At 38.1% G+C, this 249,114-nt stretch overlaps 19 protein-coding genes across 30 annotated transcripts; 11 read left to right on the forward strand and 8 right to left on the reverse strand.

Moving 5' to 3' along the window:
- Nucleotides 1–2,203: 2,203 nt before the first annotated feature.
- Nucleotides 2,204–21,160, forward strand: LOC106132194 (protein abrupt). The gene is made up of 13 exons (XM_060954731.1): nucleotides 2,204–3,280; nucleotides 7,713–7,864; nucleotides 8,598–8,713; nucleotides 9,017–9,158; nucleotides 9,541–9,707; nucleotides 10,054–10,186; nucleotides 10,493–10,649; nucleotides 10,962–11,006; nucleotides 15,092–15,230; nucleotides 15,504–15,641; nucleotides 16,110–16,306; nucleotides 16,747–16,917; nucleotides 17,142–21,160. Exons 1-13 carry the CDS (start codon nucleotides 3,250–3,252, stop codon nucleotides 17,540–17,542), a joined length of 1,989 nt encoding a protein of 662 aa, XP_060810714.1. The 5' UTR covers nucleotides 2,204–3,249; the 3' UTR covers nucleotides 17,543–21,160.
- Nucleotides 21,161–21,646: 486 nt separating this feature from the next.
- LOC106132188 (mitochondrial fission 1 protein) lies at nucleotides 21,647–25,612 on the reverse strand. Of its 2 annotated transcripts, XM_013331543.2 has the most exons (5): nucleotides 25,406–25,612; nucleotides 25,219–25,332; nucleotides 24,755–24,925; nucleotides 24,016–24,152; nucleotides 21,647–23,163 (listed from the first exon to the last, which is right to left on the reverse strand). In XM_013331543.2, exons 1-4 carry the CDS (start codon nucleotides 25,448–25,450, stop codon nucleotides 24,030–24,032), a joined length of 453 nt encoding a protein of 150 aa, XP_013186997.1. In that variant the 5' UTR covers nucleotides 25,451–25,612; the 3' UTR covers nucleotides 21,647–23,163; nucleotides 24,016–24,029. The 2 variants fall into 2 exon arrangements, with proteins under 2 accessions (XP_013186997.1, XP_060810727.1); XM_060954744.1 differs by lacking the exons at nucleotides 25,219–25,332; nucleotides 25,406–25,612 and adding an exon at nucleotides 25,037–25,168.
- Nucleotides 25,613–26,146: 534 nt separating this feature from the next.
- LOC132904419 (uncharacterized) lies at nucleotides 26,147–28,739 on the reverse strand. The gene is made up of 2 exons (XM_060954737.1): nucleotides 28,501–28,739; nucleotides 26,147–27,256 (listed from the first exon to the last, which is right to left on the reverse strand). The coding sequence occupies exons 1-2, from the start codon at nucleotides 28,662–28,664 to the stop codon at nucleotides 26,356–26,358; spliced, it is 1,065 nt and encodes a 354-aa protein (XP_060810720.1). The 5' UTR covers nucleotides 28,665–28,739; the 3' UTR covers nucleotides 26,147–26,355.
- A 1,005-nt stretch (nucleotides 28,740–29,744) lies between these two features.
- LOC106132208 (ubiquitin-like-conjugating enzyme ATG3) lies at nucleotides 29,745–37,612 on the forward strand. Its single transcript, XM_013331565.2, has 7 exons — nucleotides 29,745–29,992; nucleotides 30,511–30,699; nucleotides 31,386–31,499; nucleotides 31,908–32,060; nucleotides 33,028–33,186; nucleotides 33,732–33,859; nucleotides 34,792–37,612. The coding sequence occupies exons 1-7, from the start codon at nucleotides 29,921–29,923 to the stop codon at nucleotides 34,943–34,945; spliced, it is 969 nt and encodes a 322-aa protein (XP_013187019.1). The 5' UTR covers nucleotides 29,745–29,920; the 3' UTR covers nucleotides 34,946–37,612.
- Nucleotides 37,613–38,095: 483 nt separating this feature from the next.
- Nucleotides 38,096–102,023, reverse strand: LOC106132185 (bridge-like lipid transfer protein family member 1). Its single transcript, XM_060954609.1, has 55 exons — nucleotides 101,852–102,023; nucleotides 101,528–101,760; nucleotides 100,336–100,479; nucleotides 94,046–99,145; nucleotides 93,314–93,459; nucleotides 92,112–92,429; nucleotides 91,606–91,787; nucleotides 91,082–91,262; nucleotides 89,695–89,856; nucleotides 88,642–88,767; nucleotides 88,195–88,294; nucleotides 86,037–86,129; nucleotides 85,023–85,168; nucleotides 83,803–83,983; nucleotides 83,296–83,466; nucleotides 82,128–82,339; nucleotides 80,184–80,313; nucleotides 79,697–79,882; nucleotides 78,956–79,163; nucleotides 78,297–78,428; nucleotides 77,728–77,895; nucleotides 77,142–77,332; nucleotides 76,129–76,271; nucleotides 74,960–75,106; nucleotides 74,312–74,545; nucleotides 72,806–72,928; nucleotides 72,051–72,191; nucleotides 71,452–71,551; nucleotides 69,711–69,928; nucleotides 65,146–65,250; nucleotides 64,279–64,555; nucleotides 62,776–62,892; nucleotides 61,257–61,336; nucleotides 60,236–60,459; nucleotides 58,721–58,852; nucleotides 57,701–57,843; nucleotides 56,959–57,127; nucleotides 56,003–56,149; nucleotides 54,859–55,012; nucleotides 53,463–53,691; nucleotides 52,620–52,827; nucleotides 51,217–51,476; nucleotides 49,997–50,138; nucleotides 48,892–48,974; nucleotides 48,451–48,562; nucleotides 47,280–47,630; nucleotides 46,771–46,973; nucleotides 45,916–46,069; nucleotides 45,287–45,396; nucleotides 44,739–44,897; nucleotides 44,324–44,521; nucleotides 43,457–43,708; nucleotides 42,500–42,630; nucleotides 41,644–41,756; nucleotides 38,096–41,444 (listed from the first exon to the last, which is right to left on the reverse strand). Coding segments are annotated over exons 1-55 (14,055 nt in total). The 5' UTR covers nucleotides 101,854–102,023; the 3' UTR covers nucleotides 38,096–41,260.
- Nucleotides 102,024–103,608: 1,585 nt separating this feature from the next.
- LOC106132183 (cilia- and flagella-associated protein 43) lies at nucleotides 103,609–124,883 on the forward strand. The gene is made up of 31 exons (XM_013331539.2): nucleotides 103,609–103,801; nucleotides 104,466–104,564; nucleotides 105,036–105,198; nucleotides 106,069–106,279; nucleotides 106,722–106,850; nucleotides 107,720–107,907; nucleotides 108,704–108,806; nucleotides 109,507–109,761; nucleotides 110,245–110,380; nucleotides 110,613–110,776; nucleotides 111,251–111,404; nucleotides 111,567–111,791; nucleotides 112,014–112,225; nucleotides 112,535–112,681; nucleotides 112,877–113,034; nucleotides 113,286–113,520; nucleotides 114,421–114,541; nucleotides 115,104–115,222; nucleotides 115,783–115,950; nucleotides 116,216–116,389; nucleotides 116,847–116,974; nucleotides 117,699–117,893; nucleotides 118,872–118,997; nucleotides 119,664–119,769; nucleotides 120,929–121,087; nucleotides 121,841–121,954; nucleotides 122,368–122,511; nucleotides 122,787–122,939; nucleotides 123,352–123,420; nucleotides 123,827–123,894; nucleotides 124,047–124,883. Exons 1-31 carry the CDS (start codon nucleotides 103,609–103,611, stop codon nucleotides 124,186–124,188), a joined length of 4,758 nt encoding a protein of 1,585 aa, XP_013186993.2. The 3' UTR covers nucleotides 124,189–124,883.
- Nucleotides 124,884–125,103: 220 nt separating this feature from the next.
- LOC106132193 (uncharacterized) lies at nucleotides 125,104–128,922 on the reverse strand. 3 transcript variants are annotated; one of them, XM_013331548.2, is made up of 6 exons: nucleotides 128,767–128,922; nucleotides 128,577–128,691; nucleotides 128,398–128,483; nucleotides 127,713–127,836; nucleotides 127,070–127,194; nucleotides 125,104–126,623 (listed from the first exon to the last, which is right to left on the reverse strand). In XM_013331548.2, exons 1-6 carry the CDS (start codon nucleotides 128,776–128,778, stop codon nucleotides 126,492–126,494), a joined length of 594 nt encoding a protein of 197 aa, XP_013187002.1. In that variant the 5' UTR covers nucleotides 128,779–128,922; the 3' UTR covers nucleotides 125,104–126,491. The 3 variants fall into 3 exon arrangements, with proteins under 3 accessions (XP_013187002.1, XP_060800586.1, XP_060800624.1); XM_060944603.1 differs by having other exon boundaries at nucleotides 127,055–127,194; nucleotides 128,577–128,922; XM_060944641.1 differs by having other exon boundaries at nucleotides 128,398–128,495; nucleotides 128,577–128,922.
- A 380-nt stretch (nucleotides 128,923–129,302) lies between these two features.
- Nucleotides 129,303–138,038, forward strand: LOC106132201 (phospholipase A2 group XV). Its single transcript, XM_013331557.2, has 7 exons — nucleotides 129,303–129,744; nucleotides 129,845–130,216; nucleotides 131,516–131,609; nucleotides 131,884–132,017; nucleotides 134,753–134,924; nucleotides 135,359–135,481; nucleotides 136,258–138,038. The coding sequence occupies exons 1-7, from the start codon at nucleotides 129,657–129,659 to the stop codon at nucleotides 136,496–136,498; spliced, it is 1,224 nt and encodes a 407-aa protein (XP_013187011.1). The 5' UTR covers nucleotides 129,303–129,656; the 3' UTR covers nucleotides 136,499–138,038.
- LOC106132200 (TBC1 domain family member 20) lies at nucleotides 138,039–151,395 on the reverse strand. Of its 4 annotated transcripts, none has more exons than XM_060944400.1 (10): nucleotides 151,138–151,395; nucleotides 150,846–150,974; nucleotides 150,365–150,471; nucleotides 149,830–149,967; nucleotides 147,978–148,180; nucleotides 146,219–146,435; nucleotides 145,089–145,198; nucleotides 144,211–144,289; nucleotides 144,077–144,131; nucleotides 138,215–141,808 (listed from the first exon to the last, which is right to left on the reverse strand). In XM_060944400.1, the coding sequence occupies exons 1-10, from the start codon at nucleotides 151,286–151,288 to the stop codon at nucleotides 141,609–141,611; spliced, it is 1,389 nt and encodes a 462-aa protein (XP_060800383.1). In that variant the 5' UTR covers nucleotides 151,289–151,395; the 3' UTR covers nucleotides 138,215–141,608. The 4 variants fall into 4 exon arrangements, with proteins under 4 accessions (XP_060800428.1, XP_060800383.1, XP_060800345.1 ...); XM_060944362.1 differs by having other exon boundaries at nucleotides 144,077–144,128; nucleotides 144,205–144,289; XM_060944445.1 differs by lacking the exon at nucleotides 138,215–141,808 and adding an exon at nucleotides 138,039–138,103 and having other exon boundaries at nucleotides 144,077–144,289.
- Nucleotides 151,396–152,093: 698 nt separating this feature from the next.
- On the forward strand, nucleotides 152,094–153,378 carry LOC106132182 (uncharacterized). The gene has a single exon (XM_013331538.2). It carries the CDS (start codon nucleotides 152,194–152,196, stop codon nucleotides 152,959–152,961), a length of 768 nt encoding a protein of 255 aa, XP_013186992.1. The 5' UTR covers nucleotides 152,094–152,193; the 3' UTR covers nucleotides 152,962–153,378.
- A 641-nt stretch (nucleotides 153,379–154,019) lies between these two features.
- On the forward strand, nucleotides 154,020–177,818 carry LOC106132204 (putative uncharacterized protein DDB_G0291608). The gene is made up of 6 exons (XM_013331561.2): nucleotides 154,020–154,107; nucleotides 170,883–171,003; nucleotides 174,252–174,473; nucleotides 175,884–176,138; nucleotides 176,634–176,834; nucleotides 177,223–177,818. The coding sequence occupies exons 1-6, from the start codon at nucleotides 154,097–154,099 to the stop codon at nucleotides 177,370–177,372; spliced, it is 960 nt and encodes a 319-aa protein (XP_013187015.1). The 5' UTR covers nucleotides 154,020–154,096; the 3' UTR covers nucleotides 177,373–177,818.
- Nucleotides 177,819–178,899: 1,081 nt separating this feature from the next.
- LOC106132203 (metallophosphoesterase 1) lies at nucleotides 178,900–183,122 on the forward strand. The gene is made up of 6 exons (XM_013331560.2): nucleotides 178,900–178,972; nucleotides 179,059–179,274; nucleotides 179,626–179,788; nucleotides 179,926–180,168; nucleotides 180,815–181,031; nucleotides 181,941–183,122. The coding sequence occupies exons 1-6, from the start codon at nucleotides 178,956–178,958 to the stop codon at nucleotides 182,129–182,131; spliced, it is 1,047 nt and encodes a 348-aa protein (XP_013187014.1). The 5' UTR covers nucleotides 178,900–178,955; the 3' UTR covers nucleotides 182,132–183,122.
- Nucleotides 182,722–185,397, reverse strand: LOC106132202 (phosphatidylinositol-glycan biosynthesis class W protein). The gene has a single exon (XM_013331559.2). It carries the CDS (start codon nucleotides 185,141–185,143, stop codon nucleotides 183,839–183,841), a length of 1,305 nt encoding a protein of 434 aa, XP_013187013.1. The 5' UTR covers nucleotides 185,144–185,397; the 3' UTR covers nucleotides 182,722–183,838.
- A 477-nt stretch (nucleotides 185,398–185,874) lies between these two features.
- On the forward strand, nucleotides 185,875–196,527 carry LOC106132210 (PPP2R1A-PPP2R2A-interacting phosphatase regulator 1). Its single transcript, XM_060946610.1, has 4 exons — nucleotides 185,875–186,391; nucleotides 190,902–190,995; nucleotides 191,625–191,827; nucleotides 193,545–196,527. Exons 1-4 carry the CDS (start codon nucleotides 186,285–186,287, stop codon nucleotides 193,852–193,854), a joined length of 714 nt encoding a protein of 237 aa, XP_060802593.1. The 5' UTR covers nucleotides 185,875–186,284; the 3' UTR covers nucleotides 193,855–196,527.
- Nucleotides 196,528–196,713: 186 nt separating this feature from the next.
- On the reverse strand, nucleotides 196,714–206,878 carry LOC106132189 (G2/mitotic-specific cyclin-B3). Its single transcript, XM_013331544.2, has 8 exons — nucleotides 206,723–206,878; nucleotides 206,213–206,511; nucleotides 205,799–206,070; nucleotides 202,199–202,412; nucleotides 201,400–201,654; nucleotides 200,385–200,540; nucleotides 199,381–199,555; nucleotides 196,714–199,007 (listed from the first exon to the last, which is right to left on the reverse strand). The coding sequence occupies exons 1-8, from the start codon at nucleotides 206,751–206,753 to the stop codon at nucleotides 198,844–198,846; spliced, it is 1,566 nt and encodes a 521-aa protein (XP_013186998.1). The 5' UTR covers nucleotides 206,754–206,878; the 3' UTR covers nucleotides 196,714–198,843.
- Nucleotides 206,879–207,216: 338 nt separating this feature from the next.
- On the forward strand, nucleotides 207,217–224,303 carry LOC106132192 (uncharacterized). Of its 4 annotated transcripts, none has more exons than XM_060951458.1 (10): nucleotides 207,217–207,577; nucleotides 208,051–208,269; nucleotides 208,846–209,950; nucleotides 210,777–211,017; nucleotides 217,055–217,208; nucleotides 217,875–218,043; nucleotides 219,087–219,235; nucleotides 219,622–219,809; nucleotides 220,703–220,762; nucleotides 224,078–224,303. In XM_060951458.1, exons 1-10 carry the CDS (start codon nucleotides 207,458–207,460, stop codon nucleotides 224,286–224,288), a joined length of 2,616 nt encoding a protein of 871 aa, XP_060807441.1. In that variant the 5' UTR covers nucleotides 207,217–207,457; the 3' UTR covers nucleotides 224,289–224,303. The 4 variants fall into 4 exon arrangements, with proteins under 4 accessions (XP_060807441.1, XP_060807498.1, XP_060807562.1 ...); XM_060951515.1 differs by having other exon boundaries at nucleotides 207,217–207,513; XM_060951579.1 differs by having other exon boundaries at nucleotides 220,703–220,777; nucleotides 224,078–224,218.
- Nucleotides 212,263–216,705, forward strand: LOC132901738 (uncharacterized protein K02A2.6-like). 3 transcript variants are annotated; one of them, XM_060951392.1, is made up of 2 exons: nucleotides 212,263–213,420; nucleotides 214,109–216,705. In XM_060951392.1, the coding sequence occupies exons 1-2, from the start codon at nucleotides 212,581–212,583 to the stop codon at nucleotides 214,130–214,132; spliced, it is 864 nt and encodes a 287-aa protein (XP_060807375.1). In that variant the 5' UTR covers nucleotides 212,263–212,580; the 3' UTR covers nucleotides 214,133–216,705. The 3 variants fall into 3 exon arrangements, with proteins under 3 accessions (XP_060807375.1, XP_060807284.1, XP_060807327.1); XM_060951301.1 differs by having other exon boundaries at nucleotides 212,309–216,429; nucleotides 216,476–216,705; XM_060951344.1 differs by having other exon boundaries at nucleotides 212,811–213,420.
- A 7,215-nt stretch (nucleotides 224,304–231,518) lies between the features above and the next one.
- On the reverse strand, nucleotides 231,519–241,148 carry LOC106132191 (uncharacterized). The gene is made up of 6 exons (XM_060946705.1): nucleotides 240,963–241,148; nucleotides 237,714–237,914; nucleotides 236,172–236,263; nucleotides 235,640–235,731; nucleotides 234,908–235,141; nucleotides 231,519–233,900 (listed from the first exon to the last, which is right to left on the reverse strand). Exons 1-6 carry the CDS (start codon nucleotides 241,047–241,049, stop codon nucleotides 233,602–233,604), a joined length of 1,005 nt encoding a protein of 334 aa, XP_060802688.1. The 5' UTR covers nucleotides 241,050–241,148; the 3' UTR covers nucleotides 231,519–233,601.
- Nucleotides 241,149–241,915: 767 nt separating this feature from the next.
- On the forward strand, nucleotides 241,916–247,599 carry LOC106132205 (importin subunit alpha-4). Its single transcript, XM_013331562.2, has 6 exons — nucleotides 241,916–242,203; nucleotides 242,302–243,000; nucleotides 244,173–244,415; nucleotides 244,852–245,124; nucleotides 245,711–245,887; nucleotides 247,149–247,599. The coding sequence occupies exons 1-6, from the start codon at nucleotides 242,141–242,143 to the stop codon at nucleotides 247,233–247,235; spliced, it is 1,542 nt and encodes a 513-aa protein (XP_013187016.2). The 5' UTR covers nucleotides 241,916–242,140; the 3' UTR covers nucleotides 247,236–247,599.
- The last annotated feature ends 1,515 nt before the right edge of the window (nucleotides 247,600–249,114 follow it).

Below are 249,114 nucleotides of genomic sequence, written 5' to 3' on the forward strand. Positions count from 1 at the left end.
TAATAGACCGGAGAATTCCGAGAAGGATATCAAAATCAACAGAGTTGAAGGCACTGCTGAAATCGAGAAGTACAATCAAAGTTAGGGATTTGTTTTCCATAGCCCAGCGGATGTCATCGGTAACATTAAGCAAAGCCGTCACAGTACTATGTCCCGCACGGAAACCTGACTGAAAAGGACTAATTATGTTGTTATGATTTAAAAAATAAGAGAACTGCCTTTGAACAATCAGCTCAGAAACTTTAGATAAAAAGGGTAAGATAGATATAGGTCTAAGCTGTGAAAGTGATGAAGGATTAGAGACTTTAGGTAAGGGAATGACATGAGCTAGTTTCCAAGACGCAGGGAAATATCCGGAAGTTAGGGAGAAATTAATTATATGAGTAACAACAGAAAGAATAGCAGGGAGAAGGAGCGTTATCATTTTTGCAGAGATCTGATCATCCCCAGCCGCGTTAGAAGTGACATGAAAAATAAATCTTTCAACTTCATCCTCAGTAACACATGAAAACTCAAAGGCAGGGTAAGGCGGAACAGGAAGTTTGGATAGTTGATTCAAAGTGTCAGATTTAGAGGCAGAAGACAGAGAAACAGGCGGAAGAGAAAAATGTCTGTTAATGTCGTTTGGGTCTAAGTTACTGTGATCGAGAACCGAAGATTTGCCAATACCGACAGATCTAAGAAACCTCCACACATCAGCAGGGCTACGACCAACGAGAGAATCATGAAAATAATTTCTTTTAGCATCCCTACACATACGACTGCAGCGATTGCGAAGGACCTTGAAAAGCGAGAGATTGTGTTCCGTCGGGTGACGCTTATACCTGCGCTTGGCTTTATCTCTTCGTGCCATAGTTTCTTTGATTTCGCTAGAAAGCCACGGTGCAGGGTTTCGTTTAGCCTTAATACGTCTGAGGGGAGCATGTAGATTGTAAATCTTAACCACAGCATTGTTAAAACATTCCACCTTCGCATCAACATTATCACTGTTATAAATAGGAGACCAGTCAATATTCATAGCCTCTTGATGAAATTTCTCCAAGTTTATACCCTTAAAATTACGACGGAAAATATAATGAGGAATCCTCTTAGGGGGAGAAATACAATAAGATAAATAAAGGAGGTCATGATAAGAAAAAGGGGCAGTAAGTTGACCATGACACGCCACCAAATCACAGGAAGATACAATTATAAGGTCAAGGAGAGAGGGTTTACGATTAGGCACGTGGTGGGTAGTCGAAAGAGGTAAAATGTGAAGATTGAAAGATGTTAAAAGGTCTTGAAGTCGATGAGTCCGTAAGTCATTTTTGACGAGGCATGTATTTAGGTCACCCATCAGAATTACATGCTCATAATTAGGGCAAAATTCGTTGAGGAGATTGTCTAGGGAATCAAAATAATCAATGCGAAGGCTTGGACTGTAGTAAACCGCTATAAGTATTTTTGTATGGTGTAGATTTATTTCAATAAAAAGGTGTTCAGATTCAGAGTGAGCAGGAGAGGCGCTAAGCAGTTGATAAGGAATATTATCACGTAGATAGATCGCAACACCGCCACATTGCCTACCCACTCTATCATTGCGCAACAAAATAAAACCTGGTATGACGAAGTGAGAAGAAGGGAGAGAAGGCTTAAGGAAGGATTCGGAAATCAACAAAGCGTCAAGATGAGCACAATCAAAAGACGCGATGATATCAGAATAATGTCCAGGAACACTTTGGGCGTTGATATGTGCAAGATTGAGATTACGAGGGTAAATGGAAAAAAGGGAGGAGAGTTGGTCATGTAGACCGTGACTGTCAGAAGCACACGTGAAGGACTCGTTACCTCCCGCGCTGACAAAACTATCAGGTGAGGAGCAACTGAAAAAGCTGTCATCAAGGTCAATAAGGATATCATCTGCCATGCTAGATAAAATATATAAAAAAATAAACAAAAATATATAATAATAAAATATAAATCAGAAATAACGAAAGCAAAAATAAAATAATAAAAACCCTAAAACATTGCGGGCTGCCAAACTCACCAAAACCTCACGGGTATGTTGAAAGAGACTTAACAAAATATACAAAAAAAAAAACACATTCATTGCCTCAGTTGAAAAAAAAAAAAAAAGCAAAGGAAGAAAACATAAAAAAATGACATGTCGGTTAAAAAGCATGTCACTGTCAACTAAACGTCACGGATTGTAAACAAGGTAGAAACAATACTTTAATTAGTGAATCGGTAAAAGTGAAATAAATTATAAAATAAAAATATTTAAAGGTACCGTGCCCGTAGCAATAAAAGTTAAAATTACCTACTACGACGTAAATTTAAAATTTACAAAGGTATTCAAGAACCACCCACATGGAGAAAAATAAACAAAACAGATGAATAAAATATAGAAATGCAACAAGTAAAAGTTGCCAATTGGGTCGAGTAAAAGAAAACTGATGCACAGACGAAGTAAATCACTTATGGCGCCGGGTTTTCCTATAGACCTGCTGTGAACTCTCGGTACCGCCGGTGCCAGTCATTCCGGTGGCCGATGGATAACCTTCTATCAGTTTCTTTACCTCCGCCAATGTATCCACTTTGCGCCTTGTCTTATCGGGAAGCAGAATAACAATTCTTCCCTCCACTGACCAGCAGCTCTTGATTCCAAAATGCTTACGAGCGGTGGTGAAAGCCAGATGCCTTGGCCTAGTCAAAAATTCTGACATAGTAATACCAGAACCTTTAAGACCTGTTTTGTTATCCCAAACATGGTGACGGTGCTCCATAGCAGCAAATCTAACGAGCACAGGGCGGGGTTTAGTACCAGGGGAGCCAAGACGGTGGCAGGCTTGTAGCTTGTCCTGTGGGAAGTCTGGTAGCTTCAGTTTGACAGAGATGACTCGAAGAATTGAGTCATTAAGATTTTCATTCTTCTCCTCGGGAAGCCCATGAAACAGAAGCACTTTTCTACGCATTACCATCTCATGCCTGTCCTGTGCCAGTGTTAATAGTTCCAACTGAGTTTTTATTCTTGTAATGGCACCCCAGATGACAGATTTAAATTCAGTGTACTCACGGGATAATGTGGCAATATCAGGATTGGCAGCAGGTCCAGTTTTCATCCCTTCTAACTTCCTGTCATACTCTGCCATGCGGGAAGTGAAGAATTTCTCAAGGTCTTCCAAATTACTTGAGAGTTGTGCATCCATTATGTAAAAATATGTATATATGAACTTCCAGATATGAATAAATAAAAATACCCAAAGCGAAATGCCAAGGAATGACTATGAAATGAGAGCAGGTGAGTTTGGCAGCAAGAATAGTTAATTATTTAAAGCTATTTTGTGTGTTTACTATTTTTAAAAACAAAAACAAATGCAGCTCAAATTAAAACAACTTTGTGCTCTGCCTACCCACAAAGGAAAAAGAATATTTTAATGTTACTTTAAAATATATTTTTTTAAATTTAGCCTACGTGATTGGCTACATAATTACTAATTTTGTTGCGTATAAAACCTGTAATTAGTGTAATGTAGCGATTTACACCTCTACTTGTTCTAAAAATATTTGACGAACATAAAAACAATATCAATTCTAACTATACCACAGAAAACGAGATTGCGAAAAAAAATTATAATATTCCGCATCACAAAACCTATTGCCCAATGTTACTTCTAAAAACAAGAACGTCTCATACTAATGTAACTACTAATGACATCTAACATCTTCGAAAATGATCTTAATCATTACATAACCAATAACTTCACATCGGTTTTGTAAGATGCCGTGACATATGAGTATGTTTCGCTCATATTCTGCGCAAGAATAACAGTCTCTAAGTTAGATATCTTACATAAATAGTAATACTTAGCAAACTAACGACAGTAAATTAAATAAATAGCTTTATTTTATTCTAAAATGTGTAAAATATAAATATATTATATATTGATTATTTAATGAAAATTGCGCAATTTCTAATGTTGCCTAATTTGTAAATGTCGCATGATCGTCGAAACGTAGTGGAATATTTTATGAAGAAAATTATAAGAATATGTTTACTAATGTGTTCAACTTTTCAACATTAAGGGAATATTTTCTATTATTTTAAATTAAACCGCACTTTACCTATTATATATTTTTCGGGAAATAATAATACTATCGTTTCCTCAAACTTTCAGAAATAAGATGAATCAAAATGTGCACATTAAGAATAAGGGTTTAGATTTCCTCAAATTAAATAGATTCCCAAATTTATCAAATGAGGGTCGTAGACAAAAAGTTTAAGTGAATTAAGTATACTAAGTATTTATAAATACTACAGGTATTAAACGCGCACGAAACACGTAACGTTTCATTGTAACATTACTTGAAACGTCCGAGATATAATAAAGGTACGCTACGTGCGCGTTTAATGCCTGTAGTATTTATAAATAGTAAGATTATCTTGTTTTTTTTTTCTTTTTAATTGATCTCATTGATTTCAGAAATTAGTTTATGTTTAGGTTAACCTATCTTTCTACATACTGCCACTAGTAAAAAAATGTTACCAATAAGGAAAATCTATTTTTTGAATTTAGAACCAATTTTAAATTCTTAATTAGTTTACCCTTCACCAAATATCTAATCTACCCTAAAATGTCAAAAAATTTAAACGTGTAGTACGTGCGATCAATGCCACCGAATGTGTGTGCGTCGGCGCGGGCGCTCAGTTACACGCGACATGCGATTTTTCACGCAGATGTTATTTTTAATTCCCAGTTTGACTGCGCACGTATCGCTTTGCATCATCTAAATCACTTCACGTCGTATTCAGATTTTTTAGTTGCTTGTTTTGATCGTGGCTTTCATTTACTTTTAAATCAAAATAAAGTAGCGAATGAAAAATATTTGGGAATATTTTTTATTCACCCGTCTGTTTAATCGTCATGATATTTAAACTTCATGAAATGAAGACGTCGATTTAAGAAATTAAAGATATGCAGTCTTTTGAAATATAATAGAAATGTTACAAGCTCTTAATGCGGAGGAAACATTTTGAGAGAACATCATCTTGGATCTTGGACGAATGGGAAGCGAAATGATAATTATTTACTTGCACTTTGATTGTTTTCTGCCTTCTTTCTTAATACGTTTCATTCCTTTTTGAAACGTTAGTGTTTGGGTTTTATCCACAAAAATCTAGCATCATATAAGTAAGAGTACATAAACGCGTGAGCAAAATCACTGAATCACGAATATTTGTTTTTTTTTTAATTGACATCTGTCAATTATCATAATGTCCTGTGTTATGCAATATAGACTAAACCGAACGTGTCCGACAGAGGGTAATGTCTCCTAAAATTATGTGCTCAAATTATATTCCGCAGACCAGTGACGATTGCAGCCATCTGGGTCCACGTAATCATGAATTTATTTATGAGGATTGAAAATGTACAAATCTAAAAACGGCCAACATATAGGAACTGAATTTAGTTACTTAAAATAACACGGAAACTTCTGAAAGTCATCGTCTTCCTGTTTGTCCTGGTTGTGTCTAGGAAGAACCCGAGGGTCTGTCTATACTCCAAGAGTGGGTGGTGGAAAGCCAATAAAGTAATCGACTACCTCTTTCCAGGTGTTACAAACTATTCTAAGTTAATGCTGGTAAAAAAGTTATTGCGATTGCTGGTTAAAAAGAACCTAATACCTTAATTTCTATCTACCCCGTAAGGAAGGACCCGAGGGTCTGTCTATACTCAAAGAGTGGGTGGTGGAAGGCCAAGAAAGTAATCGACTACCTCTTTCCAGTTGTTACAAACAATTCTAAGTTGATGCTGGTAAAAAAGTTATTGCGATTGCTGGTTAAAAAGAATCTTAATCTCTATCTACCCCGTAAGGGAATTAAGAAGAAATCTATACTAATATTTTTAAGCCGAAGAGTTTGTTTGTTTGAACACGCAAATCTCAGGAACTACTGGTTCGAATTGAAAAATTCTTTTTGCGTTTAATTGACCATTTATCGAGGAAGGCTTTAGGCTATATAACATCATGCTGCAACTATTAGGAGCGAAGAAATAATGGAATATGTAAAAAAGCGGGGCTTCTATGATGCCTAAAATAACTATGTATTCCACGCGGACGAAGTTCGTAATATCCGTAAAATAATAATTCTAGAATTCGCATGGTTTTAATGGTAAACGAAAAAACATGACAATCAAAACTATGTGTTACATATAATTACCCGTAATAATGATCAAAACATCAATTAAGTTACGTGAACGATAATTTGTCATAATTTTGACTGACCACAGAGGAAGTACTCGTAGGTACTGAGTAATTATATTTTAGTTGGTATATCTAATAATATCGGAAATTAGATTTACCGCGAAACGGTACTTTTTAAGTTGACGCAAATCATAGTAAAATACTTTCTAGGGCATATTGATATGCAAAAGTAGGTAGCCTCATAACGCGTTAATATCTTCATGTGAAAAAGAACGTAGGTAAATACGCAAATATAGTACACATTCATATAATCACATCTTTACTTCTTACAGGGAAGACAAAGAAAAATAAATTAGTTATACTGATGTGAAGAAAAATAGCGTCTTTCAGCTATTTCTCTTCCCGCGCAGATCGTGAAGGCCAACCAAGGGCTAGATAAATGGGCTAGCACTTTTTCTTGTCTCTTGGACCAATCGCCCCTAAATTGTAAAGATTATTTATTGGCTATACTTTAATGACTAGCATTTATCAAAGCACCTACATACCTAATTTAAATTCTATAATTAAAACCAATTTTCATTTTACTAAAATGAATAGATTGTACGACAAACTACTAAAATTTAGTAGTTTGTCGTATAATCTGTTCATTTTTAGGTATACACATTAATTTTGTGCAATATTAAAGATTCTTGTTTGTTTGTAATATCTTTATTGCATAGAAATTTACACAGTAACAAGAAAATAGTACACAGTCATAAAATAAACAAATCACTAGCAATGGCGGACTTATCCCATAAAGGGATCTCTTCCAGTCAACCGGTAAAACAATAAAGGAACTAAATAATTCAGTAAAAAGCTATATCTATTTAATATTGATTCTATGCTAATATCGTTTGAGCCGTTTTATTAGGCAAATGGCCATGATCATAAATATTATTTTTAATGTCTAGAAGACATATTAGGTAAGTGTAGTGAAAGAAAGACGACTTTACCGTTGTATCGTTGAATTTTAATAAAAAATTTGAATTGTCTATATGACTTTTGAATGTCAGAAATGACAAAATGTAAAACAAAAATAATTCTATCTAAAGTAAAATGTGGTCTACTACATGTTAGCTGAATGTGGCCTATAATTCTTCCAAGCTGGCTCTGTCTACCCCGCAAGAGATATAGACGTGATGATATGTATGTATGTATGTACTAACTACCGTGCCGTGTGGTTCCCGGCACCATTACAAAAAAGAATAGGACCACTCCATCTCTTTCCCATGGATGTCGTAAAAGGCGACTAAGGGATAGGCTTATAAACTTGGGATTCCTCTTTTAGGCGATGGGCTAGCAACCTGTCACTATTTGAATCTCAATTCTATAATTCAGCCAAATAGCTGAACGTGGCCATTCAGTCTTTTCAAGTCTGTTGTAATGTAGGTATGTATGTCATTTTTAAATAATAGCTATATCGCCTTTATATGTCAACTTTTTTTTTTAAATTTTGTGTCAAAACTAACTACCCTGGTCTTCACCACCAGGCGGCGCCGCGGTCGGTGGCGAACAGCAGTACTCGCTGAGGTGGAACGACTTCCACTCGGCCATGGTGTCCTCCTTCCGGCGGCTGCGCGACGAGGAGGACTTCGTCGATGTCACCCTCGCCTGCGCCGGCGCAACCTTCAGTGCACACAAGGTGGGTAGCAGGAACTTTAAGGGATACCATCCGTTGATAGGTTGAAGAGAAAACTTATCAGCTATTTAGCATAGCATTGCTGTGGAAGGTGCAACTGGGAATACGCAAAGATGACAAAAAGAGGAAGGTTAAAGACGAACGTACCGTGCGGTTCCCGACGCAAATAGCAAAAAGAATAGGACCACTCCATCTCTTTCCCATGGATTTCGTAAAAGGCGACTAAGAGATATTGTAATCTCAATTCTATCTTAAAGCCAAATAGCTGAACGTGGCCTATGAGTCTTTTTAACATTGTTGGCTCTGTCTACCCCGCAAGGGATATAGACGTGATTATATGTATGTATGTTAAGCCGAACTTTATAAATAAATATAAATATATACGGGACAAATTACACAGATTGAGTTAGCCTCGAAGTAAGTTCGAAACTTGTGTTACGAGATACTAACTCAACGATACTATATTTTATAATAAATACTTAGATAGATAAACATCCGAGACCCAGACCAATTAGAGAAAGTTCGTTTCTCATTATACCCTGACCGGGATTCGAACCCGGGACTCCCGGTGCCACAGACAAGCGTATTACCGCTGCGCCACAGAGGCCGTCTATAAAAGCATATACGCTAAAGCAATCTCTTACAGTAAGCAACCTACCTGCATATAGTTTACCAGTACCAACTTAATCTTAGCCTCGGCTCCGGAGAAGAGACGTGATAAACTGTTTGTGTACAGGTGGTGTTATCAGCGTGTAGCCCCTACTTCCGAAGACTGTTGAAAGCCAACCCCTGCCAGCATCCCATCGTCATCCTTCGGGACGTCCACGACAAGGACATGGAGAGTCTACTCAGGTCAGATGAGAAATTATATTCTGTGCCAATGCACGAGGAAAAAAAAATTAAAACATACTCGTACTTTGATATTTTCGCTAGCCAGTATTAAAAATTAAAGTTTTTTTTTAATTCAGTTCTTTATTTATTGCATGTGTTCTTTTTTTGGAAAATGGTCCTAAATAATCATAAATTGGATTCTTTTTTATCTTGAAACCTTCCCTTTTAATTTAAACCAAACCCGCACTTTGATTTAGGGCTCGAATTAATCAATGAAAAATAAATATTCCATGCAGATTACTAACATCAGATTCATATCACCAGGTTTATGTACCAAGGAGAAGTTCACATTGGACAAGAGCAGCTGAAAGAGTTCCTCAGGGCCGCACAGTTGCTGCAAGTCCGGGGTCTGACCGATGTTCCTGCGCCCGCGCCAGTGCCTACTTTAGATCAAAAATCATCACCGGTGAGATTTGCTTTTGTTAAACCCTTTGACAGTAGTTTCGCTTGAGTTAAATTTTGTATACTTTTTTCTCATCGTTATGGAAATTACAGGAAATCCCATTGTACTTTAAAAAAAACATGACATATTTCAGCTTTCTAGGGATTATTATTTTGACTGTGTGTTGCCTGTCAGTCAGAAATGTAAGCGGAGAAGATTATAGTAAAAAAAAACAGCCTTAAACGAAATTGAATAAATGGCGCCCAACTTGTAACCTACGAAAATATATTACGAATTAATATTCCTATCATAAAATATATTGAATAATCACTCTTGAATTCTTCTGCACTACGAAAATCGTCCAAGTGTCCAATTTTTATATACTCAAACTTCATGTTTATTTTAGTCAGCATCGTCATGGACGGAAACTGGTAGTGGGGGTTCCCGGGAAGGCCGGGACTCTCAGCAGCGGGAAGGCAGAAGGTCTAGAAGACCAGAAGATGGCCCCGCTAGTACCCCTCCCCCAAAACGAGCGCGGTCGTCAGATTTGTACCAGGCACAACTTAAAACTAGGTAAGTCATGATCACGTTTCTGTTGTTGCTATCTGAGTTGCATTGCAACCTCTCTGAAATCTAGTATCTGCATATGACCAGGCGACTGCCATTTGATCCAGGGCGTCAAAATACAAGAAGCGATCTGACCATCTTGACCCGTTAAAAGGGAGAATCTAACCCAACTTGAATCATGGTAAAATTACTAAGGAGTCGATGGAAAGGACCTATTTGAAAGTGCCAGAAACAACATGCATTTACATACATTTAAACACCCGTTAAAACAAATTTGGACACGTTTTCAACCGTCTGGCTTTTACAGTCTATACCCGTAAGATTTTAAATTGAGAATTCCTTTTTTATCCAGGACTGAACAACTAATGGCTGTACAAGGGGGGAGCCCTGAACGTCTGGGGGCGAATGGCCACGAACTGGGGCTATTTGGGCAAGTTCTGGATAGCGCACAAAACCCACACCTTTCTGGGACTTCCAACAATCTGGTAAGTTAACATCGAGATACATAAGTTGACATATTTTCAGGAAATAGTCGAGGTGGTCTACATTTAATCGGCCATAAAACGACCTCATCATATACTCTGTAGACCAAAGTTGACCAAAAAGTTGTCATTATTATAGCCTTTTTGTGTAAAAAAATACCTATAAATACTTATAAACAGACATTGAACCTTATGTATGTAACGGAGCGACGATTTTCTTTTGTAGAATATACATAGAGTAATTTAACTTCATAAATATTGACACAAAACATTAACTGTATGATTCTAAACCATCCTTTTCCACCCTAGTCTGGAGACGGAGAGGAATCATCATCAGACGCCGGTGCCAGCGACACGGAGGGGGAGACGAGAGCCAAGCAGGAGCCCCTGGACTATGATGACCCCGCCACCATGGCCAACACCAACGGAACTCTGTCCAACTTCCCCGGCCTACTCAACTTGCCAGGTACAGTGAAAACCAATTTATCTTCAAAGATTTAATACCTTCTTTGTTAAGTTTTAAAAGCCATTTTTACTTGGCTATGACTTACTTGACTTAAGGTCCTATGCCCCCTAGCTGGGGCAGAGGGCATCCACACTGCGTCGCCATCCAGCTCGGTCTTGAGATTCGCGTTTTAACTTGGCTATAACGGGACTTAAATGCGTTACTATCTGAGGTCATAATTTATTCAAATCTCATAGAGTTCCTTCTTTCTGCATCATATAAATTACACTTGAAAAATGTTTACCTACCCACATTTATTTTTATAATTTCCAGGCTTCCCAGGGCTACCAGGCCCATCAGGGATTGCAGACAACTATGGTAAGTGGAATTCCTTGTACACTAACTTACCTTATTTTGTATAATCTCATGACTCAATAAGTCTCTCTATAACACACGTGGATATGAAACCTAATTAAACAGTACCAATCTGTTAATGACCGCAGCACAAAGGAATCACTGTATCATTAATTGTACATTATTGAGTCATGTATAGCATGTTGTCAATAACACTAACAATTAATAACGAGAACGACATAAGCGCTTAATTACTCTTAACGTTAGATAAACACTGTCTGCCCCCCAAAATGTAACGAATAAATGAAATTAGGAAAAATACCTAGCAACAATGGAAGTTACATATCGTTCAGTCGCGTTTGAAAGTAGGGAAGGTAGGGAGAGTTGGAAGCGAAGCGAGCATTGAACGAGTCCTCCGTCTGCCCCAGGAGCGACCTGGCCGGGCGGCGGCGAGGCCAAGCCGGGGGCCAAGGCCGACGAGCGCGGCTACGGCCCGTACGGCGCGCCCGGCTACGGAAACGGTGAGGCCGCCAAGCCCGCCTGCCCCGAGTGCGGCAAGCTGTACAGCAACAACAGCAACCTCAAGCAGCACATCCTCAACGTGCACGCGGCGCGCACGCTCGCCCACCGCTGCCCCGTCTGCGGCAAGGCCTTCAAGACGCGCCAGTACATGCAGATACACATGAACTCCATACACGGCGTCAAACAGAGGAGGCGCGAGCCCGCCCCGTCCGCGGACCCCGCCGACCGATACACTCACAATTGCGCTTAAACGATGTTATTGTCGGAACTGTGTCTAACCGCCGCCTCTGTGTTACAGGGGCGGCCCTCGCGGGCGGGGCGGCGATGGGCTACCGGCCGCAGTGCCCCCTGTGCGGCCGCGTGTACTCCTCCACCTCCAATCTGCGCCAGCATATGCTCAATGTGCACTCGCAGACCGACCGCGACCAGTGGTTCCCTTGCCAGCACTGCGGCAAGAAGTGCAAAACCAAGCACTACCTCATCAACCACCAGCTGCAAGCGCACGGCATCCGCCAGCGACAGAACTCTTAGAGGCGGCGCGACGCCGAGCGAGCGCCGCCGACGGCCGCGCCCCCGCCGCTCGGCGCCTGGTGGTGATGCCGCCCGATTAGGGGCCCCTGCAATTATATACACGTGCCAACGGACGTACGTAAACGAGGACGTAGAGGACTCTATACCGATATATCGTATTTGATAACGGCGTAATATTTTTAGAGATTTTATTACGGTCATATTTTTTGTCGTTAGGGGGTTGCGATATCGATGACGCCGTCGGATTTGCCAACGCGTGCTAGCTTGAGTAACATGGTGGTGTCGGCATTGCAGATGCCGCGGCGCGGCGCGCGTTGGCAAACCCGGCGGTAGGGGATAGCGTCGCGGGGGAGGGGCGGGGGTCGCGGCGGTGGGGGGCGCTGCAGTGCCCGCTGTGCGCGGCGCGGCTGTCGGCGCCGGCGCAGGCGCGGCGCCACCTGGAGGCGCACTACCCGCGGGACAGCCCCGTGTGCCCGGTGGCGGCCTGCGCGCGGCACTTCGCGCACCCCAACTCCGTGCGGAACCACATGAGAATCAAACACCGCAAGCAGTGGGACAAAATGAAAACCCTCAAATGGAGCTGCGGTTGGGCGAACTAATCGTGAGATGCGCGACACGTTCGCACGAAATTAGGCATTCGAAAGATAACATTTGTAAAATAACGGCTGTGAAACGGAACTACTCACGAGTGGGGCTTGTAATTAACCGAAAATTTAATGATCTCCAGGATGCATTTTCATATTCCGCTGTCATGTTTGTTGTATAAAGCAGTAGGATAAATCGACTGAAAATTATTTTTGTAGTAGAATAGACTGATATTGTTTAAGTAAGGATATATATTAAGTAAGCGCATTATGACATGTGATGATTGGTGCCATTGATAGGTTACGAAGTGCAACTAAGAACGTCGACTTTCGGTCGAGACTTCCCTCTGTAACTTCCACTGTTGCTTCTACTATATTCTTATTTCTAGATGTAGTTGGGTGTCCTGAGTCTCTGGTTTGTTGTACTGGGCAACTTCCAGAGAGGCGTCGAACAAAAAGGATCAGACTTCAAACCGGTTTTTTACAACTAGTAATTTACCTACCTACAAGTAGGAAGGCCTAAAAAGTTATCATCACCTATTTGTTCGACGCCTTTGAAGCTTAAGTACGGCGTTGTGTTCAAATGTCAGGGCATCTCTTCATTATATCCCAAACGCCGTTGCAATGGTATTAAACAAATTTTAATTTAGTTCTGCTAAAAGTTTTCATATATAGACCTATGCTGACTGGGTTTAAAATGAGGTTCTGCTGTGAGCAAGATGAAGCATGTTTTATATTCCAAAATTTTCAACAAAGCAAGAAAATAGGTTATTATATATTTCACGTAGGTATAATGACGAAATTGCATAGGTCTATATGTGATTTAAATTGTCAATATACAAATAAGCAATAATCTTTCCCTCAAACCATTGCGACGGATTATATTTTCGACCATAGATAAGACAATACGAAATAGAATAAAGATCTAATGCCTTTTAACGCAATAGTTAAGAATAAGTTTACTTCCAAACATATAAGAGTATTTATTTTATATTGACGCTGGTACGAGCACAATCTAAAACATATCTAGTCAGTGTAGACGATCATACGAAAATATAAGATGGTTTTATTTAAATTGTAAATAGTATAATTCCGGTCGCATATATTTTCATAGTGACAAGGGAAATACACCAATCATAGTAATAATATATTCTTTTATAAAGGTTTTTCATGGACAACGACGTTGTTACGATATGCAATAGCAATCGGACTGGATACTAAATATCGGTTACTGTAAACGGGATTTTTAACGTTGGCAACATTTATAGTATACTGTCAATTATACTATAAGTGTTGCCAACAAAATAAAAAAAATTAGGGACTGATATTTTCAAGAGAATTAAACAAGCGGGTATTTGAACTGGAATATTTTATGCAAATCAACTTCGAGTCGGCTTTGATAGATGATATTTGTGATGATTAAAATGTCGCCACTTATAAACCTCAACCCAATAATATTATTAGATGTTATTTTCATTACCTATTAATTTTTATCTTTTCTGTATTCGTCAAGATATATTACATTCTAGAACAAATGGGCAGCCAGGAGACAAAAAAGACAGAGGTCATTAAACTGTTCAAACAATAATCTGTTGAAGTTAACAAAACTTAAGGAAGTCCTGTTATAAAATCAATTCTGCAATCTAGGATTGACGAACCTGGCAAAAAAAAATACGAGAAGACTTTGCCTTAACTATTTATTTAACTTTGTATTTTTTGTAATATATCTACCTATGTATTTTGCAGTATGCATGTACACTTCATCGCACCACCAACTTAAAGTTTTTCTGTTTTGCCAACTGGTTGACTGATAGAATGCTAAACAGCTTTAAGTCCGCCTTTTGTTTTTGTGCAATAAAGTTTTAAATAAATAAATAACTAAAAGGTGAAAGAATTCCTCAAGTCGAATGTTTTCAAAGAACCAGTGAATTCCTGTTCTACAGTAACCGTCCAGTCCGCAAATTTTATTACAAATTTATTAATGTTAGTACTTACAGCAATCGATGCCTTCGAAATATATGCGATAGGACATAGGAAACGTTTCATAGATCTCCAAAATGATAAATATTGGTAATTAGCGAGTAGTTGAAATTGTTCCTGGCGCCTAAGAGGCAACCGTATATCTTTAAAATAAATATATTTAAGCGTACAACAATGTAAATTAGTCATTCAATAACCAAATGTTCAATGTGAGTAAACGACTCTAGTTGCGAATGTATTAGTGATACGATATATACGTAATAATTTAATTTTTACCCGAAAGAAGTGTCTGCTTATATAAATACATGAATAATAAAACTACCAAGTAGAAATTTGTTGTTTAACTTGTAACACTGTTCGAGATTTGAACACCAATTCTAACCAAGCTAACGTTATTTATATAAAAAAGTGAAAAAGGTAAGATCGCTTTCCAAATCGTGCACTCAATTTTGAACATTATTCCGAAATGAATAACGTTTAATGTGCTTGCAGCTTGCCGGAGGAACCAAGACCTGCTGAGGGTGCGGGCTACGGACCCTCGTCCCTGCCCAAAGTGCGGGAAGATCTACCGCTCAGCACACACCCTGAGGACGCATCTTGAGGACAAGCACACTGTGTGCCCTGGATATCGGTAAGCTCCCCATTTCCTTTTGGTAAAAAACTTTTAATCATTAAACTTTTATCTTTTTTTAATAGTATCTTCAACAATCTCCTGTCGTCTGTCTCCGTTGTATCATTCCGTTACGTTGAGCGACTGCCGTGTGACGTTTAAAATCCTGTCATGTTTTACCTCGCCGTTATATAGTTAACTTAAACTTCTAATCATAAAGGGTCAAAATATCTCTTCAATACTTTTTGGGTCTTAAGTAGGTTTCACCACTGAAATCTGAAAATTTGTTGACAGGTGCGTACTGTGCGGAACTGTCGCGAAGTCCAGGAACTCCCTTCACTCACACATGTCGAGGCAGCACCGGGGCATCTCCACCAAGGACCTGCCTGTCCTGCAAATGCCGACGAAATTTGACCCGGAACTTGCCAGCCAGTAAGATTTTCCAAATTATATATATTTATAGATTCCTTCACATGGAAACAAAGACCACCAAAAGATAACAGAACTTCGAGACAAAAACTATCAAAAGCCATGTCTGACTGTAGATAGCCTATCTAATAGGTACACATCATAATTATTACTTATCTAAACCACCACATCTTGGTGTAAGTAGGTAGCAGCCACCGATGCTAATAGCTGAGCATGGCTTCTTACCGAAGAACTTTGCTTCTGCTCCGAAATCAAAAAACCAGAGTTGATTTATATTAATTGATAAAAAAAGTGGCCTCAACAGCTTAACGTAGCCATATTATAACCAAAAAAATCTACCAGTTTAAAATCTAAAAGTTTTCAAATACCTCAAAGACTTTCTTTCAAGGCTACTTACTACCTACAGCTTTAACTAGTGTGAAAGCAGCAAATCAATAAACAAATTTTTTAACTCTGTGCTCTTTTTTCCAGACTGCTAGCTAAAGCCGGCGTGAAGGTGTCTCCGGAACAGCTTCGAGCCCGGGCCTCCCCCACGGGCCCCCGGCGCTCCGACATCAAGCTGGACGCCAAGTCCGCCGCCTCCGAGAGCAGCTCCGTCTGCGGGGACAACGACAACGACGACCTCAGTCAGTCCCGCTACCAGGACAGCATACCTGTCTCACCGCCGCGTAAGTCAATTTGGATTTGAAGCATTGTCAATTAAATTCGAAGCTTAGCATGACAATAAATAAAGTAAAATATCATCACATAACAAAAAATAATGATTTATAAACCTCCCTGGTCTTTTCAAATAATAAGAAAACAAAGATGTAAGATCAAAAAATAGAGAGAATATAGAATAGAAGGCTTTCCGTCTATTCTATATTTCCTACTATTTCTTATCCTTTGAAAAGAAAACCAATCCAAGCTGAGATAGAGCAGACTGTAAAAATACCGACAAATCATTTACAACATAAAAAGACTCTGATAATGGCAGCAGTGAATCCAATCGTGAACGATTAGCGCTGATACAAAAACATATTCCTCCAAGCCAAATGTCTAAAACCCACAGAAACGTGTTAAATACATTACTCCTATTAACCCACTAATCGCGTACCCTCTTCTCCAGATATAAACAACTTGGCGAATACCACCATAACGAAGGTGCCAGCAGTGCGCGCAGTTACGGCCAAGACCCTGGAAAACCTTCCTCACAACCTGGGCGCTGCCATGAAGCACGACGACTACCCGCCGGGGTACGGGGGCTCCGCCATCTTGGACACCTACATGCAGTACTTCGGTGAGAACCTGTTTGGTATGACGACCATTTCACTATATCAATCCTGGTTCCAATGTACCCGTATACTAAATTTTAGACATGATCTTTATGTCCATCTTTTATGACACAGGTTTTGACATATACAAATCACGTCTTAATCCCTTAGGCACAGCGAACAATCTCGAAATGACTCTAAGTTCAGTAAGATGGCTTAGGTTTTAACATGCCAAAATAATGGTTTTCAGGGATGAATGCGGCTAAATTAGCACAGCAGATGACGACTATGCACATGGACAGGAAAACTTACGATGAGCCTTCGCCACAAATGGGATCCCTACCCCCGCACCCGACTAACTTGGCACATCAGCGCTTTCTGAAGCAGATGCAGCGGCAATACACAGACACTATGACCAAACCAGACATCATGCGCAATTCCGATGAACCGCTCGACTTGGGGAAAGAAAGGCAAAGGAATGATAGCATCAGCGATATGGAAATAGATAAAAACGAAACAGCAGATAAAGAAAACAGCAAAGATTACAATGACGATGACAGAAACAGAATGAACAATACAGATCATGACCTTGACAACAGTGGCCAAGAGGAGGGAGATTACTCAGATGATGAACACAAGAACGCGTCATGAAATGATCACGCTTTTGCAGTAGGAGTGTTGAATTAGTCGCGAGCCGACGAACACAGATAGGACAAAGTTTTGTTGATGGTTTTACAAACGGTGCTTGAGTGTTATATTTTGTGGTCATTAGCTGATTCTTCGTTTTACGGTTTAATTGTTATCCCGTGGAATGTCGTTGGTGCCATTTCCAATATTGTAATGTAAATTTTAAATTTAGGATTAATGATTTGAGCCCGTGCCAGGATATGTTGCAGATTGCGGATTATGTACTTATGTTGCTGGAACATGAAGGTTTAGGTCGTCGACGACGCTTTCTTGATGAGTATTGAAGCATTTGTTCGCAGTTAACAGTTGCTCGCGTTTCATTCATTCACTTTGATTTAGTTTAGCGTCCGCCCGGCTCCGCGTGTCTCCACGTAGGTAGCACCTCACCTTAGTTCAGATCGTCGACTCCCCACTCAACGTGTTTTATTAGATAATTATAACTAGTGAGTAGTGTTTTGTAATGTGTATGTAAGGTCCCTGTCACGTAGTAGGGCCTCTTACATAGTAATTCCATCCATCTACCTCAGCATTTGGGCCAATGCGGCGATTATAAATAATGAAAATCCACACAAATTGTGAAATTCCATCCATCTACCTCACTTCAATAGATTTTATTTAATATTTTATACAATTTATAGATATAAATAACTGTTGTTTTATGCATTTTGCAGATTGCATTTATATATATATATACTATATATAGAATATATTGTAGGTAAATATTACGCAAGTCATTAGGTGATCGTTAGTGCTGCCCTTAGATCGTTCGGTAACCGTTTATTTTGATAGAATGCACTCACTAGAGAAATATTAGACTGTATCACGACCGTAGGGTGTATGGACGTAACCTCGGATATCAGACAGCACACTAATGTTAGTCTTTGTATACGAACAAATTTGACAGAGCTTAAATTCTTAATGTTAATAAGGACGAGGTGTTCGTCGTCACATTATATTTTACAAAACGACATCAAGTCGTTATTTACCTGATATAAACATCATACAATTGTTATAATATGTCATACCTTGAGACTGAATTTGTATTCGGTGAGAGGTTAAGTTGAACAGAGAAAGATACATTGTATATAAACTGAGGTGATAATGTAAAGTACATAATGATAACAAAAGCAATAAATAAAGTATACCTTGATGTTGCCTTCTTTACGTGTAAATAGAAAGTAGTGACGGTTTGCGTTGACGTGTGATTCAACAAACAGGTGGATTATTTTGTAGTAATGATGTGGGCTCGTTACTTAAATAACAATTACTGTGATTACAATCTCATGTTAGCCTTCAATACTTATACATATTTTTTAGAGTACAATGTTATAGTTATTTAGTATATTGTAAGAGGTAAGCGAGTCACAAAATTATATTTACTTCCCTGAATTAAATTAGAATTCACATTATTTAAGTACCTATATAGCAATAGGAGAAGCATTTAACCTTTTATATGAGAGTTATTTAATTGTGAATGAATTTATTGAGGTGTCACAGTCGCTTTGTATAGTAGTGTGTATCTAATTGTAAGTGGAAAGAACTTCCAAGAAATTTGTATAAGATAATGTTTCTTATTTTGTTATTGATCGATGTTCAATTTGTTAACTGTCATTGTTAATTATTACAGTTGAAAATTTACTAAATTATTATTTTTTGTGAATTTAATGAATAATTTGTACCTACTTGCGTATAGCGAATATCCACTTTTACTTTGGAAACTGCGTTTTATGGTTATTGTTTAATTATTAATTTGATTTTAAAGTAATGTTGTTAACTTAGCGTCACGTATACCAATGTGGCAACTTAGAATCTTATGAAATGGCGAATTGTGGCAGTCAATAAATTCATAAAACGTATGATAGAATAAGTGCTACGGGTTGATTATTTTTTTTTTAGTGTGTTAGAGAGATTGTGGAGTAGCGCCGCTTCGTTTGCGAAACATTAAAACTTGTTGACAGTTAGCAGTGTTGCCATAGTGAGTAATTATTTTCGACTGTATATAAATAAGTTTGAGTGCTTAATTCATTATTAATTATAACGGTATTGAAGAGATATTTTATTTAGACTACTCTGACCATAGTATCTACACGTACGTTTGAATAGACGCACCATATACTTACCTAACACAAAGCAATAGTTACCATAATGTGATTAAGAATATGGTATAAAGTATATATTTTTTCAAAACACCCCCACTACCGATAAGAACAGTGCCAAAATGTAAGTTACATCGATATTATTTATAAATAGCAACAAAAAATGTTGATCAAAATAATCTTTAAAAAACATTCGATGTAACATATATTGTACGCGCTGTACCGTTGTTGATTATACAGAATATTATATACCAGTGAAAATTATAATAACTAGGACTTTAAGTCGATGATTATATTATATGAATGCTCTTGATATTGTATAAACTTACAATTAGTTACCTTATGAACTTCGGAAGTTCGCGTTTCTTTATTTTATATTGACTATACCTCATTAGCATGACTGTTCATGTAAAACTCATTTTTATTTTACTCTGTTGTGAGAATGTCCTTGTTGGCTTATTTGTAACAAAGGAGTGGCGAAATATTGTTTCTGTTGAAATCCCGGTTCTATGTTACACAAATAAATGTACTTATACTTAGTTCAAATATTATTTGAAACAATATAAGTGTCGCCTCTCTTTTCAATGCAGATTAAAACGCTGGTCATCTGCCGCCATAATTATACATAGAGCCAAGTTGATCTATGGTTTCAGACGTTGTCAAAATAACGCCAGCAAGACAAGCAAAAATGCGGAGTTACTAGTGTAGCGAGCACAAACTAATTAAGTTACGAAGCTGATGTATGCGTAGATTAGATGATTTGTTTCATTATATTTACCACCGGTTGTTGTAACTTGCATTCTATTATTAATGTTGACCAGAATTTGATAGCCTGAAATGGAACTGAAGCTTTTGGTTCAATTTGGTACTTATAATTCAGTACCCACTGTCTCAAACGCTCCTATACATTGGTTTACAATAACAACTTTCCATTTTTGATTCTTGATGAAAAATCAAGCTTTCCAGGATACAATTTTATTCGAAGTTACATTTTGTCAGCGGCATACCGCATAAAGTACAGGAAACTATTCCAGCCAGCCCAATAAGTGATTAACTATGTACTATACTTAAGTTCCATTTCAGCTTGCTTGCCGAAATTAATTTTTCTTGATGTACTGTATACCACTGCCGCATGCATCGCCAAAAGCCTGATTTACGTTACACATATCTACAATTCTCATCAAAACAATCAACTAATGAACAACTTTGTCTTGAGTTAAATACTGTCTTTCGAGTGATAAAATGGTACATTGATTTTTTTCTATACTTATTACAACTTGTTTTATTTTGCCAGCCACGTCCGTAATTATATTTTCCATATGCAGAAACCTTTAATTAGGCATAAAGACAATGTACTTCGTCGTCACTGTATGTCAAAATAATACAACCGTGAAATGTTGCCATATAAAAATTGTCATAGAAAATGGTGGTAAAGATTTAATTTATTGAACTACTTTTGCCATTATACATTAGTATACTAGTTGTACGCCGCTTCACTTCATTATTATTATTATACAAGAATAATAAAAATAATTGTTTTGGATTTGTTCATTTTAATTTATCACGCCTTCCTGCATCTTCCTGCCCATTTGCGAAGCATATTCATGAACAAATTACGCAACATAGCAGACGCCTGCTATGAAGGAGAAGGCGTCTGCTATGTTGTGCTTGACGGAATATAAAACCCCATAGGTACATAGAGTCACGTCTATATCCCTTGCGGGGCAGACAAAGCCAAAAGTCTTGAAAAGACTGACAGTTGCTAGCCTATCGCCTAAAAGAAGATCCAGAGTTTATAAGCCTATCCCTTAGTCGCCTTTTACGACATTCATGGGTTCCGGGTAACACTCGTCACCAATAAAAAAACCTTTGCCTTAAATTCCGATTAAACCTGTTCAAATCCCAAGAAATACGAGAAGTTTAGTTAAAATCACTTTTTTTATATGGGGTGATTCTATTCATGAAACAAATATTATCTAAAACAAAAAAACAAATTTATTCAAATGGAATCACATTGACAAATATTTAATTTTTTTAATAACATATTAAACTTTCATGCGCTTAAATTAACGTTGTGCCTAAAGCTAGGGAATAATAAATACAGAACATTATCACAAATATACTCTTACTACAATTTAAACAAACTATATTTGGCGCTACGCTGTTTTACCACTTCTGTCTAAAATTACTATAATGTTGCCATTCCAATTGTTCATTTAACTTATAAAGTGTGTATTTTTTTAAATGTCATTTTTGTGGTTACTATCAGATTCGAAATCGATACCAAAATGACATTATATTATAAAAGTAATCATCATATTATTAATAAGCTCCACACATACTAATATATGTACTATATTCACGTGGATAGCTACATATTGTCATGTACTTGATGTTAAATAGGAATAACACATGTTTTTTGATTAAGACTTCATTCTTAGTTTAAGCCAATAATTTTGCCATTATTATACTTAAAATTGGAATTGAAATCAATAATTTAATTACCCAACTATCAGCTACTAAACTAAATAAAACACAAACCTTGGCGCAAAGTGAAAAACGGTGCGAACTTTAAAAATATTAACGTTTATCCTAATTCAAGTTTTAGCCTCTCAGTATTAAGCCTTACTGTATGAAGCCATAACAAATCAAGGCAAATATTAAATAAGCAGTCCATGTAAAGTATACTGAATAACTTATATACAGATCATCTGTGATAAATAAAAGATATGAAAAATGTATATCTTTTACATATAAGTATTAGCTATACAGTTAAAAGTGGCCTTTCAGACTTTAGAAGACTGTTAGCTCTGTCTACCCCGCAAAGGATATGGACGTAACTATATGTATATCCAATTGGGAAAATTGTTGTGCATTCTGGTTTGAAACTACCCACAAAATATTTGCCCACGATTTGTACCGACTTTATACTGGATCATTTTATAAAGTTATCTTCTTAGCAATTATATCGCGATTTTTGTAGCGAGAAATTTAATTTCGCAGTCTTAATACAATGCAAACTAAACTGTAACTTGAAGAGACAAAGTTTACATCTGACTATAAAGTTGTTTTGTCTGCTCTGCGCAACCTATAATTTAAAAAGTTATGCCACATTTATAAAAGAAATTTATTTATGTAACAACAAAACTAAGTAAACGTTACAACATACCAACAAAATAAAAAAAAATAACAAAGATAAGACATGAATGGAATAGGCTCCATTTAACTCCACTGACAAAAGTTAGCTTTTAAATTTAGAATAAAAAACGACTAAACTGGCAACATATAGCGACCCTACCACGCCACAGCCGTAAATAAAGCAAAGCTGGCTGTGTATAAAATAGCAATGCACTTTTAATTTACAAGTTTGTACAAAATACATACATTATAACTAAAACCGTGATGGCGGTAATTCGTGTCGGCTCCGTCTAATCCTGCGCATCCTTCTTCTTGTTAAGGAAGTAATGCACGCCAAGTATAGCGTGCATTCTGGAAAGAAATGTTTTGCCCTGTCATTCAGTTGTTTTTTAATCAGCCTTATAACTAAAAACCACTTAAATCTAGATGTTTCGAGTATAATGTAGATTAATTGTCAAACAAAACTTCTAACGTATGATATCACTTCTTCCTTAAAAAGAAGATACATAACATAGGTAGGCACGATGGAATAATAAAGAATTACATGTGTATATTTTACATAACGTCTGTATACTGTGTGACAATTATTCACTAGGTGATTTTTCAGATGATTTCAGCCATGCTGTCCATACGCAACGCAAATTCAACGCACTGTTAGTATCAAGCCGTACTGCCTGTACGAGTAATACTCTATTCACAGAGCAAGTCAAGCGCGCGCTTTTTTAACGTGCTGGTCTTTAGGGCGCATCTCGCTAACGCCAGTCAGAAATCAGTCTTATAATAAAACTAGCTGTGCCCGCGATTTGAGCCCTCAAGGATGAATAATTTTCCCAGTTTTTTTCACATTTTCCCTTATTTCTTTGCTCCTTATAGTTGCAGCGTAAAGTTATATAGCCTAAAGCCTACCTCGATAAATGGTCTATTCAACGCAAAAATAATTTTTCAATTCCACCAACCAGTAGTTCCTGAGATTAGCGCGTTCAAAGAAACAAACTCTTTAGCTTTATAATATTATACATATATTTCTTTAGTTTTAGCTGTAAAATATTAGTATAGATGGTTGATTATAAAACATAAATGGAAAGCAGTACTTAGAATTCTTCATTCTTTCAATTTCTTTTTTGTGTTCACAGCCACTCCTTACAAAATAATAAACAAACTCTTCAGCTTTATAATATTAGTATAGATAACAAAATGACTTACAGAAACGCCAAATGCTATTTCTTGCTAGAAGCGAGCGCAATGCCCAGGCCGATGAGACCGCCGATGGCCACCACTGCGCCGCCGGCCACGGCCATGCCGAGCAGACCTTCTTTCTCCATGCGCTTGTTTATTTGTCTCTGCAATTAAGATTTATTTTGCATTAATACTTTATCGAAAAGGGTATTCAGTGTCAAGGAGATACATACATATAATCACGTCTATATCCCATGCAGGGTAGACAGAGCTAACAGTCAAGAAAAGCTTGATAGGCCTCGCTCAGCTGTTTGGATTAATTATAGAATTGAGATTTGAATAGTGACATGCCCGTCACCTTAAAGAAAAATCTCAAATTTATAACCCCATCCCTTAATCACCTTTTACAACATCCATGGGATATAGATGGAGTGATCTTATTGTTTTTCTATTGGTACCAGGAACCACACAGCAGTGTGATAACTTTTAGTTACTGTTGCAGCAATATTTGCTTTCCAATGTTGAATCATCATTCCCTTTTTGAATCTTAATTCTTTTACTCTGTAGTTTTGTTTTGTTTACTTAAAAGTGTAAATAATAAAACAAATAAAAATATATATATAAATATTATTATCAAGAAAATGATTGATTGCCACTGTTTTCCTTGGGCAAGCATAGCACCTGACCAAGACCACATTTCAAGAACAGGTAATGAAGACTTAGATTTCATACTCCGAGGTGTTTTTAAATAGTCAAATGTTCTCACCTCCAATGCTAAAACTTGCTGATTGGCCGGCTCAATTTCCAGAAAAGCTTTGACATAATGCAGAGCTTTGTTGTACTCCTTGATCCTAGCGTTACCAATGGCAAGGTAAAACAGGTAGTCTCGCTTCCCATCTGGGTGGGAATTGAACAATTCCTTCAGCAATAAAATACCCTGATGAAAAAAAAGGAATTTGTACACTAAGAAGTAAGTTTAGATCAAGAGGATGTAAAAATGAAAAACCATTTTGCAGTTTCTAAAATGGATATTTTGGAATCATTATACCTGAACTAGTTTCATCTTCTTCCTACTAATAAATAACTAAGTATGTTAGGCTAGATGAGAGAGAGAACTTAATATGTTGTATAAGATGAAATTTTCATAACATTTCTTTGTTTGGTGCATTAGGTAAGTATCTACCTACATGATAAACAATGACAACAAGATAATTTCATTGTGAGTCAGACCTTTCTGATGTCAGTAGGATATTTACTCCGCACAAGGCACCAGGCATATTCAAACTGTGCCTTGTGTGTCACATCGCCCTGGTGAAGCTGCTCGTGGAACACTTTCTCGAACTTCTGCAATAGAAAATATTTATTACAACAAGTAAATAAGATTTGTAACACAAGTTGAGTCTACGTCAACACTTACTTGCAAGTCCTCCGAAGACACAATTTCGTCTAGCACGTCTTCCATGGTAATATAAAGTAATTTAGGAACAAAAATAAATAGCTAATTAGCAATAATAACTATAAAATTACAATCAAAATTATAAATAATTATTCTGCGTTTCCGTAAAGAAAATCTAAATTGTTTGTTTGACAGACTGCCTGGCTGACATTGAAATAACTTGACATCAACGTGAGAGCAGTATGACGTTTGATGTAATGTGTTGTCTTGGGTCAAACTTGAACAGCGTACCAGGCAACTTGGAACACTAACTACTGTAAAATACTTGCAATACTTTCAAATGAAAAAGATCCTAATTTGATACAATAACACCCCTTTCACACGGCAGTCCAGTTTTTTACAGGATCCCGTTTTCTACAGGATCCCGTTTGATGGCGAATGTGTTTATATGCTAGCGTTCACACGAGCATCCCGCATGCGGGATCCTGCAAAAAACCGATCCGGTCGAATTGTGCCATTCGGTTTTGTCACTAGAAACTGGATCCGTAGTCCAGTAAAAAGCGGGATCCCGTTTAATCACACATATATTTCAATAGCAATCTTCACACGGCTTCCTGCATGCGGTTTTTTGCTGGACACTGTTTTTAGCGGGATAGTGGAGTGGTGGCAGCCCCCGCCCCGCGCCCGCCGCGTCACCCGCACATGTGTAGCGCTCGCGCATTGCTCTTTTGCGCGGCGCCGAGATTGCTGTGTTTCGTCGAAAAATGTCGCAAACAAATATTGATCCCGAACTTCTTATTACACTAATTGAAATTAGGCCTATATTATGGGATAAAACGCTGGAAAATTATAAAGATAACAACTTGCGAACTGCAGCATGGCGCGAAGTTTGCATTGTTTTGAGAGAAGACTTTCAAGAACTTGAGGAAAAAGAAAGACAAAGCTATGGTAAGTTTTTATATTTATTTCGTTTATCCTTGTATTGCTTCGTCTTGCCAAGGTACAGCTCCCACTTCAGAAACAAAATAATTTGTGAACTCTGTTCGTATTGTGTTAGCACAGCGTCCACCTCGTGTATTTGGCTCATTACGTACGTTTTCCAAAGATATCGTTGAATCGTTGCTGTCAATGTTCGCATATGAACTTTCATTATGCATGATATAGTTATGAAGCACGGCGCAAGTTTTAACTATCGAGATAGCTGTACTGGTGCTTACGTCCAATGGACGATGAAATATTCGCCATTTATTTGCCAATATTCCAAACGCGCACTCCACATAACGTCTGGCTCTTGTTAATCGATAGTTAAATATCCTTTTATTTTTATCTAAATGAGTTCCTCCATAGGGTCTCAACAGATTATAATGCAAACCAAATGCTTCATCACCCACTATCACAAATGGAACACGTGATTCCAAACCTGTAAAGAGAGGACGAGCTTCTGGTAAATCTAAACTGCCATCATTTAATCTTTTCCAGAAAGTAGATTCTTTGAATATAGAGGAGTCGCATTCTTTGCCATAAGAGCCTACGCTGATATAGGTGAATCTATAATTCGAATCCACTACCGCTAGCAATACAATGGAAAAAAAATTCTTGTAATTCATGTACATAGAACCGCTGTGACTTGGTTTCTTCATTCTTATGTGCTTCCCATCAACTGCACCAATGCAGTGAGGAAAGTTAGCTTTATTATAAAATGCGTCAGCAATTTGTTCCCACTCATATTTTGTGTCGGGCAATTTCATAAACTCCTGATGCAAATTATTCCATATGACGTTTGTTACTTCTACTATTATTGAGTTGATTGTTGAGACTCCCACTCGATATGCGTAATGCAAATCCATGTACGAACACCCAGATGCCAAGTACCTGCAAATTAAAAACATATATAGTGTTATTATAATAAAGTTAAACACATATTTAAAAAAATCACTATGTACGTTTTTTAAACATTGTGTTAAAAACGTCAGTTAAACTTTTTTGTAATAACCTTGTAATATTTTTTAACATTACGTACAACTAAATTTCCAGCAGAGGTATTCTGTTATTTTTTGGGATCGAACTCGCTTCGAATAGATAATGCTATTGGTCGAGCGAGAGAACTTTATTTATTTTTAAATACAAAATACAAATTTTCAACCAATATCGTTAGTTATTTGCATATATTTATAATTTATTATTATATATTAAAATGTTAATAATTATGAGATATTTTAATATATCACAATAAAATATAAATGTATTATTGAAATTTGAAAAAATAGCAGAATACCTAATACTGGAGCTGTTGAAGGTTCTTTCTCCGCCCTTATTTATAATTTATGTTTTCTTTTTCAGCTAAAATGGTCGTTAAAAAATGGAATCAGATAAGAGACAGCTGGAAGAGGAGTTTAAATGCGAAAAAGAAAATAAATAAATCTGGATCTGCTGCAGTTAATACCAAAAAATACTGTTATCACGACCAGTTGTTGTTTTTAAAAAAAAATATGGATCCGGCTGAAACACAAGACAGTGGCAGTAACAAAGCTGCAGATATTGAAGAGGGTGATACGGAAAATCCTATCCAAAATGAAGAAAGTGAAAATGAACCTATTATCGGAAGTCCAGGACAAGAAAATCCTGCAGGTGGTGCTAAACGACTTAAGAGAAGTGTACTACCAAGGCAGAGACTTTCTGTAATGGATCAAAAAATGGCGAGTTTCATTGATCACCAGATGAAAAGTCAGCCGAATACGCAGAATGAAGATCGTAACTTGTCATTTTTTAAAAGTTTACTTCCTACACTAGCTTCACTCAACGATGATCAAATATTACAATTTCAAGCAGGTGTTATAAGTTTGTTGCAAAATATAAAAAGCCGCAATTTTAACCAATGGTCCTCTCAACAACCATCTACTTTTAACAACTCTTATCAATCAGCAGGTTATTTCACACCGCATTACAGCGTTCAGTCATCGCCATCTGCACAATCAGTTGAATCGCAGAGCTCTGATTTTCCGGATTTCACTAATATTTAATTAATATTAACGATCATCTTGTGAAAATATCATACATACATAACTTATTGTGTTTGGTAATAAATATTAAACTTTAAATATGTATTTCGTTCTTACCTTAAACATATTGCTAACTTTTCTTCAGGTGTGATGCTTTTTCTCATATTTGTATCATGTTTTTTTAAATCTTCATTCACCCTTTTTAAAAGATCGTCAAATGTGGTCATACTCATTCTAAAATAATTGAAAAATTTTGACTCATCTCTTCTCAAATCGCTCATAAGATTCCGAAAAATACCCAAATTCGAGCGTTGTGTCAGAATAGGATGAACCCAGAATCTTCTATTTCGCTGCCGACGCCGACAATACCAATAGAAAATTAGGAAAGTATTTACGTCCATTTCACCTGATAACCGGCGTAGGAATGGTAAAAAAACAGGATGCAACCGTGTTCATACGGCAGTCTAGTTTTGCGGAACCAGCTTTTTACTGAATCCTGCAAAACTGAACTGCCATGTGAACACAGCGTCCAGTTTAGCAGGATACCGTAAAAAGCCGATCCTGCAAAACTGGACTGCCGTGTGAAAGGGGTGTAAGGGACGAAAACGTTTACTGAAAAAATCAGCCATAAATCCACACCAAAAAATTGTTTACCAACATATCTTGTAACAAGTACTTAAGTAGGAAATCTTATAATCTTTCAAATTGCGCAAACTAAAATGGAACTTTATCTCAATAGAAATAAAATCGATCAGGTATCCAATCGTCATAACATAAACGCACCATTTGGCAATTAAAATTTTAAAAAAGGACGTAAATTCGCAATCTCTTGCCAGTCACGCGGTCTTTCTCTTTTTCTGTAACTCGCTTGGAGCGCCCACTGAGCTGTCCGACTAGTATAATACATTTTAAGTAATTTAATAACACAAAAATAATAATCGTTAAAATTAAAGTCCAATTGTCCACATGGATAAAATAATACTTCAAGTGTTTTAATGTTAAACACGTGATTGTGTTCCTTATAATATCATTAACAATATATTTCAATATTTTTTGAAGCGCTTTTTTATTTAAGTAAGTATTAGAAAAACGAGTCAGAGAAATATTCCCGAAATAGTCAGAGAAATATATAGAGCCCATCTGATTAAAATCCCCAAAGCAACAAATAAAAGCTTCCTCACGATGTTTTCCTTCACCGTAAGAGCATTGGTTAGTATTCAAACTAATGTACTTAAACTAATGTGTTGAAGTGAGTTATAAGTCAAAACCTGGTCCCGTAAATACGCCCATCCCTTATTAAAAAAATATTATCATAAAAAATAATCCCTTCAATTGACAGTATTTGACACTGACAGTTTTTAGACGGACAACTGACAGTGAAATTTATTATTTTCGTTGATTGATGATTCTCACATAGCTTAATCATTCGAATCTTAATTTATAAAATTCTGTTGTAAATATTTAAAAAAACCAGCTAATAATTGGATCTCTTACGAGATTTTCAAACAAATTATAATTTTCGCTTTAGTTTTTCACCATGCAAAGTGTAATAAATACGGTAAAAGGTACTGCTCTCGGGGTGGCCGGATATTTGACGCCTGTTCTGAAGGTAAGCTTTGTTTTCGTCAACTTTTCGTGGGTTCTTGGTACATTGCTATCAAATCGCAGTCATTGTGTGCTTACAATAACAAACGATTATCTATTTACTAGCCCTTATTCTTGAATGTTATGATTAATCAGGCAGATTTTTTGTTTGTAAAACTAATACTTTCGATTTAAAAACTGCTTGTGACTTGCTCAAAACTATGCAATAGGTAGGTTTTATCATTAACGACCTAAAATATTAACTTGGTCTATTTTATGTTAATCTAATTTTTTTAAATTTTTATTGTGTCATTAACCTAAACTATATCAAGAGTCTCATAATATAAGAAAATAAATCGACAAAATTGTCGTGGGCCTACTGGAAAAAATTCTCTAGAAATAAGTATTGCCCTTGCACTAAATATTTTTTTTAGTTAAAGTTCTATTTTTAAATAAATAAAAGTTTTCCAAGTCCCAAAAAAGTGTGCACACTTTTGTATACTGTAACCAAAACAATTTTCAGTACACTGGACTATTTTACAGGAATCTAAGTTCCATGAGACTGGGGTGCTGACGCCTGAGGAGTTTGTGGCTGCGGGAGACCACCTGGTCCACCACTGTCCAACATGGCAATGGGCCAAGGGCGAGGAGGCCAAAGTGAGACCTTACTTGCCAGCCGATAAACAGTTTCTCATAACAAGAAACGTGCCGTGCTATAGAAGGTGCAAGCAGGTAACTCCTTTGTTCCTCCTATGATTTTTATTACATTACAGCTGAAAGTGGCCTTTCAGTATTTTGATGACTGTTGGCTCTATCTACCCTGTGACTGTATATAGACGTGATTATATGTTATTTTTATCCAATTTACAAGAATGCTAAATAGATTGCAATCAATAGTTTAGTTCAAGTCTTTAATAAGTTTAGCTGAAAATAATAAAACACATCCATTCCCTTATATGGTGATTTGGCCATGTAAATGACAAGACTTATAAGCCTTTCCCTTAGTCGCTTTTTTTGACAATGAGATGAAGTGGTCTTACACGGCAAACACACACAGAGGATGTATTTTAATAATTTACAACACCCGGGAGTCAGGGAGATGGTGAACATTATGGCGTCTTACTACACTGTAGTTTTATCCTATTAATATTATAAATGCGAAAGTTTGTGAGTATGTCAGTATGGATGTTTGTTACTCTTTCACACAAAAACTGCTGAACTGATTATGATGAAATTTGGTACCTACATAGCTGGAGAGGAGACCCAGAAAAACGTATAGGCTACTTTTTATCCCGGAATTCTCGCTGGATTGATAGGGTTACCATGCGGACAAAGACGCGGGCGTACTCTAGTAATTAATATAATAAAAACAACACCAGCATGGTTTTAACATTGGAATACTTTTGTTTGTTTACCAGATTGAATACTGTGAGGATAAGGAGAAGGTGATAGAAACGGAGAACGATGAGGATGGCGGCTGGGTGGACACCCACCACTATGATAACACGGGCTCGCCCACTCTGGAGGAAAAGGTTATTGGTGTAATTCTTTTTAAAATATCATCCAAACATATAATAAAATCATTATATAATAATGCCCATGATATATAAAAAAGACCTGATTATTGATGACGACCCATGATATTTGAAAAAGACCTGATTATGACCTATATCCCTTACGTGGTAGACAGAGCCAACAGTCTTAAAAAGACTGATATGCCACATTCAGCTGTTTGGCTTAATGATAGAACTGAGATTCAAATAGTGACAGGTTGCTAGCCTGTCGCCTAAAAGAACAATCCCAAGTTTATAAGCCTATCCCTTAGTCGCCTTTTACAACATCCATGTGAAAGAGATGGAGTGGTCGTATTCTTTATTTCTATTGGTGCCGATAACAACACGGCAATATACATATGTATATTACTTCTTAATTTTGTGTAGGTATGCGAGATGACCCTGGAGGCGGCAGACACAGGCGACAGCGATGGCGAGGAAGCTGGCAATCCTGATGAGGAAGAAGACGAGGATGAAGACGGCGAGGCGGAGGACATGGAGCAGTTCCAGGAGTCGGGCCTGCTGGATGAGGTGGATCCGGTGAGTGGACCTTATAAGCAACCGAACTCCGATCATCCGAAACCCGAAGAAGCTTTGAATTCTATTGTACCCAACCTTCGATCAACTTAATACAAGATTCACTGAAGATTCGTCATGATAAAGATCCGCCTTTCAAAATTTTATCTTAATTTGTTGCAATAAAGCATACAATCCTTTAATGTTTAACTCTACTGAGAAGAGTTTTGTATGTATTTGAGGACTTACTTTATTGTAATATTTAAAATCCATTTTCGAATGTATGAACGAATTTGTTTGGTTTGCATACTTTGTCAGCGAGATTGTAGGTCTATAGATATTACGTCGATGTACCGAACACATTATTAATTCATGACAGCCTTTGTTACTCTTGAAAGGGTTAGGTCTAAAGTCTTCTTCCGGTCTGTCAGGACAAATTTTTGAATGAATGAATGATTTATTATGCAATGAATGAGTCACTTAACATACAGTACCCCACGTAAAAAGTGGGAAAAGGTAATGACAAGTATAAGTCATATTACAGTTGTTTTACTTGTATTTTAAATAATACTTGTGCCAAAATTCAATAAAACAATTTTTCTTTTTTGTTACAAACTTTTGAATTAATTTGTAACGATCAAATGTAGTATTTTGTTTATAATTATTCAATTAAATAGGGTCATCTATAAATGTTTATTCTGTGTGATAAATATTATCACTGTTATGTGTTTAATTGACATAATATGCTTCAAGAAGAACTTGATGAGAAATGATAATGTTTGAATCTCAGTTCCATCATTAAGCCATACAGCTGAACGTCAGGCCTTTCAGTCTTATCAAGACTGTTGGCTCTGTCTACCCCACAAGCGATATAGACGTGACCATATGTATGTATGTTATGTTGACGTCAATAATTGATACCTTGTATCTAATTTTTGTCAATTCATTCATGTTATTGTTTTTAAAGGTCGTTTCTTTTTTTTTCCATTAGTCGACTGACCTAGCGCCGCGTAAGGATTCGAAGCCGAAGCCCGAGCGCAAGCCGAAGGCGGACGGCGACGAGATCGTGCGCACGCGCACCTACGACCTCCACATCACCTACGACAAGTACTACCAGACGCCTAGACTCTGGCTCATTGGCTATGATGAGGTATGAAGATAGATGATAGATAGATAAAACTCTTTATTGCACTTATAAGAGTAAAACATACAAAACAGTAAAAATGGTACAAAGGCGGTACGTTATCTGTTTATTTCTAAAGTCTTTTCGCGTCGCCGTGTGGTTTCCGGCACTAATGGAATAAAAAGACTATGTCTAAAGATATAGTCTATGCCTATCCGGAAAAAAGCGTGATTGGTCCTATTCTAGTTTCGATACATGACGAAACAAGAATAGGACCACTCGTATCTTTTTCCCATGGATGTCGTTGAAGGCGACTAAAGGATAGGCTTATAAACTTGGGATTCTTTTTATAGGCGATGGGCTGGCACCCTGTCACTACTTATATGAACTCATGATTCATGTTGGTTCTCTCAAATATGCATATCTCTCATATACTTAATACAAAGACTAACGTAATATCCGATTACAAATCATCTTATAAAAACGTCACTTTTGATACACCTGCTTTCATAAAATTGCAAAACAAATACATATAAGAACAGACAAAAAAAAAAAATTGGGTTTGCCAACAGAACCGCACGCTGCTGACAGTGGACCAGATGTACGAGGACGTGTCCCAGGACCACGCCAAGAAGACGGTGACCATGGAGTCTCACCCGCACCTCTCCGGGCCCAGCATGGCCTCCGTGCACCCCTGCAGGTCAGTCGCTGGACTTTAGGATGGATTGCCTTAGTCCTCCTCCTTCTTCTGGTGTCAGTCCCGGTTCATCTCCATGGAAAGGAGCCCCGGGGTGCGCTTTTGAGAACGTGATCCAGTCCCTGGTGCGGGGAACGCGCGACGCCGTTTTTGTCGCGCGATAAACTATCGCTGTCCCGTTTCATGTTAGAATTAAAAGCGAAATAGCAAATGGTTGTCGGATTGGATCGCTTAATTAGTAAAATGGATTACCGTTTACTATAAATCCTTGAAGATCTATCTTTGTTCTTTCGTCGAATCGCATTCGATTTGTTCGATTTTGAACCTGAGCCTTTTTTACCGATTCGACCCATTGGTCGCATCGGTAAAAAAGGCTCAGGTTCAAATCCCAATTCGGCCATTTACCAATGACTGAATGATGAGGAGTCGCTTCGTGTAAATACCTGAATCACCGAATCTAGGATTCATGGTTGCAGGCATACCCCGGGCTCCTCTCCAGAGAGGTGAGGATGCAACCGGGACAAAGCCAGGAGGAAGAAGATATCTTTCCACTGACCACGATCACTGCTAATTTTTATTGTTTCGTTCACATTAAAAAATGATTTATAATCTCGTTCAATTAGGGCACTCTTGAGACTTGACCTTTAATCAGAACATCCAGATAACTTCGTCTAGCGTTGTGCTTTCTTTTATTTACATTTACACTTGCTTAAGTCTTATAAATCTAATAATATTTTAAAAAAAAGTATATATATTTATGTCGTAAAAGGCGACAATGGGCTTATAAACTTGGGATCCTTCTTATGCGGCTAGCAACCCGTCACTATTTGAATCTTTAAGCCAAACAGCCGAACGTGACCGTATCAGTCTTTTAAAAACTATTCGCTCTGTCTAATCCGCAGGTGATTATATGTATGAATGTACATTTGTTCCAGGCACGCGGAAGTTATGAAAAAAATCATAGAAACTGTAACGGAGAGCGGCGGTGAGATGGGCGTGCATTCCTACCTCATAGTGTTCCTGAAGTTCGTTCAGACTGTCATTCCGACCATAGAGTATGATTTCACGCAAAACTTCTCTATCAATTAGTAGGTTTTAATAGTGTTGCCAAAAACTATGTCTGTAATGTCGATAGGCTAACAGTAGCATCGATACTAATGATAGTTTGAATATCCGAAAGTTATCAGATGTTATCTATTATTTGGATAGGCAAAGATTGCCGTTTTTGTCAACTATCAATGGTATTTAAATGATTAGAACAGTGATGGCGCTTAAGACTATGGTCTATAATATCTTTATCGATAGTTTTATATTCGAATGGCATCACTAGCATCGATAATATCGATAACTATGGATAGGTACAGTCAAAGACATATCAAGTTACCCTGCATGCAAAGCTTACTTAGACGTGTGGCGTTTTAGTGAAACGTCGCAGGTAAGAGAAACAAGAGATGATTAAAAAATTTATAGAATAAAGAGCAACTTTATTTGGACTAGTTTTAAAGGTAAAGAGAGGTCGTGGGTTTGGGTATAGTCACGAGATCCAGCAAGTAGCCGCTAGAGAATAGAAAGCTTCTTAACTTGGTGAATGCTGATAGTCAAAAGGTGAACCCCGGGGTTCCCGGCTTGGGAGAGGGGCGCCGGGGAGACCCGGACGTCATGACGTCACAAGCGGTTATAGATCCTTGCAGTGAAGTTTGGATAGGTTAATATGCTGTTGACTGTACTATTTTTTTTCTTCTCAAACTATCAATGGTTGACTATCGAGCGGCAACACTAGTTTTTAGAATTCACTGTCTAGCTTGGAGCACGGTTACGGCTGTGATGTTTGTGGCGACGTTAGTGCCATCTATGTTGTGGAGCGGGAACTGCACGGCTTGTTTAAACGTGTCTGCGTGCTTGAAGTTGCCACTTTCAAATGATGTTAGACTTCCTCGCTGCATTATTTATAAATAATACAGGTATTAAATGCGCACGAAAACGTAGTACCTTTATTTGATTGATCTCTGACGTCGCTCGGTGAGTACGGATCATTGTAACATGATTTTAAATGTCAGATAAAAAGGCACGTTATGTGCGCCTTTATAACCTGTATTATTTATAAATGCCACTTGCAATTTAAAAAGGGAATATGATATTTGTTTAATGTCTAAACAAGCCTATATGGGCAAGCATCAACTCGTTGCACAAAATTTAAACTCGGGCTCGTACTGCTCTACCGCCGTGCCGCAGTGTGACGACATTGAAGAGTTTCTTGTATCACAAATTGGCGCGCGCCCGCTCTCAAATTGCGCTGCTTCTGACCTGCTTTTTGTGTGCTCAGGCCTTATGCAGTTCCCGCCCTATTAAGTGCAAAGATTATGAGAGTTCGTTGTCGGATGCGATGTACTGGCAGCGACGCTGTAAGTCATACTTTTCATTGTTCGATTGAATTGAACAAGAAATATAAAAAACAATTGCAGAGAAAAGAGATGAATGAAGGACGCTTCACTTAACTCCACCGGCAAGAGTTAGCGTTAGCTTAAGGCGAATATGTAATATAATAAATCTAGAAATTACATAAAAACTGCAACATCCCAAAAGTAAAAGTACTAGCCCCATTTTACTATTGTTAGTTAGATTAATATATTGTGCACGCCTTAACCTTTTCACAATTTGCCTCCTCGCGGATCTTTTTTTATTGAAATAAGCAGCACTGTGCTAAAGTTTGTTATATACTGATTTATATTTGTAAGCTGGGTATATATATGAATTTGGTAAATAAATATAAATGTTAATGATTGTTAAATGCTCAATTGACAACATTCGCCGTGCTCATCTCAGTTATTTTATCATAATGTAAGCTATATTAGAAATATATAATTATTATGCGTTGGCCACGCAGTGTTAAGGTGCGTTTCCGCAAGCACAATCCTGAGACATTAACTTGTCATAATTGGCAAATGGAACCGCCCCTTAACAGCGTTACGTCATTTCTGCTACACTTTAGTCCTTGTGTAACGCATTTTTATACAAAAAGCATTTTGTATTCTTTTGTATAAATGTACTTCAATAATCATATTTAACTATTCTGTTCTATGTATAATTTTGTTTGTTATTAACTTTTGGTCTGTCGTAATTTTGTGTCAACTTCTTTATATTAAGACAAGAGACAAAGTCTGTCCAGTACAATGTTTAGGAAACATTCCCAAAAAGCCATAGAGTAAATGTAACTACGCCCGCACTCCAATGCTTATCTCCCGTTTTATAAATATATGTATTTCATAATTTTTATTGTACGTAAGATGTGTTTCGTAATTTTGTAGTTATTTTTGTAGGAATGTGCGCTAGTCCAGTAGGCTAGTAGTGCTAGTCTAAAAAAACTTAACAGAAGCTACTCGGTTAAGTTTTTTTTAGACTAGTTCAGACTTAAGTTTTTGCAAAAAATGGCAAGAACTATTAAGCGGTAATGATACGCTACTGCCGATTAAACGTACTGTTTATTTTTGCGAACTTACTGCAGATCGATAATCTTTCGCAAGAATAAAGTTATTTAAAATTTTAAAGCACATCTTAAGTAAATCAAAAGAATCTATGTTGGAGTGAGTCACACCGACTTGCCATAGGATCGTTTCGACCAATAGCCGTTGGTGATAATTTTATTTTCTAGTGTTATATTTAGTTCTTAGATATTTTGTACAATATTACTCAAGCTACATATATTATGCGTTATTAAGTTTTGTTTAAAGTTATTTTCTTAAAAATATTTTGCTATAATCTATTGTTTTATTGAACTTTCCCGCTTACTGATAGCGAAATTCTGTCTGTCTGTTCCGTTTTCACAGCTAAACCGCTGGACTGATTTGAATGATATACGAGACGCACAGATATACGAGGGCCACACAGAAAATATCGGGAATAGAATACCCAGGCATAAAATAGACTAAAACCACTTTGATGTATGAAATGTAATATCATTCTAAACATAATTCCATTTTTGAAATTTAAAAAAGTTAAAAACTTACGAGGAATTTTCTTTTGAATTTGATAGTGAAGAAAATGGAGCTGACAAATTCAGGGACCACGGGTAAAATAATTCCAATGGTACCTGCCAGGGACCATAGGCAGTAAAGCATTTAAATGCAAGATAAAAGGCAAACGCCATTATTCATTATTTGAAGATGTCACGAAATTACTCCGGGGTTTACCAGAAAAGTTCTCTTCGCCATGATGGAAAAAAAAAATTAAAACGCAACACAATTGGTTCCCATACGATTTTATTCATACAATAATAATCACGTTCATTATGTACAAATCACCTTGGTTCATAATAAAATATAATATACATAATCAGTACACTGTAAGAAGCCCACTATTTTCATATAGTTGCTCATTTACACTAATATACAAAAAATATACAACACTAGCAAAATAACTGGAACTCTATACAGGGTAAACTTAGAAATTATAAATATTTTATTTATATTGTGATGCAAATATATATTTTTTTAATATCAAGATAATATCGATAATTGCAATAAATACAACCTAGTTCAGACATAACTTGTACATGTGACAAGGATTAAAATTAAAATAAAACTTAGTGGAAACTTAATCGATTTTTGCAAATTTTTAGCGCAGAAATAGATTTGTATTAGGAAGTGAGGCCAACTTTTTAAGGCTAACAATATTTTGAAGCTTAGTTAAGCTAATTATAAAGAGATTTGAACTAGGCTGTGTCTGTTTGCAAAACATTAAAATATAATAATCAATATAAACGCCAAACAATTTCGCCAGGTACAACAAATATTTACATCAATTTTTCTAAAATAAGTTTCCTTTGGTAACATCAAAATTAAAATAAATTATATGTCAAATACAACTCAGACATCTAACATTTGATAACTGGACCCTCCTCAAAATAGACCGTCACCATACATGCCACCGGAGGGCTGCATTCCCTCATATCATGAATATTCCCCATAAGGATATTTATGTAGCATAATGTAGCTATCAATTGAACTACGATTGAAAAAAATTTATAACCATTGTTGATCACAGAAAAGTCCACCACGAAATAAATACTCTCATAAACAAACAAGATTTCAGGGCAGGGTTTCAGCGAAAGGAAGATTTTTCCTCAAAAATGAATCGATTTGCGCTTGCGATCGGGACAATTATAATACAATTGATAACTCAAATTAGGTACATCAAATTTTTATATCATTTACATGTCGCATTCAGAAAACATCACATTTTGATAAAACCTAAATAATATAAGTAAACCACATTATAATTTGATTAAAAATAAATCAATGAAAGTATTTCAAACTTGTAATCAATAATAAAAGTCTTTTCCCCAAAATAGATCAAAATCTAACTTATTGGTCACGACTCACCACAGACACGTTGGTACAGCACGCGAAATATAATTTTATTCAAAAAGGTGGCATGTCTATACTTTGTCCATAAACCGCTCATACCTCACTTCGATTTTCGCCTGATAAGATAGGAAATTAGTTTGTTTATCTTCAAAATGGCTAGGCCGAATAGCTTATTCATTCTTAGCTAAGGTATTACTAAACAATGCTAAACTAATTTTTCGTGATACAATTTGTCAGTTCGTAATTGATTTTTCAAATGTTTTATTTTATTTATTTTGAGTGCAGGCATTGTGCAGCACATTTATTATTATTATTTTTTAACTACTTACCTAGTATTAGGTACAATCATAATTTTTGTGTATGCGAAGCGCCAGTTATCACGATCATTCATATTTTTTAACGTAAAAAAGGGAGTTCATATTTTATTTGTTGCTAGAAGAAGAATTCTAATGTAATTTCAAAGGTGTGAATTATTCACTCATAAGAAAGTGAATATATTTTGTATGTTTGTATCGAATAAACTCAAAAACTACAGGAGTGATTGTCACGAAATCTTACAGATATAGAATAGACCTTCGGGAGTAACATATGCTACGGGAGCTATGCTAGGGACTATTTCCTACGGGAGCGAAGCCCAGCAAAAGCAAGTTAAATTATATGTTTGAATAAAATTTATCGCTGATGATGAATCAACTGGTGCTTGGCATATTAATTTTAATTGAAAAAAAAAACATCCTATTTTCATTAAATTTAACACGTTGACTGCCTGATTGTCAAGAATAGAGTAAACTAGATGTCTGTGGTTTGCCAAAACCACATAGAGAAGGAAAATTTAAGGAGAATATAATATATGGAATGTTGTATATGGAGGGACTCCCTTTGTCAAAATTAGTTTACGGGCGACATTTTGACATGTCATTTACAATGGTAATAGGAAAATGATTATGATTCTATTTAATAATGTTAATTTCATATCTGATTCCGAAATATCGCAAAGAATTAAATGAGTGTTGAACATTTGTTGCTGACAAAAATAGTTTTACAATACACATATTTTTAGAAGTGCTGTTTTGCTTAATAGAGATGATTTTTAGATTTCAGCAGTCAACGCGTTAACTATTTATTTGATTATATATTTATTTTATTCTATTTACATTAATTGTACTGGAATACACGAGTTAATCTGCATCACTATCATATACTTTATAGACGGATCGTAGAGAAATTGAATTCTTGAAATTTTTCCATTTTATTAGAGACAATATGATTTTGTGATTTACGGTAAATTTTTCTGTAGTGTAATGTCTAAATTTTTGAATTAGAAGAATCTAAGTTGATTATTTGCTTCACATATCAAAAGTTAATGTTATAGAACAACAATTATTATAAGTTCGTAGTCATAGTCGTAGGAAATATTCGCTTTTTAATACATCAAGGAAAATTATAAGTCGATATAACCATTCATCGTATTTCAAATTGTAAGAATTTATTATAATTATTACATAAGTTATGACCAATGTGAACGTTTAGAAGCTAAAGCTACAACTTCAACTGGGTTCAAACGTCAGGGTATAACTCTTATAGGAGTGTGTGTAAATCAGTCAAGTTAATAAACATTTAGTCATAGATAACTACTTAACTGACACGATTACTACTGATCTTACTCCAGCCAATCAGATTATTTCTTTCAAAAAATGTTGTCATAACGTTTATATAGAATAATAGCTATTTCAATTTATTTTACTGCCAGCTATTCAATCTAAATATAACCAGAGAGATCAACTTATTCATAGTTATTATAGGCTCTTCGTAGCATTAAAATTGAAATGGTCATCGACGAGTAATTGAAGTACATTTTCAGCAAGATGGAGCCACCATAGGTAAAGTGAGTCACATATCGGTTTGCTTAAGTTTAAGTCACATCCAGTATCATTTAAAGTACAGTAGCATTACTTATTAATACTACTATTCTGACAGAATTGCCACTGACCTATCAATGAAAAATAGTCTTTGTTTCCTACACAACAAGATCGTTTCCACATCACTTTTGTGGTACAATAGCGACCAGTCTTAGTAGAACTAGAGAGAGCAACTTATCCAAAGGATCCAGGGTTCCCCGCTGCAGCCACTTGGGGATGGTGGTCCGCGCGTGGCTGAAACCCAGCTTCTGCAGGATGTAGTCCACGCCGTACGGCTCGATGGACTTGCCGGCCCACGATAGCAACCTGGAAGGTGGAGGAATTAGCTGTAGTATGTATACCTAAGGGTGTTATACATATGTGTGTTTGTTATATTTTTATTTAACACAAATTTACACGTCAAATTTTCAAGGACCAAATCAAATCAAATCAGACATCTTTATTGTGAAAAACAGGTAAAAAAAAAATAGGTCAACAATAAAATTATCCAAATTTGTTTGGTTACCTGACGGTGGGCTCGAGGTGCCACGTGACGCAGCGGTAGTCGCGGAAGTCCAGCGGCGGCCGGCCCGCGCCCGCGCCCGCCTCCGCCCACGTCGCCTTGCTGCCGCCGGACGTCTACAGGACACGATTAAAATTATGGCATGATGAGAAAAGGACTTTTTCTGATTGGCCAGGGTCTTTGATGTTTATCTATATGTATAAGAATTTATTATAAAATATAGTATCGTTGAGTTAGTAGTTAGTAACACAGGTCTTGAACTTACTTCAAGGCTAACTTGATCTGTGTAATATGTCCCGTATATATTTATTTATATATATTATACGAGGTATAATTATGGTAAGTTGCGTACGCGTTTAATACTTGTATTATTTAAAAATGGAACGCGAAAATTTACAATCGATTAATAGTATCAAGTATTTAAACTAACAAGATAAAACAATACAATTTGTAAGCCATGTTTAGTTTTTAAAAAAATCTAAAAGAAAACATGACCTAGATTTTTTTTATTAATCCTTTTTCCTTATCTAAAAAGACCAATCGGATAAAAATTTATCGCAATCAAAAAATCTGAATTTATTATTAAGGCGTTGTTTGGCTTCCACATTATACCTATGTAGATACTTCTGTGGTAAAGACAATATCATAGCACAGAGAAAGTTAACCATGTATTAAGAGCCCTCCAATTATATGTATGATAAGCCTTAAATCTTTTCTAAAAAGATCGTCACAAATACATAATAATCATCAAATGATTCCTCACCCCTATCACGACATATTAACCAAAGCCTTATTCCAAAAATATAAATTCGATAAACATTCAAATTTTATAAAAAAAAATAGACTTCAATGTACTCACAACTCTGTCTTTCTCCTTGATGTAAGAAGAGATGAGATCGTGCAGAAACAGGAACGCCTCCGCGTCCACCGACACGAAGATGTGGTCCTCGAACTCCGTGATAAAGCTGCATTCCACCACGGGCTTCTCGTCTGAAAGAACGTAGTCACATAACATATCTAATATATTTATATTTAATCGGTTAATATTATAATTAATATATTTATCTCGGTTCCCAAGATATATAAACATTTTAAAAACCGCGTTTTAAGAAACTATATTAGCGCCATCTCTGGTAGACCGAGCAAAGCTCGGTCAACCGGGTACTGGTATGTTATATAAACTATTTCGATCTCATGCTGTAAGGGCTCTGCCACACTGGCCGATTGCAAGCGTTTTACACGCGGCGTGTTCGCTTTGAAAACGCTTGAAATCCGCGAGTGATGCCAGTTATTCGTTTAGGATACAGGAGATATGCCGTTACACACCTTCATAAAAATACGGTCGAATAGACATTATTTCTTTTTTTTTCAAGTGCGCAAACAAAAATGAACTTTTCTTCATTTTACTATTCTAGATCCAAAAAAATATCATTTTCTTTTTCGTAGCGTCTTTGCATCACTGTCGATCTCTCGCGACAAGCTTACAATACATCACGAATTATCTTTATTGCCCATAAAAAAATGACATTATAGTAACATTTAGTAGATTACAAATGTATGGTCTATAATACGGTAACAATTGAACTGTGCTCTTAAAGCCGGATTTACATTACGAAATTAGTGGCTTTAAATTAGTTTGATAAAACTAATTTGACCAGTAATTTCACGTGAAAATATTCAGTATTACAATGCATTCCTTACTTTTGTGAAACTGGAGTAGATTCGTGCTATGCGCATATTTTTTGTAAAACAAATGCCATGCAACTAATTTTGGTAATGTATATCCGGCTTAAAATATGTGGACCATAAAACTGACCGGTATCTGTAGGCGGTTCGCTCCTCTGCATATGCTGCGTTCTGAGATGCAGCTGCAAGCTCGGCAGCGCGAAGATCACCTCGCGCTGATGCTTGTCGGCCGCCTTGCTCGCCCGCTCGCCGCCCCGCTCGCCCGATCGCTCGCCCGACCGCTCGGCCGACCGGTCGGCGGACCGCTCGCGCTCCGTGCTGTTAGTGTTGCCCGCGCCAGAGGTGGATGGCTCGCGTTCCAGTGACGGGAACGTTTCTATCGCTGTCGGGGGTAAAATGGCGGTTGTTCGTCAAACTGTTTTAGTAAATATTCATAAAGATCAAGTATTTTGTTTCCTGTTGATATCGAAAATACTAAAAACAATAACTTTACAAAAATTTACTTTGTATGGGTATATATAAAGTAACTCGCTTTTAGCATTGCAGATGGCCAGATATAAGAAAAAAATTAAAAAACCCGCGCGTATTTTGAGTTTTATTGAAATCATCAACTGGTGACCTCAACAACGCGGCTATGATAGTAGACCTCTACTCTCTCTACTCAGGCTGGTCGTCAATACAGATTCATTCACGACATCTACCTTTCTCTTAACGAAAGCGTCATGGAAACACTCTTGTAGCGTCTTGAACTGCGACCATTCACTGGTGACCTTTCGCTGCGACTGAGATAGTGGAACCTACGGTTCTACTCAGACTGGCAAAAGACACTCACCATCGATTTCGATGTTGACGGACGACTGCAGAATGGAACCATTATTTTAATGTCTTAAACTGCCACGGGAATAAAAGTACGCAGGTCATTGGTGACCTCCCGCCACGAACAAGTTTATATAACTCGCAGATCTACTTAAGCTGGTCGTAATAAATAGACACTTACCATCTATCTCGCTGTTGGCGAACGCATAATGGAACCATTCCCTTAATGTCTTAAACTGCGGCGGGAACAAAAGGGCACGGGTCATGCGGCACACGGTGGCCATTGATTGGTGACCTCCCGCTGCGGCCGCGCCGGTAGTGTTCAGGGCGCTTCCTAGACTGGCCGTTAGGCTTTGTACCACGTGAACTTCTAGCTCATCTGTAATTAAAACCATTTAAAATTAAAATCTGTCCAAGCTCTGGCTCGGCTCGATTTTGGATACAACTGTAAGGTGAGTACAAGTCTTCCGACTCTCAGGAAGAGACCGAGTTACGCCTGTGACCAAGGTCATGGAGTAAATAGTATTTTTTCAAGTAGTACTTTCTTTAATTTTTTAACCGACTCCAAAAACAGAGGAGGATCTAATTTTTCTTACCTTCATCATTAGCCACTTGCTGGGCTTCCGTGGCGAAGCTGATGCAAGGGTCTTTCAAGCTGAAGAGTGCCCAGGACTTGGCCTTGAAGCTGTTGCCGTGGAAGCAAGCTAGAGATATGTTGGTGCCTTGGAGTTCCATTGTTCCGCCGAGTATTGTGCCTAAAGAATAACGAACAAGTTAAAATGTCACATAAGATAGATTCATACACTTTTATAACTGAACAGGCGACATGCGAAAGTAAAATAAATGAGTATCCCTTTAATAGGCTGACTTCATCTTTCTTCGTGTAAAAACCTGACTCACCCAATCCAGGATCTATGGTTGCTGGCATACCCCGGGTTTTTCTCAGAGAGGTGAGGATGCAACCGGGACCAAAAGCCAGGAGGAAGATGACATAGTTGTATCAATAACTGACCGTGACTACATGTCATGTGACATCAAGCCAAAAAGCTGAACGTGGCCTATCAGCCTTTTAAAGACTGGTGTCTCTGTGCGCCCCGCAAGGGATACAGACGTCACTATATGTATGTGTGTGTGTGTCAGTGACCGTGCGGCAGTGTGGTGGGCAGCGTGGAGAGCCGCGTGCCGGCCACCAGCTGCAGCACGGTCTGCCAGTGGCGGTGGTGACGCAGCTCCTGTTGTTGTCTCTGTGCGCCCCGCAAGGGATACAGACGTCACTATATGTATGTGTGTGTGTGTCAGTGACCGTGCGGCAGTGTGGTGGGCAGCGTGGAGAGCCGCGTGCCGGCCACCAGCTGCAGCACGGTCTGCCAGTGGCGGTGGTGACGCAGCTCCTGTTGTTGTCTCTGTGCGCCCCGCAAGGGATACAGACGTCACTATATGTATGTGTGTGTGTGTCAGTGACCGTGCGGCAGTGTGGTGGGCAGCGTGGAGAGCCGCGTGCCGGCCACCAGCTGCAGCACGGTCTGCCAGTGGCGGTGGTGACGCAGCTCCTGTTGTTGTCTCTGTGCGCCCCGCAAGGGATACAGACGTCACTATATGTATGTGTGTGTGTGTCAGTGACCGTGCGGCAGTGTGGTGGGCAGCGTGGAGAGCCGCGTGCCGGCCACCAGCTGCAGCACGGTCTGCCAGTGGCGGTGGTGACGCAGCTCCTGTTGTTGTCTCTGTGCGCCCCGCAAGGGATACAGACGTCACTATATGTATGTGTGTGTGTGTCAGTGACCGTGCGGCAGTGTGGTGGGCAGCGTGGAGAGCCGCGTGCCGGCCACCAGCTGCAGCACGGTCTGCCAGTGGCGGTGGTGACGCAGCTCCTGTTGCTGCCAGCTGCCCGCCCCGCCCGCTGCGCCTGCGCCGGTTTGACTCGATCCAGCTGCAAACACAACAGAAATAAACTATATTACCCCTGGAGTTTTGCTCAAGAAAAGGCCGCTTTTGGTAACATCTAAATATTAACAAATAAAACTTCGATGCAATATTGTCTATGTTCAAATCCGTAGAAGATTTGCTTATGATATGTAAGAATTTTATATGTTGCTGATATGTGGTCGACGAAGTTTTATTTGCGCCTTTTTAGATTTTTATATGTTGCCGGTATATTGCCGAAGCGGCGGTTTCTTGAACTAAACGGTCTGGTGGAAAATATTTTTTATGTTTATGTTTATGAATCTAATGTTCATGGTCATGATATAAGTGCAGGAAAAATTAGCGCACCATCTTGTCTGACACTCGTAACATATAAATAGTATTAAAAAAAATTCACTTATCCCTGCACTAGTATCTTGGCTTAAAAGCCAGTTTCTCGACATAAAAATCATTCTTTAAAATGAGAGTGAACTTTGTATGGATAATGCAACACAATGACGAACTGTTTTAATGAGAAACCCTCATACGAGACGAAAATAGTTTTCGAGCCTTTTCAATAAGTGATTTGAATTCGAATATATTACAACTTATAATGTAAAAGGTGTATGACATTTGATTTGTTTAAGCTTTAAATATTCACAAATAGAGATAAGTAGGGATAAGAAAACATTTGCCTAAAAATGTGACCAATTAAGTATAAAAACTCACCCTCCCTCCGATCTTTCCCCCTCTCCTTCCTGCCGTTCTGGTTGTTGAGCGAGCTGAACACGCGCTTGCTGGACTTGAACTGCTGCGTGAAGAACTCTTCGAGCTTCAGCTGCATCTTCAGCAGGTCTGGAGTGGTGCTGCGACTCATCAGGATTTGTAACTGCTGCCAGCTTAGTGTTCCGTGAGTCAGGATTATGGCAGGTCTGGGGACAAATATTTCCATTTTAAGTAAGAATTTTGAAGATAATCCCACCGCTGCCACCAAATATTGAATAACAATATATGGTGGCAGCGGTGGGATTATTAAAGAGAAAACTAAATGTTTAGATATATGTACAGCTGGTAGAAGACTATTACTGGTCGTCAATAATCAAAAAAATGCTCATTTGAAATCTCTTCTTGGGCACACCATTTATTTAGTTCAGAGTTATTAAGAAAATCACTTTTGCAGTCTACAAACTCTATTCAAACAAGTGTGTTTGCACATTCTGTCTCGAAACGTCAGTCACCTGGCCGTCGGTCGGTGCCGCGGGTGCGCCTGCCTGGGCTTGGCCAGCCACTCGTCGCGCAGCGCCGCCCGCAGCCTGGAGACGCGCGCCATGAGCACGGGCGTGCCCATGTACTCCAGGCGCAGCTCCAGCGCGCTGAGCCGCACGCTGGCGCCGTGCGCGGGCCAGCTGGCCGGCTCCTCGGCCACGTGCGCGGCCGTGCGGATGGCGGCCAGCGCGATGCCGCCGCCCACGATGCCGGCGCGCGCCTCCAGCGTGGACGCCGCCAGCCCCACGCCCAGCAGCATGTTGCGGTGCCCCGTGCTGCCGATGCTCAGCCGCCCCGAGCAGTGGAAGTCGCGGCTCAGCCAACTGTACAACATGTTACTACTAATTACTCATACTGTTTAACAACAATTACTTATTTTGACGATGGTGTGATTACATCCTCATCACTTTTTATGTAATATACTAATTCCTAGAGCGAGTGGTGAGTATGCTACCCTGTAAAATGTGTCGTTAACGATTTAATCAGTATCGAATCATTCTTTGACCTGAAAAGTGGTATACATTTCTAATTGCAAGTCTTCATAAAACAAGTAGGTACGCTGGAACAACTATGGACTGGATATTTTGCCCAATACTAATGCCAGTTGAAATTGAATTCACTATTTGAATCACAATTCTATCATGAAGCCAAACAGCTGAACATGGCCTATCCATCTATCTTTTCAAGCCTGTTTGCTCTGTCAACCCTGCAAGACGTGACTATATGTATGTACTAGTGTAATCACCGCCAAAATAATTCAATAGGGGGTCATTATTTCTACATCATCAAATTCAGAGTACATCAAATACGTCATCATTTTAACATAACGATGTGTACGAGCGATTATAACTATTATCCAACCTATTATTACCAACTAAATCTTGATCAAATTAAGGACGTCCTGGTAAAGGGTCAGATCAAAAGTACCCGAAACCGCCGAGCTTGCATGAAGAGAGTTATGAATGTGGATGAAGCGAAGGAAGTATGCACAGATCGTGGCAAGTGGAATGAGGTAGTCTCTGCCCCTCCGGGAAAGAGGCGTGATTTTATGTATGTAAGTATGCAGAGATCGTGGCAAGTGGAAAGAGGTAGTTTCTGCCCCTCCGGGAAAGAGGCGTGATTTTATGTATGTAAGTATCCAACCTGACGTTGCCCATGACGTTGCCCATATTCATGTGCACGTTGAGCCGCGTGAAGTTCACCGCGAACAGCACCAGCGTCTCCCACGCAGCGCCGCCGCTCTCTGATACTTTATCTGTAAAAGGTATAGTAATAATGAACATTCATATATATTTATAGTGTCGTGTGGTTCCCGGCACCAATAGAAAAAAGAATAGGACCACATTATCTCTTTCCTATGGATGTCGTAAAACGAGACTAAGGGATATGCTTATATATTTGGGATTCCTCTTTTAGGCTAGCAACCTTCTTTGAGAGATTCTTATAGTGACAAGAATCTCAATTGTATCATTAAGCCTATCCCTTAGTCACCTTCTACGAGATCCATGGGAACGAAATGGAGTGGTCCTATTTTTTTTTATTGGTGCCGGATATCACACGGCACTGTATGTAAATTATTATTACCTTTGGGTTTTTGTATGTCAACAGTCTTAGTTTTCTCTCTCTGTGGCATCACAGGTGATACGGGCACGTTATTACTTGAAGAGCTGAAAAATAAATGCGTTTTAGTTGAACGTCTCAAATGTAGGCCCCTTTTAAAAAGAAACACATACATATATCCGCATTTGTACTTAAAAAAATGGCAGAAACATTGTCGATATGTAGGTTAACACAAAACCCACCTCGGCCATGTTTCAATGACTCTTTTTTTTGTAATGTACATTTGTTTGAGTGATAACCGATGTTTTTATGGCGAGAGACGACATTGTAAGAAAACTTGATAAGAGTCGCTTCGTGTAAAAACTTGACTATGGAAGATGAAAATCTGGAAGAATTCAGGATCATGGTATGTGGTTAGTAGCTTTTGATTTAAATCTAATTTATTGAAATACAAAATGACGTAAGAAATGTCTGGGAATGTCTATTTTTACTGAATTCCGAAAATAATGATTTTGATTTACCAGTAAGACGAGAATGTAACTGGGACTAACTAATGCCAGACGGGAGACGACGACTTCGCCCGCGTGGAATAGTTATTTTGGGCATCATTGAAGCCATAAAGGATAAATAATTCTCCCCGGCTTTTTTCACACATTCCATTATTTCTTTGCTCCTTATAGTTGCAGCGTGATGTTATACAGTCTAAAGCCTTCCTCGATAAACGGTCTATTCAACGCAAAAAGAATTTTATCAATTCGAACCAGTAGTTCCTGAGATTAGCGCGTTCAAACAAACAAACAAACTTTCCAGCTTTACAATATTAGTATGGATATACATACATACATACATATGGTCACGTCTATATCCCTTGCGGGGTAGACAGAGCCAACAGTCTTGAAAGACTAAATGGCCACGTTCAGCTATTTGGCTAAATGATAGAATTTAGATTCAACTAGTGACAGGTTGCTGGCCCATCGCCTAAAAAAGAATCCCAAGTTTGTAAGCCTATCCCTTAGTCGCCTTTTACGACATCCATGGGAAAGAGATGGAGTGGTCCTATACTTTTTTGTATTGGTGCCGGGAACCACACGGCATCACACAGTATAGATATAACATTAGCGGCACCGACTTGCTAGTGTTGTGCACACTGAGGTCCCCCAGGAACATGCGGCGCACGATGGTGCGGCGGTACCACGCCTTGGGGAACGCCAGGATCTCCGACAGCCGCCGCATGTCGTACTTGAACCACGCCGAGCCCACGTCCACGATCGCTGGAAGGTAACGCTAAGTCAGAAGGTACAACACTAGCAACTTTTTTAAGATCTTTGAAAGAGTATAGCTTATTTTTTGTGTATCTTTGACGTTAACGGAAATGGAGCTTTATAACCCAACTAGCTGTGCCCGCAACTTCGTCCGCGTTTGAAGCCCTCAAGTATGAATAATTTTCCCTGTTTTTTTTTACATTTTCCATTATAACTTCGCGTTGTAGCGTAATGTTATATAGCCTAAAGCCTTCCACGATAAATGGTCTATTGAACACAAAAATAATTTTTCAATTCGAACCAGTAGTTTCTGAGATTAGCGCGTTCAAACAAACAAACTCTTCAGCTTTATAATAATATAATATAGTTTAATAGGTTGGCTGGAAGAGATCTCACTTAGGGATAAGCCCACCTTTGTACTGTACTGTTTTTGTTTGTAATGTACTTCTTTAGTGAACAATAAAGTATTAAACTTATTAACTTAATAAGTAAATATATACGGGACAATTTACACAGATTGAGTTAGTCTCGAAGTAAATTCGAGACTTGCGTTACGAGATACTAACCCAACGATACTATATTTTATAATAAATACTTATATAGATAACCATCTAAGACCCAGGCCAATCAGAAAGAGTTCTTATCTCATCATGCCCTGGCCGGAATTCGAACCCGGGACCTCCGGTGACACAGACAAGCGTACTACCGCTGCGCCATAGAGCTGCGTTTACATGTTTTCGCATAAGTAAGTCACGTCTATATCCCTTGCGGGGTAGACAAAGCCAACAAAAGCCAGTCTTGAAAAATTGAAAGGCCACGTTCAGCTGTTTGGCTTAATGATAGAGTCTTGTCCAAATTCAAGAATATGGAGCTGGATTAATAATTTCTTCAACATAGCACCTGACACAAATATTGATTACGAAAAATAGATACAGACTATTGAGTGGCACTAAAAAAAACCTTCAACATGATGACCGACTTACTTGAGAATTTGACAGTAGCCTTAGAACTCATTACACTTGCCTCAAATATGGACTTCACAAATTACACATCTTTTAAGGGACCAACGAATTAACGTCCAACTTACTTGAGAACCTCACAGTAGCCTTGGACTGATCCTGATCAGTATGGAAGTCCAGTTTCCGAGACCTGGACAGGTGGAACTTGACGAACTCCACATTGATGCTCAAAGAATCCTTTCTCTCTGTATCAGAGAGTGGTGACCATTGTGCTTCCTTCAAACTAGACTTCTTCCCCCCGTAAGGATGGAAGATGTAGACCGAGAAGTCGGCCAGGCAGCCAGTGACGCTGAGGCCGCCCATCGCGACTGCTGGTTCAGCCATTTCTCTGTTGAAGGATATATAAAATGATGTAAATAATTATTAAGTTGAATGTAGGAACTTCGGATTTGTATCGGTTGAAGTCTAAACCTGACACCTGGGTGAATAAATGTGGTCGATCACGCGCGGTTCCCCAAGTATATGCATGGCCTGGCGAAAGATCTTCTCTTTAGTGACGGTCAAGCCGACAATATTATCAAAATTGAGCGACGTTTGGACTCCGGTTGCTTCTACTGTTTAAGGTGGAAATCTTTGGAGTAACTTACCCAGCAGTGGATCCTATACGATCCTAACTTTGAGTTTGTGTACATTAAATTTAAATAAATATGCAGCTAAGGTGATTGTAGTCAGGCAAGCAGCTGAAGCGGAAGGTGGAGGCTGCTGGAAGTGGCGCACTCACTCGTCCCCGGCCCGCTTGCTGCTGAACACGATCTGCAGGCTGGGCAGCTGCAGCAGGCACTCCACGCGGGAGGCAGGCAGGCAGCTGAAGCGGAAGGTGGAGGCTGCTGGAAGTGGCGCACTCACTCGTCCCCGGCCCGCTTGCTGCTGAACACGATCTGCAGGCTGGGCAGCTGCAGCAGGCACTCCACGCGGGAGGCAGGCAGGCAGCTGAAGCGGAAGGTGGAGGCTGCTGGAAGTGGCGCACTCACTCGTCCCCGGCCCGCTTGCTGCTGAACACGATCTGCAGGCTGGGCAGCTGCAGCAGGCACTCCACGCGGGAGGCAGGCAGGCAGCTGAAGCGGAAGGTGGAGGCTGCTGGAAGTGGCGCACTCACTCGTCCCCGGCCCGCTTGCTGCTGAACACGATCTGCAGGCTGGGCAGCTGCAGCAGGCACTCCACGCGGGAGGCAGGCAGGCAGCTGAAGCGGAAGGTGGAGGCTGCTGGAAGTGGCGCACTCACTCGTCCCCGGCCCGCTTGCTGCTGAACACGATCTGCAGGCTGGGCAGCTGCAGCAGGCACTCCACGCGGGAGGCAGGCAGGCAGCTGAAGCGGAAGGTGGAGGCTGCTGGAAGTGGCGCACTCACTCGTCCCCGGCCCGCTTGCTGCTGAACACGATCTGCAGGCTGGGCAGCTGCAGCAGGCACTCCACGCGGGAGGCAGGCAGGCAGCTGAAGCGGAAGGTGGAGGCTGCTGGAAGTGGCGCACTCACTCGTCCCCGGCCCGCTTGCTGCTGAACACGATCTGCAGGCTGGGCAGCTGCAGCAGGCACTCCACGCGGGAGGCAGGCAGGCAGCTGAAGCGGAAGGTGGACGGCTGCATGTGGAAGTGCACTATGACGTCCACCGGGAATGAAGCGTAGACGTACTGGCCGTAGGAGGCGCCCTCGGCCGATACGGGACGGGAACCGCTGGGTGCTTCTAAAACGAATAAAAACTATTTTGGAAATCATTGCAAAATACTCTTAGCGTCAATGCTGGTTGTATCCTTAAAGAAGAAATCCTGGAAGAGATTGCATTAGCGATAAGTCCGACTTTGGACCATCTCTGTCTCTTATGTGCTGTTTTGTTTGTTTTACTATTATGGTGCAATAAAGAGTTTATCTAGGGATCATTAATCATTAGATATCATCTAGATAGACATCTAGATCACAGGGTTTATCAAGGGAGTGCGCCTTGAAGCTAAAGAAACTATTGCAATTGTTCATAAGCTATTCAATTAATCAGGAGATCATCATTCATCATCATTCCAAAACATCGTCTCTTCTGTTATACGTACGGTCAATCTTAACGTGTGGTTCCCGGCACCAGTAAAAAAAAGAATAGGACTACTCCACCTCGTTCCCATGGATGTCGTAAAAAGCGACTAAAGGATAGGCTTATAAACTTGAGATTCTCCTTTTAGGCGATGGGCTAGCAACCTGTCACTATTTGAATCTCTATTCCCTCATAAAACCAAACAGCTGAACGTGGCCTATCAGTCTTTTCAAGACTGTTGGCTCTGTCTACCCCGCAAGGGATATAGACGTGATTATATGTATGTAGGTCAATCTTACCTGGTGTAGGGGTAGAGAAAGCTTTGGTCGGTATTGGCTCCAACGTTTGCTCAAAGAACTCCAACACATGCGGGCTGATGATCGTCTCCTCCGGTATGCTCTGTAGCGTGATGTATGCGAACAGCGCGGCTTTCTTCGTGCCGACCTTCCGACTACTGGGGAGGGGAGGCCCGCTCGTGGACTGTGGGGAGGATATCTCTTCTGGGAGGGTCTTGGATTCGTAATGAACCTGCGAAAAAAAAAGTACAGTTAAACGATTAGAACAGTATAGATTTATTTTGAAAATTGGATAAGGTATTATATTATTATTCACGTCACATAACTAAAATCTAATTATATCTAACTCCGCTTCCAAAGCGCATGTGTATAAGAAGCGGCGGAACAAACTACACTGCAGCATTTTCACCGGACGTCATTTATAAATGTAGAACTCTAAAATCTAAATCGTGGACGAATGCACATTGTCTACATTAATATAAAGGTTCGATGGTCAGAATATACCTAAGTTGTATATTTTAAGTGCACGAAGTTTAAATAAATATTATTTAATAAATTTTGTATGTCCAAAGACAGGAAAAACGTCTGGTTCACTCACAATGTATGTCAATCTGTGTTAAATGTATGCATAAAACAGTATCGAATTTCTTTAATTAATTATCGCAACAACCATAGACAAACGTTAAGAGATAAAGTTTTATGTGGAAACCCTTAGTCACGCTCACGCTAATATTGATGACGCTTCATGCTGACTGCCTGCTTGCAGACTGCCTCACGAGCACTAGATACATACATACATACATAAAATCACGCCTCTTTCCCGGAGGGGTAGGCAGAGACTACCTCTTTCCACTTGCCACGATCTCTGCATACTTCCTTCGCTTCATCCATATTCATAACTCTCTTCATACAAGCTCGGCGGTTTCGGGTGCTTTTGAGCTCTAGATAAAGATGGTAAAACACATGATTTATGTAAACCTCGCATCGCATCCTCAATGCTTTTAATCTGCGCTGCCTTTTGACTATGGATTTTCCTTTTTATTTTGGTTGACTGGAAGAAATCCCGATTGGGATAAGTCCGCCATTGTACATGTTCTTTTATATTCAATGACTGTTCTGATTTTGTTATATTTATTTTTATCCACATCCACACTAATAATAAAGAGGAAAGTATTGTATTTTTGTATGTTTGTGTGGAATTAACTCAAAAACTACTGGTCCGATTTTGATAAAATTTGGCACAGATATAGAATAGACCTTCAAAAGTGACATAGGCATAAATTTGTTTTTACTCTTTGTTTATTTAAAAAAAAAAACACAAAGATATGTCCACCCGTGCGAAGCCGGGGCGGGCCGCTAGTGTGCAATGAAGAGTTTACAAACAAACAAACACACAGACCTTGAGGTCCAGCCCCGGCACGCGGAACACGGTGACGTCCAGCTGCGGCTGGTGGCGCGGGGGCGGCGCGTGCGGCTTGCGGCGCGCCGGCGGGGAGCCGCCCGCCTCCGCCAGCCCGCCCGACGCCGAGCGGTTCACGCGCATGCCGCGCCCGCTGGGGGAAGGTCATAGAGTCATAAGGTCATAAGGTCAATAGGGAACATGGTAAAGCACGCTAAAGATTCCAAGAAATATAGCATGTTTTAAAAAAAAATACTATTATTATTGTGTGCTGATACTAGAAAGGAGTTTATAATCTATATATTATGTCATTGAATGTTTTGTCATCGATCAAACCTTGAATAAAAAGATGTACACTGCTCTGCATGTTTAATTATATCTAATAATAGGGAAGAAGTAAATACTAACAAACTTCAATTATACACTTGAGATTCTTGTTTTAGGCGATGGGCTAGCAACGTGTCGCTATTTGAATCTCAATTCTATCATAAAGCTAAACAGCTTTACTTGGTCTATCAGATTTTTCAAGACTTCCCCGCAAGGTATATAGACGTGACTTCTTCTTCTTCCTCCTGGCTTTAGTCCCAGTTGCATCCTCACCTCTCTGGTAGGTCACTGATTGGTCACGTTCAGCTGTATGGCTTCATGATAAAATTGATTCAAATAGACACAGCTTGCTAGCCCGTTGCCTACAAGAGGAATCCAAAGTTTATACGCGAATCCCTTAGTCGCCTATTACGACATCCATTGGCAAGACATAGATTGGTTCAATTTCAAAGTGCCGGAAACCAGACGGCAAAGATAAAAGCTTTTTAATAAAAGATAAACACTTTTTGGTAATACATACATATATACATATTGTCACGTCTATATCCCTTGCGGGGTAGACAGAGCCAACAGTCTTGAAAAGACTGAATGGCCACGTTCAGCTATTTGGCTTAATGATAGAATTGAGATTCAAATAGTGACAAGTTGCTAGCCCATCGCCTAAAAAAATAATCCCAATTTTGTAAGCCTATCCCTTAGTCGCCTTTTACGACATCCATGGGAAAGAGATGGAGTGGTCCTATTCGTTTTTTCATCGGTGCCGGGAACCACACGGCTTTTTGGTAATAGCTAGTTAAAACGAAGATATCCAACTCACATCTTAGCCTCCTCATCTTTAGTGTGCAGCACACATTTCCCGCTGTTAATGTGCACTTTGACGTCCAACTCGAAGTCTATGTTCGGCTCGGCGGTCTTCGCCTTGGTTTGCTTACTCTCCGATGTAGAACAGTCGCCATCTGGCATGCTGTAAACATCACTACATAGTATAAAACAAAGTCGCTATTTTAGTCTGTTTGTCTGTATGCTCAAATCTTTAAAATTACGCAACGGATTTTGATGCGGTTTTTTGTAACAGGCAGAGTGATTCAAGAGGTAGGTTTTTATGTATAATAACATTTATAATTTTGCACCCGTGCGAAGCCGGGGCGGGTCGCTTGTATTGAATAAAATCATTTCTTTGCGGTCTCCCCGGAGTCCCTTTTCACAGTCCGGGAGCCCTATATAAACGCGGGTGCGTCCCGGACTTCGCCTTTGGACTACTTCAGAGCTCAGCAAGTTAAGTAGCTCGCTATCCTCTAGCGGCTACTTGCTGGATGTCGTGTCTATAGCTAAACCTACGCCTTTTTAATTATTGTTAAACAAGTCCGCTAATAAAGGTTGTCGTTATTCTATGAATCAAATTATCTGTCATCTCTGTCATCATCTCATCATATCTCTCATCACTAATACACAAAACTGGTGCCTCCTTCTAAAGGTTTTAAGCACACCCAATGCACGTCAGGAGCAGCGCAGTTTGACAGCGGGCCTACACCAACTTGAAATACAAAACATCAAATTTTCATTTTGAAATTCAAATTTGATGTGGCGAGTTCGAAAAAGACGTGCGTGTGCGCTGAGAGATGTAGAGTGTTGGTGGTGTGACAGAGACAGTACTCACAGCCTGGCCCGCTGCCCGTCGTGGGGCCAGTGGTCGGGGTGCGCGGGCAGCGAGTTCTGCCGCAGCACGGCGGGAGAGATGTAGAGTGTTGGTGGTGTGACAGAGACAGTACTCACAGCCTGGCCCGCTGCCCGTCGTGGGGCCAGTGGTCGGGGTGCGCGGGCAGCGAGTTCTGCCGCAGCACGGCGGGCGTGAAGCTCACGCCGCGCGCATGCGCAGTGTGCGCGCGGAGCGATGCTGAACGAGACGGCGCCGATGGTGAACCCGCTGAGCCGCCACCGCCGCCTGGTGGGAAGATGAAGTGCGTTCGGATTTGAATTTCGAACATTTTACAGAGCAATTTTTTTTTTATTAAAATTTTATACTGGCCACTGTGACCGCATTGAACACAAATTTGAAAACGGAAAAGATTGAACTCTCGAGAAGAAATGAAGCTTATTTAATTTAAGTATGTTTTTTTTTCAAATTTAAATTTCGAACTTTCTGAACCTAAGGTAGATTTAAATTTTTTTTATTTAAATTTAGATTTCTCTTAAATTCTAACCTATATCCATTCTATTTTGAAAATTCTACATAAACAAAAAAAATACTGAACTAAAGAGTGTCGTTAAAATCTAAGTGGATTACGTAAGTGATAAATTTGCTTTCATTCACTTTCTTTGCCTTTAATTTAATTTGGGTGGAATTTTACCGAAAAAGTAACCTATAAACGTCCCAAATATTTTGTCTCTTTTCGTGCGTAATATCATTAAAATATATTAATTATCAAATCTTTCCTCTTGATAATTTAAGTAATTAAAAGTATAATTTTAATTAAAATACAAATTGTGTGTTTGTATAAAAACCCTTCTCTCTTACCAGTAAGCGGTTCACTCTCCATAGAGCTCCAACTAGCGCCTTCTATGATGTCCGCCAAGCGGTTATCTTCGTCGTTCAGCAACAGGGTCTCGCCGGAGTCTCCCACACCACTGGGTAGCACTAGGTTCGGTTCTGGTAATACTCTGTTCCAAAAAAAAAATCATTTAATACACTTAATTTTTCATTCAGTTCATCGCCTTAAAGAAGTATCCTCAGTTTATAAGCCTATCCCTTAGGCACCTTTAACGACACCCATGGTAAATAGATAGAGCGGTACTATTCTTTTTTTCTATTGGAGCCGGGAACCACACGGCACACAAGTATACATTTTGTAAGTAATATGATGCTATATACGGTAAAACACCCAATCATCGACACTTTAACGCACGAACTCTAGTATTTTTACAACATTTGTTTTATTTTTATTATTTAACATATTTTGAAGTTTTGAGTAAAATTTTTGTGTATTTTGCATGATATATTAAAGTAGAAATGAATGTGATATAAAAATTTACAAGATATACCAATATAGATTTATGGTATTTTTGGCCTAATATTCGACTGCAGAAATCCATTTACCGACAACCGGTTTTCGACATGTTCCAATTATCGAGATCTAGTAATCGACATGTTCTATTTATGGACACCCAATATTTAACGGTCCATTAATCGTGCACCCAGCCTAAAATTTTCAAATGGTAGCTTTTAACCGAAAAAAGTTATGAGCAATAAACCTTAAACCGGTCGATACTTAAAGCTCCACCATTTTTTTTATCAAAATAACCGAATGTAGAAAGTGACACTTGCAATGAAAGCTGGATGAACCTTGTGTATAACCTATGCTTCGTTTACGTTCAAATACACAACATTAGTATATCCTTTTTTTATTTTACTTTTTATGTGTCGATCATTGGTGGTCTGTCGGACATTGGGTACTTTACGCTAAGAAAACACTGCTAAAATTCGAACATATCTTTTTAATTATGGAACTAAGTGAGTCTCTCTCTCTCTTGTACTCACACTGGGAAGCTCCTCTCGTGCTGCGGCGAGGGTATGACGAAGGACTGGCTGCGGTTGGAGCCGAGTCCAAGCTTGCCCTTCGTGATGGAGCTGGCGCGGACACTTTGACGACGCAACTTTTGTATCATGTCCCTGGAATAAATAAATAATAATAAATAGCAATAGCCCATTTTAAAACCATTCAAACGTCAACTCCATAACCCATAATCCTTTTCCTTATTTTGTAATAGATCCACCTCCTGTTCATGGACATATCGTCTATTGATATGCCCGGGAACGAGTTTTGGCAGGAGAACAACATAACATCAACTTCTCCAAAGGGCCTCTACGTGTTGGATTTATATCCCCACGCAAGCCTCTCAAAAATCCGGGGTGTATAGACCCGTGAAATCTAAGATGAAAATAATAAGTTAGATACTTGGAAAGTGATATAAGCTATTTGTTACGCAGATATTTTTAATGTACATACATACATATGATCACGTCTATATCCCTTGCGGGGTAGACAGAGCCAACAGTCTTGAAAAGACTGAATGGCCACGTTCAGCTATTTGGCTTAATGATAGAACCGAGATTCAAATAGTGACAGGTTGCTAGCCCATCGCCTAAAAGAGGAATCCTAAGTTTATAAGCCTATCCCTTAGTCGCCTTTTACGACATCCATGGGAAAGAGATGGAGTGGTCCTATTCTTTTTTGTAATAGTGCCGGGAACCACACGGCATATGTATGTATGTATGTATATTTTTAATGTCGTAGTTTGATACTTGGCAATAATAAATTACGTTGTGAAGAATATTAGTAGTATGCTTAGCACAATCCATTAAGCAATAGTAAAGGTACCGAGAGAGCAGCCATACTTAATTTTATTATACATCTTGGTGTCCACGGAAGACCAGCGATGTGGTATATACCACGACAAATGCTTAGGGGGACCATTTTGGTACAAAATTGTTATAGCTATAATCTTTCTTTTCTTGTTGTGTTCTAATGTACAAAATAAACTTTTTTTTCTATAATAATGAATATGGTGGAGTGACTAGCGCTCAGGGTGCGCAGACCCTAGACAACACTGACCTCCTGAAGTCCTTGAACACCAACGCCTCCAGGTCATGCAGCCTCTTCATCTCGTACTCTATGGTGGAGTGACTGGCGCCCAGGGTGCGCAGATCATAGACAACACTGACCTCCTGAAGTCTTTGAACACCAACGCCTCCAGGTCATGCAGCCTCTTCATCTCGTACTCTATGGTGGAGTGACTGGCGCCCAGGGTGCGCAGATCATAGACAACACTGACCTCCTGAAGTCTTTGAACACCAACGCCTCCAGGTCATGCAGCCTCTTCATCTCGTACTCTATGGCGGAGTGACTGGCGCCCAGGGTGCGCAGATCATAGACAACACTGACCTCCTGAAGTCCTTGAACACCAACGCCTCCAGGTCATGCAGCCTCTTCATCTCGTACTCTATGGTGGAGTGACTGGCGCCCAGGGTGCGCAGATCATAGACAACACTGACCTCCTGAAGTCCTTGAACACCAACGCCTCCAGGTCATGCAGCCTCTTCATCTCGTACTCTATGGTGGAGTGACTAGCGCCCAGGGTGCGCAGATCGTTGATGATCTTGGCCTGCTCGTTCATCTCCCGCTCGATCAGCTTGGAGCGCTTCTTGGCGTCGAGGCTGTTGTCGAACACGAACGCTGGGAGGTGGTCCGTGTATTTGCGACGGAGGACTATGCTCTCCTGGTCAAAAAAAAAGAAGTGTGAGGGGTTAAGTATGTTTGATCATTTCGATTTTTTTTGTAGACAACGCGAATTCTTCCACGATTTACATTTAAAAGATCTATATTTGTAAATTGCAGTCCGGTGAAATCTGAAGTGAAGTTTGTTCCGCTTTAAAAGGGATAGTAGATATCATTAGACTTGAATTATGTTGATGTAAATAAGCGATACCTTTTTTCCATTTTTGAAAATAAATATTTCTAATACATACATGAAATCACAGCTCTTTGTCGGAGGGGTAGGCAGACACATCATCTTTCCACTTGGCATGATCTCTGCATACATCTTTCGCTTCATCCACATTCATAACTCTCTTCACGCAAGCTCTGCGGTTTCGGGTACTCTTGACCTGACCGTTTGCCAATACGCCCTTAATTTGATGAAGGTACGTTCGTCTAGGCCTTCCCACTCCCACCTTTCCATTCACACTCTCCTTGTATATTTGTTAATAACTTATCCTGACATATAGGTTCAAATGCGACAAAGAAGGTTGATGGTAAATTTTCTTGAACATCGTAGCTATATATAGAAACTCATATAATGCTTTTAACACTAATATTTAAAAAAAAATATTGTAGATACTAGTATTGTATAAGTACATGATATTCTAAAGAAGAGGTCAGACGGCCGTCGCTCTATGTAAAAACAAGTATAGGATGGGATAGGAATAGCGAACCCGGGGTTCTGCTGCAGGGATGCTGTTAATGTAACCACTTGGACGAAGAACCAGATATTGTAAAGAAAATAATTTCATATACCTGTGAATCTTTGCTGTTATCCGCTTCATCGTCCAAATCGCTTTCATAGTCCATTTTCAATGGATCCTCCTCCTCGAAACCTGTTCAAGATATATTGTTTAGAATATCCGTAAGAAATTTGAGATTGCATTGATTTACATACATACATACATATGGTCACGTCTATGTCCCTTGCGGGGTAGACAGAGCCAACAGTCTTGAAAAGACTGAATGGCCACGTTCAGCTATTTGGCTTAATGATAGAATTGAGATTCAAATAGTGACAGGTTGCTAGCCCATCGCCTAAAAAGAATCCCAAGTTTGTAAGCCTATCTCTTAGTCGCCTTTTACGACATCCATGGGAAAGAGATGGAGTGGTACTATTCTTTTTTGTATTGGTGCCGGGAACCACACGGCACCATCATGAATTGATTTAAAAATTGATAATGTCATTCATGTAGCTTAAGAACAAAAAATTTTTTTTTCATTTTTACATCACTCCCTGTTTTATTAAAAGTATCGAAATATAAACAGATGCCATAATTTTCGGGTCAACAATTTATTGGGGCTACTGTACTACCTGTGAGCATGGTGAGCGTGTGCCCCAGCGCCGAGAGCTGCTTCCCCACGTTTTATATGTATGTATGTCATTCATATAGCTTACGAACTAATTTTCTTTTTCATTTTTAAATTCCTCCCCTATTAAAAGTATCGAAATATAAATAGATACCGTCATTTTCAGGTCATCAAATTATTTGGGCTACTGTACTACCTGTGAGCATGGTGAGCGTGTGCCCCAGCGCCGAGAGCTGCTTCCCCACGTTTTATATGTATGTATGTCATTCATATAGCTTACGAACTAATTTTCTTTTTCATTTTTAAATTCCTCCCCTATTAAAAGTATCGAAATATAAATAGATACCGTCATTTTCAGGTCATCAAATTATTTGGGCTACTGTACTACCTGTGAGCATGGTGAGCGTGTGCCCCAGCGCCGAGAGCTGCTTCCCCACGTTTTATATGTATGTATGTCATTCATATAGCTTACGAACTAATTTTCTTTTTCATTTTTAAATTCCTCCCCTATTAAAAGTATCGAAATATAAATAGATACCGTCATTTTCAGGTCATCAAATTATTTGGGCTACTGTACTACCTGTGAGCATGGTGAGCGTGTGCCCCAGCGCCGAGAGCTGCTTCCCCACGTTTTATATGTATGTATGTCATTCATATAGCTTACGAACTAATTTTCTTTTTCATTTTTAAATTCCTCCCCTATTAAAAGTATCGAAATATAAATAGATACCGTCATTTTCAGGTCATCAAATTATTTGGGCTACTGTACTACCTGTGAGCATGGTGAGCGTGTGCCCCAGCGCCGAGAGCTGCTTCCCCACGTTTTATATGTATGTATGTCATTCATATAGCTTACGAACTAATTTTCTTTTTCATTTTTAAATTCCTCCCCTATTAAAAGTATCGAAATATAAATAGATACCGTCATTTTCAGGTCATCAAATTATTTGGGCTACTGTACTACCTGTGAGCATGGTGAGCGTGTGCCCCAGCGCCGAGAGCTGCTTCCCCACGTTCACGTCCAGGTGGATGTCCACGCCCTCCATCTGCCACGACACGTTCAGGAACCACTTTGCGTTTTCTGGACAAGACCAAACATTGAAGAGTAAATAGTTGTCCAAATCAGACATGTATTCAATTAATCTATACTAATATTATAAAGCTAAAGAATTTGTTTGTTTGTTTGAACGCGCTAATCTCAGGAAATACTGGTGCTAATTAAAAAAATATTTTTGTGTTGAATAGACCATTTATCGAGGAAGGTTTTAGGCTATGTAACATCACGCTGCAACTTTTAGGAGCGAAGAAATGATGGAAAATGTGAAAAAAAGGGGGTAATTATTCATCCTTGAGGGCTTCAATGATGCCTAAAATAACTATACCACGCGGACGAAGTCGCGGGCACAGCTAGTTATACTATATATCGCAAATATACTCCACAGCCAGGTGTCAGGGTTCGTGAATCAAACTTCTCCACGTGTTTGTTTGTTTGTAATATCTTTATTGCATTGAAATATACACAGTAACAAGAAAATAGTAAGTACATAGTTATAAAAGAAACAAATCACTGTTTAAGACCACCTTAAGCACTGGATTTATGGAACTAGTGGATATCAAGATACCTGTGGCGTGCATAGACATGGAATCCAATGAACTTCCAATGAACCAGGGAAATTACGAAGACGTCTGCGCACATCAGGTGGAGTTGTGCGAATCTGCCTCGAATACGCGAGCCTTTCCCGATAAAGGTTGTTGGCCCTCTCTTATTGGATTCGAGATGAACACATCAACATTGGTGTTTTTGTTATATGCCAAGGTAGAAACCTATTGTATTCTGCCTGAAGTCAAAAGGCAAGATGTGAAACGAATTTTCTCTGATCATCCTGAGTCTTTGTGCGAATCTGCCTCGAATACGCGAGCCTTTCCCGATAAAGGTTGTTGGCCCTCTCTTATTTGATTCGAGATGAAAACATCAACATTGGTGCTTTTTGTTATTTGCCAAGGTAGAAACCTATTGTATTCTGCCTGAAGTCTAACAGTTTGGAATTGTTTGAAGCCTGCCTCTGTGGCACAGCGGTAGTGCGCTTGTCTGTGACACCGGAGGTCACGGGTTCGAATCCCGACCAGGGTGACGACCATGTTGTGAAACGAATTTTCTCTGATCGTCCTGAGTCTTGGATTTTTATCTATACAAGTATTTATCTATACTAATATCATAAAGCTGAAGAGTTTGTTTGTTTGTTTGAACGCGCTCAACTCGGGAACAACTGGGCAAATTTTGATCTTCAATGAAGCCTATTCCTAACTATTCCACGCGGACGACGCCGCGGAGACAGCTAATTATAAAATATAGTATCGTTTTGTAAGCAACTTGTTTATCTTTTTGTTTGTATCACACAAGTTCCGAACTCACTTCGAGGCTAACTCAACCAATGTAAAAAAAAAAAAAAAATTTTTTCAATCTCACCCGTAGCCCCCCCACTGGTCTTGGCCGCCGTGGTCCTGCTGCACACCTCGTAGGTCCCCTCGGACACGCAGCACACGTTGGCGGACGCCTCGTCGGGGCCCGGCTTCCAGTCGTCCAGCGAGGTCTCGAAGTCGTCCGCGAACCGGAGGCAGAGCCCCACGAAGCGGCCCTTGGAGACCAGCGCGCCCGAGCTGCAGGCCGAGATGCTGGTGCTCTCCAGCGTCACCACCACGGCGCCGCGCGCCTCCGCCTCGCCCGGCCCGCGCGCCCACGACGTCTGCGGGACGACTCGGGGTTAGTGCGGGCCAATACTTCAATTCTCACAATATTATATAGAACACTAATAGAATTAGATTTATTTTTTAAATAGAATACAAGAATAATAAAAAAAAACGTGATAAAATGTAAGTACGTTCCGTGCGCATTTAATACCTGGTTTTACTTACAAATACATAGTACTAGTACAGTATCAGTACCAGGTATTAAATGCGCACGTAACATACTTTCATTTTATCATGTTTTTTTTCATTACGTGCGCGTTTATTACTTACACGCATACCTATAGTCACGTCTATCCCTTGCGGGGTAGACAGAGCCAACAGTCAGGTTGCTAGCACATCGCCTACAAGAGAAATCCCAAGTTTATAAGCCTATGCCTAAATCGCATTTTACAACATCCATTGGAAACAAATAGATTGGTCCTATTCTTTTTTTCATAAGTACCAAGAACCACACGGCACACTTATAAAAAAAAAATCATAGAATAAAAAGTATGTTATGTATGCATTAGTGTAATACTGGTAGGATAAGTTTAGTTTTTTTTTTTTAAAAAGATTAGTGAATAAATAAATAAATAAATGTTCTCACCATAGGCGGTTGATTCAACGGCAAACATATGCCGATATCGTCCACGTTCAGTTGCAGGAACAGCGTGCTCAGGTGCGGCGCGGTGATCTGAGATGTCAGTTGTACCTGGCAATATAAATATCAAATCAATAAATGTTGCCGACTAACTGAGTATGTACTTATAGATAGATCGATAAAACATCGCATCAATAAAGTTGAGCTTTGTAGGAAAGCCTATTACAGCACGGAGGATTATATTAATGATAAACATGTGGGGCCCGAGCTAGACATAATGGCTGTTCAATTCAGGGATTACAATTTGAAAAGAGAGATGCAACCTCATTGGTTTAATAATAGTAATGGCTGGTAATAGACGCTAAAATAGATGTAAAAAAAAGAAAAGAAAAATTAGAATTGTTTTTTGATTGCATAATTATTATGATAGGTATTAAGATAATCTAGTTCACTGATTTTAGATCATAATTTATAATTCAATGTAATAAATGAAATGTATTGCATTTAGTTCAAATTACAGTGAAAGTTAAAAATCTAAAGTCCGTTTGTTATTTGTTTCACACAAAAAGGATCCCATATTTCAGCAGTGCAATAAACATTGGTCCTCAGTCGAGCCGCATATTTCCAGCTCTCTTTTTTTTTAGATATAAAATAACCCTCGTGCTAAATAGTTATTTGTATTGTAAATATCCCATGTGGCCATGTACCTACATACATTTGTGTACATACAATATGGAAAGTATGAATATACAAAGTTCAGATTACAAATGTTGGCAATTTTAAGTGGATTGCCGTGGCATGCAAAGTAAGATTAATTCTGCTATCATTTTAATACGATATAAGACGACTGCAGCAATCTTTGGCTATATTGGCAAAATTATTTGGCACCCTTGGGCTATATTGGAGCGCATAGTGATAAGTGAGAACTATACGAAGAACACCACGTTGGCTACAACTCCTGTAGCGCCCCTCAGAGCATCAAGGAATAGTTTATGCTACTAGAGTGGAAGTAAAGTAAGGATTTTATTGTGAGTACTTTAAAGTTAAGAAGAAACAGTTTAGTTTGTTATTTATGTTACATAGTTCCATTTTTTAATTAGGTAGGTTCTTAAGATATTTATAAGATGGATGCCCTTTTAAATGTACAAAAGAAACTTAAATCTTCAATGAAAAGAGCCTTCATGAATTTTATGAAATGTCCAAAGGAAAGTTTATCAGCCGAATACGTTGAAATTCGGCTTGATAATTTGGAGCGAGATTGGTTACTTTTCAGAGAAAATGATAATCAGTTGTATAGTTTGTCACAGCAATCTGAATTAGAGAACAACGATTATGTAAATAACTATATATATAACGAAACTGAGGAAGTATACATTCAATACAAGGCTCATTTGAAATATAATTTAAATACATTTTGCACGACAGGTTCTTCATTTGAGTCACCGCATTGTAACCACCATACGTCAGTAACGGGTATTAAACTTCCCAAAATTGTCATACCTACATTTTCTGGTGAATATTCAGAATGGACTACATTTTATAATATGTTCTCAACTCTAATTCACGAAAATTATGGTTTGAACAATTTGCAAAAATTGCATTATTTGAAAAGTCACTTGACTGGTGAAGCAGAGTTGTTAATTCGCCATACGCCTATCACCGCTGAAAATTACGAACAGTGCTGGTCTAAGCTCATAAAGAGATACAATAACAAACGTTACATAATAAACTGCATTATTAAAAGATTGTTTGGAATGCAACCCATTATTTCAGAAACGGCAACAGCTTTAAAGAGTTTACTCGACAGCGCCACTGATTGCTTGAGCGCGTTCACTAACCTCGGTATTGATGTGAATCAATGGGACATCATTATTATACACATTGTTACATCTAAATTAGACAATGAGTCCCGTAAACAGTGGGAATTAAACGTAGCTGCCAATTTAACTTTAGACGATCTGCCTACATTCAAACAACTAAAAGATTTTCTTATAATTAGATATAGAGCTTTAGAACAAATGGAACCATCGAATAGTAATAAGCAATTAAATATGGCTAGTCAGCAGAAAACTCTTAAAGTTAAAACATTATACAGTACGGGTTCAAAACTTCCGTGTGAATATTGCGCAGGTCAACACAAGCTTTGTTTTTGCAAAAAGTTCCAATTAGAAAATAATAGCAAAAGATATGAATTCGTTGTAAATAATCGCATTTGCTTTAATTGCTTAGGAGGTAATCATTTAGTTAATATTTGCCGAAAAATCAATAATTGTCAAATATGTAATGAAAGACACCATTCGCTTCTTCATCCTTTCAATTTTAATTCGCGACACGCTACACAACATGGTGCGGTAGGTCAAGAAATAAACAAAACAAGTCCACTTAATAATAGCTTACCTGAGTCAGTTGTAGCTTTTCACATTCAAGATCATAAGCCAGAAACACCTGTCCTATTACCTACTGCTTTAGTAGAAGTAAACTCTAGATCTGGCAATCACTATGTTGCCCGTGCACTCATAGATCAATGCGCACAAGCCTCTTTTGTATCAGATAGATTAGTTTGTAAGCTAGGTTTAAGGAAAATCCCAACAAATAGGGTTATTCATGTATTAGGTCATAAGTCAGTAGCTTGTAAGTTCATGGTATTGTTAAAAGTTAGATCAATTTCCTTCCCTAATGTAGAATTTGAAACTCATGCCTATGTTTTAAGTGACATAAGTGGTTACATACCACCTAGAAATAAAGTGACATTAGATAATCGTTACTCAAGAGCAGTTCCCCTTGCAGATCCATTTTACAACTCACCTAATGATATTAATATTTTGTTTGGCGCAAATATACATGGATTTATATTACGCGATGGTTTAATAAACGATTTCGGATATCCCGTAGCTCAAAATACTTCTTTAGGGTGGATCCTCTCAGGAAATGATGCATCGTATATAGAAAAAAGTAAGATCACTAGATACAATACTGTTGAAGGAAATCATTTATTAGAAAATAAAATTATACCAAATAGGAAAATATTAAAGAATAGAAATTTCTGTCGATTACAAAGGCATGTTTCATAATTACATGAAATTAATAACATTTCTCAGAAAGTCTGTCAGTCACTAAGTCAAATTCGATGCCCTCACGGTGGGCGGTACTACTTTGTCAAAATTGACAATCTTCAATCTTCATTTACAGTAATTTATTAAACCATCTGTTTACTCAAGTATTTTTACATTTATCTGTAAACCAATCACTAAGGATAGAATATTGTTTTCTCGCCTATCTCTAAGCATCAAAGATGCACGAAGGAAGGACATTCTGTCCTTGGTGGGCGGTATGTTCAATTCAGGGATTACAATTTGAAAAGAGAGATGCAACCTCATTGGTTTAATAATAGTAATGGCTGGTAATAGACGCTAAAATAGATGTAAAAAAAAGAAAAGAAAAATTAGAATTGTTTTTTGATTGCATAATTATTATAATAGGTATTAAGATAATCTAGTTCACTGATTTTAGATCATAATTTATAATTCAATGTAATAAATGAAATGTATTGCATTTAGTTCAAATTACAGTGAAAGTTAAAAATCTAAAGTCCGTTTGTTATTTGTTTCACACAAAAAGGATCCCATATTTCAGCAGTGCAATAAACAATGGCCTCTTAAATGCTTGTGTATTTTTGACATGATCTTGACATAATTTGTACAGTAGGTATGTACATATTTTATTTTATATTTATTTTATTTGACGAAATATTCGTATTGACATAATCAGTTCTACATTCATTCATGTTTTTTAATGTAGACAATGTGCATTCGTCCACGATTTAGATTTAAGAGATCTATATTTGTAAATTGACGCCCGATGAAAATGCTGCAGTGTAGTTTGTTCCGCCGCTTCTTCTACACATGCGCTTTGGAAGCGGTAGTAGTTATAATTAGATTTAAGTTATGTGACGTCAATAAGTGATATCTTGTATCCAATTTTGAAAATAAATCTATTCTATTCTATTCTATTCAAAAGAGTAAAACATACAAAACAGATAGAGATGGTAAATTTTTAATTGAAGAAAAATAGTGATCTTCTTTTATAAATTTTCACAACAATGATTTAAGTTAAGACGCAATTGAAGTCAAGTTTATTTTTACGTTTTAACTTTTACTACTTATTATAGTTTTCTTTATTTCTACCAACAAAGTATTTCATTTTACATCCCGGCCTAATTATTTAAACAGCCGACAAATTTGCAAAAAAAAAAGTAAATTCTATCATTAAGCCAAATAGCTGTACGTGTTTCAAGACTGTTGGCTCTGTCTACCCTACAAAAATTCAAATCAAAATTAAAAAAAATTCAAATTTTTTTTTATTTATTATTATAGGATACTTCATATCGCTTAATAATTGTCAAAACGTATGGTTTAACAACATTGGTTGACGTCAAATAAATTACTTAAAACTAAGTTTACTGCCGCTTCCAAGGCGTCAGTGCAGAAGAAGCGGTAACAAACTGCACTGCAGCATTTTCTTCACAAGGGATATAGACGTGATTATATGCATGTAAAAAAAGAGTTCAATACCTTTTCGAAGACCTGCTGTGTGGCCGTAAGCACTTCCTTGGTGAGATTGAGCCTCTTCTCGTTCCAATACTCGTAAGCGTTCTTGTAGTTGAGCCACACGAGTATGGCGCGGTCCACCGCCACCGGCTGGATGTAGATGAGGGGCCTCTTCAGCGTGATGAGCACCACCTCCTTGTCCTCGCCGGCCACCATCTCGTCTTGGAAGGCGTTGCGCATCGCTGGAGGAGTATTTATTGATTCGTGAAATCAGGTCTATATTACTTCTGGTCACTGTTCCCGCTGTCTATCCCGTCATTTTGAGCCCTTCCCGGACAAAATCCTCCCATATTTCGCTAAGTTTTTTCGGTTTTTATTAGTTTCAGGACAGAGGTAGCAGTCTTGAAAGACTGAAAGGCCACGTTCAGCTATTTGGCTTTATGATAGTATTGAGATTCAAATAGTGACAGGTTGCTAGCCCATCGCCAAAAAAAAAGAATCCCAATTTTGTAAGCCCATCCCTTAGTCGCCTTTTACGACATCCATGGGGAAGAGATGGAGTGGTCCTATTCTTTTTTCATTGGTGCCGGGAACCACACGGCACGAAATCACGTATATAGACCCTTGGGGGGTAGACAGAGGTAGCAGTCTTGAAAGACTGACGGGCCACGTTCAGCTGTTAGGCTCAATGATAGTATGAGATGCAAATAGTGACAGGTCGCTAGCACATCGCCTATAAGAAGAATCCCAAGTTTTATAAAGTCTATCCCTTAGATTATAGAGTATTCTTATTAGTATGACTAGTAGATTTTGGTGAGTTCAAATATTGGTCGGTTTAAAATTAGAATCATGTTAGAAGCACATATTTAAAGTTTAAACGGAAGACATTTTGTCTTATTTTGACGGCCTCTGTGGCGCAGCGGTAGTACGCTTGTCTGTGGCATCGGAGGTCCCGGGTTCGAATTCCGGCCAGGGCATGATGAGAAAAGAACATTTTTTGATTGGCCTGGGTCTTGGATGTTTATCTATATAAGTATTTATTATAAAATATAGTATCGTTGAGTTAGTATCTCGTAACACAAGTCTAGAACTTACTTCGAGGCTAACTCAATCAGTGTAATTTGTCCCGTATATATTTATTTATTTATTTTTATAATTACATGATCAATCTACCCCAAGACCATGGTCATATCCGTACCAATGAGAACGCGATCGGAAGAAACCACAGTAGGATAATAATGTTTTGTGGTGAAGCTATATAACATCTTATATCTACACCAAAGACACTACACTTCTATTCTATTCTATAGGGAGGTCGGCGTTGAATTAGAAATAGATCCGTGAAATATTGATGAGAATTATAAAAGGCTCTGTCTACCCCGCAAGGGATATAGACGTGATTATATGTATGTATGTATCATAGAAGATTTAAAATTGTATTGACATCATAAAGCGATAACTTATATCCTACTACGAAAATAAACTCATTTCTACTTCAAGTCGAATGAAAAATGAAATGAAAATGAAATGAAAAAAATGAAATGAAAAAATGAAAAAAAGATTTATTTTTCCACAACATACTAATATACAAAATTAAATTTATATTGGAAGGTGGACTGGAGCCTAAACTAGGTTAGACCTGTATTTCAGGCCTCCAGGTCGCCCACCCTTTTATTCCTTGAGCTTTGGAGCCAGTGACTGAGAATGATTGGGAATGATTTATGAGAAAGAGAGAGAGAGAGAAACACAAAGACTAACAACTTACAGATTCTAGTATTGAAGAACGCGTACTGCTGGAACTCTGGTTCGGCTTCCTCGAACATCGCGTTGCGTATCACTTGTCCCAAGCTTAGGTTAAGCTCAACCTGCAAAAATATACAAACATGAATCTACATACGAAATGATCAAATTAAGTACGTCCTAGTAAAGGGTCAGGTCAAAAGTACCCGAAACCGCCGAGCTTGCATGAAGAGAAAGGAGAGGTAGTCTCTGCCTATCCGTCCTATTATTTGACGTCAACCAATGTTGTTAAACCATACGTTTTGACAATTATTAAGCGATATGAAGTATCCTATAATAATGAATAAAAATTTTGAATTTGAATTTGACTCCTCCGGGATAGAGGCGTGGTTTTATGTATGTATGTATGAATCTACATACATACATACACACGTGTATATCCCTTGTTGGGTAGACAGAGCCAACAGTCTTCAGCTATTTGGCTTAAAATAATAGAATTGATATTCAAATAGTGACAGGTTGTTAGCCCATCGCCTAAAAAATATTAATTAGAGTTCTGCACGCTGTTGGCCAGCTCCAGCTCCAGGTCCAGCGCCGCCACCAGGGTGTGCGCGGTGTACTGACCTGCGCCTTGGCGAACAGCCGCACGCCGTGGTCGGCGGGCCGCGGCACGTTCTGCACCCTGTTGGACAGCTCCAGCTCCACCGCGCCGGTCTCCAGTCTCACCGCGCTGTTGCTCGGAGTTGTCGCCGTTAGTTGGATACGCTGTGAACGAAAAAGTTTGATTAACAAGAGTCAACATACATACATATAGTCACGTCTATATCCCTTGCGGGGTAGACAGAGCCAACAGGCTTGAAAAGACTGAATGGCCACGTTCAGCTATTTGGCTTAATGATAGAATTGAGATTCAAATAGTGACAGGTTGCTAGCCCATCGCCTAACTAAGAATCCCAAGTTTGTAAGCCTATCCCTTAGGCGCCTTTTATGACATCCATGGGAAAGAGATGGGAGTGGTTCTATTCTTTTTTTGTATTGGTGCCGGGAACCACACGGCACTTATCTCCAAATTTTCACAAACAAATTTAAGTAAGGTATAACAAACATTCTATAGCACCTACATAGTTAGTCGCTTTATTGAGTCAATTTACATCTATACAATGTGGCAGGTAGAAAAAAATCTGTCGAATCCTTCGAAAAACAGGCCTAATTGTATGTTACGCTATATCAAGACCCCTTATTGACCAACGTTGACAAGACATATTAGTCAACTTCCCTCTCTCTCAATATTTAAGTGCAAGAGAGAGAGGGAAGATAATCTTATCTTCTAAGTATCCAAACAAATCCAATGATCGTGAATCACCACTCGTCCCACTCACCCTGATCCTGATGATGAGCGAGAACAGAATCCTGCTGAGCGCTGACGATGACGCCTCCTCCTCGTTCCACAATGGAACTGGTTTCTCGCCGCCGTACACCTTCTGCACCACTTCGTTTACCTCCTGCAATTAGTGACTAACGTTTATCTATACTAATATTATAAAGCTGAAGAGTTTATTTAGGATCGTAGCATGTGTAATTCCATAGTCTCTGCCTGCCCCAATGAGAAACAGGCGTGATGTTATGTAAGTATGTAGGAGTTTATTTGTTTGTTTGTTTGTTTGTTTGAACGCGCTAATCTCAGGAACAACTTATTCGATTTGAAAAATTATTTTTGCGTAGAACACAACATTTAACGAGGAAGGCTTTATAACATGACGCTGCAACTATAAGGAGCAAAGAAATAATGGAATATGTGAAAAAAAAACGGGGAGAATTATTCATCCATGAGAGCTTCAGTGATGCCCAAATAACTGTTACACACGGACAAAGTCGCGGGCACAGCTAGTTTAGATATATAACTTAAAATTATATAAATGTTCGATATTCAAATGCATTGTTTAATTGAAAGGAGTTGTCACTAAGCGAATCAGTCATCTCGTCTACACGTTGGTTTTCCTTTTAAAGAGTAGTACAAGCCATAGTAACCCTTATACAAACGTACAATAAATGTCAACGTTCTAGCCATCTGGAGAGAAACCTCTAGAATAATGGGCGACTCGGACCTGCCTTCTACGAAGTGATATAGGTTTGAGACGAACCATGTTACGGAAACTTTTTTGAAAACTTTTAACGAAGCCTTATTTGAGTGCTGGATATTGTTTTTTGAATAAAAAGTCGTAACTGACATATAAAGAAGTTGAAATTGAATATTTTGTTTGTTAAAGGTAGCAAATGTATTTGATGCTAAGTTTTTAAAAGTCAAGGTCAAGACATGTCTTTTCAGCATTCTGTTAGACTAATATATAAGAGTCGAAATTGTGACCTTCATGAAGACTTTCTGGACAAACACGAGGTGGTTAAGCAGGTCCGTGGAGAGGGTGTGTTCAAACAGTCCTATATCCGCCGTGGCAGCCAGATAGCTTCTCTCAAGTGCTCTGAAGACCAAGACTGACCTTCATGAAGACTTTCTGGACAAACACGAGGTGGTTCAGCAGGTCCGTGGAGAGGGTGTGTTCAAACAGTCCTATATCCGCCGTGGCAGCCAGGTAGCTTCTCTCAAGTGCTCTGAAGACCAAGACTGACCTTCATGAAGACTTTCTGGACAAACACGAGGTGGTTCAGCAGGTCCGTGGAGAGGGTGTGTTCAAACAGTCCTATATCCGCCGTGGCAGCCAGGTAGCTTCTCTCAAGTGCTCTGAAGACCAAGACTGACCTTCATGAAGACTTTGTGGACAAACACCAGGTGGTTCAGCAGGTCCGTGGAGAGGGTGTGTTCAAACAGTCCTATATCCGCCGTGGCAGCCAGATAGCTTCTCTCAAGTGCTCTGAAGACCAAAACTGACCTTCATGAAGACTTTCTGGACGAACACCAGGTGGTTCAGCAGGTCCGTGGAGAGGGTGTGTTCAAACAGTCCTATATCCGCCGTGGCAGCCAGGTAGCTGCCGGTCCTGAGTACTACTCCATCGCAAGGCGCGTCCCCAGCTCCAGTGCTGGCCTGCTGTTCCAGGACTCTCCCTGATACGTGTACAGCGGGAAGGGCCACCGATGCCGCAGCCGGGATGTTGGCTTCCGTCACCTGGATGAGGAAATTTCGATGATTTATTGGTTATAGCAGTTGAAGACACAGTATTCTTATCGTCCTAAAATGTCAAAAGTAAGAAGTAAATAATTTTAAATGAATAAAATCTGAATTAACTTTGAACTGAACATGTACAAGACTATATAGTTGTGTTGTGGTAATAAAGCTGGAAGTGGTTGCCGTGTGGTTCTCGAAACTTCACAATGGGACCACTCCATCACTTTCCCACGGATGTCGTAAAAGGCCAATGGAATAGGTAGGCTTTCCCTGCAAAGTACGCGTAGGTCAGATGGAAGTCCCTTGATTTACCCAGCACACGATCATATTCAAAGCTCGCTCCACGGTCTACCCTTCAGAGACGCGAAGATGTAACCCCAACTAACGTCACGAGGAAGAGGAAGACTAACTGACCTGCAGCTTGGTGACGAAGCTGAGGGAATGCTGAGGCAGGTGCACTGTGAAGTGCGCCTTGTTGCCCGTCACCCCGGAACTCTGCACATGCTCCATTTTGTACTGCGCTTGCAATGACGGCAGGAGGGCTGCGGTGATACTGAGGCTCTGGAAGAATATAATCAATAGTTAAAAGAAGGGTGCAGAAGGCATTTACATATTAAAAGTTTATTTATTTATTTTATTTTTATATTTATGTATATCATGGAAAAAGTAAAAATAGAACTTAAAGTAAATATAAATTTAATACATACATACATACATATGATCACGTCTATATCCCTTGCGGGGTAGACAGAGCCAACAGTCTTGAAAAGACTGAATGGCCACGTTCAGCTATTTGGCTTAATGATAGAACCGAGATTCAAATAGTGACAGGTTGCTAGCCCATCGCCTAAAAGAGGAATCCTAAGTTAATAAGCCTATCCCTTAGTCGCCTTTTACGACATCCATGGGAAAGAGATGGAGTGGTCCTATTCTTTTTTGTAATAGTGCCGGGAACCACACGGCACATATAAATTTAATACTTATTTTTAGAGAAATTTCTTCCAGTAAGCCCTCGACAGGAAAATGTAAATAAAGGCATTGGCTTGTGTACAAAATTAATAAGATATAAACTTACAGAAACATAAAGATATTACATCTAAGATTAATATAGGACATACTGGCGAGAGGTTCGGCCAAAGAGAATATGAATGCGGATGAAGCGAAAAGAAGTATGCGGAGATCGTAGTGAGTGGGAGAGAATGTAGTCTCTGAGTATTCCTTCGTATATTTTATCATTTGTGGATTAACTTGACATTCATCATCAAACAATACTCACTTGTAGAGCTATGGATATCGTGAGGTTCATAGCGGTGAGAGCGCGGTGGGAGAAGATCTAGTTAATCATCTCTGATTTTGTAGTGCCATGCATACATTTTAAAAGTATATTTTACCAACTTATCAAGTATGCACTTTCGTAAAGCGACTGGCGAGCGCTATTTCGCCCATTCAGTTAGTCGTCAATAGGCCGTGGTCCGGGCGTGTATTATTAACCTGGACTTTCCATCCGCTAACTCACCAAGTATACCCGAAGCCTGCCAACTTTACCTAACAGCCTTCTTGCGTCAACCCAGTGAGCCACTGACCTGCAACGCTATGGAGAACTGCAGATGCAGCGGGTCGATGAGCGCGGCGGCGCGCGGGCGGGGCGGCGCGCGCGGCGCGGGCGGCGGCGCGGGCGCGGGCTCCGCGGCGGGCGGGCGCGGGCGCGGCGCCGCGCGGGTCACGCCTGCGAGCATACATGTATGTCATTCCATTGGGACTCACAGAATATCTTTACTTAAGACATCAAAAACCAATACAGGCTGACATTTAAAACAACTGCATCCTTTTAAACATAGACTATACCCATGCTTCTGAGCCGTTTGAGCCTATTTTTATTTAAATTAAACGTCATCATTTTCACATTTAAAAAACCCTCAAAAACTACGTCACACGCTTTATTAAAGACCAATACTACAAAAAGAAATTAAAACTAAACATGTAAATAAATGTCTGAAAAATAAATTATTTTTCTAGTATCAAGATCAAGTAAAGTACAGAGTTGTCGAGATCGCTCAGCTGAATGAATCTTACGCGTCGATTTTCCGCCGGCCGGGGTGATGTGACGTATTTAGGATCGTAGATTTTGATACTTTTATTTTTTTTCGTACTTCCTGAAATTTGAACTGATATTTTTCTTTTAACGTTTTTAAATATCCTTTAGATGAGTACACTTAACATTCAAATTTATGCAGTTGAATTAAAAGTCGCTCTGTATAAATGACCAAGAGGAGCCTAAAAATGGTTTCAAAAATTTACTTTGTTCTGTCTGTCTTCAGGACTGTTTTGTTGTCTTCTGTCTGTTAATTCTGTCTTTCTGCTCTGTACGTTTTTACTGTCATCACTTTAGAATAGAACCACTCCATATCTCTCCTATGGATGTCGTAATAGGCGACTAAGGAAAATGCTAATAAAATTAGAATTCTTATTATAGGCGATGTGCTAGCAACCTGCCACTATTTGAATCGCAATTCCATCGTAAAGCCATACAGCTGAACATGACCTTTCAGTCTTTTCAAGACCTTGTCTCGAATCTGAAAACTAATAAACATCTCACCCAACTCCTGCAGCGTGGAAGACAGTTGCCGCGATGATCTGGTCATGACGCCGTGCAGCGCCACAGGATGCTGAGGCAGGTCCACTCTGATAGCTCCAATGCTGGCCAGCGCTGCTGCTCCAGCCACGGCGCGACCGCCTTCCCATGAGTACAAGGCTTGAGATTTACCCACGCTTATTCGTACAACCGTTCTGGGGAAAAGAAGCGTTTGGTAGAAAATATTGTGGGGTCTAATATGCTCCCCTGTGGCACGCCACATTCTTTGTTTATGAAAGTGATAAAGATCGAACATGCTTCCCCGTGATATACAATACTCCGCTCACATTGCGGAGGTGAGACAGAAGTCATTATGTGGATCATGGTGAAATCAGAATTTCAAGGATGTATATAATTATGATGTGATGTGAATGTGACAATTATTTCCTGTTAACGAGCAAGCGACCGAGCTACTCATGTTTAAGAAAAAAATCCTTCTAATATTATAAATGCAAAAGTTTGTATGTCATTATGTGGATCATGGTGAAATCAGAATTCCAAGGCTGTGACCGGTACTAACGCTTTAAGGAAGAATAATATCTGGACTTACTGATGGTTGGGCGCCACGCCCTCCAGCAGCACGATGGTGGTGCGCCCCAGGTTGCCCGACAGCGACCACTGCCGGGCGCGGGTGGCGGAGAGGGAAGCCTGCAGGGAGGTGATCTCCGCTTCCAGCTTCAGGCCCGATAATGACGCCAGCAGGCGGGTGCGGTGGATTCTGAAATTAAACGTTACATACATACATACATATGGTCACGTCTGTATCCCTTGCGGGGTACACAGAGCAAGCGGTTTTGAAAGACTGATAGGCCACTTCGGCTGTTATGCTTAATGATAGAATTGAGATTCAAATAGTGACAGGTTGTTAGCCCATCGCCTAAAAGAAGAATCCCAAGTTTATGAGCCTATCCCTTAGTTAATTAAACGTTAAAATGTCAATATGTGAAATATATTCTTTGAATGAATATAAGACATATAGATAGGGCGTCAAAATGAAAACTAAAAATACACGTAACGTTTTAAATTACATGTATTCTATCATTGTATTAACTAATAAATATTGTTTTGAGACCTTTTCATCATCCCTATTGGACAGTTAGCGCTTTAAATGATAATAACCTGGCAACACCGACGACGACGATGCCCATTGGCGCGGCGCTGGAGGACGAGTTGCTGGTGTTCTGCTCGCGGGAACTCGGCCGAGTGCGGCTGTGGCGGTAGTGTTCAGGTATGTCCGTCGTCACTGAGAATCTGGAGAGAATATCATCTTGTTGGTGTCTCGAGCAAATGATACATTGAGGGATTTCCGAAATATTTAGTTTTGTGATGTAGTGTAGAGTATTTTTAGTGACTCAATAGGCGAAGAAAGTAGGCTAAGGAGTTGTTACAATGTTGTTGTTGTAAAATTGTATGTGGACCTGCGTAGCTAGCATGGTATGCGCGAGGACACTTTTATTGAGCAATTAACTATCGTTGTCCTGTTTCAGTTTATAATAAAAAGCATGTTCAGGAATGCGTCTGATTAAATTAAGAAGCAACAACATTTCTTAATAATTTGTCTAAGCAATTTGTGTAATATTCTTGATCATTACTCGAAGGTAAAACACGTATAGTACGCTCGCTTTTAAAATTCAAGATCAGATTTGAGTTTTTGTTCAAATTCCGACGTGTCCACTACGAGACAAGCGAAACAGCGATAGCTTATCGCGCGATAAAAACAACATCGCGCGTGCCATGCTAGCACCGATGACCTCGCATGTTCGTCCGCCATCAGTTACCTGTGAGTGATGGTCTCGGCGTCCGGCATGTTGGCGTAGAGCTCGAGCAGCTGGTACACGGTCCGCCAGCAGCGCGGCGCCAGCGTGCCGTCCGCGGGGGAGGCGGGCGCGGGGGGCGCGGGGGGAGCGGGGGGCGGGGCGCCCGCGGGGGGCGGAGCGCCCGCCGGGAACATGGGCGTGTGCGCGCCCTCGCTCAGCGAGCTGTAGCCTGCGGGGGGCGGGTACATGAACCTACTTATATTTGGATTCAAACTTGAGGGTTCAACGAATTTATAGGCAAAGTATGTTCGAATAGTCCGATATACTGAGTACTTATTTAGGTAAAATACATGATACACTTCCAAAATTTCTAAACATATTTGCCAACTTCGGCTCTTAAAGTTTTAATGACGCTAAAATGAAAAGACATATCAGCACTATAAACATAAAGATTTAAGAAAACAAAAAAAACCGCTAATTCAAAGTGTAATCCCACTAGGTACCAAGCAAGTTTCTCCTTGACACTCATCTTCTGACTACGTGAGTCGATGATGGTGCGATGTTGAAGCTTTCCATTTGTCCTTCAAGCTCAATTCAGATACAATGATATAGGCGACCGTGAAGCTCCGAAGAGAAGTAACCAAAAATTTCAATTGGGACCCACAAAATCACGAGAAAGATGCGAAAGGATCGAAGAACTGCTTCCAACATCAAAAGAACATCGCTGATAAAATAAATCTACCTTACCTCTTCCCCACTTACCAAGTTTCCCCTTCACACTCTTGCCAGTGGATCTTAACTTCTGCGCGAAGGACTGCGGTCTCGGTCTGACCACGTGTGGCGGTGGTGGGGGCGGTGCCAAAGCTTCCCACTTGGCGTCCAAGCTCGTTAACTCGGACTCCTTGTCCAGAGACGTGACGCTCACTAAGTTCTCGCGGAAGTCTGATACTGTAAACATGTGAACAAGTTAACCTTTAATATGAACTAATACGACAACTATTTCGGTAAGATAAAACGTCGTGAGCACAGCTATTAACCGAGATATAGAGTCAGATAACGTTAGGGACGAGTCGCTTTCCGTAATACCTAACTCAGATATACACATATCTGTATTATTATGGTAGAGGATTTATATAATTCTTTTGCTTGAAAACCCTTAAAATGGTTAAACACAATAATGGTTGTGTTACACAGATTTTGTTTTTGTTTTTTCGAAATAAATAAAACCCAAACAAATCAATGTTCTTACCAGACGAGGAGGTATGCTTGTTCCGTCTCTGAGAGATTTTCGTCTGACTGCGAAGTTCCACCTGCGTGTCTTTCACGTTCTGGTACATGTTGCTGATCTGATGCAGCAACCGCAGTAGAGGCATGTTCACCTACAATCACGTACATACATACATATAGTTACGTCTTGTGCGGAAGACAGAGCAGTCACATTAAAATAAGATTATTACAATCACATTTAATATAAAGATCTTCTCTTTTATCTTTTGTTGGATGTTTTCTAAAACAGTTTCGCTTCTTTTGCGAAACACAAATTACTGGACTTGCTAGATGAGTATCGTGGTCTCTTTAACGCGGGTGCGTGAAGGAAATTGTAAACTTTTGTAGCGAGAGCGATAGTCCGGGCTCGACCGCCACAGAGGGAAGATCTTCCGCCAGGCTAGGTGGTATGCCTTGGGTAGCTCGCGACAGATGATATTGAGTCAGAGGTTGTTTTAATGTCCCAATCCGTGCATAATTGACACACACATGACAAATATCACAGCACGCGTATAGTAAAGTTCGGGATTCCGACAAATCTAGAACTTCAGACGTCATCTGTACGATGCGAGGTGATGGGGGGTGAGCGTAGAATGACGTGCGGATACGTAGATGTGACCAGCTTATTGAGGTAGTATAAGCCATGAGCACCCTTAACAGGCTGGTGACATCAACGTCACCCGCCGTTCTGTATTGGTATTGTCGAAATGACGAATTAGGTAGCCGCCGACTCCTCTTTTGGTTGCGTATTTCTGCCCTCCGGAGGTCACCAATGGAGAAATGTCTGGTTGTAATTCTTGGGTTTTTTGGTATTAGGTTGTGGTTGTAGACGATCGTAACTTATCTACTTGCCATCAGAGTTGCATTTCTAATATTATTTCGGTTCGCAAGTTAGTTTAAGCTCGTACACACAGCAGATTCGAGAATCTTCTCTCCCGCTATTGAAGTGATATTGTCGAAATCGCGAATTAGGTAACCGTTGACTCCTCGTTTGGTTGCATATTCCTGCCCTCTGAGTCACCAATGAAGAAATTTCTGGTTGCAATTTCTTGGGTTTATCCGTATTAAGTGGAAAAGTAAACTAGGCTTCGGTTCGTAGTCACCACGTTTTTTCAAATCTTGTACCTCGGAATTCATATGATAAAACAGCATTACATAGTCGATAAAACACATTATAGCGCCATCTAGCGCAATTCAATGGTAGAATGACGTGCGGATACGTAGATGTGACCAGCTTATTGAGGCAGTATAAGCCAAAAGCACCCTTAATAGGCTGGTGACATCGACGTCACCCGCCGTTGTGGTTGTGAACGACTGACGCTGCTCTTGAAGATTTTCTTCTTTGGCCGCCTTTTCCATTGCTGAAGGTCGTATACTTGAAAGGCATTCGTGGGTCAATGTATTATTTTACTCAATCTTGTTCGGATCTCAGCCTTTCTCGGAGCTGTTGCTAAGCAAGACCAGTAATGATGGTTATACATACAGACATACATACATAGGATATAGTCACGTCTATATCATTTGCGGGGAAAACAGTGCCGACAGTCTCAAAAAGACTGACAGGCCACTTACAGTTGTATGGCTTAATTATGGAATTGAGATTCCAATAGTGACAGGTTGTAAGCCCATCGCCTACAAGAAGAATACTACTGGAAGAGATCCATGGATAAGTCCGCCATTGCAAATGATTTGTTTCTTTTATAACTATGTACTTGTTATTTTCTTGTTACTGTGTAAATTTCTATGCAATAAAGATATTACAAACAAACAAACCAAGGAAGAATCCTGAGAAGATTGGCCGTGGTCTTGGATGTTTATCTTTGAGTTAGTATCTCGTAACATAAATCTCGAACTTATTGCGAGGTTTATTATTACTATTTGATTTTTATATGATGTAGTAAATAAAACTATGTAAGTTAAGACATACCTGCTGAGATATATACCGCACGCTTATGTTGAAGTTCAACATAGTGCTGATATGTTTCTTCAGCTGTCCCCTAGATATGTAGAGCACGTTTTGTCTTTGGATGAGGTCATCGACCGCCATGTCCGCCACCTTCTTCAGGTCTACATCTATGGACACTTTCTCGCAGAGGAATGATGGCGTTTCGGATGGAATATCCGCGTGAGATTGGTTGCCTAGAAAGATATAATGTTTATTTTTAGAAGTGACAGACTAACATCTTGTACGGTACATTTTTTTGTAGTATTGGAAGCATTTCTAATAGTTTAGTATGTTGAAATCATTGCTTGACTTCGGTAATTATGATAACATATAAGAAAAAAGTTTCAAGTTGATCAGACGTTTAGAAATCAGTGAAAATTAAGCTCAAAGATCCCGTTACATACATACATACATACATACATACAACCCAAGCTAATAAAAGCGTAGTAAAAATGGAGAAAGATCACCCCTTTTTGCCGGTGGTTAAAAAGAAATTGAATCTTTAACCGGATGTACCCGGGATTTATACCACGAAGAAGATGATCTTTAGCGACGTCGATTCAGAATTTCTTCATACCTTCAAATTTTTGGACACCAGATAAGTCGTACGACGTGGCATAGCTCATTGCTCTTATTTTTCGGCAATACCGCTCTTCAATATCTCCATCCAGACGTTAATCCCAGTTACATCTCACTAATATAAGAGCCACAAAGGGCCGGGACCCACACGGCTTAATATTCTAAGTCGTTGAGTATTGTTGTAGAAAAATTTGGCTTGATATCGCTAAAGAAATTATGCGAGCGAAATGAACTTCAAATTTAGTTTGGCAAAGACCAGACAAAGGCTGACGGCCTCTGTGGCGCAGCGGTAGTACGCTTGTCTGTGACACCAGAGGTCCCGGGTTCGAATCCCGGCCAGGGCATGATGAGAAAATAACTTTTTCTGATTGGCCTGGGTCTTGGATGTTTATCTATATAAGTATTTATTATAAAATATAGTATCGTTGAGTTAGTATCTCGTAACACAAGTCTCGAACTTACTTCGAGGCTAACTCAATCAGTGTAATTTGTCCCGTATATATTTATTTATTTAAAGTGGTGAAAGAACTGTAGAAGAGTACACCCTGGGTCATGGAGCTCCTATGGTCACCTTTTTTGTTATGTCTACGGTCTCTGGCCAGCTCGCTGACCACGATGTCGATTCGGAACACGTCCACCCACGCCAGCAGCGACAGCTTGGAGCCCAGGGACTCCAAAGCTGGAGCCGCGCTCTGCACTGCACCTGGGCCTTGGCCGTCTGCTGAACTCTTCTTGGATTCGCCTGTTAAGATGAACAGATTAATATTTATATGATTAACAAATCGAGTGGAAACTATGTGCCGTGTGGTTCCCGGCGCCATTACAAAAAAGAATAGGACTACTCCATCTCTTTCCCATGGATGTCGTAAAAGGCGACTAAGGGATAGGCTTACAAACTTAGGATTCTTTTTCAGGCGATGGGCTAGCAACCTGTCACAATTTGAATCTCAATTCTATCACTAAGCCAAACAGCTGAACGTGGCCATTCAGTCTTATCAAGCCTGTCGTCTCCGTCACAAGGGATATAGACGTGACTACATGTATGTATGTGTGTAGATATAGCAGAGAGCTGGCGTACCCGGCGCCACCTGGTGCGGGCAGACGCCCAGCGCGGCCAGCAGCGGCTGGAACACCAGGTGCGCGTCCAGCAGCATCAGCGAGCCCTGCAGCGGGTACAGGCTGCACGCGGGCAGCGCCGCCGCCGCCGCCAGCGGGTTCATCTTCGACGCCGGGATGATGGGCTTCTTGCTCTTCGGCTCCTGGAATTGTTACTTCTGATAACGACGACGGCGGACCGGCGGCCTCTGTGGCGCAGCGGTTGTGCGCTTGTCTGTGACACCGGAGGTCCCGGGTTCGAATACCGGTCAGGGCATGATAAGAACTTTTTCTGATTGGCCTGGGTCTTGGATGTTTATCTATATAAGTATTTATTATAAAATATAGTATCGTTGAGTTAGTATCTCGTAACACAAGTCTCGAACTAACTTCGAGGCTAACTCAATCTGTGTAATTTGTCCCGTATATATTTATTTATTTAATAAGATAAATCGTGAAGCCATACAGCGATGCCGTTAGTCTTTTCGTGACTGTTGACGCTGTATATCCCACAAGGGGTATAGACGTGACTCTTTTGTTGCATGTATGTTGAGTAGGCCTCTAAGTGTAGTATTTAGTATAAAAATTCAAGACCTAGGCCAATTAAAAAAAAGGTTTGTTTCTCATCATTCGCCGGCCGGGATTCGAACCCGGTAGCTGTCATAAACAAGCGGACCGCTGCGCCACAGAGGTACTCTATAAAAACTTCTATTAAACTCTTTTTCATTTCCCGTACTTATCAATTTAGTAAATAATATTCGTTTCGCCTGGTTCTTAGATGTTTATCTGTATAAGTATTTATTATAAAATAAAGTACCGTTGAGTTGGTATCTCGTACCACGAATTTCGAACTTTCTTCAAAGGTTAACTCAATCTATGTAATTTATTATTATTTATTTTTAAGTAACGATTGCACTGATTTATTAAATTGCAAATTGACGTCCGATGAAAATACTGCAGTGTAGTTTGTTTCGCCGCATCTTCTACACACGAGCTTTTGAAGCGGTAGTAGTTACAATTAGATTTAAGTGATGTGACGTCAATAAGTGATACCTTGTATCCAATTTTGAAAATGAATCTATTCTATTCTCAAAACAACAATATCAAAAAGGGAGAATTCAAAGTTTAACTAGTAAGTAATATTGCAAAGAACCTCACGGCACAAGAAGAAAGTCATGTAAGTATATATAAAAATTTACTGACCACTTTAATTGGCTCCTGTTTGGCCATCCACTGGTACAGATCCTCTCTCGCCCGATCGTTTCTGATGTTATCGTCGCTGCCGTGCGCCGAGTACAATGACGGATTCGACCCAACCGTCGGCACTTCTTCTTTCAGTGTGCCGTAATCTGTACATTGTAGGTAATGTGATTAAATTTATATACTTTAGGTGAAAAATCATTTGCTACTTTTAGTTTGATATAATAAATTGGCTGTGCTTGGTACAACACTAACTGCTTAACCCAAATGTTAACTGTCAGATAATTTTATTTATTTATTGACAATAACCAACCCTATCATTACAGTGTTACCCAATGCGATAGAGTAGCTAATTAAATTACAATTATATTACGCAAATTATGTGTACTTAAGATAATGCATCAATGCATTTAGCATTAAGTCCGCTCATTGATTTTATCAACGTTGTTTGTACAATAAAGATTTAATTAATAGGTAATATGCAATTTTTATAGCTTACTTTGTAATTTATTAAAAATATATTTTGTAACTAACTTTTATACGCTACTCATTTATACTTCCTTTAAAATACCTACTTACTGTACTTTGTTATGGCAACAACAACATTATTTTTAAATTTAGTAATTGAGCTGTGAAATTGTAACACACTTTAACGAACAACTAAAATGTTATTTTTAACATGTTAAACACAACTAAATTTGAAACGAAAACTTCCTAACTACCACACATCCACAAATGTTTAAATAATTGACAGTTATGCTACATTTACACGGACTTAGCTTATCATGACCTAACCCCGTCGAATTCAACTTGTCATAGTTCGTGCCAGCTGAGTCTCTTCCCGTGGGTATTGTTCACATCAATCAGAAGAAACGCTTATAAACTTAAGACTCTTCTTCTATGCCTAGACTAGCAACTTGTCACTATTTGATTCTCCATTCCATTATAAGCTGTAGTCATCGAGTTTTTCAAGTCTGTTGGCTATGTCTACTAAACTAAAATGTGTGAATGACTCACTAGCAATGGCGTCGTCTTGGAAGGCGGGCTTCCTCGTGGAGAAGGGGAGCGCGGGGAACACGAGACTAGCGCGGGCCCCCTGCGCGCCTCGCACTGCGCACGCGCGGTTAGTCACACGGGGAATAGTTGCGGGGTGAGGGGTGAGAGCGGGACGGCATGTGGTTTTGGTAAAATTTTTATTTCAAAGAAAATATTTTTAGTGCCCTCACGCTCTCATCACAACTACAGGCTAAATTATAACTAACATCGCGTGGGTAGGGTTCAAATTGCTTGGCGCGTAAAAATGAACTTTAATAACGGGGAAAATTTATTATATTTTAATAAAAAAAGAAAAAAAATGCACAATTTTTGCATATGCTTTAAAAAATTTGAAGATTAATAAAAAAAAATTTCAAGCCAATGTGAAGTTGCCAATAGGTGACATAGATTTCAATTATTACAAAAAACATGAAGGTCTTTAAAAGTTAAAGAGAATGAGAATGATTGAAAGCAAATGGGATAGCACATACATATAATGTTTATCTAACATAAAACAAGCCTGTGCTTTATTGAAAAGTTAGACTCGCATGAGAAGAGGAGTCTTGAAAGGGAGGTACATGAGACTCATGCTTTCAAAACAGTCTAAAATTCAAACATATGTACAGAAACGTGAATCACACCGATACGCCTAACATTCGTTTGAAATGGAATATTTAATGCAACATTGGATGATAATATTAAAAAGTTTGTCCAGACCTCGTAGTATGGCACGCGCAACGCCTTTTTATCGACTGAAAAACTATCGCCGTCTCGTTTCACGTCAAAATAAAAAGGGAAGTAGCGATAGTTTCTCGCGCGATTAAAACGGCATCGCGCGTGTCACGCTACGCGGTAAGGCTGCTTATGACCATCTATGACGATTCAGGAGTTAGAAGGTCGTAAAATTCCATTTTAAACGAATACATAACGCGTTGGGGCTTGTGAGATACTTTTGTCAATCGTGTCTATCAATCATAAAAATAAAATGGGATACAATTAAATATGTATATTGGAAACAATCATTTCTTACAATAAAATCTATATCTCTATGTTCAAGCGATCAAGCTAATTCGACTTTACTCGTAAGGGATAAAGTCGTGATTGATTTTGTGTGTGTAAAATAAAATTTTAATAGAAATTCTCAAATATGTATGTAGCAAACTTAGTAATAGACGCAAGAGGGAAAATTTTCCAGATAAATAATTAATTTAATATATTATGGGAAGATCATTTTGACGTAATGCACCACCTTTGGACACCAAAATACAGGCGACAGGCGAAATTAATTGATTTTCACTCTATTTCGTACTTATTGACAGCACCACAGATGAGTAAGGGTTAAGATTTTCAAACGCGGCTGTTTTGTACATTGCATTTTGTTTTATCGACTGTAATAATTCTCACAATCCCCATCGCTAGATGTCGCTAGTGAGTACGAACCGGAGGGCGGCGTGGAGGGGAACGAGTGCGGTCTGCCCGGCCGCGGCGGCAGCGCTTCAAACAACAACACGTTAGCGGCGGGCAGCGCTTTATTCGCTTACAGTGAATTTGAGGTACATCGCGACATTTATGACGGACTATCAAGAAATCTTAAAACGGACCACCAACTGACTTCCGATAACAGTTTCGTTCGTGACTAAACTATAGCTTTTATAAAATTATATCCAAATACATTCAGTAGTTTTTGCGTGAAAGTGTAACAAATATACGAACTATCGGAATAAGAGGAATTTCCACCTAGAGAAACAACTTTAACAAGCGCAACCTGGTGGTAGAAAAAGCAATAATTTCACAATATAATGACGTGGTCGCGTAGTGCCGCTACCAGACTTTAGTAACTGTGAATCAGATAGCAAAGAGATTAAAACTAGAATTTCGAATAATGCTTGCATAGTTTTTTTTTCAATGTTTGTACAATTTTTTGCCTTTGCATCTTTCTTTTTTTAATTACGACGATAACCATAATGAATTGACAAGAAAATACTCAAGTGCCTAGTCGCGGTAAAAAAATATTAGTAAATTCGCAATGTTATGCATAGTACCCTTTTAAGATAATGAAAACAATAATTAATTGAATTTTATCCCAAATTCCAGCGAAAATCGTGAAATTTATTCGATCGAAAATTATAAAAACACTTACTTGGCATATTGAGTTTTTCGGCTTCCATGTTGAGCAATAGACAATTTTCGTCCAAAGCTTCGTTGTCTAGCTGGTACTCCTGCCATCCTTCGACGGAATCCTGTTAAAAAAGAAAATATTTACAAAAATGTCATAGAAGATGATCTTAACGTTCATTATAAGGGAGTTTGGAGCCCCTTGGTGGACGACCCTCCTTCTCCTGAATGAAAACAAATAAAATCCGTCCGCGTGGAATCAATCCCGCGGAAACTCCGGGATAAAAGTAACATACATATATACATATAATCACGCCTTTTTCTTTTACAAAAAGTAACCTATGTGTTATTCTTCGTCTTCAGCTACCTGCATAAAAAAATTACATCGCAATCTGTTCAGTAGTATTTGCGTGAAAGAGCAACAAACATACTCACAAACTGTCGCATTAATAATATGAGAAGGATTCCTTACCTCGAGTAGGTCTGGCAGCGCGAAGGTGACGTTGAGCGGCTTCATCACCTTGCTCTTGTAGTTGTGCTCCAGCAGCAACGGCGTGTACAGAATGTTCTTCCACTGGCGGCTCAGTACTATCACCCCCTGTTGAAAATATCATATATTTGTTTTATAACTATGTAAAGATACAAAAAATAATAGGCCCACTCCCATCTCTTTCCCATGGATGTCGTAAAAGGCGACTATGGGATAGGCTTACAAACCTGGGATTCTTTTTTAGGCGATGGGCTAGCAACCTGTCACTGTTTGAATCTTAATTCTATCATTAAGCCAAATAGCTGAACCTGGCCATTCAATCTTTTCAAGACTGTTGGCTCTGTCTACCCCGCAAGGGATATAGACGTGACCATTAGTATATATGTTTTATAAGTATAGACATGTGATACTGAAAAGTAAAAGAGAAAAGTAGTAAATGTTATATATGGATCTTGAAAAGGCATATCACAGTAGAATGGAATAGAATGGGAATGGATTATGATCAGGACTAGCTATGCGTGGAGTGAGCACTGAAATAATGTATAAAGATTCAAGTGCGCGTGTAACAATTAACGGGCCATACTCTTGAGTGGTTTAAGAGATATGATGCGACACCATGGCTGTTCAACCGGTTTATAGATAAATATAACGAGTACGCGATGGGTCACCTGTCTGAGGGTGCCGAGGGAGGGCAGGTGGCTGTCTTCAACCGGTTTATAGATAAATATTTGACAGGTTTACAAAGTGCCGTGTGGTCCCCGGCACCAGTACAAAAAGAATAGGACCACTCCATTTATTTCCCATGGATGTCGTAAAAGGCGACTAAGGAATAGGCTTATAAACTTGAGATTCTTTTTTAGGCGATGGGCTAGCAACCTGTCACTATTTGAATCTCAATCCTATCATTGAGCCAAGTGGCTGAGCGTGGCCATTCAGTCTTTTCAAGGCTGTTGTCTCTGTCTACCCCGCAGGGGATATAGACGTGACCATATGTATGTATGTATGTACAAATTGAACGAGTATGCGACTGGTGACCTGTCGGAGGGTGCCGAGGGAGGGCAGGTGGCGGTCGGCGAGGTCGGCCAGCAGCGCGGCGGTGTCGGCCTGCAGCGCGTGCCGCAGCAGCACGCCGCACAGCTGCAGCGACGGCTCCGAGCGCAGCTGCTTCGCCATCGGCGTGTGGCGGCCGTAGCGGCTCTGTGGGGGAAACATATATTATTATTTGCATGGACTGAGAAATGTGTGGAGAATGACGTCGGGTACTTTTCATAAATGCCACAACGACTATAATTCTTGTGCGTTTTGCGACTCTTCCATGGCAACAGCGGTATGCGAAGCGAATGTATTTAACGAGTTACGATAATTATGATTTACGATATAACTGGGTCCTCAAAGGATATAGACGTGATTATATGTATGTGTGTATATAACTGGGAAAATTGATTAGGTTCGACATGTTCCGCTATGTCAAAAAATTCGGTTACACAAGTTATACCCGCTACGAGCTACCCGTTGAACCCGCTACGAGCGATGATTCTTTGAGATGCTATGTTTCCTGTCGTAGAGTAGAGGTACTCACGCTGTAGAGCGGGTATGAACCCACTTAAAGCCGTAATTTTGTAGAAGCAATGTATCATATTGTAGAGGTGCTACGAACCTACTACGCATGATGATACCTTGTTCAGCGGCACGTCGTGTTGTAGAGGTGCTACGGGCCAGCTAAGCATTATGCTACGAGTCCGCTACGAGCAATGTTACCTCGAACAGCGGTTAGTAATACCGATACGAGCCTACAAGGAGCGGTACCTGTAAGGTGACATGTTGTAGAGGTGCTACGGACCAGTTAAGCATCATGCTACAAGTCCGCTACGAGCCCACAAGGAGCGTTAACTGTCAGGTGTCATGTTGTAGATATACTTCGAACCCGCTAACCATGATGCTACGAATTCACTACGAGCAATGTTACCCTCGAGCAGCGATTAGTAATGCCGTCGAGCTACGAGCCCACAAGGAGCGGTAACTGTCAGATGTCATATTATAGAGGTGCTACGAACCCGCTAACCATGATGGTACGAGTCCGCTACGAGCGATGTTACCTCGAGCAGCGGTTAGTAATACCGTCGAGCTACGAGCCCACAAGGAGCGGTAACTGTCAGGTGTCGTATTGTAGAGGTGCTACGGACCAGTTAAGCATCATGCTACAAGTCCGCTACGAGCCCACGAGGAGCGGTAACAGTGTCATATTATAGAGGTGCTACGAACCCGCTAACCATGATGCTACGAGTCCGCTACGAGCGGTGTTACCTCGAGCAGCGGTTAGTAATACCGGTACGAGCCCACAAAGAGCGGTACCTGTAAGGTGACATGTTATAGAGGTGCTATGGCCCAGCTAAGCATTGTGTCCTGCCTGCAAGGAGCGCACCTTGGGCAGCGAGTGGTGCGGCGCCAGGTCGAGCGCGGCGGCCATGAGGCCGGCGGCGGCGGCCGTGAGGCGGCGCGCGTGCGCGCGGTACAGCGCCACCACGCGGATGCCGAGCCGGTTGCACGGGTTCATCCACGCGTTGATGGCGGGGGACGCCGTGCTCAGCAGGTTCCAGTCCAATCTGGAACGATTATTATAATTATAATATAATAAAATTATGGTGTGAAATAAACATAAATTTCTCTTAAGCGTTTGAAACGGTTTTACTAATATATTCTTATGGATATTTATTAAAACGTTTTGTTTTAACCCTCAACCTTCTAATATTATTATTTTACCTCTATGAAAGGTAACATGCGCTGTAAACAAAAAGAGATTTTTAATAATAAAACGATCTCATCTATGGTGTTCCACAGGGCGGCATTCTTTCCCCTATACTATTTACATAACTAATAAAAACTTTCAATTATTAATTCTTATCAGTTTTATTTTCCTGTTCAAAATCTTAACTTGGAAAGCCTTACCTGGTATAATCAATCTTCTTAGTGATCGGGGTGCGCGGTGGCGCCGCGAAGTTGAACCAGACGACCTTGAGGTCGATGGCACAGGAGGACATATTGCCGGTGTCGCGCACCGGCACCATGGTGCTGGTGCTCTCGTTGTTGGAAGGTTCCTCTGGACCAGGAGTCGCGGGTTCGGGAGGTAACTGTGGGGGTAGCATTGTGAACATGGACATTTAGTATAAACAACAAATTTGTCTACTTAAGAAATCCGTACGTTTCAGATTACAGTAGTATCTACGACATAAGTTACATTACGAGTTGCAAACATTTTATTTTATTAATATAATTTACATAGATAGCAAAAGAACTAAATATACTTTTGATTTTATAAATGTGTATATCGCGTATAAATTAATTTAATTATTTATTTAGATAATGGTAAATCGCGAGTATCGGGTTTTTTTTTTGGATTAGTTAACCCAGTAAAGACTAAACTAAACTACATAAAAAAAAAAACAAAATCTCACCTGCGGCGGAGGTTGAGCATTGCTCAAATTAGGAGTACTAGGCTTAGAATTTGACTCTCTCTTCCTAAACAAGTCTTCAATACCAGACGATCTGCCTTTGGCCTTCTCATTCTTCTCCTTATCCGGTTTCACTTCCTCAGCAGACTTGATAGATTCCCTGCAGCTCTCAGTCTCGGCCTTCGCGGCTTTCTTGTCCTCATTAGACTTGTGAGACTGGGCGTGTTTGGACACTTTTATGGAGACACCCTCAAGGCCGCATTCGAACATTATGTAGCCCATCGAATTGTCTTTTTGACCTTCCGAGCCGTTTTGACAACACTGGAATTCAAGAATTATTTTTAATGATTGGTGTTGGCTAGTCTGACTGTACAGTCAACCGCATATCAAATTAACTAGCATGCAACTCTATGAAGAGGGAATAGAGGTTAGCAGTGAATTTGGATAGGTTGTTGTGCCGTTCACAGTACGTGCAACATCTTTCTATCAAATTTTCGCATTGTCAAGAACATTTCTTATCAAGGTTTATCTCTCTAGCTTTACGATTAAGCTGTATGGTTACCGGCACTAACAAAAAACAAGAACCACTCCATCTCGTCCCCATGGATATCTTAAAAAACAACAAAGGGATAGGCTTATAAACTTAGGGGCTTCTTGCGATGGGCTAGCAACCTGTCTCTATTTATCTATCTCTAATCTATCATTAAGCCAAAGATTCGAACGTGGCCTATCAGTCCTTTCAAGACTGTTAGCCCTGTCTACCCCGCAAGGGATTACACATACATACATATATAAAAATCACGCCTCTTTCCCGGAGGGGTAGGCAGAGACTACCTCTTTCCACTTGCCACGATCCCTGCATACATCCTTCGCTTCATCCACATTTATAACTCTCTTCATGCAAGCTCGACGGTTTGGATTACATAAATATAAATATATACGGGACAAATTACACTGATTGAGTTAGCCTCGAAGTAAGTTCGAAACTTGTGTTACGAGATACTAACTCAACGATACTATATTTTATAATAAATACTTATATAGATAAACATCCAAGACCCAGGACAATCAGAAAAAGTTCTTTTCTCATCATGCCTTGACCGTGATTCGAACCGGGGACCTCCGGTGTCACAGACAAGCGTACTACCGCTGAGCCACAGAGGCCGTCAAGCCATTATGTGTATGTAAAACCAAATAACGTTTACCATAGAGTCGCAGCCCTTGCCGCAGAGGTCGGGCCTGGCGAACCGGAAGGCCGCCTTGGAGTGCTGGCCCGGGATGCCCGTCACGGTGGCGTCCTTCAGCTGGGACGCCTCGTTGCGGATGCGGCGCAGTTGCCCGTGGACCTTGCCTGCAAATTTGGTACGCATATATCAATATTTTCATTGAAAAAAGGGAGAAAATACTGTGTTAATTTCTGTGAAATAAAGATATTACAAGTTTCGTATTTTTTAAATCTTAATTTTTTCTTAGATTTTTGTTTTGTTTGTATATCTTTATTGTGCATACGAAAGAACACAAAAATACTGTAAATTTGTAAAACAAAATATAAACAAAGGCGGATTTATCCCATTTAAGGATCTCTTCCAGTCAACCACTGATTAATTTCAACCTAAAAGTAGGCCCTAAAATGGAGCATATTCCGTGTTTTTTTTATCAATTTTTATTATAAAGAGTATTTTTTTTATCTAATCTATAACTAATTTTTGACATTCTGAGTAGAATCTATTTTTTCTCATATCTTACTTTACACTCCGTAAAAAAATATAACTTGATCTCTTGAAAAGCAAAATGGTTAAATATAATGTAGGTGCAAAACTAAAAAAATGACTAAAATATAGTCTAAAAAATGGAACATCTGTCACCTAGATCATATTTACCGGAGTATAAAATTTTTCTATTAACACTACTTTGCAAATTATCAAAATATAACTTACCAACGTTAAGAGTGATCGTCATGTCCTCGCATTGCTGTTGTGAAGTCTCGATATACACGGGGTCTCCTTTCTCTGGCCCTCTCTTCCTCCCGGAGCCTCCAGAATGCGTCGAGATCAACGCCCGGGGCCCCTTCATGATCCCAAACGACTTTTTATTCCCAAGCGCCCTCAAAGTCGGACGGTAGTACAACTGGACCGACTCCAAAGTCTTCTTCGAACTAACATATTTTGCAGTGATGTTCTCTATGGAGACTCCGAACAACGATACGCACGTCAAATCCTGAATATTATCTAGAGCAGAGAACGATATCATGTCTTCAACGACAGACGATTGGATGAATATCATATTGACTTTCGGCACTGTAATCGTCGCTTGTAACTGATCGCAAATCGTTTCTTCGTAAACGTTCGAATGCGGTATTGTCGCCAATTTACATTTGTCGTCCTTATCCGTCATCACGTTCGACTGGTTCTGCGCTTGCATCTGCGGAAGCCAGTTCATGACGTACTGCTTCTGCTTGAGCACATTAGCGCCCTCTACCGTCGAAATGCAAAGCAGACGCAAATGGTTTATCACAGTTATGGGATGAACGTTAGCCAGAACAGGCGTGAGAGATTCCACAAACTTTTGCGTGCTCTCCAAAACTAACGGAGACAACATTACGTCGATTTCTCCTCTCAATTTAACGAATATACCGTTTTTACTGTCACTTGTTGTTGTAGCTGTTGAAGTGGAACTTTTGTCTGTAGTATTCTCCTGGTTATCCTGCACGCTTTGCTGGACGTCCCACCAACCGTGCGGGTACGGATGAGCTCTCACTTGGGAATTGAAGTGAGGAGTCAGATTCGAATATGGACCGTTTTGACTACCATGTCCATCTTTCTTTGAAATCAGTTTTAGAATGTTGACTTTCCCTATTGGCTCGAAATTGGGTAAATATTTTTGGCCGACGTAAACTAAAGTACCGTCATCAGCTCTTTTGAAAAGGGGCAGAGTGAATGCGTCACTGCCGCTGGGCAGCGAACAAGAAGACCAATTGGAGCATCGGTACTGTGGTAAATTGTGCATGTAACTGGCCATTAGCAGCGGGGAATCGACTATTGGTTTATTGGTCTGCATGTGCAGATTGACGAGAGTCATGTCTTCTTGAGACGATATCGCAGAGATGAATGACGTTGACGACACAGATCCACTTTCAGAGTCAGGCTGAACTCCCGTGCTTAAATTGCTAATCGTATCAGGACCGTCCGCCACTTCAGATCTTGGTATGGAATTCGTCCATTTTTCGTTTGTAATATCGTTAATTCCGAAAGAACTCTTGTCTTTGTGGTTGCTGTGGCGACTGCCGAAAGAATGTTTCAAACTAGAAGAGCGACTCGGGAACATGTCTTCATCGGCTGAGAAGAACGCCTCGGAATGATTCTCGCTCGTTATCGACATGGTTCGTTGTACTTCTAACGGCACGGTATCTTCCGCTGGAACCTGAGAGTTCAGGGAGTAGTGAGATTCTGAGACGCCAACACTCCGTGCCGGAACCTTCGGCACTACAAAGCTTTCGCCATCGATGTGAGGTTTCTTTGTAATGATCGAACTGTCTTTGATGCCGCAACTCAGAGCAAGTTTTGAATCAGAAACACTGCTTTCCATTTGTGGCACGTTAAGAATGCTTTTGTTGAGCTTCGAGTCGCTATCGATTTTGGAGGTCCCCAGTGGAATTGAGGAGTCCACGAGACGAGCGTAAGGAACGTCGCTTTTGGTGCTCGACACGAGTATATTATTGCTTCCTTTACCCATGCTTGTGTATGAAAACCTTCGAGTTAGACTTCGCCGTTCAACGCTCTGAGGCGATTTGTTTAGCACCTGTGGCAGTGGTGATGGTATCAATGTCGCAACGTTTGTGGGCTGCAGACATACGTTGAGACTGTTATAAGGTGGTGTATGGAACACTAACTGCCCAGGGTGTAACAAACTTTGCCCGTAACCATATTCCCCTGGCGTATTCTCTATCACGTTAAACAAAGCCACGTTGATGCCTTCATTAAGGTCGGAGGGGCTAGGCTTCAAGAAATTAGGACCGTTTCTGTTCGAGCCGAAGAACGAGCAGCCTCCCGTACAACCACATTGGGAAGTCTTCCCCTCACCCGGCCAGAGAAACCATAGCCTCTTTGTATTGTCGTCATGAAGCCTCAAAAACTTCTGCTGAACTAAATGTAAATTCTTTGGGCTCTGCGGTAAAGACGATGCCGCTTCTATGAGCACCGGACCGAACGATACAGATCCTACTCCGACCCAGTTTTCACTTTCACCTTTGCTCTGTTGGCTGCTGTTACTGCCGTTAGAATGGTGATGAGTATTCGCTTGCATGTTCGTCTGAGTGTACAACGCGAGTTTTATGTTAGGGAGCAACCCAGTCACGCCGGTTCCGAAGCCCGCGCCGTGAAGATTGCAGAAACTCAAACGAATTGGGGATATCCACGATTGAAGCGTTGTATTCGAGTCGGCGATGTAGATGTCAATAAGATCTATAGCCACTCGTATCATCTTGTATTTAATCTCGTTTGACGTCGGACAGCGGTATTTCAATGTCAAGTCAGTTTCGGGACACATAACTGTGTTTAGACCGTGATGACATTCTTTGCCAGAGTTTGGCGGAACTAACTCGTTTTCACTGTCACATATGAGCAGCAAGAATGTCTCTAACGATAATACGATTTGGTACAATTGGGGTAACGTGAGGCGACCAGTTAACTGTCCTAATTGGAGTTCCATCATCCAAGCGTACTCCACTGTATCCTGCTCTACGGACCGGTTCGTATCGCTGAAGAAACCGTTGCCTCGTAATTGGAACGAGGACAGCATCAAATGGCCCTGATACAAAGCCCCGGAATTATTGGGATTCGATCGTGACAAATTGTTAGACGATACTAGGATCGAAGGACTGAGTAGAAGCTGGAGTTTAGTTTCTCTAAAACTCTTGTCCATTTCGAAACCAAACCTTTCAATTAATACTACTGGGCAAGGTGGTTCGTTCTCGCTGCAATTCTTTACTAAATGCGCTTGAATGTCGTGTATTATTATAGATACGGTGACGTCCAGCGGCCGGCAATGGCGCGGGTCGAAAGGACCCTTGCTGGTGTCAGTCGAGTCATCGATCGAGATCTCTGTGTGCTGGTTAATACTGCTTTTGTCGTTCATTTTCACTGTATTTTCGCCTGTTGGTGTTTTCTGCATGTCTGTGAACGTTTGGTCCTCTCCGAAAATATTCTCTAGTAGATTCATGAAGCTAGTGATGATGGTGCCGTAGGCAAGAAGAATTGAAGGCCCCACTTCTAACTCGACGCTCACTTTATCGGGCGGTAGTGATGTCCGGTCGAACTTGTTGGACCCGGTCAAGTCCCAGTTCAGTTGCGGCTGTTTCCGCATCCTCGGTATCCTCATGGGAGATAGCAGAATCTCCTCTTTTTCTGGCGTAGTGATGTCTGCCTGTGGCTCCGGGCCAAGTGGTGGTATTGGATGATAATTATATCTGACACTAAGGGCTACGATAGGCACCGACCAGCAGTCAACCCATCCTTGTGACTTCACGCATTTTCTCCGCCATTTCGACGCTTTTAATCTACACGGCACTAATTTCATATTTTTGTCAATAGATAGCAGTAGCAGTCTCGATGTGTTCACTTCAGGCAAGTATAGACTCATATCGACCGCTTCACCTTGGACCCAAATTTTGAGAGGAATGACATCCGGCAAGAAGTCGACAAAAGGCAAGTCGAATGAAACGTCTAGTAAGTCACCGCAGAAAGCTACGTGGTTGTTCTCCTGGTTGGTGGAGCTGCAGTCTATCCAGTTGTACTGGTTGCTCACAGTCACCACCTCACACTCTTTCAGCAGTAGAGTTATTTTCCACGTGTATGGAACAAAATGCAAAATGTCAGGACGAGCTTTTGTTGACCAATCATTTATTAAATCTTGGAAGAAATCTATGTGAGTGTAGACGAGGTGGACGGTGGCCTTGCAGCCGGTAAACCCGAGCTGCCAGCACTGGTGGTGATTCCAAACTAGTGGGTAATGACATTTGATGGTGTACTCTAGCGTTTCGCTCTCGGCGAGACTCCGGTACTGAAGACTCGTAGTGGCCTCCAAGTGGAGTAATTGACCAGTTATCTTAGTCGTGTAGCCGTCTTGCAAAACAATCCACGGCAATGTTACTTCAAGATACGAACCAGCGCCTATATTTATATGTACAGCGTTTGTTTCCTTGTTTTTAGTGAATAGAATATCTATAGTGGCTTCGTTGAGTGTCGATAGTCGTATATCGAAGGACTGCGTCTGCCTTCTGTCTCCAGGTTTCGGCTGTGGCGTCACCTCCATATTCTTGTAGTTTGGTGGGAAGAAGAATTTGAACAAATGGTCCCTTTGCCTATCAGCCCAAGGTCCATAACTGAAGTCAGTACCTTTCCCACATTTGATATCTACACCCCAAATAGGCGGGGCTGATTCCACGATATCGCCATTGGCTAACTGCAACAGCACTGGTTGTTCTGGCACCAACCCTGGTTCATCCATATAAAAGTACACTTCAATGTAATTAGAACTCATCACGACGAAACCTTCTCCCATATATCTTGGTGGTTCATCAACCATGGCTGTGTAGTTAGGACTGGGTGCCAGAATGACCTTGCAGTTCTCGGCTTTGGCTTTGACAAAGTGCATGAGGTGGTCCAAGCTTGAAGCGGGGGGTTTGGTGCTGTAGACTAGATGGGACTCCTCGACGCTTATGGATAATGTTGTGGGGACCAGTCTGTTGCCGAAGACGACTCTACCGGAGCACACGTCTATTTTGATGACGGGGATGAGGTCCCGCCAGGTTCGTGCCATGGCCGCTTCCGACCTGACTGTGTCCTGGGCCCGTCTTCTTTTCTCATTAGCGTCGTTCATAGCTTTGTCCCTGTCGGTGGAATCGTCGTCTTCCTGCTGCTTGATGACGGGTTCGAGGCCGAAGATCTTCTCCAACTCGTTGTAAAGATCGCATCTGTTGTAGACGTGAAGCTCAAACCCGTTCAGCATGATGGACAGACGCGTGTCGGAGTGGGATAAGTCTGCAAAAATAATATGTGATTCACATAATCTTATACTATACATACATACATTTACTGTAACGGACAACGTAGACAGAGCTGACACAAATATTCCAGAAAATTTTTTTTTATTTTTTAAAGGAAGAATGTGTTTATTAAGTCTGTATATAGAAACACGTATCTTTTCCATGGATATCGTTAAACGCAACTAAGGTATTGAAAGGCTAATAAACTTGGGATTTATCTTTTAAGCATACAACATGGCGTTTCAGTATTGTGAGTGTTTGCGGCTCTGTCTTCCCCGTAAGGGATTGGCGTAATTATATGTATTGTACCTATGTATAACAAGAATAATAGTTATGAATGTGGATGAAGCGAAAGAAATGTGCAGAGATTGTGGCAAGTGGAAACATGTAGTCTCTGCCTATCCCTCCGGGAAAAGGCGTGATTTTATGTATAAAAATGTACCAAGAATGAACTTGTTTATTTATATCGTTATCACCGCTAACGCTGGAAATACAAATTGGTTTGATAAGCCAATCATTATCTACACTGATTGATAAACTATTACTACAGAACACAGCTATGTGTATCCGCATGATTGTTATCATGATTGTCCAAAAACACTCGCATTACAAAATTTCATTGTAAATTCATCATTCTCCTGGTGATAGTCTGATTGCATCTTCAATCCCCGAGTTTTTTTTTTATATTTTTCATGCATACATATATGATGCACGTTAATATCCCTTGTGGAGATGACAGACCCAACAGTCTTGAAAAGACAGAAAAGAAAGGTAAGCCAAGCTCAGATGCTTGGCGTAATGACAGAATTGAGATTCAAATAAAGAAGAATCCCAAGTTTTTTAGCCTATCCCTCAATCGCCTTTTACGACATCCATAGGAAAGAGATGGGGTGCCTATTCTTCTTTCCCAAAACTCCCAAAATGCATGTGCAGTCTTAGTTAGATTCCCGTGCCTGCACCCGCCGCCGCGCTTCCACGTTCTCACGTGAACATACACACACCTTTTCAGATCTAGCTTCATCAAAACTTACTTACATACATATGGCCACGTCTATATCTTTTGCGGGGTAGACAGAGCCAACAGTCTTGAAAAGACTGAATGGCCACGTTCAGCTATTTGGCTTAATGATAGAATTAAGATTCAAATAGTGACAGGTTGCTTACAAGTAAAAGAAATAGCGTTACCTTCCGAGACATCCTTTGGCACGTAAGAGCGCCACCACCTGAATATCAAGTATCCGTCTTGTATTCGCAGTGTGTAGTCATAGTTGATGTATACGATATCCCGGAACATTATCTTGCCAGAAAGAGCATTGAGTGTGAATGATCCTGGTCAATTGAACAAAAGAAAACCATATTACCATTTTTTAATCATGAAGTTTTGGATAAGAAAGATAATTAAAGTGTCTTATGTAATAATCAAATTATAAAGAAATAATCCTGATGTTGCATACAGTCTGCCAAGCAGAAGTCTTAGAGTTTCTGAACATAAAGTGACAGACAGTACCCCCTCGCAAGCCCATTGTCTTATAATCTGTTGTTCTTAACTTTATCTTGATTTAATTTCACAATCTTTGTTATTTCTTTCCTACCAAATCTATACTAATATTAAAAAGCTGAAGAGTTTGTTTGTTGAATGCGATAATCTCAGGAACTACCAGTTCAAATTGAAAAATTTTTTGTATTGAATAGACCATTTATAGAGGAAGGTTTTAGGCTAAAAACTATTAATCCTTACGGGTAAATGATGCCCAACTATAACTATTCCACGCAGACAAAATAGCGGGCACAGCTAGTATGGTATAAAATTTAACTCATTACCAACTTAGTTGGAATGTCAACGCTGATGTGTATTGCAAAAGGGAATCAAAACTTATTTTAATGCAAATTAAAAAGTTGCAAGTTGTTTTACAAAGTAATGTACAGCCAGTGCAAGATAAGTCAGAACCTCCTATGCATTTCGATTATGAAGATCATTTGTTAGCCATTGACTCTACCAAACCAACACTTGGTACTTCCTAAGCCGCTATATATCTTTAATGATTATATGTGCTGGAGTAAGAATTAGATAAGTATATAGGTACATAAAGAAAATAATTTTTATTTTAACCAATATTCATATAATCTAGTAGTTATATTTTTTTAATTATGAAGCAGTTACTAGGCTGATATTATGATTCAAATCTCATTTTTCAATTAGTCAATGCATTAACAAATATAATTAGTATAGTTTTCATAATTATCATTATTTGTTCAAACAACTGATACAATAACAAAGAAACTAATACAAATACTTTGTAAAATTTTACCACAAAATATTAGTCACACACATAGGTTCTATAGAATTTACTAATTATGTATCAATGGGTTCACTCACCTATCTTGAAGTTCTCATCCTGGAAGTAGAACCTGTTGATAAGTCGCGTTAGTATGTAACCCAGGACTCTGCTGTTGTAATAGGTGATGTACACAATCCATAATATCGCAGAAATCAGGGACACTAGCAGAAGGGCAAAGTTTGAATCCATTGTGATTTCCGCGAAATCTATCGATGTTGTGTTCCATCCTAGCGCCTCCGGGCCCTCCACGGACCCGGTAATATTCCTCTCCCTGCACACAAACACCATGATATATCATTCATCAGCAATAATTACAAATAAAAAAATAAACACTGACACAAATCGACGTCACACCAACTTACATGTTTGCAATGTAAGAAATCAATAATTTTCACATCTTATACTACTGCACTTTAGTTTCGATAAACCTTCATCATTCATTTCGCTTAAAATTGTATTGTATTCTTTTTTTATCAATTTATTTCCCTTAGTTCGTGATGGAGTTCGCTATTTGACATTTGCAGGAATGTCGTTCCGTTACGAAATCACATAAGTGAAGTCACCGCCCATCGCACAGCTTATCAGCCGCTATTTCTACTCACACATTTCTGCGTATAACGAAATGTATAATAATTTTTTTTTGTTTCTAAAAGAAAAATTCTGAAAATTCCTTAAGTAATTCTGCCCAATTGCCTCCGAATTTTACATTGTAAAGAAGAAAGAAAAAATAAGATGATTACAAACTAAAATTAAATTTACAAATTGTACAGTCCCTGCTCCCTGCATAGCATCAACTTGCGGGAGTGTGCACAGAAGGCTGGCAGCATTGCTATTTTGGATTATTTTTATATAAATCAAATAATTTTCATATTATTGTATATATGTATATTACATTACACACATACAGATACATCTATCTATATCTATATTCTATAATATAAAAATGAATCGCAGAATGTGTTGGTAAGCGCATAACTCAACAAAGCCTGGACCAATTTGGCCAATTCTTTTTTTTAAATGTTCGTTGAAGTTCGAGGATGGTTTTAAAAAATAGATTTATTGCCGGAAAAACCCTAAAAACAGCCCCAAAAGTTTTCTAACTAAAATGTACTGTCAATATCAGCTTTATTGCTTTTATACAAAGTTCACTGTTGTCTAAGTACTGTAGGTGTGTTCAAACCGTTATAATATTTAAATGCACTTTATTATCGCTGTACAAAATTCAAGTTCAATCATATTTAAATATCTAATTTAAATTTTTTGCTCCGGTTATAAAATAGGCAAGAACAAAATACAGCTACATTCAACATCAAATATTTTTGATAGAACGAAATTTGTCGGGTCCGCTAGTAAATAATAAATTATATCAATGTGTCATCATAAAAAACCCAAATTTGAAAACTGCCGGCACCACGTTGCCAAGGTGATTTGTTTGAAGTTGCAATGTTATAGTACTGAATGCTAAAATATTACATATTTAAGTTATTTGCCTGTTGTAGAACATCAAAAAATACATTTGTTAAAATTTTAAAATGACTGAGCGAGAACGAGTCTCTATATACGACGCATCAAGGTTTGAATTAGAAGACCAAAATGTTCCAAAAGTAAGGTAAGTATGTAAGAAACTCACACTGTATGATAAGAAAAAGATAAATACCTATTTACCAAACTACATAGCATGTAGTTAAGTAGTTAAATACCTACTTTAATTTTAGTTATGAAGATATGTCGCCACACACTATTTCGCGCGCATTGTGCCTTATCCACTGTTTTGTAACACATTCGTTAAGCCAAGTGTTACTAAATGAAACCGGATAATAATAAAAAAGGCTTCAACATCCAAGGACGTAAAATTACATTTTGTGTCATTTCTATTGGTCGGGGCCCAACGGTTCACTCGCGATAACACCCATACCAGTAGATTCCCAGTGGGGCCCGAAAGGAAGGGTTAACACAACTATTTTGAAGATTTGTACCTAGATAAAGTACTTACATATTGTAAAAGGTTATCAAAGCAAAGCCTGCCACTATCTTAATCTCAATTCCATCATTATGTCATCTAGGTAAACTGGTCTTCCAATCTCTCCGAAATACTGTCTATCTCATTAGGCGCAAAACCATGACTTCCTATAATATGCATATTTTCAGATGGGCGATACCGCACAGACTGGACGCCATGACATTCGTGGGTCGAGACGTGTTCGCAGTCGCACACGACATCTATATCATCTTCTTGAACTTAAAACTGAACACCGAGCTGGTATACGTGGCCAATAATGAGAAGACTGGCGATGGAGTCGATGTTATTGCTGGTAGATTATTTGTTGTCGACTATCTGTTGCCCAAGACTTCGTCCTTTAAATATGTTGCCTCTATTAAGTTGCCCTTATACTAACTCAACAATACTATTTTTTTAAATAAATACTTATATAAATAAACATCCAAGACCTAAGCCAATCAGAAAAAGTTCTTTTCTCATCATGCCCTGGCCGGGATTCGAACCCGGGACCTCCGGTGTCATAGACGAGAGTACTACCGCTGCGCCACAGAGGCCGTCAAGTATATTGTTTTATGAAGAGACAAAGCAATAGTTGTTGGAAATTATAATCTCTGCCTATTTTCTGGTCATCATGGGAAACTGGTGTAATCACTAAACACTGTGTATTCGTAATCATATCCTAAAAATTTTCACATAGTGATTTTCCGTATTAATATCATTGCTCATTAAATGGTTTAGGAGTTTGCAATATTGTTCTGCGGGGCCTAATTCTGTTATTAATTGACACAATATGTTCTAATTGAATCGTAATTATCGCTCAATATAAATTTTTACCAAATTTGGCATTCTGCTAATAATTATTGGACCGTTAGTTTACGATTGAATTTAGATTTTGCGACAAGTGGTCAAAACGGTATTTCGCCAACCAATCATGTCTCGGGGGTCGGTTAAATCGGTATTCTATTAAAATTTTTCAGGTCACAAAACAAGTTTGTTTGCTTTTGCTGAAAAAGTCAGGCATCCTCGAATACTCGTCATGAGTTATCCAAATTTCAAAATAGTGGCAGAACTGAAAGGTAATAATGATAGATCTTTATTAATAGTAAGTAATTATGTTACCTACTTGACTTTTGCAAAATTTTAATACCCAAATTGTTTATCAACTTTTTGACTACAAAGGTCTATGTTTTATCTGCAAGGACATGCCATTTACCTCTTAGTTAGAAAGTAATTAGTTGCATCAACTTACGTTACCTCCTTCTGCCAGTAAATAGTCACGTCTATACCCCTTGCGGAGTAGACAGAGCCAACAGACTTGAAGAGACTGATAGGCCACGTCCAGCTGTTTGGCTTTAGAATTGAGATTCAAGTAGTGACAGGTTGCTAGCCCATCGCCTAAAAGAAAGAAAAAAAAAAGAATGCCAAGTTTATAAGCCTTTTACGACGCCAATCGGAAAAAGATGGAGTGTTCCTATTCTTTTCTTTCTTTTTGTACATTGTTTTATTTCATTAGCTTAAATCCTACTTATAATTAAATTCTATTATAGACCCCGAAGTCCTCCGCTACAAGGGGGTGTGTATGATGGACTGCGACCTGGTGGCGGGGTTCAGCGGGTTCCCCCACTACAGCCTGACGGTGTGGAGCTGGCGCACGCGGCAGCGGCTCGTCGGCGTCTCCACGGGCGTCGTGCGCCGCAGTCAGATATACATGTAACTCATATAGTTTGTAGCGGGAGCGATGTGCCGTGTGGTTCCCGGCACCAATACAAAAAAGAATAGGACCACTCCATCTCTTTCCCATGGATGTCGTAAAAGGCGACTAAGGTATAGGCTTACAAACTTGGGATTCTTTTTAAGGCGATGGGCTAGCCAACCTGTCACTATTTTAATCTCAATTCTATCATTAAGCCAAATAGCTAAACGTGGCCATTCGGTCTTTTCAAGACTGTTGGCTCTGCCTACCCCGCAAGGGATATAGACGTGACCATATGTATGTATGTATGGGAGCGATGATTCGGCTCGACCGCCACCAAAGGGAAGATCTTCCGCCAGGCTAGGTGTTATGCCTGGGGAACCGCGCGACAGACGATGTTGTGTCGGAGGTTGTATTTATGCTCCAATCCATGAAATCTTTGAAATCGCGATTTAGTTAGTGATTTGATTGGATATTGTGACGAGTGGCATAGAGATATCGCCACAAGTTGATAGATCCCTATGTAGTCTACAAGATACAAGGAGGTGTTTGGAAAGGTCTTAAGCGGCTGTGGTCAAGATCAAAAAACTTTCAAATAAAGTAACTAAATAAAAAATAAATATATACGAGACAAATTACCCAGATTGAGTTAGCTTCGAAGTAAGTTCGAGACTTGTGTTACGAGATACTAACTCAACGATACTATATTTTATAATAATACTTATATAGACTTAACTAACTAGGTGTATTGTCTTTCTAAAGAAATTCAGAAAAGGAACCTCTTTAAAAGCTCTGAAGGATACCAAAGTCGAACACCTTATGAGAGATAATGTAAATTTTAACGTTACTCTCAAAAAATAAAATTATTGAGTTAATACCAATTCCAGGTCAAGCAGAACACATATGCTCCTATGCGAGTGCTACGGCGAGGGTCTGATCGTGTGGGAGGTGGCCCAGTGCTACAAGACGTGCCTCATCATGAAGAGGGAGAAGAAGGAGGTCACCGGCTGGGAGCTCTCCGACCCTCCGTTCGTTGGCGTCTGCTGGAACGCTGAGGGGCAGCTGTACGTCATTGACCCTGGTGCCAATTTGTACAGTGTAAGTAAATGCTTTTACATACATACAGAAGGCTCTTAGAAACGCTCATCATAATGATAGATAGCTGTTCACATTGTTGTCGTAAAAGGCGACTAATGAATAGGCTGATAAATTTTGGAATTCTTCTTGTAAGCGATGGGCTAGCAACCTGTCACTATTTGTATTTCAATTCTATTATAAAGCCATACCTACAGCTGAACGTGGCCTTTCGGTCATACTAAGACTGTTGGCTCTGTCTAGCCCGTAAGGGATATAGATGTTATAATATATTATGTATGTATGATAGCTGTGTGGTTTCCAGTAGAATAAAAAAAAACACTTCACCTCTATGAATGGCGTTGGAGATGATTCAATAGCAAAAGAAACAAAACAAGTGCCCAAGGAAAGTGAACATTCCATTGTTCATTTCTCCGTCACGCCTCATCATCAGTGTTAATTTCAGATCTTGTCTGACGGCATCGGCATGGTGTCGAACTTGGAGTGGTCTAGCGACGTAAAGGGGACATTCAAACCGTGCATCTGTTCCTTCGGCAGCGGCCTTCTCATTTACGGCCCGGACAATTGTTTACGCGTAAGTTAACAAAATTCAATGCAGGAAGTATAGTTATAAAGTTATTTATTCCTACAGAAGATAGAAGGAGAAAAGAGGAGAGAAAAAAATCAATTTAAAATTACTATAATATTCAAGGTAAAATAAAAATATTTGACAATAATGTTATATCTCTGACATTTTTCTGACTAAACAAAATCATGGCAACCGTTACTATGGCGTATACCGTTGCCTATATTCAAAGCTTGCAGTTTCCACTAATATATACTTATGTTTCTACTTACTTTCAATTTATATTTTTAAACTTTCGCATTGCATGTATTACCTTTGTATCAACTTGCAACTGCCAGCTGCTTTTTCCATTGCATATTGTAAAGTTGATCAAGGGAACGACTGATAGATTTGGTATTATTCTTTTAGGGCTAGCAAGTTGTCACTATCTGAATCTGATCTCCCTACCATCAATAAGCCATCTACATGAATATATTGTTTTACAATGTATTTTTCGTTCACATTTCTATTCTTAGTTTTTATAATTGTGAAGTTGTCGTTATTGTACAAAGTGCTGTAGTGCATTTTGTTACAGCTTCTTCTGCACTGACGCTTTGGAAGCGGCACTAAACTTAGTTTTAAGTAATTTATTTGACGTCATCCAAACTTGTGAAACCAAAAGATATGACAATTATTACTCATGTGATGTTTGAAATGTATCATAATAATTGATAAAAATTTTGAATTTTAGTATTTTCGAGACTGTTACATACCTTATATGTATCTCGTAAACATTATTTTTTAAACCAAAAACGTTTATTAATAAATTTCGGAAAAGTAAGTAAGTAACGCTTCTTCAGCTCCGCAAATAATGTATACCTACTACAAACATTTGACAGTCTTTGAAGAAATTCGAAACACAATGGAAGGTGGTCTGGCAATTCACGCCCCAGGATGAAGTGGTGCGCTTGATATCCAACACGTCCTCTGACATGGCCGCCATGTGGACGGACAACGGCTGCGTTTACAAGGTCTCAGGGGAGTCCGAGGAGAAACTCAAAGTCAAGTTCTTTACTTATAAGCAAAGGTAATTCTCAATTTAAATCCACACTAATAATAAAGAGGAAAGATTTGTATTTTTGTATGTTTGTGTGGAATAAACTCAAAAACTACTGGTCCGATTTTGATAAAATTTGGCACAAATATAGAATAGACCTTCAAAAGTGTCATAGGCATAAATTTGTTTTTACTCTTTGTTTATTTCAAAATATAAAACACAAAAATATGTCCACCCGTGCGAAGCCGGGGCGGGCCGCTAGTAAATAATAAATAAGTATTAAAAAAGAAAGAAAAATACAAATGTAATCCTAATTTTGGGTTTATACCTATCATTAATATTTGCGCGCGCCTGCATGCAGGTCGATTTATATGTAAAAACTATGTGAATCATGCAAATAAATTATTCTATTCTATTCTATTTTGAAGTTCCTTTTTACACAATTTTGGTTGAATATTTCACCATATAGTACAATTAATTAACTTTTACAAGCTTTGTGTTAATTGAAGTAAAAAGCTCAATGATCAATCACTAGAAAGGTAGTGCTCATGAGTCATCAGGCAACCTTCGATTGGAGCATGGAGAAATGTAACAATCAGCAAAAGTGTGCTTTTAAACCGTATATTTTCAAATTATGGTTACAATATACATAATAAATATTGTCACGTCTATCCCTTGCGAGGTAGACAGAGCCAATAGTCTTGGAAAGACTTGGCCACGATCAGCTTCATGGCTTTATGATGGAACACATCTACATTTTATGAAACAAAATATAATTAGGTATCGTTTTATGCAGCATTTGTGATGATGGCAATAACTTTTTCAGGAATGTTATAAAGATCCAATTAATCGCGCCCGACTTTAATCACATCGCGATGATAAATGACGAAGGAACCATTTGCATTTATGAGATTTTAACAGCTAAACTGGTAAGCATTATTATTTTCTCAATATTAAGTGGTAACAATTTAGGACCTTATGAATTTAAAGATACCTACCTTAACTAACCTGAGGTACATTAAACTAGGTATTAGGAATGATGGTTTTATAAACAGTTTTGGGACCATGCCCACAAAACGATCAAAATTTATCAGAAAGTAGTTACATACATACATACATATGATCACGTCTTTATCCCTAGCGGGGGTAGAACCACAAGTCTTGAAAAAACTGATAGGCCACGCTCAGCTCTTTGGCTTAGTGATAGAATACATACATACATATCATCACGTCTATATTCCTTGCGGGGTAGACAGAGCCAACAGTCTTGAAATGACTGAAAGGCCACGTTCAGCTGTTTGGCTTAATGATAGAATTGAGATTCAAATAGTGACAGGTTGCTAGCCCATCGCCTAAAAGAGGAATCCCAAGTTTATAAGCCTATCCCTTAGTCGCCTTTTACGACATCCGTGGGAAAGAGATGGAGTGGTCCTATTCTTTTTCGTAATGGTGCCGGGAACCACATGGCGATGGGCTAGCAACCCGTCACTATTTGAATCTCAATTCTATCATTAAGCCAAATAGCTGAACGTGGCCATTCAGTCTTTTCAAGACTTTTGGCTCTGTCTACCCCGCAAGGTATATAGACGTGACCATATGTATGTATGTATGTATAATGAAATCATCCAGGTAGCAATGCGGTACGTCGAAGCAGATGACGTAAGTTTCCAAGCGAGCCCAACTGAACCGATCCTAGCGGTATTTGGTCAAGTAAGAAATAACTATGGACTGGCACTCATGGAGTTCAAAGCCGAAGACTGTTCGTTGGTAAAAGTCGCCAGCGTGTGCCTCACGCATCAGATCGTCTCGCAAGTCGCCTTCTCTCCTACTGGCCGGGAATTCATGGCAGCCGCTATGTCTGCGGGACATATTTTTATCTATAAGGTAATCTTTATAGTAAAGTATATTTATAGTATAGGTAGGTATATCTTTATATTTATTTAATAGCACGGGAGTTTGGTACAACTTTCTATAATTAACGCCCATTCAATATTTTCGAAACAACGTACACACTTGACATAAAGATATCGATAGCGACATAAAATACTACAAGTGTCAATAGCATCTGGGTGTCGCTAATCATTATGATAGAAGAACAACTTATCATCACAGCCTGAGTCCTACAGCAAACAGATAAAGGAATATGTGGAGGAAGAGAGACCACGCTAGGAAGGTGACGATTTTTATTATTAATTTGAAACTTTAATGAGCCTCCAAAGGCACAATAGGTGGACTTAGTGCTAATAGCATTACCTACCAGTCAACCTTTAGAAAATAGCAAACAAATAAATAATCCGGTGTCAATTTAAGAGTAAGATTTTCACATTGATTTAAAATTATATAACAAAGATAATTTTCCATCATCAGCTAACGAAGAGTCACAGGTTGAAGCTGATCCGGTACGCAGAGCTGGGCCGAGGGCTTGCTGACTGCTTCATGATGAAAGTGGGCGAGACCATGCGCTCTTTTAGCTTGGTGTTGTTCTCTGACAAATATGCTATCGGTATGACTCTTTTAAATGCTATTTGCTGAAATTTAATACACCTACTTCACCATTTACTATTTTGACCTAATAGTTGAAGTTTTGTTAATAGTTTTTCAGAAATAATTGCTTTAACTGGGCCTTTTCCACTGGACTATGCTGACTTTTTTTGTTGCCGAAAGCTTATAACTCCAAAGATTCCGAACATTTCTTTCGATTGCAAAATGTCATTGATTTCTGAATTTCCAAACAGGAGAGCGCATAATATGCATCGATGCAGAGACTGGTAAGGACAATAAATTCGCGGGCAAAATGCAAGGGCCGTACGCTCGGCTGCTGCCGCTTAGCAGCAAGGACACCATGCTGGGCATCCCACATTTGTCCAAGCAGTACCACGTGCTCAAACTGTCGGGAGAAGTGAGTATCCTGCTTTATCTAAGTATGGTTGTCTAACTTGTATTATCGAAGCAGTATTATCGTGCTCAAATTGTTGAGAGTGCCTTTTCAAGTGCATCAACCATATTAATTTCAACTGTCTGTTGCCTCTCTTATGTCTTTATTTGCTGCGAAAGAAATAAGTCATAATCATTTCAATCGTAGGACGTCCACTGCTGAACATACGCCTCCCGAACGTTTTCCGCCGCGCTCTGAAGAACCTGCATCCAACATTTCTTCGCAGACTTCACCAGACCATCGGTCCATCTCGCAAAGAGAAAAAAAGAAATAAAATTAACATGGAATGCCTTCCTTAGATTTTCAAATGCTGCACAATGCACTAAGCTAATGTGCTCTGTGGAACTGATTGAAGAGATGGCTGCTTCATTTTCAGTCCGTTATTTATGTCCATTATCGTAATACAGATTTATACAGTTAATTTATTAAATGTTACAGAAAGGAATAACAGTGTCAGTAAAGATGGGCCCAATCATTGATACTGGACACGACATGAAGTATTTCAATGCTTACTTTAACGAGGCCGCTTTCCTATCATTTGGCTACGATGGAACTGCTATACTGCGGCAATCGGATGCACCTCCAGATTATGGTTCGTATTTATTATACAGTATGTAGTAGTAGTATGTTTATCATTTCAGTATCAAATAACGATTTTCTTGAGTGCTAAACCAATTTACTAATTTTAAATTTAGTTTATGTCCTATCTGTTTACCTTTGGGTTTTTACATAACTACCTACTTGTTTTATTTAGATCTAAAACTAGTGGTAACTCATCGGTACGAGACCGGCATCCAACACGCTGCTGTTGACGTGGACCGCAACTACATCGCAACGTTGGCGGGCAATCACGCCGTTGTGATCACCTTCCTCGAAGGTAGCAATCCGGACTTGGAAACTGACGCCGTACACGCAACGCCGAATATGAAACTATTCGAAAAGGCCAATAATCTGTTGCATATCATCGGCGTAGATGAAAGTAAGTCAGCTCTATTTTGTAGACTTTTGTCATTATCGGTAATCTATATAAAGTATAACTAAATAGATGACATAATGTCAAAATGTAGCTTCGACCATCGACATAATGTCAAATTTGCTTTTGAATTTATTTTTCATACATATAAGACCATTAAAAGTCAATTAAAATTGCTTGGTATATTAATTAATTTGCAATCCTTCTCATAATAAATGTTGTCATCAGAGAACTATCTGGACTTGCAAGAAGACAAGAAAGTGCACGAGGAAGCGATGGACTACCAGAAACAGCGGCAGGAGTTGGTGCGCAACTTCGAGTCAGTTCAGGAGCGGGTGGTGGCGTTGCTGGAGGAGAACCTGGTGGTGCGGCCGTTGCACCAGCTGTCACTGTCGGAATTCAACCTGCATCTGGAGAGGAAGAAGGAGAGGATCAAAGAAGTAAAGTAGATTACGTTTATGTAGAACAAATAATAAGCGATGAAATGGTTAATAAATCAATTTTAAGATGAGTTGGTTCAACATTCTTAAAACTAAAGGGTGATAACCAAGTTTGAACCAAGAGATAAGAAGAAGGGAGGTAACAATTTATAAGAATCCTCCAATCCAAAATTTAACGAAAATCTTATTTCTTTTAATTACTAGTTCTCTCGACATAATTAATTCAAAGTGCACCTGTTTCAGAAGCAACAATGGTCTTATTAAAATTCTGTAATAAGGTAAATAAATGTAAATCTAACTAATATTTAGGCGGAGCGCGAACGAGAGGAAATCCGCTTGAACACAGAAGCGCTGATCCGAGCCCAAGACAAGGTGACTGCGTGGATCAAGAAAACGTGCTGGGACACCATGCTTTCCCCAAGGGTTAAGCTCTTCGCCATCTTCTCCCACTATCAGGTACTTCAAATTAACAAGAAAGACGATGAAAATCTACTGATCCAGTAGAGAGGGACTTAATTTAGATATTTATGCCTTATGGTTGCCGGCATCAAAAGAAACAACGAATAGAACCACTCTATCTCTGTCATCATAATATATGTATATTTCTGAAACTATGATGATAATGAAGTCACAATGAAATTCCCGATGCAGGTAGAGAACTACGCAGTGTTGCCAACACAACGAGATCGATGGCCAGAGCTACAACAAAGCGAAGCTATGCGGGAGGTTGAGATGGAGAACGATGAGGACTTGTTCAAACCCTGGGAGGAGATCGTGGAACGGCCGAGTATTGAAGAGGACCGGAAAATGTAAGATTGATTATAGTTTGACAATTGATTGCTCAGGTTTGTCAGGTGTCTTTTAAAAATCAATATGTATTTTAAAATTGAGAAACCTTTTCAGTAAATTCAAGTCCAAGAAGATTTGACTCGGATCGTATAGCCTATACCACCGACATTATATTATCTCCCAGTATTAGGATTTAGCCCATCGCCTACAAGAAGAATCCCATATATCCCCAATAAGGGATTAGCGCTAATTATCTCATCTCATCATCCAGGACGAAATCAATAACCTCAACGATATCAGTCCGTTCGGACGTGAAGCTGCGCTCGCAGATGATGAGCGTGGAGGCGCGCGTGGCGTCCGACGCGGGCTCGGAGGGCGCGCTGGCCAGCCCGCACGTGCTCAGCGGCTCCGGCGCGCACCACTTCATAAACCTGCCGCCGCACAACATACCGCAACTCCATGCGTACAGCTTCCTGCATATGCACTTCTTGCACCAGTTTGTCAAGGTAATTGGTACCATTCTTCGTCATCCTCTGAAATCAAATGCTTGCCGATACCAAGTCCGCTGAGCCCAGAGGTAAAAGTGTTTCCTAAGAAATCCTAGCTTAACTTCGTGAATGATGATATTCATGCCATGCCAATGATGTTCAAACTATAGACACTGCAGACCGAACAAAATGGAAAGAGAAATGGCATGAAATGGACCTCACTCCCTGAAGAGTAATAGCAGAGGATGTAACTAGGAACACACAAAGGTGAATTTATCATCCTTCTGATCAGCAAATTTTCGTTTCGTCAAAATTAATGAAAATTAAAAAAAAAATGATATAGGTATCTTACCTATATCCAATTTTTACAAATTTTATACTTATCTACTACTAGATCACTTCATCTTTTTACAATATTATATAAATGTCATCGACGTACATAAAAATACATTTAGACATTAAGTACTCAAAGGTCATTACAATTTGTTGATTATATGTCCCCATAATAATTTTTGATCCAAAAATAAATAAAGCGATAATTTAATTAAATAAAATACGCTTCATTTTTCTTAGTTAGCTCGCCTTAACTTCGTTACCTAACTCAAAAGATTTATTATACAAAAACCTTGCTCTCAATCCATATATTGTACTAGCTGTTGCCCGCGACTTCGTCCGCGTAACCCACACTAAAAATGACAAAGTTTCATACAAACTTGCAACCCCTATTTCACCCCCTTAGGAATAGAATTTCCAAAAATCCTTTCTAAGTGGATCCCTCCTAGTTAAAATCTACCTTCCTGCCAAATTTCATCTTTATTGGCTCATTAGATTTCGAGATTTTGTGATTCCTAAGTGAGTGTTTTTCGCTTTTATATATATTGTATTATGTATTATACAGGTTATTGTATTATGTTGCAGCTCAATGTCCAGAATATGCGACTTTGGTTCAACAAGCAGTTTGATGATTTGATGACTCTCAAGAAGCGTGAGGTCGGACTGGTAGAAGAACGCAATGCCAGATTGCGATTTATAGTTGAAGGTTTATAAAATTTTTATCATGCACTAAGTAGACATCTATATTGAAATGTTTTCCTGGCAAAATAACATACCTTGTTTAATTAACGCACCTTATTGAATGCCTCAATATGATTTCCTGTTGCTCTTATATATATAAGCATTTGTTGATATTTATTAGTTCATTTTACCTATCAGGGTGGAACATGTATGTACCTACATCGTACAGCAGCCTGTAAAAAAAAAAATAGAATAGAATAGATTTATTTTCAAAATTGGATACAAGGTCACATCACTTAAATCTAATTATAACTACTACCGCTTCCAAAGCGCATGTGTAGGAGAAGCGGCGGAACAAACTACACTGCAGCATTTTCATCAGACGTCAATATACAAACATAGATCTCTTAAATCTAAATCATAGACGAATGCACATTGTCTACATTAAACAACATGAATGAATGTAGAACTAGTTATTTCAATACGATACTATGGTTTTGGTCTGTTCGAACACGTGTTCATGTTTCTCTGAAGTAGACTGTATATCCGGTTACTAACATATGTTTATGTTGTTCATCCTGATTCAGAGCTAAACAAGTTGTCAGACCTGCGCGGTAGCTTCCACCACCTGATGATGGACATCCGAGACCCTGAGTGGCGGCAAGAGGAACAACCCTACAAACTGATCAAAGTGGAACCGGAGGAGGTTTTATTTCCATACGCACAGATATTCTATATGTATTTGTATATTCAGGCTAGAATACGCTTGTGGCTCACTTAACCTATAATTTTTCAAACTATTTAAAATCTTACAGTTTAATTATTTATGTACAAAAAATAATATACAGGAGCATTTATTACAGTAATTCTAGTACAAAGGTGCTACTAATTTCAAAAGAAATCTCTTCCAGTAGACCCATGAGAGGAAAGATGAATTTTGGAGCGGTATGGCGTGTGCATAAATAACGTTTAACATATTTAACTAAACATACACGCTATTATCTTTAGTCACTAAGCTTAAACATACTTTAATATACACACAGCTATGAAATACCAATACCAGACAAATAAATAATTGTACCGTAGAGCCCAAAGAAGTGGTGAACTCTGCTCGGTCGTATCTGGTAAAAAGTATGTATTGCCATATCAAATCAGTGGGGCAATGACACCAGTGTATTATTACATTTGTACAAGAAACTCTACAGGTAAATTAATTATGGATATTTTTTTAATAAAAATGTATTTAAAATGCGTTTCCTCTTACAGTGTAGCATCGAGCCGTACATTAGCCCAAGTCAAGTGGTGATCCCTCCGCCGGAGCCCAAACCGAAGGATGACTTCAAAGAACGCGCTCTCATTGAGATGATGGACGGCGTCTTGGAGAAATTGTGGCATGAGGAGATTAAGAAACCAGTACCGTTACCGCAATGCATGGTAAGATAACATAAAGATATATAGAAGAATTATAGAAGTAAGATACATTACCTAATCACGCCTTTTTTCCGGAAAGTTAGGCGGAGACTACATCTTTCCACTTGCCACGATTCCTGCATAATTCTGTTCATGCAAGCTCGTCGTTTTGGGTACTCTTTCCAAGCCCTTTTGTTATGTTTATAGGAAAATTATAATTATTTTTTTCATTCTTATTCATCATATGTTTTCATGTAAGCACAGTTTAATTAAATTCCCCATTGAACAGCTGGAGAAAGATCCGGAGCACTTCAACGAAGACGACCTCCGCTTCGTGTTCGACTACGAGGCGAAGGTGGCGTTCAGGAACGAGGAGCGGGACAAGTACCGCAAGATGCTGCACGCCGAGTACGCAAAGTTATCTCAGGTCCTCAACGAGGGGGTCGTCAAGTTCAACCAGAGGGTCGGTTTACATTAGAAGGTCGTCTATAAATACTAATAATTAAAACGGTGAGGCAAATAAGCTTATAAACTTGGGATTCCTCTTTTAGGCGATGAGCTAGCAACCTGTCACTATTTGAATCGCAATTCTATCACTAAGCCAAACAGCTGAGCGTGGCCTATCAGTCTTTTCAAGACTGGTGGCTCTGTCTACCCCGTTAGGGACATAGACGTGATCATATGTATGTATGTGAGGCAAATATTCAAAGTGGACATTTGTCTCAAGTGTTCAACCTTGCGGTAGTCAGAGCTATGATGGTTATATAAAAATTCGATGGTCGTTGAAAATGGCAGACGCTTTCTAGAAATGGTTTCCACGACTGTTTGACCTAAGTCAATTTCACCATGCTTCTGAAACAAATACTGGAAAGTTTATGTATAGGTTCTTAGAGCTGTTAATTACAAAGAAATTATTACAGGTGAAAGAAATGTGGCTAACAAAATTAGCTGTGGACTCGGTGATAGGCCAAGAAAATCTGAATTTGATGCGCCTGCGCCGCACGAATCTTGATCGCGTCGAAAATGACGAGAAGCTTGACGAAATGCGGTATTTCTTCTCATATTCAACACTCAAACTGTACACAAAGATATTTTTGCGTATTGAGCACCTGTAATATTTGTAACACAAGTAGATTTCTAACTGTGATTTACGATAGAGTACATTTTATTTTACTATTTCATTTCTTTATGTAGCTCTAAAGGCCACTGTAAAAAATAATTGTTTTAACCAACCCGATTCTAAAACCAGTGGATTATATTCTAAGTCGTTTACTATTTACTAGCTGTGCCCGCGACTTCGTCCTCGTGGAATAGTTATTTTGGGCATCATTGAAGCCCTCAAGGATGAATAATTTTCCCCGTATTTTTCACATTTTCCATTATAGCTTCGCTCCTAATAGTTTCAGCGTGATGTTATATAGCCTAAAGCCTTTCTCGATAAATGGCCTATTCAACACAAAAATAATTTTCAATTCGAACCAGTACTTCCTGAGATTAGCGCGATCAAACAAACACATATTTATAGCTTTATAATATTAGTATAGATAATATAAAAATGATATAAAGCCTGAAAGATCCTGTAAAAAGTAAGACTGAGTAAGTGTCAAGTCATTCTTCAATGTTCTTTATTTTTACAACATACAACAACAGAGCGAGGTGGAAGTCATGTTCAGCTGTCGTCCACAGCTGAACATGACTTCCACCTCGCTCTACCCTACGGCTGAAATGATAATGATGATGTTCTTGCCTTAACTGTTCAAAATCTTTTGTAGTGCCAAAATCAAACGTTTAGAGTCCGAAGTGGAGTTCCTCACGAAGGAGCAGGCCGTCATCAACGAACAGGTGGAAGAATGCAACGCGGCGTACGAGGCGCTTGCGCAGAAGGACAAGATGATGGAGAGGTCCTTCAAGAACCACTTCGCAGACCTCTCGCCCATCATCGTGGACCAGTGCTTCAAGTTTTATAAGTGTGTAGATATAAATTGAAAGACATATTTGTTTGACACTGGCGTTGTTTTTTATCTGTCAACTCTGATGATTATATACATACATTCATATGGTCACGTCTATATCTCTTGCGGAGAAGACAGAGCCACCAGTCTTAAATAGACTGAATGGCCACGTTCAGCTATTTGGCTTAATAATAGAATTGAGATTCAAATAGTGACAGGTGGCTAGCCCATCGCCTAAAAAAGAATTCCAAGTTTGTAAGCCTATCCCTTACTCGCCTTTTACGACATCCATGGGAAAGAGATGGAGTGGTCCTATTCTTTTTTGTATTGGTGCCGGGAACCACACGGCATGATTATATAGTTGACAAAACATTGCCATTGTAGCTTGCCATTATATGAAAACTTTAATGTCTACGGGTTTAACTTTTTTCATAATAGGAACATACATAAAATCACGTCTATATCCGGTTGCTAAAAGGTAACTACATCAAATCTTTTATAAGAGGTTATAAAAGATTTGATGAAAATGTATCATAAGGTAACTACATCAAATCATTAATAATTCATACATTTTTATTAGGAGATTTTTTAAGTGGTTGTTATAATTGAAACGTTGCAAGTTGTACTAGTAGAAGATGCAAACTAATGATGTAACGCTAAAGATGATAGAGGCCAAATTGAATTATGAAGCATTACTATTTCAAAAATATGACTATAATAAAGCTATTACGTACTCTACAGCTCTTAGCTAGCACCTTGTTATGAAGAACTACTTACAAATTTCATTTGGTGTCTTTTAGATCAAATTAAGGACATCCTGGTAAAAGGTCAGGTCAAGAGTACTCGAAACCGCAGAGCTTGCATGAAGAGAGTTATGAATGCGGATGAAGCGAAGGAAGTATGCAGAGATCGTGGCAAGTGGAAAGATGTATTCTCTGCCTACCCCTCCGAGAAAGAGGCGTGATTTTATATATGTATGTATGTTTTTTTAAGGAAGCGCCCCAAATGGCACCAGCGGGTGACGATGACGCCGCTGGTGCTGTACGAGCTGGCCAACGCCGTGCTCACCGGAGTGCGGCCGCCTCTCTTACATGTGGACTGCGTGGACTACTTCAAAGGGTACATACATATAATCACGTCTATATCCCTTGCAGAATAGACAGAGCTAACAGTCTTGAAGAGACTAATAAGCCTCGTTCAGTTGTTTGGCTTGTAATAGTGACGGCTAGCCTAGCGTAGCCGAAAAGAAGAATTTCAAGTTTGTAAGCCTATCCTTTAGTCACCTTTTACGATATCTGAATAAGGTAAGGTCAGATAATTTTTTAAAAGATATCTTATTTAATAAAAGGAAGGTCAACCGAAAAGGTAAACCTTACTTACCAAGAACTTAGGGTGTGATGCACCAATAAGTACTTACACGGATTTTGCTCATAGTGCAGGAATAATTTCTTGGTAAGTAAAGTTAACCTTTCATTCCTGAAATGAGTAAGGTAATAATTATGTTTTTATTTTTAAGTAGGTAGGTGGGTCTGCTTAACCCAATGATAGACTGTTAGATAATGCTATGAGCATTTGGTCCGCCTATTGTAGGTACTTTACAATTTGTCAATGTTACAATGAAGAATACCTAAATAAAAATACCAGGCACTTAGTACCGAAGAGTACTATAGTAGGTAGGGTAGAAGTATATAAGTAGGCGTAGGCCTGGTTAATACCTTAATTGCTATTGGCGAAGTTAAAACTGACGAGATCGCTAAAATACGAAATAATTTTGCTGTAAAACAGGGTGGAGCAGTTAGACTTGATAAGCAACATGCCTCCGGTGATGGACGAAGGACTCTGGGCCACCATGTGTCGGCTGCGGCGCACCAAGATCGAAAATGAAATTCGCGTAAGTGGAAATCTTGAGTAAACCTTACTAATTGACTGACTGATTCATGATTTTAACTGATTGTTTTTTTATAAAAGAAAAAGTTATATATACTAGATACTTGGGTGGTTTTCCTGGTTTGAAAAAATGAAATTCGCGTAAGTGGAAATCTTGAGTAAACCCTATTGACTGACTGATTCATGATGATGATGACTGATTCATGAAACTGATATTTTTATAAAAGAAAAAGTTATATATACTAGATACTTGGGTGGTTTTCCTGGTTTATGAAATGCAGAAGTAGATTAAGAGCGATCGGTGCCGAGTGATGTAAAACATGTAAGATATTTAGTGTCTGATCTTACAAGTTTAATGTATTACTTACATTTCAATTAAATCAATACAACACAATAATGTATTCTTTATAGATTATTGTAAAGTTGACGTTATTGAAGAAAATGCCACAGTGCAGTTTGTTACTGCTTCTTCTACACTGACGCTTTGAAAGCGGCACTAAACTTAGTTTAAAGTAATTCATTCGACGTCAACCAATGTTGTGGAACCAACAGATATGACAATAATTAAGTGATGTTCGAAATGTCCCGTAATAATGAATAAAAATGTTGAAGTTGCGTGACATTTGATGGACGCTTTCAGCTGGCGGTGATGACGCTCCACGAGTCCATTGCAGGCTGGATGGTATGCTGTGGTGGGTCGAATCATCGCTTCCGCTACAATGTTGACAATTGTATTGTGTTAAGGAGTATGTTGGGTGTGAAATTGAGTGACCGGATAAGGAACAGCGTGATAAGGGAATGTTGTGATGTGAAAGAAGATGTAGTTACAGGAATAGAAAAGGGTATGTTGAGATGGTTCGGTCATGTGGAGAGGATGAATGAAAACAGGTTGACTAAGCAGATATACATGGAGGGTGTGGGGGGAAAGGTCGGAGTGGGAAGACCTAGACGAACGTGTCTTGATCAAATTAAGGACGTCCTGGTAAAGGGTCAGGTCAAAGGTACACGAAACCGCCGAGCTTGCATGAAGAGAGTTATGAATGTGGATGAAGATGAAGGAAATATGCAGAGATCGTGGCAAGTGGAAAGTGGTAGTCTCTGCCTACCCCTCCGGGAAAGAGGCGTGATTTTATGTATGTATGTATTGTGTTTACTTCGTACAGATGCGAGCTGTAGTGCAGGAGCTGGCGTACGTGGAGAGCGCGGGCCGCGGCTGGCTGGCGGGCGCGCAGGCGCGGCGCCGCGTGCTGGCCGACACGCTCGCCAGCATCGCGCAGCATCGCGAGGACGTCGAGTTCGCGGCCAGGAACCGCAGCGTGCAGGTCTAACGATCGATTAAATGTATACTAATTTTATAAAGCTGAAGAGTTTGTTTCAAACGATCGATTAAATGTATACTTACATTATAAAGCTGAAGAGTTTGTTTGTTTCAACGTGCTAAGGAATAACTGGTTCGAGTTGATAAATTGTTTTTGTGTTGAATAGACCATTTATCGTGGAAGGCTTTAAGGCTATATAACATCACGCTGCGACTTTAAGGAGCGAAGAAATAATGGAAAATGTGAAAAAAAAAACGGGGAAAATTATTCATCCTTGATTGTTGTCCAATGATGCCCAAAATAACTATTCCACGCGGATGAAGTCGCGGGCACAACTAGTAAAAGATAACTATTAAGTCAAATTTCCTTGTCATCAATTGCCATTGCATTCACGTGGAAAAGTGGGTCAACGCAATGTACTATATTGTCCAATACGCGCGCTATCACGCAATACCACGAGGATGTGGAGTTCCTGACTAGAACTGTAGCGTGCAGATATATGGCATTTACAGGTTCTAGGCATAAAACTAGCCGTAGACAACATCGTTATCTAGTTACCTTTGTCACTCGTACGTATTCTTTGCAAAGAGACCTGGCCAGCGACACATGCTTTCCGCCACGCTCATGAGCGTCACGTGCAGCATCGAAGAGGTCGAGTTTGTTGCAGGACCCGCGATAATGGAAATGATACTATATCTTAACTAGTTTATTTTGTGAAGGAAACTATTAAAATTAGTAAAACTATTGGGCCAACAGCTGGTGCTGCCAGCAGGGCAAGTGGAGATAGTGACGACGGGGCACATGTCAGACTTTGACGACGCGACGCTGATTCTCAAAGAGGACATCGAGAAGATCAATAATCTCATCTTGGTAAGTCATAAGTCTAAGCATATATACAAGGAGAGTGTGGAGGGAAAGGTCGGAGTGGGAAGACCTAGACGAACGTATCTTGATCAAATTAAGGACGTCCTGGTAAAGGGTCAGGTGAAAAGTACCCGAAACCGCCGAGCTTGGATGAAGAGAGTTATGAATGTGGATGAAGCGAAGGAAGTATGCAGAGATCGTGGCAAGTGGAAAGAAGTAGTCTCTACATACTCCTCCGGGAAAGAGGCGTGATTTTATGTATGTATGTATGGTATGTCATTTCTTTCTCCACTTTGAATGAGTCACAATGAACTGATTTAAGTCCAGTTTTAACCATCCATTGATTTGAAATTTATGGAAGAAAAATCATGCCTTTATAAATACCATTCTAATGAATCCACTCATCTTTAAATCTCCAGAGAGTCGGCGAGCTTAAACTCCGTATGATGCGCAAGCAGATGGAGTTCCGCAAGGGTATTCTCAGCAAGGAGTGGGAGCACGCGCAGATGAAGATGAAGCTGCGGCACATGGAGCAGGAACTCTACTCGTACAAGCGGCTCAAGGTCTATCAGATACATTGCTTGACAGATTATTGCTGAATATATGTTTGAATGTCTAACCACGGTAGGAAGATGTGGATGTGTCTTCTGGGCTTGTTTTGTCCACACCATAGCGAAGATTCGTAGTTTTCCAATCACAAATGCATTCTGTCTTGATGATCATCATGCATAAAATCAATCTACGTCTAGTTTTATCTCAAAGGGTTTAACAAACATGCTTATGTCTGTTCAGATTGTTTTTATTTTCTTGTGTAACAATTGTAAAATTTTCCTAATAGATTCCAAAAGAACTTCAGTTGTTCTTGAAGAACAAGGAGAAGGGTTACACAGACGAGATGGACTTCGTGCGAATGGAGAAGGAGATGGAGGCCAGCAAGATATCCATCAACAAGGTGCTGGCCGAGCAGATACAGAGGGTCGAGGAACTGGAGGTAACTGTGGTTGTTTTGACTACTTTCGTTTTTAGCAGATTAATTTGGTGCATAGGAAGTAGATAATATTAGGACAAAAGAAAATTTGAGATTCCTTGGTACTTAACCTGGTGTTTATCCCGATATCCTTCCTTTCTACACGGGTCTCCATGGGTCTGCTTTTAAACCACGATTTGGGAGTGGGTATTTCAGAATTTTACCTAATTAAATTATACGACTCCTAACTGATCTTCTTGTTTATGTGAACAGGGGTACCTAAGTTTTGGACAAATTCGAGACTTGTGAAATTTGCAAAAAAATTAAATTGAGGAAGTAAGTAACTTACTTTTATGCGAGTATTACAGCTGTTGGCAAAAGAAAAAAATACGACTTACATGATTTACGTTCACCCACACCAAATGTTTTTATACAGTTGAAGATAGCTGCGATCGAGAGCCAGGGGGGTGAACTGGAGAAGCTGATAGCCAACCTCAACGTGAAGGTTTGTGGTCTATCTGGAAATAACTTTTTACTTGACCACTTAATTATTATAAATTTGGGTTAACATACAAATTCGAGTTAAAAACTAAACTACCTAGTATATGTAATGTACTAAATATATAACATTTATAATATGTACTTAATATATATATGATGCTCGATTAAAATCCGTGATGCGCATGACAAACCAATGAACGTTTATGAGTGAGGAAACCTGAATATTTTAGCAACTGGAAACTGGTGTTAACTGGCCTGCAAAGTTGCGGAGGTGAAATGGGAGTGGCTTAGTTCTAAAATCCGATTTGCCGGGTTGTCTTTCCATGATGGACTCATCACAATCCGGCAAATCGGTACCTATTCTGATATCTATGATTTGAGATAATACAATCTGTGTTGTAATTCTACAGGTTTCGGAGAAACGACTTAACGAGGACCCTCTGGACCCGATTCGCAAAAGACGCATCATAAAGAACAGGCAAGTAATATACCTTATTACAATAAAATAAATTCTTGATCATGCCTTACCTATAAACAGGCAAATTGCTTATGACTCAACCGGAGTCAGCTTAGAATAATAAAATTACTGTTGCTATTAAATAAATACATTTTAAAACATTTTGTCGTCAGGTTGGAAACACTGGTGCTGCGCAGCGCTCTGATTCGCGAGGTGCAAACCAACCATACGAATATAGTGTTGTTGCAGACCGAACTAGAGTTGTTGCGACTCAAGACTTACCCAACGCTGGCCAGCTTCCGAACTCTATCATAAATACACTGATTTGGAGTAATGTTGTCATCATTAGCCAAAGTCTGTCGTCGTTCACTCACTTGCGAGACATGCCAATCATACGAATATAGTGTTGTTGCAGGCCGAACTGGAGTTGTTGCGACATAAGACTTACCCAACGCTGGCCAGCTTCCGAACTCTATCATAAATACACTGATTTGGAGTAATGTTGTCATCATTTTCCAAAGTCTGTCGTTATTCTCTCACTCGCGAGACACGCCAATCATACGAATATAGTGTTGTTGCAGGCCGAACTAGAGTTGTTGCGACTCAAGACTTACCCAACGCTGGCCAGCTTCCGAACTCTATCATAAATACACTGATTTTGAGTAATGTTGTCATCATTAGCCAAAGTCTGTCGTTATTCACTCACTTGCGAGACATGCCAATCATACGAATATAGTGTTGTTGCAGGCCGAACTGGAGTTGTTGCGACTCAAGACTTACCCAACGCTGGCCAGCTTCCGAACTCTATCATAAATACACTGATTTTGAGTAATGTTGTCATCATTAGCCAAAGTATGTCGTTATTCACTCACTCGCGAGACACGCCAACCATACGAATATAGTGTTGTTGCAGGCCGAACTAGAGTTGTTGCGACATAAGACTTACCCAACGCAGGCTTGATTACTCGCCTTGTCTTAAATATACTGATCTTTAAGACAAACTTCGAATTTCTTAGAAGTCAGTTACATAGTAATAACTTATGACTGAGTAGAAAAGCCGTTGCATTTCTTTCTTACCTAATGTTTTGTATAAGAAGTAAGTATTTTTAGGTAGGTACTATAATTGAAAAGCTTCTATTTCTCTTATTAAGTTATACGAATATTTATCAATGTGTGATTGATACAATAAAAAAGTACAACCGTTTACAAAAGTTTTATTTCCTTTAACAATGCTACCGGTGTTATTAAAATTGTATGCAAAAAGTTTTTCAACGCTAATATTATACTTATTTAATAACAAACAATCATTCGAAAATAACCATAAATAAGTAGGTATAAATAAGTAACACCTACGTACCTAAATATTACATTTTCTCAACTTGATTATTGCAAACCTGGGTATTTTTTGATTTTACGGAATACAGAGCCGATAAACATACATTATTGCATACAAAAACTACTTGTACCTAAAATAAAATAAATATTTTACACTAATTCTACTACAATTCCTTTACATGCAATCGCATGTACCTAACATTTATTAATGGGAATAAGGACTCCACAACCCAGTACAGTCGCGCACTTACGCGTAAAATAAAGTAGAAAGTTTTGATAATTAGCAGTATCTTTATTTGCAAAGTTGCCAATATTTTATTATACTTAATTCAGTAGAATATAAAATGCGTGGCGCGACTGAAAATCCTACACCCTTCTAGAAGTAACAATTAGGCCACGTTTTTGTTATATATCACACGATTTAAAATCACAATTTTATCGATACCTATAATGGACAGGACAAATTTACTTACGTTAAAAAAAATATAGAATTAGGTGTACAATTTCCTAAAAGTTTTTTGGGAATTAGACAAGTAAATAGCTTAGAAATGCCTTTCTATTGGAAGTGATTTTTATTGTGAAATCGAAAAGAAGTTAAGCGGGTTTAAGTTTTACTCCAGGAAATGTTTTCGGATCAAAGGGACTTTTTGAAAGAGAGTATTCTTCAATGGTGTCTAGGGGAGGTAAATAAGGGATATACTTAAATAAAACTTAGTATCATCAAGTTCATAATTTATCATATATGTGGTTTGTGGATATGCGAAAATTCTAGTTTTTGATAGGCTCATTTAAAAAGATTTATGTCCAATACACGACATAATTATCTATTTCAGGCTATTGAATATTGATTGACTATTCATTCAATGATTTTTATTCTATTTTTAAAACTAGCGGTTACAATTGAGAAGGCCGATCCGTAGATTTTGTTAGTTCCAAAAAGGATCGAGGTTAAACCTACACGATTGTAGTTGTATAAGAAGTAATTCTTGCAAGGCGTCAAAAAATGACGCCATCTTGAGACAACGATTATATATTGTTAAGTTGTATGTTTTAAGCATGTTTTAGCATGACAATCTGATTATGCCAGCATTCTTTGCAATAATGAGGCCAAGAGCGATATGGGATAATTATTACCTTACCTTCCCTCTCTAATTCCAAGGTTAACCAAAAAGATTGGAAGGGGAGAGAAGAAATACGCCTTGCAAACGTTCGTTAATTGACCCCTTGGTTTTTGACCTTCGCTAACGAATACGCTTGATTAATCTATAAAAATCATAGATAATCTATAGCGCCGTCCTCTGATCATAGACAATAACAGCATCGGCGTCGAAGAACTGACTGTGGGACTTGCTGAGCGCGATGATGGCGGCGTGCTCGCTGCGCATGCGGTTCTTGTACTTTTTACTGAGGTTCACCTGGAAATTTATATGGGTAAAAATAAATTCAATATGGATGTACTTTTTTTTGCTTCAAATTTGACCTGGGGTCTTTTTAATTTTAATATTTCATATAAATTAAGGCATAACAGACATACGGGTTTTAATGTTTTTACTATGGTTCTAGATAACTAGCTGTGCCCGCGACTGCGTCCGCGAGGAATTGTTATTTTGGGCATCATTGAAGCCCTTAAGGATAAATAATTTTCCCCGTTTTTTCACATATTCCATTATTTCTTTGCTCCTTAAAGTTGCAGCGTGATGTTATATAGCCTAAAGCCTTCCTCCATTAATGGTCTATTCAACGCAAAAATAATTTTTCAATTCGAACGAGTAGTTCCTGAGATTAGAGCGGTCAAACAAACAAACTCTTCAGCTTTATAATATTAGTAAAGATAATTCAAACCCACCACCCACCAAAATACCTTGGCATAAAGTTGTTGCAGATCATCTTCGGTGGAGAGCGGCCGTGGCTTCGGTCTTAGAAAAGCCGGTAGGGAACGCGTTTTCAATGCGTCCATGCTTGCCGCGCCGTCTAGATCATCCAGCACTGCACGAATAATAAATATATATATACCTTTATATACGGTACAAATTACACAGATCGAGTTAGCCCCGTAGTAAGTTCGAAACTTGTGTAACGAGACACTAACTGAATAATACTTTTTTTATAATAAATACTTAGAAAGATAAACATCCAAGACCCAGGCCAATCAGAGAAAGTTCGTTTCTCATCATGCCCTGGCCGGGATTCGAACCCGGGAATAGAAACGTACATTTATAAATTATGGGATAGACAGATCTTCATTCCCCATCTTTTGTCTAATGTGCCAGACGTATTGGTAACTTATTAACAAGGTACTCTATCCGCAGACATTGTTATGGTTATCCACAGATGATCCAGTTCCAGTGAGCGAAATGATGCTCTACAAAACTCATAAGAAATTGGCGGTCGATATGCTGCATTATAAAGGTAATGAAGATGACCTAGAGAACCCACTGTCATAATATGTGATGATGATGATGATGTGACATATGATAATGAATGAAACAGGGTAAAACACTCACTACTGCTGGAGGCGTACTGCGCGGGCGCTGGTCTGGCTTCCCGCTCGGCGCGGGAGACGTGGCCGTGCGGGCGACTCTCTGCGTCCCCCGCGTAACTGACTGGCCTGTGACGATGGACCTGGACCTAACAACAGTTAAATATAAACTTAAATATAGTAAAAAATAATCGTATCTACATCTGTAACCGGTGACTGGACCTTATTCCACTACTACTACCCTGCTTTACCTAAACTAGACAGATAAGGTACTATAAAAGTAAATGGCCTGAACATTCCTATGTCCTAAACATGAGCCAAATCTACAAGACCATTCAGAGAAGAAGACACGGGGAACGAGCATTCAGTGAATAAATATTCAAGGAAATGGACTTTAGAAACGCGACATTCCGGTTATCTATTAGGCCTAATTTGCCGGGAGTTCTACATAAGTAAACGTATGGATGAAGTGAAATATGTACCTATGCAAGTATCATGGCAAGTAAGTTAATCGCTGCCGGGGAGAGAGGCGTGATTTTGTGTACTTATGTGTGGTGGATATAGATCCACATATATACATAGGTATAACTGAATCATCTTGACAAACAATATAATCCATAAAAATTACATCAAAAACAGTCCTTTTGTTTACGCCGCCACAGATAAACCCGCGTTCAATCTATCTATAAATTTACTTTTTATAAATTTACCTCTGTATGTTTCATCCTATAATTTTCTTGACTAGTGTAGGCCTGATTTTCCTTAATTGAGTAAGATTCTTTGAGATATTGCTCATCTGCAAAAATTACTGATTAATTAACTGAGAAAATTAAAATTACATAAACTTATTAATTATTTAAAGTAAGTCAAAAAAATAAAGTAAATTTACCAAATGATTTCTGATGGCGCGGCATTAGGCGGCAGTAACATATAATAATCAACAAAATAACAACACCGCATACGCCGCCAATAAGCCAGGACAACCAAACTATTATAACACGACCCTGAAAAGCATTATTAGGTATTTCAAAATAGTCTTGAAAATAAAATCGATTTTTGCGCAATGTATGCTTGCATACCTGCAAAAACATTTCAATTCCTAACAATAAAGCGAAAACCGCTCCTTATTGATATGTTATATCTTTTGCGTAACATTTTATCTCTTGTATCAAAAACTACTTAAAATTAACGATACTAACTATCTAATATAAATATAGGGCACACAGTAAACCTATAGCCATGTCATATCTACTGTACTGAGTACTGTACATTTAGAATTGTTTTCAAAATATCGCGCGTGCGCTATTCACTTTGCGTTTAGTATCGGGTTTGGTAACGAACGAGACAATATTTGTCATAATTTCATTTATTCTAATATCATTTCATTCTAGTAGGTACATGTGGATATTCCTCTTAGTTTGGGTTTGAGGATAAAATAATAACTACTTCATCATTTTCCTAGCTGTGGCCGACAATTTTGAATATAAAATTCAATTCTTCATCCATCTTCATCTGTTGCTTTACATCAATGTCAACCTGCCACCCAAAAGTCATTCTCAAAAGTCAATGTCATCAATAGTGTCAATCTGTTATTACCAGAACTTGACAGAAACCCTGGTTTGGTTTTGTTCGTTCGTTCGTATTTTAATAATTAGGTATTCAAATCTTGAATCTCAACTCAACATTACATTCTCAATACTCCTCCAAGATCTGATGTTGTGTTGTGGCTAGCTAATTAATTAATACTATTATCTAAAGTGTCGTATGTTTACCCCTATCAACTTTAACCTTAACCGCGACAATTTTGTCGTACGAGACACGACGTCAGTCTCGGACCATATTATTTACTTAACTACAATCGATCGTCAAATTACGCAAAAGCAAAAGGAAATCAGCTTCGCGAACCCGCTTTTCAGTTCTATTCTAATTCGCTGAGGCAAGAGTCGTACGCCAGACCATTGAGCATAAAATGTGCGGTTTGAAATTATTTTTAGGATTTATATTTACATATTGTTTACTGGCGAATAACACTTTTGGATTATCTCCTGTTATTTTGAGTAAGTCTGTTGCGGTTATAAATAATACAAAAAATCATACAGTCTAGTAGTTGAGTCTAGAACAAGTCAAAATAACTTGATTCTATTTGAATGTTTATAGTTCCAGGAGATGGTGGGAGTAGATTGGAAGCGAGACTGAATAGAACAACAGTGGTACATTACATCTGCGGGAAAATTTCGGATTATTTCAACATCTGGTTGAACTTGGAACTGCTGGTGCCTATTGTGATTGACTGCTGGGTTGATAACACCAGGCTAGAGTATGATAATGTCACAAGACTCACGAAGAACCCTCCGGGAGTGGAGATCAGGGTGCCAGGCTGGGGGGACCCGGAGCCGGTGGAATGGATAGACCCCTCACATGAATCCCCTGGTTCATACTTCAATAGCATAGGAGATGCTCTAGTCAAAATTGGATATGTGAGGAATGTGTCCATCAGAGGAGCTCCCTATGACTTCAGAAAAGCACCAAGTGAGTATTATTTAATGTTTTTAGAGTACCAAAATTGTTTTTAATTCCTATTGGAATTATTTGACTCTTGGATTTATGCCCTTTAGCAGAATATATTTTTTTCTGGATGATCATTATGTTGATAATATCTCAAAACATATCAATTATATTTAAAAACAAAATCATTAAGATATTTTGTTTGTATGGAAGATAGTGAGGAGGAATAAAAATATATGTATACATTTATCTTAATTTTGTATAATTAAAGGTGAAAATTAGTTTAATGGACTTTTCCCTGCACATTCCATAGTGTATAATAAATTATAAATAAAAAAAAAGTTATAAATGAACAAAAATGTTAGGCAACCCATTTAAAAAACTAAGACTGGATGGACCCTTAAATCAGCAACCCACAATCTGAACCAAGAATAAACTTTTATCACAAGTGATGAGAGCATTGTAAGGTATAAGCTTATCGTAGGATTAATAATTACAAATAAATCTTTCATATTCATTGTAGGGGATCAAAGAACTAAAAGTATATTATTATTCTCAAAACATATATGTAACATATCAACATCTTACAGTACACATCTTAACATTACAAGGAACAATAACTTCATAAAAATTATTCTATATGTGATAATATTTTCCTTATTCAAATCAGTATCAGTTTTAATTGTAATTATTACCTATCATTAACGGATTATATGACCAGAATGTGTTAAAAGTATTTTATCATGTTTTTATCAAATTTGTATAACTATCTATTTGCTTGATGTTATTGTGACAATAAGTTTTGTTATCACAATGTTATTGATCAATATCTTTTAAAGGTGATGCAAGATTGTATTAATTGTTGTTATGGTTACTTAGGAATGCTTTTTAACACTAAGTACATGTCATATATCACGCAAGGAAATATGCTAACAACATTTAAGAACAACCAAAAAAGCTTTTGATAGTGGAATAAGATTAATAAAGTAATAAAAGAGAAAAAGGAAGTCTTAAGATCAGATAAACAAAAACAACAAAAGAAGTGGCTTGGTTTTTCTTTTAAAATTCCTATGAGAGTGAAGCCCTTCACAAAAACCTACATTATAATATAATGTTTTTGTGAAGGACTTCACTATAATTTTGAAAATTTGGTCTGTCTGTGCCGAATATTATCAAAAACGGTCTAGTAGTTTTGTGTGAAAACATTACAAACAAACATACAAAACACAAATGTTGCCTCTTCATAAGTATATATATATATATATAGTTTTAGTATAGAGTTAGTGATTATGATACGCTATTAAGTGCAGACTTCGTCCTCAGATGAGAACGGGGAGTTCTTCGTGAAGCTCAAAACCCTTGTTGAGGAGACGTACAACATGAACAACAAGTCAGCGGTGACATTCATAGTCCACAGGTATGATAATGTTCTAAGGCAGTAGAATACAAAAACTGCGAGTGACGGTTTGGGTGCAACTTAATACCCATATGCTGTGAACAAAACTGTACATACATACATATAATCACGTCTATATCCCTTGCGGGGTAGTCAGAGCCAACAGTCTTGAGAAGACTGAAAGGCCACGTTCAGCTGTTTGACTTAATGATAGAATGTAATAAACCATATAAATGTAAATAAACCATAGAACATAGCCAACGATGTGAACAAGTGAAGTTTATGACATACACAGCATGGGCGGGTCCATGGCGCTGCACTTCCTCCGGCTGCAGCCTCAGAAGTGGAAGGACCAGTACGTCAGGCGGATGGTGTCGCTGTCCACACCCTGGGGCGGATCCATGAAGGCCGTCAAAGTGTTTGCTATTGGTGAGCTTTTTTTATTTTTTTTTATCCCTTACTCGCTCTCACTTTCGCATTTAGAACCAATATTAGTTAGTATTAGTATTAGAAGGATATGAGATCAAGGAACTTTAATGGTATTATTAATTTGTTTTTTTAACTGTATCGTCGCCTTCAAATTATCTTTGAGCATTATCAACTCTGTTGTCAACAGAGTCTGAAGGGTAGTGGTTAAGTTAACCGACTTAAAAGTGTGAGATACTCGATTCGATAATCCATTAGGTAGTCACTTTTCTTTCAATACTTCCAAGTTGAATATGAAGGAAAGGAACATTCGGACAATTTATTATACCTAGTTACAAGATCATACATAAGTATAGTATATATAATCACGTCTATATCCCTTGCGGGGTAGACAGAGCCAACAATTATATAATAAAGACTCATAGGTCCCGTACAGCTGTTTGGCTTAATGATGGAATTGAGATTCAAATATTTGCAAGCCCGTCGTCTAAAAGATGAATCCTAAGTTTATATTTACGATAGTTGCCTTTTACGACATCCTTGGGAAAGATAGTGGGATAGAGAGAAAGAGAGTGAGATAGAGTGGTCCACTTTTTTTTTATTGGTGCCGGGAAACACACGTTACAAGATCAAGTTATTATAATCACTAATTCATTATCACCACTAAGTTCATTGACCTTGACTTGACACACCTCCAATGCTAAGACTTGGTTATCTTAATTTCAATAGTATACGATTATCTTTAATTATTGCTAACTGTTCCCAACACTATAAATGGAAAAACTCGGTAGTACGAGTATGCTCCTTGTGTTCATAATTTTAAAAACTAAATTTGATTAGCTTTCCTTCACGTACCTAAGTATGGAGCGACTGATGATGTGATTTATTCATCATTTACATTAATTATTTAATTTATAAATTATAATTAGTTATTTTTATTTATAATTTTTTTTGTTTTTATTTTAACAATACAATATTGACTTTCTTAAGCTCTAAGATTTTTAGTTGGCAAAAATTTCCAAGATTGTAGATGTAGGTAGGTATATATGTTAGTGTAGGAAGAGATGCGTCGATGAGTACCTAATACAATATTGATTTGATCGATTATTTTATTTCTCTTTGTCATCTTTGCGTGTACCCAAGCCTCCAACGAAAGGGATCCTCCGCTACTATGCGCCAGAGCCTAGAGCCCTTTATTTTAATGTATTTATTGAAGTAAATTAACAATTAACGTCGATAAGGAAAAAATCGATAAGACTGTAATCAAAAATCATGGAATTTGAATCTGTTGGAAGTGCGTTAGTGTCTTTCATAGGGCAATTGAAGCCGAATTTAAACATTTAGTGCCGTGTGGTTCCCGGCACCAATACAAAAAAGAATAGGAGCACTCCATCTCTTTCTCATGGATGTCGTAAAAGGCGACTAAAGGATAGGCTTACAAACTTGGGATTCCTTTTTTAGGCGATGGGCTAGCAACCTGTCACTATTTGGATCTCAATTCTATCATTAAGCCAAATAGCTGAACGTGGCCGATCAGTCTTTTCAAGACTGTTGGCTCTGTCTACCCCACAAGGGATATAGACGTGACGATATGTATGTATGTTTATTTACTTAATCGCCTTTGTAGTGCTTGACGTGCCATTGTATTTTATTATAGAACTATTGATGTAATAACTGATTATCGTATTATTAAAAACAACATAACATTCAATTACGTATTGTAAATTATTACGCATTTAGAAGTTATAAATGAATAAACAAACTTACAACTTGACCCATACAACAAAGTCTGATGATAATAGTATGAGTGATGATGTTAAAATCACTGTTACAATCCACAAACATACATATCACGTCTTTATCATTTACGGGGTAGATAGAGCCAATGTTCGTAAGACTTGAAAACCATCATCTAACTGGATAGGTCAATTATGGATTTAAGGACACGAGATAATGTCATGTTCTTAGCCCATCGCCTGCAAAAACAATCCCAAGTTTATTAGCCCATCCCTTATTCGCCTCTTACGACATCCACGGGAAAGATATGATTTGGTTCTAATCTTCCGAAAATCACGATGAAGAAAATAATACATACATACATATAGTCACGTCTATATCCCTTACGAGGTACGCAGAGCCAACAGTCTTGAAGAGACTGATAGTTATTTCAGCTCATTGGCTTGATGATGGAATTGAGATTCCAATACTGACAGGTTGCCAGCCCATCGCCCAAAAGAACCCAAGCTTATAAGCCTATCCCTTAGTCTTTTTTTACGACATCCACGGGAAAGAGAAGGATTATTATACTACTATTCTTTTTTTTTTATTGGTGCCGGGAACCACACGGCCAACACACACTAATCAAGAAAATAATTTAGGTACATATGTATATATTTTTGTGCCGTGTGGTTCCCGGCACCAATACAAAAAAGAATAGGACCACTCCATCTCTTTCCCATGGACGTCGTAAAAGGCGACTAAGGGATAGGCTTACAAACTTGGGATTCTTTTTAAGGCGATGCAATGGGCTAGCAACCTGTCACTATTTGAATCTCAATTCTATCATTAAGCCAAATAGCTGAACGTGGCCATTCAGTCTTTTCAAGACTGTTGGCTCTTCCTACTTCGTAAGGGATATAGACGTGACATTCAGTCTTTTCAAGACTGTTGGCTCTTCCTACTTCGTAAGGGATATAGACGTGACTATATGTATGTATGTATGTATTGTTTCCCTCCAGGCGACAACCTGGGCTCGCTGATGCTGCGCGAGAGCGTGATGCGCGCGCAGGAGATCACGTGCCCGTCGCTCGCGTGGCTGATGCCGTCGCCGTTGCTGTGGAAACCCGACGAGGTGCTGGTGCAAACGGACAAGTTCAACTACACCATCGGCGACGTGCACAAGTGGTTCGCGTGAGTTGCTTTCATAAATAAATATAAATAAATATATACGGGACAAATTATACAGATTGAGTTAGCCTCGAAGTAAGTTCGAGACTTCGTAACACAAGTCTCGAACTTTTTTTTTTTACCTACAAAAAAGTAACTCACTCACTAATTGCCGTGTGGTTCCCCGGCACCAATAGAAAAAAGAATAGGACCACTCCATCACTTTCCCATGGATGTCGCAAAAGGCGACTAAGGGGGTAGGCTTATAAACTTGGGATTCTCCTTTTAGGCGATGGGCTAGCAACCTGTCACTATTTGAATCTCAATTCTATCTTAAAGCCAAACAGCTGAACGTGGCCTATCAGTCTTTTCAAGACTGTTGGCTCTGTCTACCCCGCAAGGGATATAGACGTGATTATATGTGATGTGATGTGTGATTTAATATCATATTTCCACAGCGACATGGACCTGCCCGATGCGTGGGAGATGTTCAAGGACACTCAGAAGTACAAGAGCGACTTCACGGCGCCCGGCGTAGAGGTGCACTGCTTGTACGGATACAACATATCTACTGTTGAGAAGTAAGTATTTATTTGATTTATACACTATTCTCTAACAATCTCAACATTTCATCTCATTAAAGCTAGACGAGATTCTCAAAAAAAATGATTTCCTAAAAAAGGTAGGAGTGGGTAGGCCTAGGCGAACGTATCTTGATCAAAGTAAAGACGTCCTGGCAAAGGGTCAGGTTAAGAGTACCCGAAACCGCCGAGTTGCATGCCTTCGCTTCATCCACATTCATAACTCTCTTCATGCAAGTTTAAGGTAGAAATTTAAAAAGACGTGGGGTCATCGTCCCCACTTCAATTCGTTATTCAAATTCATCAGCACAGAATTACATAGAGCAGTAAAAACAGCATTAGTCGGTAAAAGCACAAAATAGCGACATCTAGCGCAGTTCAATAGAACTACAACGCGGTCGATATGTTCCATGTCACGTAATATAATCTCAGAGAAATTAACTAGATGGAGCTGCAAGTTACTTATTGCAAGGACACTTTGCCGCAATTTAGCCGCTCTTCGACCCATTTTGCGTGGAGAGGTACCTTATTAGTTGAACCATATCTGTCAACCTCAGTAAGCATAAAGTTTAACAATTCTAAGAAACAGAGTTGTGCCGACTTCATCACACTTTAACCTTTATTATCTTCTAGTACAGCAACCCTAAAAGCCTTCAATTTGACAGTAGAAATTCTATTTGACCACATTATACTTCCTAACCTGACTATCTCTGTGGCACTGGGTTCTAATCCTATATTTTTTTTCAAGTAAGTAATGTATTCTCATATCGTTCCAGACTAGTTTACAAGCCGGGTACCTGGCTAGACGGTTACCCCACTCTATCCATGGGAGACGGGGATGGCACAGTCAACCGTCGGTCTCTCAGCGCCTGCGAGTACTGGGCCAAGAGGCGCGGCTTCACCACCCTGAACAGGGGGAAACCGGTGAAGTCCTTAGCGCTGGCCAACGCGGAACATCTGAAGATATTGCACGATCAGAGGGTCATAGATTACGTTAGAACCGTCATGAGTATTTGAGGTGAGGGTAGGTATAGAAAATGTTAATTTTCAGACCAGTTTTACAATTCTTTCTTGCAGGTGGTTCAGAATAGAAAAAAATAAGAAAAAGTCATGGGATGTTATCTTTGGTCGCTTGCTATCGTTATTTCGCTACTTTTAAATGGAAGACCGGGTAATTTTAAAGATATAAAATTATGCGTGTAATAGATTATGTATAAATAGAGAAATGAGGGTAGTTCAAATACCTCAATTATTGAAATAACATTGTCATGTAATTACTTCGTCATTCAAACTAAATTATATGCCTTACCATTCCGCTGCCGAAAGCATTTCAATAGCGTATTAAGATTTAAGACAATTTATAGGTGAAGGGAGTTCTATCAATAAGCCAATATTGTCAAGGTATGATCTTGATTTCGTCTCATTTCATGTTATTTAGTAATTTATTCATCACATCATAAGCAGAGTGTGCTATACATGACGTAAATATGTTAAGACTGTTACTAGTATTTCAATACTGAGGGTAGTGCAATATTTCTTTATATAACTATCTAATAGTATTAAAGTGTATCATTTATAGAGAACATAATAGCTGGTCGTACACGTACGGGTATGTCCGTCAGATCTGTCCGGCGGGCAGATCCGCGGTTCGCCACACACGAGACGGGCATTAGTTCAAATCCTGATTCCAGCATATAGAGTCTTCTCATATTAGCAAAAAATTGCGATAATATGTCTTGGTTTCATTTAAATATTTTATGCGGGCTAGCTAATAATATTGCATATTTTCATGATATAAGTACAACTTTGTGCAACTTTTGGTAGCTACTTAGAAGAGATGTGCTAACAGTTATTCGTATTTGAGACCCCAAAATGAAGCTATGCATTTAACTTAGTGTCGTATACTTATTAAAAGTGATCGTTAAATTCATGAATTGCTCTCTAGTAAATGCTTGTCGGATACTTATTTTACTTTCTCTAATATAAGTCTTAACACATCCTAACGATATATGGTAAAGATAAATAATAACAGCTAATTTGAGCAGAACAAAACGTGTCTGTCAAATAACCTTACGAGTAAATAATGTTAAATAAAAAAATATATTTTCCTTATTAATAAAATACTGAGTATGAAACGTAAAGCTTCCACGGCTGTGATATAAGCTCTCTGTATATTTTATTGTATATTTTCTGATTTTGTTAAAGGCAGTACATAATATTTTTTTTTTACCTTAAATGATTTTCTGGTTGGTGGATACCTAACTCACTTGAAGCCAGGGTAGGTTACTAGTCTGTAATTTTAAGCAATAACTCAATTCTTATATGATGGAATAATTTGCATTGTATAAAGTCGTGTAAAGACACATAAATAAAATGTTGCTTTGGCATCAATATCCACAAGTAAAAATAAATTGTTATATGTCTTATAGAAAAGATTTGTCAACATTTAAATACTACTTAAACTGAAGCATTTTTCATTATATATACATGTGCCTGCGATAATCGCTCGTAAATTGCCAACTTTTAATGTTAAGAAACAAAATAAAATAAATGAAATATGCATAATGTTTTTTATTTCGACTTCGTGCCGCGCGTCACAGCTCACGTGTATCGGTTCTTTCTCTGAAAGGTACAATAAATGCACATTTTTATAAATGTTAGTCATATATCAAGCATGCTCCCATAGCACATGCGAGACGGCATTTATATCGCGCGTAAAACTATCGCTTTCCCGTTTCACGTCATTATAAAAAGCGAAACAGCGAGTTTTTCGCGCGATAAAAACTGCGTCGCGCGTGCCATACTACGGAGGCTGATTAGAAAATAATAAGGGAAGTAGGTTCTATTTTCCATTGCTGTTCCTAGAAAATCAGGTTAGAAAAAATGCGAATCACATTATTTAGCGATTGAACCATAGATATCTAGAAATAAGGCCCATTTCCACATTGGACATAATGAAGAAAATAAATATGTGCAAAAAAAAATATAAAGCATGCCATGGTTACTATTTTACTACGAATAAAACGCCAAATAGTAATAAACATTATTATTAACCCTTGCTGCACCCTTCTGCAATAAGTGTATGATTTATACGCCTACCCTACATAGCCATGTTTAACATCATACAAAAGAAAGACGTACAAACATACAAATAAATATAGGTTATATGTTGAATAAAGCTACACTTAATACTAATTCACATCTGCCAGGGCGTTTTGAAACGTATTGCGTAGGTAGAACATAAAAATTCATCGCTCATTACGTTATCTTAGAATTAACACAAAGATGCTCGCAAATCTAATTTTGTGTTTAACCTTGCGCTATAACAAAATTATTTTCTGTACCAAATTAAGAACAATTTTTGGTTAATTTGAGACCGAATACTAAGAAAACTAATCGGTAATAGAATAAAAGGACTTTGTAATAATTCTAACATAGGATTTAATTCTAATAACATACATTATTATATTAGGAATCTCTCAGGCGCTCAAAGATCTTTCAATCACAATATTTGTCAAATAAACATAACAAAAACAAAGTACATATTTAAATCGATTTATTGTTTACATTTGCGAAATTAAACTTACAATTACAGTCTGTTTTTCGATTATTTGTTATTATAAAGGTACAATATACACAGGATGATGGGGTGACACTGGATATTTACAAAACATGAGTGATGTTACATTATCAAAATTATACTATCCCAAACCGTGGATAAAAAAAAACTTATAATTTTGAATGTAGGTGTAAAACTAATCAGAACTTAAAATGAATGTTAGATTTTAAAAACATTTCTTTTTTATAAAATGCAGGGAAGCTTTGACTATTGTGTGTGGTAATCAACTAATAATGGAATAATATAGGAATTTGATAATGTAACGTTTATGTAATTTAAAAACTTTAACATTAATAAATGCCGAATATTGTATACATTTGCACTTAAAATTTTAGACATATACATTGGTTTGTTTAAATAATTTGTGAACCAATTAACTTAAATGTAAGTGCATAATAAATTAATTTTCTTACTACTGCCTTAGTACATTACATTAATCTGATGAGGAATGAATTAACACATTAACCTATCTACATAATAGTAACAAAATAATATCACATGAGATTAATCAGAACGCAATATACAAATAAAAGAGGCCACATATTGTTCACGATACCAAAGACTCACGAGAAAGGCATCTATGTGAATTACACTTCATAGTTCTTAAGCACGGGGACTACTTAGACACCCTAACCATATAAACCAATTCATTTTGTCCTCCGAAAAATTCCATAGTATAAAGTTACTTTTTCCTAACAAATGTTTTCAAAGTTTTATAAAGACAGACTACGTGTGCACTGTACAACGAGGGGAACAAAGTGAAACACATGATACAATACATTCTTTTTCTAAGCAAAATGACCGTTAAAATTCCATACTTTGATTTAACATATTCAAAAAATGCCTTGAATTTTTATTTTTAAGAATTACAATAATATTTTATTTGCGATATTTTACAAACAAATTTAATAAAAAATTTACATTTTTTTTCCTAAAATTTTTTTCATAATGGCCGGCAACCCAAACGTTGTATGTAAGTGAGAGAATCCAGCTCCACCCATATTTTAATTCGTGGTCGAGCCGCTTCCACCTTCCTGTTTAAGGACATCGACTTTATTTTCATTATAATAATATCAATTTCACCGTGCACCAGTGCAAAATAAGCGCGTATTAAATAATAGCAGTCATGACAGTGAGATTTTGCCTTTATTAAAAATAAATGTTCGAGGCATTTTGGTGTACGTGCTTACATGTCACCCTGTGAGTGTCGCTGCCTTCTAGATCCGTTCTTCCAACTTTTTGAATCAAATTTTAAGTCTAAAGTGTCTTCAAAAGCTCTAATTAATATGTTTATTTATTTGATAGCTGTTTAATTATGTGTGATGTTTGTAAACGCGTGGAAGCAAAACAATGATCAACGAAAACGTTAGTGTTGGAAGAACGAATCTACAGATGTTTTTAATATGAAATGTATTTACAAAAAGGCCTTATATAACTAGTTCGTAAGAACATATAGGTAACGATCACAATATATACAATCCGAGATCTAAATGTAACAAAGTGCGGTTCTCTTCAGCTACCTTCTCAAGTAACTAATAACACTGTATTAATTCAACGCATTTCACATGACATATACTTAATTAACACATCTCAATTCCTATTTTGGGTGTTCAGAACCTTGAGAGAGTCCACATTAACCTACATTGACGTTTATTATTAAAGAAAATTGCATAATTTCTCATTGGTTCTCATATCTTGGAGGTTTCTCAATCATATTTAAGTATCATTAAGTCCTTATATACGAACGTTGACAAGGCATATGACTTCTCTTTCTTTTAAATACTTCTAATTACCTCAAGACAGAGAAGATAGATATGCCTACCAACGTTCGTGAGTATACCTCCTGATCGGTTGGCGAACTGTCAAATAGTAATGTCTTATTTGACACGAGAAACAATAGGAATTACCCGAATGAAAAGCTGAATAATGTTTATTATCGAAATTATGTTTCGAAATTTATGAGAAAAAAATATATAATTTTTATATGGACTTGGAAATAGAACATTCGTGCATACTATATTTGCATTCAAAGAAACCCATTAACATTGTTTAACTATTAAGGCATTTGACTGCGTTTATCTTAAAATTTATTATAACGTCCATAAACTTCTAGTACAAATATTAAAGGGTAACTACAGTAAAAAATCCTGAATAACTTTTTGATTTTGAAAAAAAAATAAGAAAATCTTTAAGAGTGAAATGGTGTTTTCTTTTGCTATTTTCACTATTTAATTAAGAAAAGTTTTGTTGAAAACTAAACGTGACCGAAATCACCCTTAAAATATTTGTACTTCTTCATGCGAGCCTTATGTACTACACAATATACCACAGTACGCGCCAAATTTGTTTGCATAATTTGTGAGCATGAGAAATTTCTTGTTTTTTTTTGTCATTTATAATGGCAGTAAACCGGTTCTCAAAAAAAAATATTATTAATAGACTAAACAAAAAAGTTCATTGAATGAAACATCATCATCATTCATCGATTTAAATTTGACAGCTGTCATTCTAATGCCACTTTAGAAAGTTTATTTTGACAAACATATTTGGCGCGTACTGCGAACTTAAATCTAGAACGTTCAGTACAATTGAGGTGTCCACGCGAAATCGCTCCTTAATACAACGGCGTAAGGCCTCCTTTCCAGCATCAGTTTGTCCCCCGCAGACCCGCGTGTTCGGTCTACACTCACCCAAGCACCATGTCTCAACTTTAAAGTTAAACGTATGTATATATCAACATTTGTATAATTCAACAATGCATTAAATGAGCATATTTTAACACAACATTTAATGCTTCCTTCGTGGAGTTTTTAACGGAGAATGGGACGTCTCTTTCTCTTCTATAGTAGGAAAACAAAAGTACAAAATTCTGGTTGATATTGTGCAGAAGGCTGACCGACGGTAATAACCTTTGCATAATAAGTATCACTTACATAAGCGCTATCTACAGTGAAGCGGACAGTTGAGAAGACATTTTTTTACAGGGATATTATATCTTTTGGGATTTAAAAGATACTCTTAATTCTAGTCAAATTGACCCTGTTCTAGAGTGTGAATGGCTACTTAAAAGGTTCCTTATTCTATAAATCACATATGAACAAATCAATTGTAAAACTTTTGTTATATTTTACTAATGACCCACCCGGACTTCGCACAGGTAGTATTTAAACACATAAAAAATCCCATTGGATCACTGTTGCGTAGTTTTTAAGATAAGCATACAAACATACATAAGGACAGACGCGGGATACGACTTTTTAGTGATAATACAATGTAGTGATGAAAAGGGAGGTTAATTTAGTCACTGACCGTTAATTGTCCTTAGCTAGGTAAGCAAATTATGATAAGGCTTAAATAGATTTGTACTGACACAAATGTTGATATACACATACCTAATGGAAAAAACCATAAATATTACATTAATCCATAGCCGTGATGTGATCCCGTAGCTTTGTAAAGGTATACCTACTTGTGAGTTCACTTTATGGTAACGGTTTTAATACGCGACAATTTATTTTTGTATTATACAGTTGTAGACATTTACACTTTTTAACTTTAAATTTTTGAGTTTGATCTCGAAAATTCCCGATGATTCGACCAAAATTCCTCATATTTTAGAGATGTCTTATGTAATTGTTTTTTAATTTATGTGTAAATTCTGGATCTATAAGAACCTCGATTTTTTAAAGATATTATTATTTATATGGAATTATAAGATTTTATTTTTGTTTTATTACCACAGCTGTCAACTTTAATAAAACCGCTACCACATAGTGTAACTTCCATACATTTTTCACATATCTTTTGCATACAGTTTATTATTTAAATGTACGATGTATGAAAGCTTGATATTAGCCAGCAATGGAAAGCTTTAACCGTTAACAAAAGCGGGGTAACATTGAAACATGATTTTGGGTTTTAACATCGGTTCGTAAGGGAGGTACGGTTCGAGATTCAATTTGATGTGTGTAATATATTATGTGATCATTCTAACATATAGTATGATTTGACGATAGCTATTCTCGTAAAATGACAAATAGAATTTGTACGTTATATGGCAGTTACCACATTAAGTTAACTTGAAGAGATTGCATTAGCGATAAGTCCGCTTTTGTGCCATCTCTGTCTGTTTTGTGGTGTTTTATATGTTTTACTCTTATATGTCTTACTCTTGAAACCGGTTGGGCGCATTATGTCCAATTCGCAAAATGTCCAATTGTCCAGTTCGCAATCCGCAATGAGTCCAATTCGCGATTGGTCAAGGCCACTTTCGAACTGGACCAATTGCGAACAGGACAATTGGACATTTTGCTAATTGGACAAAATGCGCCCGAACGTTTGTAACTTTTTGATGAGGCCCTAAAGGGGACTGTATGGTAATTATATGTTCTAATAAGGATGAGGGTTTACCACGAGAGCCTTTACAAGATAAGTCTACAGGTTAAATTGGAAACAAATGTCTAACTATGCTCCCTAAAGGTTCAGGCAGAAGAGGCAGGTCGAAGAAATCCCGGTTGGCTGGCATGATATCTGTGCTGTATTAGAATTTGTGCCAAGAGGCTCTCTCATATCTGCTTGTTCCCGGTTGCACCCTTCACAGATGTGTTTTAGGGCTCGGGGTCCGCCTTCTGACTCCAAAACTCCGACTTGGTGAGAAAAAACATGGACCCTGGTCGTGGGATTGCACTGCTAACGAACGGCAACAACGGACACGTAAAAATGAGAACGAGATTCACCATACACACCGCTAGAGGGCTTCAAAAAAATCTATATAACTATATTCAAAATTCAACTAAAATCATTTCACGTGAACAGTTCACATTAATCATACCATACATATCATCAATTTCAATAGACACACATTTCGAATACGGAATCAATCCGAACGACCAAAACGCTCGCACGCCATTGGCTCAATCTCGAACCCGCCCCCCGCCTACCACCGGAACAAGACAAACTGATAGGCGCGGCGCTACCTGGCGAACACGTCGGGGCGGTAGTACACGTACACGCCGAGCAGCACGGTGGCGGCGGCCAGCGCGGCGCCGCGCGTGCGCAGCGCGGCGGGCACGCAGCGCGCCAGGCGCCGCGCCAGCCGCCGCGCCGGCGACGCCGCCGCCCGGGCGTTCCGCGCCGCCAGCTGCCGACGACGCAGGCGCTCCTCTTCCTCTTGGCGGCGTTGCTCCTCTCTGTGTGACCGTGATGAAACATTACTTAGTCTAAGTTAGGTTCTGGTTGTTCTTTTTTTCGGTTGGGCGCATTATGTCCAATTCGCAAAATGTCAATGTCCAGTTCGAAATTGGTCCGTTGCCTGGACCAATCGCGAATTGGACTAATTGCGAACTGGACCAAATGCGAACTAGACAATTGGGCATTTTGCGAATTCGACATAATGTGCCCGTACGTTATTTTCCCTAGATGTGTGTATACATAAAAAAATATACATTAGTGGCAGAAGTTTATCTGTACATTGATATACATTAATAACTAATGTAAAAAGAGTACCGCCTCCTTCCTTGAAGTCGCTTGAATCTCTTAAACATTCTCCTAAGTGAAACAAACACTTTCCGGAAAACCGCATCGAAATCGGTTCAGGAAAACGCGAGATAATCACGGACAAACATACAGATCAAACTGAAAACCACCTTTTTAAGGCAGTTAAAAAAAGTTGTTTGTATTTTTAAAAAAATTAAAAACTTATTTAATGAAATTCGTTACAGAGATAATAAGTCGTTTCATGTAAAAACCTGAATTTTCCAATCCAGCAAAGCCGCACCTCTTGCTCATCCCCAGGAAGATAAGGATGTAACCAGCTCTAGAAAGAAGTACTTATTTAACATACATACGTATATATCAAGTCTATATAACTTGCTGGGTAGACAGAACCAACAGTCTTGAAAATACTGATAGGCCACGTTCAGCTGTTTGGCTTAATGATATAATTGAGATTCAAATTTAACAATGGTATTAAAATGAGAATACACTCACTCTCTCCTCTCCAGCTCGTAAACTTCCATCTCGAGTTCACTCGGGTCGTTTTTGTCGTACAACTTTTTAGCAGTCACCAAGATGTCTTCGAATGGCAAGTCATCGGGTAACTGTAACAAAAACACACATACATACAAAAATAAAATAAATATATACGGGACAAACTACACTGTTTCAGTTAGCCTCGAAGTAAGTTCGAGACTTGTGTTACAAGATACTAACTCAACGATACTATATTTTATAATAAATACTTATGATAAACATCCAAGACCCAGGCCAATCAGAAAAAGTTCTTTTCTCATCATGCCCTGGCCGGGATTCGAACCCGGGACCTCCGGTGTCACAGACACCTACTAGAGTACTACCGCTGCGCCACAGAGGCCGTCAAAATACATACCTTGCGGGGTAGACAGAGCCAACTGTCTAGAAAATAGTGTATGGACATGTTCAGCTATTTGGCTTAATGATAGAATTGAGATTCACATAGAGACCGGTTGCTAGCCCAGGTAAAGGGTCAGGTCAAAAGTACCCGAAACCGCCGAGCTTGCATGAAGAGAGTTATGAATGTGGATGAAGCGAAGGAAGTATGCAGAGATCGTGGCAAGTGGAAAGAGGTAGTCTCTGCCTACCCCCTTCGGGAAAGAGGCGTGATTTTATGTATGTATGCTAGCCCATCGCCTAAAAAGAATTCCAAATTTGTAAGCCTATCCCTTAGTCGCCTTTTACGACATCCATGGGAAAGAGATGGAGTGGTCCTATTCTTTTTTGTATTGGTGCCGGGAACCACACGGCACTGCACAATCTGAACTATACAATTAAATGCATACATGTTATCATTGCCATAATATACCTGTGCAATTGAATCAATTGTCAGTGGAACTAAATACATAAAACTTAAAGCTGAACGTGGCCATTCAGTCTTTTCAAGACTTTTGGCTCATTAAGTATTTGACGTCAACCAATGTTCCTAAACCATACGTTTTGACAATTATTAAGCGATATATAGTATCCTATAGTAATGAATAAAAATTTTGAATTTTGAACTGTTGATATGTATATTATGTGTTCAGATTGTGGTAACTATAACGCCTATCGGACCCCTAGTAAGAGGAAAACGCACAAAATCTCACCCTGGACAGGAGACAGTGCATCATCGCCATATCACAATCGCACACGTACACCTCCTCAGCCCTGTGCAGCACTATCGCCGCCGTCACGTACACGGGGAACAACGGCGGCGCGCACAGGAAGTAGTCGTACAGTCTCACCACGTCCGAGTATCTGTTGAGGCTGTGACCGAACCACGTGAGGTACCAGGGGAGGGCGAACATCGTGCCGACGCCCGCTCTGGAAGAAGATATTGATTAATTAATTCATACATATATTCTCATCTGTATCTGTTGACAGAGCCAACAGTCTCGAAAAGACTTTACTAAGAAAATTCGCCTTATCAGGCACATATTGACGTCATTTTAATTTTCAACATCATATATACATACAATCACGTCTACGAGTATATCCCTCACGGGGTAGACAGAGCCAGCAGTCTTGAAAAGATTGTAAGGCCACGTTCAGCTGATAGGTGTAATGATAGAATTGAGATTCAAATAGTGACAGGTTGCTAGTCCATCGCCTTAGTCGCCTTTTACGACACCCATGGAAAAGCCATGGAGTGGTCCTATTTACATACAAGCCTTTAAAAAATATATGTTTATATGGTAATTATATGTACACAATAGGGTACCGGACAACTTTTCAGATTGTGTTTAAAAATAATCTTTATTTATTTATATATCCATAAAAAATATTATTTTAAATAAATAAATCTTTTGGAGTATTTAAAAACGTCAAAAACGTAATTTATTTAAAATTGCCGCGAAAACAGCACTTTACGTCAATTCAGATCGCGTGACGTCATATGTTTGGAAAACAAACTACAAGCCCTATTACATTACTAGTGATCAGTGCTTGGATAATTTAAGTATTTTCTTACAGATCTAGAAACATGCAAAACTCATAAATATCTAACCTTTAAAATCATAGAAAAAAAACATATGTGAAAATAACTTTGTAAACAATGAAACTAGTTTTAGGTTATGTTTTCGTTTGTTATTTCTTCAATCATTTCTGTTGTTAAGATAAACAAAAAAAGGTTGAAATACTTACACAAATGTTTTCACATTGCTAAATTCAGCAAATTAAAAGTCGGTATTAGTGGCAAAGAAACTGCCGACCATGAAAATATCAATCTTTTGGGAGATTTCTATTGTTGGCTTGTAACCTTGTTCCATGATAAAAGCTTGATAAGCGGCTTCAAGCACTTGCGACAACTTCTGTTATGAGTAAAGTCCTTCAATTCGTAACTAATTACAATTAAATATTTTTAGAAACATGCAAATAAATCGTAGAATAACTCGAAATAACATACAAAGCAGTGTTGTTTACTTATCACTCATTACGTATGACGTCACCCACTGTGATTGGTGTTTGGGTTCTTACGCTGCACAGATAAAAAATATTGGATTTTTGCAACTTTATTTATTGATTTAAAATTATAAATCATTGTTATTTCTTAAAAATCTTTATTAAGTGATGTTCTTGTATAACAAACTTTATTTAAAACACAACTTAGATTTTTTTTCGATTACTGTCCGGTACCCTATTGAAGCTTATTGTTTCAACCAATTATTCTAAGCCCCTTTGTACTCAAGACTTTTCTATACTCCACGCCTTTAGCCTAAAAGCGTTAACCGCCAAACATATCTATTGAATACAGACAGCAACGTAATTTTCGGACTACTATACAGAAGCGACAAATATAAAATAAAAAAATAAGTGAAATCTGTCAAAAAAAAAATTATAATTAGTACAAATAAAAAACAATCCTACTTCTCCAAACAGTCCGCCAGTTTCTTCTCCGCCCTAGCTATGACGGGCAGCATGTAATTGAGCAGGTGCTGCGTCGGCTGCATGGTGAGCTGCATGAACGGCGCCAGCGGTGCGCCCGCGCCGCACGACAGCCGGCACAGCAGCGGGAAGGAGGCGCGGTCGCCGCATACCAACAGCAGCGTGATGGCCACGTCGTGATAACCCTGGGGGAGACGGGAGTGTCCTTTTTGAGTAGGTGTTGTGTTGTAAAGTGCCGTGTGGTTCCCGGCACCATTACAAAAAAGAATAGGACCACTCTATTTCTTTCCCACGGATGTCGTAAAAGGCGACTAAGGGATTAATAAACTTGGGATTCCTCTTTTATGCGATGGGCTAGCAACCTGTCACTATTTGAATCTCAATTCTATCACTAAGCCAAACAGCTGAGCGTGGCTTATCAGTCTTTTCAAGACTGGTGGCTCTGTCTACCCCGCTAGGGATATAGACGTGATCATATGTAAGTATGTATGTTGTATTTGCCATGTAGGTGATGGGCTACCAGCCTGTCACTATTTGAATCTCAATTCTATCATTGGGCCAAATCAGGTGAACGTGGCTTTACTGCCTTTTCTAGACTGTTGGCTCTGTCTACCCCGCGAGGGATGTAGACGTGATTATAATTATGTATGTATGATGTTGAAAATTGAAAGGACGTGAAAATGTGCCTGCTAATGCCAATTTTATAAAAAAAAATGTTTTTTTTTTAAACGGTACCAGGTAGCCAGGCTGTCGCCTACAAAAAGAATTCCAAGTCCCAACTCCTGAAATTGTTCTTTCTCCTATTATTGAATCGATACAAACAACGAAAAGCAAGTTGCTCGGTAGGTGCATACATTAATGTTTAAATTGAGCAGGGTCAAAAACATAATTTTATTATAAGTAGCATTTATATGCTAATGTATGCTACTTAGCATATATTGTTATGAGTCAGTCATAATATAATAAATATGAGAATACATAAACATACAAAGTACTATGAGGATTTAAAGTTGACGTTATTGAGGAAAATGCTGCAGTGCAGTTTGTTACTTCTTCTGCTCTGACGCTTTGGAAGCAGCAGTAATTTTAGTCTTGAGTAATTTATTTGACGTCAACAAATGTTGTGAAACCAAAAGATATGACAATTATTAAGTGATGTTTGAAATGTTCCATAATAATGAATAAAAATTTTGAATTTAAAGATCTATTCAACTTTATACTTATAGAAAACACAACGGCAGGCAAAACAAGTACAACATATACATATATTTATGATAAGAACACAATGAGAACGGATTATATCAATAGCCAATCAACTAATAGTTTACATATCATTGAACCGTTGGTATTTACATTAGATAATGTGGTAAGGACAAGACTGTTTCATAAATTTTTGTGGATATCCTGAAATGGGTCTGAGGGGATAAGTGACTAATGAACAATATACACAGCGGTAGCCGAAACTGACTTTCAATGGGAAGTTATTACCAAAATTAACTACTCTTGATTAGTAGCTTCAGATGGATATTATATCTTTTTAAAGATTTTTCGCCTATGAAACTTGTTATAATATAATTTGCAGACGGATCCTAGCATCATTCCAATTTGTCCTTTATATTATTTGTTTTATATCAAACTAGTTTCTGCTCGCGCCTTCGCTCCCATATAAAGTAGCTTATGTCAATCCCAAAGGTCTTTTCTATATCTGTGCCAATCTCGTTAAAATCTGTCCAGTAGTTTTTGAGTTCATTCATTATAAACATACAAATATTTTTCTCTTTATTTATTTAGTGTGCATAATTACAAAATTTTGTAGAGAAACAATTTGTAGTACCTGATAATACTTCAAATGTGGATACTCAATGATGACTCTCAATATGAGAACTGTGAGCTGGTCCTGGAGCGCCACTCTTTGCTCGTACGGAATGCCGGGCGGAAACCTCTTGAGGGAACGGTTTACATCCAAAACAACCTAAAAAAAAAAATTTTTTATTAAATACATTTGTTTAACAATCTGACTGCTATGAGTAACATGAAAGGTCTGTTAATGTAGATTTTCAGATACATTAACTTAAAACATTAAACATAGTAATTTGAACAGATAATAAAATTTTGTTGGTAAATATTGAGCATTTATATTTAAGTTGTGGTAGATTGGAAATTCTAGCAAAGATAAAGCCTCTGCCTACATCTCCAGAAAAAAATAATTATTTAATTGTTTAAACTTTACGCATGTAAAACATACAATAGGTCGACTTAATGCCCCAAGGCATTCTCTGCCAGTCGAACCTTTGGACCAAACTGAGATAGATGTACTGGTTATAGTACTCATATGTATTAATATAAAACATAATGATGAGTGATGTTACCTGGCTATACTCTTGATGTGTAGACAGTTCATCTAGGGATGGTGGATCAGTCATTTCCTCCTTGGTCACTCCTACCAATAACGGCCATATAACTTTCCTGTACTCATCTGAAATGTTAACATATTTTAAGCAACATGTGCATTATCATACGTAAATACATATTATCACACCAGTAGACAGAGCCAACAGTCAAAAGACCAAAAGGCCATGTTCAGCTTTATGGCTTTATAATGAAATTGAGATACAAATAGTGACATGTCGCTAACTAATCGCCTACATATAGAATCCCAGGTTTATTAGCATATCCCTTAGTCGCCTTTTACGACATTCATAGGAAAGTAATAAAGTGGTACTATTCTTCAGTGCCGGGAACCACACGGCACTAAATACTGTTACCATGCGTTATCAGGATACATAAAACGGCGATAAAACTGTTATTGCCTCACTATTACTCATGATACACACGGTATAGTAAACATACCACAAATAAGTCCTCCTGTGCTCACTGCAAAACTCTTCCATTGCTGATAATCCACAGAGTCTGGGTCAGCGATGCAAGCCTCTATCTCCTTGCGCTTCGCAGTTATCTCGGGGTCTTCGATTTCTTTCTCTAGAGCCAAATTTGACAGTTGATCAATTACCATTAAGTATGTTTACTTTCACTTCGATTTTATCACAAAGTAACACAGGAAACTCAACAAAACGTTCAACATTTAAACAAAATTGAACCAAATAACAAAATTAGAAAAATAAAATAAGATTGTTTACAATACCTAGATCGAATTTCAATTCAGAAGGCGAAGATATGTCGTCAATATTTTTGGTATGATTCGGGTCGAAGACTTGCTTTTTCGCTGGTGAGGAACAGTCACCATTTAAATTACATGTATCGCCGATGTCGGCGTCTGTATTGTTAGGCTCCATCACCGATAATTATTAAATTAATCGAGCAACAACATTACACCATTTTCTTGAGGTAATGACATTTGCTTGCTTGCTTCTTGCTTGCTGTGATTGAGAGTTTTGGTTCGTTTTTGACGTTGACGTTTCTTCTTCTACATATGGATAGATGCGTTCGTAAGTTATATCTCATATTTTTTATCATTTCATATACTCTAAGTATTTTTCACAATTTATTATTATTATAATTTTTTGAAATATATATATTGTATGTAGCAGACATTATTTTATTTATTACCTACTTCCGATTTTACTTAAAGATTCTTGCATCATCATCATAACTATAATTTGGCTCTATATCTTATTTCCTTTGACGCTTAGCCATGACATTTATAGTGCGCCTGTCGTGAATTGACAAAATTAACTATAAAATAATACCAATTCAAGGCGGATGTATTAAAGAAAACGCATGTTTATTCATTAGCTTTTGTAGATTTTGATGATTTTCTGGGACGCTGTGGGAGTGAGTTTGCCTATGAGCAATTAAATTTGTAGTCTGAATCACAAAGGTCTTTGGTTCGATCGCTGGCCGTGTCATGATAGAAAACGAACATTATTTTGTACCATATCAAACTATAGTATCTTTTACCCAAAAACCCTGAGTGTGGCCATTTAATCTTTTTGAGACTGTTGGCGCTGTCTACCCCGTAAGCAAATAAGACGTGACTATGATTACCATAGATGATTACGATGTATAATTTACTTTCTATGTCAATGGATGATAATACCTTATCATTGAATTGCTAAGTCAATAAAATAGACAGTCAGTGTCAAAATAACCATCTCGTTTCAGTTTTATTTTATCAGATATAACAAATAAAATAAAAAAATCCAAATTCGCGAATGCTAAATAATATTATTTAAAAATAATGGATTCATGCTCTCAGGAACATAATGAATGCATCAGGAAAATTGAGGATATCATAGACATGGAGAAAGCCAAAGGTAGCTTCAACAGTCGACAAGTGGCGTTCAACCTGCCTTCGGAGTCAGGTAGCACGGTCTCCACCAACCTCGTCAAGAGCCTGGAGTCTGGATTGGCAGAAAACAAAATTGAACATATAACCAAAAAGTCTTTCAAGAAACTAAGAACAAAAAAACGCCATAAAAGCCCTTTACCAGACGTTATATCCTGGCCAAGTGATTCCGATATCACAGTTCTTAGAATGAAGCTCTGTCTTACCAGCGATTTGAAAGAGAACGTCATCAATACAATACCAGGAGATGGTTTCCATCAGCCAGATAGCTCTTCAATGGTGAATCTGGCCACGCTTATTCTGCAGTCTAGACATCCGTCTAAGCACAGCATAGAGATAGAAGAGTACCTTCTGCCTTTATCGTCTTGGGAGCGAGACCAGAATAAGGATGCTGCTAAAGATCCTCTGGTGGAGATCCGGCCTAATCCGGAAGATGTACTTAAACCAATAAAAAAAGAAGACGACATAATTAACGCCACCTGTAGCCATGAACTCGATGACAATGACGATTCGAGCACGCCTGCAACTGATTCTAGAAAGTCGAAATTGGCAAAGTTTTTGCGTCTGTACTTCTGTCCCTGTTGCACTTGCCTTTATAAGATGGAGGCGATGAGAGAGCCGTCATCTGTGTGCTTCACAAAACGCAAAGAAGCCCATTAACGTTTTAATTGTTTTCAGTGAAAGATTGTTGATTTCGTATGAAAGTACCTATTCACAAAAGCATTCGTAGTATAACTGTTCCTTTCGTTGTTGTTTTCTTTTGCATTAAACCTTTTTCGATATTCTTAATAGGTACTTAAGTAACTATTCTGTTTGTAATATGACGCACGTGCTGCCCGAAATTCCCGTTCCAGCGGTTAGGTCCCCTTTTTTATTCTAATTCTTGAGGACAAGTTTATTATGCATACTTACTTAAAATATGTCTGTATCATTATTCCACTCTACACCCACTATACAGTAGGGCCTTAAAGGTAGTCCTGTATCATGATATAACCTTTGTGACCTCATACACGTGTCGAAATCTTCGGTCGAAATACTTATGCAGAATATCGTTCTTGGACTGTTGCAGTGCGGTGACCCGAAACAGCTCTTGGCCAGGTTTCTTCTGGTCTGGTTTAAATATATTTATATCCCAATCCTGTGGTATGGACTTGGATCAGGCATTCTTTTTATCAAATCTCTTTATTGGAAACGAAAAGGGAGAAGCAAGACATGTATTACCAAAGTTGAGCCCTCGTGTATCAAAGCGAATAAATAATGGTAATATTATACGATCAAATATTTGTGGAAGCTTTCTTTATGTATCGAATATTATTCTCACGATCTACCTATATCGTAGTAGGTACATACTTACGTTAGTTTTATTAATAATACTTAATATAATTTAATCTTTCTATTTCATATCATAATTATGTATTTAATTACATTGTAAACACGTCGAGGATTTTACATCTTAAACAATTTACTTAAACAATATCGGTTTGAAAAATATTATTTATGCAACTGATAATATTAAAAAAATTGTCAAGAAAATTGTGTGATTTTCTTAAATGAAATTACGCGACGGGTCAGTTGGCGAATGTCCGAAATGAATCAATTAGTCATCTGATATGATATTTTACAGAATTTGGCCGATCATTGCCAAACAGTTTCATTTCTCCCCCGACAGCCCCGCAGGTTATAAACGGAGGAGAAAGCGCGCTGCCACCAGTCGTCTAGTTCCCGCCAAACGAACGTTAACCGCGCGCGCCATTTTTAAACGTGTAGTGTTGTAACGGAACGTTTAAGTGCGAAAATGGATATGAGGTAAATATTTTATTCCGTGGAAATTTTAACCGTTTATTTTTAATTTTTGTAAATACTAAATGTACTTAACTATATAAATCTGGAAGTTGATAAAGTATGTAGGTACTTGTAGCAGCACGATATGATAGCGGCGTCGAGCACTGTTGTTTTTTTTTTTCAAATTGCATTTTAATTATTTACAAAAAATATACCTCAAAAACTAAGTAAAATAAAATATCGTAAAATCAACACAAATTAAAATTATTGAAACAACAATCAAAATTACTTGGTATAGTATGTATTCAGAAAGCGATTATCGCAACAAATAAATAAATTGTAGATAATCAGAAAATTTGTAATGCAACCAGGAAGCTGCTAAGTACATAATCTGGTATTAAATTTATGATTATTTCCTACAACAGGCATTCTGCTAGATCACGCAAGATCAACACAAACCAGGAATTGTTTGTCATTCATCATAAACTACCAATGAAGCTAGAAATTATTACACTTTCACTATTTATGGCACCTATGGCAGTTTACAATGCAGTTTCTAGCAGAGCAGTGTAGCGCGTAATCGCACCCATAGTCTATGGGAAAATTATTTAATAGGCATCGCGTAAAAACGTTAAATGGAACGCGCGTCTTCTGGTTCAAGTTATAAGCGTACGCATTGAAGTGATATTTAATTTCACATCCCAAACTGTAAAAAAATATATTTTGTGTCATTTGATGTGGTTTCTGGATATCTATACCAGTTGGCTATTAAATAAGCCGATAATTTTAAAAACTAAGCATCCAAAATTTGCTTTTCAAATAATACAAACTTGTTTGTTTGTAATATCTTTATTGTACAAACTAAAGAACACAAAAATACAGTAAATTTGTAAGACAAATTATACAGAGGCGGACTTATTCCACTTGGGGATCTCTTCCAGTCAATCATTGAATAATTAAACTTGATGCTCTCTTAAACAAAAATATGCCCAACTACTCTTTAGTCAAATATATCCCTGCTACCAAGATACGTAGGTAGTCTATCTAAACTCAATTTTTCAAAATGTCCATGGGAAGGAAGCCCTGCACAAAAGCTAGTTTCTTCTAAAGGTCTCAATAAAATACATATAAAAAAGCTGTGCTAGCTAGAGCTAGAGTATTATTTTCAAAATAATCACTCTATGTACGTACTTCAGTACGGATGTAATAGTTTTTAGCTCTGTCACGTGCGCATGCGACAAGTAAATATTGTTCTGAAAAATAATTAATTCCTGCGTGCGACACTATATAGTCCGGTAATGTCGCGGACGTCGCTCACGTAATGTTTATAATCTGTGGTAATGTGTCATTATCATTGCCACTTTCACACGCAATTCCTGTGTCTTCACGCCGTTCACGCTATTTTTTCGTCGATCAATTTGTTAAAAATAAAAACAGGCCATAAAATTTTGCTAAGTATTTAATGACTAGCTGTGCCCGAGATTTCGACTGCGTGGAATAGTTATTATGGGCATCATTGAAGCCCTCAAGTATGAATAATTTTCCCCGTTTTTTTTTCACATTTTCCATTATTTCTTTGCTCCTTATAGTTGCAGCGTGATGTTATAGCCTAAAGCCTTCCTCGATAAATGGTCTATTCGACGCAAAAAGAATTCGGACCAGAAGTTCCTGAGATTAGCGCGTTCAAATTTAACAAACGAACAAACTGTTCAGCTTTATAATATTAGTATAGATTATAATTCGCATCACATGCGCAATGCATGCGTAGGTATTCGATCAATATTTATTTATGCAAATCCAGTAAACATGTCTCTCTTTAGCAATTGAGTAAGTTTTACCTACTTGCACCAGTTATCAATTACTTTTCATTTTTCTTCCTCATGACGTGAGATTGATAACTAAAAGCGTTAATTCCAGTAACTCGACACGAACATCCTCATCTCCTCACCTTACTGGAGTGGAGAGTACAGAGGGGTTAGTGCGAGTTCTACTCGATCAAACGCGTCGAGCAAGTAATAACGAATTTGTATGGAATTGCATTAGTGCCATCGCGTTACCACCAGGTGGCGCTGATCGAATCACATACAAATTCGCGTTTACTTGCTCGACGCGTATTATCGAGTAAAAGTCGCACTAACCCCTCAGGAGTGGTGGTGAAATTTTTCCGTGCAATCTCTAAAAATTATAGTTGTAATTAGAACTATTACGTTTTGAATTTGTACTTAAGGCGAGGCCGTGTAATACAGCTAGTATTATCATAAGAATGTCGATCAATTCCGCAACGCAATCACAAAATTAAACACATGTGCATAATTGCAAGCTCATTGAGAAAATGAGAAGAACATTACTATGCAAACTACGGACAGACAGACATACAACGTAACGTGTAGGCTCAATGCAAAGTTCGTCTTGCGTAATAGTGTATGTAAAATGACGCTTTCTTCATTCATTGCAACTTAGGTCTGCTGTCCACGAAAGCTTAAGTCGGAAACAATGTTACATACATACATACATAAAATCACGCCTCTTTCCCGGAGGGGTAGGCAGAGACTACCTACTACTTTTAACAATGTTACCGGACTTATAATAATTAATTTATTAATTACTTATGTTCTCGGACTAAGTAATAATTAATAAATTAATTACTTATGTTTTCGGACACCTAGTGTCGCGCGTCTCTTTCGCTCGAATATTGATAAAAATTTAAGATGTTATTAAATGTTGTTCTCCCGCGCCATAAAACTTATTTCCTTACATCATTGGCCTATTGTACTTTAATATGTGTGGATCTATCTCGATTGGCAAAGGTGTTTTTTAAGTTAAATATGTAAAAATAATAAAAAACAAACTCGATTTTAAATTCACTAGCCTTTATGAAAACTTTAATTTCGCTGTGGAGATTAATATTGCATAATTTGTTTTTATTTATTGTTTTATATTTAAATTGTATACATTATTTTCATTTTCCACGAACTCTGCATTATTTTTTGCTATATATTTCGAAAATCTGTTACTTATTCTAAGTTAAGTGGAATACAAACCTTAACATTATTTTAAACGACTACTGTTACAGTAGCAATATTGTCTTCGTCAGAGGTACGAATACATCAGAATATTTTATTCTTCACAAAGAAATGAAGCAATGTTGGTACCGCGAGTACCTATCTTCCGCGTTTAGTAAGTTTTTAATTCTTATTTTGTAAAGTTGGTAACATTTTTTTCTTAAAAAAAAAACTAAAATATCTCTGATTAATGTTATGTTCATGCATTCAGTGGTTTTTATGTTCTGTCTGTGTGATCCATTAAAAAGAAGAAAATAAATCATTAGGCGTGGTGACGCGAGCGAAAATAGGTTGATAAAAATTTTAAATAAAAAATACATTTTATGATATTTATTAATTTCTTTGATTTTTTGATGTAACTATTTTGTCACAAATTAATCTTAATAAGCATTATCACTCATTTTTCGCGCCAATCCTGATCTCATACAATATTTCCCTCCTTTGTTTTTCCTCAGTATAAAAAAGTAAATTGTACATACATACCTATACATATGGTCACGTCTATATCCCTTGCGGGTCAGACAGAGCCAACAGTCTTGAAAAGACTGAATGGCCACGTTCAGCTATTTGGCTTAATGATAGAATTGAGATTCAAATAGTGACAGGTTGCTAGCCGATCGCCTAAAAAAGAATCCCAAGTTTGTAAGCCTATCCCTTAGTCGCCTTTTACGACATCCATGGGAAAGAGATGGAGTGGTCCTATTCTTTTTTGTATTGGTGCCCGGAACCACACGGCACAACATACATACATACATACATACCTATTTATGTAAATTTGTACATAAAGCCTAATATTACATTCGTAGCATTAGCACCAAAAGATCATGAAGCAATTCTTCGCAATGCTAATAACATGTTTTATCTTAACTTCATTTCCATCAAGTTATTGCATCAGCCATTGCTTTAAGCTCGTCCTTCAGCCGATGCATTTTAATTACCAATCGATTTCTATGTCTTTGTTCGCAACGACTAGTTATTGCTTCCGTATGACGAATTTCTAATAAAACATCGGAGGCGATACGCAATTAAAAAAAAAACAAAAATAAACGATTTCCCGGCGCGTGAGTTGCGTGTTGGATAATCTACCGTGCAAATCTGCCGATTTATGTAATTATAAGTTCGTTAAATGTAAATTAATTGAGGCCTATTAATAAAGTTGGTCGTGATGGCGACACGTGAGTTACTGTTCCCGGATGGATTCGTATTTGTTGTTTGGTTATTAATCGGTGAAAATATAGTTTTTAAATGTTGATTTATTATGTACCTACCTATCATTACGAGTCTGAAATCCCTTGAAAATCAAAATCTTTCTTTCGCGTTACCTACTATATTTGTTATTGTTTTTAATTCTATTGAATGACAATGTGCCGTGTGGTTCCCGGCACCAACAGAAATAGGACGACTCCATCTCTTTCCCACGGAATTCGCAAAAGGTGACTAAGGGATTGGCTTATAAACTTCTTCTTCTTTTAGGCGATGGGCTAGCAACCTGTCACTATTTGAATCTCAATTCTATCATTAAACCAAACAGCTGAACGTGGTCTTTCAGTCTTTTCAAGACTGTTTGTTCTGTCTACCCGCAAGGGATATAAACGTGATGATATGTATGAATGACACATAGGTAACTACTGTACTTGATCACATAACATGTCATAATATAATGTGTGCCTGAATTTTCCATTGAAAATGTTTGGTGTCAAAAGAACTCCATAATGAATGGTAATTATTTCAAAATTTCATGGATATCCAAACAGTCCTTGTCCTTCACCATTGTTTACAAGACCTCAGCGTTATTATGATCAAATTAGAGCTACCGTTACCCAATTTGACATGTCATCCTCATTGTCGACCTCTCATGAATTTGTAGCGCATCATGCGTTATTTCACAATATATCTTCTAAGATCCATTCACGGGCAAGTGCAAATCACGCCGACAATTGAATTAACGTTGCGAAACGTCGCGTGCGCATCTGATGGTGCCGCTAGACGTGTCACCCTCCAGACCGGTCAAACTAGCCGTGTCATTGGGTAATCTTGACATAAATCTGACATTATTTTGTGACAGCTTTGGAGGCCTTGAACTAGTTTGAGGGACACAGATTTTCTTGACGGACATTGTGACATTAAAAGATACTCTGGCTAATGGAAGTTACAGGTTTTGTAGAACACAAACATGTGTCAAAGAATCAAGATGCATACATACATACATAAAATCACGCCTCTTTCCCGGAGGGGTAGGCAGAGACTACCTCATTCCACTTGCCACGATCTCTGCATACTTCCTTCGCTTCATACACATTCATAACTCTCTTCATGCAAGCTCGGCGGTTTCGGGTACTTTTGACCTGACCCTTTACCAGGACGTCCTTAGATAATTTGATCAAGATGCACGTCCAAATTCATTTTAGCTTTATCATGACTTTTATTTAAGTATGTAGGTACCGTGTGGTTCCCGGCACCAATACAAAAAAGAATAGAACCACTCCATCTCTTTCCCACGGATGTCGTAAAAGGCGATAAAGGGATATGCTTATGAACTTGGGATTATTTTTTAAGGCTAGGAACCTGTCACTATTTGAATCTCAATTCTATCATTAAGCCAAATCGCTGAACGCGGCCTATCAGTATTATAACGACATCCATGGGAATGATGTGGAGATGTCCATACTTTTTCTTTTGATGCTGGGAACCACACGGCACAATACAATCAAATTATTCATATCAATCGGTTTAAGCACGTCCTTGATAAAATTAACTCGAAACAGTAGCCGAAGTCTTGATTTAAGATTATGCAATCAAATCAAGGGATTATAAGCGTTGAATTGTTTCGAGTATTAAGAAACAAGATAATTAAGTTTTGTGTCTCTGGGGCAGGGGTCGGTGACACCTTTGTATAGTGAGATTAATGTGCTAGCTCAGTTAAAGACATCCAAAGTTTAATTGTGCGCTCACGGTGTGAATTCTAACAATGTTAATAGCTTAACAGTTTATCAACGCATCTTAACACATTATAAATCACTAATTTACTCGGTTTGCTGGTGTGGCAAGTGTCGTTGTCATTCTCATGTGCTTTCCGACATGCAATATTCTACACATGCGCTTTGGAAGCGGTAGTAGTTTGATGTGACGTCAATAAGTGATACCTTGTATCCATCATTAGATGCCGAATTTATTCCCTAAATAAAATTATTTCACTTAGCTACTTTCTTCAATTGTCTGTAGCTTTTTCATTGCTTTATTATTTTTTATTATTATATTTCTCCTCTTGGATTTCACGGATCTATAACGCCTCGGAGTTTTTGAGTGGCTTGCGTGGGGATATAAATTCAACACGTAGAGGCCCTTTAGAGAAGTTAATGTTATTTTAGTTAGAAAACTGCAACAAATGCTCGTAAAATTATACGCATTTGGTTGGGCACATTGTCCTACGACGAGATCGAGGATATTTTAAACATAGAAAGCTAATTTCAGTCATAGTTTTCGAACCCATTCTTTTTTAAATATACTTGATTCTATATAACATATAATGTAAGATATATTTTGTGATTTGATATTTTTTCTTTTTTGTAATAATTCGAGACCAATGTCTACGAATGAAAATTTAATCTTAGTTATAATCTTTTCTGTTAATTAGGCTTCCTGTATCGACAGGCTTGCCTAGTGAGGAAGTCACTATGTCTCTTTAGTTTGTAAGTGCTCTCTGCAATATACATATGTGTACAGTTTTATAAAATGTATCTATGTACTTCGTTGTATTTGCAGCAAATAAATCATTTTTCATTTTCATTTTTTCATTTTTCATTTTGTGCTCCTGCCAAAACCCGCTTCCGGGGATATCAATAGATGATATGTCCATGAACAGGTCTCGGCAGAAGATGGAGCTATTACAAAATAAAGAAAAGAATGATGGGAGTTGACGTTTGGATGGATTTAGAAAATACTGCTGGAGAAGTTCGGGCACCTGCCATAATCATGAATACGTGCCTTTTATCTGGCAGATGGTGACTCGCCACTCAATAAATGGTGGCTCTCTTTAACTAACTTAACTGCCTATAATCAGTCACCATGATTAGCAACAAGGGGCAACATCGGTGTGGATGGCTAAGGATGTCGAGAGGTGAGACTGCGGGGCGTGAAAACGTGGTGATCCAGTCAGGCACCCCCGGCGTTATGACATTTTACACTTCACAAAGGATTTGCATGGTTCGTCGTCATGACTGTGTGGCATAGAACCACAACTGTATTCATACAAAATTATATCTAACGAGACAGACAGATATAACAACCAATCTTTTATTAATAAATAGTATCGATACGCTGGATGGATATATGTAGAAGGTAGGTATGGTGTTTACTCGGTCTATATCGTGTAATTGGTCCGGTATTTCACAGGAGCAGACATTGCTCAACTGTGAATAAACTCCACCATGTACGGCAGAAAATTTTAATGTTCGGTAAATGACTAAGCTGATGCCAATACGGTAACCTGTCGTCCGCTGTACTGGATACAAGAAAAGATAAAATTAAACATAATTCGTTACATAGTTTATCACGAAAACACAAAGTGATCATCACGCAAATATATCTTGGTAGTGAATAAATATGTATGTAAGTTCTTAATTAATAAGTTTTTTATACAATAAAGATATTTTACAAATAATATTAGTCTTTTCTAAACTGTTGGCTCTGTCTATTCCGTAAGGGATAAAGACGGAATATATCAATTAATTACTATAACGAGCAATTACATATTTGACGAGATTCAGAGTTCTTTGTTTATGTATATTTAGGTTAGACCTAAAATCAACATAAAAACAGTCGAGAATTCATCATCTATCTTAAGAGAACTTCTTTCAGCTTATTATCTCTTTTTTTACATCCTATAGATATATATTTATCACCTGAGAGACAAGTACCGGGCGCACCCACATTAAACAAGGCATGTGTACTTAGTGTAGGCTGCACGTGTTCCGTGGCTCATTTACCTACATACAGTTTATGCAAGTACCCTTTCTTGTACTTAAGCTTGGCCCATACGTCTTGTAAGACAGATGTAGTGTGAAAGATAAATGATATCGATAGTTTAATGAACTTATGTCGTCATTTAAACAACTGTTACAAAAGTTGGCATAATGTTGCTGGCATTTTTTCTTTTTTTTTTTTAATGTGTGTCAGCGGCAAAGCGGCCGGTGCTCCTGTCAGTTTTTTTTTTTTTCAGTTTAAGTAGTATAGCTGATGAAATATTTTTGTAATATCGAGTTGACAATATAGGCCAGTGTTTAAGTTACGTAGGTTTCATTTTACTTTTGCTCAAGAGCGTATTAATAGTTTTGTGATTGAGAACGTTCGTTATTTTGACTCAATTACTCACACAATACAAACTGTATTTTGTACAATACAGTATAAATAAATATATAATAAATAATTTGTTAGACTACATAGCTATCTACCTAGATAGCACAATGATCCGACTTATTACTCATAGGTAGTATCTATAAATAACAGAAACGAAAATAAATAAGAGTTCACAATGTCTATGATTCAATAGGATCAGTGTGATGAAAACTAATTTAAATATTCGACACACTTTACAAAAATTGATCTGATTGTTTTATGAAACAACTGTCAGGCAAATCAAATTGTTATTATGTCACAAAAATAATAATTATTTGACCTCAAAATTTGTCATAATTGATGACAAATTTTGAGGTCAAATAATTATTATTCGACTTTCCGGCACAATTCCCACGGCTATCGATTCCAGCCCGCCGATTTATACTCATCGATTACAAAACTGGAAATCACTGTTATCGATGGTGGAATTGGTTCTTTCCATAACCGGGAGCTGTTACGCGATCGGAGTGAAATCCGAGATGAGACTTGAGATTCGCAAACACTTGCCACTGTGTCGGTCCGGTCGGCGGGGAAGCCGTTACGTAATAGCATAAGTTACATATTTGGATGATGTGGTTAACGGTTCACATGGCTGGCTAGTGAATACGCGATGTTGTGAAGGAGTCTTAGAATTAATTAAAGATTTAAACAAACATTCATCGTTATCATTTGAGCGTGTTCCCGGTCGCAGGCTTAATTGGGTTGTTTAGGAACAAATACATTATGTATGTACTTACCTACTTAATTAGTTTTTCGTACACCTATTTTAGAACTACTTTTGGTCAATTTTACAAGTTTATTACTACATAGAGACCGTCTCTCTAGACCAAGACTAAAAGGAAGAATTTTTTATAGCTTTAAGTACTTAGCTAATATTTTCTAAGTCACTTCTAACTGCACCACTGCCCACTGCATACAGATTTATTTACGCCGTCACGCGGTACTTGTTCATAGATAATAAATTATGTAATTATATATACTTTTGATTGTGTTATGAACAAAACTCCAGAAAAACACAACATACATAGTCTGTGTTGTAATTGCAGCTCCCACGCAGAGTACCACATTAGCATTGACTAGATTCCAGACAAATGAATAACAAATACAGTAGCACTATTACTTATGTGGCGAAATCTATACGTCACAAGTCACAAAAATAAAAAAATTAAACACGCGACGCAATCAGTCATAAACAGCGAAAAACCTTAATCGCGCAAGCAAAGATTTCACGAATTGGAGCTATATATACAACCTCCGACACAACATCGTCGGAGCCGCGGTTCCCTAGGCATAACACCTAGCCTGGCGGAAGATCTTCCCTTAGGTGGCGGTCGAGCCGAATCATCGCTCCCGCTACACTTATATACATACATACATATACATATAATCCCGACCAACTATCTTGAAAAGACTGACAGGTTGCTAGTCCATTGCCTAAAAGAAGAATCCCAAGTTCATAAGCATATTCCTCAGTCGCCTTTTATATGTTTTTCCATGGAAAAGAGATGGAGTGGTCCTAGTCCTTTTTCTATTGGTTCCGGTAACCACACGGCAAATATTCATACACTTTCGAAAAATTTTGAATATTTGCTATTCATTACGTAATGCAATTTCACAGTTCTAACTGATTAGAATTTAATATCAAAGCCAGTCGTTAAAACTGTCTTAGTTTGAAACCATATCGAAATTAAAATATAAAATTAATACAAATCTATTTCACGAGAAAGCTGAATGGTTAATTCTTTAAAATAACGATTGAAAACATTAGGTTATTTCGAAAAACTCAATTAGATTGTTGAAAGATAACCATTGCGTTATTTGACAATGAAACTAGAGAGAAGGAATTCACGACTGTTAAAAACACGATAAGGTATCGATATATTTTGCGACATTTTACTCACGAAAATCAGCTGCACAAAGTATGAATAATAAAAAAAGAAAGAATAGGACCTCTCTATCTCGGTCCCATGGATGTCGTTAAATGCGACTAGGGAATAGGCCTATAAACTTGGGACACTTCTTTTAGGCGATGGGATAGCAACCTGTCACTAATTGATTCTCAGTTGAACGATGCCTATCAGGTTATAATTATTTATGTAACGAGATGGTGACAAATGTTATGAGACCTTTTATGTAAATACTAGCTGTGCCCGCGACTCCGTCCGCGTGGAATTATTTTGGGCATCATTGAAGCCCTCAAGGGTGAATAATTATACCTGTTTTTTTCACATTTTCCATTATTTCTTTACTCCTAATAGTTGCAGCGTAATATAATATAGCCTAAAGCCTTCCTCAATAAATGGTCTATTCAACACAAAAATAATTTTTCAATTCGAACCAGTAGTTCCTGAAATTAGCGCGTTCAAAAAAACAAACAAACTCTTCAGCTTTATAATATTAGTATATATTTGGCGGCTTTTATTACCACCATTTACTTATTTGAAACATTGTGTCAAAAATTCAGCAAATTTTTACATCAAAGATTATTTTGATATCGGACAATTAGCCGTCACGGCCCACAAAGCCTTCAGAATATACGCAAGTTTTCATTTCACGACTGGATGGTTGCGATGGAGAAAGCTTTTGACAGTAAGCTATTGTCAGTTTTGAAATTGGTTTGGAAAAAAATCTAGGTAGGTATAGTTACTTACCAATGATTGGTATTGATTTCGTTGTCTTACTTAATTAATTTGAGAAATTAATATCTTGTAATGCAATTGCAATAGTGCAGATTTTTAATTTCATTCGAATTAAGTACTTTGATTTTTTAAATTTTATTTTAAGTATTCAATGATTAAAGCATCGGACCAAATTTGATTGAATTTTGTATAAATGTTGCCAATTTTCCGAGATCAACATAGTCTCCTTTTTTCTGAAAATTCTTTATAAATTTGAAGCATACATTAAAAACTGTATGCTACATAATCTTCCATATAAAAGACATAAACGCGTCTTCAACATAATACTACTCTGTCAAGAAAGTAGCAGGAAAAGATCAATAATACACAAACTGTTTGTTATTCATCCAAATTTATTTTATCACCTTCAAAATATGCTCCTTTAGAAACGATACACTTACGCCAACGAATAATCCAATCATCAAAACATTTTTTAAACGCTGTTTCCGGAATTGAGGTCAGTTCTCGCCGCGAATTCTCTTTTATGTCTTCTACCGATTGAAAACGGGTGCCACGAAGTGGTAATTTGAGTTTAGGAAAAAGAAAAAAGTCGGCTGGAGCCATATCTGGTGAATATGGTGGTTGCTCGATGGTATTTGTTGAGTGTTTGGTTAAAAATTCGTTTACAATGATGGCCTTGTGCGAAGGTGCATTATCATGGTGCAAAATCCAAGAATTTTCTTTCCACAAATCTGGCCTTTTTCGTCGGATTTGCTCTCTTAAACGCCGCATAACACTCAAATAATATTCCTTATTTACCGTTTGACCTTCCGGCAAGAATTCCGAGTGCACAACACCGCGATAGTCAAAGAAAACAGTCAACATGACTTTGACTTTTGAACGACTTTGGCGTGGTTTTTTCGGTTTCGGTTCAGTTGGAAGGCGCCACTCCGAAGCTTGTTGACTAGTTTGCATGTCAAACTCGTAAACCCACGTCTCGTCACCAGTAACAATGCGTTTCATGAATGTTGGGTCGGAATTGACTCGTTCTAGCATGTCCTCAGCGACTCTCATGCGATTGAGTTTTTGAAAAAAATTCAGGTCTTTTGGGACTAGCCGAGCGGCAACATGTTTCATACCCAAATTATTAGTTAAAATGGTACGGATCGACTCGTGAGATACAGAAAGTTCGGTGGCTATCTCTCTCAAAGTTGAATGAGGATTTTCAGTCACTATTTCCTTCACTTTTGCGATGTTAACTTCAGTTGCAGACGTTGATGGCCTACCAGAGCGAGGCAAATCTTCCATCACATCTCGACCGCTTTTGAACGCTTAGTACCACTCATAAGCACGAGTTTTTGATAAAGTCGATTCACCGTAAGCCTTCTGTAACATTTTCAGTGACTCCGAACACGATATTCCATTGGCAATGCAAAATTTAAGACAAACTCTTTGTTCGATGTTTTATCCATTATGAAATTAGCAATACACACTAGATATGATATAACTAAAAATAGCACTGTATTCAATGTAAACAGATGCAACTCAAACTCCGCGCCAAAATGGAAAACAGTTGTGCCAATCTAACAACAACAAAAAAAAACAAAAATTTGAATTTGGAACCATAAATAAATAATCCATTCCCGATACTTTTCTGACTGAATGTATATATGTATGTATTTTAGATATTATGTTATTCCAATGACTAAGCTATACCACTGTAAAGTTTTATGATAATTCAGTAAGTAGTTTTTGCTTGAAATAGTTATCAACATTTAATCACATATTCACACATCTCAAACTTTCACATTTATAATATTGGAAGGAAAAAATTAATATAAACACTTCTCGACCACACAAATTATAGAAATCGATCAAGAGCTTGAAGGGGTTACGGGTTTGTTCTTATAGGTTTATGACTTATGATCTAGTTAACATATATCTTAAGCCAACGGGCTTGGTGATAAATATAGATGAACCGAAAGAAGTATTTACACAGGGATGCCAAGCCTAATTTTATTTATGTGTATTGCAAATACTATTGCATTCAAAATAAATGTATACCTAGGTATGTAGGTACTAAGATAATAATGCCGTATCGTTCCCGGCATAGAATAAAGAATAGGACCACTCCATTGCAGAGATCGTGGCAAGTGGAAAGATGTAGTCTCTGCCTACTTCTCCTGGAAAAAGGCGTGATTTTATGTTTATATGTATGTATGTTTCACTCCATCTCTTTCTCATGGATGTCGTAAAACGCCTTTTCGGACATACATATATACAAATAACCACGTCCATATCCCCTGCGGGGTAGACAGAGCCAACAGTCTTGAAAAGACTGGCTAGGCCACGCTTAGCTATTTGGCTTTAAGATAGAATTGAGATTCAAATAGTGACAGGCTACTAGCATATCGCCAAAAATAAGAATCCCAAGTTTATAAGCCTATCCCTTAGTCGCCTTTTAGGACATCCATGGGAAAGATACTTTGCAGTGGTTAATTTCTAAAGTGCAGGTTACCACACGGCACTATCGTAATGTAATACAAAAATGGCCGCTCCATTTCCAATGCACGAAAAATGCATGCCATGTGCAAAAAAAAAACAATTCAGTCAATATTTTTTACATCACATACATTTAATTACGACGTACCTAAGCAACAGGTTTCCTACATAACATTGCCGAGTTTTTAATAAGCAAGTCTCATTTCTTCTTTATAAATACCACAGACCTCGCCCTGTTACATGACTCCAGCTGACCACGCCGCAGTACAACTCAAAAACGTCATTATTCCAATGCAATAAAGTCCAAAATTTAACTGCAACTGCAACTCTTGACCACACTGGATTGCGCAAGTAATTAACGCACTTATTACAGCAGAAATAAGGTTGAAATTTCAACTTGAAGGCGCGTTGCAATTGCATCTTATGCACTCGACTCACATAAGCGCGGTTTATGAGTTTATAGAAACAGCATTTTACAGATAGTTTCATAACTCGTTTATTTTTGCAGCTGTTCAATTCAATTCAATTATTTATTACTAGAGGCCGCCCGCGACTTCGTCCGCATGGAAACCCTATCAATCCTGCGGGAACTCCGGAATAAAAAATATATTATATTATTCTGGATCTTTAGCTACCTACATACCAAATTTCATCGTAATCGGTTCAGTAGTTCATGAAAGAGTAACAAACATCCATACTGACATACTCACAAACTTTCGCATTTATAATATTAGTAGGAACAACTTAAATAAATGTTGTTGAAAAAAAAAATTGTTGCAATTTGAACAACATTTTTTTTTCATTTACTTTAAATGATAATGTCTCTCCGGTGCGCAGACAGCCATAATTTTTACTGAAAATTATACATACATATAGTCACGTCTATATCCTTTACGGGGTAGACAGAGCCAACAGTCTTGAAAAGACTGATAGGCCACTTTCAGCTGTTTGGCTTAATGATAGAATTGAGATTCAAATAGTGACGGGTTGCTAGCCCATCGCCTAAAAGAAGAATCTCAAGTATATAAAATAAATAAATTACTTCATATTGACAAATATGAAGTAATTTATTTATTTTTTTAATTTTAATTTATTGTAACAAATTGACATTCTATTTTCATCATTTTATTAAGAATTAATTAATTGACTTAAGTGACTTGTGTATAATTTTATAATATTTGCATGCTATAATTCATGGCTGACCAGGAGGAAATATGTTTTGTTTTATACCTTTTGTAAACCCTAGTCAAAAGCAAATAAATATTCTATTCTATTCTATTCTATTCTATTCTATTCTATTCTATTCTATTCTATTCTATCCTTAGTCGCCTTTTACGACATCCATGGGAACGAGATGGAGTGGTCCTATTCTTTTTTTTTATTGGTGCCGGGAACCACACGGCATGCAAATTATAAATCATGAATGATGTGTCAACAGCTCACGTAACTCTTACATACACTTGACAGTCCGGTTTTTGGCGAAAGAAAAAGGTTTGAGGTGCACTTTTTACATGTTATGCACAAAACTGGTGAATGCTGAACGTATGCATTTTTTAGGCTAAGCTATTTCCAAAATCGAGATTTTCAGAGAACTTTATTCATGATACACACATACCTACATATAATCACGCGGGGTAGGCACAGCTAAAAGTCTTGAAGACTGAAAAGCCACGTTCAGCTTTGTAGCTGTCTCCTACAAGAAGAATAAATACCAAGTTTATCTCTGCAAATCTCCATTTTGTATTTTTGGAGATTGGACTTAGTCGCCTTTTATGACATCCACGAGTAAAGATGTAGTGGACCTGTTCTATTAAAGTGCTAGGAACCACACGGCGTATTATTTAATATAGTTGTTCATGATATTTATTTTTTATTACAATTTCTCATTGTCAGGTACCTAAGTAGGTAGTGAATTAAAAACCTTTGATTTTTTTAAATTTAAACAGACAGTTATCAGCCCTTGCAACAGTATTTATTATCATTTAGAACGAATTTTAACTGTAGGATTCTATAATGGGAGGTTACCTACCACTACCTACTAACCTACACAGGTTACCAGCCGGGTGGGCTATACGCCTATTGGCCTGATGTTAACAATTGAAAACAGTTTCTGACTCACACCGAAACAAATGTACAAACATTTCAACATGAAAGATACGCGTTGACCTTCCGTTAATTGACTAAGCAATAGTAATAATATAAGATCATCGCTTATTTCATAATTAACGTAAAGTTATCTTCAATTTTTGTTTATCTTACAAAGATTGCATTCCCAACAGTAAAGACAATGACTTAATTACACGTGCGCGTGAGTTGGTTTCGCATGATCATTTCACAATTTACGACAAGTTTATTGATACTCTTGCCTCGGTAAGACTAGTTTTGTAGGGTGTGTTATCAGTGTCTCAGCCAGAACTGACATATTTACATACTGACATTAAAAATGCGAAAGTTATTGAGTATGTCAATATGGATGTTTGTTATTCTTTCACGCAAAAATTACTGAACCGATTACGATGAAATTTGGTATGTAGGTAGCTGAACACCCAGAATAACATATAGGCTACTTTTTATCCCGGAGTTCCCGCGGGATTGATAGGGTTTCCATACAGACGAAGTCGCGGGCGGCCTCTAGTCTCTCATAGTTTAGACCAGCACATAGCGGTAAATAGCATTGTACGTACATTACCTTGATAGCTGATGTTGAAGAAAACATAGTTAACATGCACGCAGTCAGGCACGTGTTACCATGTCCATTAAAGATTAGATTCCAATCCTAAAAGAACCTAACTTAACTTATCGAGAACGTGGTCATATAGGCGTTACCCGAGAGGAAACAATTAGGATTCACGGGAGAAGAGTCATTTCACAACAGCGACTCGAAATTGAATGCATCTCACCTTGCTCTGACCTGAACCGACCCCAAGAACAGACTCCAAAGTCCATTTTACAAAGAGACGAATCAAATACTTACATTATCGTGCATGACTCGACATAAGTGTGAAGAACCTAACTTATCGTGAAAATGGTCATATAGGCGTTACCCGAGAGGAAGCAACTAGGATACACGGGAGGAGACATTACAAAACAGCGACTCAAAATATAATGCATCTGACCTGAACTGAGCCCAAAGAACAGACTCCAAAGTCCATTTTACAAAGAGACGCATGAAATGTGTGTGATTTTTTGGCATTATCTGATTCTACATGTTGATTTGTTCCAGGTGGCAGTTTCTCATAGGGCTGCTGTTGGTGGGAGCGGCGTTGGCGGCGGAGGCCGAGCAGGAGGACGACGTACCCGACGCAGGAGTCGACGGCGATGACTCTCTAACGCTCGATCAAGAGGTAGATAGTGCTCTCTCTCTCATTAATCTTATATGTATTTAAAATTCTCGTGTGACAATGGTCGTTCCCGTACTCTTCCGAAACGGCTTGAGCGATTCTCATGAAATTTTGTGTGTAATATTGAGTAGGTCTGAGAATCGGCCAACATCTATTTTTTATACCCCTTAGTGATAAGGGTTGTCCAATTAAATTACTAAAATGTTACATGTGTACAATGAGAAAGTTCTTTCGTTTTATATAATAAAAATATTTAAACGATTTGAGAATTTCCCATTTTCAAGTCCGTTACTGATACGTCAAGAAAGACTTTTAAATTTATATGCGGCAAACTTTGGCTTACAAATAAATACCTATACACATCATGTTTCGTGTGTAAACTAGAATCTATAAAATGTGTGTAGTCGACGTCCAACAAAAATTAATTAACGCTATTCCTATCACCGCTCACTGCTCGTTATTAAACGGCAGCAGGAACTGCGGGCACTTTCAGATCTACAGCTTGATAACTTGTGATAGTATTCTGCAGTCTATCAATTAAAAGGCGGATTTGTTACTAAAATAAGAAGGTTCAGTTTAAATTGAAAATGTGAGAATTATTCTACAAAAAAAAAATTTCAAATGTAGAATTTTATTTTCAGAAGTGAGGAAACCTGCACTGCCTATCTTTTATAGATTTACCTGCTTAATTATATGACCGTGAAGGGACTTCTGTGTAATTGCGGTCATACCTATTTGAGGCATCTGCCAAGGGAGAATGTGATCTGGACGGGACGAAGGCTAAAAGATAAAATTGATGATTAAAAGTGGTCAAAAATAGTCACAAATAGCCTCATCTAATAGAGAGGTTTGGACGCAACAGGGACTAACACCCGGTGGAAGATGAATGATGATGATGAAATCAAGAGTCAAGGACACTAAACAACACCAACTATCACCTACTCTATATGTAAAGAAATAAAACTTACTTCAATCGGACACAATACGTTTGTCCGTGTGTTCGTGACAACGAATCGTGAGAGTCGATGCTTGATATCGATTAATACGATCAATCGAACTAGATCTGCGATCAATCTTAATTATTCGTTTTGACACCACGCGGTCTTGACCTTGCCTAATGAACCATTCCGTGAACGGATACAGATATCTCAAGTCAAGACAGATTATGTCCTGACAAACGTTGAATCTGCAAAATTACGTAGGTATTATGTATGCCATATTAAGTGCCATTTTCACGAACGAAACGAGTCTTGAACTTACTTTGGGTAGTGGCAATTTGATAGCTTAATCTGTATCTTATAGGGCTTTTTTATATTTACGTTAAGCCTCTCCATCGAAACCATATCGGGACCGAAGAGATGGAAAGATAAAATAATACATAAGCCTTTAAAAAGTTCGTAAATGGACCTACTGGAGTCTGATATCTTTATAATAAACAGGTTAGTAAGTACTATTCATATGTTTTATTCTAAGATTTTATTTGTATGTTACCTACTAATATACAGAAAATAAAACGAGATAACGAGTATAAAGAGAAATATTGACACCTGACTAGTTGTGGCATTTTAGGTATATTAGGTATATATAAAAAAAAACAATAGCACTTAGTACTGTCGTTAGACGAAAATCTAAAGAAAAACCGACTTTCCGTTTCAATATCAGTTGGTAACTGTGAAAAATATCGATTTTTTCGGCAATTATCAATTGACAGATGTCGTGAGATCAAAAGCACTAGGTGAGGTGCAATTTTGGTCGAGTTTCAAGTCAATGAACGAGGCAAGGTCGTCGGCAGTGAAAGTGGAAAGCAATAGGTACCCGATTTTGTTTATTCTTTTTCTGCATTTGAGTAAATCTAACATCGCCATGCTCCATTGAGTATTTGCGTGCTTATTGCGGAAATATTACGCATTTATAAAGCGAGAGTGCGTAGATTTGCCAAGAAAAGTAAAAAAAAATTCGTAACTAAATGTATTTACGGACATTTCATAAACATATCAGACTCCAGTAGGTCTATTTACAAAACTTTGTTAAGGCTTACTCGTGTGTATTATTTTACCTTTCTATATTTTCGGTCCCCAAAATGGTTTCGATGGAGGTCTAAATTTAATAAAAAAAAAAACCCTATAAGAGACATATTGAGCCACCAAATTACCCAAAGTTAAGTATTAAGAAAATCTTTTTTGTTTGGATTAATTTTTCCTACTTGTCACTTCTCGTTCATGTGAACTGCGAGGGTTTGACCATCTGCCAGCATTCCATTCTATCCTCAGTTTGATGCAGGGCAATCAGTGCATTGAATCTGGTGGTGGCCTTTTTAGGGTTATTATATCGCATTGTTAATTAGGTAGGTACATTACTTATTGCTTACAAACGAATTTTATCGTTCCAAATTCAAGATGAAATGGGAAATTCTTTCAAAAAATATACACTAATAATAGGTATTTCATAATAACGGTACAATGATATAATACGGCAAAGAACATAATTACATACAGCCATACCTATCATCGCGTCGTCGCGACGCACGACCGCGCGTCTCCCGACTTTTTCACACATTACTTACGCTTTTTTTGCGCGTTTCAATCAAACGTTACGTTTTTGCGTTAATTACTTACAAGCAATCACATAAATTATGTAATGCGGATCACACACATTACCTATGAAATTACGAGGAAACGTTCAACTTTATGGTTCTCTACCAGCTACCGGTATGCTTTCATTGTTGTGTGAAAAAGTATAGACGAAACTTAAGGTGCTTTATTAGAAAAAACGTAAGGCGCAGCTAAGGCTTTGATCTATAATCGAAGTTGATTTCTGGACTTTTCTATAACTAATCATCCTCATTAGGTACCTGGCGTTAGTCCTGTTTGCGTCCACATCCTCATCTTTCTAGAGAGGAATCCAGGTTAAGCCTTTACCTAACCACGACACGATCCTGGCTGAAATAAGTCAGATTTTTATTAGGATGACAATGAATAAATTAAATAAATTAATAATTAATAAGTGTAATATTTTGCCGTGTGGTTCTCGGTACCAATACAAAAAAGAATAGGACCACTTCATTTCTATAGGATAGGCTTACAAACTTGAGATTCTTTTTTTAGGCGATGGGCTAGCAACCTGTCACTATTTGAATCTCAATTTTATCACTAAGCTGAACGTGGCCATTCAGTCTTTTCAAGACTGTTGGCTCTGTCTACCCCGCAAGGGATATAGACGTCATTATATGTATGTAATATTTTATTTCCCAGGAAACTCGAAACCTTAGGCCGCGCGCATACACTCCAACGGCCGCGTTCCCCAACGCGTTACCCAGCGGCTTCCGACCAACGCCTTCCCTGGCCGAGCTGGCGGGCTACCAGCAGCGGCAGCAGGAACAGCAGGAGACCTACTTGGTGCAGGCCCGGCCTACGCCCCAGCAGGTCTACTTGGAGGAGCAAAGACAGCCGAGTAGAGGTCCGCCACAGAGAAAGGTACCTATCTATACTAATATTATAAAGCCGAAGAGTTTGTTTGTTTGAACGCGCTAATCTCAGGAATTACTGGTTCGAAATTCTTATTGTGTTGAATAGACCATTTATCGAGGAAGGCTTTAGGTTATATAACATCACGCTGCAACTATTAGTAGCGAAGAAATAATGGAAAATTTAAAAAAAACCTGGGGAAATAATTCATCCTTGAGGGCTTCAATGATGCCCAAAATACCTATTCCACACGGACGAAGTCGTGGGCACTGCTAGTTATGAATATTTTTGCATTAAGGCACGCCTGTTTTAGGATTATAAACTGGATCACTTCTATTTGTGTACACGTTTTTTTTTTGTTTTTATTGTTTGTAATCTGTTTGGAGTGGTAAATAAATAAATAAAAAAGGTAGTTTAGGGGCATCCCGGCCGAACCTTTTTCCTCTCTTTTGAAGTTCTTTTTTCGAGCTGAAACCCTGACTACTCCCTATATTATTCTTAGTGCCATAAGGATAATATGTACGTGCATGAGTGTAAAGAAGAAAATTTCGAGAATGAATTTTGCAGAACAATCAAATGTACACCTTTATAAGTATTTTCAATTACTTATCAGCTTAGATCTCTGCTAAGCAATCTAGAAATCTAAAACAAATAGCAAATCAGTGGTCGGTGTACGCTACTAGTGCAATCCTATCTAAAATGCTCTCGAAATGAGAGAAAGTGTTGATTTTGAGCTCTCTCTCAAATGAGCTTCGATGAAGGCATTAACTTTCACACTTTTTGCCGTATCTAGCTTTTTGTACTTGCATAATACCTTATCTTTAATGGGATCTATTTATGATATACATATGTAATTATGCTTGTAGAAGTCTAAAATCCGGTCAGTTAAAACATATTTTTTGGACTATGAGTGGTAATAAATTGTATACATCATTTAATAGACAAATCTTTTCTAATTCAATTGAGAAAATGACTTAGGTTCTCAAATGCCATGATAACGTTGGCGCTTTGATGGTCTCAAAATGGAACCCATACTAACCCCGTTCGAAATTGGAAGTTATTTCTTTTTTTTTATGAAAATAGGTTACCTACATTGGTGTTACATTTTATTAAAACCAGTGCTTTGCTTCCTGGTTACAGGTGTACAAGTGTCAGACTCCATATAAACTAATTTTTATTATACAATACATTTAAGAAGTAATATAAGTTCATAATAAAATTTTTATGCAAGAAGATTATGGAGGCTCTTCTTTTTGAAGGTTCTCACTCCTTTAAATAAGTATTTATGTACACATAAGTAAATAATTAACAAGAACATAGTTACTTACCAAATCTCTCCACATGTCAAACTAAACTTACCTTTATTAAGTACTTTCCAAAATAGGTAACCTACTAAACAATCATTTTCTTCTTCCACAGCCGCAAGAGCAGCGCCATCTGCCGTCAAAGCTCCAACAGCAGCAGCAGCTCCAAGAAGTAGAGGAAGAGTTGGAGGAAGAAGAGAAAGAAGAGCCCGACCGTCTGTCTCAACTCCTGCAGCAGTCCAAATTTGACTGCGTCGGCAAACAGACTGGCTATTACGCGGACCAGGAGCTGAACTGTGAGGTGTTCCACTATTGCCAGGACAGCGTCAAGCACTCTTGGATCTGCCCTGACGGCTTCACTTTTCACCAGGTTAATATATTTTTTATAGTACCATATTTCTTGCCGCATCTTATAGTCCTAAATTTTGACTGCGTAGGGGAACAGACGCGAAACAAGAGATAAATTGTGAATCCATAAATAATGGAATAGCATCAATAATCTTGGCCATAGCCTTCTACCAGGTAAATAGGACTCTGACCTAAGCTGAACTAGGTTAAGCATTCTTCGCCATAGCTTCACTTTGTACCAGATGAAAACCATGATTTAAGATGGATTAAGCTTCTGCTGTCAACAGAGTCGTGAAGATCAATAGGATGTATTTCCGTGAAATTTTCTGACTTATCCCATTGGATCATGTTTTGAGACAGCCTTCAGTAAGCAACTAAGAGAAACGCCAGGACCAGAAACCCTCCTGGCTGCTTCCTCGATGATGCAATGTTCTCCTGCCAAACAGCATACCTTCAATTTTAGTTTTTATTGATATATTTTACCGTGTTTTACCGCAAACCTTTCTTACCGTTCCAGGTCCACCTGATCTGCATGCCGCCGACCCACGACAACATCTGCCAGAAGTCAGCCAAGTACCACTTCGTCAACGAGTACTTGTACCGGCCCATCAACGAGGAGGAAGTCCAGAGGAAACCCAACGTGTCCCTGAAGTATTCCGATAGGTATTACCCAGCTGAGGTCTATAATGACGACAGATATGACCAAGAAGAGGATGAGGTGAGGATTATTGTATTATTTCAAGTATTTTTTTCTCTTGTCTTTGCGTGGTTCTAGTTAGGTATAGCCCTCTTCTTTAGTCCGAAGTAAGCTCTCGGCAGCCTCAGTTTTGATTTCCCATGTGAAATATCATCTCTAGAAACATCGACCTTTTTTCTAACAACTTATAACAAGTGCTTAAGTTGTATATAAGATTTTATCTTCTGCCCCGTGCCCATGTAGTACCGGATTTCTTTAGATTATACCTTCGAGATAATAAAAGACAAAAGCATTTAATCTATAAGTGCTTAGTACTTACATAAAATTTTTAAAATAGGCATTTTAGCAGACTGATTACCCTTGTCAAACCTTTCCATAGCATAAATTAATATTTTTCTTACCATTCCAGGATGAGCCCCCGCGCCGGCAGCCTGCCCCGCAGCCTCAACAAGCGAGGCCGTCTCCCCGGCCGCAGCCTCAGGTGTTCCATTCCGCAGAAGAGGTCAACATACCTCTAGGCCAGCGGCGCCCACAACGTCCTTACGACTTTGATTTCTAAACTAGAATAACACTCATTAGGAACCAAATTTAAAATGAGAACATTGCCATCTCAAAAAAAAATTGTCGGTAACAATGCGGTAACTGGATATTTTCGTATTTTTTTTAATCCTAGGGATTTTTGAACAACTTTAGGAACAAAATAATAAATTACTTATTTCAATGTAAATAACATGATTTGTCAAGTTTTTTGTGGCAGGTTAATATTTCTGTAGGTACTTTTAGAAATAAATATTGGTGCGCCCGAGCATTCGTTCGAAAATACATAAAGCGCGTAAATGACGTTAGCTTACCATTATTGTTTTATGTCGGTTAAACATGTTGTAAAATTTATGATATTGTCGAAACGTATTCTTAGCTCTACCTAAGATACATACCTACTCTTACTCGTCACCTTGGTCCTGGTGACAGATTGTAATTAAGATGTATTTTAAGTAATTACTTATTTATGTTTGTACAATAATATATTTGTTTATTAAGTTACAAATTAGTTCTAAGCTAGTCTTTGTGATAGCACTAAGAAAGGAAATAAACTTTTATGTAAAAATATTACTTTCATTTAACATAATAACCTATCTAGATTCCTGTGCTTTTTGTTTAAACGTTTATAAAACGGTTTATCTAAGGGTAAGATTCTGTTCAATATTTAATACCTAGGCTATTTCGTTAAAAAAAAGATCAAATGAAATGAAATCATAATTACCTTCTTATTAGTGAGGCTGTCAATTAGAACTATCTTATCTAAATGAAAAAAAAAACAAGCAGCTAGCACACACTTTAAATTAATTTGCAATTTCTTAGGCGCCTTTTACAATATCTACGGGAATCATCAAAGTGAGGTAGTCAACTCCGGGCTGTGGAGAAGCATTACCTAGGGAGTCCCAGTTGCGTCCCTAGTAGGGACGCAACCCGGAACACACATCATGGAACATAGATGATCGATCATACATTATACAGTGATATAATTGCGTCTTTATCCTTTATGGGGTAGACAGAGTCAAGAGCCTCGAAAAGACTGAAAGATCACTTTCAGACCAAGTTCAGATGTATGGCTTGATAGATTAAGATTAAAATAGTGACAGTTGATAATAGATATCTATATTATGATGACCTCATAACGATCTTAGGATGTAACGCAATGGGTACTTTTAAACACTACAATTTTGGTAACCACATAATATTATTTGAGCATTCAGAAATGAGAAGGTCTTTTGATGAACTTTTGGATGAAATAAATTCATAACAAAGCTACATATTTTTTGACAAAATAAGTATCTAATCTGGTGAATTCAAATTTATACAAAAACTTTGTAGGTACATTAGTTGGCAATATAATGTAAAAACTAGAAGTTATAAGGGATGTTCCCTTTGATTGATGAACATCCATACCCACATACATACAGGTTAGTCATTACCCTGGTTTTTGTTTAGCCGTAGGTAGTCGGTTAAAAAATAACATCAACGTTTATTTGTCAATGTCAATAATTTTTTGATAAGACAGCTGTACGTCACTGTCAAAGTCAGATGACTGCAGACTTGTTATTGTTTTGTTTTGGTTCTTGATCAAAAATAAACAATGTAAAAATGTTTTTTAAAAGAAGGTAAGGATCCTAATAAAGAAAAATATTAAAATAATTTCCTGCGACAAGCTTATTCACTTGCACTAACCGTTACTTATTTCCCGCAGTACGACGGTGAAATACAGTATAGCAGCGTTGGTAGTGGCCGTTTTGTATTGCGAGTGGTTTATTTATTTGGCACAGCCATTTTACTGGCCTAGCCTGGAGTGTGAAGGTGTTGATGCTTCCTGTACCCGTGTGTTGTTCATAGCCGACCCTCAGATACAGGGTGACACGGCTGTAGCTCCTCCCCTCAGCTACCTTTTCAACTGGGATAGCGACAGGTATTTACACTCATTTTCTGTCTTTTGTTTAAGGAGTAAGTGCATCTAACTAATGTTATTGGCTCAGTGTGTTGCATTATTATTATTTAATTAACTTTACGAGGCTGCTTTTTAACATAAGCTCTTTTATAAATCCAGGAATATCAAATCAAGTTTTTTCGAAAACATTTGTAAATTCAGTTGGAAGCCTTCTTTTATGAGTAGATTTTTAGGCAGTATCTAAGTTAATATTTGATGAAGTAAAAAAGGTTTGCAGTGATTGTGGACAGTGTAATATATAAAAATCTCTGCCTACTCCTTTGGGAATGAGGTGTGATTTTATGTATTCATGAAAGTAAATTATATTTTCAGATACCTGAAGTCAACATTTTCTGTAGTTCTAAACCATTTCAAACCAGATGTCCTAGTCTATATGGGTGACTTGATGGATGAAGGCTCCATAGCTACCATGCAGCAGTTCCATGGTTATGTGAAGAGGCTGTCCAAAATTTTTGAGATAAATTATTCTGTTGTTGTAAGTTGCCTACGATTCTCTTTTAAAACCCACGTAAATTATAAAATAAAGACATTTTGAACTAAAAAAAACTGGTATTTAGTTTACAATGTCTTTATTTAGTAGGATTTTCTTTCTAAACTTAATCAATTTTTCAGCAAATATGGCTTCCAGGAGATAATGACATAGGCGGAGAGGGTGAGCCAATAAAGAAGGACAAAGTGAAGGAGTTTGCTGAAGTTTTCGAGCAGCCAGATGTGATAACATTCAAGAACATTTCATTCTACAAGGTCAACGGCATCACTTACACTGTGCCTCATGAAATGGAACTTGTAGATAATAACTACAAAATTGTGGTCTCCCACTATCCTGTTACACATAAACATAGCTTTATTCATAAGGTGGGTACTGTCAAGTAGGTATTCATAAAAAAGTGATTGGTGATAAATTACATGGTGGCAGCAGGGGGATTTGTCTAATTGTAGATATTGTCATAAAACATATTATGTAACAATAGTATTTAAAAAATTTCTAGATAAACCAGTGACTATTTGTCACAGTGCGGTGTGGTTCCCGGCACCAATAAAAAACAGAATAGGACCACTCCATCTCGTTTCCATGAATGTCGTAAAAGGCGCCTAAGGGATAGGCTTATAAACTTGGGATTCTTCTTTAAGGCGACGGGCTAGCAACTATTTGAATCTCAATTCTATCATTAAGCCAAATAGCTGAATGTGGCCATTCAGTCTTTCCAAGACTGTTGACTCTGTCTACCCCGCAAGGGATATAGACGTGACCATATGTATGTATGAATGTAAAACCAATAGAATTTAAAAAAATTCTATATAAACCAGTGACTATTTGACACCAAACTGGTAACTAAGGAAAACCATCCACTATGTAGTCCTAGGACTTTATTACAATAGGGAGATATTAAGCAGGCGCCCTTCAATTAGTGAAAGTGAACATTTTTTGGCAAGCAAAACATATATCTAACAGAGGATCCCAAGTGGCTAAGGCAATTATCATGGACTTTTTTCATTTCAGATGAACGCTAAAATCCGTCCAGACATTTACTTCAGTGCTCACGACCACGATTCAAAGTACGTGAAGCAGAAGAGAGACCTCACGCAACGGCAGGCACTATATCCGTTGTACAGTGTGCTGCACATACCTAGAGGCGACTGGTTGTACGAGATATCTGTGCCGACATGTTCCTACAGGATGGGGACTAGTAAGATTGGATATGGAGCTGCTGTTTTCGGTAAATAATAATTGTTAAACATAAAAAAAAAACATTATCAGCTGTTGGATCCAACATACATATGGTCACGTCTATATCCCTTGCGGGGTAGACAGAACCAACAGTTTGTAAAAGACTGAATGGCCATGTTCAGCTATTTGGCTTAATGATAGAATTGAGATTCGAATAGTGACAGGTTGCTAGCCTATCGCCTAAAAAAGAATTCCAAGTTTGTGAGCCTATCCCTTAGTCGCCTTTTACGAAATCCATGGGAAAGAAATGGAGTGGTTCTATTCTTTTTTGTATTGATGCCGGAAACCACGCGGTTGAATCCAAAGCTTAGTTAAATCTTGTTCCTTCGTACATATCTCTCTTGGTCCTTCCTAGGGAGGGTCCGAATAGTGCATGAAGAGGTCGTACAGCTCTGAAAGTATATGTAGCTGAAATAGAACTTTAGTGTCTTTTCACAAGATTCAATTTCCTTTGTCGCATTGTGAAATGCTCTTCAGTCCGCGCCGATACAAGCTAGTCTGTCTGAATCGTATCTTACATGCTGCGAAATGATTTGAATGACACCTCAATCATTTCGCAGCGTCAATTCAGCTATCTGTATTCTTTTTTGTATTTGTGCCGTGTGGTTCCCGGCACCAATACAAAAAAGAGTAGGACCACTCCATCTCTTTCCCATGGATGTCGTAAAAGGCGACTAAGGGATAGGCTTACAAACTTGGGATTCTTTTTTAGGCGATGGGCTAGCAACATGCCACTATTTGAATCTCAATTTTATCTTAAAGCCAAATAGCTGAACGTGGCCTTTCAGGCTTTGCAAGACTGTTGGCTCTGTCTACCCCTCAAGGGATATAGACGTGATTATATGTAATGTATGTATGCAGCTATCTGTTACTAAATGTAAACATTCTTTTTTTTCAGAAAACAACAACAGTCTTCTACATTACACCGTGTTCTGGTCGCCGCAGAGGTTTCCATATTTGCTATTCTATGCTTTTGTACTTATTCCGCTGTGTTTGTACTGCCTTATATTCTGTCAATACAGACTCTTGCGGTGTCGCGAGACAACCAGTAGGAAAACTGATGAAGTACCACTTTTGAAGAGAGTTTAAGAGAAACCGTGACCACTTACCATCAGACCGTACGCTTGTTGTCTATAAAAAAGAACTATACCACTGTAAGGTACATGGCACCATTTTTAAATATGTATGATTTCCGGGATTCGATCTTATATGAATATGACCTCCAGAGGGGTTAGTGCGAGTTTTACTCGATCAAACGCGTCGAGAAAGTAACCGCGAATTTGTATGAGATTTTATCAGCGCCACCTAGTGGTAACGCGATGGCACTAATGCCATTCCTTACAAATTCGTGATTACTCGCTACTCGCGAGTAGAACTCGCACTAACCCCTCTGGTCTATAGACAAATGTTTATGAGGCTTATGACTTATCTTCTCTAGCTCTTTCTATTTGGTTAATAGGAATAGATAGAGATAACATATATGCCATAACAAAATATAATCCACCGCTCTTGGTCACAAGGGAATTCGAATTTACCTTGGAGGAAGTTGCCAAAAAAGGAACAATAAACATCCATTTTGGAAACGCCAAAGATATTTATTAAGCTTTCTGTGGTATATAGCGCACAGGTTATTGAAGGTTCAATTTTATATTTAATATTTTTTTTTTAATTTTAGCTAATACTGCAATACTGATTATAAGATTAAAATATTATAAATAAAAAGTATGAGGCCCATCTTTAATAGATTTTGTATTATTATGGGGTTGCCAACTTTAAATGAAGAATTTAACATTGAAATATTGTAAACACTGTACTGATTTTCGTATCTATAAATGTTCCATATGTTCTTCTCTGAATGATGAACAAACAAATACACTTTTAATTCCTTTTTTTTTCTGATGCATATTAGAAATTTTATTTAGATTTTTTTTTGGTGTAAGATGTTTCCTTTTTTTATATAGGTTATGTAAAATTAACACTGTTGAGTAATTACAATGATGTGTCAAACATTCCTTAATTTAGCTCTTATTTATATAGCTTAGCATTTGCCCCATTTTGCATTCCACAGTTATTATTATTATTGTTTTCATTTAAAATTATTTAAAATAGTAACCTTTATAAAATTTTTAGTTAATTCATTGTTATAAAAACTAAATAAAAAAATACTTTATAAAAATATTTTATAATTATTATAACAAAACAGTTATGCTATGCCTCAGGTAACTAAAATACTAATAACATAAAGTCTTTATCTTACCACAGGTGAATACATTATAAATGCAAAAAAGATATTCTAGCTAGTAATTCAATACCAACCTTATCTAATACTCAATTATACAAAATAATAAAAGTACATGTTAGGGCACTGAGAACCTCCAATTTTTTAGAAGTAGGCACAATTCCAATTCAACTATATTACATAGTATAAGAATAAATATTTTGAAAAAAAAAAACAGGGGTTTTTAAGAAATGCATAAATAGAAAAGTCCAATTTTGATTAGGATTTCATTAGTCTAGATATATAGTATTATTATAACTCTGGTTGTTTTACCTTTATCCTATGTTTGTATGTTATCTTACTAAGCCTCAGGCAGTACAAAATAAAGAAATAAAATAATATATAATCTTTTCAAAGGGAATGTACTGTTTTCCTTTGGTTTTTTTTAAATTTGTCCTCATATCAACCAACAGAAGTTGTACAATTTATAATTTAGTTTAAGTCCATATTTTTAATATAGTAACAAGTTAAATTATATTTTTACAATAAATAGAATATTTTGTTAACTGTATGTGTTTTTATATTCTCAATCCTATAATTTTCAGTAAAGAGGTGAATGACAATAACAAAATCATGTAAACATTCAAAATAAAGAAGGACCACTCATTTGAAACAAGTAATGTTCTTATGTTCAAATTTATAGCACCTGTCATCAAGTTGGCAATTAAGAAGCAAGATAATCCATTTCTATTGATGTCTGAAAGTATCAAAGGTGCTTCAAAATCATCATAAACTACTTCACAGTAGTACAACACCATCATTATTGACCACAATATTGCCTCCACATACAAGCAGTAACCAGCATTGGCCAATGTTCTAGATGCCGGCTTTATTACTGGCACAACATAAGTTAAGATCCATAATACTCCAACACTTAAAGTTAGATTCTTCATGACTTTACTTCTTTCAGCAACTTTATCAAGGAATATTGTTTGGTAGTGTGCAGCAAATAAGTACATTGAGACATAACCCAGGCTTGATGATATTCCTTCTCGGTTAGCAGAGATGAGGTCTGTGCGAGGTGCATTACTGAACACCCACTCTTCCAAACCATAGTAAAGAAAGAACTCGTGAATAGCTAATGTAACAATGCTTAATAACAACCGCTTGTTGGAAAAATACAATAATAGACTGGAGACCACTTTACACACTGCTATTGTAAAGAAAAAGTTCCAATGGACTCCATATTCCGTGACATGTTCATGGTACTCAAACTGCTTCACAGATACATATCTCCCAACACCGAGGCACAGAAGAATTGATACAAATTTAGCATTACTTTTCAAAACATAAATTATACCTCTTTCCCTCACGTCTTTATGAACAAGACCACTTATAAGAACGAAAAACCCTACTCCTGTGTCCATCAAACTGTAACCATAGTTTTCAGTCTTAGCTAAATATCTAGGAAAACTTTTAAAATCTACAGCTAGAATACAACACACTGTCATTAAGTATGTAAGGCCTCTCACTGCGGATATAGTCTGTAACTTTTTAAAATCATTGGGTAGAGTGAACTTCTTCACCATATCTAAATGATAACAATGCTGGTAGACTTCATAAATAAGAGGAAATAATATAGAAACATTAAGGATATATATGTAATCCGACAGAATAGTGTTGGCGGCTACTAGAGATAGTACAATGATGATATATTCATACACATACTGGGAGTATTTCGAACTCCGGCACATTCCCGAAACTGTCGTGAAGAGTGAACATTCAACGGTATACATAATGCAGCAAAATGTGTGAAAAACAGTCGACCCATGGTTATTAGACATAAATGTTTCATGATAGCTCTTGTATTCAGTAGCATTCATGGTGAAAATTCGTAGGAAATTGCCTTATCCCTCTAACAAGCCCTTTTCCCTTATCCTCCTTATCAGTTTATATTATATAATTCGGCGTATACTGATACTCTTCTTTTAGTAAACTTTAAACACCATACATAGTTCGTTTAAATGAATAACGAAAGCAAGATATAACAAAGTGGACAGAAAATCTTGTTATTACAAAAAGTTTACGCACCTACCTATCTTTACAAATTTTGTTTTGATTACTTTTGATTTGACATACTTGACATGACGGTAGGGAGAATAGTCAAATGTGTTTTGACATTGACAGCTGTCTTTCTGTCGTATGTCAGAAACACTAACATGACGCAGGTAACCTCAGTGATAGGTCTAGCAATAATTATATACCTGAATAGAAATGTTATGCGGGTCCCTCTAACAAACGAAAGTTATGACACACAAATCTCAACTGGGTATAGAATACTAACCTGAGATTGCTAAATGTCGCGGTGTCTATATATATAATTACATTATGTTTTCAATAATAAAACTGTTCGAATCGACTCTGATCGCCGTTCAGCTGTGAAGTGATGTCCTCATCTTCAAACCGCAGGACGTTAGTATATAAATACCATACAAACACCATACCTATGCTTATATGATTTTGCATACCACACGCGTCTGTCACCTCATACAAGTGCGTTTTGTTTTGACAACTGACCGAACTCAGTACAGTAAGAAAGCAGAATAAAAAAATTCTTACTTCTTGCGAATTTCTTCCTACTTTTATTTTTTAATTGGAGCCCAATAGCATTTTTGATAAATTGCTCTTAGTTTTCAAAGTAATCAAATAAATAAGATATAGTATTTTTTACAAAATAAGCTACCTACATAATGTTGTGTGAATGTTGAATTATTGCGGCAATTTGACAGGTCAGCTTCGAGCCACTTTTTAGCTTTCAGAGTAGCGTATTTTAATTTTATTTTGTTATTAATTGATTTGATTGTTCTAAATGACAAGTATTTATGCATAATGGTAGTTTTATTGTTCTATTAGTTCGTTTCTAAGTGCACTTGCAGTGTTATATAAACTAGAGCCAATAGTGTCGGCAGTCCCGATGAGTATAACTACATAGTACGTCAGTGAACGAATGGTTGCTAAAAGATAATGGATGTGGATGCTCCTAACATATTGAAAAGGTGCAGCAGCGCACCTCTAATCAATGAGGTGTCGTCTACAGCGGCGACTTCTCCTACAACCAACACAGCTCCAAGGTAAATATGAGGTACCTCGCACGCCTCCGTAAGGTGATGCGGTTGTTGCTATGCTGAGTACCTATTTTAGACAGCTGCCGTGGTGCCTAGTGGGTGCAATATGTGTTTTTAGCATTGTGTTGTTAATAACCTTTTCAAAAGTAATAAAATTTCTTACCATTTTTTGTTCAATCTGTTTTGGGAGATGTACCTAGTTAATTTATTGATAACCATGCCTTGTAGATAGTATTGAACTGAGAATAGTATGATAGAATAACCATAAGTAGGTGGTGCTTTTAGTAATTTTCCTCATTAGTTTGTGTTGGATGTGTATTGTGTGTTAATTTATTCATTTTGCTACATAATGAACATATGACATGCAAAATGTAGTTTTAAGAATGTGTCTTTCTTATTATGGAAATTGTAGTTAAACAGGATTTAAGAATTTTTGACTTAGGAATGAATGATGCAAATCAGTTTGTGTCATTTATGCAAGAAATCTATAATTTATGAGTGTTTTTGGCACTAATATAACAGTTTTTTGATTATCATGCAAAATCTTTTTAGACAGTATTTTGTAATTTACTGTAGTAACTAATTAAAAACAATTATGTCTGTCCTGGCTCTAGCTGGCTTCCATGGGTAAAAATAAAAACAACGAGAAAACAGATAAGAATGTTAAAAAGTAAAGTAAAGAATGAATTGATGATTTTTTTCACCAATTTATTATTGTATATTTTACCTTTTTATATTTAAGTTAAATATTCATATTGCATGGCGAAAGTAGTTTTAGATGCTTGCACTTTCATTATAATTAAATATTACATAAATATTTATATAACAGTCGCATCTATAATCATTAGCCGCTGCAAAAGTTAATGGTTTCAAAAAGCTAGTGTGAACACTAGAGTCTGTATCCAATAGGAAAAGCAGGATGGGATGGGAGCGCTGTGTTCTGCGGCAGGACCTATTCTATTTTGTCCGGTAATCATTAAAATTTCGGGAGTTTCTCTGCTAGTGTTCACCTACACACACGATAACTAAACTACTATTTATGAAAAGTAACTAAACTATTCAGGACTTTTGAGTTTAGTTATGTGTGATTATGAGCCTGCATTACCTGATGGTCTAACTACATAGATGAAACAAAAATAGATTTATTTTTAAAATAGGATACAAGGTATTATGGAATAAGTATAATTATTACCTACTACCGTTTCCAAAGTGCAGGTGTAGAAGAACCGGCGGAATAAACTATACTGCATCATTTTCAGCAGCTCTCAATTTACAAATACGATGAAATTAATTATATACTTCTTTTAGGCGATGGGCTGACGACCTCACCATTTAAATTCTAGTCTCATTAAGTCATATTGCTGAATGTGTTCGTTTTGAGACTTGACTCTGTTTACAACATAAGGGATAAAGACGTGATTAAAAGTGGTATCAATTATATTAAAACTTTAAGATAACCTTCAATATTGAAAACATATGGATTTGTTACTGAATTTAAACATTGCGTTCCATGATACATACTACATTTATAAATAATTCAGCTACTAAACGCGCACGTAACATACCTTTATTTTATCGCGGACTTTTCGATTCGCTCCATCTGAGACGGAGCAGTACCCCGCTGGTTTTCAGTCGCAAGGTGACCACGGATCATTGTGACATAGATTCGAAACATCCGAGATGAAATAAAGGAGCGTTACGTGCGTGTTTAATACCTGTATTATGTATAAACATATGGATTTGCTCTACCACAGTTTCGCGATATATATTTTGAAATCTCCCCTAGATTGAAAAGCCCGCGCTTATCACAAACTAGTGTTGTGATTCCAAGAATGGAAAATATGTGAATATAATCGTTTGGTAGCGACATCTCGTCGCGTCGCTATCGCGCCGATTATTACGCGATAAAACCAACGTGCTTTATATTATACTAGCTGTGCCCGCGACTTCGTCCGCGTGGAATAGTTATTTTGGGCATCATTGAAGCCCTCAAAGATGAATAATTTACCCCGTTCTTTTCACATTTCCCATTATTTCTCGGCTCCTAATCATTTATCGCCTTCCTCGATAAATGATCTATTCAACACAAAAACAATTTTTCAATTCGAACCAGTAGTTCCTGAGATTGGCGCGTTCAAACAAACAAACTCTTCAGTTTAATACATCTTGTCATTCTTATTTCCGATGAGTTTTGTATATCATTGACCCTCTTGCTTTGAGTCTAGTTATATACAACTCAGTCGCACGATTCCTAGCTCTGGAAGAGGGTAAGTCATGAATTATATACTGTATCGTGGCCCGACTTGAAGGCAATTAATAAAATAAAGGTTTAGAGGAAAAGAGAAGAAGGAGAGAAGTGAGTTACTACCACCAGCTTTGGCTCTATCAACCTTCTAGTTATGAGCTCAATCACGTAAGGTGATTTTACGAGCACCCTTTCTAGACTCCCTACAAAATATGTGAAGTGTTCCTTTAATTCTGTATTACCATCTATATTTGTAAATTGACGTCCGGTGAAAATGATTGCAGTGTAGTTTGCTTCGCCGCTTCTTCTACACATGCGCTTTGGAAGCGGTGGCGTCGCAAATAGAAATTAGTAGTAACAATATATAGTTTAAGCGTACAACTAGGTCCCATTAAGAAACCAAAGCAGACCTCTAATTAGTTCTTTTAGAGATAATTTTAAAAATTATAATAATTGGACTGCAAAACAATCTTAACATGGATTGTTGGCAAAAAAAGCGCTTAATATCAGCGATTCGCAGTTTTTCTCTACGTAGGTATCTTCAATTAGATTTTTGATATTGTCAAATGCGAGAAGAAAGATAAGCGCCCTCAGAATGGTAAAAAAGCTCATGACCTATTAGCATTTTGCACTTTGGGTGTGCCGTCCCGGACCAATAGAAACAGAATAGAACCACTCCATATCTTTCCCATGGATGTCGTGAAAGGTAAGGACACCTTCCCTTAGTCACCTTTCACGACATCCATCGTATATACTTGGAATTCCTCTTTTGGGCGATGGGCTAGTAACCTGTCACTATTTGAATCCCAATCCTATAATTAAGCCAAACAGCTGAACGTGCCCTTTTCAGTCTGTTGATGACTGTTGGCTCTGTCTACCCCGCAAGGGATATAGACGTGATTATAGTTAGCACTGGGAAGAACCTAGGGAACGCATTTGACCCCGGTCCAGGAGTGGTTATATAAATATCAATTAATTACGCGTAGCGGTTGACAGATGTGCAATCCTTCTGTGACTCCAAATAAAGGAATAAACCGAACAAAACCATTGGATTATAGTTACACCTTCATGCTTGAATGTGCAAGTTACCTTACGATGTTTTCCCTTACAATAAGGATACATATATACATATGATCACGTCTTTATCCCTTACGGGGTAGACAGAGCCAACAGTCTTGAAAAGACTGATAGGCCACGTTCAGCTGTTTGGCTTAATGATAGAATTGAGATTCAAATAGTGACGGGTTGCTAGCCCATCGCCTAAAAGAAGAATCCCAAAGTTAATAAGCCTATCCCTTAGTCAATACAATAAGGATCGGTAACATTAATATCTTATCTCATGGCTGTTGCTTGTAAAAGTATTTGTTCCCTTGGGCGCTTCAATTTCCTCGACAGTGTTGGTCTTCTTCCTCCTGCCGTAAGTCCCCTTTGCATCCTCACCTCTTTGGAAAGGAGCCCGGGGCATGCCCTTGACCATGGGTTTGGGTGAGTCAGGTTTTTACACGAAGCCACACGCATTTTAACCGGGCACCTTACCGATAAGCCCACCGTTGCTAGCTACACTTTCCACAGAGTGCTGGTAACGATACAGTATACTCATGCTTTTTTGCGGTACACGGCCAATTCATCTCCTACAGTAATATTATACTTGTTTGTCAGGTAGCAAAGAAAAAACAGTGTTTGCCATCTGCCTTCATTCCCGTACATATTCTTAAGGTCCAATTAAGGGAAAGGCTTATAAACTTGGAATTCTTCTTTTAAGGTGATAAGAGTTTTAGCGATGGTCGTTGTAACGCGATTTCGCATAAAGGCACCGGTTCGAATCCCACCGCGGCCATGTATCAATGTGTTTTTTTGAAGTTACGTACATTAGTTTGATAACTAACCGATACTCTTACGGTGAGGGAAAACATCGCGAGGAAACCGCCACATTCAAGCAACTAGATGTGTAACCATATGACCCAATACGGGTTAGTTTCCCCTGCGAAGGTTACGGAGGTTAGACGGGAGTCGCTTCGTGTAAAAAACTGACTCACCCAATCCAGGATCCATGGTCAAAGTTACCCCGGGCTCCTCTTCAGTGGTGTGAGGATGCAACCGGGACTATAGCCAGGAGGAAGAACAAGACTGACATATTTGAATCCCAACGCCATCATTTTGCTATTCAGCGAAACGTGGCCTGTTCGATCTGTCTACCCCGTAAGACGTGATTTTTACGTATATACAATGTCAGGTAGCCAGCTTCTCAATCGATTTTGTTGTTTGTTTCAGAAGCACATTGTTCAGTATGTTTAGTAACAATATGTCCCGGACACGCCGACACTCGGGCTCCTTCAGCCCCCTGGCAGCCCCTGTTAGTCTCAATGTAAGTAATGAATAATAAATATATACGGGACAAATTACACTGATTGAGTTAGTCTCGAAGTAAGTTCGAAACTTGTGTTACGAGATACTAACTCAACGATACTATATTTTATAATAAATACTTATATAGATAAACATCCAAGACCCAGGCCAATCAGAAAAAGTTCTTTTCTCATCATGCCCTGACCGGGATTCGAACCCGGGACCTCCGGTGTCACAGACAAGCGTACTACCGCTGAGCCACAGAGGCCGACAAACCGTCTAGTACCTGACACGGTGTTTCGTATAACTTAGGTAAGATAGATAGATAAACTCTGTATTGCACCATAAGAAAAAGAAAAACAGAAGAGAAAACATAGGTACTCAATTTCAGTTAGTAGACAAATTACACAATGGGTTAAGTTAGACCTAAAGTTAGATCGAGACTTGTGTTATGTAATGGGATACTAACTCGATGATATATATTTTTTATAATTACTTATTACTTACAAGCCATCCAGCTTCACGTGGTTTCTACAACGAAAGAGATAGATATATCTAATCACTATCATCAAACCGTAAAACTTGATATAGATATATCTAATCTCTATAATCGAACCGTAAAACTGGATATCTCCATTTTTTTTTCAGAACTCATGGGGACCCCGACTCACGCCCCGCGTGAACCAGCTGCGCGCCGAGGAGTGCGAGGCCGTCACCAACACGAGGGAGGTGGCTCACGAGCGGGAGGTGCACTCCGCGATGCAGATGGGCCAGTCCTGCGAGGACTTGACCCTGGTCGCACCTAACGCCCCCAACGCTGGGTTGCCACACTCCCCTACAAGAATACACAGGTAATGATGGGGTGAAGACACACATCTAGTCATCTTCTAAGTACTTCACCTGTCTGGAGAGGAGCCTGAGGTGCGCCTGTGATTCACGGTCTTGGATTAGGTAAACCATAGGTCGTCATGTCACTGCTGGCTGCACTCCGCTGAGGACCGGTCTGCCAACACGAGGGAGGTGGCTCACGAGCGGGAGGTGCACTCCGCGATGCAGATGGGCCAGTCCTGCGAGGACTTGACCCTGGTCGCACCTAACGCCCCCAACGCTGGGTTGCCACACTCCCCTACAAGAATACACAGGTAATGATGGAGTGAAGACACACATCTAGTCATCTTCTAAGTACTTCACCTGTCTGGAGAGGAGCCTGAGGTGCGCCTGTGATTCACGGTCTTGGATTAGGTAAACCATAGGTCGTCATGTCACTGCTGGCTGCACTCCGCTGAGGACCGGTCTGTCACCACGAGGGAGGTGGCTCACGAGCGGGAGGTGCACTCCGCGATGCAGATGGGCCAGTCCTGCGAGGACTTGACCCTGGTCGCACCTAACGCCCCCAACGCTGGGTTGCCACACTCCCCTACAAGAATACACAGGTAATGATGGGGTGTGGTTCCCGGCACCGTTACAAAAAAGAATAGGACCACTCCATCTCTTTCCCCATGGATGTCGTAGAAGGCGACTAAGGGATAGGTTTATAAACTAAGGATTCCTCTTTTAGGCGATGGGCTAGCAACCTGTCACTTTTTGAATCTCAGTTCTATCATTAAGCCAAATAGCTAAACAGAAGTGAAGTATCAGTAGAAGATCCAGTCTCATCTTCTTAGTATCAGTTGAATCCTCACCTTTCTGGAGAAGAGCCTTAGGCGCCTGTGATTCACGATCTTGGATTGGGTAAGCCATAGGTCGTCATGTCATGTTCGGTAGTGACATTGTATCCAAACCGCTTCTCTGACTTGTTACATTCTCTGAGAAGACTTGTCTAAGATCTGAAGGATGCGAGGCCATCACGAATACCTACCAGGGATTTTTTTACGAGCTGAGGTGCACTCCGCTCTGAGGAACGGTCTGTCACCAACACGAGAGAAGTCGCTCGAGAGAGGGACACTCCTCGATGCAGATGTGCCAGTCCTGTGAGGAATTGACCCTGGTCACACCTAACGCCCCCAACGCTGGGTTGCCAAACTCTCCTGCTAGAATACGCAGGTAATTTCAAGACGAAAAAGTCGTCATAATAACGTGTCAGATCTAACAGTCTTCATTCCCTTTCTGTTATTACCACATTCTCCCAGAAGACAAAGGTAATTCTAAGGCAGCCATTTTATCATAAAGTCAAACAGTCTTCTTTGGAAACGCCGTGTGATTCTTGCCACATTCTCCCAGTAGACTGCACAGCTATCTTGTCCTGAGGAATGCGAGGCCGCCCTCCGCTACGTAAATGAACTGACGCTAGTTGCTACAATTTTTCGACGGCCTCTGTGGCGCAGTGGTAATAAGCTTGTCTGTGACACCGGAGGTTCCGGGTTCGAATCCCGGCCAGGGCATGATGAGAAAAGAACTTTTTCTGATTGGGCTGGGTGTTTGATGTTTATCTATATATAAGTATTTATTATAAAATATAGTATAGTTGAGTTAGTATCTCGTAACACAAGTCTCGAACTTACTTCGAGGCTAACTCAATTTGTGTAATTTGTCCCGTACATATATATTTATTATTTATTGTAATTCCAGATTCTCACCGGTAGTGTCCCCGTCGCCGACCAGGAAGTACACGACGCGGCGCAGCCTGTCCCCCATCGCGATCCGCGCGTCCAGCTTCAGCCCGGTGGGGCGGCCGGCGCTGGGCAAGCGGCGCTGCGACGACGCCGACTCGCCGCTGTCCAAGCGCGCCTGCCCGGCCGACCGCCTCACGCCCTCCACGCCGGGAACCCCCGACTCCGACTCCCTCGACTGCACCTTCAGGCCCGTCTCCCCGCGAGCCCAACCAATGAACGAGCTGGACGCGAACCAACATAACCACAAGTCCCCGAACCCCAGCTAATAGTCGCAGAACGCGGACGGAGGAGTTTCGGTCTCGATTTACGCTTACACGTGAAGCTTAACAGCTCGTTCACGACGTGCAATAAAATTCCTGGAAGCGGACCTTATTGTACTCTCCGTAGGGTTCATATTGCATGTTCCTCCCGATCAGCCTGTAACTTGGTTCCTATTAAAGGACTAGTTGGGAATGATACATGCGACCCTGTTATTAGCCAAAGCATTCAAACTTTATTGTAAATAGTGCGTTAATGTATTGAACGCTGTATATAATTTATATAGTTAAGATTTTGTAGCCATAGCGTGTAGGTTTATGAACACGCGAAACAAATGTATAACAGGATGTTTCTCGTTGCAGAGTCTGTTGTCAGATTATTACGAATTTATTGCGTGAGACATCTGTGTGTATTATTTGTCAAGGTAGAGTATACATCAAATACAAAAATAAATATAAATGTTATAAAGAATTATGTTCGGATATATCATTATGAGTATTTGTAGTATGTACCGTTTGCTAACGTCGCGATTTCTTGTTTAAAATAACTACCTACTTGATGGAGAATATATAACTAAAGTGAATTAAGCCTCTGGCAACATTGATATTTAAGATTTTAGCTCACACATATTTAAATTTTTGGGCACGTTATACTCTACCTTCTAACAATGATTTTGTTTAAGGTTTCAATTGCTGATTTTTTTTCTATAATCAGTTTGATTATTCAATTCTATTAAATGCCAACTTAAGGTGTTAAAAATAATTATATTATTGAGACATCGTAGTGCCAGTTTCGGTACTGGGGTAAAATAATATTTTATTCCAAGTAAAATTATTTTGTAATGAGGGTTCTACTGTTTTTATTTTGATATTTATCTGTTGGTTCGCCAAATTTTGTTGTTGAGTAAGGACATTTGACCGCATGTAAATATTAATTCAGTGATAGAATAGATTTATTTTCAAAATTGGATACAAGGTATCACTCATTGACGTCACATAACATCTTATTATATCTACTGCGCATGTGTAGAAGAAGCGGCGGAATAAACTACGCTGCAGCATGATTTTCGACTGGTGTATGTTTTATTATAAACTTTGTGTTCATTGTGTCACACACAAACTTGTAGACAATTAATGTGTTTGTAGATATTATTGTTATTATTCTTAAATTTTTTTAACTACATTTCGTCAAATATTTCAACTCTTTTGTGAAACGACATGTTTAATTTTACCATATTTTGTCTCGCGTTAGTACCGTTTCGTTTTTTGGTAAGTAGGTACCAATGTTCGTTTTGTTCTACAAATATGTTTTTTTTTTTAATTTAGCATTTATTCTCATAGTTGATGATATATTGAGTGGCGAATTGTTTTATAAAATTTACGCAGAATTCACGTTAAGTAAATAACTTGGAAACTGATCTTGAGATCTGATTGATAACGCGAATAACATGTCTGTAGTTCATATACAATTAATCGCCAATATAAAATTTAAACCAGTCGTTTGTGGAAACGTTGTGTTAGGAAATAATCTTCTTATCAGCTTCCTATTGGTGTACCTAAATTTGAGATATACTAATGAAGCGGAGAAGTGTTTGTATTAAATAACGGATCATTTGAAAGATTACAAGCTATTTTAGTTTATACAAGATGAAAGGCAGAGGCATGGCATGAATGTTGAAAACAAAATCTTTCAAAAATAGAATCAACGATTTAAACTAGAGGTTTGCGTCACCAACACTTATTTTTAAAAAGTTTGCTATGTATTTTACTTGTTTCCGTGATATACAATACACCCATTTGCTTATACAATTTAAGAAAACGTAAACTGAACCAAAATGGCGGCGATATTCGCAGGTACCGGCTTTGTACCGCTCATTAGGCACGTAGCCGCATCGTGTGGCATTCATAGTCTCAAATGAAATAGGTTTTAATAATATGGGTGCATATTTTTTTTAATAATATAGTGCATCAGTTTCCTATGGATTGAATCAAATACCCGTGCCTGCGCTGATAACGAAACTCCATTGTTTGTCCAATATTTTTTATTTATGTTATGAATGTGGATGAAGCGAAGGAAGTATGCAGAGATCGTGGCAAGTGGAAAAAGGTAGTCTTTGCCTACCCCTCCGGGAAAGATACGTGATTTTATGTATGTACTTATGTATTGTTTATCCATAACTTATATACCTACCAATATTTTTTGATAAACTGCCAGAGAGCCAGCCGGCCTTAGTGTGGGAGATGAATCTTCACACTGCTCATGGGTCGACTAATGCGCTGTGCATTGTAAATTTTTTCGCTCTACGTTTCCACAAACTGGCCTTTGGGTTCTGATAACAGGAAGCATCACATTTGTAGTGGATGCACTTTGTAAAATATACCTCAGTACAGTAAGTGACGTTCGAAGCGAATTTCATGCTATCTCGCTATTTAAAATGTGCGAGTATGATGTGCTATTTCACTCATAACCTTTCGCATGGACCATTCATCCATTAGCCTCGAAAGACGTATATCATATGAGTAATATGCAGAAAGTTTTTAGATTACCTATATATAAAGAATGATGCCTCAATATCTCACTACAGTCTACCCTGTACCTATTATTGTAAGTTATGTTTTGTAACGTTTATAATAGATTCCGAGGAGTTTTGCACTCCTCTAAATACCATTTTGTTGTCAAGAGTGATTAAATCACAAATTAAAAAAGATTTTTTTTTTATGATTTTCCCACATCCGAATTCCCGTGAGACTGTGACTTTATAAAGAAAACTAAAAATTACCAAACCAAATCACTTTTATTTACACTTTCAGTTTTACAATAACCTTGTATAATTACGACAAATGATATCAAGAAAAAAAAAACAGCATTAAAAGTGAAATTAATCTAAAACTTACCATTAATGAACAACATTATTATAACATTCCAATATTTTGTACTCTTTAAAATGTGATAAATTACAAAACATGACAATGGCGCGAGAACCTCACAATAATTACTATGTAAATTAATTAAAACATTACAAAAATCCATTAATAATAATTAAAATTAAAAGAGTATTAGCAAAGCGTGCCAAGTTGAATACATACTACATATACGCATATAAAAACATACATACGTCAACGATCCTCGTTCATTAGACATTTCGAAAAGAAAGGACAATTTCATATTGAATCATTGACCAGTTACCCAAAATCGTGAAGCGTATTTTTTGTTATAATTCATGGCCCCGTGATAAAGTCACTTTGGACTTATTCTCAATATAAATAAGCGATCAAATACAGAAAGTCTAATCAAAAGGACGCCTCCAAGTATTCCACATTCGTTTTGTTTTCGTTTCAAATAGAACATTATAAAACGTTACATTATATAATTCTTATAACATTTATCATATTACATGTTATAATTTACAACTTTCTTTAACCAACTTTTAAAACCAAGCTTCTCAGTATGACCGTATTTTTTTAACAAAACAATATAATCACGTCTATATCACCTGTGGGGTAGACAGAGACAACAGTCATCAAAAGACTAAAAGGCTACGCTCAGCTGCTTTTGATAGAATTGAGATTTAAACAGTCACAGGTTGCTAGCCCATCGCCTAAAAGAGGAATCTCAAGTATTATAAGCCTATCCCTTAGTCGCCTTATACATCCATGAGAAAGAGTTTGTATTTATTCTATAACTTTTTTTCATTACTTATTCGCTTGGACTGCTGGCATTCCAAAGAAAGGGTTTTTTTAAGGTAAAAAAACGTAGTTTTGATAATAGATATTGGACGCGTCATTCCAGATTAGACGATCCCTTACAAACAAACGCGTTAAATCTACACACATTGCTTTCCGTAGGTGATACGGATTTGCCCTATATTTTCCTATAGGAAGACAATAAGATAAAAAGCGACGCGGAAGGAAATATTGGAATGTAGATTAGGTATAAGTTTTTGGTCTGTCAGATATGGTTAGGCAGTGATAGCATGATGATTTTGGTATATATATATATATTTTTTCAAACTAGAGATACCACAAAAGAATCTTCGTTATGTCAATTTCCACCAATCTTATGGCGGGTTGGTCATTGGCAAACAATGAAGCACTTCAGCAGAAGTCCTCCTAAGTCTATTGCAAAATTTATCAGTCTTAATTTTCAGACAAAGAGTTGTATAATAAACTTTGCTTAAAAAAACGCAATACATCTACTACAAAAGTTCAACAATTTGCATTTTACCATGCAACCGCCGCTTTACAACGTAAATAGTTAACCTAAATACCTTAATTGATCTAGATTTATTACTATCTAGTGTTTGTTACACTTGCGGGCAGCGACGTCGTCTAAATAACGCTTATCCGCACCAATTATTCTATTTTTTTATGTCAAACATTAACATTATAGCTCAGAGCCAATGTGGCACCTTACATTAAATCTGCTATATTATAACTAATTTCCTTTTGTTATTTTAGCTTTGATGCTGGGACTTAAGCGGTAAAACACAAGAGCGTTTGCAGGGTTTAATACACAGAAATTCAGTTGACAACAGCTTAGTAGCAAACTGGCTAGTGTCACAGGCAAAACGGAGGTTACACATGGATATTATCGGTCTTATTTTAGTCTATTAGCGTTTTCCTCTGTTGTCCTCCTTGGGAAGGACCAAAAAGCTTGGTTTAGTTTATTACAAAATAATCTAAGACATCCACCAGAAAGAGATGATGTTGTCCTTTTCTAAAGTTCTGGGAACCACACAAGACAAACCATAAATTAGTCTTTGTACATAAAGTAAAAAAAATAGGTTGCATTCATTATCAATATGTACTGCTGCATGTGACAAGCCACTGTCTACAAAGTTCCTGTCAACTTTACAATTAGTCCAATTGCTACAGTCATCAGACTACAGCAAAGATAATGTTACGAATTACAGCACAAATTGCATAGAATACAATTTAAATAATTTGGACCCACCTCAATAGCGTTCTGACGACATGTAAAGTGCCACGTGGCTCGTCTCAGCTGCTGAGAACGGAGTCCTCGATGAGTGGAACTTTGGCTACCTCGAAGAAAATACTGTGCGAGTACTTGTTGCGTACTGTGCTGATTGCGGACTTGGGTTTCTTGTGCAGGGCTGCGTTTTGAGCGATCGCAATCGGCAGGATGTCCTTTGTGGTGTAACCTGTGCAAGATAGATTGTTATTACATTATCTTACACTAGCGACCCGCCCCGGGTAGGATTTATAGACATTAAACCTTAATAGTGATTTAAAAATTATATTTGATGCTTTTTTAAATAACAAATGACTAGAAGGAATTTCAATTGATTCTCAATACAAGAAAATAGAGACTTAGGGTTTCTATCAGCTTAAAAAGAAGAGGATACAAATTTGGGATTCTTTTTTAGGCGACGGGCTAGCAACCTGTCACTATTTGAATCTCAATTCTAGCCGTACAAATGAATCAGTTTTTTCAAGGCTGTTGGCTCTGTCTACCCCAGAAGAGATATGTATACTTAAATACTGTATAGTCTTATAACGATTTCTTACACCTACCTGTGTAATACTGTAAAGTCTCGCTCCAACTGCCCAGGGACTTCATCCGGAGCGCGAGGTAGAGCGCGGCGGCGGCCATCTTGCTGTCCGAGTGCTCCAGCAGGTTGTACTCCAGCAGGCACTGCTCCAGCACGAACCGCGCCAGCGTCAGCGTCGGCATTGATACGCGTGCGCACTGTAGAGGAAACATTTTTTTTTTTAATTTAGTTTCATTATGACACGTAAATGAAACGCAAGACATTAAAAATTACCAGAGAAATATAGAATAAAAATCACCTTAAATTTTCTACGCGTGTTGTGCTATTTTTGTAATTTTTTGTCGCTCAATTTTTATTTGGGCATTAATTATTTGGTTGTACATATTATAGAGATACTCGTAGTCGATAGGACCCAGTTGCATGTTTACGCTATTGGCGCTTTAGAGTCCCATTTCTAATCATTCTCTTGGAACCTCAACTGGTTGAAAGTCTATTTCCCTTGCGGGGTAGACAGAGCCAATAGTCATGAGACTGAAATGCCACATTCAGCTGTATGGCTAAATTATGAAACTGAGATTCAAATAGTGACAGGTTGCTAGCCCATGGCCTAAAAGAGGAATCGTAAGTGTATTAGCCTTTCTCTTAGTCGCATTTTACGACATCCATGGAAAAGATACGTGTTCACACGGCACTGATGGCCTTGGACACTTCATTATTGTTATTTTTTCATGTTGAAACAGATTTAGTTTAACATATTATTTACATACATACATACATAAAATCACGCCTCTTTCCCGGAGGGGTAGGCAGAGACTACCTCTTTCCACTTGCCACGATCTCTGCATACTTCCTTCGCTTCATCCACATTCATAACTCTCTTCATACAAGCTCGGCGGTTTCGGGTACTTTTGACCTGACCCTTTACCAGGACGTCCAACATCGTATTATTTATATGTTTACATATTAACATAACCTGTCATTTGCACGCACAGTCGTAGTTGTTAAGTGAATGCTTTAGATACTCACTCTGGCATATCGCCTGAGGAATCTGTACGACAGCGGGATGCCGAGGTCGAAGTCGATGACCTTCAGGATGTTCATCTCCATCTTGAGCAGCTGGCTCAGGGTGTACGCGCCGTCGCAGATGTAGAGAAAGTCGTCCACTAGCGGCGGGATGCGCTCCTGAGACACGATTATAATTTTGAGATGATACATACATACATACATAAAATCACGCCTCTTTCCCGGAGGGGTAGGCAGAGACTACCTCTTTCCACTTGCCACGATCTCTGTACTTCCTTCGCTTCATCCACATTCATAACTTTCTTCATACAAGCTCGGCGGTTTCGGGTACTTTTGACCTGACCGTTTACCAGGACGTCCTTAATTTGATCAAGATACGATCGTCTAGGTGTATTTTGAGATGATTAAAAAAAAATTGATAATGTCATTATCAGCACTAATAACACACACACATTAATCATTGTAAATTCGTTTTAGTTTTAAAAGTATTGCTTTAACATTTGAGCATGCATATTAAACATACAGATAGTCACGTCTATATCACTTGCGGGGTAGACAGAGCCAACAATCTTGAAAAGATTATTCGGCCATTTTCGGCTGTTTGACTTAATAATAGAATTTAGATTCAAATAGTGACAGGTTGCCAACCCATCGAAGTTTATAAGCCTATCCATTAGTCGCGTTTTACGACATCCATGGGAAGGAGTGCCGGGACCATACTTCACTTAAGCATGATTAATAACATAGTCAATAAAGTTCTATTGACTTAAAAAAATTAATCATATACTGTCCTCCTTCTGCTTTAGAAAAAGCATCTTATTGTTCAACCATAAATTTCTACATTTATATAACTCTCCCATCCATCGGAAATGATAAAATACGTAAAGCAAAAAGTTTTTAAAGCATATTTCTGTAACCGTTGTCTGTGTCTTCTTTCCTTTCTTTCACCTAAAACCAACCTCGCATTTTCTTACAATGGAAATTAATCTAAAACCGTTAAATTTCTAAATAAACTCACATCAAACTTAGACGCGATGAACAACGCCGAAGCGCCCAGCAGCTGCAACTCCTCCTTCGTCAAATGCTCATGTCTGGGCTGTGTCTTCGAGGAGCGGGTCAGGAACAGGTCGACCAGCTTCACGGCCAGATACAACGTCTCGTGGTTCAGCTCGAAGCTCTCTTGCACCTCCACCATCCAGTCTACAAGCAGGGCGCGCATCCAAGACGTGATACCTTCCATCCTTTGGAGGTAGTCGTCTATTGGGAATAGCCGCTGAAATAACAGTGTTACATGTAGCTAAGAATGCTAAAATTTGAGTAAAAAGCGAGACAGGCACGCGCAGGTACTACACAGTTATAATGTATGTGCCAGCAACTCGAATTAGTATTTTGAAGGAAATAACTTTTGTTTAGAATTAAATGGTAACAAGATTATGACGCGGGTTTCACTCTCGTAAACATTACAAAAAAAAATCCTCTACACCATGCAGATATTGACAAATACATTGTTTTCTGCTACGCATTGACATTCTTATATTTATATATATTTTGTGAGTTATACTTTTCTTTTCCTGCATACAAACATATAAAAACGTCTATATCCCTTGCGGGGTAGACAGAGTCAACAGTCTTGTAAATACCAATAGGCCATGTTCCTTAATGATAGAATTGTGATTCAAAGAGTGACAGGTTGCTAGCCCATTCTATTGGTGCCGGGAACCCCACGGCTTTTCCTACATGAAAACTTTAAAACAACCTTAGCTACACACTAAATAAAGTATAAATAAGTAAATGTCAATAGACCAGAAACACCTCACCTCTCTACCCTTCAAGTAGTTAAAAATGTCCATGGCATAATGGGAAACTTGGAATGGATCGTTCCAGTTCTCCAAGTCGAAGTCCGGGACGCCCGACGGGGGCTTGTGCGGGGTCTCGGTCTCGCTGTCCAGAGATCTGACGGTGTCGTCCAAGTTAACCTGGTCCAGCTTCTCGCTGATTGTCTTCTCTTCTTTCGTCAGTTCCGATGGGCTTCTGAAAGGGGTAAGGGTATGAGGCAGCTGATTCTGTAGGGGATGTTTCAGGTATGGATAATGATATGGGGCAATTAAAACTGCAGTACTATGTGGTGTCGAAACAGATTGTTAAATTTTTTGTCGACCTAGCGAGCTAAATGTGTGAGGTCTACCAATCAACTTGGGGCGAAAAGAATTTTTTTGTATGTATGTATGTTTATAACTCGACTAGCTGTGCCCACGACTTCGTGCGCGTGGAATAGTTATTTAAGGCATCATTGAAGCCCTCAAGGACGAATAATTTTCCCCGTTTTCTTCACATATTCCATTATTTCTTCGCTCTTACAGTTGCAGCGTGATGTTAAATAGCCTAAAGCCTTCCTCGATAAATGGTCTATTCAATTTGAAAAAAAAAATTTCAATTCGAACCAGTAGTTGCTGAGATTAGCGCGTTCAAACAAACAAACTCTTCAGCTTTATAATATTAGTATAGATAATATTCGAACAGTTTGTCTAATTTTGGTGAAATTTAAAATGTGCGTAGGATTCAAAGTTCGTAGGGCATCAAAATCTGTTAGCAAATTTTTGAGATATAGTATAATACACAATTTTGTAAAAATTTTAAGTGTTCGCTAGGTAAGCTAAGTTCGCGGCTAATGAAAATTTTGTGTAAATATGTTTCATTAGTTTTTACACGGGACTTCTTCGCTCCCGTGGGAAATTTCTTGTAGAAAAGTAGCCCATATAATATCCCGAAGGTTTTTAATTAGTGTAGATGTGGATTTTATGGCTTTCTATTGTGGCTGACGGGCCCGCGAGCTAATAACTTAACTCCAAATCCAATTGACTAGGCCAGCACCGAGTTAGATATCTTTAGCAGATCATTTTCAACCTATTGGCTTTATTACAGCTTAAATCGTCTCCCTCAGAAGGGTCCCGGAGTCCGCCTTGACCTGACCACGACCTCGCCGTGTACGTTACGCATCACTACAGGAAAACCTAATCCAGTTTGGATAAGGCCAAGGGAGGTCGCACACTGGTAAGTCGAGGCGGGACACACGTGTAGGCTGAGAGTAGGAGAGGCTGAGAGTCGAGCCGCGACCGTTTATGCTTTCTTCATTTATCATGTACTCACACACATACAATTAATTTATTTAAATAGAAGAAGACAATATTGGGTCCTATCATTTTATTTTAAAAAATCTGTTGAACGGTGAACTTTTAGAGCTGTGCAAGAATTAAGGAAATACGCCTGCGCCGCGCCTCTTCGGTCTGTGGGCTATATCCCTAACTTCATTCGAGACAAAGTAGGGTGGACACGAGCTTATAAACCCCTGATCTGATAGATACCTATAATACCGATAATTTTTTCGCTTAAACTCCAACCGCAACCATTACAGCTTTTATTTTATACCTACATTGCGATGATAAATCTTGACAATAAGTCAAGATTTATCATCGCAATGTAGGTAATCTTGACAATAAGTCAAGATTTATCAGCCGCGCGTTAAAGAAAAATTTGCATCGTTATATCAATATGTGCGTAGCGAGCGAATACAGCGCAAAGCTTTTGTTTGATAAGTCGCGCATCCAATGTGCCAACCTAGGTACTTTTTACGTTTGCTTTGAGTGAACAACCAGACAGACAGACATTTTGATTTTTATTACATGGGCTTTTCATAAAGTTTTAGGACCGCGCTTGGAGAAAACACGTCATTGTCTATGGTCAGATATCTTATGACAGGGTTAAGCTAAGGTTTCTAAAATATCTGCATAATCTTAATTTGGTCAATCAGGAAGTGCAGAGATATCATGAGATGAAACTTACATTGGCCCTGATAATATAGGCACAAGCATAAATAATGACCAAAATTGGGTCACCTAACGAATTATCAATTTAGTCTCAGTACCAAGGTCAACATTTTACAGCAAAAAACTGGGTCAATTTGGTCTCTGTATAAAAGTCACATCTTTTTCATTGCATGTTTTAAAAGAAGAATGAAAAGAGCATGATGGACATATTAATGACTGTAATGTAACAGAGATTTTGACTGTAATGTAACAGAGATTTTGACTATCAATGTATGAATTATTATTTCATAATCTTATATCTACACTAATATTATAAAGAGGAAAACTTTGTTTGTTTGGTTGTAATGAATAGGATCAAAAACTATTGGACCGATTTTAAAAATTCTTTCACCATTCGAAAGCTACATTATCCACGATTAACATAGACTATATTTTATTTTAGAAAAAAACAACCAAAAAGTTACTTATTTTGCGTACGCTGCCTAAACTACAAAAGATAGAACCATAAAATGTTTTCATTAACTGTAGATTTTATAAATATCTACAAAAAAGTCCGCGACACACTATACCTATCTATGTCGAGTGAGGCACAACAACCACATTTTTATTTAAAAATCTTGAATTTTTTTTGGTCTACATTTAAACGCGGTTTTTTTACTCATGCTATTTATCCTTATCAAAATAAATAATTTCATCAATAAGTACAGTTTATGTAGATAATATTTGGTCTTTGAATGATTAAAATTGGACGTTTGGTTTTGAAGTTGTGGTGAAATTAAAATATTACGATTTCTGCTGCACGGCCCGGGACTGCAGGCAGAAGTGACACTTTTGCCGGGAGCAAGACTTAGTTAGCTGCTTTGCGGGCGGTCCTTTAGTTAGTTCTAATAGAGATATATTTAGTATTGGCTGTGCATCCGTGCGAATCCGGGGCGGGTCGCTAGTATTTTATAAGATATTAGTTACCATGAGTTGACTGACTTACCTATTTACTTCAAGACAAAAAATAATAGTGTAAAAATGACGAGAAAATCATTAAAACACTAAGTGTGGCTCTCTCTGTATCAGACTTAGCCTTCAAGAATTACTGAGGATGAAAATGGGAATTATAACTTCATACCTACTGCAAATATTTTACATCAATTAAAAGTTTACCAATATGAACATTCATAGAAATGAAATAGAGGATGCATAATTTTTAAAAATTCTTACCAAGTGAAGTCATGCAAATATAATAGTATAGATAAGGAACTAATTAATTATTTTCAATTATAAGTGTCTATTGAAGAACTCTACAAGAAAACAGATAGTTTATTTTTAATTGACAACAAAAACAATTTTTTTTTTAACAACCAAAAAAAAATTGATTTTATCAATAAATCAAAATAAAGGCTAGAAACTTCTTTTTTAGATAATGTACTGGAAACCTGTTACTATTTTTTTAATCTTTATCAGCCAAATGATGCCTTTCAGCTTTTGTCTACAATCAGAGACAAATGATTATTAGGGCCATCAGGAAGTTTTGGTTCTTGTGTTGCTAATTTAATAATGGCTTCCCTACATATATATATATGAACAAAGGGTGAGACTCACATGTTCTCCAATGCGGTCACATAAAGCGAGGGCTCCCCAGAACTCCTGCCAGATTTGACAGAGCTCTGGCTCTGGTTCTGATTCTCCTTGCCAACTTTGTCCTTCCTCTCAATGTTCTTCAGAATGCCGTTCTGAGCTCTGGTGGCTACCGGTTTGGGAGGATCCTTGGCGAAATGCTTCTGTACAGACTCCAATGCATTTGAGGCAACTCTTTGAAGCTGCTTAGCTTTGGAAGGTTTGCCATTCAACAATGTAGTTTGTGGTTTGACAGTCTACAAAAAATGATAAAAGTATTACTGAACACTGTAGCCAAAAACCCCTATTTTGTAGAGGTTAATAAAACTTGTAAAATTATGTCTTAATTCAGCATGCTTGGTAATATTAGGTTACCCTCAATTTTTTAAGGTTATTTACCTTAACTATAGGGAGGATTTTACTCTCCACTGTCACTTTCTTGGCGGGCAGGGCTTTGTCAGTGCATGATTTATTGTAAGCGTTGGTGATGTCTCCAAATGCCGCCCTTTTCGCCGTCGCATCTTTCAGAGGGCTGTCAGCTTTCCTCTTGTTTGGAAGTTTTAAACTGTCCTTGTGTGTCTTCAGAGAAGCCAACTGTTTGCTTCTCGTCGTTATGCCATGGGTCAAAATACCGTTCAAGTTCTCATTGGCGCCGATTGGCTTCGTCGCCAACCTTGGTGGCGCCATTACGTTATGAACTGAAATAATTTTCAAATAATCACGTGTACAATTGAATGCTCGAAACTTACTCACTCTGCTGATATGCTTTATTTGTTAATAAATTGTATCAAGTTTAAATAAAGGTAAACAACGATTCAAACATAACACTTCTAACGTCCAAAAATGGAGGCAAAACAAGCGAACATCAAGCGGGCGTCAAACATTGTTCTAACAACCACGAGTACTTACGTTCTTTTAACGGCAATGGCCGTTTTTGCATTGATATAAGTTAACCTTTGAGTTGCACAGCCCGTATAAATACAAAATAAATGTAAATGTTTTCTCAAAATGAAGCAATTTTATAATTTGGGTCGACACCACACAGATGAATGGTTCTCAAAAACCGTTGCTAAGCTGCGTGTTGGTATTGGTCTTTGATGGCCCAATGGGAAAAGAGAATCATTTGAAATCATTTTGACGCAAAAAAATTTAGTACCAGTATAATACTTTAATATTTTTATTAATTCATTTATCCCAGTGAATTTATACGAAAACTATTCAGCCCGATATTTGTATTTAAATCATAAATTATGAGATATCTAATGTCAATTTAGAAACTAGAAATGGCTTCACACAATTCAGGTATGAAGCCAATTCCATTGCTGCATGCATAAAACGAAGTGTAGTCAGATTTTTTTTCTAAATATTTTTTGAAACTTTCAAGTTGACATTGACGAAGACAATCTTTAACGTTGACTTGACAGTGATTTTTATCAAATTCTTGTTGTTTATATATTACAATCGTAGAAATATGTATTATTTACATTTTAATTAATGTTGTAAACCTTCTATTATAACTGTTAATGTAATGCTAACATTTTACTTAAGTTGTAAAAACATTATCGCTTTTTAATTTTTATCAAAGTTGTTTTCATAGCTTTTATAGCATGTTGGGTGGTGTGAAACTCAAGGTTGTTTATACACATGAAAAATCATGCTTCGCGTACATTAGTCCAATGTATAGCACAAATAATCAGCAGGTTATTAATTTTTATTATCTTATTAATCAAATTAAAGTTAAGTTTAAAGTCGCAAAATGTAGAGGTAATGAAATTTCCTTCCTACACAAGAGTAACCTTAGGAAGTTAATCTTTCTGTAATTGCGTTTGTTTTTCTCATAGAAGTTATAATAATATGTTATATAATTAGATTATAATATCACATCATCATGTGATGAATTAATAAATAGATATTGAATGAAAATTGAACAGGAATACATAAAATTTTTAAATTTTTTCATATCACTAATTTGAGCTTATCAAATTAGTGATATGAAAAAATTTAAATTTAGATTACCTAAATGGCATAATTTTTTAATAATGCTGATGAAGCAAAGGTAATATGCAGAGATCGTGGCAAGTGGAAAGATGTAGTCTCTGCCCCTCTGGGAAAAAGGCGTGATTTTATGTATGTATGTATGTTATTAAATAATAGGTATAAAGTACTGAAACATTTTAGACAATAGGTTATTGTTACTTATTATTTTATGTACTACTAAGTCTAACTCTCTTTTCCAGAGTCAATGTATCCAAGTGATAGCGAGGAATCTACAAACTCTCCTATGGGTAGTGTACAGCAACAATGTTCCCGAAGGTCAGATTGCTTGTAACCCTGTGTTCAGCAGACTCATAGGCCTGGAGGAGGGGTGGGAGCTGTTTGCGTCACCATATGGAGATGTCAAGGTGTTGGAGGAGCTATATATTGAAACAGATAGTCCTGATGACCAGGAGATATTGGTATGACTTTGCAATTTATAATATCTAGCATTTATCTACAATGGAAGAATGTTTATATGTGACTAGCTGTTCCCGTGACTATGTCCGCGTGGAATAGTTATTTTGGGCATCATTGAATCCCTCAAGAATAATTTTCCCCTTTTTTCCCACATTTTCCATTATTTCTTTGCTCCTTATACTTGCAGCATGATGTTATATAGCCTAAAGCCTACCCAGTAGTTCCTGAGATTAGCGCGTTCAAACAAACAAACTTTTCAGCTTTATAATATTAGTATAGATTTGTCTGCCCTGGTAATGTCAAAGTTACTTTTACAATTAAATATAATAATTTATTCATAAAAAGCGAGATAGCTATATTTATATGTATTATTTAAAGGTATATATTCTGTTTGTATTGAATTATTTTTAAACATTTTATTTATTTTCTGCAGATCATTGTAACATGATTCCAAATGTTCAAGATACCTGTAGGTAATATTCATATACATAGTATTATATATTATGCAATGTGAAAGTTTAAAAGTTATAACTTATATATGTATGTATGCTCAATATGTTATTTATCTTTTGTTTCAGGAACACAATGTAGAACTTTTACAATTAAGGATTTTAGATCATCTGAGAGTAGTGGTTGCAAACCAAAAGGCCATAGTTTGGATATCCTCATCTTTGCCCGTCATCTTTACTCCCAAGCAGACCGGCCTCTTAGTCACGCACAGTAGAATAGTAGTTAAAATGGATGCATTTAACTTTCAAGGCATGAAGCAAAATATGCCCGCCAATGTGCCTACGGAAAACACTGAGACGTTCAAAAATATAGGTTTAGTTAACAAAGGCTTGCTTCATCCACATTTGAATGCGCCAGAAAGATTAGTTTTAAGAGCAGTCCCCATTGACGGTGACGGTAAACGCAACTTGATACATCCTTACACAGTTTTTATGCACGAAAATCAATTAGCTGATAAGTATAAGAAGTTGACTGCAGTGTTGGCAACTATGAGGAATATACCATTTTTGATACAAGACAGTGAAAATGACATTGAGAATGATAATAACCAAATCGATGATTTGTGCGTAGAAATAGTGCCCGTAGACAGCGTTGTGTTTCGAAGTTTGTGCCATGAGGTGTACCATAAAAATATACAGACTTTATTAATACCGAAATCGTTAAATGCAATTATAAATATTGAAAACGGAACAAGAATTATCTTGACAATAATTGGGGATAACGTTAATCAGCCTGATCATATAGATATTGTGACATATTCAGAGCCAACACAGACTGATATTGATGTCATAGATAAGTTCAAGACCTGCGTTATAGATAATACACATTCTGGCAGAAAGTTTCTGATAAATCACGGTATGCTAAAGCAGAATACACAGATTAGTAACGGATTCTTACAATTGAATTTGAAACCGGATAATTTGAAGTATACCATGTTGAATTCGGAGTCTTTCCGACATTGTACACTGTCGGCCAAATGTTTAACGGACTCTGACTTGGAGCTCCCGAAACCGTCTGTGTCAAAATTGGAGTATGATTATAAGAATTATTGCAGAAATATAAAGTCTGTGGAATGTTTGGTGCAAGAGGTCTTATCGCATATATATTTTGAAATTCATAGAGAAGCTAGTTTTAAAGGTGTTTCGGAAATCAAAAGCAACATTTTAGTGACGGGTGAGTTCCTAAATCATTTCGTATTTTTAAACTTGCAACTAATAGTATGAGGCTTTAAATTATTGTAGGCAACTTAATTATTTTTGTCGTGGAGTTCCCGGCACTAATATAAAAAAGAATGGGACCACTTCATCTCTTTTCCATGGATGTCGCGAAAAGCGATTAAGGGATAGGCTAATAAACATAGGTTCTTCTTTTATTCGATGGTCTGGCTACCTGTCACTGTTTGAATCTAAATTCTATCATTAAGCCTTATTATGATATATTTAAGACTGCTAGCTCTGTTTACCTCACAAGGGAAATAGACGTTATTATGCGAATGAATATCCGAAAGTTATATGTATTCTATCGTTTACTGTACATTGTTTCTATTACTATTTTATTTTATTTATTTATTTACTTTATATTTAATGTGAGGAAAAGATTTGTTTTGAATATAACTTTTTAATTATATACTAGGCAAAACGTTTCGGTATGCAGGCATAATAAATAAATTAATTTGTCGGCCTCTGTGGCCCAGCAGTAGTACGTTTGTCTGTGACACCGGAGGTCTCGGGTTCGAATCCCGGTCAGGACATAATGAAAAAATAACTTTTTCTGTTTGGCCTGGGTCTTGGATGTTTATTTACATAAGTATTTATTACAAAATATAGTATCGTTGAGTTAGTATCTCGTAACACAAGTCTCGAACTTACTTCAAGGCTAACCTCAATCAGTGTAATTTGTCCCGTATCTATTATATTATATATTATTAATCTCAAGTAATATTTTTATTTCAATCAACATTTATATCTCTTTTGTTTTATATTTCAAATGTCTTTGACAGGTCTCAATGGCACAGGCAAAACATCACTCTGCCACATAGTCCAAAAGGAACTGACGGTTTACTCTCACATCCTCCACTGTCGGTCGCTGAAGGGCCGAAAGGACATCCCTGAGGTGCTCGGGAAGGCGGTACTAATGTGCCAGGAGAGGAGTCCAGCATTGCTCATATGTGACGATGTGGATTCGTTGGTGCCGCCCAATGTAGAGGGTGCTTCGCCTCAAGATATTGCTTATTATCAAAGGTAGGTCATCATCATCATCAGCTGTTGGACGTCCAATGCTGAACATAGGCTTCCCCAATAAATGCATACATACATAAAATCACGCCTCTTTCCCGGAGGGGTAGGCAGAGACTACCTCTTTCCACTTGCCACGACCTCTGCATACATCCTTCGCTTCATCTGATAAATAAATAGATTAAAAATATAAATATAAATAAACTAGCGACCCGCCCCGGCTTCGCACGGATGCACAGCCGATACTAAATATATCTCTATTAGAACTAACTAAAGGACCGCCCGCAAAGTGGCTAACTAAGTCTTGCTCCCGGCAAAAGTGTCACTTCTGCCTGCAGTCCCGGGCGATGCAGCAGAAATCGTAATATTTTAATTTCACCACAACTTCAAAACCAAACGTCCAATTTTAATCATTCAAAGACCAAATATTATCTACATAAACTGTACTTATTGATGAAATTATTTATTTTGATAAGGATTAATAGCATGAGTAAAAAAAACGCGTTTAAATGTAGACCAACAAAAATTCAAGATTTTTAAATAAAAATGTGGTTGTTGTGCCTCACTCGACATAGATAGGTATAGTGTGTCGCGGACTTTTTTGTAGATATTTATAAGATCTACAATTAATTAAAACATTTTATGGTTCTATCTTTTGTAGTTTAGGCAGCGTACGCAAAATAAGTAACTTTTTGGTTGATTTTTTTCAGTTTGTGTCCGAAAAATCCATATATATTACGGAACCCTATTTTTTCCAAAATAAAATATAGTCTATGTTACTCGTGGATAATGTAGCTTTCGAATGGTGAAAGAATTTTTAAAATTGGTCCAGTAGTTTTTGAGCCTATTCATTACAACCAAACAAACAAAGTTTTCCTCTTTATAATATTAGTGTAGATATATACGGGACAAATTACACAGATTGAGTTAGCCCCGAAGTAAGTACGAGACTTGTGTTACGAGATACTAACTCAACGATAATATATTTTATAATAAATATGTACTTAGATAGATAAACATCCAAGATCCAGACCAATCAGAGAAAGTTCGTTTTTCATCATGCCCTGACCGGGATTCGAAGCCGGGACCTCCGGTGTCACAGCAAGCGTATTACCGCTGCGCCACAGAGGCCGTCCCAATGACTTCCATCACGCTATGTTAGAGCCGACTGCATCCAACGTTCCATTTTAGACGACGGGCTATCAATAGTTAAGAAGCTGGTAGATTTATCATTGAGCCATCCCGCTTTATGCCTTTCCAACTGTGTCATATTAGTGTCAATGTCATTGTCAAGAGAGATAGACTAACAGTTGTAACGGCCATACAAGTCAATAAATCAGTTGGGCATTGCGTCATCATGCAAGCGAAGCTAAAATGTGTTTTATTTATAATTAATATCCTAAACAATCATAAATTCCTATATGAAACATGGTGTCAGGTGAAAACAATTTAAAAAAGATACTTAGTGTTGTATTAAGGGGGAAAAAACAAAAAGAAAATAAGATTAGTAACAAAATATCTACATGTACTTCAGTTTGAGGTTTGCTAAGCGGTGCTTAGAAATAAAAGATGGTGGAAGACAACAAAATGGAAAAAATAATGGTAGGATCCATAAAGCCGCCTGTGGGATATTCAATAATTGATGGAGACTCATGGAAAAAGTATAAGCAGATATTCAACCTATATTTAGTAGCAACAGGCTTGGAAAAACAAAAGGATGAAAGGAAAATTGCAGTTTTCCTATCATGTGCGGGAGACGAGATGCTGGATGTGTACAATGGATTAGGAGTGATAAAGAGTTGGAAGGAATTAGAGGAAAATCTGGACAATCACTTTGGTACCAAAAATAACACAGTCGCCAATAGTTACAAATTTTTCAATTTAAGGCAAGAGGAAGAGGAAAAAGTAGATCGTTTTGTTACAAGGCTTAGGAATGCAGCTAAGATCTGTGATTTTAAAGAAGAAAAGAGATTGATAAGAGATATGTTAACAATAGGAGTAAAAGACGTCAGTCTCAAGGAAAGATTATTATGGGAAGCAGATTTAACATTAGACAAGGCGATAAATTTATGTCAAGCAGCAGAAAATAGCAAAAAACAAATAAAGGAGATGGAGAGTAATGCAAAGGAAATAAGTTTCATGAAGGAAAGTTTGGCTAAAAAGGATCATCGGCAGAAGATGTTTCATTGTAATAGATGTGGAAGACAACATGAATATAGAAATTGTCCTGCGTATGGAAAGAAGTGTGCTTTGTGTTCAACATTCAATCATTTTGCGGTAATGTGTCGATACAAAAATAGAAAAGAAGAAAAACCAGGCACAACGAAACAGTTACATAAAAAAGTACAAGGAGTGAAGGAGTCAAATAATAGTGAGGACAGTAGTAGTGAGGAATTCGGACCATATTCAGTAAGTAGTTTAAGTAAGTTACAATGGCATGAGGTTATAAGTGTAGAAGGCTATAATATAAAATTTAAGTTGGACTCTGGAGCAGATTGTAATGTTATGCCGCTTAGGTTATTTAATAAAATTACAAAGGGAGAATATATGTTAGGAAAGCCAACGGTTCTGGTAGTTTATAATGGTCAAGAGGTAAAAACATCAGGAAGTGTTGAACTAAATTGTATTGTTAAAGGACAAAAAGGTTGTATTAGGTTTTGTTTGGTAGATATGCAGGTTCAGCCAGTGTTAGGGTTGCCAGATTGTGTAAAATTTAATTTAATTAATAAAGTAGACAATATAGTTGTACAGGATAAAAGCACATTTTTAGCAATTAATGAGGATGTGTTTTCAGGATTAGGCAACATAGGAACATATACAATAAAGTTGAGAGAAAATGTTCAACCAGTAGTTAAGCCAATTAGAAGGGTACCTCAGGTGATAAAAGATAGGTTGAAAGAAACTTTATGTAATTATGAAAGTAGAGGTATTATTGAAAAGGTAGAGGGACCTACCACTTGGTGTAATAATTTAGTTATAGTGGAGAAACCAGATAAGTCTCTTCGGTTATGTTTAGATCCAAAAGAATTAAATAAAGCTATTTTAAGAGAAAATTATCAAATCCCTTCGCCTGAAGAAATTTATAACTCACTTGCAGGAAAAGGTGTCTTCACAGTATTAGATCTCAAGGATGGATTTTTTCAAGTAGCCTTGGACGATGAGGAAAAGCTGTGTACATTTGGTACACCCTTTGGCAGATACAGGTTCAAAAGGATGCCATTTGGCATATCCTCTGCTCCCGAGGTAATGCAAAGGTTAAATACTGTTATTTTTAGTGATATACAAGGAGTACATGTGTACTACGATGACATAATCATAGCTGGAGATAGTTTGTCAGAACATGATCAAATTTTAAGTAAGGTAATAGATAGAGCGAGAAAGTTTAATGTTAAGTTTAATAAGAATAAAGTTCAATATAGGGCGGAGTTTGTTAAGTATGTAGGGTTATTGCTATCAAAATCAGGGATTAAACCAGATCCTGAGCATGTGAAGGCCATTGTTGATTTAGAAAAACCAAAAAATATTAAGGAATTACAAAAGTTCTTAGGAATGTGTAATTATTTAAGTAAGTTTATATCAAATTATTCAAAAACAACAGAGCCGCTTAGAGATTTGTTAAAGAAAGATGTGTTGTGGGACTGGGGTAGTTTGCAAGAAAAAGCATTTCAAGAGGTAAAATGTAAAATTTCCAGTGCACCTACTTTAGCAATATTAGAAAAAGATGGTACATTAACATTGCAATGTGATAGTTCTAAAAGTGGTATGGGTGCTTGTTTGTTACAGAAGGGTAAACCTGTTTCTTTTTACTCTAGGTGCTATACAGAATGTCAACAAAGATGGGCACCCATAGAAAGGGAGCTATTTGCAATTTGTTTAGCTATGGAAAAATATCATCAATTTGTTTATGGGCGTAAAATAGTTGTAGAAACAGACCACAAACCTTTAGTTGCCATAATGAATAAAGATATAAATCAAATCTCAGCTAGGTTACAAAGAATGGTATTAAGACTGTTAAAATATGATTTTGAAATAAAGTATATTCCGGGATCTAGAATGTTTGTAGCTGATTATCTATCTAGACATTATAATACCACTAACGGGCAGATAGAAAATACATTAAAAGAATTAGTTCATTGTGTGAGTTCAGAAACTGTGTACGGTTTAGAGGGTGAATTACAAATTTCAAAAAGGAAACTGATAGAATTACAACAGGAATCAATGAAGGATGGTAACTTGCAACATATTATGACTTGGTTTAATACAGAGTGGCCCAAAAATGCTAAAAATATATATGGTACAGAATTAAAAAAGTTGTTTAAATTAAGAAATGAGTTAATGGTAAAAGATAATATTGTATATTTTGAGAATAGAGTGTTAGTGCCTAGATCATTAAGAAAGGAATTATTAAGTATTGTGCACTCAGGTCATGCAGGAGTTGTGAAATGTAAAAAGAGGGCAAGAAAAGTTTTATTTTGGCCAGGAATGTCGAGAGACATAGAGAATTATGTATTATCATGTAAACCATGTGAAAAATATAGAGTATCTAACTGTAAACAACCTCTGATGTCTCATGAGATTCCGGATTTGCCATTTAGTAAAGTAGGTATGGATGTAGGTCACTATGCAGGTAAAGATTTCTTAGTGGTGGTAGACTATTTTTCCAAATGGATTGAAATGGTATGGTTAGAAAACAAAACAGCTTCAATTATAATACAAAAGTTAATGAAAATTTTCAGTACTCATGGATTTCCAAGATATATAGTCAGTGACAACATGCCATTTGGTAGTTTTGATTTTAAGCAATTTGCATTAAAAAATGACATTGAGTTAATTATGTCTAGTCCTCATTATCCTCAGTCTAATGGTTTATCAGAAAAAGCAGTTGGAATTGTAAAAAGTTTGTTAAAAAAATGTGAAGAGAGTGGTACCAGTTTTGATCTGGCAATGTTGCATTATAGAACCAGTCCAGTGGCAAATTTAGATTATTCTCCTTCAGAGTTGTTAATGAACAGGTTGTTAAGAACAAACTTACCATGCTCAAAAGAACTTTTGAAATCTAAGTTGTGTGTAGATGTTAAAGAAAAATTGTTAAAAAATAATGAAAAATCTAGGACCATTTATAATAAAACTTCTAAATTGAAAGGGTCTTTTAAAAAAGGGGAAGATGTGATTATACAGAATGTACCTTATAACAAGTATTGGTCTTCAGGTAAAGTGATGGAAGAAGGAAATGGTCCTAGATCGTTCACAGTTATGAATGATAAGGGAAATTTAGTCAGGAGAAATGAGAAACACATAAGAAAAAGTAAAAACAAATTTATTAAAAAAGAGGAATGTTTGTGGGGTAGTATACCAGGTGAGGCTACAAGGGGGGAGACTCCGGTGGTGTTAGATGACCCAGGGGTATCTCAAAGAAGTGTAGAGTTGGGTACAGCCGGCAGTAATGATGTAGTCACTAGGGCAGGTAGAGTTGTTAGAAAACCAGTTTATTTGGAAGATTTTGATTTAAAATAATATAGTAAAATAGATAATAAATATTAGTATATAATAATTTAAAAATAAATAAAATAAATAACATAAGGGGGGGATGTGTCATATTAGTGTCAATGTCATTGTCAAGAGAGATAGACTAACAGTTGTAACGGCCATACAAGTCAATAAATCAGTTGGGCATTGCGTCATCATGCAAGCGAAGCTAAAATGTGTTTTATTTATAATTAATATCCTAAACAATCATAAATTCCTATATGAAACACCAACAGTTTTAAAAAAGGCTTTCTCTTTATAGCGACGCCATAGCAACGGTTGCCATGGTTATATTTTATTGTCAAATATTTTTATTTTATTTCTTTTTTTAGTAATTTAATTTGATTATTTCTCTCCTCTTTTCTCTTCTTGTCTCCTGTTGTGAATAACTAACTTTGCGACTATACTTCCTAGGTACAGGCATTGATTAGTTTTTTTTTGTAAATTCTTTATTGAAAATTTATAATATTTAAAGAGTACAATTTATTAAAAATGATGTAAACAATAATTATTCTAGACTAGCAGTGGTGATGAAGCATTCACTTCGGACATGTTCGGGCGTGTGTGTGCTAATGACAGCAGCCAGTATGAAGTCCCTGCATCCCGCCCTCAGTCAGTTCGGCGGGAGACCGCTGTTCACGGCGCATTTCGATATAAAGGAAATGCAACAGGTAACCTAGTAGTAAACCAGGTTTTTGAACTTTTGGTCTGTCAAAACTGTTTTTTTTTTATTCTTTATAATGAGACATATCAATATCACTTAATGATTGTCATATCTTTTGTTTTTGGTTGGCGTCAAATAAATTACTTAAGACTAAGTTTTCCAAAACCTTAGTACAGAAGATACGGTAACAAACTGCAGTGCAGCATTTTTTTCAATAACGTCAACTTACATTTATCCATATTTAAATAGAAATGTGGACGAGAGAATACATTGTTATGATTAATTGATTTATATGAAATTTAAATAATATGCGCCGTGTGGTTCCCGGCACCAATAGAAAAAAGAATAGGACCACTCCATCTCTTTCCCATGGATGTCGTAAAAGGCGACTAAGGGGTAAAAGCTTATAAACTTGGGATTCATCTTTTAAAGGCGATGGGCTAGCAACCTGTCACTATTTGAATCTCAATTCTATCTTAAAGTCAAATAGCTGAACGTGGCCTATCATTCTTTTCAAGACTGTTGGCTCTGTCTACCCCGCGAGGGTATATATGTATGTATGATTAAATAATAAGAACAACATAATTTAACTATCATGAAATAAATTTTGTACAATGTGTTCAAGGTATATTAGTTTATAAACTTTTTTTAAGCAACATTTCTCTCTCCACAGGAAGAAAGAACGGAACTATTCAAACATCTTATTAACGACAAGATCCGCGAAGAGTTTGAGGTGCTAGACGACGATGTCATCCGATTGTCTATGGACACCGCCGGCTCTACCGTCAGGGATGTCATAGACTATTTCAATAGAAGAGTTTTCAAGGCGGTGAAAAAAAAGAGTAAGTTCTTTTAAATTTACTGTCGTTCTTTCCTATCATGTTCAAATTCAATTATTTTTTCATTACTAGCTGTGCCCGCGTCTTTGTCCGCGTGGAATAGTTATTTTGGGCATCATTGAAGCCTTCAAGGATGAGTAATTTTCCCCGTTTTTTTTACATTCTTCATTATTTCTTCGCTCCTGTATAGTTGCAGCGTGATGTTTATATAGTCTAAAGCCTTCCTCGATAAATGGTATATTCAACACAAAAAAATTTTTTCAATTAGAACCAGTAATTCCTGAGATAAACGCGTTCAAACAAACAAACTTTATAGCATTTATAATATTAGTAAAGTTTAAACTTATAATATTTATAATATTGGTATAGATTATGGGACACTTAAATATAACTTAACAAGTGTCATATCTTTTGGTTTCACAACATTGGTTGATGAACTTTAACGATAATTAAAATTAACATACCTGTTGTAGCCGTTACCATGAAAATTTCATGAAAAAATTTACCGCGCCTGGTTAACTATATACATAGAATAAACATACAAATACATACATATGTTGAATAGACGACCACTTATCGAGGAAGAATGTAGGCTATATAACATCAGGCTGCAACTATTATTATATAATAATTTTATTTTTCAATTTCAATTTTTTTTACTCATAGGAGCGAAGACCTCCTTTGTACTGTACTCTTCTTCTTATGCGTTACACTCTTGTCAGAGTGGTCGTGGTCGTACAGAAGGGTTAGTGGCTCGCTTTACGTCCTTCGCCACTCGTCGCGCATCGCTGCCTTTCTGGAGCATTCACAGAGAGGGTCACCTAGTGCTGATTTTATTTGATCTGTCCACCTCATGGGGGACCTGCCTCGAGGTCGGGTACCCTCAACTCGCCCCTTGTACTGTACTACCTACTGTTTTATATTTGTAATGTACTTCTTTAGTGAACAATAAAGCATTTACTTACTTACTTACCCTTACAGGTTGCTCATGTCAGTCTGTCTGTCCGTCCGTATGTCACACCCATTTTATTTTAAATTTTCTGCAGAATCGAATCCAGACGATGGCAAGCCTCGATTGTTGGAAGAATCATCGATGGAAATGGAAAAATCTAGTGCGTTCGATGTCTGGGGTCCCGTGGGAGGCTTGCATGAGGTCAAACAGGAACTGACTGAATGCATATTCTGGCCTATTTTGGTAAGATATAGCTATATGTTTTATTTATTGATTAACAAACACATTTTATTGTATCACAGAATTGGACAAGTCGATCCCTTTTAATGGATGTCTTAAAAGGCGACTAAGGGATATGCTTATAAACTTGGGATTCTTCATTCAGGCGATGGGCTAGCAACCTGTCACTATATGAATCTCAATTCTAGCATCAAGCCAAACAGCTGAACGTGTTCTATCAGTCTTTTCAAGACCGTTACCTCTGTCTACTCCGCAAGGGATATAGACGTGACTATATGTATGTCATACGTAAAGACATGTACATACATATAATCTTTAGTATATATATGGAGCAGCGTCTGAGCTTGAGAACTGCCAAAATTAACATTGCGTCTCTCTCTCTCTCACAGTATCCCGCATTGTTCCCGTCTCAGTCGTCCGGGATCCTGCTGTACGGGCCCCCGGGCACGGGGAAGTCCCACATAGGGTCGTGTTTGGCCAAAATGACCAATATGAACATGATCACGGTTAAGGGGCCGGAATTGTTGTCCAAGTATATTGGGCAGAGTGAGAAGGCTGTGAGGGATGTTTTTGACAAGTGAGTAGGTATATGATGTGCCGTGTGGTTCCCGGCACCATTACAAAAAAGAATAGGACCACTCCATCTCTTTCCCACGGATGTCGTAAGAGGCGACTAAGGGATAGGCTTATAAACTTGAGATTCCTCTTTTAGGCGATGGGCTAGCAACCTGTCACTATTTGAATCTCAATACTATCACTAAGCCAAACAGCTGAGAGTCTGAGAGAGGCCAATCAGTCTTTTCAAGACTTATCAAAGAAGGCTTTAGACTATATAACATCACGCTGCAACTATTAGGAGCAAAGAAATAATGGAAAATGTGAAAAAAAAACCGGAATAAATTATTCATTCTTGAGGGCTTCGATATTGCCCAAAATAACTATTCCTTTATTATAAGAAGGGGCAGGCTGAAAAGATCACGGCTGGATGTCGCAAAAAATGATATGCGAACCAATGGACTGAAATCCGAGGACGTCGAAAACCGAACCGAGTGGAGAGAGAAAAGTCGGAAGGCGGACCCCGGGCCCCGAAACACTTCTGTGGAGGGTGCACCCGGGAACACGCAGAGATGAGAGAGAGACGTGATGATGGTACGGAACCCTCCTTGCGCGGTTTTAAAAATGAATGTTGTTGTGAACTATTTTTATAACAACCTTTTTTGTATCATGTTTGCTTTTATTTTTTATGTCATACAGTCCACCACCACAAAAAATGTTGTGAAAAGGTGGACTGTATGATTAGATTAAATAAAATTGGATATTATAATGAATAATGATAAAACTTGTGAACAGTCGAATTGGTAATTTTTATATGACATTAGTGACAGACATAAAAAATGAAAGCAAACATTATACAATAAAGGTTGTTATAAAAATAGTTCACAACAAATGTATTGTTTTTTTTTTTACCAGGGCGGACATGAAGCGGCCGTGCATACTGTTTTTTGACGAGTTTGACAGCTTGGCGCCCAAGTAAGTGGCAATATTGTAAGTGGGTCTCTTTCAGTCGCAGGTTCATGACATTTTTCCTCTCATTTCTATTTATTGTTAATTTCTGTATCAACCTACAACCTTACGTGGCCTTTCGGTCTTTTCGGGACTGTGATCTCTGCCCATCCCGCAAGGGATATTCAAATGGGGAAAATGGTCTTGTAATTTTGACGACCACTCTGTGGCGACATCTCTACGTCACAAGTCACAACAGCGAACAGCCAATCACGCGACGCTATTAGCCAATAACAGCGCTGTGTCTAAATCAAAGATTTCACGGATTGGAGAATATTTACAACCTTCGACACAGCATCGTCTGTCGCGCGGTTCCCCAGGCATAACACCAGCCTGGCGGAAGATCTTCCCATTGGTGGCGGTCTATACCCCTTGCTGGGTAGACAGAGCCACTTTATACATACATATAATCAAGTCTTTATCCCTTACGGGGTAGACCTGGCCATCAGTCTTGAAAAGACTGAAAAGCGACGTTTAGATGTCTGGCTTTATGGAGGAATTGCGATTCAAATAATGACAGTTTTCTAGCCCATCGGCTAAAAAAAAAAAATTGTCCCAAGTTTAGAAAGTGCCTGAAACCGCCTTCCCGAACATCACTCCCGCTACAATTCCTTCCTCCTGGCGTTTAGTCCCGGTTGCATCTTCACCACTCTGGAGAGGAGTCCGGGGTATGCTTATGACAGTGTATCCTGGATTGGGTGAGCCAGGTTTTAACACGAGGCGACTTCTACAATCTTTGCAGGAAAACCTAACCCATATAAGATCGATCATGGTTACATACCCAGTTTCTTGAATGTGCAGGTTTCTTCACGACGTTTTCCCATCGGCTAGTATTCAAACTAATTAACATAACTTTCGAAAATAGTCATTGGTACATTGCCCTGATGGAATTCGAACCTGTGCCTTTCTGCGCATCATTTCAAGTAAGCAGTTTTACCGATTCGACCACCGACCCTCTGAATCTTGGGTGTATATGATTTTCTTACTGATACTAAGAGACTGAGGCGAACGGAAAAAATGGGTCTCGACGATGACAAGGTCTTAAAACAATATTAATTATTTAATAACATAATAACGTGATTTTTAAGATTAAATTTTTACGCCAAATATATTATATATTTCTTATAATTAAGGCGTGATTTTATTTTTTTAAATTGGATACAATGTATCACTTATTGAAGTCACATCACTTTAATCTGATTAAAACTATCACCTCTTCCAAAGCGTATGTGTGGAAGAAGCGGCGGAAATTACACTGCAGCATTTTCACCGGACGTCAATTTACAAATATACGTAATTATATGACTTGTCGTTCCAATAGTTAGAATTCTTCACTGTGGTTGTTTATTTATTTATATTTTTTTTTATTTATTTACTAACAATAACCAACCCTATCATTATAGTGTTACCCAATGCGATAAAGTAGCTAATTAAATTATAATTTTACTAGCTTTCCGCCCGCGGCTTCGCCCACGTGTAATTCGGTTATATATAGCGTTTTTTAATGATCTCGACAGGGCTTTTTCTTCCACAGGCTGAAATCTTGTTACAACTGGAATTAAATATAGCCTGTGTTACTCAGGGATGATGTAGCTTTCTAATGGTGAATGTTTGAAATCGATTCAGTAGTTTCGGAGTTTATCGATTACATGTGTAAACAAACAAACATATAAAAAAATTGATTGTTCCTCTTTATAATATTAGTATACATACAAATCTATATAGAAAAAGTAAAGCGAGACAAAATCATCGTCTCAAAAGAAAAAAAAAACAGGATTTATAGGACGAAGAGGCCTTACAGGATTTCCTTCTGTTTAAGTATTTGCGTCTGATAGTCATCATCCCATGTGAATGAGCTGATGATGGAAGGTACAACTCCTCAACGGTTAGGAGTTGAAAGAAAATTCTTACGAAGTTATACGTACATGTGAGGCTATTAGGTTGACCTGATAATAAAAAGTAAATCTCATTAACGTTAAGAATTTAGGTGAAAATGGATGCGGACAAATTTCGTCTCTTCACTTGTTTCCTTTTAGCTGTTTGTATGGGTAGTGTTAACACAAAATAGGGATTTAAAGGCGTGATGTTATTAATGTTATGCATGTATGTACATAATTATGTATGTTATTATGTATGTTAAAGAGACGACTGAAAGTTGTCATACAAAGTCTTTTTTTTTAAGGATGGGAAATCATCAAATGACCTCTCCCGCTCTGGGTGGAACGGAAGGGAGTGTCAGACTTTTACTGACTAAAACCCACCTCGTTCCTTCAGTTGCCCTTTGCGTTCTTTCCCGCAGCCCCGGCTCAGTTTATCCCGTTTCCCCCCCTTGGGGGTTGACATTTCAAAAATCCCTTCTTAGTGCTCACTTATGTTACTAATGGAACCTCTGTTCAAAATCTCAGACTCCTATACCGAGCGGTTTCGGCTGTGCGTTAATAAATCAGTCACCCAATCGCACCCCCTAAATCACGATTGGAGGGTAGTTTGAAAAAACTTATAATGTCAAACATATTTACTTGCCTATGTACGTGTTCATGCCAAGTTTCAAGTTTATAAACCCAAGGAATAAGATTTTTCATAGAAACGTTTTTACCCCTTTTCCCCCCCTTGGGGGTTGAATTTCCAAAAATCCTTTCTTAGTGCTCCCCTACATATCCCAAGGAACCTACATTCCAAATTTCAGCTGTCTACGACCAGTAGTTTCGACTGTGCGTTGTCTGTCAGTCAGTCACTCAGTAACGGAAGAGTTTTATATATATAGATTAAGTAACTTAAGGAAAATTATAACGATAAAAAAAACAAAGTTTAACTGGAAGAGATTGCATTAGCGATAAGTCCGGCATTGTACCTACCATCTCTATCTGTTTTATGTTGTTCTGTATGTTTTACTCTTACGGTGCAATAAAGATCTATCATTTAAAGATAATCTATCTATAATTCACAGATAACCATATTGTTTTTTTATTGAAGCAGATTATTGAATAGGAGAACGGCGTGATTTTATGTAAATACCTATGTATGTATTTATCTATAATTCACATAACACGGCTCTTGTGAACTCGGTCAATTTATTTGTAAAGTAGATACAATAGTTAATCAGCGGACTTAATGCTAATAGCATTATCTTACAGTCTACCATTGGGTTAAGCAGAGAACCTTTGTGTGGGTGATAATAATAGTGCAGCAGTGCTTATTTGCAGCAGATTACATACAGACATTATTTACTGTCTCATGACTCAAGTCAGTCATTCAATCTATAAACATCGATCGTAACCAAAGGCGCGGCCACGACTCGACCGGCGTGACGGACCGCGTGGTGAACCAGCTGCTGGCGCGGCTGGACGGCGCGGAGGGCGGCGCGCGCGCAGCCGTGCTGGCCGCCAGCGCGCGCCCCGACCTGCTGGACCCCGCGCTGCTGCGGCCCGGCCGGCTGCAGACCCACGTCTACACCGGCCTGCCGGATCTGGTAACATACATACATACATACTAGGGGTAGTAGGCAGAGACTACCTCTTTCCACTTGCCACGATCTCTGCACACTTCCTTCGCTTCATCCACATTCATAACTCTCTTCATGCAAGCTCGGCGGTTTCGGGTACTTTTGACCTAACCCTTTACCAGGACGTCCTTAATTTGATCAAGATACGATCGTCTAGGTCTTTCCACTCCGACCTTTCCCTCCACACTTTCCTTGTTTATCTGCTTAGTCAACCTGCTTTCATTCATCCTCTCCACATGACCGAACCATCACTTTTGGTTAGCGGCTATCGGCTACTTATACTACTCTGTCAAGAAAGTAGCAGGAAAAGATCAATAATACACAAACTGTTTGTTATTCATCCAAATTTATTTTATCACCTTCAAAATATGCTCCTTTAGAAACGATACACTTACGCCAACGAATAATCCAATCATCAAAACATTTTTTAAACGCTGTTTCCGGAATTGAGGTCAGTTCTCGCCGCGAATTCTCTTTTATGTCTTCTACCGATTGAAAACGGGTGCCACGAAGTGGTAATTTGAGTTTAGGAAAAATAAAAAAGTCGGCTGGAGCCATATCTGGTGAATATGGTGGTTGCTCGATGGTATTTGTTGAGTGTTTGGTTAAAAATTCGTTCACAATGATGGCCTTGTGCGAAGGTGCATTATCATGGTGCAAAATCCAGGAATTTTCTTTCCACAAATCTGGCCTTTTTCGTCGGATTTGCTCTCTTAAACGCCCCATAACACTCAAATAATATTCCTTATTTACCGTTTGACCTTCCGGCAAGAATTCCGAGTGCACAACACCGCGATAGTCAAAGAAAACAGTCAACATGACTTTGACTTTTGAACGACTTTGGCGTGGTTTTTTCGGTTTCGGTTCAGTTGGAAGGCGCCACTCCGAAGCTTGTTGACTAGTTTGCATGTCAAACTCGTAAACCCACGTCTCGTCACCAGTAACAATGCGTTTCATGAATGTTGGGTCGGAATTGACTCGTTCTAGCATGTCCTCAGCGACTCTCATGCGATTGAGTTTTTGAAAAAAATTCAGGTCTTTTGGGACTAGCCGAGCGGCAACATGTTTCATACCCAAATTATTAGTTAAAATGGTACGGATCGACTCGTGAGATACAGAAAGTTCGGTGGCTATCTCTCTCAAAGTTGAATGAGGATTTTCAGTCACTATTTCCTTCACTTTTGCGATGTTAACTTCAGTTGCAGACGTTGATGGCCTACCAGAGCGAGGCAAATCTTCCATCACATCTCGACCGCTTTTGAACGCTTTGTACCATTCATAAGCACGAGTTTTTGATAAAGTCGATTCACCGTAAGCCTTCTGTAACATTTTCAGTGACTCCGAACACGATATTCCATTGGCAATGCAAAATTTAAGACAAACTCTTTGTTCGATGTTTTTATCCATTATGAAATTAGCAATACACACTAGATATGATATAACTAAAAATAGCACTGTATTTAATGTAAACAACAGATGCAACTCAAACTCCGCGCCAAAATGGAAAACAGTTGTGCCAATCTAACAACAACAAAAAAAACAAAAATTTGAATTTGGAACCATAAATAAATAATCCATTCCCGATACTTTTCTGACTGAATGTATTACAAATGTGAAATTAACTAAGTCTGTGTGTCTGTTACGCTTTCACGCCTAAACAACTAAACCGATTTTTGATGAAATTTGGTACAGGGATAGAGTTGACCCTGAGGAAGAACAACACTACTTTTTATTGCGAAAAAAGAAACCACGCGGGATTAGTTTATTAATTTTGGGAGGGAACACTTATTATTACGATCGTACCGTTAACTATAGGTAAAATTTCTCCAATGTTTTGCTTTTGTGAACTAATAAAACTTTCGTTAATGTTATGTTTATTGTCAAAACCATTCATTAGTGTAACTGTACACTTGTCATTCGCCTTTTCCACTCATAACATAACCCTTCTAAGCAGTACACTCGGATAAACACATAAACAAGCGGGCTGATAAACACATAAACAAGCTGAATATCTTTGTCAATACCAACACAGAGAGACATGAATACGTTTCGTCGCAAAACCACGCATCGCATAAATTTAGCATAGGCCCCCCGCAATCAAAATTTGATGGTAACCAAGTTACAGCCGACGCCTCGAGGCGGGCTCTGCATAAACTAATCAGATTGGTGTTTCGGCATAAGGAAACACACGTTTTAAATATTCAAAACGTACGTCTTTAACCCTTAATGTGTGTGCAGAGTCTTCGATTTGAACAATTGTAGGTCGCGGGCACGACACAAGCATACACTATACATATGGTCACGTCTATATCCCTTGCGGGGAAGACAGAGCCAACAGTCTTGAAAAGACTGAATGGCCACGTTCAGCTATTTGGATTAATTATAGAATCGAGATTCAAATAGTGACAGGTTGCTAGCGCATCGGCTAAAAAAGAATCCCAAGTTTGTAGGCCTATCTCTTAGTCGCCTTTTACGACATCCATGGGAAAGAGTTAGAGCGGTCCTATTCTTTTTTTTTATTGGTGCAGGGATCCACACACAACGGCACAAGCATACAATATCGGTAGTTCTTTAAATGAAGAATGCCTCTTTCTTCTAAAGAGTAAAGCTGAATGCCAAGCCTTTTTATATCGTTCGTGTTATAGGCCCTACTTATACCTTGAACACCAATTTTGATTCCACAATTCTTTTTTTCTAAGGTATTTTTTAGATCTCAAAGACGGTCTAGGAAACGACAGATTGATCGCCTACGACACTAGGACTTTGAAAAGCTAGGCTAGAAAATATCTAGTCTCAGAGAGGCCAAAGAAAGAGAAAAATGGAAGAGAATCGCGAAGAAGAATTATAGGAATTTAAAAGTAAGAAGTTGTGTTATTTTCAGGTATATAATTTGAATGAGCATTATTTTTATTATGTTTATACAGAGGTCAGTATATATATATTTAAATATATATTCCCAATAACGGATTTCGAATAGGTGTAGGTTAACAAAATAACGATGTTTAATAACAACATCTTAATAACGCGAAACAGCAATAATACCCAGTCATCTACCGGAATAAGCTAGCCCTCATTACGCGGATCGCGTCGCTTATAACTGGAAAACATCGTATCGGAGCAGATATAAGATAATGCTCGCGTACACTCCTAATAACATTTGCATATCTTAATGCGAGGCGCCGCCGGCAAGTGGTACAAACCAATACACAGAAACTGTTACGATTCGGGAGCTAAAAAACTTTTTGGAGGTAGCAAACCTTAACTAGAACTTTTGCACACTCTACTGAGTACTTACACAAACCAAAGAGAAAGAAAATACATTTTTTTATACCACAATCTCTTTCGCTTCATCATTTTTGTCGCGAAACATAAAGTGTTTCGAAATAAAGCAAAACAATAAATTTATTCGATAGATAAACTTTAACACCTGTGGCATGTTCCTGGGACTTTATTAAAGGACCACTCCGACTCTCTTGTACCCTAATGTCGTAAAAGAATATTAGTACTTTTTTCCAATGATTCGTACCTATACCATGTAAAACCCTTTACCTTCTACGACACGTGAGTGACCGACCTTCTCTGATCTTTGCGTACGAAGGAACATTTTCCGACTTTTCATTTTATAATTAAGAACATAATAATAATGCCGTGTGGTTCCCGGCACCAATAGAAAAAAGAATAGGACCACTCCATCTCTTTCCCATGGATATCGCGACTAAGGGGTAGGCTTATAAACTTGGGATTCTTCTTTTAGGCGATGGGCTAGCAACCTGTCACTATTTGAATCTCAATTCTATCTTAAAGCCAAACAGCTGAACGTGGCCATTCAGTCTTTTCAAGACTGTTGGCTCTGTCTACCCTGCAAGGGATATGGACGTGACCATATGTATGTATGTAATTAAGAACATAATGATAATGTTAACTTTTGTTGACTCCATTCGACTGCGACCTCCTTGACTCCGATAGTCGCTTACGGCGTTCAATAAACAACGCGAACAAACAAAGAGGCGATGCCAAGGAATTGTAATTGTGGATTAATAATAATGGATGCTTAATTGTTAAAATATGCAAATGGCGGCGATGTGGCGTTCAGCGGATCTGCCGCACGCAGATTGATTGTTGATACGAGAACGTATCAGCGGAAATTAAAGCGAAATATCTACGTAAATTAGTTATTTTGTATGTATTTAGATTAATGTTTGGTTTAGTGGAAACTCTCTCTTCGAATAGAATAGATTTATTTTCAAAATTGGATACAATGTATCACTCATTGACGTCACATCACTTAAAAATCTAATTATAACTACTACCGCTTCCAAAGCGCATGTGCAGAAGAAGCGGCGGAACAAACTACACTGCAGCATTTTCATCGGACGTCAATTTACAAATATCGATCTCTTAAATCTTAATCGTGGACGAATGCACATTGTCTACATTAAAAAACATGAATGAATGTAGAACTAATTATTTCAATACGATTTTGAAAGTAGTTGACAAATCTTTTGGAACCTAGTTAGGTAGAGGTACCACTTAGGTAAAATTTAAACAACCAATACCTAAACGTTTTAACTGAGAGGGATGCTATGCCGTCCTGTACTGAATTTTTTATAACCTTATCATACTTGTTTTAATGGAAGCGAAGTTCTGACGGCTGGACCGCTACAAAAGAAACATTTTCCGTCTGGCTAAATGTACCTGTTGTACTTCACTCATGGTGTCTATGACTAAAAGAATTTCTGTTGTATTTAGTGCAATTGATGAACACATACACCTTAATGTCGAGTGGTTCCCGGCGCTTTAGAATAGTGCCACTCCGTATATTTCCAATGGATGTCGTAAACGACTGAGGAAAAAGCTTATTAACTTGGGATTCTCGGGACTAGCAAACTGTCACTATTTGAATCTTTAGCTATACAGTTAAACGTGGCCTTTCAGTCCTTTCAAGACTATTGCTCTGTCTACCCCTCAACGGATAAAGACGTGACTATATTTATGTACGTATCTATACACATAAATCTGAATAAACGAATCTTCTTACAAAACATACTTTTCTTGAATGCCTTTTGAAGTTACGGAGTTATGAATGACAACTCTACCTACGTGTAGGTACCCGGTACCCAAATAAAATAGTGAGAGCATATTCAATACCCCATTGTGTTGTCATATAATAGGGGTTGCATGCGTTTTCAGCCATTTTTGAATTTCACGTGGAGCTTGCGAGCCCTGACATCGTCTTTGTTATCGGAGGTGAATGCTGTCCTTTGATGCAGGGGCGTAGCTAGGACGGGGACTCCGTACCTAGGGTGGGATATCGTGTTATCACAAGGTACGGATTCCCCGTCCTAGCAAAATGAGAATTGAGATTTAGACTTAGTAATGAGATCGTTTGTATTAAACAAACAAACCGCTGAATAAACTGAAGGTACATATTATCCAAATTGACATTATGAACAAACTTACTACATACAATGTAAATAAACTTTTAAAAATTTCAAGTTTATAAACTTTTCCCTTAATTGAATTTTACAATTTGCATAGGAATTCTCTTCCCGGATAGGCTTATGCCTAGAATTTTCAATGGAAGTTTATAATAACTTGGGACTCTCTCTACTTATAGTCGTTGGGCTAGCAACCTGTCACTATTTGAATCTCAATTCTACCATTAAGCCAAACAGCTGATCTTGGCCTGTCAGTCTTTTCAAGACTGCTAGCACTGTCTCCCCCGCAAAAGATATAGACGTGACTGTATGTATAAAATATGAAAACATTGTAAGTCTCGGCGTAGAATGCCTGCTAGCTACGCCACATCGTTCGTATACAGCCCACATCAAGTTTATTGTATGATGCACATTGCACATACGTTTTGTACGACTCCTTACAAGTTAAAGATTTTCTGGTGGTGGGGACTACTTCTATGAAAGCTTACCTACTTTGTTGAGTTTTTCACCAAAAACCGAATTATTGAGTCGTGTGGTTCCCGGCACCAATACAAAAAATAATAGGACCAATCCATCTCTTTCCCATGGATGTCGTAAAAGGCGACTAAGGGATAGGCTTACAAACTTGGAATTCTTTTTTAGGCGATGGGCTAGCAACCTGTCACTATTTGAATCTCAATGCTATCATTAAGCCAAATAGCTGAACGTGGCCATTTCAGTATTTTCAAGTCTGTTGGCTCTACCCCGCAAGGGATATAGACGTGACCATATGTATGTATGAAATGAGATGTCATTATTTGTTTGTGTGGCACAAATAATGACATCTCATTTCATACATACATTTAATTTCGAAACACATATAATTTCGAATGTCTTAAAAAAGTGGGCTGTTAAGAGTACACGTAATCGTCGAATATGCATGAAAAGAGTAATGAGTGTGGAGGAAGCGGGAGAGGTCTGTAAGGATCGTAGCAAAAGGAAATCCATATAGTCTCTGCCCACCCCAATGGGAGACAGGCATGATGGTATGTATGTGAACTACAAATGATCAAATAATTTATCTCTCATTTGTCGTTAAAGATGGAGAATGTGGAATAATGTTCTACATACATACAGTCACATGTAGTATATAAGTATCTTGGATGTTTCGCTAAGAATTTATTATAAAATATAGTATCGTTGTGTTAGTATGTCGTAACACAAGTCTTACTTCAAGGCTTACTCAATCTGTGTAATTTGCCCCGTATATATTTATTTATTTATATCCGACAAAGCCAATAGTCTTGAAAAGACCAAAAGGCCACATTCAGCTGTATGGCTTTATGACTGAATTGAAATTCAATTACAGATTGCTAGCCCATCGCCTACAAGAGAAATCCCAAGTTTACAGGCTTATCCCTTAGTCGACTTTTATGACATCCATGGGATAGATAAATAAATAAATATATACGGGACAAATTACACTGATTGAATTAGTCTCGAAGTAAGTTCGAGACTTGTGTTACGAGATACTAACTCAACGATACTATATTTTATAATAAATACTTGTATAGATAAACATCCAAGACCCAGGCCAATCATAAAAAGTTATTTTCTCATCATGCCCTGGCCGGGATTCGAACCCGGGACCTCCGGTGTCACAGACAAGCGCACTACCGCTGCGCCACAGAGGCCGCCAGAGATATGTAGGTTCTATTCTAAAAAGCCGGAAACCACACGGCACATGATAATAAAACAAATGCTTAGTTCATAGACACTTTATTTACGCATAACTTTATTGTAATAAAAAAAGCAAGACATAGTGTCGACATAGTATTTGAGAAAAAACATGAATAAAAAACACGATATAACATCTTGTGACACGAAAACAAAAGCTTTAAAAAACTAATAGTTATTCAACTCATTAATTTCTTAACTCACGAAATTAATATGGTAAAATAACAGTAAACTAATACAACAGTAAATTAATATATTTTATTTAGAATCCAATAAACTTATTACAGTTGAGAGGAAATAATTAAAAATATTTATAAAACTAATAAAAACTATTTCTTAGGATTATGTTTTCAAAATATGTGATCACTAATGCAATAGCAATAAAGTTGAATAATCAGCTTTAAATAAAACCAAATTAATTCGTCATTTTTAAAACAACATACAGTCGAAAAGAGATCCAAAACGTATTTTATTAAAATTTTAAAGTAAAAAGGAGCTTTTAATAACCTCTTTTTCTTCTAGATCTTAGTTCTACAAAATTAAAAATATATGATTTTTTCTAAATGCATGAAATGGCACTTAAAACACAAAACTAGAAATAAAATAATACTTTTATTTGAGTATATGTAATACTTTTGATAACTAATTAGTTCTACAAAAGCTTGTAATGATGGGGCAGCCTCTCAGTAAAAGTAACATATAATAATCTCAGACTAAGGACTATAAAATTATATAATGCAAACAATAATCAATAATGCTTAACAAAAAAATGGAGAAACGTAATTTGCAATGCAATAATGGGGTAAAAGAATTTGAAATATTTTCTCATAATTATTTTGCAAGATTTATTTTCAAGACTATAATATTCATATACAAAGCGCTTTAAAACTTGACAAAAACATTTACTGACAGGGAAAAAAATACGCTTAAAATATAAAATGAAAATGAATTACAGATCCTTAAAAAGAGAGCACATAAAATATATAAAAATAGGTTTCTAAAGCAATAGAAAGTAGTAAATCATGTCTTTATCATAAAGTGTTAGTACATTCCCAGTTCCTCGCTAAAAACCCGGGACTCTCAAAGACGTGAGAAAAATATATGCTTTAAATTATTATAAAAAAATCACAAAACAATCTTTATCAGATCAGACCTTCTCCAGCTTGGTTCAACCTATATGCCGTATTGTACGTAGTGTTGTCTAATGACAAGGTGGTTGTCATGAAAAAGATCATAAAAGCTTCCCCCTTTTTTACAGCATGTAACGTATCAATTACATGCCATGTTTGCGGACCGCGACCTTTATATCCAAGTAAAAATGCATTCACGAATATAATGTTGCCAAAATAAAGATTGTTTATTTGATTTTATGAAAGAGCCACCGCTTTTGAGACAAATTTCATAACAGGATGTCCTCCTTTGAAATAAATTGATTTAGTTATTTAAATAAATCTTGAAGTGCTCAAAACTAGGTAACTTATATGGATTAGTAGAATGACTAAGTCATTAGTGCTAATGCTTACATCTAAATATTTGGACTAAAACTAACAGTTATCCCGCTGTATGGTCGTAGGAATCCAACAAACTTTTACCACATTTTTTTTTAACCTTAAATTCTTTTTACACCTTCGCCAAAAATCTATTTACCAAATAAAAAAATATGAGATTCCCCAAAGTTTACAAATGCATTTGTGCGTTTAGTCTCTCAAAATTTAGCAATATTTGTTTGAAATTATAAATTTTGATAATAAAGGTGTATAAGCACAAATTTAGCACCTTCAGAATAAACTACGCTGGAATTGTCGAATACCAATGAATATACTTTGGACTTATACATTGACAGAAAAAAAACAATTATTATTCCATTTTTTTTAATGGAAATTAATAGCATCTTCATTTTTAAGGTACTTGCACAATTTTGGACCAAATTAAATCAAGTCTTTCGTAAAGTCTCGCCAGACTATGTAATTTCATTTGAGATCAATTTTGAATACACATTTTCAAAAATAAATTTTGTCACCATCAACCGACGGCCATACTCGCACACCATATCTGGGCCTAACTATAAGAGGTTATAACGACAAAATGTATCCCCTACTAGGAATAATCATAGCCTATAATACCTACGCCATTCGGAAACTTCCCTCCGCCTAGCGAGCGGGAGACTCCATCGGCAGGGCCAGCGGAGCCCGCTCCGGGGCCAGCGGGGAATCTTCACGGGCCAGGCGGGAGTCCTGCGGGGCCAAGTGGGGCTCCCCCGGGGTCAAACGGGCCTGCCCCGGGGCCGGCGGGGAGTCCACGAAGGCCACTCGGGTGGCGAGCGCGGCGCGGCCCTGGGCCTTCTCGTAAGCGAGGATCTCGTCCATGTTGCCGATCTCGATCTCCTGCACGTGATTGCCGGAGAACTGGATGAACTCGTGCGGCGGCTCGTCGGCGGAGCGTTTGCGAACTGTGAAATGAGAGTGTGAAATTGTTAAATCCAACATGAGACTTAAGATTTGGCCGTTGTTTCACACACACATTTAAAAAAAGAAAATATGTAAATAGATTGTACGGGGGTTATTTGATTTGTCACCAGACTCACAATGTACATTATCATAATCTTTAATTATTTAGGTGTCAGATCGTATGTACATGTATCGTTAAGGTAATCGAGGACATAGCCTCGATTACCTTAACGATATGTGTACATACATACATATGTTCACGTCTATATCCCTTGCGGGGTAGACAGAGCCAACAGTCTTGAAAGGACTGAATGGCCACGTTCAGCTATTTGGCTTAATGATAGAATTGAGATTCAAATAGTGACAGGTTGCTAGCCCATCGCCTAAAAATGAATCCCAAGTTTGTAAGCCTATCCCTAAGTCGCCTTTTACGACATCCATGGGAAAGAGATGGATTGGCCCTATTCTTTTTTGTATTGGTGCCGGGAACCACACGGCACGATATGTGTACTCTATGAGAATTTAAACCTTACGTCAAACGCCGATTCGGTTCGATTCGGTGAGATACCATCAAGAGGGTCAATAAGGCCCGCTTCAGGGTCAACAGGGAATGATTATTATAACAATGTATTCTCTCGTCCAAATGTTAATTCTAACTTTGGATAGTTTGAGATAGATATTGGAGCTACAGAAACTTAGTTTTAAGTCATTTATTTGACATCAACCAATGTTGTGAAACCAAAACATATGACAATAATTAAGTGATATGAAGTGTCCCATAATGCATACATACAATCACGACTCTTTCCCGGAGAGGTAGGCAAAGACTACATCTTTCCACTTGCCACGATCTCTGCATACTTCCTTCGCTTCATCCACATTCATAACTCTCGTCATGCAAGCTAGGCGGTTTCGGGTACAAAAATTGATACAAAAAAAAATTAAAGAACTCCCACAACAATGAAAAAAATTTTTAAATTAGGAATTTAGAACATAGGAATGCACTCACTTTGCACGTTGTCGTCCTGCTTGAGCATGTAGACGGGCTTGTCGAGGCAGGCGTCCAGCAGCAGCAGCGCGGCGCGCGCGGCGGCGGGCGCGGCGGGCTCGGCGCGCAGCGCGCTGCGCACGCGCGACACGTCGAAGCGCGCGCCCGCCGCCAGCCCCGCCGCCAGCCGCGCCGGCGGCAGCACCAGCGACGGCTCCAGGCTCATCATGAAGCAGCGGGCCTCTTCCACGATGCCTGACAACAGTACACGTACATACATGTGCCGTGTGCTTCCCGGCACCAATGTAAAAAAGAATAGGACCACTCCATCTCTTGCCCATGGATGTCCTAAAAGGCGACTAGTGGACAGGCTTTTATAGTTGGAATTCTTTTAGGCGATGGACTAGCAACCTGTCACTATTTGAATCTTAATTCTGTCATTTAGCCAAACAACTGAAAGTAGCCTATTGGTATTTTCGAGACTGTAGGCTCTGTCTACCCCGCAAGGGATAAAGACGTGATTATACAAATATATATAAGTCAACATACGTGAGTGAGAGTATATGAACATAAATCTAGCGTTTCTATTTCGATTGAGAAATCCCTTTTGACCCTTTGAAGGAGAGGAAAGATCAGTTAGTTACAGTTGAACGTAAATCGTCTATTAAAAATACTTGGTTCCATTACATCACAGTTATTCGAACCTGGTACCTCCCGCTTACAAGGCTATCCACTCTCCGGCCCGAGACTCACCTGTAAGATTGACGTTGAAGTCGTGAATAAACTCGAAGTTATGGCCGTTGTCTATGACCATCACCTTCTCGTAGTTGTCGCCGATGTCGAACCTTTAACATAAATATTATTTACTTTACTAAAAAAAAAAGACGTTAACCAATGTTGTGTAACCAAACGTTTGACAATTATTAAGCGATATGTCCTATAATAATAAATAAAAATTTTGAATTTGAATAAACTTTTTCCCGCTATTTCGTTACGCACAAAATCCCTATTCACCCCCGTATTTGCAAGATTTTTCGGGAACCCTATTTAGTGCTTCCCTGAAGATATAATTGACATTTATTTTCCGTAACCAATATATTATTTATCTGTGAAGTTTAAGTGATCCATATTTAGTATAGGTACTAATAATACAAATTGCAAAATCTATCTGTTTGTTAGGCTTTACAGCTTAAACGCTGAACGAATTTCCAAGACCCGAGATTACATTTTCTACTTAAAGTCACGAGTAACAGTTGGTATACAAATTATATTGAAAGATGCTGACCTCTCAAGCAGCGTGCCCTCTGAGTCGCTACTGTCTTCAAGGGTGCTGAACACCTGCACATCGGGATCCGCCCGCCAACGGAGCTGGGCTTGCTGCAATGTAGATACATAAATAAATAAATATATATGGGACAAATTAGGATAGGCTTACAAACTTGGGATTCTTTTTTAGGCGATGGGTTAGCAACCTGTCACTATTTTAATCTCAATTCTATCATTAAGCCAAATAGCTGAACGTGGCCATTCAGTCTTCTCAAGACTACGGCTCTGTCTACCCCGCAAGGGATATAGACGTGACCATATGTGTGTATGGGACAAATTACACAGATTGAGTTGGCCTCACGGTAAGATCGAGACTTTAATTACGAGATTATCAGTTAAGTTAGTCTTAACTGATTCAATTCAAAAGAAAAAGTTCATTTTGCCAGCTCATCAACTAATTATAAGTTTATAAGCCTTTCCTTTTATTGACAATATTGGCTATAAAAACAATTAAAAGTGGTATCTAGTTTGTCAAATATATACCAAGACGCGTAGACTGTTTATAAAAAAAATACTCAACTTGAACTACAAAGATACATGCAATGTGCGCATGGACGGAATCAATTAGTAAATGGCTCGTGGGGGTCTGCGGAGGTCGGGGCCAACTCGGTGGTTCAAAGATCAATTCATTGAATTGGCGGGAAATTTGGTATTTTTATTATACATTGAAAGGAGCTGTTATTTAAAAAAATTGAGCTGGCAACCTGTCACTATTTGAATCTCAATTCTGTTATCAAGCCAAATAACTGAACGTGAAAAAAGTGCCCGAAACCGCCGAGCTTGCATGAAGAGAGTTATGAATGTGGATGAAGCAAAGGAAGTATGCAGGGATCGTGGCAAGTGGAAAGAGGTAGTCTCTGCCTACCCCTCCGGGAAAGAGGCGTGAGTTTATGTATGTATGTATGTAACTGAACGTGACCTATAAGTCTATTCAGACTGTTGGTTCCGTCTGCTCCGCCAGGAATATAGACGTGACTATATGTATGTACTTAAAATATAAATATATATATAAATTTGGAAGTTTTCCTCAATAATTCTTATTAAACTATTTTATATGTTTATGCAAACTGCTTAGCCTTGGGTGTAGGATTTCAATCCAATACCGAGCAGACATTTGTATATCACCTCAACAGTCCAATTGACCAAACTGTTGACCACTTGTGTAAAACTTTGTAGCGGAAGCGATGATTCGGCTCGACCGCCACCAAAGGGAAGATCTTCCGCCAGGCTAGGTGTGATGCCTGGGGAACCGCGGCTCCGACGATGTTGTGTCGGAGGTTGTATATATAGCTCCAATCCGTGAAATCTTTAAAATCGCGTCTTAGATTCTTCGCTGCTATTGGTTGAGCGCGTCAATTTCTTCGCGATGATTGACAGTAGTTGTTTGATTGGATGATGTGACGAGTGGCGTAGAGATGTCGCCACAACTTAATTTGGTACCTCGACTATTTCTTACTTTTGTTAACAGTCTCCACTACCTGAAGGGTAGACCAAGTCTCACCTGCCTAGCGTCCATGGGGATGGTACAGAACCCCTGGTACCGCCTCACGGCGTTGGTGTGCAGATACTGCCTGTACAGCAGCAGGCCGCAGATGATGCCGACGGCAGCCATCATCAGGGCAGTGAGAGACATGCACATCAGCCCGCCGGAGGAACGGGAACGCACGTACGGCACCCCTGCTGGGTGGATGTCGATCTTCTCCTGAAGAAGAGTAATCATAATGTAATTACACCTTAATTTTTCTGTTCTGGCAAAAGGTCAATAATATCAACCAGAAATAATAATTATCCCCCGACGAGCTTGCATGAAGAGTTATGAATGTGGTTGAAGCGAAAGAAGTATGCAAGGATCGTGGCAAGTTGATAAATATAGCCCCTGGGTACTCTCGCACCTCTCACCTACAACGTTCCTTTTCCCAGAGGACTCATAAAATCACGCTTCTTGCACGAAACGCTGACAGAGTCTCCAACTTTCCGCTTGCCACACGATTTCTACATACTTCTTACCTAAATATCTTATAGATTAATATGTGGATGTTCTTTGTACCTACAAAGAGCTTTATAAGGAGTACAAGTAATCGTCGAGAATAAAAAGAGTGATGAATGTAGGGGAAGTAAAAATAAGTAAGTAGTAAGTAAGTAACTAAGTAAGACCTGTGTAAGAATCATCACTGCATATCCCCGATTGCATTAATTGGCTTCAAGTCCACGTGTTATTTATAAGTAGGTACATACTTTACATTCGTAAATGACCTGGACGAAGGTTTGGTAAAATTACTATTGGCTGCATGCCTAACAATTATACGCCTTGGAAATTTTTCAATGCATTGCTTTTTCTTGCTCTTATCTGTTAGTTTTCTTCTGCATCAATATTTAGAAAGATCTCTGCCCTAATGGTAACCAAACTAACATATTTTACTTTTATTAGTTTAAACAGAATAAATAAAGTTTCTGAGTTTATCGCGAATTATAGTTATGTACTATAATTTCCTTGAACGAAAATAACACCAGCTAGAATAGGTATTTCATTCATAAATAACAGGGGCCAATCGATACGAGAGATTATTCGGATCAGTCCCGACTCGCGACGGTAACCACACATATAGCATTACATACTGGCTGCTATCTGTGGTGTCGCCTGCGGAATTTTCTTGGTGGAATTATGTAATGTTCTGAACATGTTATTTACAAAATAATCTCTATGTAAAGCTGTTGCCCGCGACATCGATCGCCGAAAAAGTTAACCCCTCAACACTCTAACTGATCTGAGAATCTCAATAAATAAAGGTTGACTCCCTGATTGCCCATTGAAATTTTGTATACCAGTTTTAAGTTGGACCAAGCCTTAAGCAAACCGCATACAAATCAGAGCAATAGTTTTCGCGTGATGCAAATACAAAGTTACAGGCAGACAAACAGAAATTGTAAAAATTACATTTATTCCTTCTGTTGGTCTTTTATAGATTCCCTATATCAACTTTTTTTGCAATATCTTTTAAGCACAGCCATCGGCCAGTTTTAATTTTACATACATACATATAGTCACGTCTATATCCCTTGCGGGCTAGACAGAGCCAACACTCTTGAAAAGACTGATAGGCCACGTTCAGCTATTTGGCTTTAAGATAGAATTAAGATTCAAATAGTGACAGGTTGCTAGCCCATCACCTAAAAGAAGAATCCCAAATTTATAAGCCTATCCCTTAGTCGCCTTTTACGACATCCATGGGAACGAGATGGAGTGGTCCTATTCTTTTTTTATATTGGTTTTATATAATCACATCTATATCTATTCTAATCTATAATAATCTAAGTATAATTTAATATTGTGAAGTTGACGTTGTTGAAGAAAATGCTGCAGTGCAGTTTGTTACCGCTTCTTCTGCACTGATGCCTTGGAAGCGGCAGTAAACTTAGTTTTTAAGTAATTTATTTGACGTCAACCAATGTTGTTAAACCATACAACAATTATTAAGCGATATATAGTATCCTATAATAATGAATAAAAATTTTGAATTTGAATATCGCTTACGAAGTAGGCAGATACAAATTTTATTTTCTTATTGCTTTACTGCATAATAACAAATTATTGTAACCACATTTAGGTATTTCTTTTTTTTTCCATCTGTCTCATTATGGATAACCATCATTGTTTATATTTTGTTGTCATTGACTGTACTTTAATGAGGATTTTTATCATTATTTTGACAGAGCAGTTAAAGAATTTATAACAAATAATCAGCTGAGAACTTTTTGGTGCCTTGTAATTTCTGCTACTTTTATAACATAGAACCAGTCTATCTTGTACCCATGGATGTTGTAAAAGGCGAAAAAGGAATTCATTTTCACCCTTATCATAATGAGCCCACATACTTTAAAACATGCATTTAAATGGTATGATATGTAGTAAGTATTTCCTTCCAGGAAAATAAAATTAAACAACAATAAATTATAACAAAATTATTAAATTATAAGGAAAACCACATATGGAACAATAGTTGTCCTCATTTTATGAATTGGGTGTAAAAGCTGCTATTCAGGGCTAAAAGGAGCCCAGGTCCTCTCTGGAGTGGTGAGGATGTAATGAAGAAGAGTAAAAGCTAAAATTCCTTGGAGCTGAATATAAAAAAAAAATATGAAAATTGATGCAAAAATACAGGACATATTTCCATGTATGCAAAAATTTATGCATTATTTTTTACAATAATTCATTTGCTTGTCAAAAACCAATATACTAGATAGTTGATTGGCACAAATTGCTTTTAGCAATTTATAAATTATGCTTTAACACCCAAAAGTTTCGAGAAAATTAATCATTCTTGTTATACTGCTGCCTGGCTAAATGGGCCCAAGTAAGACAGAAAGACAAATAAAATCAATTGGAAGTCACCGCGATGGGAACCAATGTTCTAAATATAGAAAAAAACTGATTGGAATGTTTGATATACTGGAGACTCTAAGGCACAAAGGCTAGGGAAACCAGGATGTTGGAGTCTCAATGTGTATATTGCCATAAAAGTAAGTCATCATAGCACCAGTTGTACATGTCAAACATTTAACACACCCATATCTAGGATCTTCCCTTTAGCCTCCATGTCATGGGGTACCTATTGTAGTCTTATATAGAAATACTAGGATAGGGTTCGCTACTAAGGTCTTTAAGCATGTTATACAATAAATCAGACAATCAGATGACGCAGTTATGGAGAGATTTTGTATAAAATTGATTATTTTTGGGGCTACCACTTACTTCATCGCAAACGTTGTCGTCAACAAGAGGCGCCTCCGTCACATCAGCCTTTTTAATAATAAGACTCGGCTTTGTAAGGACAGTCATCACGATTTTGCTAATTTATTCTTTTATGGAGCCTAGAACAAATAAATCGATACCTAGTGAAAAAAAAAAGCACTCCGGCAAACTACAACTTGTTTGTTTTTTTTTTAAGCAGCAGAAGGGAGAGAAGAAATAAACGTCAATAGATAATAATATTGCCAGTTCTAAAATTAATCGTACCACATCAAGTCGAGCCGAGTTAAATCGATGTAAGAACGTAAAGTAAGATCCCTGGTACACATTGAGTCAAATCTTTTGCATTCGCGGTGTGTAGCTGTAGTTTAACATTTGCGTTCTGCTCATAATGGGTTGGTGCTTTGTGGAGGTAGATATTCTGGCTGCAGCGGTAATTTATTTATATTGTACGTTTAATTTATTTACATTGTTGTGTCGGTCTCGGCACTTTAGGAAAGGATTACTCCGTGAATAGGCTAAGGGAAACGCTAATTAATTTTTCATGTAGGCAATGAGCAGCTATAGGTTAATTAAATATAGGGGAATAAGACATACATTCATCTTATGCAAGTTTCCATCCTTCTCTGTTAGCAAAGAGAAAACATAGTGTGTGTTCCCCTCTTTTCACCCCGTGTTCATTCAAATGCTCTACTACTTTCTCGATTAATGATATAGGTGACCGACGTGTGAACACTGTTTGCAGAAGGCGCCAAGATTCTTTTATTGTGTGCTCAAAAAAACCGAGAGCATTCGGTTTGCGGGCCAACTATGATTTGTCATACAAAAGTTTCCAAAAGTAAGCCCTCTACATATTTGCTCAGTTGGCGTTGGCCCAATGTGTATAGGGCCCTGACAAACAACTATACCAAAAGTATGTACTTAAGTTCTACATTGTTTATGACAAAAATTATTAAAAAAAAAATCTGGATTGGTTTTGGTTGGAAAGGAAAACTGCTGAAGAAACGGACGAATATTTTTCGTGTTGTAGAATATTCTGTGCAAAAGGAGGTTAAGAAATCACCAGCTAATAAGGAGTCGATGAAACATGTGTGATTAGTCTTTCTCAAGTTTATGTTGGTTTATAATTTTATTGTGTAATATTTACGTTATAATAAAAGACTGCGTGCACAAATTATAAAATGGCGACTGACCAGTCGAAGAACCGCATGCATGTATTCAAGAACACAGGAAAAGATGTCGACGTAAGTAATCGAAAGCAGAAAGAAACACCACAGTAATTTTTATAATGTAATCAATTGTTTGATGCATTCGACTAGCAACTGTTCCATTTGTTTTTCAGGAAATGCGCAGACGAAGAAATGAAGTCACTGTGGAGCTTAGAAAGAACAAAAGGGAAGAAACATTACAAAAACGTCGTAATGTGCCCATCAGTGACTCCACGGACGAGGATGAGATCGAGAGGACCTTGGCGGCGACCAATCTGAGGGAGCTCGTCATGAATGCGGCGAACGCCGAAAATCCCGAAATCCAGCTATCAGCCGTACAGCAGTGTAGGAAATTACTGTCCTCTGAAAAGAACCCGCCTATTGACGACCTCATCGCTACGGGAATTCTTCCTATCTTAGTTGGCTGCTTATCAAGGCCAGATAATCCTACTTTACAGTTCGAAGCCGCCTGGGCACTCACGAATATAGCTTCCGGCACTTCTGTGCAGACCAACAAAGTGGTGCACGCCGGCGCCGCGCCTCTGTTCTTACAGCTTTTATTGTCTCCACACGAAAATGTCTGTGAACAAGCTGTCTGGGCACTTGGTAACATAATTGGCGATGGCCCTATCCTCCGAGACTATGTCATTGAATTAGGAGTTGTTAAGCCACTGTTGAGCTTCATCAAGCCAGATGTATCAATCCAATTCCTCCGAAACGTGTCATGGGTCATTGTAAACTTGTGCCGGAGTAAGGACCCCCCACCCCCAGTCAAGACAATCCATGAAATAGTGCCAGCCTTGAATGTTCTCATCTTGCATAATGATATCAATGTAAGTATATTTTTCTGTTGCTAAGTTTTTGGAATAATCGAGAATAAGCTATTTCTGTGTTGGAGTGTGGACTGTGACCCCAAACATTCCTCATTTAGGTAGGTATTTTATATTTTAAGACTACATAAATTTAATGGTTCATTAAAAAATGTTTTGAATTTCAGCACATGATAACATAATTTATGTTGCTAATTGATAAACATCTGACTTATGAATGTAGGATCATTGACCTTTTTATAATAGAATAACAATAGATCAAATTTAATAGTTGAGTGATTTGTCTTTGATTCGTGTGATGTGGTTCGTGTGGTTGGTGTGGTGTGGTTGTTCGGCACCAATACAAAAGACTAAAAGTCTGACCATGTGTATTTATGTATGTATTGTTTAATAGCTTTAACACCATGTGGGTGATACTTTTTGTTAGACCTAAAATTGTTATTGCTATACTAAATATAAAATGCTCTTCTAAAAAAACAAATATGTACTGTGCTCCATACATTTTTCACCAACAAAATAAAAAAAGGCTCTCTCTATATGCTGATTTTAAATTTAGTGTCTGGCTCGACACAACATTGTGTTCAAATTAAAATACTAAGTTCTAAGTCTAGAATATAACATTGTCACAGAGAAATCTATTAGGGAGAACTGTCACAGAGAGAGAGAGAGTATAGGTGTTATAGTTCATTCTTTGTGCGATTACAGCACCTTGCAAGTTTCCACTATATCCTTATGAAGCAGAATGTCATGAGTCAGTGAATGATAAAGTCTGCTATAGACCGAATAAATCTGCAGCACCACATAGTGTGAAGATGCATTCGTAACACTGTCCATGAACCCTCAAACATCTTTAGTTTAGTCTCTAGGCTACAATTTTTTTTTAATAGAATAGAATAGATTTATTTTCAAAATTGGATACAAGGTATCACTTATTGACGTCACATCACTTAAATCTAATTATAACTACTACCGCTTCCAAAGCTCATGTATAGAAGAAGCGGCGGAACAAACTACACTGCAGCATTTTCATCAGACGTCAATATACAAAAATAGATCTCTTAGATCTAAATCATGGACGAATGCACATTGTCTACATTAAAAACCATTAATGAATGTAGAACTAGTTATTTCAATATGAATATTTCGTCAATAATACTTAATAATTCCTTTCACAGGTTCTAGTAGACACTGTCTGGGCTATCAGCTATCTAACAGATGGCGGGAACGACCAAATCCAAATGGTGATTGAAGCGGGCATCGTACCCAAGCTCATACCACTGCTGTCCCACAAGGAGGTGAAGGTGCAAACGGCAGCCCTACGAGCGGTCGGGAACATTGTCACCGGAACTGATGAGCAGACGCAAGTGGTGTTGAACTGTGATGCTCTATCACACTTTCCCGCCTTACTGTCACATCAGGTAAATGTTTTGATGTTTATCGGAGTTTCAACAACTTGACTTTGCAAAAGATTGCGTGCTAATGCGGACCACATAGATGAGAGATAGTAGCTTTGATGAGCTGTTTAATACTTTAGTCTTGTTTGCAAATGATCACAAGAATGTTTACTTTAACAAGAAGACCTAAGTTCACCAGCCAATCCTTTTACAATCTTTTTGATTCCTGATTTAGTATTTCAATTCAAATTCAAGTCATCCTGTCTCATCTTTTAGCCATGTTGTCATTACAGGTGTCATTCTTGTCCTAAGTGGTTTAATTGTACTTAGAACAAGTACAATTCCAAATTAAATATTTTTTCATTTTTGTCATTGAAGGACCAACTTGACCCTTTGATAAGAAACTAAAGATAAAAAATTGCCTTATAATCTCTTACTTAATGAACATCACTCTCAACAGAAAGAGAAAATCTGCAAAGAAGCTGTGTGGTTCCTATCAAACATCACAGCGGGCAACAAGCAACAGGTCCAAGCGGTCATCGACGCTGGCCTGCTGCCCAAGATCGTGGAGAACCTCAGCAAGGGAGAGTTCCAGACGCAGAAGGAGGCTGCGTGGGCAGTCTCCAACCTGAGCATAAGCGGCACGAAGGAGCAAGTGGCCACTCTCATATCCTGCGGTGTCATACCGCCATTCTGTAATTTATTAAGCTCTAAGGATACACAAGTTATTAATGTGAGTTTACATATTTTTTGTTTACTTTTTTAACTCTAAACTAAAACACTAGCCAACCCACTCGTACAGTTATGGAACGCCAGTGCTCCACGCACAGACAAAGATGGTCATGTGCTTTTGATCTTTCCCGAAAATCCAAATTCATCTCAAATTGAAACAACATGCAATTTTTTTCTAATGACGCAGTTGTGACAGTCTTTGCCGAGCCGAGAGAAAATCGAACATATGATGTTTAAATTTTTTTATTTAATTTGTAAAATAGGCTGTGTTGTGAAAAAGTGAACTGTATAATTAGATGAAATAAAATCTATGAAATGAAATGATAAAACATTAGCAGTCGAATAAGTATTTTTTATTTGTACTTCAAACAAACTTTGTGACGAGACAATAGTACAAGAGAAAATATATACTAAAGCAGGTTGTAATAAAAAATAGTTAACAAAAGGCTGTGTAAACTGTCCAGTATCTTTGTCCAATATTAGCAATCAACAACACTTAAAAACTGAAAGTCTGGTGGCATTCCTGGCCCAATTTTTTTTTTTAATTCCTTTCCTGTTAACTAATGTTTAAAACTTTACGATTCCAGGTGGTATTGGACGGCATAAGCAACATGCTGAAGATGGCGGGCGAGAACGCGGACCAGGTCGCCAACATGATCGAGGAGTGCGGCGGAATTGACAAGATCGAGGCGCTGCAGAGCCACGAGAAGGTGGAGATTTACAAGATGGCCTACGATATCATCGAGCAGTACTTCGCCGGAGAGGTTTGTAGTTTCATTTATTTCTAAGAATCACAAGCACTTTATAGGACCGCTCCATCTCTTTCCCGTGAATATCGTAAAAGGCGAGTAAGGGATAGGCTTAAACAAGCTTGGGACTCCTTGTGTAGGCGATGGGCTAGCAACCTGTGTCACTATTTTAATCTTAATTCCATCATGAAGCCATAGTCCTAGGCGGATTTTGTGGCCTTTCAGTCTTTTCTAGACTGTTGGCTCTGTCTTCCCCGTAAGGGATATAGACGTGACTATATGTATGTATGTTTAGATTTTGTAAGGGTATATAAATAAAAGAAGAACCATTTTAGGTCAAATCTGCTCAGATCCCTCTATTGATAAAATTATCTGACCTACACACAGATTGTAAATCATCTGTTAACAGAATATTAGGACCTTTTCAAAAGCCACAGTAATGATGTAATATCAATATAAACAAACAAATGAAATGATCAACATAAACATGATGATGGATGATATAAAGTTGTGCAATAGTGAGAAACTGCTTGATGCTGATCTATATGTACGACGCAATAGTGATTCATCCCAGCTTCCAGCTTGTGTAATTTATAAATAAATAAATGGGTATTGCTTGGATAGACATGTAACATCTTCGTCTTCATCGTCACTTACCATCAGGTGAGATGGAAGGCAAATGTCTAATCCAATAATGAATATTAAAAAAAATGCTCCCTTAAAATTGCATTTGCGATTACTTTGGGACCCGAGCTGTAAAATACCTATTTTACTTTTAACTAGCTTTGTCTTTTCTCCCATAGAGCTGGGATACTCCAAAATAAGACTCTGGTCATGTGGAAAATTTTAAAAACACATATGTCTGACTTTGAATAAAATTTGTCTATATCCTAACAGCAGAACTGATTATTACATCTATACTAATATTATAAAGCTGAAGAGTTTGTTTGTTTGAACACACTAATCTCAGGAACTACTGGTTCGAATTTAAAATTCTTTTTTGCATTGACTAGACCATTTATCGAGGAAGGCTTTAGGCTATATAACATTACGCTGCAACTATGAGGAGCACAGAAATAATGGAAAATTATTCATCCTTGAATAACTATTCCACGCGGACGAAGTCGCGGGCACAGTTAGTTCATAATATTTCTGTGGATGTACTGTACCACACATACATCAAATCACGCCTTTTTCCCGGAGGGGTAGGCAAAGACTGCATCTTTCCACTTGCCACTATCCTTGATGTATTGATGATAATGCTGGCTGGTTTCAGGAGGAAGACGCGTCGCTGGTGCCCGCGGAGGCGGACGCGTTCCAGTTCGAGGCGGGCAGCGCCGCGCACGACGGCTTCCAGTTCTAACGCGGCGGCGCGGGCGCAGCTTCTATATACGGGGCGATTGTGTGCTTCAGTGTGTTAAAAAAGAAAGTTATTGTGTTAAAAGTGCGCGGTGGATTGGTGAATGAAGAATCTTTACCGAAATTGAGTGTACGAGAGTGAATGAATTATATTGGAACCTGCGGGGTTACTCGCAATTGACAGAGCATGTCTACTCTCTCACTCTATCAATGTAATGTCAATGTTGGTAATACCCGTAGATTAACCTTCATTGTGAACACAGGCAGCTCGGATCCTTGAGTAAATTCCATAATGCATATGCTCTCAAAATAAATTTAATGATATTACTTATTGGAATTTTTAATTGTAAAGTGATTTGAATTATGACTTAGGTTGAAAAATAAATACTTCAAACTGTATTTTCTAAATGACCTATCAACAGTAGAAGTTATCATTTATTTCACTTTGAGCCAACAAGATCTTAGTTTTGGTTATGAAATAACTGTATCACAGTCTTAAGTTATATAATGTTATGTTTCTATTACTTTTATTTATCTTAAAATAATGAATTTCTGTTGCTATTAAGTCTAAAATAGTTTGGTTCTATATAATTTGTTCATTCAAACTTTTTTAATAATTTTTGTTATTTTATTTGCATTTAGTTCAATTTCATTAACAAATTATTTAGGTATTGTTATTTGTTAATACACCACGATACTTTTAAATTTACAACGAAAACACCCATATCTGTCTTTGTAATATCACAATATTACTAGCAATATACTTATGTAATGTTCAAATTTGAAGATTTACAGAAGGTGTGTATGAGTACCATGAAAGATGTAGAATTTTTGAACACAAAATGCTACTCAATCGTCCCAAAAAGACATTTGAGACATGGCCTTAAAAACTATGCCTCATTTATCTTTGTAATATAGAAATTACTGTGTAAACAGTAAGGTTTTTTATTGTAATTATTATTTAAATCGCGAAAATGCCGCCGCTGACTACTTGTGACAAAAAGGCCTTAGCACTGAATTAGGATGCCCAAAGAAGGCTTAACAGGACTTCCAATAATATCAAAGAGATATTTTGTATATTAAATTGTAAAGCCCGTAATCCAGTATCGATTTATAAGAGTTGTAAATATTGAATGACTTGAAATGTTATTTGAATTATAAAATTTTATCTTATTCCAGGCCTTCAGCTACTTTATAAATTTGTATATGTGCTTAAAAAAAATTAAAAATAATTTCACAGTTGGATATAGCCTATATGTTATTGTGTGTCTTCAGCTACCTACATACCAAATTTCATCGTAATCGGTTCAGTAGTTTTGTAACAAACATCCATACTGACATCCTGACATACTCGCAAACTTTCGCATTTATAATATTAGTAGAATATGTAATTACATTTATGCGAACCACTGGAAAATCATCTTGACAAAAAGCTAATGTTTTTCGTGATTTTTTTAGTTACTGCCATAGTTACGCTCATATTCATGGGCATAATAAAATAATTATTCTGACTAAAAAGCGTTAATTGGTTATGCTGTTCTTTAGTGCTAACTAATTTCAATTATTTTTCACCAAGATATCTTGCTGTTTTGATAAGTTAGTAAAAGTATTGTATCAGAGGCTAGGCTTTTCCACAAGCATTTTCTTTATAACATGGTGAAGGTTCCTTATTGAATCTGAATCAGTGGCGTTACCATATCTGTTAAATTTTAATGAATTATGCCTTCTAAAAACTAAACTGTGCTGAATGTCCTCGCTCATTCAAATGTCATCAAACTATCGGCAGATAGTAATGATGATATTTCTGAATGCCTCTTACCAGCAACCTCAAGTTTAAATAGCGCCATCTGTTGGAAATAGATTTTGTACCTACCCTCATTTTT

The sequence above is a fragment of the Amyelois transitella genome, chromosome 2 (genome assembly GCF_032362555.1).
Source record: "Amyelois transitella isolate CPQ chromosome 2, ilAmyTran1.1, whole genome shotgun sequence".
Taxonomy (NCBI): Eukaryota; Metazoa; Arthropoda; class Insecta; order Lepidoptera; family Pyralidae; genus Amyelois; species Amyelois transitella.

What these genes read in the sequence shown, in the direction of transcription:
- LOC106132194 (XM_060954731.1), top strand. Translation starts at nt 3,250, where the DNA reads ATGCCAAGGAATGACTATGAAATGAGAGCAG. An exon ending in CAACCTTCAGTGCACACAAG is followed by an intron (nt 7,865 to 8,597) that starts GTGGGTAGCAGG and finishes GTTTGTGTACAG; the next exon opens with GTGGTGTTATCAGCGTGTAG. An exon ending in CTGGGACTTCCAACAATCTG is followed by an intron (nt 10,187 to 10,492) that starts GTAAGTTAACAT and finishes TTTCCACCCTAG; the next exon opens with TCTGGAGACGGAGAGGAATC.
- LOC106132188 (XM_013331543.2), bottom strand. Translation starts at nt 25,450, where the DNA reads ATGGAAGACGTGCTAGACGAAATTGTGTCTTCGGAGGACTTGCAA. An exon ending in TGTCTTCGGAGGACTTGCAA is followed by an intron (nt 25,333 to 25,405) that starts GTAAGTGTTGAC and finishes TTTCTATTGCAG; the next exon opens with AAGTTCGAGAAAGTGTTCCA. An exon ending in ATCCTACTGACATCAGAAAG is followed by an intron (nt 24,926 to 25,218) that starts GTCTGACTCACA and finishes TTTTTTCATCAG; the next exon opens with GGTATTTTATTGCTGAAGGA.
- LOC132904419 (XM_060954737.1), bottom strand. Translation starts at nt 28,664, where the DNA reads ATGAGCGATTTGAGAAGAGATGAGTCAAAATTTTTCAATTATTTTAGA. An exon ending in AAGTTAGCAATATGTTTAAG is followed by an intron (nt 27,257 to 28,500) that starts GTAAGAACGAAA and finishes TTTAATTTGCAG; the next exon opens with GTACTTGGCATCTGGGTGTT.
- LOC106132208 (XM_013331565.2), top strand. Translation starts at nt 29,921, where the DNA reads ATGCAAAGTGTAATAAATACGGTAAAAGGTACTGCTCTCGGGGTGGCC. An exon ending in TGCTGGATGAGGTGGATCCG is followed by an intron (nt 32,061 to 33,027) that starts GTGAGTGGACCT and finishes TTTTTCCATTAG; the next exon opens with TCGACTGACCTAGCGCCGCG. An exon ending in GCCTCCGTGCACCCCTGCAG is followed by an intron (nt 33,860 to 34,791) that starts GTCAGTCGCTGG and finishes CATTTGTTCCAG; the next exon opens with GCACGCGGAAGTTATGAAAA.
- LOC106132185 (XM_060954609.1), bottom strand. An exon ending in CGAAAAACTCAATATGCCAA is followed by an intron (nt 86,130 to 88,194) that starts GTAAGTGTTTTT and finishes GCGCGTGCGCAG; the next exon opens with TGCGAGGCGCGCAGGGGGCC. An exon ending in GACCAGTGGGGGGGCTACGG is followed by an intron (nt 62,893 to 64,278) that starts GTGAGATTGAAA and finishes GGTCTTGTCCAG; the next exon opens with AAAACGCAAAGTGGTTCCTG.
- LOC106132183 (XM_013331539.2), top strand. Translation starts at nt 103,609, where the DNA reads ATGACTTCCTATAATATGCATATTTTCAGATGGGCGATACCGCACAGA. An exon ending in AGATTTTAACAGCTAAACTG is followed by an intron (nt 108,807 to 109,506) that starts GTAAGCATTATT and finishes GAAATCATCCAG; the next exon opens with GTAGCAATGCGGTACGTCGA. An exon ending in TACCGTTACCGCAATGCATG is followed by an intron (nt 115,951 to 116,215) that starts GTAAGATAACAT and finishes CCCATTGAACAG; the next exon opens with CTGGAGAAAGATCCGGAGCA.
- LOC106132193 (XM_060944603.1), bottom strand. Translation starts at nt 128,778, where the DNA reads ATGTTTTTGCAGGTATGCAAGCATACATTGCGCAAAAATCGATTTTAT. An exon ending in GCAGTACGCCTCCAGCAGTA is followed by an intron (nt 127,195 to 127,712) that starts GTGAGTGTTTTA and finishes TTATTCGTGCAG; the next exon opens with TGCTGGATGATCTAGACGGC. An exon ending in CCAAGGTATTTTGGTGGGTG is followed by an intron (nt 126,624 to 127,054) that starts GTGGGTTTGAAT and finishes ATAAATTTCCAG; the next exon opens with GTGAACCTCAGTAAAAAGTA.
- LOC106132201 (XM_013331557.2), top strand. Translation starts at nt 129,657, where the DNA reads ATGTGCGGTTTGAAATTATTTTTAGGATTTATATTTACATATTGTTTA. An exon ending in GTGACATTCATAGTCCACAG is followed by an intron (nt 131,610 to 131,883) that starts GTATGATAATGT and finishes TGACATACACAG; the next exon opens with CATGGGCGGGTCCATGGCGC. An exon ending in AACATATCTACTGTTGAGAA is followed by an intron (nt 135,482 to 136,257) that starts GTAAGTATTTAT and finishes ATATCGTTCCAG; the next exon opens with ACTAGTTTACAAGCCGGGTA.
- LOC106132200 (XM_060944362.1), bottom strand. Translation starts at nt 151,288, where the DNA reads ATGGAGCCTAACAATACAGACGCCGACATCGGCGATACATGTAATTTA. An exon ending in TGAATTGAAATTCGATCTAG is followed by an intron (nt 150,975 to 151,137) that starts GTATTGTAAACA and finishes ATTTGGCTCTAG; the next exon opens with AGAAAGAAATCGAAGACCCC. An exon ending in TGCACTGTCTCCTGTCCAGG is followed by an intron (nt 145,199 to 146,218) that starts GTGAGATTTTGT and finishes TTTTTGTTACAG; the next exon opens with TTACCCGATGACTTGCCATT.
- LOC106132182 (XM_013331538.2), top strand. Translation starts at nt 152,194, where the DNA reads ATGGATTCATGCTCTCAGGAACATAATGAATGCATCAGGAAAATTGAG.
- LOC106132204 (XM_013331561.2), top strand. An exon ending in CTCTAACGCTCGATCAAGAG is followed by an intron (nt 171,004 to 174,251) that starts GTAGATAGTGCT and finishes TTTATTTCCCAG; the next exon opens with GAAACTCGAAACCTTAGGCC. An exon ending in GAGGTCCGCCACAGAGAAAG is followed by an intron (nt 174,474 to 175,883) that starts GTACCTATCTAT and finishes CTTCTTCCACAG; the next exon opens with CCGCAAGAGCAGCGCCATCT.
- LOC106132203 (XM_013331560.2), top strand. An exon ending in TTCAACTGGGATAGCGACAG is followed by an intron (nt 179,275 to 179,625) that starts GTATTTACACTC and finishes TTATATTTTCAG; the next exon opens with ATACCTGAAGTCAACATTTT. An exon ending in AGATAAATTATTCTGTTGTT is followed by an intron (nt 179,789 to 179,925) that starts GTAAGTTGCCTA and finishes TCAATTTTTCAG; the next exon opens with CAAATATGGCTTCCAGGAGA.
- LOC106132202 (XM_013331559.2), bottom strand. Translation starts at nt 185,143, where the DNA reads ATGAATGCTACTGAATACAAGAGCTATCATGAAACATTTATGTCTAAT.
- LOC106132210 (XM_060946610.1), top strand. Translation starts at nt 186,285, where the DNA reads ATGGATGTGGATGCTCCTAACATATTGAAAAGGTGCAGCAGCGCACCT. An exon ending in ACAACCAACACAGCTCCAAG is followed by an intron (nt 186,392 to 190,901) that starts GTAAATATGAGG and finishes TGTTTGTTTCAG; the next exon opens with AAGCACATTGTTCAGTATGT. An exon ending in CAGCCCCTGTTAGTCTCAAT is followed by an intron (nt 190,996 to 191,624) that starts GTAAGTAATGAA and finishes TTTTTTTTTCAG; the next exon opens with AACTCATGGGGACCCCGACT.
- LOC106132189 (XM_013331544.2), bottom strand. Translation starts at nt 206,753, where the DNA reads ATGCAAAAACGGCCATTGCCGTTAAAAGAAC. An exon ending in AAATCCTCCCTATAGTTAAG is followed by an intron (nt 206,071 to 206,212) that starts GTAAATAACCTT and finishes CATTTTTTGTAG; the next exon opens with ACTGTCAAACCACAAACTAC. An exon ending in TCCTCAGGCGATATGCCAGA is followed by an intron (nt 199,556 to 200,384) that starts GTGAGTATCTAA and finishes TTTCCTCTACAG; the next exon opens with TGCGCACGCGTATCAATGCC.
- LOC106132192 (XM_060951458.1), top strand. Translation starts at nt 207,458, where the DNA reads ATGAAAAATCATGCTTCGCGTACATTAGTCCAATGTATAGCACAAATA. An exon ending in ATATAAAGGAAATGCAACAG is followed by an intron (nt 217,209 to 217,874) that starts GTAACCTAGTAG and finishes CTCTCTCCACAG; the next exon opens with GAAGAAAGAACGGAACTATT. An exon ending in GTGAGGGATGTTTTTGACAA is followed by an intron (nt 219,810 to 220,702) that starts GTGAGTAGGTAT and finishes TTTTTTTACCAG; the next exon opens with GGCGGACATGAAGCGGCCGT.
- LOC132901738 (XM_060951301.1), top strand. Translation starts at nt 212,581, where the DNA reads ATGGTGGAAGACAACAAAATGGAAAAAATAATGGTAGGATCCATAAAG. An exon ending in CAGGGGTATCTCAAAGAAGT is followed by an intron (nt 216,430 to 216,475) that starts GTAGAGTTGGGT and finishes TCACTAGGGCAG; the next exon opens with GTAGAGTTGTTAGAAAACCA.
- LOC106132191 (XM_060946705.1), bottom strand. Translation starts at nt 241,049, where the DNA reads ATGACTGTCCTTACAAAGCCGAGTCTTATTATTAAAAAGGCTGATGTG. An exon ending in ACGACAACGTTTGCGATGAA is followed by an intron (nt 237,915 to 240,962) that starts GTAAGTGGTAGC and finishes ACTCTTCTTCAG; the next exon opens with GAGAAGATCGACATCCACCC. An exon ending in TCCCCATGGACGCTAGGCAG is followed by an intron (nt 236,264 to 237,713) that starts GTGAGACTTGGT and finishes TCTACATTGCAG; the next exon opens with CAAGCCCAGCTCCGTTGGCG.
- LOC106132205 (XM_013331562.2), top strand. Translation starts at nt 242,141, where the DNA reads ATGGCGACTGACCAGTCGAAGAACCGCATGCATGTATTCAAGAACACA. An exon ending in ACACAGGAAAAGATGTCGAC is followed by an intron (nt 242,204 to 242,301) that starts GTAAGTAATCGA and finishes TTTGTTTTTCAG; the next exon opens with GAAATGCGCAGACGAAGAAA. An exon ending in AGGATACACAAGTTATTAAT is followed by an intron (nt 245,125 to 245,710) that starts GTGAGTTTACAT and finishes TTACGATTCCAG; the next exon opens with GTGGTATTGGACGGCATAAG.